At 42.7% G+C, this 288,358-nt stretch overlaps 4 protein-coding genes across 7 annotated transcripts; 1 reads left to right on the top strand and 3 right to left on the bottom strand.

Annotated features, from left to right (window-relative positions):
- The first annotated feature begins 107,610 nt into the window (after positions 1 to 107,610).
- Positions 107,611 to 116,597, top strand: TXNDC5 (thioredoxin domain containing 5). Its single transcript, XM_032954998.2, has 10 exons — positions 107,611 to 107,943; positions 110,488 to 110,637; positions 110,980 to 111,085; positions 111,209 to 111,308; positions 111,431 to 111,546; positions 111,692 to 111,778; positions 112,867 to 112,986; positions 113,515 to 113,597; positions 113,769 to 113,898; positions 114,062 to 116,597. The coding sequence occupies exons 1-10, from the start codon at positions 107,741 to 107,743 to the stop codon at positions 114,182 to 114,184; spliced, it is 1,218 nt and encodes a 405-aa protein (XP_032810889.2). The 5' UTR covers positions 107,611 to 107,740; the 3' UTR covers positions 114,185 to 116,597.
- Positions 114,789 to 192,627, bottom strand: LOC116942718 (uncharacterized). Its single transcript, XM_032954997.2, has 22 exons — positions 191,882 to 192,627; positions 190,180 to 190,233; positions 185,042 to 185,095; positions 183,840 to 183,893; positions 182,508 to 182,561; positions 180,960 to 181,013; positions 177,189 to 177,242; positions 176,056 to 176,109; positions 172,885 to 172,938; positions 169,265 to 169,309; positions 166,495 to 166,548; positions 154,812 to 154,865; positions 152,565 to 152,618; positions 151,069 to 151,140; positions 146,815 to 146,850; positions 144,693 to 144,737; positions 139,862 to 139,894; positions 124,820 to 124,966; positions 124,477 to 124,531; positions 122,954 to 123,142; positions 119,952 to 120,029; positions 114,789 to 119,461 (listed from the first exon to the last, which is right to left on the bottom strand). Exons 1-22 carry the CDS (start codon positions 191,894 to 191,896, stop codon positions 119,271 to 119,273), a joined length of 1,500 nt encoding a protein of 499 aa, XP_032810888.2. The 5' UTR covers positions 191,897 to 192,627; the 3' UTR covers positions 114,789 to 119,270.
- A 13-nt stretch (positions 192,628 to 192,640) lies between these two features.
- Positions 192,641 to 219,149, bottom strand: LOC142924652 (collagen alpha-1(XXI) chain-like). 2 transcript variants are annotated; one of them, XM_076067324.1, is made up of 7 exons: positions 213,494 to 219,149; positions 208,453 to 208,560; positions 202,476 to 203,036; positions 198,136 to 198,301; positions 195,653 to 195,878; positions 193,144 to 193,317; positions 192,641 to 193,019 (listed from the first exon to the last, which is right to left on the bottom strand). In XM_076067324.1, exons 2-7 carry the CDS (start codon positions 208,538 to 208,540, stop codon positions 192,921 to 192,923), a joined length of 1,314 nt encoding a protein of 437 aa, XP_075923439.1. In that variant the 5' UTR covers positions 208,541 to 208,560; positions 213,494 to 219,149; the 3' UTR covers positions 192,641 to 192,920. The 2 variants fall into 2 exon arrangements, with proteins under 2 accessions (XP_075923439.1, XP_075923440.1); XM_076067325.1 differs by lacking the exon at positions 213,494 to 219,149 and having other exon boundaries at positions 208,453 to 209,977.
- Positions 219,150 to 219,238: 89 nt separating this feature from the next.
- On the bottom strand, positions 219,239 to 227,539 carry LOC116942717 (trypsin-like). 3 transcript variants are annotated; one of them, XM_076067326.1, is made up of 6 exons: positions 227,430 to 227,539; positions 225,632 to 225,797; positions 223,381 to 223,471; positions 223,009 to 223,150; positions 221,460 to 221,714; positions 219,239 to 219,867 (listed from the first exon to the last, which is right to left on the bottom strand). In XM_076067326.1, exons 2-6 carry the CDS (start codon positions 225,702 to 225,704, stop codon positions 219,715 to 219,717), a joined length of 714 nt encoding a protein of 237 aa, XP_075923441.1. In that variant the 5' UTR covers positions 225,705 to 225,797; positions 227,430 to 227,539; the 3' UTR covers positions 219,239 to 219,714. The 3 variants fall into 3 exon arrangements, with proteins under 3 accessions (XP_075923441.1, XP_075923442.1, XP_032810884.2); XM_076067327.1 differs by having other exon boundaries at positions 225,665 to 225,797; XM_032954993.2 differs by lacking the exon at positions 223,381 to 223,471 and having other exon boundaries at positions 227,430 to 227,516.
- Between the last annotated feature and the right edge of the window lie 60,819 nt (positions 227,540 to 288,358).

Here is a 288,358-nt window from a genome sequence, read left to right as displayed (position 1 = left end):
GTGCATAATAATATAGAACGAAATGGTTCATGCAAAGCATTACTAAATGTACGGTTTCTGAATAGACTCAAAGATAGCATGGTGTTAAGAAACCGCCAAAAGGAAGTTTTAGATTATGCTTATTAGTGAGCTATTAATAATTTCAAAACTATTAAAATATGGATCGTTTTTTTTTTACAGCCAGCTCATTCTGCATGTTCAAATGCGCCATATATTATAGTGGGGTTGACTCATTTACATATTGTACGTAGATTAAGATTGAACTCATATCTCCGTTTAGTGAGATGTGTCCGCGTATATTTTTTTTTTTTACAATGTCTTAAGATGGATAACTATTTGGCTAATGCATTGCAACCAGACCTACGCTTTTACCTTCATGTCAACGTTCAAATACCTGCCTTAATTTACTTTCAGGCCACCCTTTTATAATGTCCTTCAGAGTAATTTTATTTGAAATAAAAATAAATTCTTGAAGTATATTTCACTTTCTTACATATGAAATGTATCATCGCCCACAGGGATCAACATAGATCTCATTATTAAAACACATTAACATGTATATCTATGATTTAATACTGGTAATGCCAACTTTAGGAACAGCAGTTTATCATTCACACTTGACTTAAATCACTATAACCAATCACCACTGCTTAATATCTAAATGACATTGGAGGGAATGCATTTGTAGGTTGTCAGCGTTAATATCAGCTGTCTGAAGCCATCAATATGGCAATATAATGAGAACCAGTTAAATGGGCTCTCAAATGAGAATGCCAATTAAAATGTATCATACAAATGGTTTTCCGATTTCAGAAATGGCAGATATTCATTAAGCGGTTTAATCATATGGACAAGCTGGGCATGAAAAATGAGATTGAGCCTTAAAAGCCAGTGCTGTACCCATAATTCACGGTGGAAATCAGATTAGGCTGCAGCATCAGTGCCGAAAAATGCGCTCGGCGCTCAAGTGCCTATAAAATGATAAATTCTCAGTTTAACTCGGATACTATAGCAATATGCATTACATGCATCATATCATTTTCCAGTTAGTAAAATATGTATAAATCACATTTGATGGAAGGTGAAACTGTTTTTTTTAAATGACTGCCATTTTTATTATTATTGTTTTTTTGAAAAGAAGGTGAAGGGCTAAAAGGACTGGAAGTGAGGGGGTGGGTGAGGAGAACGCGGTGCCTGTTTAGCAAAGAAAATGCTCCGGTGCACGTACCGCTTGTACAAATAAACCGACGCAAACTAGACTGTAACTAGCATTTTCAGCAATAACGTGTGATCTGCTCCGAATTGGATAAGAAAGCAATGGGTGCCCAAAGCTTACAACGCGGGGTTTCCGTTTAACATGGCAACTTGTGAAGGTCTAGTAATTGGATTTTAACTTCATATCCTGCACACAATCACATCCATTTCCTCCCCAGGCTGTGTTAGACTGGCCTGGCCCAGGCTGACCCCAGGGTCAGGCTCCAGCCCTTACCTCCAGGGCATCCCCCTCGCCTCCTCCCACCTCCCTGCCTTCTCCACTATTCCTCCTGCCAACCCAGCACCATCCCGCGTCACATAACTCAACCCATCACCACCCCCGCCTCCACTCACACATCGCCACCACCACCAATGCCACCACCGCCACCACCAATGCCACCACCACCAATGCCACCACCGCCACCACCTAGCCCCACATATATTTTTTGTGGGGGGGGGTGGGGTGGCGAGGCAGTAAATGTGGCTGAGACCTTCCTGTTCAATACTTAGCGCCTCTTCTAAATCCATTGTAGTCGTCACTGTGTCATGCCCAACACCAACATCTTTCATACCCACCACCCCCACCCCATTCAAACAAGGTCACACCACAGGGTCGTCCACCACTACCACAGCCACCGCCACCACTACCGCCACCACCACCACTACCGCCATCACCACCACTACCGCTACCACCACCACGACTACCGCTACCACCACCACCACTACCGCTACCACCACCACCCACTTTCCCTGTCAAGCCAAACACGGCCGTTTACCTTGCCCACGTTCTCACCAGACCCAAGAGTAAATTGTGCCACGATGTGACGACACACCGGTAGCACTGAGCTTGCCCCCAGCGAGCGTTGTGGGAGTCTGGGATCCACTGTGGTGCACACAAGACAGATGACATCTGAGACCTTCAAGACCGTTCTCAATTCTGAGCGGTTATTCGTGCCAATCGCAGAGGTCCATTTGTTCCAACACAAGACGGCTCTGCAGGTACGTGAACTGCCACAGCAGATGTTGGCAATTTGCTCAACATAAAGGATAAATAAATGCAACATCGTTTTGATGAGTATAATTTATGCGATATTTAACAGAAAACAAATTTAATTTGCAGCTGTGAGAAAGAAAAAAAAAATATTCTCGAAATGTAAATAAATTGTTACGTTTCATTGCAGAACAATTAGCTACAGTGTAGTAATTACATTAACATGACATTTAATGAGTATTTACTTTCATTCGGCTCTCAGTTACGTGCACTGTTTTTGAGCATCTGTTACTGGGCAGTCGGCATTAGATCCAAGTTGATTTTCACAAAAGTAAAATTTGCTCCGGAAAACAGATTTGTTTGTGCTGCCACATGGTTAAATAATAGATGCTCCATGCAGGTGATGTATGCAGAGCAACAGAGTGAACACACACACACACAATAAACAGTGTTGTATTATTCATCAAAGGAGAAAAGACACGTTGCCGCGATGCAATTTTAACGACGCCACAACCGAACGGACGTACATCTGCATCGCGATAATGAGACTATCATCTGTGAGCTGAAATTAAAAGCACGGCGACATTGGTATGACAAAAAAGAATGCCTAATTGCTTCCTCGAGAGGGTTAAGGTAAACGTCCAATGAGACGAACAGGTTCGTCTGCGTTTCATCAACGGCCATGAACAATCCACTGCTGGATGAAGGCCTCAACCAAGCCGTCATCACCTCTCATGGTTCTGCGATGGAACAATGCAACTGGCTGATTGCATTCCGCCAACTCCACGGTAGGGTTTCTCTCCGAAGGGTTCCGTTTATACAGTATATATATTTTTAAGTATCATATTCAGCATGATAGAAACAAATTGCCAAAAGTGTATACCAAAAGTATAAGCTTTGGCCACACCGTGGGAGAAATGCTATTTTAAATAGAAAAATAAACCTTTCACCTTAATAAATGTCATTATTAGTGAACCAATCTTGGTGCAAAATTTCTAAATAATGCACCTCATAATGACCGAAATCGCGCAAAAGAAAAAAATAAAGTTTCAGTGTAGGGAATGGATTTATAGCACACATGTATCAACCAGAATTGATTTTTGGAATGTGACATATTGAAAATGTCATACCTTTAATGTACTGCGAAACGAACTGCTGACATTTGTACGGCGTTAACCATTAATTTAAGCTCCACCATTGCTGTTCTCTGACCGTTGAACTTGGGTTTTGGAATTGCAGCGGCATGCGACTGTAGGATTCCCCGCTCGTGGGCTAATTGCTGCGTAAATGTTCCCCCCGAGACAATTTGAGGGGTGGTGGTGGTGGTGGTGGTCAGTAAAGCTCTCAACAAAATGAATGTCCCCTAGAGACCTTTAGGCAAATAACCTCTTGCATTAGCCTCTTTCCATTCCGCCGCGTCACTTGTCGTGAATTTTGTGCAAGGTTCACAGCTTGCTCCGCCCCGACGCATTCCGTCTCAGTTCAGCTTGGTGTTAAAACAAGCTGAACGTGTGGCACCCGCGTGTGTGTGTACACACGCGCGCACTTATACACACGCGTTACTAAGTGGAGGGCATGCCTCGCTGACAAGCACACGTGGAGAATGCGATGCATCTGAGATCAGCTTCACGTTGTTCACAAATCCCCAATGCAAACCTATGTATAAGGTTAATTCGCGTTAATAGGTACTGTATTGGGAGGAGCGGTGGCGCACTGGTTACTATGCTGCTGAATATATACCTGGCACTCTGAGTTCAAGTGCCAGCTGTGGCTAACAACAGTGGTGAGTGGCATCTGAACCAGACCTGGATGCCCCTCCTACCGCCCACCTCTCTCCACAACCCTCTACTGACCAGCGTGGTGAAGTATGGCCAAACAGCTACCACAACCAACATGGCATGGTAAGACCTGCACCTCGTAGTGGATACACAAAGGGCTGTAACGTAATATTCAAGATCATTTATCTTAAATTTTGATTTAAAACTTTCGTGACTGCAGGGAGTTCATATTTTTGGTTCTTTCGGTAAAGTCACGTAGAAGGGAAACAATAAAATAATAGAAAATAATAAAAATATAAAACAATCAACTTGTCACGACGTTTCGACTGCAACACAAGCAATCATCATCAGGTGTGCTGTGGTTTTCACACCTGCTGATGATTGCTTGCGTTGCAGTCGAAACGTCGTGAGAATTGTATTGTTTTATATATATTTTATGATTATTTCATTGTTTCCCTTCAACGTGACTTTACCGAAAGAACCAAGAATATCATTTATCTTAAATAAGGTTTCCGTGCTTCAGCCAAACTCTTCTTTTTTTAACGTGCATTCACAAGTTTGTTTGCCATTAATACTTTTTTTTCTTGGCTAGTCCATAGTAGACTTAAAACACCCAATTATTCTAAATAAACCAAAACATTTTCAAAAGCCGCATTCATAAAGACGCGCATTCCTTGGCAATCTTCTTTGCAATATGTAACAAATTAAACCTACAAGAGCCAACGTACAAGTTTGTACATGACTTCATGAGACACCCGTGTGTGTGTGTGGGTGCGCATGTTGTTTGATAGGTCACACAGGGATTGTGTGAGCAATACGTGGGTTGAAGAGTGTAAATTAATGACCAGACCCAGTGCTTTTAGAGAGTGATACATTTGACAAAACAGGAGGCAGCTTGCTCAACAGACTTGGAAATATTGAGAATTTTTTCTCGATTGCTCACATTCTAATATCGGTGTATCCTATTTCAATGTACTCTAAACATACAATTTTCCTATGGAATGAAGCTACAATTTTCATTTTCCACCAAATGTCAAGCTAGGATTAGATTTAAACTGTGTCAGCACTTACATAAGTGTTGGGCCGTTGATGTCTCTATATTTCACAATATCACCTTGCCAAACCTCTGCTTATCTCTCAAGCAATTATTTATTAGCTCCTAGCTTATATTGACAGTAGACTAGAAACCATATTTAAACAATTATTAAAACAAACACAAATCGCCATCTAATATTACGCATCAATAAAACAGAGGCATACATCAACATTTAAATGGAACAGTTGAGGGAGCCGAGATTCACCTGATTTTTTTTTATCGTGGCCGATTTAGCACGTGTGGTACCAATAAGGTTTTGATATTGCTTCAGTACAGCATGTGGGATCTGTTAGTCATCACGTGTTAAGTGCACCTTATCTGGTATTGTACAAGCATGGGACACCTGCTATGAAAATGTTCCCCTTTGTTCTTCAAAATAGCGGAAAGTTAAAAAGTGTGTTTCCATCTTGCTTGGGAAAAGCAATCCGACAGTACGTGTCACTCGCTCTGCATCTGGGCTGACGGATGATGTTTACGCCACAAATCACTTACAGATGGAGAGCAGATTAGTCTGCTTCGGCACAACCGACAGGGCCTGCAGAGCTTCTGTGGGGAGGTGGCCAATTGTTGGGCCCAAAAAATTATGCCAATAATTATCTTTGACAGAAACGGGAAGGTGACTTTTCTGCTAAACAGCTCTGTCCAGAGCTCACCGAAGGCACGCAAACCATCGCTATAATAACTCCTCGGCTAATAATAGTTGACAGTGTGCAGCAATACATTATCTTTTTTCGAAAGGCGACCATGGAAAATTTACAACCGAATTTTTTTTCGTCCTCGCTTTTAACACAAAAAAATTAAAGATTACAGGCAAACTTTTTTTTTCGTCCTCGATTTTAACAAAAAAAATTAAAGATTACAAGCAAACTTTTGAAAGTCCGTCGCTGTCTCCGGTAATTACCGGTATCTGGTATGCAGATGTGAGCAGCTTTACATCTTGTGTGTGTTTCACAACAAGCCACACTCTGCGAGACTAAGAAAGCCAAACGAGTTATCGGAGATTGAAAGGAGCCAGACTCTTGATAGATGCGAAAAAGAGATTGTAACTGATATATATGAAATAGTTATAATGGTCTAAGTGGAAATGGGAAGGGTCACCTGTTGTTTCAACACCACTATCCCCACAATTCAGCCTCCATGCCTCCAGGGGGCTACAGGGCCCAGGGTAGGGGTTAGGAGGCAGTCAAGACACCACTGAACTGGGAGTGAGAATGACAAAGGAATTCTTTTCTCTCGCTATTATGATTATTACTTTTTCTCCACTTCTACAGGTTATAATCCATCAACAGGAGGATTCCAGAAAAGAACACGCAGACACGCTCGTTGACTCTTTGAAATGTGTTTTTCACACGTATAAATAGCCGTCCAAACATCATCCACATTGGAACACGGAACCAGGTATTTCATGTAAAAACCGTGTTTGTCTCACTGAGCTTTCGCCAGGTTTAAATAGATTATATCACCAATGAATTCAATCCATAATATACACATGAACATGTATAGCTACACGCTTATGATTTACATGAATAAATCATGCATGGTATATCTCTTTAAAATGCAACATAGTACTCAATGGTACTTCCATTACAAACAGTGTAGTAAGTAAATAATATATATCACGTTATATATATAATTCAAGGTGTGGAGTGTTGGTACAGTGGTTAGTGCACTGTGCTTTGACCCGGATGCCTTCTAGTTGGATTCCCAGCCATGGCAAACAGTGGCAAATGATATCAGTACCGGTACTGCCATTCCCATCTCACCTCCTCCCTTCACCAACCAGCACTGACCAGCGTGGTGAAGTATGGCATTCACAACAACAACAAAACGTAACTGACATGGTGTTGGTGGGGCCTTCATCTTTCTGAAGCTTATTTTTCGTTTTTCCTACTGCATTTAAATCATATAGTCTATTGAATTTCAATTGTACGAAAAACATGCGGTCGGTTAACAATACATATATCGGTGAAAAAACACGTATAACAAGGAGGGCTGACCTTTTCAAGCAAGAGTGAATTACGAAACTGGACAATCGAATGAAAGCCAGAACTAAGTTACCTTTGGGTCGCTTACTGTTGTGAACATTGCCTTTTTTTTTAACTAGCTGTACTACCCGGCTTCGCCCGGGACTTGGATTCACCACGGACGGCCGCCTTTATCTCCCCAGTGGCGATGTTCACACCACACCAGTTACTCGTTTGAGACTGAGTCGACCTAGAGGAGGCCCAGGACCGGTTCATATAATCGTCACTGGTGGTGGCCGTGAGCGGGAATCGAACTCGGGTCGCCGGGTTCGTAGCACGGCGCGCTAACCACTACACTACAATGCGTTACGCTTCCACGTGCGTGGGTCACGTGACAGATTTGACGTCACAGCTCACTTGCCGTGCAAATAAAATATGCATTATTGAGCTCCCCCCCCCCCCCCCCCCCCAAAAAAAAAGAATCCTTAAGTGTATTTTTATAATTTTTGCATGGTGTACAGTCTGGAAAGTACCCATATGGCAAATTTCAAGTTTGTTGCATGTCGGGAAGTACACTAAACATTTTGAACAGACACACATATTCACAACTTTGCCTTTTTTATATATATGGAGATAAACGACGACTTATACAGCGATCGGTGGCTACAGGGGCGCGTGGTCCATTTCCGCCCTTGCACTGCCTGCCTGGTGCACTCTTATCTGTTACACACGCAGAGCTCCTGGCCACGCCACCCACTCGCAAAGTGTCTCTCGTGACTCTCCGTTGCACACAATATTTGGTTCAAATTTACCGAAGGCCAAACAGTGAAATGGCCACGGTGTTATCTTAGCGCCGCCTTTATTTTATATATATTTTATTTGCTCTGTTTCTGTTCTGGCGAGCAAAATGATGAGATTCCTTCCGTGGCTCTGAGAGCCAAAGGCTCAGCGATGGCCTTGTCACTTCGTGTTGTTGCCGCGTAAGAGGCGCTTTTGTACGGAAACGTATCACCGTTTCTGAATGATAATAGTCACGTGGAGTGCGATGACATGCTAGGGGGAATATATATATAGGAGTTAGGGTGTTCTATTTACGTGATAAACCTTACTAATTGGCTGTGTCGGGTGGTGGCGGGTTTAACGACACATTTGTATATTTACACGATCTAACCCAAAAACAAATGTATTATGGATGATATTTGTTGCGAAAGCCTACGTGTTAAACTATATCGGAGTGTGCATACATAAATGTACATACAATATTGTATGATTTGTATATATATAAACAACATACTTGGTTTACTTATCCAGATAAATCCGATGAGCTATGAAGCTTTTTTTTCCACAGATGTCCAGTAGGGGCGGGTCAGAAAGTTACAACAGCGAACCATGCAACGAACAATAGGTGTGCAGAGTGTAGGAAAGGTCAGCAAAAAAATAAGTAAATAAATATAAATAAAGTCTGTAAGAGCGGTCAAGCAAGAAGCTAGACGCTCACTAAAATTATTCACACTGACATTCGACGATATTTTACGATCGGTTAAAAAAGGCATAAACATTGTTAAACATCGTAGGCTTGTTGATGAGATGGTCGTTATACCAACCAATGGGAAGTAATGACAGGGAACGATTGAAGAATTTCACAAAGAAGGATGCAAAGTTGGGCCCAAGATGTGTGTAAGTGAAAATAAAAATAATAATTGTGTGTGCGTCTAAATCTATGTGTGTGAGTCGATGTATGTATGCGTGAAAGTCCATGTGTGTGTGTGTTAGTCCATATGTGTGTGTAAATCCATATGTGCGTGATTCGATGTGTGTACTGTAAGTCTACGTGTGTGTGTGAGTCCATTTGTGTGTGTGTAACTCCATGTGTGTGTATCTAAAGTCGATGTCTGTGTGTGTGAGTCCATATATGTGTGTGTGTAGGGCGTTGTGTGTGTCAGTCTATGTATATGTTTGTGTGTCGATGTTTATGTGTGTAAGTCGATGTGTGTGCGTGAGTCCATGTGTGTGTGTGTAACTCCATGTGTGTGTATTTAAAGTCGATGTCTGTGTGTGTGAGTCAATATGTGTGTGTGTGTGTAGGGCGTTGTGTGTGTCAGTCTATGTATATGTGTGTGTGTGTCGATGTTTGTGTGTGTAAGTCGATGTGTGTGCATGTGTGTGTGTGTAAGTCCATGCGTGTGTGTCTTAGTCGATATGTGTGTGTCTCCATCCATGTGTGCGAATGAGTCGATGTGCGTGTCTGCATCGATGTGTGTGTGTTTAAGTCGATGTGTGTGTGTTTAAGTCGATGTGTGTGTGTGTGAGTCGATGTGTGTGTGTGTGAGTCGATGTACATGTGTGTGTAAGTCCGTGTGTGTGTGTGTGTAAGTCCATGTGTTTGTGTGTGTCAGTCCATATGTGTGTGTAAGTCGATGTGTGTGTGGCTGGCTGAGGTGCCATCTGTTGAGGAAGTACTGAGGGTGATCCGGAGTCTGACACCAGGAAAGACACCGGGCAGAGATGATCTCCCAAGCGAAATGCTGAGGGTGGCGTTTGTGCACAGACTGCCCTATATGACATCATAACAAGTCTGGACCACTGGACGGGTTCTGCAGGATTTGAAGGATACCCTGGTGGTCCCCCTCTTTAAGAAGGGGGACCGCACAGACTGTAACAACTACAGGGGCATCTCACTCCTTAACGTGCTGGGAAAGGTTTTGGCAAGGATTATTCAACATCGCCTTGCTGGGCACGCTGAGGAGAGGCTTGCAGAGCCCCAATGCGGTTTCAGAAAGGGGCGGTCCTGCACAGATGCCATATTTTCTATTAGACTGCTACAGCAGAGGTGTAGGGAATTCCAACAAGACTTACATCTCTGCTTTATTTACCTGGTCAAGGCCTATGATACCATCAGTAGGCCTGGGCTCTGGGTTGTTCTTCGTGCTTTCAAAGTCCCTGACCCTCTGCTCACGATCATTATGGACCTTCATGATAGGGAGCGGGCCCGGGTAAAACTACGTGGCCGGGAGTCAGAGCCATTCCCGATACACCTTGGGGTGCGACAGGAATGTCCTCTGGCTCCCACATTATTTAACATCTATTTTGACCACGTAGTTCGTGAAGCCTTCAATAGCTGTACCGGGGGAATTTCCATTTGGTACAGATATAATGGGAGGCTGATCGATGCCCGGGTGCAGTCAACGGATGGCTCCCTATTGGTCAACCACATTATGTATGCCGATGATTTGGTAATAGCTGCTCATTCAGAGGAGGAGTTGGAGACGCTGCTGCTGAGACTGGAGCATGCCACTAAGAGGTGGGGCCTTACCATCAGCCCCACCAAAACTAAGCACTTGCCTGGGTTTTTTGTACCATCGGACACTCCACCCCCACAACTCCCAATCGGTGATGGGGCAGTTGTGGATAGAGTGGAGAGTTTCCCATACCTGGGCAGTGTGCTTATGACCGGCTCCAGTTTAACAGCAGAGGTTTCACTCCGAATCAGTTCAGCAGCAATATCTTTTCATCGGTTACGTAACGCTGTGTGGAAGCTACCTGGTCTGTCGCTCCACGCTAAGCTTCAGGTCTTCTCGGCCACAGTCATTCCCTCCCTTCTCTACGCTTGCGAAATGTGGACCCCCCTAATGGAGCATCTTCACCGGTTAGAAACATTTAGGCTAGCCTGCCTACGATCCATCCTGTGTTTAACTAGGCTGGATTGTGTGAGGAGCTCACAAATCCTTGAAGGATCTGGACAAGGTCCCATCGGTGAGCTCCTCTGGCAGTCAAGGCTGTGTTGGCTGGGTCATGTAGCCCATATGCCCAGCCACCGCATGCCTAAACAGCTTTTGTTCGGCTGGATCGAGGGGGCTAAACGGGCGCGGTACGGGCTAGAGAAGAGATGGAGTGATGTGGTACAGGAGGACATGGAGCTGAGTGGACTTGCCGATGAATGTTACCAGCGGTGTCAATATCAGCCTCTGTGGAGGAGGCTCGTAAAGGACGCTACTGGGCAGTCGCCCTCCAACAACAACGGAGGGCGGAGGAGCGAAGCTCACAACAACGAGCAGAGCGCTGGGTGGCTAAATCACAGCAAGTTGGCACAGTAGGGGGCATAGGTGGTGCATCAGCCACTCAATTCAGTCAGTCGACCCGTGGCACCTGGGTCTGCCCCATGACCTCTTGCCAGCAGGCGTTTGACACCTCACGTGGCCTCAAGGTGCACATAGCCTGGCACAAGCGTCGTGGTGACGTCACCGCCACTTATTGGCGAATGGCAGTTGCTGTTTGTAGGGCGTTGTGTGTGTGAGTCTATGTGTGTGTGTGTGTGTCAGTCAATGTTTGTGTATGTAAGTCTATGTGTGCGCGTGGGTCCACGTGTATGTGTCTTAGTCGATATGTGTGTGTGTAAGTCCATATGTGTGTGTAGGTCGATGTGTGTGTGAGTCTATGTATGTGTGTGAGTGTGTGAGTTGCTGTATGTGTGTTCGTCGATATGTGTGTGTAACTCCATGTGTGTGTAACTAAAGACGATGTCTGAGTCCATATGTGTGTGTGTGTGTGTCCGTCGATGTTTGTGTGTGAGTCGATGTGTGTGTATAAGTGAAGATAAAAATTAAATTGTGTGTGCGTCTAAATCGATGTGTGAGTCGATGTATATGTGTGTGTGAAAGTCCATGTGTGTGTGTGTGTTAGTCGCTGTGTGTTTGTAAGTCGATGTGTGTGTGTGTGGGTCGATGTGTCTGTGTAAGTCGATGTGTCTGTGTGTGTAAGTCGATGTATCTGTGTAAGTCGATGTGTCTGTGTGTGTCAGTCGATGTGTGTGTTAGTCAATGTGTGTGCGTGGTGTGTGTGTGTGTACACAACTAATATTTAACAATTAGGTTAATAATGTGTGTGTCTACGTTCATGTGTGTGTGTAAGTCCATGTGTGTGTAGGTCGAGGTGTGTGTGAGTCGATGTGTGTGTGTGTGAGTCACTGTATGTGTGTACGTTGATATGTGTGTGTAACTCCATGTGTGTGTATCTAAAGTTGGTGTGTGTGTGAGTCGCTGTGTGTGTGTGCAAGTCGATATGTATCCGTGTCAGCCGATGTGTGTGTCTGGCTCTATGTTCGTGTGTGAGTCGATGTGTTTGTGTGCCTATGTGTATCAGTCGATGTGTGTGTACGTCGATGTGTGTGTGAGTCCATGTGTGTGTGTCTTAGTCCATATGCGTGTGTAAGTTCATATGTGTGTGTAGGTCGATGTGTGTGTGAGTCTATGTATGTGTGTGTGAGTCGATGTGTGTGTGAGTCCCTGTATGTGTGTACGTCGATATGTGTGTGTAACTCCATGTGTGTGTATCTAAAGTCGATGTCTGTGTGTGTGCGTCCATAGGTGTGTGTGTGTAAGTCGATGTGTTTGTGTGTGTGGGGCAACGTCTGTAATAGTGTGTGTAAGTCGATGTGTGTGTCTGTCTTTTTCGCCCGGGCAATGACGGGTACTACCCGCTAATACATGTATATAAAAAATAGCTTTTTGTGCCAAATTTGTTGACCCCACACCTCCGATTGGCTACGTACGGTGAGATAGAAGTTCTACATACCTGCATACGTATACTTACAAAGTAAACATTACTTGCTTAAGAGACATTGCTTTAAGACGTATCATCATTTTATATATATACACAGTGTGGTCTCAGAGTACGCGGGGGTTAGGATCCGTATACCCCGCGTAAGTGCGAATTTGTGTAAGTTGGGGTTCGCCTATACGAGTGTACTATATAAAATGTAAGAGTGTCTATAAAAAGTATATAAATGTTTAATAAATAAATGTTTTATAAAAGTATATAAATGTTTAATAAAATACAGTGCCGTACAGTAAATGGTGCACTAATCATCGGTAGGCACGAGTCACAAAGTGGACGTACCAATCACGGTCGGTCGCTTATGAGCGGGTCCGTGTACTCTGATCCCGCGTACTCTGAGACCTTCCTGTAGTCGGTTTTAATCGATGCTGGTAATGTACCAATCAGTGGTAATGGATTGATTTTTAAATAAGGGAAATTAGTTATTTGGGGAATTATTGTTGGCACTCTCCGTGGTTCATGAAATGTCATCTGGTGTTGGCCTGTGGCCTTTGGTCGGGGTGTCACTGGTGCCAAGCTTTCCAGGATGTGTGTATATATTATATATACTATGTTTGCCACCTCTCTATGGATAACCCAGAGGCAAAGTAGCATTTCGCAAACCGCACAAGTTTCCTAAGCGCGGATTACTCTAATCAAGACGCTGGTGTTTCGCCAAGGGGGGGTGGGGGGGGGGAATAACGGACTGCATTTGGGCCCCTTTTTGAGTTAAACCCCATCTGCTTATTTCCATTCCTGGATGCGGTTGCAAGTAAATTCTGAGTGTACACTCACCGCACATTCACTGCGCCAATGTAATCAGCAAAAATATACCAAAATATAAATACACGATAAGCACGAAAAGTAGGTGTAAAAAAAACTAGTAAATACATATTTAATAATAGATCTCTCAAACTCCATTACAAAAACTATTTATCCTTTATTTTGCCTTGTCAGGAAACACTCAGTACGCGTACTTTTTGGATTTTAAAAAAAAATATTCATGAAGAGTGGTGGGGATTAAAAAAAAAACATGCAAATTAAGAGACATCATTGATGACGACAGCATGGAGGAAAGTGAAGTGTGATTGGACTGGACGCATTGTGACGACGGAGTGATGCCTGGTGACGCAAAGGCAATCCTGGAGGATGGCCATTGCAGAGACAGAGGAGCGACATCCACACGGCGTGCAGCAGTGAGAATCATTCAGCGCTCGGGGGAACCATCGAGGCATGCGACAGCGTCCTCGGTGGCCACGTGCGGTTCTTGTAGAGCTCCACTCAACCTCTGTAGTGAGATGGAATCAGAATCTTTATTTGTGCTGGAGGAATCCGATGAGCTGTAAAGCTCTTTTTGTTCACAGATGTCTAGTTGGAGTGCGGCATTGCAGGGCCGTGGAGGGTGGCACCTGCTTGGCCACGCCTTCATCCAGCAGTGGGTAGATATAGGTATCTAAGTGAATATGTTTTGTAACTATACACAAAGCCAGATATAGTCTATTTACATAGCAACTTCTGGCTAACGTTGCTTTTTTGCTGACGTCAACGGTGGCTGGGAATCAAACGATGTTTACCGTTTTCATGGCCGAGTGTGCTAACCACTGCGCCAGCCATCCTGCCCCACCACTTCTAAGTCGCCTATTTATTTACGCAAACGCCTCAAGACACATTAGGTTTGTGTTGAGCGCAATTAGGAAGGAAAGTCCAAATGCTCCGTTTAAAAGTTATTAATATTCCTCCTTGGAAGACATTCTCTGTAAGGATCAACGCCAGAGAGAGTCCATCCCCATATACATACACATTTCTCACACTTTTATTGACATTCCAGAATAAACCATGCATCTCCGGCTGGGGCAACTTAATAGCGTTCTTTTATCAAACTCTTGTCCTGTCAAGATTATCCACGAAGCCGTCCCTTCAGAGTGTCAATCTTTAGAAATCCTGGGGTTCCACAAGATTAAGTGGTCTCCCTTTCTCAGAGGCGTGAGACTGCATGCACGATGGCATTGTTGGGGGACTTTATAATCCACGATGGCTGGGAAAAGATGGGCAAAAATCCACAGCTGGAAGCCCACTTAAAGTAGCAGTGAGTCAGATGATCTCACTTATCGTTTACAATTTTGACATCCACAGGGCAGGAAGCTGTTAATCGCTTTTGAGCCGTAATTATCACAGTTTTTCGTGGTGTTTATTATTGTTTTTTTTTTTGGGGGGGGGGGGGGGGGTTAGAATATATGCTTCTTTAAAAGAATGGCAACAAAAAACAGACAAAACGATGTAATAATAAATAATGAGTCCTCTATTCACCCCACAGCACTTTGGTGACGTGACCTGGCATCGTCGCATGGCAATGCTGCCAGGCTGTACAGCCATTAGGACAATGTAGCGAAATCCCCATCCACAAATACAAAGGAGACATCACAGCGATGATGCACTCCGCTGTTCCTGAAGCGGTTATCTGGCTTGACCACCTGAATGTGAAATTGTAGCTGTTGCTCTGCATCTACATCAGCCGTACGAAAGAACACCAATCACAGCTCACCATAGCAAGTCTAAAATCAAGAACCTTTACAAAGGCAAAGATCACCCGTGTAGCCCTTGAAACAGACGTTAGACAGAAGTCCAGCATGGCCAGAAGCACGCTTGACCGCCATTGTCTCCCCGGAAGCTGAAGTTTACACGCAGCACCAGAGTGCTCATTTATGGCTGAGTCGACCTAGAGGAGGCCCAGGGCTACTTCTAATTTTGATCAATGATCGTGCGACTCGAGCTCTTGTTGCCGGGTCGGTTGCTCCGTGCGCTGTCCATGAGGCAACAACTCCCCAGCATCTGAAAAAAATCCACATTCACCAATGTTGTGTTTCCAGTTCAAAGTATTTTAAACAGTCCGCGAGACATAACAGCTGTGAAATATCTACAGTATCCATAAAACTGGGCTGATTCTTATTATTTGATTCCATTGTCCTACTAACAGCAGGCGTTCAATAAACCTTTGGCGTTCGCCACTGAATGAATACTAAAGCATCATAGCACTTCCTCATCATCTCATCCGGTGCCATCGTCCTCTTTATCAGCGTGGTGGCGGCACACGCCACATCTTTCCACTCCTCTGTCCTCCGCCAGTCGCGTTGCGTTGCTGATCCGCATCCCCTTTGACGCCACTCACGTCATCTGCCCATCGCTTCCTTGGTCTTTATCGTGACCAATGTCCAGGTGTTCATGTGTGTATGTTGAACGTCTTTCGCACCGTACGTAGCCAGCCGTGCTCATCGGAGGTCATTGTATTCAGAGACTAACTTCTGCGGGAACAGGCTGGCACACTGCTCTGGGGGAATTCGTGTGACATGCCAAATTACGGTGAGTCCATCCGTCTAGTTCTTATGCGTCTATTTTTTTTTAATAAACCTATTCAAATGACAATAACAATTTAGGGTACAAATCATATTTGATTGTCATGTATAGGGCCTACCTTGTTCTAGAATGGCAGTGCCTTCTGCTGATAATTCTAACTCAAAGACGGAAACTATCTAACGAGAAATTAAGCCCTGCATGTGTTTTAACCTTTTCCGAGCAACCACCAGGTAATTTCTATCCTTGTCTACGTTCACACAATTCCCCTTTCACCGCTCGCGTTACCAACAGCCAGTCGCTTGTTTGGTGCTACGTTCATGACACCCATCGCATCTGTCTGTAACGCCATCAGAACGCTTACGAAAGTTAATTACCAAACTTAAAAGAAAAAAAGTTAAGGCGGTTGCTCGCGCTCTTGAATCTGGAGTCAAGTTACCCAAGTGCATGCCACGGCCATTACATCTCCAGCGGGTTGGAAACCACAAGGCATGGATAATTGACAATGAAGGAGCTTTGCGTGAGTAATGGGCTGCCATTCCCTGACCCAGAAACATATTGTGTGGAATCTTTCCCAAAAAGAAATCTCTGGGTTTAATTTCACGTCCATCGCAACACAGATACTTTGCACAGTACGTCTGAGAGTTGTCGCGCGTAGTTACTCGTGAAGGACGTTAATCAGGTTCGATCACAAGCGTAACGATTTGGTTTCGGTTTGGAAAACAAATCTGCGGCATTGGGGAATTTGTATTGGCCCAGCTTTCAGTCTTAATGGGGCTCAAAACCGGTTACAAAGGCCTCCGTAACAAGTAATTAATGATCGGTAAATACGTTAGATTAAAAAGTACGCGCCAGGAAGAAATCTATCACGTGAGCGTTTATAAGGCAGCCAATTGTATTTCCTTTACACAATGGCTAATTTCGTAAAATATTACGAAAGGTCGCCTGCAACTTTCTTCTTCAACGTTTTGCCTTTGAGCAATTACTGCATTAATAATAATAATAGCGAATAATTAATCTAGAGCCCTTTATCAAAGCACTGCTGGGCGAAGGACTCCACACGCCTTGTTAAGTTGCGCGGTGTGTTCGACCATACGTCAGGTAGGTGGTGTCTGGCCATACTTCACCACGCTGGTCAGTGCAGCTTGGTGAAGGGCAGCGAGGATCCGAGGATTGTTTCAGATATCACTCACCACTGATGTTAGCTACAGCTGGGAATTGAACTTATGGGGCCAGGTTCATAGCAGTGCGCTAAACACCGCACCACCATATCCTTGGTTCTTTCGGTAAAGTCACGTAGAAGGGAAATAATAAAATAATAGCTGCTTGCGTTGTGGCCGAAACGTCGTGATAAAAAAAAATTCGTGAAAATTTTATTTTATTGTTTTATTTTTATTATTTTATTATTTCCCTTCTACGTGACTTTACCGAAAGAACCAAGAATATGAATCCCTGCAGTCACGAAAGCTTTAAATCGAAACTGCACCACCATTTCATCCCATTCATACAATTTCGCAGGTTAAATATATTTTTAAAACAAAAAAAAAACTTGGTTTGTTTTAAATTACAGTGCAATCATTGTCCGTATGCGAATTTAACGTTGACAAGCAAGAATAAATGTGTCTAAATTGCAATTTAAGTTAAAAGAGAAAAATTGATAATAAAAAAAATTGGCTATATATGTCACCACCGATATGCCAAATCGAGTTTTAATCAAACATAAGCATTAGCTATACGTTACAGACGATCACACACACTAGAGGTATATAACAATTCACCCCTGCGCCCTCCACTCCTCACTCTGATTCAGTGAATCGATACAATAAACTATAATTGTTAATATTGTTGTGAATGTAACGGTTACTAGTGGCTGCAACATCTTCAAGTAATAAAGTAACATAAATTACTACACAAGCGATTGAATGCCAATCAGTCGATGCATTTACGTGTGTTGAACGTGCGGGGGGAAGGACAACAAACTAAACACACACACAATTGTTCAACATTTTGTTTTGTTTAAAATCTAGATTTAAAAGTGCATAGCTCAATTGACTTCCTAATATCAGAAGGAAGAGCGTTCCAGACGGCCATATAAAGTGCATCTGAAAGCAAATCTTGACCCATACACATTTGATGAACATTTACATATATTATAGTCATCATCAAATAATACTAAATTATCTGACTAAAAATGTTGTTTCTCAATTGCTCATTACAGGACATTGTTTGTTATTTCATGGCTTTGGCTGAGCTGTTCAACTTATTGCAATAACAGCATTTTCTTCACTGGCTAAGGAAATCGGTCACATTGCCACCGCTTTGGCTGAGAATAAGATATGACTCGAATTTATTACACAGCTTGTCAACCAATTCTAATAACTGTTAATATGTAATTGGATTATATTAATTTATTTTCTTTTTTCCCCCGAACATTTACTTTATTTTGATTGTTAAACCCGTCTGTTGTTGTTTCTGTCTCGCGCCGTTTTCTGTCTTGTGTAGAAGTAATTGGCCTTTTTCGGTATTGCGTTGAGGCTGCCTCCTCTGTACTGCTGCCGCTGCTGGACACCGGAATGAACGGTGAAAACACAACAGAAGCTGGCGTGCGCGGGATTAGATGTTTTCACACGAAGACAAATCGACTCGACTACATTTCCGACGTCCTACTCCTGATCTGGCTCGCCCGATAACGAAAGCCAGCGAGTGTGGAAAAGCAGCCAAATAACGGAGGCTAAAAAAATCAAGCGGGACATTATGCAGGCGGACTGCATCCATAAAAAACAAACAGAGGGCGAGCAGGATGAGAGTGGATGGATGGCGGAAAAAGGGGTGGGGGGTAGGGTTCAGAGTTGAACTTTCATACGTACAGGATTTAGCATTGACGGCAAAACTATGTGCCGAGCAATTCCGTTTGGAGAGCCGTGTGCTAATAAGACCGACATTGTGACTCCTGCCCTGTGGAATGTGTGCAATGTCCTCCGTGATTAAAGAGGTTTAATGGCCAAACATCTTATGACAGTGAAGGAACAGAGAAATCCTATTTTTCTGACAGAGATCAAAAATACCCACGTGATCCTAGCAACAGGCTCCCCTTCTGTCTGCCTGCACCATTCATCATGGGATGCTTTCCTCAGACTTTGTTACAGGGGGCTAAGAATAGGGTGTTGTCACACAAAACACAGCCTATCAGTTACCCGGGCCGGGTGGATAATTCTGTCAGTGCTGCCTGAAGACATAATCCTTCAGCGCTGTGCCACAGCCAGAGCTTCATCCCCGCACCCCACGTGCTAGCGCTGCCCTACCCATGCCACCCAGATCCCAGTGACACGAAACGTCTTAATGGGCTCACGCCACACTTAGAGGCTAATTACCGACTGCAGCCTGCCTGTCCCCCCCCCCGTCACCGGTCAGTGTAAACATTGCCCCTTTAAAGGCGAGGACCAAGCTGAACATAAAAATCAAGGCAATGACAATTGGTGACTGTTCAATGCCACGAAAGGTCTCTTGCTATGCTCAGCTGACTTTTCATGTCTGCCTAATGGCTTTTAAAATTGCACTGCAAAGTGCAGTTCTGGGACATCCGTGCCACTTGCTTGGCAGTGTACGGTAATTACTCAAGAGACAGACTGCGATACTGACAATCTGACTCGAATGCAGTAATTATTTATTTCGTTGTGAAACCTCATTTCAAAATGACATACGGACTGCATTAGCTCCTGCACGTATTGAACAAGACTCACAGACAATGTCGTGGAATTCATCAATTGTGCTGAACGAGCAATGTCCCTTTTGGTGCCAAAAACATTTCAAATGTAATTATGAGAACAATGAAACTCAAAATAAGCGATAATGGCTGTTGCACGGCCAATTGAAATGTTATCTTCAGTAAATTACTCATGGCACACGCTGAGACCCAACGCGATTTAGGATAAAAGTTTTCACAGACACTATGGGGAAAATATCCGAGGATAGACTGGTGGAAAAGGGTATGAATAATTAATAATAATAAAAATACGGTAACATAAAACTTTCCTTGATTCAAATGAGTTAATGAATCGCTGTTGTTAATGCTAAGGAGCCAATATCTTATATTCTGCCCATACCAATGGATTACTGATGTCAGAGTCCGTTATTGTGTTTGTGCATTATTTGCCTGCGCTCATACCATATGGAACGCTCCGAATCTCGCCAGATCTCGGAAGCTAAGAGTTTTTTTTTTTTGCCTGGATAGCACTTAATTGACTGATCAGGATGGAGAGCAGGTTGTTATAGGTGGAGGAGCTATGTCATGGCCATTAGAAGGCAGTGAAAAAATATTGATCGTTATACTGTACTTCTAGTATGCTCCCTCGTCTATGCTCCCCGCATTCACCAACTGCACTGACCAGCGTGGTGAAGTATGGCAAATTTACCCCCACGGTCTGTGTGGGGAGGTCCTCACCAAGTAGTAGATCGACACATGTAGAGCCATTGTACACATGTACACTCTTTCCACTGATGATTGTTCCAAGAAAACAGCTCTCGTCATGATAGCTGCCCCTTGTAATCTGTAACCTCCCATCCACTCTCGCGAACCCAAACACACACGTGACGGCCATGCCCAATCAAAGATGAGAGAATGATCAACAGTGAAGGAGATGTGAATTTTGGAAAAATTTGAGCAAACATCAGAGTTGGGAGCAGATTGCACGAAATTATGACGACTGATGCCGTTAGCATTCAAGCAAAGCCACTTGCAAATGTTCAAGCAGGCATGCATAGCCATTGCCTACCAAATACACTGCCTGTATTTAATTGGCTAAGAGAGCGCTGGGATGACTGGAGACATCGTAAAATGAGCTAAGCTTTTAACTTCCAATTTTTGCCTATTGTTTGTTTTGCTCCAAAAGTATGCCACTAAGCCGACCTACCCCTCCCCCCAAAAACGAACACTCGTGATTTCCAACTGTTTATCCAACAAACCTGTTGAGGTGGAGAAGGATTATAACTTGATCCCATTCAACTATAGCAAGAGGATCAGATAAGGCAAGGCTTTTCAATCTTTAGTTTCAGGGGACAAATACTAAGCATAAATAAAACGAAAACTTTTCTTTTTAGAAAACAACAAAAAATCCCGGACGGAGATCTCCAGCGAATGGTTTCTCGCTGTCGAGTTTCCCAGGTCGGTAGACTGCCGGCTCCTCGGGGCTTCTCTGCCGTTGTTTTTGCGCGAACGGAGAGCTCAAAGAGCCGAGGAGTACATGGCCCACCGGGAGAATGGCGAAGGTCCCGTTGTGTTCTTCATTCACGTTTATAGCTTAGGAAAGGTAATGATTTCTGCCGTTAATTTTACGTCTATTGCACAAATACAAAACAAGAAAAAAAATCAACACACTTTCATCATATTCTTTGGTTATTTCGGTAAAGTCATGTAGATGGAAAAATTATAATACGAAATAAAGTGAATAAAATAGTAAAATAAAATTTAAAACCACGACGTTTCGATCGCAACACACGACCGCTTGTGTTGCGATCGAAACGTCGTGGTTTTATTTAAAATTTTATTCACTTTATTTCGTATTATAATTTTCCCATCTACGTGACTTTACCGAAATAACCAAATAATATGAATTCCTGCAGTCACGAAAGTTTTAAGTAAAAATGTACACTTTCATTAATAACACGGTCTTAAAACGAGCATGTGTATATTATCGGTGACATTTCGGACGATGATTATTTCCTGCCTAATACACAGCCTCTGTCAACCAGCAGTATACTGTACATGGGCACACCACAGCCGATCGACGGATCGTATGTGGTGGGGTAAAGTGTGGGTACTCCCACCACCTCTTCCAAGAGGTCTGTGAAATTACTGGACATCGGAGGTGCTTCTGCGGCCGTCTGGACGGCTGTTCCTTCCGATATTAGGAAGCCGCTTGAGCTGAACACTTTAAACTCATCTAAATTAAAAACGATTTTTTTCGAACTTTGTTTTTTGTTTAGTTTGTTGTCTTTCCCCCTAACTTCATATTAGCACTGTTGGCTACGTATGGGTGCGAAATAAGTTCAACATACACAGATATAGATACATACAAAAAGGGCTTCATAGCTGATCGGATTTCTCCAGTATAAATACAGATTCTGATTAAACATGAGGCCAAATTTCCCCTAGTAGTGGAGGCCGTTTTGCCAGAGGTGGCATGAGGGAGCTATTGCAGAGCTGCATTTTCACCTTCCTCATAGAATACTGCATGAGAGGAGCACGACGCACTGGCCATTCATAGTGAAACACCCAACGCAGAATATTTCCTGGGTGCGATCTTCCAAGAAGTTCATGGTCCACCCTGAACCGCATTCACTGCACAAACCATGGCAGATGCGGATACCCGGTGCACAAATGTAAAGTTGAAAGAAAGAAAAAAAACTTTCCAGCGTGCGACTCACGGCCATCCAGAACAAACCATAACAACGTATAAATAACGCAATGCCCGATCCACAAGTACGAAGGAGACACCACAGCGATGATACAGACACGGTCGTCTGGCTTGACCGCCTGAGTGTGAAATCGTAGTTCTTTCTCGGCTTCCACATCAGCCATGCGAAAGAAGAAAGGCCTACACGTGCTCGACAATTCTTTCTCCAGACAACGCACCCACCGCGTGCGTCTTCCCGGGCTCCCGTTTACGCGCAGATCAAATCATCGAGCCAAGACGGGAGCATTGCGATTAAGAAAACGACAGAAGGCCGCCCACAGTGTGGTCTTCCGTCTGGTGCAAATTTAGTTTGGCACTAAAAAAAGTCGTTGATTTGTTGACCCCCCCCCCCCCCATCTGCTCTCCACAACATATATTGCAAGCAAAGTTTCAGTGTTCAAATTCGCACTCAGTATTCATAACCTATCGACAATTCGCTCATTTATAAATGTCATTCATGCAACGCATGCACGTGAAGATGTGTTTTCTTTCGTTTGTATAATTCTGCGCAAAAATATGCAAATTGAATACAGGTTGTTGTATGATTAAATGTGTGATTGAAACCAATCAGTGTACACACACTCATCGTTCACATTCATTTATGGCCTTTAAATGTCAATGCATCGCTTGCTGCCTCCCCATGCTGTCAGTCATGAACATTGTTTGACTTTCCTTCACCACGCATGCCAGTGCAGGTTCCTGAAAAGGGGTCACCCCAGGACTAGTTCGGATAGCGCTCGCACACCGATGCTATAACGCTGGAAGGGAATCAAACTCGTGTGGTTAGTCGTGCGGCACGCAAACCACCGCTCCCCTCCATGTTTGCGTTAAATTGCAATTTACACGCAGAAACATTTCTGAATTGAAGCAAGGAATAAAAAAAAACTAACTCACAAGCCTGCGATTTCAATTAATTTGCAATGATACCCAGCTCATAATAAGTTAGTAAGTGCACCGGCAAGTTCGGGACATGTACGTGTGATTTTAGATTGCATCCCAACAAAATATTCCCATCGTCAGCCACCATCGCTGCTGGACGAAGGACGCCCAAAGTTTGCCGTCATCCCCGCATGATTCTTTACAATGCAATATTCCGCCGAGCAGCAGGTGCACACAGAAGCTGACTGGCATTGGGCCATCTCCTCTCTGCACGCTCCTTTCGGACGCGATCCATTCCTCAGCTGTCAACTCCATCACCATTTTTTTTTGACCGGCAACGTTTCGTGCCCAAAGAATGATAATAGGGCACACGGACAAAAATGCGCCGTCCCATTTGAGATCACATCGCTACCTGTTTGGCATCGTGATAAAGGAAATACTGTTTTAACATTGATTTAACCCATGATGCTTTGCATCTGGAGTAATGAGTTATTGATCTGCGGTTCTGTCCACTAACGGGAAGACAAGTCAGCTGTGCCCCCGCAAGTTCACAGAGAAAATACCCAAACCCACCCCCCAACCCCTTCCACCGACTTCCTTTACATTCAAATCATCTTCTGATGATAGCATTGCATAGCCTGGAATTGCAACTGCCGGTGTAGTCCAAAGCTGGCCCGCCTAACAGCGAGGAGACCATTTAATTGCTTGCCGTTAGCAATAATACACAGCCGTGCAGATATACCGTGCGGCGTGAGAACAACCCCTAATTAAGTCGAACGTCAGTACTGGCAAAAAAAGGCAAATATTAAAGTCTGGGCTGCAGGCTATAAGATGAATATAGACAGTCCTTTAATTAATAAATCTATAAAATTCAGGCCCGGGTTCAAATGACCTGCAGATAATGATGTAATATGCATTACCTAAGACTGAAGCATGAGCGGATAAGAGTGTGGACACGCAGCTGGCGCCTAGCTGTCGCGATACCGTGTCACACACACACACACGTGCACCAGGGTTACTTTTGTATGAATGCGTGAGATACACAAATAGGTGGGCGAATAAAACAGTGCCCAGATGTCTGTGTTGGACCGATGTTATTTTCATTTTACACGTGTGAACAAGGTGCCCAAAGACTATTGAAACACCTACTGGTGTGAAATGTATGAAGACAATTTGAATTTCAACTTATAAAGCTTCTCAAAGACCACATGTCTAACAATTAAATTACACCTACTGGTGTGAAATGTATGAAGACAATTTGAATTTCAACTTATAAAGCTTCTCAAAAACCACATGTCTAACAATTAAATTACACTATGTACTGGAAAATGAACCCGTTATTGTGTATATAAGATAGTGAAATATGAAACAATCAAATAAAGTATGAACCCAATCATCTGAGTTTGAATACCGCTCCATGGCTAACATCGGTGGCGAGTGACATCTGAACCAGGCCTGAGTCCCCCCTTCATTAACCTGCGCTGACCAGTGTGGTGAAGTATGACAAAAACCATTACTGAAGCACAATGGGCAGGGCTTCATCCATGAGTAAATTGTCAAAATGCAGTTTTTTCATAATCATTATTTTTATTTTATCGATAAATAAAATCTACTCTGTTTAAACAAAAAAGATACGGGCACATTCGAATTCTCAATCAAGGAACATCAGTCAGTGCCTACTCGTTCCTGTCTGCATTTGTCTAGAAGAGGGTTATACACGTGGTCGGGCAAAACCATTGCAAATGCAGGGTCATTTAGCGCACAATCGTCTTAGATGAAGTATCATGCGCGAATCTCACATTACGCACACGCCATGCCACGGATGGTTGGGGGCCTCGCTCGTTGTCCGGGTCGTGGGGGTTATTCGACCATACTTCACCGCGCTGCTTTTAGAATGGCTTGCTGACAGGTGAGGTGCCGCCCCAGGCTCTGAAGGTCAAGGAGGTCATTAGACGTGGAAGCACAGAGTACAATACAACTATGTATCGTGCTCTCCTGCACTCCGCTAATTTGACAAACGCATCAACTCCTCATTTTCAAAACGTGGTAAGTTATGGTTGTTGTTGTTGTTACGTATTTCTCTTTCTTGGACATCTATGCATCATGTGCCATACTTCAAGGCATCGGTTAAACTGGGATGTCAGTATCATTGCATCTGCTTAATGCTTACATGCTCAAGAGCGGCCAAACATAGTGAACAGAGCCAGAGTAAAGTGGCCAAACAGTCTATGTTGATCTTGTAAAATGCTTCTTTCAGCCAACACCAGCAAAAGGGTCTTTAAACACGAGAGATGAGTCATTTATTGTTTTACCCCTAAAAAGAGCTCGCGTTTAATATCCCATGCTTAAACAACGAGAGAAGACATATTACATTAGCTTATAATAACAGTGAGCTAACGGCCAGCGGAAATGTTAAATGTAAGGTAAGTGAGGAAAATTGGTAATTGGTATGCCATTAATTTCCTTATTTACGCAAAGTACTTCCTTGTAATAGAGAAAGTTGGACAGCAAGAGAGAGAGAGAGAGAATAAGGAAAATACTTAAACTGTAATGGGGGGGAGGGGGGTTGGAAATAAATAAAGCAACTTAAATGAATCAGAGTAGATCAATACTGATGGATGACTGTGGGCGCTAGGTGCGTATGCCTAGGTGTTTAAAACGCAGCTGGCCATGACCGGGAAATAACGGTGCTTCGGATGACAAGTGTTCGCCAAATGTGAGGAAACTGTGACAAGGGGGAGAAACTAATACAGGCATTAAAAAGTAATTACGAGACAAAGCAATTTCATAAATAAAAAAAGGGTAGGAGGTGGGAGGCAGGAGGGCCCCGTGGAGCAGTGAAGTAAAAAACAAAGTAGACCTGCTCCTTTATAAGATGGAATAGACATTTGGAACGATATAGGGATAGACTAAAGACTAATCAGCAATTACCTATGTCCAAAGTTACCATTAAACAAAGAGTATTTATCTCATGAATATTAACAACATTTTAGCCCATGGTTTTTCTTCTGCAATGTTAACGTCACAACAAATGCAGTACGTCTGAACCAGTCGGGGTGTAGTAATGAATTGATTCAATTACTAGATTGCCGATATACAGTATACGGCGTATGCATCAAATCAAATGTGTAAGCATTAACGTTTTAAGACTTTTGTATATGTTAGACTTCTTGCTCACTGTACGAAGCCAACCACGCTCATGCGGGGGAAGGACAAGAAAAACTAAACATGACTCCTGATGCCACTGGAGAACTATCATTTAACTCCAACATTAAAAATATATATATAAATCACCACCCTGAATCGAGAAAAAATCAATCTATGGATGAGGTTAATCGTTGGACCTCCACAAACCACGTTAAACTAACAACTCGCACTGTGGATTTGAATTACCGTGTGACATTCCTAGTGGGAAGACCATTGAGATTCGAGGGTCATACATTACTTCGTGGGGAATAATAACAATAATAAAAAAATCACGAATATTTTTTTTCAGAAAAATGTTAGTCCTCTCAAAGGCGTGTCACATTCTGGCCTCACACTCCAATGGATGATCTCCTGAGATGCCCTGCAGCACCACGATGCACTCTGCAAGATTGGGCAATGCCAACACAAGACCCGGTGGCATGTGCAGGATATTGGCAAAAGACCTTATACTGTAGGTTGGACTGGAGACACGAAGAAGAAGATCCTACACCCCCAACCCACTCCTGCACGCAAGGCCGTACACAATTTTATTATTATTTCAACGTGACTTTACCGAAAGAACCAAGAATATGAATCACTGCAGTCACGAAAGCTTTAAATCAAAATTTAAACCTATCCAAATTTACGATTTTGAAATGACCTCAAACTCGCGTACAATACTATTTTATATGGTAGATCGGATAATCAGCGTCGTAGATGATAGGTCAAATTATCTTAATTGTCAGGTTAAAAAAAAGTCAATATTTTTTTTCAGAAAGTTGACCTCCTTGGCCTAGCATACATTTCAAAAGCTTTCAAGCGACACTGCATTCATTGCAATTGGTGGCGTGGTCCAGGCGGAGCTATTTGCACAAAACAAAACCTAACATACATGGTTGCCGGACGAATACATCACAAGGTCACATTCACTACACACAAAGTTCCTGCTACAAATGAACCACAATAACCTCGCTGATCTCGTCAAGGAGCATGAACCATCACGTGACACTCCGTTCATTCTCGCAGCAGCGGCTTTTCGTTATCCATCGAACAAAGACGATCACAACATCGCGTGCTTTCAGGTGCTCTTCTGCAGCCACCTGGAACGCTCTTCCTTCCAATATCAGGAAGCCACTAGAGCAATGCACGTTTTTTTGTATCTAGATTGACATCTTTTTAAACTACTTTTTGTGTTTGTTGTACTTCACCCGCACCTCCAATTAGCAAAGAAGTTCAACATGCACACACACACTTTGACTTCTAATTTTTATAGGTGCGGTGGGTGTCAGTCCACCCCAACGTAACGGGCATTGACACCTTAAGACTTGGGTGAGTGTTGGCCTCAAGCCTCGAAATCCGCCTGGGCCTGACAGTCCAACCCCTGGATGTGTTCAGCACCGCCGCCTGTGGAACCACGTGCTCGCCCAGTAGACACGTGGCTTTGCTGTGATTGAGAGCCATGAACAAGAGGGATCTTTAACCCTTAATCATGTCCTACGATTGGAGCGGACAGATATGCCCAGTGGGACGAAAGAGCACTCACATAAAACACGGTCCCATAGTAGCCGCAAATGAAGACAGTAGATTAAGGCCAAACTAAATAGGAAAATATTGATTGAGAAAGAGTGACGAAATAATAAGGCCATCACAAAGAGGGAGAAAAAAAATATTCTGAAACACAGCAACATAAAATGTCGTAGTGTTTTACATTAAATAAGCCTTAATTCTTGACAGTATTACACTGTGCGATGCATTTACTGTTTTCCGAAATATGATTTTAAATTATTTTTGATTAAGAATAATTGTTTATGATAATGTATGATCGTTTAAAGATGGTTGAAAGATGGTTGAATGATGATGACAAGTATTGAGGATGGTTATTGTTAATGATAGCAAGGATACAAATTGATGTGGTGGTACATGATTAGTGTTGACAGGTTACAATTGATGATCATGATGGTAGATTGGCTAGCATTCAATAGGTAAGTGTTATTGATAACGATGTAAATATACAGTATACACTCCAGAGGTTTTACTTGTCTGTGAAACATTGTGCCTTCATGATAGCTTCGTATTATAAGAATAGCACAAATACCATATATACTGAATAATGATCATTGTATTAATTCATTAGACTTCTGCTTGCGATATTTTCTAATTCATTCCTTGTGTACCTATTTGATTTCCCGATAGATACAAAAGGATAGTATGCAAACTCTACACATATGGCCTGTGAGTGCCCTACTTGCAGTACTTCCTCGGATATGAATCCTGCAGTGACACTGACCGTTACCTTGAACAAACGCATTTGCTTGCAGAAGACCCCGTAGAATTTTGATTTAAAGCTTTCGTGACTGCAGTAATTCATATTCTTAGCTCTTTCGGTAAAGTCACGTTGTAGGGAAACAATAAAATAATACAAGATATATAAAACAATACAAATTTTCATTGGAAGGATTGGATAAACCATTTCAGCTCTGAATTGATTGTTCACGCTTACGGTGGCTTTCAGACAGCATACATTAATTTTTCGTCTCCCCCCTCCTCTTTTCAGAACATAGATGGACTAGTCCATCTAAACAAACTGCCAAATTGCTGCCCGTGGTGCTAACGTTTTTTTTTATTATAAATAAATGAATACACCGTTTTAAAAATAAATAAATGCAAACCGCCACTTCTTTCAGATGTTTCTTGCCGTTGGTTTTTCACACCTGATGATGACCGTTTGTGTTATGGTCGAAACGTCGTGAGAATTTTTATTGTTTTATATATATTTTATTATTTTATTGTTTCCCTTCAACGTGACTTTACCGAAAGAACTAAGAATATGAACCCCATAGAATGTCTACAAAAATTGAGCGACTTTTAATTGTACCTTAATAGCAAGGTACAATTAAATATGGTACGTTTTCACAATGTATAAAGTGGGACGTATGTATCTTGAGCTTCTTTCGCACCGTACGTAGCCCAACCGTGCTAATCAGAGATGCGGGGGAAGCACAATAAATTAAACACAAAAAGCAGTTCTGAAGAAATTAGTGTTCAATCGACATTGAAGAGTGCATAGCTCCAGTGACGTACTTATATTCGAAGGAAGAACGTTCCTGAAGGTCGTAGAAGCGCATTTGAAAGCGCACGATGCAAGTGACCGTCTTTGATCGATGGCCAGGCAAAAAGCCGCTGCTGCGACGTTGACCGGAACGCGCGCGATGATTTATGCTTCTTGACGAGATCAGCGAGGTAGTTTTGGTTAATTTGTGGCTACTTCGTGTGCAATGAATGCAGCTCGGCGAACACTGGGATGGACATGGAATTCGCGAGAGACGTCACATCGACTGCTAAGTGAAGGTAGTGGAGCTCGGGCAACGAACGTTACTCGAACAGATGTTGACCGGTGGTCAAGACAAGCGACGAAACGGCAGTCAAGCGGTAGGGAAGACGCCTGAGATGAGGTTGATTGTGAGGACGGAGCGATGGAACCTGGTCACGTTCAGGTGCTCTATGGGTCGATGCATCACAAGAACACACAACATGGTGTCACCTTGGAGATACCTTCATCCAGTCGTGGATTGAACACAGCCAAGGATGATAATGTTACAATAACTCTGTAATGGTAGCATCCTCTTACCGTCACTTTCACCAGAATGTCTGGCCAAGATGGGTCGAGTGTTCTCTCACTACTTTGCAGTAACCATCTTCAAAACAACCACCACTCCACAAGCTCCACACCAAGAGCTTTCAGCTCCCTCACACAGAGCCTGCCAGGCACTTTCAGATATCCTCGTTTCGACGCCAAACCTCGGGGCTTTTTGCTTAAAAACCCCCCCTCTACCCATGCCAGACCATCCGTATAAAATGAAAGTATCTTCCCGCAAACAATGTTGGCTTTTCCACATGATGTAAAAAGGCAACACTGCCACACACCCACTCATTCATCAGGGACTTTCATGGAGTTGCCGTCTTCGAGTCAGCGGATTCTATCAACATTCTCCTCTTCCTTGCGATAGGAAGTTTTCCAGAGAAACAAACACAACGAAGGAAGTGGGCGAGAGAAAAAAAAAGATATTCCAATGAGTACTTTGGACCAGGGAAAAGGACCGATACCAAAAAAAACAACAAAAATAATTTGTGGTTGACTTTACCGAATGTAAACACCCCCCCCACTCCCCCCCCAAGTCATTTTGACCGCACAGGGTTGCTGTTGTTACTGAAATGTGGAAGCATGTCAGAGCCGGGCAAGCTGTGAGCGTCACATGCTAAGGATGTGTATTGATGGGATGTTTATTATTGAGTCAAGTAAGCAGCAGCAGCAGCAACAGCCACACTACTCCGAGCAGCACAGAGCCGGGAAACACCCGCACACAGGCACGCAAGCATGTCACAGATTCAGCACTCAAACAAAACCCGGAAGAAAAAAAACCTGTATTTGTTTTAGTCTGCACACTGACATTTTCATTCATTTGTATTCTCCCCACCACCCCCCCCCCCTTTTTGAGGCGTCTCAATATTCACGATGTGGAGCTGTGGTGCAGTGGCAGTTCGCAAACTGCGCTCTTGAGAACCTGCCCACCTGAGTTCGGTTCTCGGCAAGAGCTACCAAGAGTTGTCAGTCATATGCGAACCGTTCCCAGGTCCTCCTTTCCCCAACCCGTACTGGCCAGCGTGGTGAAGTATGGCCACATAACCCCTCTGATCGACGCACTATGGGGAGACCTTCATTCAGGATTGGATTGACAAAGGGCTGGCACATCCAATCCGTGATATAGCTCTGCTTTCGATTGATGTACAGCTCCCACGAGCGATAGAGGTAATGGCATGTTTATTAAGAGATGTACGTGGGATATCAATAGCCTCTCACTTGGTTAATCCCGGTGTTGATTGGACAAACAGGGGAGTAAGACAGCATGCTTACGTTTTGGTCGTGCGTGGCATGGCGCATGCTAACAATGGTTGCGCTCGTTTTTCGCTCGGCGAGAGGTCACGAATTCTCCTCTGATGCACCCTCATAATCGGCCCTCCCTCCCGTCCGACTGTGCCGTCGACTCCCTGCTCCAGTTCTACTCCAGTCTCAATACCTTCCTCCTCGCCTCTGCGTGTGGCTGCCTCTCTCTGTAAATATGTAGTGACATTGAATGAGTCACTGGAGCGCGTCGCGCTGGGAGATTGGTAGACAATCGGATTGGGGGTAGCAGCTCGTTCTACCAGTTGGATCCGTGGGCCAAGCCCGGAGCCTTCTTGGGGATCCAGAGTGGTGTGTGGCCGAGGGGCGGAGCCTGGCCACGCTGGGGAGAATAAAAGGCGAGCTCCGACTCCCGGTCGGGGCTGCTGCGATCAGGAGCGGAACTTCATCATGCTGCTGTCATCGTGGTCTTCACCTCTTCAAGCTGTGGGTCTGGAAGCATGTTGGCTGTCCCGACCCGGTATGGAGTTATCCCCTATGGCTGTGAGAGTCGGAATAAACAAGAGGGATAACGCCTCCTACTAGTGTCTCTGAATGAGTACACTGCACATGTGTGACTGCCCTCTATGTACAGCATCCTGCGACACGGCCGCATTTACACGATGTAAAAAAATCCACACTCATTGGAGAGTCTCGTATATTTATTCCCATCATCACGTTGAGGGTTGATTCAAAATAAAAAAAAACGAGCACCAATTTTTGTGGGGAGGTCAACAGTGGTTGTCCTATGGATATACTCACCCCTGCCTGTAGGAATGTGGAATTTCCAGCACGGCTTAAGGGCTGTAAAATTAGAGGAGCACCACGTCAATGCTCATTGGCGCAAACATTCACTCTGACTTTGACTATAGTTTCTAGGTGAAAGTTTAGCATTCATATACAGCATATATAATCTGTCCGTCTGTCTGTCTGTGTACGCTCGCTTGCGGGGGAATTGGCTCTCGGACCGTGGGGTTCGCCTCGAAAATTTTTTGCCGGGCGGCACGCCCCGGGCGCCGCGGTGGGAATAGGATATTTCGTTTTCCCATCCCTAAACACTTAAAGTGGTTAAAATCGCGTTTTGGTGTGATCTATATTTATTTATTTACTTTTACCTACAGGCTCGCTGCTGCGCATGCGCGAAACGCCGACGCGAGTTGCCCCTGGCAACGCACGCACGCCGTCGCCGGGGGGTGGGGGCCATTTCTCATTCCCGTTCAAAATGCAACAAATTTACACGCCACGCTGAGGTAAATTCATCAAAGTGTCACGTCCTCTTCTCTCCCCCTCCACCCCAATGTGTGCACTTACTATTATAGGGTCGGTAGATACTAAAATTATAGTGATTAAATAGTATTATTGTAGCGCGGGGGCGGGGGAAGGGGTTAGCGGCCCAGCCCACAGCCTCGGCCGGCCGGGCAATCTAGGCGAGGCAGGGGGCTCTTGCACGGGACTAGGCCTCATCACGGCACTCTGTTAAGTGAGTACTTTGTGCTATAGAGTCGATATATAATGCTACTAGCGGGAAAATATATATATTTTAAAACGTCTAAAACTTAAAAACATGACATACAAATGAAAAGATAACTCATTCTTTTAAAATAAAATAAAACCCGAGCGTGCCAAGAATCGATTCTTACAAACAATGTAACAACAGTAATCATAGGAACTGTTATTCTCATTTAACAATAAACGGCATTTATAACATGTACGACCAAACTTTCAGCCATAGCTGGCAGCATGACACTCCCAGTGTATGATGTGTGAGTGAGTCAGTGGTAGTGTGAGTGAGTGTATGCTGAGTGAATCAGTGTATGATGTGTGGGTGAGTCAGTGGTAGTGTGAGAGTGTATGATGAGTGAAATAGTGTATGATGAGCGAGTGTATGATGAGTGAATGGGTGAGTGGTTGTGTGAGTGAGTGTATGATAATTAAGTTGTTTGCATGTCGGCAAGTATGCTAAATATTTTGAACAGACACACATTCACAAATTTCCCTTTCAAATATAAGATAGATAGAGTCAGCATGTACTACTGTAGTGAAAGCTGTAATCATAGCAGGTATGCACTGCTGTAGTCATAGCAGGATACCACCACAGTCAGTATGCACTGCTGTAATCATAGCAGGTACCACCACAATAAGCACTGCTGTAATCATAGCAGGTACCACCACAGTCGGTATCCACTCCTGTTATCATAGCAGGTTCCACCACAGTCAGTATGCACTGCTGTAATCATAGCAGGTACCACCACAATAAGCACTGCTGTAATCATAGCAGGTACCACCACAGTCAGTATGCACTGCTGTAGTGAAAGCAGGAACCACCACACTATGCACTGCTGTAATCATAGCAGGTACCACCACACTATGCACTGCTGTAATCATAGCAGGTACCACCACAGTCAGTGTGCACTGCTGTTATCATAGCAGGTCCAACCACAGTCAGTATGCACTGTTGTTATCATAGCAGGTACCACCACAGTCAGAATGCAATGCTGTAGTCATAGCAGGATACCACCACAGTCAGTATGCACTACTGTAATCATAGCAGGTACCACCACAGTCGGTATCCACTGCTGTAATCATAGCACGTACCACCACAGTCAGTATGCACTGCTGTAGTGAAAGCAGGTACCACCACAATATGCACTGCTGTAATCATAGCAGGTACCACCACAGTATGCACTGTTGTGATCATAGGTACCACCACCACAGTATGTACTGCTGTCATCATAGCAGGTACTGCCACACTCGGTATGTACTGCTGTCATCATAGCAGGTGCCACCACCACATTATGTACTGCTGTCATCATAGCAGGTTGCACAACCACACTCGGTATGTACTACTGTCATCATAGCAGGTACCACCAGAGTCGGTATGCACTGCTATGATCATAGCAGGTACCATCACAGTATGCACTGCTGTAATCATAGCAGGTACTACCGCAATATGCACTGCTGGAATCATAGCAGGTACCACCACAGCAGTATGCACTGCTGTAATCATAGGTACCACCACAGTCAGTATGCACTGCTGTAATCATAGCAGGTACCACCACAATATGTACTGCTGTAATCATAGTAGGCACCACCACAGCAGTATGCACTGCTGTAATAGCAGGTACTACCACAGCAGTATGCACTGCTGTCGTGAAAGCAGGTACCACCAGTCAGTATGCACAGCTGTAGTCATAGGATACCACCACAGTCAGTATCCACTGCTGTAAGCATAGCAGGTACCACCAGTCAGTATGCACTGCTGTAGGGAAAGCAGGTTCCACCACAGTATGCACTGCTGTAATCATAGCAGGTACCACCACAGTATGCACTGCTGTAGTGATAGCAGGTACCACCTCATTCGGTATGCACTGCTGTAGTGATAGTAGATACTGCTATCGAGTTTGTAGATACTGCTATATAGAGTTAGTAGATACTAAAACAGTTAGTATATACCACTACAGTCAGTCAATACTGCTGCAGTCAGTATATACTACTATACAGTCAGTATATACTACTACGGTGAGTAGCTACTAGAGTCAGTAGATACTACTATAGAGTGAGTACATACTGCTATAGAGTTAGTAGCTACTACTATAGTCAGTGGATACTAATATAGCATCAGCAGATACTACTATACAGTTAGTCGTTACTACTATAGAGTCGGTAGATACGACTGTAGGTCCAGTAAATTCTACTCGGTCAGTAGTTACTGCTACATTCAGCAAATACTACTACACAGTCAGTAGCTACTCCTGGCTCAGTAGATACTACTGTACAGTCAGTAGATACAACTACAGAGTCAATAGATACTACTTACTCTGTTGTATGTAGGGTGTGTAGGTATAGATATCTGCGTGGGGGTAAATATATTTTTTGAGGGGGGGGGGGGTCCACAATTTTCGGAAACCTTTTAGATCAACTATTTACCCCACACTTTCTATAACTTTTTGGACTTGTGCAAGCCTCTTATAATTTTGTTGGTGGAGAAATGGACAAACGGCCCACCGGGCTTTCACAATACCTTAGTATCTGTGTATGTATATGTAAGGTTTTTAAGATAAGTTTTGAAATATAATTTTTTTACCCGGGCAACGCCGGGTACTTCCTGCGAGTCAGTAATAAAATGCATATGTACAAAGTATATATACACAATTAAATTCAGCCACATTCAATTCCTACGGCCATTTGAAGCACAATGCAAGTACATTATGTACCCCTTCAAGGTTGTAACATTTAGCTTCATTTTGGATATTGGTCGCGAAAGCCAACATGTGAAACATGTTGTTTCATTTCATTATGATATCCTCGTATGGACTGTTGTTCCACTTGCATTGCTGTACTAGCAAGGCATTTAAATAATAATAATAATTCTGTACGCTTGGTATTTTGCACATTCTTAAAGTGCAACACAATCACAGCGGTGCTGTGTGTCACAGACACTGTTCACAGTGGTTTCGCCGTGGGGTGGCTGTGTACAATCCCAACAGAGTAATCTGTAGTGTCAATTTTAAAATTTGCCAAATTTGCACAATGCTGCCACCACACAACGACCTGCTCTTTCCCAATGATAACGTCCACTGTGACGCAGACGGCGCGCGCACATTTACGGTCAATACACCTGCAGTAACAATAACAATACTGCAGTAATAGCCAGGGCGGCCTGCCGGATTAGAACTGAACATCTGCAACGAGCGGTCGAACGCGCTACTGCTGGGCCGTGTTACCAACACCAAACGAACACCCCATATCTTGTAACATTGTAGAGCTAGGCTGTGTCCAATCCCAATCATAGCCTGTAATCTCAATGTCTGGGTACATATACAGTATCTATGGTGTTTTAATATTTCCAAAACCACATGGGACATTCGTTGTGGACACAGACGTTTCTGAACGTACAACTCCATCCATTCTCGATTTAAGCAATCAGAGCAGCGATGCGCCGACCAGACGTTACACACACTTACGCACGCCCAGCATGCCATTCAGTCTCGCCCTTGTGACCCTGTGGGAGATATGGCAAGGAGGCAGTTGCCTCACCCCAAGCGTTTGATGTCTCTTGTGCAGCTTATTTTTCCGCACCAGATTTTTTTTTAGATGCCCCTTAGTAATAAATATATAAACTATCGTCAGGAACACATCCTACATGAAGGGCGGTTTAGGGTGGTGTGGAATATTAAGTTATCCCTTTCAACAAAGTGCCCTTTTCTCGGAGCTGCGACTTAAGCCGGGTCCACACCAGAGCGATCGGTTGTGTAGTCAGGCAACTGGTTGTGCAACTGCTCGCAAAGACGCCTGCACGTAAGCAATTCATTAATCATGGCGCATTATGATGATGCTAATAATTATGAACATACAAAAGAGCAAAAGAGGCCCGTAACCCAAATCAAGCTAAGTAGGGTTGAGCCTGGATACTGTGTTGGATGGGTGATATCCATGCACAACCATATTGATATAGGTTGATAGACTACATTGTGGGCACAAGAGGGTAGTGCAGTAAAATACATTATTGTACTGCACTCTGTTCTCACATCTATGCTGCCCACCTTTACCAACTCGCGCTGACCAGCGTGGGTCGATTCTGTTCACAACACACGAGTGAGCTGCATGGAATGAGGGGGGTGGGATGCCCTCATTCAGCAGTGAACTGACAAATGGGCTGTAATTGTACACATTCCAGAGATTTTAAAAAAATGAGAAGAATGACAAGCACAGTAATTGTTTAATATAAAACTTCATGATGTTCACCTAAGCCAACCTTTTCCCATGCCTCTCTTGACACACTGTAAAGTTGTTTGATTAAATCAAATATATTACCCAATAAAGTCTTGGCCATATTTGTTTGCTATAAATAACTAAATATGTCCAAGGCATCAATGAAACAATACCGCTGATGGGAGATTATTACACTATCGGCATGAAAATTGGCCAACTCAATATGAATTGAATCGAATTGCTTTATTCCTTTTTAACTACGAAAAAAAAGCAATGCAGGCACATATATACACACACATTGTATTCACAAATTTGACACACTTAAACCTATAGGAGCAGGGCATGTCGAAAAACCGCATGCCATTTTTTACTTGCAGTTCAATTTCGTAGCTATGCATGTTGCAATGGCTGTCGAAATAATATTTCTTTTTTTTTTGGCCTTTAAGTGTGAGATGTCAACCGCATTACGTGTTAAACTAAAAATTCTCCTCCCAGGATACAAATAGCAACGCTGATAAGAAGCGATGTATTAGATTCAGCTATCTCTGTAAAAGGAATCTCATTACACATCTCGGTATAGAGGCAATCCATCTTGCCAGAACTTCCGACATGGTATATAAAGCGTTTCCTCTAGATTTGCCATCACCGAGCTGCAGCAAAGGGCAATTGAAAAAATATACTTATAAATTTATTTATTTTTACAATATATTGCACTCTCTTTGTCCATCTGCCATAAATGAGTTAGGACCACACACATTGCTAAATGTTGCGGTATTATATATAAATATGAAGGAACCCCATGAATTATGTATTAATTATGTATTAAGAAAGCCGTAAGTATGTTTGCACCAATTCTGTGCCATTTCTAAACATTATTTGATAAATGATCATAAATCATATTTTTATAGGCCTACATTGTTCAATGGGCTTGCGTTTTTTTTAAGCTCACAGCATGAACAGGTTTCAGCGTAAAAGCAATTAAAAAAACATAATTGAGCGGCCTTTGTCAATCCACTGCTGTACGAAGGTCGGACACGTGGGTTGTTATCATACTTCACCACGTTGTTTCGTTAGGATTGGTGAAAGTGGTACCCAAAATCAGCTCATATCTCTCACCGCCGACGATAACTGTGGCCAGGAATTTAACTCAGATCTCTGGGTTCATAACACGGTGCGCTAACCACTGTGTCCACCACTCCCTCAACTCTCAGTGCAAGAGATGCAAAAATGCACTAACGTGGAGCAAAACCCACAACAGGTGGCCAACTCCTCACACACGGGAGTAGAAAATCCAGCCCAGGTGAAAAAGGCCACATTCGTGGCAAAGTACAATGCTTGGTTCTGCCAGCGTGACCATTATTTTCACACATCAGAGTTCACGCATAACATTTTGAAAATAAACCAATACCATGCACTCCACAATCATGCAATCATACTATTTTCCAAATTGTATAGATTGCATATGATAGATACATTGCCTGTGCAATGTTCATCATCATCATCAGCCATGGTCAATTTATTGTTGGATATAGGCCACCACCATCTCCCACGATCCTTCACTATAATAGCAACGTTACATGGACACAAGAGATGATTTGTTGGCAGAAAGTGTAAAATGTATTAGATTATTGGTGATGAATGGTCAGAAAAACTTGGTTACTTTTTCGAAGCACTGCATCATTACCATCCCATCGATGTGTCTTCGTTGTGTCTATTTGTTAAACGATTCTAATACCAATCATGGGCTGTTCATCAATAGTTATGGTTACTGTATTCATGTTCCCAAAAATATTAATTTCTTCTCAAAACAAAACTGTCGCTATGAATTTAAATAAATAAAATATATTTTGCGTGTAACATTCTGAGTGAAGTATCTAAGGAAAATGTGAAGTTGCAAACACAATGGACACGCTGCGGCCTTAAAAATAGGATTGCGTATTTTTTGCTATCCTAAACATTTTCCAACTTTTGTTGTAACAAAAATTCTCAACACCCTTGTAATTGATATGGTTTTGTCAAATACAGCATTGCAGAAATTCCAGAATTTCACAGATGATGATATACAGGGTTATCCATGAAGGTATAATCCATTATTAAGGAACTATAAATCAGGCAGCGGTTCGAGCAAGCTTGATAAAACCATACACACACATTTGAAAGGATGAAGATTGTATCGTGTGAGACTCATCCCTCTAACCATCCACGTGTCCACATGGCGTTGGCGACACACACGTCGTTCCGAGATTTGAGAGAGTCCCAGGTGTTTGTCAACATCCGAGCTGTGCGATTGTTTCGCGCGCCTTTGTTATCTGCTGTTGAAGATCACTCAAAGCTTTTCGGTAAGTTACAAAGAACGTCGGAGATAAAGGCGTTTTTTCAACATTTCAAGACACGGCTCAGTCTGCCGTCAAATTGTATAACTATTACGTCATGGATTATACCTTTTTGGAAATGCAGTACAATGCGAATAATTGCACAAATAAATGCATCAAGGAATAATGAATACAGCAACCACTACAACATTCTATAATTTATGTTCTCTTAAACAAAACAAAAAACACCAACTCACTTAAGACGTAGCATGTCAGCAAGAACGGTTTAATGTACAAAAAGAAATGATCCGTGAACCCATTCATTTTCTAAACAAGCAATATGGAAATAAAAAAGTAAATATTCAGATTGGGTTGCTTATTTTCTGCCTCATTAAACCCAAGCGTTGTTGAACATCTTCAATTGAAATCCTCGAAGTTTAAAACATTCCCTTATGCGGGACATCATTCTTACTTTGATGACAGCCACATACATGTAATTGTCTATAAACTGACAGCACATGTGAATGTTGGACTGGAAAGGGCACGAGAGACACACACGTCATTAGCATTGCATTGCACTATGTGGAGCATATAGAATGGAAGCGGTGGCACATTGTGACTTCTTATTGGCATAAATCACATGTGTATTACAAGTGGAACTAATGCAAAGTAAAATTGCAGGTTGGAAATGCATACAACGGTTTAATTTTTTGTCACATGTTATTTTTTAATTTTTTATGTGAACCAGATGGATCTCAACGGACAGAGCACTAAGCCTATTCACCTGAGATTTGGGGTTTGAGCCCAGGCAGCCAATCCGTGATTTAACTGGGTTCTCAAGTCTTCGTCTTTCGTACGGCTGATGTAGATGAAGAGCAATAACTGCAATTTCACATTCAGGTTGGTCAAGCCAGATAACCGCGTCAGGAGCAGTGGATGTGATGTCTCCTTCGTATTTTGTGGATCGGGAATTGTGTCATACTGTATGTTGTATGGTCTGTTCTGGGTGACCACAGTCGCACACATTTTCCATGTGTGCATCAGGTATCCACATCTTCCGTGGTTTTTGCGGATGCGGTTTAGGGTGGACCATGAGCTGGTTCTCAGGTGTAGTGAGTTGATGGTCTCAGCCCAGTCACCAACTACGCACAAAAAAAACATCACATTAAATTTGCGTTTTGTGTAAATTCAACACCTGATAATTTATTTTGATAAACATGTATTAAATAATATATATATTTCAGGTTATTATAACCTTGTGTTGAAGTGACTTCAAAAGTAGTTCTGTGATGTCAACTTCTGGGACTATTCTCTGACACAGGATGGTACACCGCTCACTGCAAAGTACCAAATGGACATTCCTTCTTTCCATGGCGTGATGCCAAAAAAGCACAATCGCAACATATTTAATAGAAACACGAAAACGTGAATAAAAATGCAATTCTAAGATTTTGAATTCCCCAAAACTTCAACAGTGCCAAGATATATGGTTGTTACAAGTAAAACGCTTCGATGACATCTGTTCTGAGCGGTGTCTGCTGGGGAAAATGTTGAATGCCAAGGATCTTTATCCAGCGCGGAGACATTTCAAAAGCTTCAAAGTCTGGCAGCATATGCTACCAATGGCAGGAGGGGTGTATCAACGGCTACCTTTTGGTAAATCAATATCTCGCCTTGCTTGCAATTCCACCTACCGTCATGCGGATTATGACTTATTTTTCTTCCAATGGAGCAAGGAGGAAAAAAGACCAAATGAATTCTCATCCATCTTAATGAAATATTATGTATTTTGCAGCTATTAGTCACTAGAGGGATCGATACCACGCGTCCACATGACAAAGTGGGCCCGACTTTACCAAGTCTCTCTCCAGCCTCCATCAGGCGAGTTTTAATAGGTTACATTACTTCCAGCGGCAACAGCACGCCTGGCTGCCTGCTTCTGTTGGGATTCTGCTTAGAGGGAAAAGGGGGGTATGGAGAAAATGGATCTACCAGTTCGCTTAATGGAAACATAAACTAGCAATGTTCAGGGTTACTTTATAAATCGCCTGCGAAAACAAGAAAAATACGTGCACCTTTTTTCCCGTGTATGAACGCTAAAGGAGTATAAAGGGGGGAGAAAAATATGGTATTACCTTCATTTCAAGTTGATTGGAAATGTAGCGAAATAAAAGAAACACATGTTCATAGGGTACACGCACATCAATTATTAATTGTGAACGCAACGGCGTTTTATTTACTGCCACTATTTTGCACTGTTTTGAATTTATTTGAGAACGGTAACTTCGGAAATCTCCGTAGCTACGCACCGTGACGTGCAACTCCAGACAATTGTAAACGGTGTTATTGCTAGTATGTGCCCTGGCGTGTTGGCATGTGCTTAATTTCAGAATCTGTTGGGTTTTTTTCATTTAAAATATACAGTAGTATTGAAAATAATAGCAATAAAAAATATATATGTTGTAATAGATCACACATTCTAATGAATGTCAACATATTGCAGCGAGTAACGTGTTTTAATAAGAGTATGGGAAATAAAATGTATAGCATTAATAAAAAATGTGATCATTTGGACAGTTTCTGGGACTGATATCCTAATTTGCTCAAGCTAATTGCCTAAAAACCTTTGATCATGATGTATTGCATTTTACATCATGAAAAATACAGCAATCGAATTTATTTATTTTTCACGTGGAAAAAAAAAGCTGAACTCATCGCTGCAAAAGGTCCCCAATTCTTCAGCTATCTGACAATTCTGTGTGATCATCGTTACATTTTCTCCTACGCCCGCCTGCAACATAAAATCACAACAAAAATGCGAGGCCAACGCTAATGATGCTATATCCTGGTCTAGTGGCACTACCCAGGGTCATAACATCTCACAGATCCGTGCCTTAAGAGGTTCCTAAGCCCCCTCTGGATTAATAGCCGACCGGCTGAATGGCCCCCTTTGATTTACAGTACTCGAATAAACACTCCAAGCTAGCCTAGCAGGCAGCAGCACAGGCCCTTTAGTGCTGTCCCTCTGTGCAGCAAAACTATTTAGGCCAAGATGGGCCCTTAACGGAGCTATTAATAGCTGTTTGACTTCAGGGTCTTGTTATAGTGGTGTTATGTTAGACAATTGTAGCCCTGTTGTTTGCAAGCGGCGGCAGCCCTGACCTAGTCTAGGGGACTAAAATATGGCTCTGTCTGGACGTCTCTGTGTCTCTGTCTGGGCGTCTATGTCTCTGTCTGGGCGTCTCTGTCTCTGTCTGGGCGTCTCTGTGTCTCTGTCTGGGCGTCTCTGTCTCTGTCTGGGCGTCTGTGTCTCTGTCTGGGCGTCTCTGTGTCTCTGTCTGGGCGTCTCTGTCTCTCTGTCTGGGCGTCTCTGTCTCTGTCTGGGCGTCTATGTCTCTGTCTGAGCGTCTCTGTGTCTCTGTCTGAGCGTCTCTGTCTCTCTGTCTGGGCGTCTCTGTGTCTCTGTCTGGGCGTCTCTGTCTCTCTCTCTCTCTGTCTGGGCGTCTATGTCTCTGTCTGAGCGTCTCTGTGTCTCTGTCTGGGCGTCTCTGTGTCTCTGTCTGGGCGTCTCTGTCTCTGTCTGGGCGTCTCTATGTGTCTCTGTCTGAGCGTCTCTGTCTCTGTCTGGGCGTCTCTGTCTCTGTCTGGGCGTCTCTGTCTCTCTGTCTGGGCGTCTCCGTCTCTGTCTGGGCGTCTCCGTCTCTGTCTGGGCGTCTCTGTGTCTCTGTCTGGGCGTCTCTGTCTCTGTCTGAGCGTCTCTGTCTCTGTCTGAGCGTCTCTGTCTCTGTCTGGGCGTCTCTGTCTCTGTCTGGGCATCTCTGTCTCTCTGTCTGGGCGTCTCTGTCTCTGTCTGTGCGTCTCTGTCTCTCTGTCTGTGCGTCTCTGTGTCTCTGTCTGGGCGTCTCTGTCTCTGTCTGGGCGTCTCTGTCTCTGTCTGGGCGTCTCTGTCTCTGTCTGGGCGTCTCTGTCTCTGTCTCTGGGCGTCTCTGTCTCACTGTCTGTGGTGTCTCTGTCTATGTCTGGGCGTCTCTGTCTGTGCGTCTCTGTCTCTGTCTGGGCGTCTCTGTGTCTCTGTCTGGGCGTCTCTGTCTCTCTGTCTGGGCGTCTCTGTCTCTGTCTATCTGCAGAGCGGTGGACATCTGTATTTATGTAGTCGGCCAGTTTAGATGATGGATAAAACGCAATGGTATGCAAGTCGTGCACTGCCAGTAATATAATTAATGTAAATTTAAAAGAACGCGTATTAAGTAAGATACGTTGATCCAAGCTAAACATGTCCTGGGCAAGGTTTACCATTGCAAAGATAAGTAAAGTTATTCATATTGGTGTTAGTTTTCATGACACATTTGTGCATCAAATTACGTTGACATTGGGGTCGATTGCGTTTCAAAATAAATGACTAGATAAATATATGAATACATATTTTAAAGTTGTGTTTTTAACTATAATTTTTGACTAAAACGCTAGAGTACACATTAATAAATGATTCCAAAATGACTATGTTGATACCTCGTTAACATGCGGTGTAAAAAATATTTGTAAATATGCACCCATGTGTTTGAACATGGCTATGGCAAGTCTAGTATTTTATATGAAAACTATAAATATTGCCAACAGATTAGGTTCATGGATATGACATTTATATCCTAAAATGTTGTTGTATTAAGGTGTTTAATAACAGTATTTTTTTATTGCAAAATATTTACCTGGAAGAAACGTAAACAAAAAAATTAGGTCTGTCTCAATTCTACTGAATTCCCAAAAAAAAATCCCATAACAGCAAAAGAAAAATCAACCACTTAAAATATCCATTGGATCAAGGATAATATGCATATTTCAGTTCACTCATTTTCCCTCTATTAGTAAAAAAAAAACAGCATTAGTTTTGGCAAAAAAATTAAAAAATACCCCTCAGCAGTAGATCACACACGCTGAGTACTTTATTTTGATCAAACCCAATTTTATGCGTTGGCTTTCCACTACATCCCTATGTGGTTGCTAGCCAGGATGACAGGTTTTTAGCTGAATGTGCTAAGATCATATATACCGCTCTTAATATCACCCAGTGTTCTATCTCTCTTATACCGAGACGTATTCCTCGTAGAACCTTTTTTTTCAGTTTCCCCCATCTAGATGCATATGCTGCGAACCATCGAGGAAGCGTGCAGAAAAAATCACTCCATCAGCGACAGAGGAACAAGCCACCCTGGTGGAAGCCAATTGCTCGCACCTCTAATGTTTCAGCTGGATATTTGTATATGATGTGCTAGGCGGCTTTCTCTGGCCAATAAATGAATGTTTGCTGGTTTTAGCCCTCAGCCTCAATATACAATTTACTTATAAAAACAACCCGGCCCCATGAATTACCACCCTTGACACCCACGGCCTGGGGCAAAGGGGTCCCTAATACAGATTCCAGGCTGGAAACCTGATAAAAAACAGGAGCAGTTATTGACCAAGTGATAAAGTAATTTAGCATGATGAATAACAGTCATTTCGGCCTTCTATCCCCTGTGTGCTGCAGGGCTAATACACTGCACGCCACACACGAGAGTGTCCCAGAGGGACACGCGCCCACTGTCACTTCTCAGAAACATTGTCCGCAGACCATGTGCCAGCAAGGCACGCAACGCGCGGACACAAGCAACCCTTCCCCACTCGCTGTTCCGAGGAAGAAAAATATTTTTGCTTTGAAAAATGTCAAGAAAGCAAACATATAAATAAATAGGCGATAAATCGCAGCGAAGGCGACTGCTAAAACATATCTTGGTTGAGAGGATATTTTTTTTTTTTGGAGTGTCGTTGCAAACTGCGTTCAAGCTTCCCGAAGTTGCTTGGATTGCATCGCGCTCTCTCCAAGTTGCTTTCGTAAACTTCCTAAAACCTGCGAAGACGGGGCATCGCCTAGAACCTTTGTTCTAGGTAAAATGTCACGAAAGTCAGTTTTTGTGAGTGATTATGGTGATAAATAATGTTTATCCTGTTTATAAACCTCTCCAAAGGAATTCCATGAAATTTTTATTTGAAATCGTGCAGTTCAGACCTGCTCAAAGTACGAGATGCTAGTTGCTTGTAAAATGTATGGTTGCGGGTGTTTAGACTTTTTTTATAATTATGGCAACATTCATTGTTGAAATTACTCGTATAACCCCCTGTTTGGAAAAGCAATCTGTCCACAAGTAAAAACATAATAATTATAACGAGCATAGCAAACGCGTATGCAAAGTCCCATAACAGTGAGACGTTGAGAAGAAAAGTAGTATAATTACTGTGCAAGTTATGACCATTACAATACTTTTAACCAACTACACGCAATCATAACAATTGCCATTTTTTTGCAACAACCATGTTTGCATAGCGTTGGTGCTCACATGCAGCCAATTAATAGAGGTTGGACGAGCATGCCTCTGCCGATTAATAGAACGTAGAGAAGTGGCTTTCCAAGTAAAGGGGGTGGTGTCGTGGGGATAGGGGGCAATGTGTGTGTGTCTGTGTGTGTGTCTGTGTGTGTCTGTGTGTCTGTGTGTGTGTGCGTTTTGGAGTGGTAGTGTAGCGGTTAGCGCCCTGCGCTACGAAACTGGCGACACGGGTTCGATTCCCGCTCACGGCCAACACAAGTGACGATTATTTGAACCGGTCCTGGGCCTCCCCTAGGTCGTCTCAGCATCACATGAGTACCTGGTGCGATGTGTGAGCATGGCCACTAGGGAGACAAAGGCGGCCGGGCGTGGTGTTGGCCACCCACCCCCTCGTGTGCCGTGCTGGCATTCATAGGTGCTCGCTAACAGCACTTGCCCCAGCAGTCTGTTAAGGCTAGACGGGGGATCTTTGTTTGGGGGGCAAGTGCGGAGAAAAAGAGAGAAAGTCTTGGAGATTTTTCAAGATGTCAAACAATAATAACGCGAGCGTGTAAATTATTCCAGAAACGTACGCTTCAGCAAAATGCAACCTAAACACAATTTGAGAAAGCATTCCGAATAATAGCATATCATTAATCCTTGCAGAGGCGGGCATATGCCCTATGCACACGTAATTGTACAGTACCACTCTGCGGAGAATTGCTGCTGACAAACATCAGATTTATGAAAAGGACTTCCCATGCACATGAATATTACAACACGGCTGTTGGCTTGCACTTGACATGATATTGCTCCCCATTAGAATTTGTGATTGCATCCAAAACAATCGTGTTGATCAATATTAATTTAAGTCTCATTTGACATTTATTTTAAACCAAACAGTTACTGTGGTATGCTCACTCCTCATTTCTCAAGCTTTGGCTCACAGTTCCCCAACAAATGTTTTTTTTTGCAGTTGTGAAAATTCCACATTGGTGCACGTCGTATATTGCACTAAAGACCTGCCTGCCAGAGGCAGGGTGGTGGCATAGTGGTTCTCACCCCGGTCACCTGAGCTTGACTCCCGGCTAAGGCCATTCTCATCCAGAAGAGGGATGGCAAAGTGCTGTAAAAGTCTTTTGTTGTTGTTGTGAAAGGTAATGTTGACTTCCGAATTGGCGCAAACAATTTTGACCAACATATTTATAGGTTGCAAGTGAATATCAGTTCCCTGAATAACACATGCAACTAATCGGCAATGCCAATTTATGATAGCCATCCCAAAACAAAAACAAAAACATGCAATTACTCTTTTAAAGACTGCAAACATTATACTGGTTTGTGCACGATTCACCCGATCTTACGTTTACAATGCGAACCGATAAATAAAGAGCATGCACAGTCTGCACTGCAGATGCTGATTTAGTGGATGTGATTATAAATAATGATTACAGCAGCCCCAAGAGCCTCTGGAGATGTGGCAAGTCAAAAATCCAACTGCTAATTCGCGGCGAGTAGTCACCGCTTCCACTTCCGGTTTCAATGCTATTTATAATTTGCACAAAATAAGTGAACCATTAAATCATTGATACTTAACCTATCGCATGCAAGTTGCTTAAGCAAAGTGATAAACAAAACGTCCATTTTGTCAGTGTGCGACTGTTGAGTGTTTGTTGATCTGCCAGAAAAGTAGTCGGTATCTGTGCCTACATAGGAAAATGAAACCTTGTAAATGACCGGCCTTTCGTTTGGACGAAGGCCTTCCGACGCTATTTTAGCGAGGGAATTTGTCTGATCATACTTCACTGTGCTGGTCAAATCAGGTCGGTGAGCAACGGGGTAGAGGAGTTCAGATGTTATTTGCCACTGATGTTAGCCGCGGCTGGGAATCGAACTCAGGTAACTGGGTTCAGAGTGTTACAGGCCATTGATTCCATCACGTGTACCTACTAAATGTTTTGTATTCTGCGCATCCTGTACGTAAAACCATTTTTTTAAAGATAAATGTGGAAGTTATATGTTTTATACTATATTTTTGTTTACATCTTGTGCTGTACATTGTTTTGAACACAAACGTACATCGATTTGCAAATGAATGTACAACCCTTACATTGACACACAGAGCTAACAGATGTCTTAAATTGTAAAAAAAAATATTTCCAAAAAATCGTTCTATTTGAACAACATGTTAAAATACTGAAGGTAACATATTTCACCAAATCATTCTTCAGACAATAGTCATCAATGAGTTCGTGTTGTTACACAGGTTACAATGTAAAGGGTAATCTACCTAAATTTAAATAAAAACGTGTATGAATGATTAATAAGAAGTTGGAGGTGATGTATCATTGGCATAGGGGGTCAGAGACAAGGTTGAAGGTGCATTATATTTGATAGAGTGATTAATGAGTCTCTTTTAAATAAAGCGTTTCACTTTATGCGTTTAATTATCCCGCCTAATTCTTAAATGCTCTTTATCATTATGCAAAAACGCTTAAACACCTGCATGAAAATTCACTCCTTTCAAAAATATAGAAATATACCGCCTCAAACATCCATATTTACCCCATGCATTGGGTGAACCTCAAAGAAAACATTCATACGAGCGTACACGAAAAAAATGGAAAACACATGACATGGTTTTGCAAAGGATTATTTTAAGCTGTTGGTGATTTTACACAAACTTACAGAAATGTTTGCGTTATTAACAATTGCTGCAATTTTGGGCTTAAGTTACATGCAGTGGCCAGCTACCGAGGCTAAAGTCCAATGTGTGCTTCAACTGCCCGGGCTGCCTTGAATTTTAAGAAACAGTGCTTGCCTGCTAAAAGCTACGTGTGAAAATGAGGACAACATTTGCTATTAACCTATTTGATGGGACAATTTATGTAAAGGTCATCACGTGCCGTTCTGCCAAGTACTTTAATGACAGTAATAATTTTAGGGCCCTTTGCCAATCCATTGATTGTATATGTTCCCTATACACCAAGTCGGTCAGCGGGGTTCTTTGACCATACTTCACCACATGGGTCAATGCAGGTTTCATAAAGGAAGGGCCGCAGGACCAGTTGAGATATCACCCACAACTTTTAATAATCATGGCTGGAAATTGAACCCAGGTCACTAGGTTTATAGTGCAGAGCGATTAGCGCTCTGCACTATAAACCTAGTGACCTGTGGGAGGGGGGGGGGGTTGAATTCAGACATTAAAAAATATATTATTACATATGTCTTGTTCTCACGTGCTTGCGAGTGGGCGGATGTGTACTAAGCACGTGTATAGCCCTCTTAAAGAACACAGACTAGACTCCACGTTGCATTTATAATTGGACATCAATCCAAATGCCACAATGTTGATAATAAAAGCTTTCTATGAACGTATTTTTTAGTTGATATATATGTGTATATAACATCGGAGTTTATTCACTGTCAACACACATCAATGACAGGTTAAGCACCTGGAAGTTGAAATCACGAGTACATTTTAGCTCCCTCCTGCCTATCCACAGCCCAGGAAAACTCCGCAGCCAACATCACATCAAACCACCACTTTGCTGCAAAGATGTGATAGGTACACACGACACACGCTGTACGGTATGTATTCAATGGAAGTTATAGAATTATGAGGTCAAACCCTCGAATTGTAAGCGATGGACCCTTTGCGCTGCATTTGTTGAAGTAGCGGCAAATTTACGGTGCGGCTGGTCGCCATGTAAACCGTCGCGATGTTTTGCGAGGTTATGCGAGTAAAATTAAATTGAACGCTGTCATATTGCGTGAGGGATGCGTTCCTGTAAGTCACGCATCTGGGTCGTCTTATTTTCCACATGTGCGTGTGGCAATTTGAATTGGGGAAACAAGCACCCAAAAAAAATGTGCAGCGCGTTCCAAGGCGGTACTATGCATCAGCGGTTCTTAATGTCATTCGCTCGGGGTTTAAAGGGGACGACAATGTCTGTTGACGGGGTTGACCAGGTGTCTCCAAAGGGTCAGCGCATGGAGTCAGCACCTCTGAGTGACTGCCGTCGAAATCTGGGAAGTCGCCCATGATAAAAAATAAAAACTGGCATCTCAGGTGTAGCGAGTTGATGGTGACTACTAACTGCATGGGAAGAAAGCATCATACATGTTACAGTGAATGTGAATATTCAATTAAGTGTATTGATATGTGATGCACCTCTGAATGTAACGAATTTAAAGGTATTCCACGGCGATGTTTAAAGAGGCTCGTAGAAGTGAGTTAAAAAGGAGTTACGTGACGTCATCTTCTGACAGAATAAACGATAAACTAGTTTGACTATTTTTTCTTATTTTACCAGGTAAGGTCCACTGAGCTACGTAGCTCTTTTTCAGAAGCGATCTGGCCACAAACGATAGCTCAACAAGGTGACTTATAACGTGTAAACCTTATAGCAGCCAAATGCTGTAAAAACATGTTTCTAAATGTGGAGAAAAGAACCGGACAACCTGAAGAAAAATCTACACAACCACGAGATGATCGGAGAAAAATGTACACAACCACGAGATGATCGGAGAAAAATCTACACAACCACGAGATGATTGGAGAAAAATCTACACAACTACGAGAAGATCGGAGAAAAATCTACACAACTACGAGAAGATCGGAGAAAAATCTACACAACCACGAGATGATCGCAGAAAAATCTACACAACCACGAGATGATTGGAGAAAAATCTACACAACTACGAGAAGATCGTAGAAAAATCTACACAACTACGAGAAGATCAGAGAAAAATCTACACAACCACGAGAAGATCGGAGAAAAAATCTACACAACCACGAGATGATCGGAGAAAAATCTACACAACTACGAGAAGGTGGTAGAAAAATCTACACAACTACGCGAAGATCGGAGAAAAATCTACACAACCACGAGATGATCGGAGAAAAATCTACACAACTACGAGAAGATCGCAGAAAAATCTACACAACCACGAGAAGATCGGAGAAAAATCTACACAACCACGAGAAGATCGGAAAAAAATCTACACAAACACGAGAAGGTCGGAGAAAAATCTACACAACCACAAGATGATCGGAGAAAAATCTATACAACTACGAGAAGATTGGAGAAAAATCTACACAACCACGAGATTATCGGATAAAAATCTACACAACCACGAGAAGATCGGAGAAAAATCTACACAAACACGAGATTATCGGATAAAAATCTACACAACCACGAGAATATCGGAGAAAAATCTACACAAACACGAGAAGGTTGGAGAAAAATCTACACAACCACGAGATGATCGGAGAAAAATCTACACAACTACGAGAAGATCGGAGAACAATCAACACAACTACAAGATCGGAGAAAAATCTACACAAACACGAGAAGATCGGAGAAAAATCTACACAACCACGAGATGTAGTAATAGGTTTTACCCTTTTAACTGGCACAAAACTGACACCTTTATTCAAGGCATCATGTTTGCAATAACCACAACACAAGCAGTCAAAATGCAAACAAAAGAGACAACTGATAATAATATGCACTGTCCTTGAATTTGATTGGTCCACACCCTTGAATAACGGTGTCAGTTTTGTGCCAGTTAAAAGGGTAAAACCTATTACTATATCTTGTTACTGGCAAAGGAGGTCTCATAATGTAAAAAACCACGAGATGATCGGAGAAAAATCTATACAACCACGAGAAGATCGGAGAAAAATCTACACAGCCACGAGAAGATCGGAGAAAAATTTACACAACCACGAGAAGGTCGTAGAAAAATCTACACAACTACGAGAAGATCGGAGAAAAATCTACACAACCACGAGATGATCGGAGAAAAATCTACACAGCCACGAGATCGTAGAAATATCTATACAACCACGAGATGATCGGAGAAAAATGTACACAACCACGAGATCGTAGAAATATCTATACAACCACGAGATGATCGGAGAAAAATGTACACAACCACGAGAAGATTCAAACTCCGAATATAGAGTCGTCAGGGCCAGGATGGAACCCACGACCTCCTGTATACCGAGCGAGGTAGTTAACAATGCAGCTAGCAATGCATGCTCGCTGCAGAGTTCTGAATAGAAGTTGCTTCCACTGACGACAATATGCTGATAGTAACATTGGAGGATAATTAAAACGCGGAAATACGTTTGTCGTCCTTTAGTAGCACAACAAAAGCAGGTTCCAGAGTATCTGCAGTGAAGAGAATTGAGAACGCGTTGCCTCTTTGCACACAGCAAGCCCCATCGAGAGAAATTTGGGCGCCCCCGGTAAATAATGTGGACTTGGGATCACCATCCCTTCCCATTGCCCATCACCGTTGTCAAAGCCAGCAACTATGCCAGGGTTTAGATTGTACCCAGTGTTACGTTTACCAGGCACGTGCGTTTGGACATTTTTCTTCTATGGAAAAAGAGGCGTGATTGAGATATTTGTTTAGTACTGGAGTGGAAATGTTGTCTGGGGATGGTGTCTTGTTATTTTTTTAGGACCCCGCCGCCCCCCACTCACCCCCCATCTTCAGTTGCCCCCCCACCCCGAGCTTGCGTACAGGTGATGTACAACAATAATAACGCGAGGGCATTGACAAGTCCTCTCCATCGCTCCCGTCATCATCGTCACCATCCCCATCATGCAACAAATCGCTACAACAGAGAGTGAGAACCACTGCAAAAGTGCCGTAGATTGTCAGGCAAGCGTCTGCTTGTGTTTGAATTGTAATCCTGACAGTCTTCTTACGAAGGGAATAATGACTTGATATTTTACGTTATGTTTGTATCATGTCGCATTCAACTGTGACACACATTTTAAAGAGAGAGAGAGAGAGCAATGGTTGCCTATTACATCTGCCAGCATTGATTCAAGCAAGTTCTGACTGCTAATGAGACACTGTACGTCAAGCTCGTATTAAGCCAATGCTGCTGGAACAAAAATCACTCCCAGAAGGCTGTTTGGCTGATGGCATGTGTATTTTTTTGTATATGTATGTGGAGAGGCAGATATCTGACGATTTGAAGACGTTTTACGTTGATCTATTTTGCGAAGCGGGGGAATGTGTCACGCCAGAGATTAACTGCGCGTGCAAATTATTTTCGTTTCTTTAGTTTCACTCTAATGTAAGTTTTTTTGCGTGTGAAAGCAGCTATTATTTTTCCTCCTCATGAAAACGAACACTATACAAGTTTCACAAACGATTGTGTAGTCAGGAAAAAGCCTTTTGCACTTTTGGTGTCCCATCCCGTGTGCCTGTGCTGCCATCTGTAGCCCTTGCGAGAGAGCAGCACACAGGGCGTGCCCGTGTGTGCCAGGAGCTGCACAACGTTGTAGAACTGTGGTGGTCCCACGTGACAACAGCTGTTGTGTCTAGCTGTGGTGGTCCCACGTGACAACAGCTGTTGTGTCTAGCTGTGGTGGTCCCACGTGACAACAGCTGTTGTGTCTAGCTGTGGTGGTCCCACCTGACAACAGCTGTTGTTTCTAGCTGTGGTGGTCCCACGTGACAACAGCTGTTGTGTCTAGCTGTGGTGGTCCCACGTGACAACAGCTGTTGTGTCTAGCTGTGGTGGTCCCACGTGACAACTGCTGTTGTGTCTAGCTGTGGTGGTCCCACGTGACAACTGCTGTTGTGTCTAGCTGTGGTGGTCCCACGTGACAACAGCTGTTGTGTCTAGCTGTGGTGGTCCCACGTGACAACAGCTGTTGTTTCTAGCTGTGGTGGTACCACGTGACAACAGCTGTTGTTTCTAGCTGTGGTGGTCCCACGTGACAACAGCTGTTGTGTCTAGCTGTGGTGGTCCCACCTGACAACAGCTGTTGTTTCTAGCTGTGGTGATCCCACGTGACAACAGCTGTTGTTTCTAGCTGTGGTGGTCCCACGTGACAACAGCTGTTGTGTCTAGCTGTGGTGGTCCCACGTGACAACAGCTGTTGTGTCTAGCTGTGGTGATCCCACGTGACAACAGCTGTTGTTTCTAGCTGTGGTGGTCCCACGTGACAACAGCTGTTGTTTCTAGCTGTGGTGGTCCCACGTGACAACAGCTGTTGTTTCTAGCTGTGGTGGTCCCACGTGACAACAGCTGTTGTTTCTAGCTGTGGTGGTCCCACGTGACAACAGCTGCTGTTTCTAGCTGTGGTGGTCCCACGTGACAACAGCTGTTGTTTCTAGCTGTGGTGGTCCCACGTGACAACAGCTGTTGTTTCTAGCTGTGGTGGTCCCACGTGACAACAGCTGTTGTGTCTAGCTGTGGTGGTCCCACGTGGCAACAGCTGTTGTGTCTAGCTGTGGTGGTCCCACGTGACAACAGCTGTTGTTTCTAGCTGTGGTGGTCCCACGTGACAACAGCTGTTGTGTCTAGCTGTGGTGGTCCCACGTGACAACAGCTGTTGTTTCTAGCTGTGGTGGTCCCACGTGACAACAGCTGTTGTTTCTAGCTGTGGTGGTCCCACGTGACAACAGCTGTTGTTTCTAGCTGTGGTGGTCCCACGTGACAACAGCTGTTGTTTCTAGCTGTGGTGATCCCACGTGACAACAGCTGTTGTTTCTAGCTGTGGTGGTCCCACGTGACAACAGCTGTTGTGTCTAGCTGTGGTGGTCCCACGTGACAACAGCTGTTGTTTCTAGCTGTGGTGGTCCCACGTGACAACAGCTGTTGTGTCTAGCTGTGGTGGTCCCACGTGACAACAGCTGTTGTTTCTAGCTGTGGTGGTCCCACGTGACAACAGCTGTTGTTTCTAGCTGTGGTGGTCTCACGTGAAAACAGCTGTTGTTTCTAGCTGTGGTGGTCCCACGTGACAACAGCTGTTGTTTCTAGCTGTGGTGGTCCCACGTGACAACAGCTGTTGTTTCTAGCTGTGGTGGTCCCACGTGACAACAGCTGTTGTTTCTAGCTGTGGTGGTCCCACGTGACAACAGCTGTTGTTTCTAGCTGTGGTGGTCCCACGTGACAACAGCTGTTGTTTCTAGCTGTGGTGATCCCACGTGACAACTGCTGTTGTTTCTAGCTGTGGTGGTCCCACGTGACAACAGCTGTTGTTTCTAGCTGTGGTGGTCCCACGTGACAACAGCTGTTGTTTCTAGCTGTGGTGATCCCACGTGACAACAGCTGTTGTTTCTAGCTGTGGTAGTCTCACCTGACAACTGCTGTTGTTTCTAGCTGTGGTAGTCTCACCTAACAACAGCTGTTGTTTCTAGCTGTGGTGGTCCCACGTGACAACTGCTGTTGTTTCTAGCTGTGGTGGTCCCACGTGACAACAGCTGTTGTTTCTAGCTGTGGTGGTCCCACGTGACAACAGCTGTTGTTTCTAGCTGTGGTGGTCCCACGTGACAACTGCTGTTGTTTCTAGCTGTGGTGGTCCCACGTGACAACAGCTGTTGTTTCTAGCTGTGGTGGTCCCACGTGACAACTGCTGTTGTTTCTAGCTGTGGTGGTCTCACCTGACAACTGCTGTTGTTTCTAGCTGTGGTGGTCGCACCTGACAACAGCTGTTGTTTCTAGTTGTGGTGGTCCCACGTGACAACAGCTGTTGTTTCTAGCTGTGGTGGTCCCACGTGACAACAGCTGTTGTTTCTAGCTGTGGTGGTCCCATCTGACAACAGCTGTTGTTTCTAGCTGTAGTGGTCTCACCTAACAACTGCTGTTGTTTCTAGCTGTGGTGGTCTCACCTGACAACTGCTGTTGTTTCTAGCTGTGGTGGTCTCATCTGACAACAGCTGTTGTTTCTAGCTGTGGTGGTCGCACCTGACAACACCTGTTGTTTCTAGCTGTGGTGGTCCCACGTGACAACAGCTGTTGTTTCTAGCTGTGGTGGTCCCACGTGACAACAGCTGTTGTTTCTAGCTGTGGTGGTCCCACGTGACAACAGCTGTTGTTTCTAGCTGTGGTGGTCCCACGTGACAACAGCTGTTGTTTCTAGCTGTGGTGGTCGCACCTGACAACAGCTGTTGTTTCTAGCTGTGGTGGTCCCACGTGACAACAGCTGTTGTTTCTAGCTGTGGTGGTCCCACCTGACAACAGCTGTTGTTTCTAGCTGTGGTGGTCCCACCTGACAACAGCTGTTGTTTCTAGCTGTGGTGGTCCCACGTGACAACAGCTGTTGTTTCTAGCTGTGGTGGTCTCACCTGACAACTGCTGTTGTTTCTAGCTGTGGTGATCCCACGTGACAACAGCTGTTGTTTCTAGCTGTGGTGGTCCCACGTGACAACAGCTGTTGTTTCTAGCTGTGGTGGTCCCACGTGACAACAGCTGTTGTTTCTAGCTGTGGTGGTCCCACCTGACAACAGCTGTTGTTTCTAGCTGTGGTGATCCCACGTGACAACTGCTGTTGTTTCTAGCTGTGGTGGTCCCACCTGACAACAGCTGTTGTTTCTAGCTGTGGTGATCCCACGTGACAACTGCTGTTGTTTCTAGCTGTGGTGGTCCCACGTGACAACAGCTGTTGTTTCTAGCTGTGGTGGTCCCACGTGACAACAGCTGTTGTTTCTAGCTGTGGTGATCCCACGTGACAACAGCTGTTGTTTCTAGCTGTGGTAGTCTCACCTGACAACTGCTGTTGTTTCTAGCTGTGGTAGTCTCACCTAACAACAGCTGTTGTTTCTAGCTGTGGTGGTCCCACGTGACAACTGCTGTTGTTTCTAGCTGTGGTGGTCCCACGTGACAACAGCTGTTGTTTCTAGCTGTGGTGGTCCCACGTGACAACAGCTGTTGTTTCTAGCTGTGGTGGTCCCACGTGACAACTGCTGTTGTTTCTAGCTGTGGTGGTCCCACGTGACAACAGCTGTTGTTTCTAGCTGTGGTGGTCCCACGTGACAACTGCTGTTGTTTCTAGCTGTGGTGGTCTCACCTGACAACTGCTGTTGTTTCTAGCTGTGGTGGTCGCACCTGACAACAGCTGTTGTTTCTAGTTGTGGTGGTCCCACGTGACAACAGCTGTTGTTTCTAGCTGTGGTGGTCCCACGTGACAACAGCTGTTGTTTCTAGCTGTGGTGGTCCCACCTGACAACAGCTGTTGTTTCTAGCTGTAGTGGTCTCACCTGACAACTGCTGTTGTTTCTAGCTGTGGTGGTCTCACCTGACAACTGCTGTTGTTTCTAGCTGTGGTGGTCTCATCTGACAACAGCTGTTGTTTCTAGCTGTGGTGGTCGCACCTGACAACACCTGTTGTTTCTAGCTGTGGTGGTCCCACGTGACAACAGCTGTTGTTTCTAGCTGTGGTGGTCCCACGTGACAACAGCTGTTGTTTCTAGCTGTGGTGGTCCCACGTGACAACAGCTGTTGTTTCTAGCTGTGGTGGTCCCACGTGACAACAGCTGTTGTTTCTAGCTGTGGTGGTCCCACCTGACAACAGCTGTTGTTTCTAGCTGTGGTGATCCCACGTGACAACAGCTGTTGTTTCTAGCTGTGGTGGTCCCACGTGACAACAGCTGTTGTTTCTAGCTGTGGTGGTCCCACGTGACAACAGCTGTTGTTTCTAGCTGTGGTGGTCCCACCTGACAACAGCTGTTGTTTCTAGCTGTAGTGGTCTCACCTGACAACTGCTGTTGTTTCTAGCTGTGGTGGTCTCACTTGACAACTGCTGTTGTTTCTAGCTGTGGTGGTCCCACGTGACAACAGCTGTTGTTTCTAGCTGTGGTGGTCCCACGTGACAACAGCTGTTGTTTCTAGCTGTGGTGGTCCCACGTGACAACAGCTGTTGTTTCTAGCTGTGGTGGTCCCACCTGACAACAGCTGTTGTTTCTAGCTGTAGTGGTCTCACCTGACAACTGCTGTTGTTTCTAGCTGTGGTGGTCGCACCTGACAACTGCTGTTGTTTCTAGCTGTGGTGGTCTCACCTGACAACAGCTGTTGTTTCTAGCTGTGGTGGTCCCACCTGACAACAGCTGTTGTTTCTAGCTGTGGTGGTCCCACCTGACAACAGCTGTTGTTTCTAGCTGTGGTGGTCCCACCTGACAACAGCTGTTGTTTCTAGCTGTGGTGGTCTCACCTGATGACGGGCGCTTGTGTTGCGCCCGAAACGTCGTGATTTTTATTTTTCACCTACGTGACTTCACCGAAAGAACCAAAGAGTATGGATCTTTACAGTCACGAAAACTTCAAATCTAGAATGGACACTTAACTATCATTGCGTGTCGATTTGTAATCTGCATGCCGAACACAGCCACGAGTCTGGAAAATAAAGTTGGCAAGACAATCTTTGCAGTTGGCAAGCAAGATCATCAAACATCTGGCAACGTGGGAATAGAAATGAGAATTAGTCGTAAGACAACTGGTCATCATGATAACCATTATTATTAAATAACAACAGAATGATTGCTTTTCCACGCGACTGCTGGCAGAAGAGCCTCCACAAGAGTGAGTCCCCTCTAGAGGCTAACTCGGCCGACTCGTGCACACTCACCGGGAATCTCCCAAGAGTTTCGAGTAACTGAACTTTACTCCACCAGAGGGGACCTGCCCCATCGACTCACTGCATTCACATTTACGTGTGCACAGAGACGGTGAGGGGGGGGGAGTTGGTGGAGATTTAAGAAACTCGCATCGTTGTAACAACTGCCACACCGGGAGATCGCGGTGGCGACCGCTGGAAGGGAAGTTCAGTGTGCGTCTCTGCGGCGTGTTACCCGCAAGCAGCGCTCGGCAGCACCACATGGCTAGGAGGGAGGACTGTCCCATCTTGAGAGCCAATTAAGTCGGAGCGCGCAAGCTCCTTCCGTTGAACCAGTTGGACAGGAACATGCACCAACCCTGAACTTTTAATCATTAGAGGATGTGCAACCCCCTCCCCCCCAACCCTCCACCCTACATCAACGTTGAAGAGAGCCACATTGGAGCCCCTTTGCTTGTTGGTTTTATTTAGGGGTTTTTTTTTGCCCGCTTTGTCCTTGCTGCCGGTCAGCTCGCGCGCAAGCAACGTTTAAACGCGCAGATTTGAGTCAAGGTAATGGTGCAACCTTGCAATTACTTGCTCACGCCCATATTCACATTCATTATTCATACTGGAGAAATCCGATGAGCTATCAAGCTCACTTTTGCACAGATGTCTAGTTCCACAGCTGGTGGAAGGGCCTCGAGAGCCTACCTAGGCAGCGTACGTAATGCGCGTAAGTGCCGTTCTGTATACGTCTATGTATCAATATACTGCATACACGTGTCAATGTGTGGCTTATGCAGGGTTATGTGTGCTCGATAGCACGAAGAGTTAGGGTAAGGGTGGAGTGGTTATCGCTCTGGGCTACAAACCCAGTGGCCCATGTTCAATCCCCATCACAAGTAACATCAGATTCGAGTGAAATCGGAACCAGACCGAGATCCCTTCCTTCGCCGACCCACTCTAAGCGGCATTGGGAGACATTCATCCTTCGGTCCCGGCACCTCCGATTAGCACGGTTGGCGAAGTACGGTGCGAAAGAAGTTCAACATAAAACATACAGCAGTGGATTGATAAAGTGTCTGTGCTGGGTTTTTTTTTATACATACTGCGGTAAAAAAAGCTAAAATATACCAGGTCCGATAGTTTAAGAGCTCACCGTAGCCAACGGTATGCAATGTTTCCCGGCATTATTTGACGGCTTCCTTCATATATCGCACACCTCGTATGCACAGACAGGTTGTATATAGATGTCGTAGACTATGCGCTGTTTTTTTTACTCTGGTGCCAGCAACAACGAAAACAATGTGCTTCTCATTTCAGGGCTTTGTATAAAACTCGAAATAAAATTCATACGGCGTTGACTTGTGTTAGTTGTTAGACACGTACGGCATGTCGGTTTTATTTACGAATTTGTTAGCTTGTACTTTTTCACGTGGATTTAAAAAAAAACAATAAAGACCTGGAGATTTGGAGAGGGCGAGCACCGGAGGATGCCGTTAGCTCGACCGTTGATGCCAGAGGTTGGGGCAAGTGGTGGCGGGATGTAAACTACCTCGAATGGTATACAGAGAGTCGTGCGTTCGATCCCGACGCCTGTATATTTTTTGAGTTTGCATGTCTCTCTCCCCGTGATCACGTGGATTTTTCTCCGGGTCCTCCGTTTTTTCTCTCCACATTTAGAAACGTGCGTTTAGAGTATTTCGCTGCTATACATTTCCACATGATGAGCCACTTCGTTGAGCTATCAATTGTGGTCAGGTCGCTTCTGATTAAAAAAAAAACTCTATGGCTCAGTTGGGCTTACCTGGTAAAATAAATAAAAATTGTTTAAAAGTAACAAACAATTTGCAATAGTATTTAATAGTTGAGGAATGTTGTGAGCGGTCAGCGATGAAGCTATCCACTCGACTGAACGAGTGCCAACCCTTGTTGGTCCAGGGGTTCTCAACCCCTTGGGGCAGAACTAGGATTTGGCTCCGACAATTCCGAATTCGTGCAGGAATCATTGGTGCCGCGTTGCAGCGACAACTCACACTTAATGCATGACTTGAATCAAGGTGTGGACACGTGATTTATCTCTGCAATGTGTGCCTCAGTAACGTGAGTTGTCTTTTTTTGGGCAAGGTGCACATGACTAGAGATCTGGATTGGGGGGCTGTCTCATACCAAAAAGAGAACTGATACGCTGGTGCAATGGAAGCAAAGTTAAGGTTGAGAGGTTTGGTTCTATGTGTGCGTTTGCTTGTGTTACAATATGCCTATCTGGTAAGACAGGGATGCTTGTTTTGACATTTTATGAGGTTCATTAACCCAGAAAATGTACTTTCAATTGGAATAAGTTATTAAAGCGAGTAGTTCTTGTCAGCACAATCAAATTCCCTCAGCATAAGTAATTCACTGCAGCTCATGTGATTTTATAAACAAAATTACAGCCATCAAAATTCCTCAAATAGATATCATACCCTGCAAAACCTTGTTCGTATTTGGCCAAATGCAAAAGCAACGTGCTTAATCTCACCAATTACAAATTTTGTTTGGATCGATTTTATTTCCTTCTTCAACATCATTTACACAAATACGCCAGTGAACATATGCACCCTGCAATGTGCCTTAGCTGCACATTCTTATTGCAAAGCTGCTTTGTACTCATGGAATTTAAGGTAAACTTGCGCTGGGATTGAGAAAGAAAAAAACAGCTGTCGAGATCGCTGTGACACCTGTGACTGATACGGAAAGAGTGACAATCGTCGCACGTAAGTGACAGACTTTATTAGTCATTCCTGGGGTATAGTCGTACACCAAAAGTATGTGTGGCCTTTAGAACCGATAATATCATTGCTAACAACACACCTCGTAGCCATGCCCTCTATCAACATTGCTGGAACACACTGAGCGAGGAGTGGGCAAGTGGCAGTTTTCAAGAAATACTGGTTCGGTTATGAAAAACATCAAGAAAGCGCAAAGGTTAAAGGTGGCTTCACTCGACACAAACCCTTGGTTAACACTGTAGTCTGTGTAATAAAAACAAAAAAATGAAGCTTAATTTCAAAACTAGTGTACAAATAATTCCACACGGTGCAAGTTGATCACTTTGATCAATTTGATGGAAATATTTAAGGGAGCGTCTACACTTATTAAATGAAATGCATGCAAGTAAAATTGCCTTAAAAGAAATTACACATACATATTTAAACCAACATGCTTTAGGTTACGGTTCCGTGCAATGTATAATAATTATACGCACAATTTACATTTATAAGGGCCAATTTTATTTACTGTAATTTCCCCCCCTCTCCCCCCCCAAAAAAAATCAACGCTGCGGTCCAACACTCAGCGTGTACTTGAAACAAAATGTTACATTGGTTCATAGAAGCCATTGTATATCTTTTATTTATGTCTCCAACCCTCATTGAAGCATGTAATATCCAGGCCGGCCAACAAACACACATATGGACAAGACGACGACAAAGATCCACCCCACGCCGTATCGCCCTTGAGAGGCTATATGGCCAACGCGGTGAACGCACGCAGACACAAACAGATAAATACAAAGATCCCCCGTATAGCCTTTTACAGACTGTAGGGTCAAGTGCTATTAGCGAGCACCTATAAAGGCCGGCACGGCACACGAGGGGGTGGGTGGCCAACACCATGCCCGGCCGCATTTGTCTCCCTAGTGGCGATGTTGACACATGTTGACACATCGCACCAGGTACTCATTTGAGGCTGAGTCGACCTATGGGAGGCCCAGTATCGCTTCAGATAATCGTCACTGGGTGTTGGCCGTGAGCGGGAATCAAACTCGTGTCGCTGGCTTCGTAGGGCAGCGTAGCGCTAACCACTACACCACCGCTCCCCACACACAACAACCGCCATTCGCCACTAAGTGGCGGTGACGTCACCACGACGCTTGTGCCAGGCCATGTGCACCTTGAGGCCACGTGAAGTGTCGAACGCCCGCTGGCAGGAGGTCACGGGGCAGATCCAGGTGCCACTGGTCGACTGACTGAGATGAGTAGCTGATGCACCACCTGTGCCCCCTACTGTGCCAACCTGCTGTGCTTTAGCCACCCGGCGCTCCGCTCGTTGTTGTGAGCGTCGCTCCTCCGCCCTCCGTTGTTGTTGGAGGGCGACTGCCTCCAACTGCCTAGTAGCATCCTTCACGAGCCTCCTCCACAGAGGCCGATCTTGACACCGCTGGTACCAGTCATCGGCAAGTCCACTCGGCTCCACGTCCTCCTGTACCACATCACTCCATCTCTTCTCTAGCCCGTGCCGCGCCCGTTTAGCCCCCTCGATCCAGCCGGACAAAAGCTGTTTCGGCATGCGGTGGCTGGGCATGCGGGCTACATGACCCAGCCAACGCAGCCTTGCGTGCCGGAGGAGTTCACCGATGGGACCTTGTCCAGATCTTTCAAGGATTTGTGAGCTCCTCACACAATCCAGCCTGGTTAAACCCAGGATGGATCGTAGGCAGGCTAGCCTAAATGTTTCTAATATACACAGACACACAGACACACGCACAGACACAGACACACACACAGATACACACACGCAGACACAAACAGACACACACGCAGACACACACAGACACACACAGACACATACACAGACACACAGGCACACACACACAAAGATAAAAAATAAAGATCCCCCGTATAGCCTTAACAGACTGTAGGGGCAAGTGCTGTTAGCGAGCACCTATGAAGGCCGGAACGGTACACGAGGGGGTGGGTGGCCAGCACCACGCCCGACTGCCTTTGTCTCCCCAGTCGCGATGTTTACACACCGTACGAGGTACTAATTTGAGGCTGAGTCGACCTAGGGGAGGCCCGGGACCGGTTCAGATAATCGTCACTGGTGTTGGCCGTGAGCGGGACTCGAACCCGGGTCGCCAGGTTCATAGCGCAGCGCGCTAACCGCTACACTATCGCTCCCCACACACAGACACACACACACAGACACACACACACACAGACACACAGGTACACACACACAGGTACACACAGGTACACACACACAGACACACATACACAGCCACACACAGGTACACACACACAGGCACACACACAGACACACAGACACACACAGACACACACACAAACACACACACAGACACACACACACAGACAGACACACACATAGGTACACACACACAGACACACACACAGACACACAACACACACACACACAGACACACACACACAGACACACACACACAGACACACAACACACACACACAGACACACACACACACAGACACACACAGACACACACACACAGACACACACAGACAGACACACACACAGGTACACACACACACAGACACACACAGACACACACACAGACACACAGGTACACACACACAGGTACACACACACAGACACACACACACAGCCACACACAGGTACACACACAGACACACAGACACACACAGACACACACACAGACACACACACAGACACACACACACAGACACACACACAGACACACACACACAGACACACAACACACACACACAACACACACACAGACACACACACAGACACACACACACAGACACACAGACAGACACACACACACAGACACACACACACAGACACACAACACACACACACAGACACACACAGACACACAGACACACACAGACACACACACAAACACACACACACAGACACACACAGACAGACACACACATAGGTACACACACACAGACACACACACAGACACACAACACACACACACAGACACACACACACAGACACACACACAGACACACAACACACACACAGACACACACACACAGACACACACAGACACACACACAGACACACACAGACAGACACACACACAGGTACACACAGACACACACAGACACACACAGACAGACACACACAGACAGACACACACACAGGTACACACACACACACAGACACACAGACAGGTACACACACACAGACACAGACGCACACACAGACGCACACACAGGTACACACACAGGTACACACACACAGACACACACACAGACACATACACACACACAGACAGACACACACACACAGACACACACAGACACAGACACACACAGACACACACAGACACACACACAACACACACACAGACACACAACACACACAGACAGACACACAGACACACACACACAGACACACACAGACACACACGCAGACACACACACACAGACACACAGACAGACACACACACAGACACACAGACACACACACAGACACACACAGACACAACACACACACAGACACACACACAGACACACACAGACACACATAGACACACAGACACACACACAGACACACACACACAGACACACACACACACAGACACACACACACACAGACACACACAGACACACACACACAGACACACACACACAGACACACACACACATACAGACACACACACAGACACACAACACACACACACACAACACACACACAGACACACACACAGACACACACACACAGACACACAGACAGACACACACAGACACACACAGACACACAGACGCACAACACACAGATACACACACAGACACACACACACAGACACACACACAGAGATAAATGGGTCGGCGATAGCGCGCGCGTCGATGCAGCGATACGAAAGCAGTGGGGGGGGGGGGGGTGGACGCCGCGTGGCTGCCCAGATTAAATCCCTGTTATGACAGTGTCTGCACGGGGATTTCAAGCTACGCGCTCCCCCACCACCACCACCACCACCACCCCCCCCCCCCCCCTAAAAAAACTGGAATATTTGCAGAGACACGACCGCGGAGCAGAGAAACCCCCCCCCCCCCTCCTCAGCGGCCAGGCGACGCTGCGCCGCCTTCTCTGCCCATCTCCTCCTCAATGTCTTAGCGGCGCTGCGGGATGGCGAGCGAGCTGAAGCGATCGGCGTCCGTGGCGATATCTGGCGGTGGCTGTTGACGACCCCGCCGCAGCCGCAGCCGCCGCCGCCGCAGGTATCCATCGAGATGTCGCCGTCGTCTCTGCGGTCGGCCGGGTCACGCGGCAGGCGCGCAAGCCCCCCATCGACGTGCACATGGCAGGCGCGCGATTTGAATGCAGGTCTCCCATTGCCGCCGAGCAGGATTCATTGGTGACCGCCAGGGTGGGTCGAGAACGCCGGGTCGCGTGTGGCGGGCGGCGGGGGGTCGTAAGGCATGGCCGGATGGTCCGAGTAGCAACAGGAGCTACACGTGTGTGGTAGCTACTATGTAGTAGCTACTACATAGTAGTAGCTACTACATAGTAGCTACCACCATGTGTGTGTGGTAGCTACACATGTAGTAGCTATTATGTAGTGTAGCTACCATGTGTGTGGTAGCTACCACACGTGTGTGTAGCTACCACACGTGTGGTAGCTACTATGTAGTAGCTACCACACTACTATGTAGTAGCTACTATGTAGTAGCTACCACATGTGTGGTAGCTACACGTGCAGTAGCTACACACGTGTGGTAGCTACACGTGTGGTAGCTACACGTGTGGTAGCTACACGTGTGGTAGCTACACGTGTGGTAGCTACACGTGTGGTAGCTACACGTGTGGTAGCTACACGTGTGGTAGCTACACGTGTGGTAGCTACGGGCCCCGACAAACGTAGGCTATATTAGCTGTTAGGTTTCTCATGCTTAATATTTCTGCCGTTTGACCTACACTACCGCAACAAAGGGCACGTAATGTACTAAGTTTAAATGAAAATATACTGTGCTTGTAAATACTAGGACCATGCAGAACGGGCAAGCTCCATTCCTTTATGGAAACCAGAAGTTGATTATTGTTTACGTTTTCTACTTTAAAAAAAGCAGATTTTTTTTCACGCTCATTTTAGAGATTGAAACTTGTGATTTGAGTTCAAATGAAAATCAAAACACAGCCCTCAAATGACGAGAGATACAGTAACTGAATGAAAAATAAAATATAATGGCACGAAACAATTATAAAATCTAAACGCAATGAATTATATTATTGGACAGCAGTACAGCGATACAAATCCCGTTAATATTTCAAGACAGTCTAAATAATCTCAACTATGCCATAGTTGTATGGGGTGGGGGGGGTGTTTTTGTTGCCAAACGACTAAAACCTCGGGGAAAATACTGCGGCTGAATCTCCCTTTCAGTTTCGGCCAAATTCAGACAAAGTCGCCACTTAAGCAATATGAAGTCGCTACCGACTCACATCAAAACGATATTCACGACCCCCATCACCGCCTATCGCTATGCTGCGAATTATGAATGATTAATATATCCCAGCCTCTCTTCGTTGTGTTTAAAGAGAAATAAAGTGACCCCCCCCCCCTCCAAAAAAAAAACCCATAGGGATTTTAACTAATCTTACAACATCTACACCTGGTCAGGCAGTATGGCGAATGCTGCAGTTGAACAAATATACCCCCGCAGAATGTGCACGACGAATGTGCAAGTGTCGGTGCAATTGAACCCCACCCCCCACCACATCTCGATCGCTGCGACTTGCAAGCCCCAAGATTTATCAGCGACAACCCATTCGCTGCTAGCCACCTGCCAAACCTTGCCCCCAAGGTAAAGTGTGCAGGTGTTGCTGCTTCTTCTTCTTCTTCTTAAATGTGTGTGTGTGTGGGGGGGTTTATTTATTTATTTCATACTAACCTCATGCGCAATGACACACCTACATCTTCCATTTTTAGAGATCTCCGTTTCTAAGGACTGCAGGCATTTGTAATGAGTTCTTTCTTTTTTTTTTGGGCCAGTGGACTAATGCACACTTACCAGCTGTCCGTAGCAAAGGTTAGGCCGCCTGATTTGTTTTATAAACCCTTACAAATGCTACTTTATGTATTTTTTTCACCGTTGCCTTCTCACAAGGTGTTCATGCCCAAAGGCACATTCCTATGGACACACAGCACTTTCTGTGATATATTCTGGAGGCATCTAGATAAACGGAGAGGTCCTAGGTGATTTATCTCTGTCGGTCCCTAAAGTCTGTGCTTTGAATCGTTTTATGTGAATCCAAGTTTTTTTGGATGACTAAAAACCAAACTTTTTTTTTCTTCCCACCTCATAATCTGTCCTCCATGTATAATTATCCAGCATTTGAAATATACAGCAAATTAATCGACATTGGAGAACATTTACTCACTTTGTAGATGTGTGCTGGAGTCTGAAAGTGTTAACTTTTGGATTGTAAAAAAATTAAAACAAATGTATCTAATGAGGTACAGCAGCTGTTGCCATGCTTCGGACTTTTTTTTAAATTAACTATTAAATTATTAAACTACAAAATAAACACAAAATATTAACATGTAATTGTACTGCATTAAATTACATCTGCTGTTACTACATTATTGTACTGGGTTTTTTTGCTTCAAACATCTGTGTTAACTCAGAAAATTAGTTGTTTTGGAAATGTAAGAATGGTACAAACGGGTTTAAAAAAATACACTTGGTTTAAATTAAAGCTCTCCATTTTAATCCAGTACATTCTTTTTTCTTTTGTTCCAGCTTACATTTTTGTCAGAACAAAAGTAACTCTGTTACAATATTTTTGTATTTCTGGGATAAATAGTTTATTAAATGGGGGGGGGGAAAGAGGGGCATGAAATTTCCAAACTAATTTCAAATACTTTTGGTCACATGTTTTATTTCTAACCCAGCAAAAGTGCAGTTTTGTATGGAAAAGATGGAGACAGTTAACTAGATTAAAACATTCCTCTTTCTTGTAGGGGTTATGACATGCCCTGGGCATATTTTGACAGATCTTTATTTCATTTGGATTCATAACACATGTGGACCAGGGTAGAATCAAATGCATGTTTGGGAAACTAAATACTGCATTATACAATGGTAAAGAGTCTACGCTCAAAGTATTGTCTGCCAGCTTAGTTTCAGGAAGCACAACGGAGTTTTAACATAGTCAGACACACAGGGTATGGATTATTAACCTTAACAGACTTTTTGGCGTTTAAGACCAAACATTTATGAAATTGTTTTTCCTAAATTTCATTAGTTCCACGGATTTTTATTTATTTAAAGTATTGTTGGTAGCGGGCGCTAGTTTATTTTGCAAGCTGCATATCGCTTTAAGTACACATGCTAAATATACAGATGATTGATGATGATGATGATGAAGCCACCCTTTGTTTAGAGGAGCCGCGCTTATTAAAGGAGGTTAATTTGGCCTGGCTTCGGAATGTACAGTGCATTGTGTTCTTTACCGGTATAAACTCAGAAGCGACTGAAGACTACTAGCAAGCAGGTTTTCGTGGTGGCGCTGCACGACGCTCCGTTGTGTTTTCTGGTCGGACACGGCGTCCGATGTTTCGCTCCACGAGCCTGGAAAACCTCTCTCCTCGTGCCAATCGTCGAACATCATGCCGAACAACGTTCGTTGTCAGCCTGAGACACACTGGAGAAGCAACGGAAGAGCTTTGTCTAAAAAAAACGAACATTTGCCATTTGATTACAATGCATTTTTCCAACGTTAAATATGTTCGCGTCAAAACGATCAAGTTCAAATGCCACTATAAAAGCACCTTCTGCGTTGTTGATCACGCCCGATAGTTTTAATGCCCGATGATGATTCTCAATACTGATGATGATCAATGCTGACGACGTTCCCGCACCTCCGATCAGCGGGGCTGGCGACGTGCGGTGCAAAAGAAGTTCAACATACGTACGTACATATGTACGATGGTGATGTGATGATGACGATGATGTCTAACGAGAAGGACACCAGGTGACGATTATTATTATTGAAAATCGATGTGTTCCAATATGCCATTCCAAAAAAAAAATTCGACAGCTATATATGAATATCTGCTTCATCCCACAGATATGTTTGCATCGTATTAATTGTTAAAATTATTCAAGTATTCTAAATCTCACCAGGTTTTGTGAGCAGCTTTGCAATTCACTATTTTCTTCGAATAGCTGCTCATTCCTTAAAAAAAATTGTACCATCGATATGCCAGATAAAATGTTTTTACAAAAAACATTTCTACACTTGATGAGAAAATCAATTATCTATCCTACACATGTTTTATTCTCTTTGTACTCTCTCTCTCAAATATAGACGTATGAATTGCAAAGCCTTCAAGACCATGTCTGTGAATGAATTTGACTTTCACAATCCAGTTTTAAATACAGACTTGGGCACTATAATGATAGGAATTTCAAACAGAAAATCCACCCCATGTGTTTCAGGAGCTCAGGCCATTTTCTCGTTCACCATTAATAACTCTAAAATCTAATTATCAAATTTACCTGAATTCACTATATTCGCGATGTTATTCTAATTTCGAATATAATTACATGGCATGTAAACTGTATATACAGCAGAGAATGTAAGGGAACGTAAATATTGTATACGCCACACATTTTACCCATATACAGTACTGTTTGACATTCTGCGATGCTACGAAGGGACCCAAGGAATGATGGCGAATGATGATAAACCTCAACATAACTGAGGAGCGTGATCGCAGATCATGATGAACGATAGTGGCCAATGGCTGAGGACGTCCTAGACCCTTGATGACGATGACCGATAACACATCGATGGTGATGGATTGTGACAATGATAGCACCGCCGACACAATCCCTGTTGTGGGTATAAAAGCATATATATTTTATACGTAGGATATAAACTATAAAATGTATTGAGTGCTGGGTTTCTCTGATATGAATGTAGATAGTTTGACCCATCTCCATAATCACTTTCCTAAAGGTTAAACACAATGACTTTGTAACTGGTATTGAAGCGTAACAAAAAAAAATCAATCAAGGGTATTGAAGTCATAACTTGCTTTTTTGGGGGGATTAGGCAGATTTGTATTCCTTTTTGGCACGGTGATCTTAAGGCACCCGTACTATGATTGCAGTGTCCCTTAGTTATCGCTGAGTGACAGGAGTGTTTCAATGTGGCTTAAAACTCGTTAGGTTTTTGCTGGCGCGCTCACGATGTTATCACGTCTGTCAAAGCCAGGCCTTATCCTGCAGGCCTTGGCTGGGAAACCTCGGCTTTGAGGCTGCCTTTCATCTGCCTCTCACAACCTTTCCTCGAGCCATATACCTCCCCCCCCACCTCTCACCGATTGTGCCGCAGATAAGGGGAGAGAGGATTCAAAAACAATGATTTGATGAAACTGGTGACAATTGTGGCCTTTTTGTGGACGCACTCAAAGGTGCATCATACATACCTAACGTGTAGCTAAGGGTAAACCACTTTCCAGGTAACCCTTGAATTGCTTGGGTGCCAGCACTTTCATTTAGTTAAATGACAAAAAAAATACATGAGTAAATGGAAATACTGTTAATTTGCAAAAATAATACGTGTAGTTGAGATACAGGAATGCCACCGTTGTAACACGTTACTGGCTAAGTGATAATAATAAAAACATTAATATAATCAACCTTCGAAAATGTAAGAAAAAAAGTTTCAATATGTAAAAAGCAATAAACATTGCGTTGAGTACACATTTTGAAAAATGTAACCATTCTGTAACAAATATACAATTGTAGCTCATACAAAATAGGCACGATTATTCTTTTCTTTAGCAGTCTAAAAATATATATATCGCATTTGATACATTTCGCATTTGTCACCAAGTGCGGCACATTAGAGTACGATGAGAGAACCTTCTGGCATTCGTTTTGTCATCACCAGTCGAAGTGCACCTGCCATCTGACGACACTGAGCAGATTTAATTGAATTGCGAAGATTCTCAACAAGGATGGTAGCAGAGAGTTCTTTGTGCAAAAAACACCTCAGCCAGAGGAAAAAAAAACCTCTCGTGCACTTGCTTTTTTTCCTTCTGCCTGTATCAACATGTTCAGTCGGGACAAAACGAAAACCAGACAGATATGTGCCATCCCAGTGATGTGTGTGTGTGTTGTCTCGCCTGCATTATATGTTCTGTATAAACTAATGCCTCACAATTCAGGCTGGAAGGCCACAATTACACACTTTTCAGTTTCAGTTTCATTTATTTGGTATAGCCCTGTGAGCCATTCGACTCTTGAATCGGGTGCAACCGCAACAAACAAAAACATCAGCAAGAAACATCTTAAAGTAACTACGCGCAAACAGAAAAAATCCAGGAAAAAACAGCAAAGTCTTCCAGAAAAAGCACCGAATATCAATGCTGTGTGCAAAAACCCAGTGGGATGCAAGTCAAACAAATGCATCTTATGCTTAGCTCTTTCGGTAAAGAATATGAATTACTGCAGTCACGAAAGCTTTAAATCAAAAATGCATCTTAGTTGTTGACAGGGGAAAATTCAAAGAGAATACGCACTGACAAAACGACACTTTTAGACAATTTAACTTGCAGCCGTTCAGCACGATATGGGAATAAATCTCAAAGTGTGGCATTGATTAATGGGTGGAATGTCTTCTAACGATATTGAAATTGTGGTTAGTGAACATCCACTGGATCTTATCCAAAGCATTATTGCATACCACCTTTTTTTTGTCATGTCAATAATTCACAGCCCAAAGATCACAAGTTTGATCAAAATATATGTTATGCAAGTCAGGGACAATCACATTAATCTCACTCACCGTGGTCATAATGGTGATATGCAACTTTCGAAAACAAGTTTCATGGCAAAAAAGAGTACTGCGAAATGTAAGCATCTAATGAACATGAAACATGTATTTCCCCCATACTCTCCGGTTCTTTCGGTACCAGAGAGTTTGGATTCCTGCAGTCACGAAAGCCTCAAAATCTAGATATATTTCCCCCATTTTCACTTTAACACAGCATTGATGTCATTGTCAGAAAAATAAATGCAAAAGCACAGTAAACAACCAACTAAGATATCCACTTTGATTAACTCACATGGACTTCGTACAATCACAGCATCCTGGATAATTTCAGTAACAATAATTAATAATAATACATTTATAACGATGTAACGATGTTTACGTTTCATATATTGATGGAGGAAGAGTGGTGGCAGCAGTGGTTTGCACACTGCACTACGAACCCACTGAGTTTAATTCCCAGCCACTGCTAACATGAGTGTCAAACAATCCCACAACATATGGGGAGTATTTCCTCCTGCGCGGGATTGACAACGGGTTTCTAATTGTTATTATTTATATGCATGATTATGTAGTGTGGAAGAGCAGACCAAAACACGCTCGAGAGGGGCTCTCTTGAGCTTCCCCTCGTGGAGGCCTCTCTGCCAAGAATGTAGTGAAAAAATAATTGCAACTTTACTACATTGATAGCAATGCTGTTAGCGAATATCAATGAAAGCCGGTCCCACGGCACACGAAAAGATGGGTGGCCAACAGCACGTACTCTTTGTTGCTGCTGTGCTGCTGTGCTGCTGTGCACACTTCACACTGGGTTCTCGTTTTAATATTGAGTCTACCTAGGGGAGGCCCAGGACCGGCTCAAATATTCGCTATTGTTAATAGCCGTGAGCAGGGATCGAACTCGGGAGGCCGGGTTATGTAGCTCAGTGCGCGAACCACTATACTACCGCGCCTCACCATATTGATGCATCGCACATACCGACACACACGCAGCGTTTTGGTTATTTACATTACCAACTTTATCACAGATGCACAAAATGTCACATTATTTGTAAAATTACTTGCGTTATTGGTCTTCTTTAAAAAACAAGAAATCTTCAAAAGAAAACTAAGTTTCATTCACAAATTGGATTATGTGGAGTAAATGTTTATAAGCACGTAAGTGAAACAATATGCATACCACACAAACACTGAAAACCCTGACAAAATAACTATGATTTAACATTTCAGTCAGTGATATATTGCCCATGTGTGTAATAGTTTATAGGTTTGTGTTTCAGCTCCTACAATGATTGACGGGACATCACAGAAGGATGGGCAGAGTACGTCAGCGAAACGTCCCTGCAGGCATTTACCAATAAACATTGACAAAACTAGCCACTTCCTTTTGCAAAATTGCACTTATTATCATCACTGCTGTTTAAAAACACAACTTCATCATTTTCACTAATTGTTTTACTGAATTGTGGGTGTGCAATATTAGATTGTTTTTGTTGTTGTTGTTGTTGTTGTTGTCGTCGTTGTCCAATGTACGGATTCCGATGCAGACGGAGAAAATATTGTCAGAAGGAGGAGAAAAAAAATGTGTGTCTTCTCATGGTAGCCCTAAGGGCTGCAGCAGGAGCCTGAGAACCTCTCAAGCTCACCGTGGCCATCAGTCAAACCAGCAGAAATCTGCCGAGCAACAAATTCCTTTAACAATGTTTTGTTCATTTTGGCAGAACACGCAGAAATTAAGAAACTTGAAACGGAACGCGCCTAATGTGTCAAAAATCCATCTGTTTTTCTCAATATTGATGGACATACAGTGAGGGAAAAAAAAGTATTTGATCCCCTGCTGATTTTGTACGTTTGCCCACTGACAAAGAAATGATCAGTCTATAATTTTAATGGTAGGTTTATTTGAACAGTGAGAGACAGAATAACAACAACAAAATCCAGAAAAACGCATGTCAAAAATGTTATAAATTGATTTGCATTTTAATGAGGGAAATAAGTAATTGACCGCTCTGCAAAACATGACTTAGTACTTGGTGGCAAAACCCTTGTTGACAATCATAGAGGTCAGACGTTTCTTGTAGTTGGCCACCAGGTTTGCACATATCTCAGGAGGGATTTTGTCCCACTCCTCTTTGTAGATCTTCTCCAAATCATTAAGGTTTCGAGGCTGACGTTTGGCAACTCGAACCTTCAGCTCCCTCCACAGATTTTATATGGGATTAAGGTCTGGAGACTGGCTAGGCCACTCCAGGACCTTAATGTGCTTCTTCTTGAGCCACTCCTTTGTTGCCTTGGCCGTGTGTTTTGGGTCATTGTCATGCTGGAATACCCATCCACGACCCATTTTCAATGCCCTGGCTGAGGGAAGGAGGTTCTCACCCAATATTTGACGGTACATGGCCCCGTCCATCGTCCCTTTGATGCGGTGAAGTTGTCCTGTCCCCTTAGCAGAAAAACACCCCCAAAGCATAATGTTTCCACCTCAATGTTTGACGGTGGGGATGGTGTTCTTGGGCTCATAGGCAGCATTCCTCCTCCTCCAAACACGGCGAGTTGAGTTGATGCCAAAGAGCTCAATTTTGGTCTCATCTGACCACAACACTTTCATCCAGTTGTCCTCTGAATAATTCAGATGTTCATTGGCAAACTTCAGACGGGCATGTATATGTGCTTTCTTGACCAGGGGGACCTTACGGGTGCTGCAGGATTTCAGTCCTTCACGGCGTAGTGTATTACCAATTGTTTTCTTGGTGACTATGGTCCCAGCTGCCTTGAGATCATTGACAAGATCCTTCCATGTAGTTCTGGGCTGATTCCTCACCGTTCTCATGATCATTGCAACTCCACGAGGTGAGATATTGCATGGAGCCCCAGGCCGAGGGAGATTGACAGTTCTTTTGTGTTTCTTCCATTTGCGAATAATCGCACCAACTGTTGTCACCTTCTCACCAAGCTACTTGGCAATGGTCTTGTAGCCCATTCCAGCCTTGTGTAGGTCTACAATCTTGTCCCTGCCATCCTTGGAGAGCTCTAAGGTCTTGGCCATGGTGGAGAGTTTGGAATCTGATTGATTGATTGCTTCTGTGGACAGGTGTCTTTTATACAGGTAACAAGCTGAGATTAGGAGCACTCCCTTTAAGAGTGTGCTCCTAATCTCAGCTCGTTACCTGTATAAAAGACACCTGGGAGCCAGAAATCTTTCTAATTGAGAGGGGGTCAAATACTATTTTTCCTCATTAAAATGCAAATCAATTTATAACATTTTTGACATGCGTTTTTCTGGATGTTTTTGTTGTTATTCTGTCTTTCACTGTTCAAATAAACCTACCATTAAAATTATTGACTGATCATTTCTTTGTCTATTTTTTTGTTTGGGTGTCGCTGTGGAATTCCGTGGAAATTGGCATTTTGCAGCGTAATTTAGGGACCGCAGGAACCCCAAAATGTCTTACATAATTCAAAAAAGTGTATGAGCGACAAGAAAAATCAAACAGCAAGAGAACGTTTTTACGTTGAACCAAAATTAAAAAGTCAAGGAATTACTCCGCACACGTATATTGAAAAATGTGTCGGAATAAGTTAAGGCATTTGCGCATTTCTGCACATCCCCCTGGTGATGCTCTATTTCGCAGCTTAAATATGAAAGGGTTAATGCTTGCGTACACATTTTGAAATTTAACCCTGCAGGTTCCTCCAATTGACTGTCCCCTAAAGCTTGAGCATCCCTAAATATTGATACGCCCGGATGCACAAAGGCACAGGCCTCTGCCCTGCGACACGTCTTATTAGCTGCGTGACGAGGCTGCCTATCAGTGGAATCAGCGCCTACGGTCACATGGCCCGTCTGCATCGGGAAAAGGGCATCAGTTTTTCCTTTTTCCCTGTGCTCATAATTGTTCCGAGAAGTCTAACTTTTCGTCTGATTTATGGACATGTGAATGCAACATTAATGTTTGGCATGGCCACAGCCGAACCGATGAGAGACCTGTGGGGTATCCCTATTTTTGTTTAAAGTCATTTAAACGATTCCCTTATTTTAAAACAATACAGGGTGGCCCAAAGGACAGGACAAAATGGGTTATTTCCGTTTCAACACTGGCATTAAAATGTTGCCATTGTTCTTTAAGTCAATGTGTTATGTTTTCATTTTCAAAATCTATTTTTTTCTTCCTTTTCAGATGATGTTTAAAAGTGGAAAGACAATCGACTTAAGATGAATGAGTGCAATTCGTTTTCATGTATGCTAAGGCAGCTGAGTCCAAAATACTTTCAAAAGATAACTCTTGCATGCATTCATGTTAACGTAAGTCAGTTTGAATATTTGTGAAAATAAATTAAACAACCTTATTTGATTTGTTAAAATAAATATAATCATCCTTTGTGATGTTTCCTGACTTTTGAGCCACCCTGTATACTGCAGTGATATAGATAAAATAAAAAAATCAATGTTATTTCTTGCTCAAATGAACATTGAGACAGTGCTCATCTGCTGTTACAGCCCTGAGCCAATAGTGCCAATTCATTATTCAGTTGTTGGGGGTCAGTATATCCATAGGGCTACCGCTGTTGACTTTCCCACAAAGTGGTACCTCTGATATGGACCCCAGAGGGGTGATGGGCTGATTCCACCCCAACTATGATTTGAACTCACAAACTTCTGACTGCGAGCTGCTCGCTTTACCGCCGAGCTCCCCGTGCGGTAATTTATCAATCTCAAAAAACATTCACTTGCATATTAAGTCATCACCATCATCAGCCATGATCGATTCAATGCTGGATGAAGGCCCTTTCCAAGCCATCACCATCCCTCACGGCTCTCAGATGTAACAGTATATTAAATATGAAGTATAAATAAAATGACCCAAGGCCATTGGCATGTTTGTTATATCTTACACATTCAAGACATTTGACAAGTACATAGAATTTATACGAGAAGTGTTTCCATTGTTTTGAGAATGAGATATTGATGAGCTATACACACTTAAAATTTACAATATTGAACCCATATACTGCATTGCAATTTAGATTGCAATGCAGTATATGATAACGAAAAAATGATTTCTTATGCACAGAACTGAATGTACGTATGCTGAACTTATTTCACACTGCACGTAGCCAACCGTGCTAATCGGAGGAACTCTTTCCTTCAAGTAATAATCCATTACATAATCGGATATCAGTTTGTCTTTTCATAAAAATGCATTTGGAATTTGATTTGCCTGTTCTAATCTATGCTTGTATATGCAAATGTATTAAATATAATATGTAATGTGAAGTCTATTTGAAAAATAAGCCATGCTAGATGCTCTCGACCACGTCACAGAATGTCACATACTTGCCAGATCTGAGACGCTGAGCAGAGTTGAGCCTGGATAATCTCTGGATGGATGACCACCGTGTACAACAGGTTTGTTATAGGCTCCAGGACCACACGGTGGGCAGCAGAGGCTCTTTGCGGCACGTTGTACTGTATTGATATGCTCCCTGGCCTCACCGACCCGCACTGACCAGCGTAGCCAAACGACCCCCATGACCTACGGCGACCCCGAATCAGCAGCGCGGGTCCTGACAACAGCGCCCTAGCGAGCGCGCGCTGCGTTGTCATGCCACGCGATTGCTCCGGCGCACGAGAGCGCGCGCGCGCCGTGTCGCAAGAAGCCCCCACACGTGCTTATTAACGCCACAGTAGCGGTAGCATTCGTAACAACGAGTCGCACAAAATGCGGCTCTGAAGGCTGGTCCCTACGACGGCGAGCACGCGACTCGAACAAGCAATTGGTAATTCACGACACGGCCTGGGGGGAGGGGGGCTGTTTGAAGGTTCGTTTTGCCGCGTGTGTCGGCGGGGCAGTGGACGACGCGCTCCCGCGTCAGGGGGCCCACAGCCGACGCCTTCACTCTGGCCTCTTACGAGAAGCGAGCGAGATCTTCGAGCATTGCTTCCGCACGTTCAACGTCGCGCCCCGGTTCTCGAGAGAACTGCTTTGGGGCAATGAGCCTCAAAGCATTGTACAAAGTATTTGTTATGTCAACAGGCAGGAGCAAAAGAATGAAGACCGAATTATCAGTGCTGCTTGTTTTACAAAAAAAGTAAAACAAATATTTTACGTTCCCGAACTTTACATGCGATGCGCCAGCTTGTGTAATATTTTAATCCAGCCTGCGAATAAATTAAATGTGGAATTATTATATTGTTTAATATCATTGCTGACAGACATATTTTACACATGGTGCACTTGATGGGTAAAGATACGTAATAATATTTACAGACCTTTGTTAACCACTTTTGGATGAAGGCCTTCTCACAGCAAAATCTGTCATGGGGTTTGTAGGACCATACTTCACCAATTCTGGGCACTACGGGTTGGTGAAGTGGGGGGGGGTGAATCCAAGGATTGGTTCAGATATTACTCCTGACTGATATTAGGCAGAACCAGGAATCTAATTCAGGTTGCTGGGGTCATAGCACAATATAATTGCCACTGCACTACAGCTACCCTTGACTATATATATGTAGAGAGTGGCCCAAAAGTCAGGGCACAGGATTATATATATTAACAAATCACGCAGGGTTATTTCATTTATTTTTTACAAATGTTCAAACTGACCTCCATTCAACGTTCATGCGTGCATGAATTATCTTTTGAAATTAGTGTAGCATTTTTTTTTTATTACAGGTGTAACCTTTGAACATTCATCAATTGTGTTTCGTCTTAATTCGTTGTTGGTTCTTGGTTGAGTTTTGTCAACAACGGATTGGAGGTGACCCCACAGGAAAGAGTAAAAATATATAATAGATGCAATATTAACTGAAATAATAAAAAAATTGTTTTAATGCCAGTGTTAAAATAAATAACGCGATGTGTCCTGGCTTTTGGGCCACCCTGTACAATTGATATGAGGATATATGATATATAGGAGGGATATACATTTAACATACAATATTCACTCTATTTAATTAAAAAAAACATTCATACATCTATAAATGGGAAAACAATAGCATGTATTTTTTCAACAAACATTTTTTTTAATACGTACGTTCTAAACGATTTGGGATTGCACAGTCTGACACAAAGTAGCCTCAGAGCTGTTCCAAAGGTATAATTAACAATGTTCAACTTGCATGATGTATGTCTTTGGTACAGACACATCCATCCTTAATGCATCTGATCGGCTTTCCACCGACTTTCATACACCTTTGGCAGGTAAGACCATGAAGCAATTTCCCCGACAGCATTTGATGAAGCTTGCCAACTATGAAATGTAATCAATGAGCAGACATGTTCCCAGTCTGAGTTATTGGTTTAGATGATGTAGTTTTACGCGATATTATATACAATAAATCGAATGTGAATCTATTAACGTCAAATAAAAGGTGCAATTTGTGATCAAACGGTTTTAACAATTAAAATAATTATGCCTATGGCCACATCTTCAGAAGCTAAGCAGGATTTAGCCTCAATAACGCTTGCATGGGCAACAACCATGTTCCAAAACTACAGGCGTTGTAGTCTTCACCAACCCGCAGTAACCATCGTGGGAAAGTATTGTCAAATCATTCTCTGCCCACGTGGCATGGGAAGGCCCTCAACCAGCAGTGGATTGAAAAACGCGCTTTGCAGGAACAAACATTATTAATCATCATTAGACCTCCTTTGCCAGTACCAAAATGTAATAATAGGGTTTTTCCCCTTTTTTCTGGCAACAAAACTGAAACTTTTTTTACAAGGATTCATGTCTGCATTAACCACAATACCTGCAGTCAAAATGCAAACAAAAAACATACTATGATAATATATGCATTGTCCTTGAAACTGATTGGTCCACACCAAGGGACGGCTTTCTTTTGAGCCTCGACCCAATTGGTGCTCGACCACATGACGCCAAAAGGGGAAAAACCCTATTATTACATTTTGGTACTGGCAAAGGAGGTCTAATGATGTAGATGCTCACCCCGAGCCCTCATTACTTTGATAGTGCATTGTCTTTGAGCTGTACGCCTTTAGGCATCATGTGGTCGAGCACCAATTGGGTCGAGGCTCAAAAGAAAGCCGTCCCTTGGTGTGGACCAATCAGTTTCAAGGACAATGCATATATTATCATAGTATGTTTTTTGTTTGCATTTTGACTGCAGGTATTGTGGTTAATGCAGACATGAATCCTTGTAAAAAGGTTTCAGTTTTGTTGCCAGAAAAAAGGGGAAAAACCCTATTATAACCATTATTAAGTAACTCAAGTTCTTAGCAGTGCCAAACATCAGCTCAAATTGTTCTAAATTTCCAGATTTAAGTATAAACAATGGCAGCTCTTGTTACAAATATAGCAGCTCATCATTAGCCGAAGTCTTCGTTGAATTGTTATTTCAGTAACGGGCCAGTTCACAGAAAATATGTTCCCTGCCACAAAGGAAAAACTGCTTCAATGAGTATGACGTTTCCTGTTAAGAGTATTATTGTTCGCATAAATCCGTCCTGTGGATTACATTCGAATATTTTTAAGTGTGTTATTATATGTACATAGTATTTTATGCATATCATAATGGGAGCAGTAAATGTTTTTATTTTAGTATAGGACAAGTATATGATAAAATGCCTAATAGACATATTTTAAAGTAGCACATTTATGTTACAATTGTAAAAGTATTACAACCTAAGGGTCTTGATTGATTGGGTTTTGATTTTAAAAATATATATGCACAATTGTAAAATTTTACAATACATTGTCCTACCCTACTCAACATTATTTAAGTTTTACAAGTTATTTTTAAAGCAGAACTATAAAGCAGTTGATATACTCTACAGAACTTATATTAAAAAGGAAATATATGGATAGTTTTGTATTTAAGAAAGCAAAAGTCTGAATGTACTGCAATAAATGTTCTTTTATCTCCGAATTATCCGTTTAATACTAGGTCATTACAAACGGTACTGCCAGATATTAAAAACAAATTACAATATTTTCTACCTCAGCTCAAACGTGCCGCATCGCCCGGGACATTTCTCTACTCGTTGCTTGACGTCTTCCTCACAAACATTCCCAGTGGTGCTGCTTTGTTATGCCCTCTCTTCTCTGCTGTTATGGCTTTCCTGTTGTTGCGATGGACTGAGCAACAACAGCAAGATCCACTGGGAATTCTGGGAAAGCATGGTTTTAAAACGATGGTGCTAGCAAAAGGGACCAATGTCTCGGATTTCTTTTTATTCTTAAAAAAAAAACATTGCCCCAAGAGTCTAACATTGTCAGGAAAAGTTATATCCAGAGGAACATGAACATGTTTAGTCCCATCTTTGTGCGTCATGCCAGTTTACGTATTATCTTAGGTATGTTGAAGATAATATTCTAAACTTAGATGTAGGCCTATCAAAAGGGTAAACAACCTACTACTGTATACGTTTTGCTTACACATTTGAATGTTGCACGGTTAGCAAAAATTAAAGAAGTCCCGGTGCAGCGCCGCAAAAAAAATTATTATCATGCCACTGCTCGAGGGAGCTGGAGAAAGCCCTTCTGAGACGTATATTGGCCTACTCTTCCACACTGGCCAGATGCCTTGGAAGAGTAGAGAGTGCCCACATGTCTAAACATTTTACCATTTTATTAGTTTGGTGCAGCTACCTTTGTTCATAAGTCCAAATTGAAATAAATAATACATTAATGTTTCATAACTGCAGCCGGTGATAATTTGTCACGAAACACCAGAGTCATCTTTCACCGGGTGCCACTAGAGTACCATTTAATTTTTTTTTTATTAAAGTCTCCTGACTTTTCAGGAGGGTCCTGCCAAGTTTTCGCATTCGGGGGTGGTAGGGGGGTGATATGTATATTTGAATTGAGTCATTTTGGACTCTGGCACACACTATCCTACTCTTGCGAATGACGTCAAGACTTGCATGTTGCGAACGAGACAGTAAGAAGTATTATTTGTGGTTAATATGCCCACAGTATAAACCAGGGCAGTTTCTTGATTCGAACTGTGAACCTCTGCAACAAAGGTAGAACGCACGACTAGTAGGCCTGGTTACTGCCTCACTGGCCCCATCACTGTCCCATCACTGTCCCATCACTGTCCCCATCGCTGTCCCATCACTGGCCCCATCACTGTCCCATCACTGTCCCATCACTGTCCCCATCGCTGGCCCCATCACTGTCCCATCACTGTCCCATCACTGTCCCATCGCTGGCCCATCACTGGCCCATCACTGTCCCATCACTGGCCCCATCACTGTCCCATCACTGTCCCATCACTGGCCCCATCGCTGGCCCCATCATTGGCCCCATCACTGGTCCCATCACTGGTCCCATCACTGTCCCATCACTGGCCCCATCGCTGGCCCCATCACTGTCCCATCACTGTCCCATCACTGGCTCCATCACTGTCCCATCGCTGGCCCCATCACTGTCTCATCACTGTCCCCTCACTGGCTCCATCGCTGGCCCCATCACTGCTTCATCACTGTCCCATCACTGTCCCATCACTGTCCCCATCAATGTGTACATACAAAACATCCACAGCAGAACCAAATAGGTGAACGTGCCCCATTACTGTGGTGCCCATACCCACTCAATCCAGTCAGGCAAAACATCATCGACCTCTCTGTCAAGAACGCAGAATTTTTTCTGTTAACTGGCTCTTGCCGGGAAATAACGTTGCTGATAAATCTGAGCCTGACTCAAGAAAAATGGCCCAAGAGATCCCCGGGTTTCCTCAGTGGTGCTTGCAAGTAATGAAGTGCTGTATGTGTGTGATGCCTCACCTCCCGAGCTGCATTGTAGTTTACACTCCTGAACATTTTCACTCCACGTAATTTAGATGAAACAACAGTGCACATTGTGGATTTAAAGATTATGAAGCACATGCAACGGGCAATTTCTGCTCATTTAACCTTTCCATTACATTTCACTTTTGTCAGTGAATACAGGACGATGGGATGCTGCCGTGGTGCGATGGTTAGTGCACTGGACTTGCAATCCAGAGGTTATTGGTTCGATCTTCTGGCACGGCAGTTGAAACAATGAGGCAAGTTTCTTAAATATATCCTGCATCTCCCTCGCCTGCTATGGAGGAGGTCGTGGGTTCGATCACGACCCTGAAGCCTGCTTTATATTTGGAGTGTGCGTGTCTTTCTCCCTGTGGTCGTGTGCATTTCTCTCCGGGTCCTCCAGTTTTCCTTCCACATTGATAAGCCACTTCGTTATCATTTGTGGCCAGATAGTTTATGAAAATGAGCTATATAGCTCAGTGGGCCTTACCTGGTAAAATAAAAAAATGGCATTTATTTATTTTATCTGTCCACCCAGCAGTATGAATGTGTTCACCACAGTTTGTTGATTTGCAGGTCGTGTGTTGTGAGTGTGGGTACTTCCAAGGCATGGCAGAGTAAATAAAGAAACCTCTCGAGGATCTCTCTAGAGCTCCCTCAAGTGGAGGTCCTTCCACCACCAGGGCTGTAAGCGAGACATTGTAGGGCTGCACCGTTACTGCACGGGACGATAAATTTCGATTCAAAGCTTTCGTGACTGCAAGGATTCATCTTCTTTGGTTCTTTTGGTAAAGTCACGTAGAATGAGAATAAAATAATAAATTGATAAAATAACCATAGCCATTTCTGTGACCAGTCACAAGCTAATCACTCTAGCTATTTCAATGCTAAATTCTATGCTAATTCCTTTGTCAAGGCGTTTTGTTTCTTCTCACACAGCTTAAAGGTCGCGATCTGAGCTTGGCTGTGTTCGCTCCAGCGCTGTCCTACCAGACAGTCTCGTCCCTTCACCTGATGAAGGCCGCTTGTGTTGTGGCCGAAACGTCGTGAGAATTTTATTGTGTTATTTTATTTTATCAATTTATTATTTTATTCTCATTCTACGTGACTTTACCGAAAGAACCAAAGAAGAGGACGATAAATAAAAAGGTGAAGTCACTACATGTCTGTTGGAATTCTAGATTTGTATCGAGTGAAGCATTGTGTTGTGATGCTTGCGAGGTTCCCACTGACAAACATATTTATGACTTTATAATATTTTCCTGAAACCCTGTTTTCAAGTTGAGATGTTTTATTTATTTATTTAAGCCGTAACAGTTATACAACAGCATATCCTTTTGGATATAGCTGGTAATTACAAGTTACTTTTAATTATAAGAACAGCTTTTAACGACGAATAATAATACTCCAAGCTTAAATTGAAATACAATTTTCTTGGAATCTTTTTTGTAAAAGTATGAAAATCACATTACAATACATTGCCTACATTTAAAATGTATGAGTAGTTACTTTTCATTCCGTTATAGTTGCTCACATGACTCAACAAAGCGAAGGCAAGCCTGAGCACATGCACCTGAATGGTTAAATTCAATACATATCTGACAAATATGTCTAACTTCCACATTACCTTTACAAACATGCCATCGCATTTATCTGAAAAACAAATGTATAAAATGTTCTTTAAACAGTAAAATATCAACAATGTAGAAGTCATGCAGGACCGCACAAAAATATACTATTCGTAAATGCTGTAGAAATATATATTTTTTAATGGCATTCTGTTCAGATTTGTTTGTAAGGGTACTGAAAATAAATGATAAAACAATATCACATCGGCAGCATGGAGACGACATTAATCACTCACAGTGTTTCCGCACAGTGCGCGAACACGCCTGTTGTTTTAGGGGAAAATAAATAGCATGAAAAGGTTCATAGGACTTGTATAATCAGCTGGAAGATAAACCATGTGGATCAGATGTGTGTCAAAGTGGCAGCACGGGGGTATGTGAACAATGTAATCATGGCAGAGGGAGTCCGGGGAATTGGGAGGGAAATGTGTCAGGGTACATTACTGCGTTGCAGAGGTCCCATCTGTCTGGTGCGCCAAGCACATGCCTGCCCTTTGGGTGGTCTTTGACGGTGCAGGAAGTGCCTCCTCCACACGGCCACATGCCTCCCATACAGCATAATCAGACCGGACAAAAAAAAAACTTAAATTGCAGCCAGTCCTAACACACGGTGTTATCCCCGCGCCGCTCTGCATACAAATAGCCCTAATTGGGTATGAATGTCGCTTCCGTTACACTTCCCCCTTTTTTGCCGATCCCCGCTGCAGGACCGCTGCCACACTGCGCCGGAGAGAGGACCCATCCCACCGTAATATGACCCAGTATAAACCCAAATAGTGGGGCAGCAGTGGGAACACGCAGGGAGCACGCAGAGGACTGTGGAGACGTAATCACAATTCACTTGCATCAGCAACGTCTAATACATACAACATGGGAAACAATTATAGGAACATTAAAAAAACAACTAAATTTAGATTTGAAATATTTAAGAGAAAAACTACACACGAGTACCATTATTGGATGTGACTATTCTTATTTTCTATAACACTTGGTTACTTTCGACGCATTCTCGTGGTCTATTGGCGTGCAAATGAAGGCACGTTGTAAAACTGTTAAATTCCGATGGACATACCGTGTCACTCTACCCGACATTTTTCCATAATTACAGGGTTTCCCCAAAATTATATTTTCTTAAACACTGTCCGTGCTGGGAGTTTTATGGTCCGCAATTACTTCTCATGTGTTCTTCGCTACCACTTAAATATAACACGGAGCCATGCATCAAGTTGTATTGTATTGCAAGCAAACCATATTTCCTAGAGAAAAAAAGTGACGTGTATTTACATTCTAGCACAAATAGAAATGTAGTACCAGATCTCCTGGAATGCACCCGGACTCTCATCAGATCTCGGAGGATAAGCAGGGTTGAGCTTGGATGGGTGACCACCTTGTACGTGTGCTATGACGTTTCAGTTGTTCAGTTTCATTTATTTGGTATAGCCCTGTGAGCCATTCGGCTCTTGAATCGGGTGCAAAATGAAGAAGGACGATTGCCCAAAACGTCACCTTTTTATTAGTATTATTGTTGTTCAAGAACCCAGGACACGGACATCACAGAGGGAACTACAAATTGGGGATGTGTCGAAACTGGAACAATTCACACTAAAATAAATGTGAATATTTTTTTTTAAGGCAGTGCTCGTGACGAATTTGTTGATGTGTTTTTTGTTGTTGTTGTTAATTGTGCTTGTGTACTAACGCAGTAGCAGCCGCAGGGGCATCGCCAAATCGTTTGTTTATGAATAGCTGCGGGGCTATGCTACGTGGTGGTAAGTAGAAAACAGTGCAGCAGCAGCAACATCTCCTCTTGTGCTGTGCTGTCTAAGCTCAAATGCCTCTGCTCGATTTAAGAATCGTTTGTTTTTTAATTGAGGTGAATGGAGCAACCTCGAGTGGCATCGGGGATCATTCGAATATATGACAAGATATACAATGAATACACATTTTTAATTATTAATTGCGATACGATTTATTCGATGCCTGTAAAAGTAAACAAAACAATCGATATTAATCAATGAATCGATGCATCGTAACACGGGTAATATTAGCATACACAGTACATCACACATACCGTATTCATGTATTAGTTCCGGTTGTGGCTTTTAAGTTTGTTAGATTTAACAAATGTCAAAATAACAATCGCAAACAAATGAATGTATGAGCAGACGCAAAGGCCCTCTCTATCCAATAAAATTAATGTTACTGTATTCATGAAACAATCTGTCCAAACTATCAACATCAATCGGCGTGCCCGTAACGGAAATAACAACAACATCATCTTCACTGGCTGTTTCCATCACACGCACATTTTGTATAAAAAAAAATGTGTCATAAAGAAGAAAAATGGAAAAAATTGAAGGTCAAAAACAAAATAATTCCACAGCAGCTTTAAGCATCCATCTCAAAAAGCACTCGCTCTATTCGGGCCCATGTCCGCTGTAAAACACGTGCCCTCTCGGGTTTCCAAAGCCACTCATGGAATGCAGAAGCGTTGACCGTTTTGAAAAATAAGACATTTCACACTGTTACAAATGTATTCAGCCATGATAGTCACATTGATATTGATGAAGGGGTTTGTTGTTGTTCATGACACAGCACCTTGATATAAGATACAGTACTGTATCATCCTTTGACCGGGGGACATCTGCAGCTGCTTTGCATAGATATGCATGACCCTGGAAAGTGTACAGGGAACGTGAAATAAAATCCATCATCGCCAGCCGTGGTCAACCCACTGCTGGGTGAATGTCTGTCCAAGCTGCCGCCGTTTCCCGAGATCGACCCACTTGGACGCGTTTCTATTCCTTGACTGCCACTGCATTGTTATTCTTGACCATTGGCCATCATCCCGTCAAGCCACGTGTCCTGCCCACACCCAATTGCTTTTCCGAACAGTCTTAATCATTTTAACACGTAGGCTTTCGCGACCAATATTATTCATAATAAAGTTTTTGGGTGAAAAAATTGTTTTGTAAATGTTGTGGATTCACTCTTCAACACACCGGTGGGCTAAAGTAGTGAACTATTTGTCTTTTGTCAAAGCGTGACACTTTTTTTTACTGATTGGCCGTGTCGGGTGGTGGAGGGTTACGACACATTTATAGATAACGCGATCTAATCCAAAAACGTTTATTAAGTTTGAATCATGCCTTTAACTCGCGTGCGTTCTCGAATGCATACGTTCATCCAACGTTTTGCTTCCCAACGTAATTCATCTCTCCACGCTTCTTTGTGCACTTTTCAGTTAAGCGTGACATTGATTCCGAAATTATCACATTCCATAAAGGTGACAAATATGAAATCAACTCATGTTTTGTTTAACTTTTTTATTCATTTTTGAAATAACAAATACAAAATGTTTTTTGTCATATACATTACATAATACTATTTGGCCAATATGGTGTTAGTGTATAGCATACCATTGTAACAATGTTCAACGAACGTGAAAAGTATAGCACTCTGCTGTCTGTGTGAGTGACAGCAGCATTATTCATCAGGCTGTGTTTGGCTGATGTCACCTTAGAGGGATAGCTGATGGATTTGACATTGGCTGTCAGAATTATTTTAAGGTTGGTATTTGCTCTGTGCTCTCTGCCTGCTATAAATTAAGAGAACCCACTGACAGCCGTCGATAAAATCCCCAAAAAGCTGTCAAAATGCCGGGGAAAAATTCAGCCGGGAAAAAAAAATCAACTTTAAAATATATATACGTGCAAGTAGCAACCACACTTTTTTACTTTAGGTTATCACTTTATATGAATTGTTCTTAATTTGATCATGTATATTCAGAATCTGATTCAAAATATACATTGCATTTTTTTGTATAGGTATAAAAAAGGGACGCTACTGTGGTGTAAATAACACACTTGTCCTCGCAAGCCAGAGATCACCAGTTCGATTCAACCCCCTGGTGCAGCAGTTGCTACAATGAGAACGTCCATTATTGGGACACGTTTTTGTTCAAAACCCACCATCTCTGCCCACACAGTAATCTAAATGAGCACACCAATGTTCGCCGATCAGTCGATGGGCTGAATACTCCCACTTCTTTAAGGGAATCTCGCCACCGTGGAAGAGGAGGTAACACATTTCCTCCAGAGGTGCTCTACAGAGCTCCCTCTAGTGGAGGAGTTTCTGCCAGCGGTAGCTTCAGCAATTACAGGGCCAACACCTTTTACCCCTTTGAATTTTAATACAATGCATTTTAACGAAAATGTTGTTTTCATTCATTCCAGCATCGTGGGCGTTTCATTTGTACACCCATGTGCTGTACCATTCGACGTGTTGTATGGTGGTCGTGGTAGGTAAGAAACCCCTTTTGTACAGAAAAAAAAACGTTTTCAAAGGAGGGGTGGTGTTGTTCGAGGTATGTCAGGCTGCAATATATTTACGTGCAAAATCGACACCACGGCTTCTCTCATATAATGGCGCACGTAGCTTTTATCCACTGTCTTACGATACGAGGGCACTCATTCATTTGCATTGTTAAAGTTACCTCTGTCAGAAAAAAAAATGCTTTTTATGTATTCTAACCCAAAGCCGCAACGTAACAATCGCCGTGCGAGGCAGCGCTGGCATGTGATCTGGCAGCTCAATGAGGTGAGATGGTTCTCACCTGTAACACGATCGCTCAGAGGCAGATCACATGGCCCAGGGATGTTGGATCTGTTCATAATGGGAGCACTCCACTTCAATCGTACGGTCACCTCCGTACCAGCATCCCCGCATTCCTGAACAACCGATCGTGTGGGAGATGGACAACTCGAGGCCTCCTGGGCCAGACGCTATCCATCTTATTTGAACTGGATAACTGGATAACGTGCGTTAGAAGCATTAAGTAGAGAAACATGGGAGGTTTAATCTCATGGTTGCTGAGCACAAATACAAAGATCCCCCGTATTGCCTAAACAGGCTGTTAGGGAAATTGCTGTTAGCGAGCACCTATGAAGGCCGGCACACACGGGGGTGGGTGGCCAACACCTCGCCCGGCCACCTTTGTCTCCCCAGTGGTAATGTTCACACACCACACCAGGTACTCATTTGAGGCTGAGTCGACCTCGGGGAGGCCATGGACCGGCTAAGGTAATCGTCACTGGTGTTGGTGTCCGTGAGTGGGAATCGAACTCGGGTTGCGGAGTTCATAGCTCACCGCTACACTACCGCTCCCCCGCAGGCCCAAAGGCTCAATCGCCAAGCATTTAAATATCGCTACTGAAGGTATAATAGATACGGCTCCGTGTGTTTATTTAATTGAGCAAGGTTGCTGTAAGAACTTTGGGGGGGGAATGATGGGAGGGAATTCCAAAAGTCGAGCAGTGGGAGAAAAGAGGCGGAGAGATGCGTGTCATTGTGTGGTGCAGCGACAATGGTGTCTGACCAGTCTGAGTGAGGCGCGGCGGGCAGTCTGGTGTGCGCATCCTGGACCAGTAATGTGTCCGAAAACCATTTGCATGACAAACTAATCAAAATAGAGCGTTAGAAAAAAAAATATATAAAAAATAATCAGGAACAAAAAAAAACACTACGTGCAAAATGATTGCGCCCAATTCACGTGCTTTTTTAAGGTTACAAGTTATTTGACAGCACACAAAAAAACACATTGGTGGATAAACCATACGTATTTATATGAACTAATCGATTTATCTCAGACGAGACTAATGAAACAAAATAAACAACACGTGAAAACTCTAAATCTAACTCCGGTACTGTACTCGAGTGATACTTTGCTATAATGAGCAAATATCTTAGACCAAAAATGTGGACTTGCAGCCTTAACTGCAGTCATTATTCTGACCACAAACTATAGCAGTTAGGAGTTGACCGTGCTTCATCCCAATTTGCATGGTCTGCTTGAGTGTGCTGATGAGGAAGTCAATTATCCTGCATCTTAGCGATAACCCCCAAGTCCCCATTACAGCCGTGCAGTGGCATGCACGTTGTTTTTTTTCTGCATTAGGTCCGGTTGGAAAAGACACACGGCCCCAACTTGGCATGTCCACCACACCGCACGGACACAGTTTACATTATGTCCACCGGTTCCTGTGTGTTAAATTAGAAGCATCTGGGAGGGTCGGTGCTATTCACAGTTGATTCAAGACGCAGTCGATTGTCGTTAGCAAAAGGCACCGAAAGGTGGTCCTGAAGGAGTTCGTAAAGCATTGGTCATTATCGTCATTTAACCTTGGTCAATCCACTGCTGGATGAAGGCTTCCTTGAGCTGCTGCCACCTCGCGTGATCGTGCAGGGCAACAGCCAACCTAGCACCTGTGCACGAGCACATTCCATAGCTCCATCTCCTCCAAACCAATTCAGGTATATGATTTTCTAAACGATAGCAAAGAAATTATTGCAAACCGACACACCTGATGACGACCGTTTGTGTTATGGTCGAAACGTCGTGAGAATTTTTTTTATTGTTTTACATATATTTTATTATTTTATTGTTTCCCTTCAACGTGACTTTACCGAAAGAGCTAAGAATATGAATTACTGCAGTCACGAAAGCTTTAAATCAAAAGATAGCAAAGAATGCGACAAGAATACAGCACAAGATTGACACCAGGCACAATTTACAATGGCAAACTGTTGTACGGTGTGCAGCACACTCTGGTGGTTGTCTCGTGAATGTAACCAATTACAGCTGAAGATTGAGCAAAGACGTTTTTTATGATACCGTAGAAGCGGAATGGTCCGAGCCAACACAAAAGAAGGGGTGGGGGGGAACCCCCAAAATCCCATTAAGACGCCACTCTGTCAATCACTCTAATCAGAGCCAGCTGTCAGGATATGCAAGAGACCACATAACATAAAACAAGAAAAGAAAAACGTTCAACTTGAACCAACCTCCTTCGAGCGTTTTCTTACCTCGCCAATAAGCAGCGGAGCCAGAGTGGCGGGAATCTCAGAAACATCCAAAAAATGTACCACATAAACATGACCTCAACACTGCTGGCAATACCTTCCTACACTCCCTTCCCCCATCCACCATCCCCCATCCAAGTGCTTCCAGTCCTTTGTAACGCCGACATCTATGAACGCAACGAGGCGGATGGGAGGTGTCTGCGCAACAGAACGTAAGCACAGAGAGAGAGAGAGAGGCATATATAGCCTCTTGCCCCCCCCCCTCCACCCCCCAAATAAATCTTTTGTTGGTACTCACCGTCCACCAACTCCCCTGCCTCGAGGCAAATTATTTATTCTAAGACAGACACCCTTGCTGCAACAACAACAAAAAACGATTATTTGTGGTCAAATAATTATTAAGAGTGGGCCACGGCCGTGAATGGCTCGCGTTGAGCTTGACGTGCATTCATAACGCGCTTTTGGCGTCGGTCTCATTTTTACCCGTGACAATTTCACGGGGTGAAGACATGGCACCGTCTGGAACACCTGGCTGCATTATTATTATTATAATAATCGTTTTACTCCACCCGAGCACTGGATTGACCACTGTCATTTCACAATATGCCGGTCTTGTGTATGAACCTTCGTTAGGCGCGAGAGATTATTCCACTTGAAAATATACCAAAATGTGTTTTACTCAAACATACGGTCACCGCATTATGCGCTTTCAGATGGGCTGCGGCGGCCGTCTGGAACGCTCTTCCCTCCGATATTAGGAAGGCACTGGCAGCAATGCACTTTTAAATCTACACTTAAAACACATTTCTTTACAACTGATTGTTGTGTTAAGTTTGTTGTCTGTCCCCCCTGCACCTCCGATTAGCAGGGTTGGCTACATATGGTGCGAAAGAAGTTCAACAGACATACATACACACATTATTATCATTATATGCCACCCAAGCGCTGCATTGATTACTGTCATTTGACAACAGCCGCTGTTCAGCAATGACCTTCCACAACACGCTGGTTTTCTATATGAACCTTCCTTAGACACGAGACATATTGCACGTGATAGAATACCAAAACGTATTTTACTCAAACATACTACCTGTATATGGCAGGGCTTCATTTCAGCCAGAGTTGGGGAAGGCCGGGGGGGGGGGAGGTTGTTAATGGGGGCCCAGCAAATATTCCAAGAGAAGTTAAGTCCTGAAATATTGGTATCAGAATTAATCTTTGTTTTTCACAAATGCCAAAAGTAAAGTTTTGGTTTAACTTGGTATTCTCTTCAATTATAAATGTTTTTTTTTTTGCATAAAGTAAATATAACTAGCATTTAAATAACTACCGAAAAATTATCCTGCAGTTGCATTTGTTGACAAACCTCAATTGTCTCTTCAACACCCACAAATTACGTGCACAGCACAAGACTCGTATTCACAGATAAATTGAAATAAAATGCAACGTACCTTTTAACGCTCAACTGTCTCAAATCTTCACACGCGGATAGCATTTTCTCATTCTTACCCAGGAGGCAGTTTTAATCTGCAGTCTTTTACTCTATTTGCAATGTATATATTTATATTGTGGTAAGAGGGAGGAATGTGTGAAAGTGTAGTAAATAGTAGGTCAAATTGCTAGAACCAGCAATCCATCTCCTGTGTGCGATGCCAACATTTAATATGAACGTGCCATTCCCAACTCGCGATATTAATATTATTATTTTTGCGTGTATCACGGTTGCTGAGCACAGGGCCCAAAAAACGCACAAGTGGGCCAGCGACGACCTAGCGGCAATGTAAACGGCTCTGGTAGCAAACCCGTGTCTGTGGGACACAGAGAGTCGACGGCGCGAGCAGACATCGCAGAGCGCACGGCCAACTCACTGGGGCCCTTTGCCTTGGGAAAGAGGGCAGGGTTAAGGGATACGTGGACTCCCATTTAGTGGCGTGCACCTGATTACACACACAGGGCCAAGCACGATGAGCGGAAGCGGACCGGCTCCCTAGCAGCAAGCGCTCCCTTGTAATTGGTAACAGTCACGCTAACAAAACACAGCAGGGCCTGCAAGTCATTTAATCCTTTCCTCCTTAATTAATTGGTTGAATTAATCTCATATGAAGTTTATTTCCATGCCTTCGAGCGTCAGGGGAATTTAAAAGAGGGAGCGTGGAGCGAGAGGAAGAGGATATTAAGTAAATGGGAAGTGCCCAATATTAAAGGGGAAAACCATTAGTTCAGCCATCCTGAGTAATATCCTGTTGCCGGCTCTGAAGGATGCCTGATGAAAAGCGCCCATGCGTGGAACAGAAAGTGGAGCAATCTTGCCATCTAGTGGGAAGAGAGAAACGGCAGCTCTTGGTGTCGGTAAAAGAGGCTCAATCGAACGTCACTAAAGACAGACTTGCTGAAGGAACACACGGAAACAGGTGTTTCGCGGATTTCCCCTACTTTGCCGTGAAGTTTTCTGGACATGCTAAAACGCTTTATTTCACAATATGAATCGAGCGATATACAATGCACGTGGATCGATCTAGTGTAGTGTAGTCTACACCAGATCAATCCGATGTTGAGCTTCAGATGCAACAACAATCAATATCGGTGCCTGTAATGTTTTACTGTTTATCTTCGTTTTTAATGTTTTACCCCTTATCTTCGTTTAACAATCAAATTGTATGCATGTATGCTCCAAGTATATCGTTAATATTTTTCACATTAACACATTCCAATCTGGCACTAAAGCACGCTCTACTGAACATTTTGCATTACAAAATGTCAGTGCGAGTCCTAAGTGAACAGAGGCAATTAATGACCAAAGTGTAATTTTATCTTTTAATTTCAGGCCTTAGAATCGCACACTATATTTAATGACTACTCTCAGTCCACTAATGCATGTGTTTTTTCAGACACACCTATAGCCCTGAGGGAATGGTAAACATTATCAACGTTTTGAATCACATTTACTTATTACCTGAACAAAATACTAGCACATTCAAAATGAAAATAGTATAATAATCGCACTTCGTTCATTTCAAATACAGCCCACTGCATTTTTGTTACTTTTGAACATGTGCTTGTGTACATTTTAACTGATGTTAATTTTGTATTTTCAATTTTACAAGAGTCTGGGCCACATTTACCACCGAATTCCAGATACAATGTGATGCAATATGTTGATACAAGAGCTTCAACGTGGCACATTTTAGCTTGTAAAGTGTCTTATTAAAACTGCAACAATACTGTAGTGAGATGACAATAATTTTTGTCATGGGGTTTACGAATGGGGTCATTTGAATGTATCGCTGACATAACAATTGCGATAGTATCGACAGTATAACTTTTACAGATTCTAGATTTAAAGCTTTCGTGACTGCAAGGATCCATACTCTTTGGTTCTATTCGATAAAGTCACGTACAGATGTTTTACAAATGTACTATTCCATTTACTACATAGTTGTTTTGTTTAATGTACAAATGATATTCAGATTTTAAAAAATATATGTAAAAAGTGTCTCCCGTCGCAATTAAACGCAATTTGCAGTCACAATGCAATACTTTAATTATATGGCTTATAGCGGCCTCTAGTGGCAGCTAGGGTCACATGAATCCATTACGTATCGGGTATACGGAGTGAAAATAATTGTTTCCTACACGAAAGATTTGATGCACATACCTACTACTGTAAGTGTAAGACTCAATTCTACCTGACGAATCAATACATCATTAGACCCATAATACAAATGTTATACAAATGTACCGTTCCGCATTTTTCATAGTATATATATTACGTCCTGTATGGAAGCTAAATAATTAAATGGATGGATTACTCTCTGTTGCACGATCACATTCAATTCATATTAAAACCGCCACTACATTCTGCATACAGATATTAGGGGGGTTTCACTGGCTAGCCACCCTCCCCCCCCCGGTTCAAGTTCATTTAGGTGAGCGCTAAAGAAAACCACATGCTCTTGACAGGCTAAACACATTAAAACGTTTCAATGCACACTTTATATAGAAGGCAATTTGATAACCATGTACACTCGTGCACGATACATCATCCGTCAAATGCTTGAATTGATTAACAAGAGAACGTTTGCACTCTGGGATCTTGAACTGACCAGCATGACAAAAGGCATGCAGTTTATTAGCAGCTATCCCCACGGTGTGTCAAATCTCGCCGATCGCTGGGGTTTAAATTACCAAAAGGATACCGTCGACTTTAAAAAAAAAAACTGGCACACGATATGGAGCGGGCAAAATGCAGCGATAATTCTATTACATAACAAGATAAATAACCCCACGCTTCATTTCTTTTACACAGTCGAAAATAAAATAGACATTTCCACTGGGATGTTGTACAGTGGCCGAAATTGAACACAACGAAAGCCGAGTTTCACCACTCAACCACGTAAGTTGCATGTTAAACATTATCAACAATGTCATCGCGCACCAGCTGCGAAGCGGTTTAGTAACAAAGATAGTTTGCATTGCATTGATTTGTTCCGTACTCTATGCATCGGATTGAAAACTATGCCATTAACTTTACAGCATGAATTACATTTTTTTCCTGCAAGCGCAAGCACTTGAGCATGCGGGTCAGTTTAATGTGTAAAAACGTACGATGTTTTCCAATTGCATATCCAGTATAAGCAATAGCAAAAAATATTTGCTGAATTGGAGAAAGCAAATATTGAATTTTGTGTGAATGTAATTTCTGATGTCGCACACAAACACACACATACACTCTCTATATTAGTTTAACACGTAGGCTTTCGCGACCAATATTATTCATAATAAAGGTTTTTGGGTTAGATCGCGTTTATTTATAAATGTGTCGTAACCTTCCACCACCCGACATGGCCAATCAGCAAAAAAAAGTGTCACGTTGACAAAAGACAAATAATTCACTACTTTAGCCAGAATTCGCCACAATTGCCGGATGATGCTGGATGTATTTACCAGCAAAACGTCGTACTCAAACTGTAAATGTGGATTCACTCTTCAACACACCGGTGCGCTAAAGTAGTGAATTATTTGTCTTTTGTCAATGTGACACTTTTTTTGCTGATTGGCCGTGTCGGGTGGTGGAGGGTTTCGACACATTTATAAATAAACGCGATCTAACCCAAAAACCTTTATTATGAACTCTCTATATTATCAGCAGTATATTAAGTGATGATTTTATGCGGCCTTGAATTGTGCACATGTGCAAAACTGTTATATGGCGAATCACTCACACAAACACTAAGTTAACACATCATGGCCACCTTTTGTGTTTGTAAATACTCAACGTTCAAAACGCCTATGCTCACATATTAAGTCGATTCTCGTTTTGTATCTGAAGTCAACGCCAAGTATCTTAGTTAACGCCCGTGGAGATGTATTTAAATGAAATAACTCTTATCTGTGGTGATCCTGCCATCAATATCGCGGTTTCTATGTCCATGAGGTTATCCGTGATTTCACTCCACTTTTCCACGAGAAAAAAATTGGCGGACAATTGCAAGTAAGGGTAAGAATTTGCAGCTTCCAACTCCTCTTATTGTAAAACATTCCCGCATGGCAGGAGACTATTCGGGAATGAGCTGTGTGTGGGGGGGGGGCGAGTATTATTGTCCATTATAGGCAGAAGAGGGAAACTGATCGTAGGAGTTTTTGCATAAACCCACAGCTCACATGGATAAGACGTGTCGCAAGTAGGGAGAAGAGTTATCCCGTAATCGCTATACCTTACTTGTCACTCGCGACAATATTTAACGGGCCTGCAAGATGGAGTGGGGATTTATTCTGGGTTGTTACCCTATCACGGAGAAACGAATGAAAACCCAAAAGGACAGGCAGAGGAGCCTTGCAGCTGCAGTGATACAAAGCACGAGGTTGCATTAAACAAACAGTTCGTCAGTGAGCTCATATAAAAAAGGAATAAATACAACATTCCTCTTATCCACGATCCTATTACCTGCAGGAGCTGAAAGGGTGCATTAAAAAAAAAACTCGCATTTTCAACAACCCTCATCTTATTATCTGTGTTTATTTCATGCTGATTTATGGATAACCTCATGTGTGTATGTACGTATGTATGTCGAACTTCATTCGCACCATACATAGCTAAGCGGCGGTGCGGGGGGAAGGACAACATACTAAACACAAAAAGCAGTTCTAAAGAAATGAGTTTTCAATCTCGAGTATTTAAAAGTGCGTATCTTCTGTGGCTTCCTAACATCAGAAGGAAGGGCATTCCAGGTGGCTGCAGAAGAGCATCTGAAAGCGCGCGATGAAGTAACCGCCTTTGTTCGATGGCTAACCAAAAGCCGCTGCGAGGATGACCGGAGTTTGTGTGATGGTTCATGTACCTGGTGGATAATAGGATCCGCGGTGTTCGTCTGCCGCATCACCGCATATCATAAGTCTTAATGTAATGTAGATTAGGTGAATCGCAATGGGCCGTTTGTGTATTCCTGCAAGTTGAGTAACTAACCCATTTTCCAAAATTGGGTTATTTTCCATTTAACGATGACTACTAGCGATGCACACTATGATTTATTTTGCAATGAAAAATTATGCCAATTATTCGAAACGTTTCTTGTGTATTTTTTTTTCCTTTTAAACCAGTGTGCTTGAAGAGTGCATTTTATTTTTTATTATGTATTTGTTGCTCTTACAGCAGCGTCCTGATTTCCATCGCCTGTAACTGGATGGAATCCATCACATCCGAATTATTTTGACTAAAATTTATTTTATATTTGTAAAACTACAATTATGAATCAATATAGAGATCGTACACAGTTGTATTATCCTGGTTTTAAGTAGGATAAGGTATTATTGAAAGAATGTCAACATTTGTATTCATCCCTGTGACTTTCTAGATAACTGTTATTCAACCAAATAACAATACTTGAATAATAAAAGTGATTGGAAACCAGCATACAGGAACATTTTTAGTGATAAGGACAATGAAAAATACATGATCCTACTTGCACGTATTAATTTCAAAGACATTGTATACTTACACCAGTGCATATATGCAACATATGTACTGAACATTTAAATATATACTGTATATAAGATTTCCAAATTATTATATTAATATAGATATGTTTTTTTTTCCATGAGGATATAAGAAACAAACAACCTGTAATTTTGGTTTAATATATATTTTACTGCTGCCACATAACCAGAGTCATTTCATTTTTAAATTATCCATTCTACTGGGGTCAGGGCCATTTCACTGTGCATTGCTGGTCTATGAAGCTAGTCCGTGCAAATCTGCATTTTATCCATGTGGATATTAAAACTTTTAATAACTTTTCTGTACGCTCTGTATCAGATAGCCTCAAGGCAATGAAATCCCATTTCCATTCCAACCCCTCTGCGTAATCTGGCAGTCAAATCATTTCTAATGTCTGGAGTACACACTTTCATTTATTTTTAATACAATATGGACACTACTATCAATTGGGTTAAAGATTCACTTTCAAAATGTGTGTGCCTTTTACTATTGCGGTCTTCGGTACATTCTGATTAGATTAAATAGGGTCATGACACAATTGTTTAACTTCTAACTGTTATTTTAAAACCAATGTATTATAGAAATTATGAAGATTTCATGATAAAAATGGTAATCTCTAAACTGTAACTTATAGAGTAATAATGTTTCATTTTAACACGTTTATAGATATTTAAGCCAATTTTTTTGGTTAATTAAAATTACTGTTGCTAAGGGCATTACATAGTGAGGTTCCTTACATAATCACAGAGGTTTCGTCGTGACAAAACAGAGCAAGCTCAAGGTGCAATGACCGCTATTACCACATTCATGTAAGAAGTGCTACATCAACCAACTCGGTAAACAGGGGCATGTAATTACGGTGGAATGTCAGCCAATGTTTCTGCTGCTGGCTTTCAAATAGGGCATTTATAAAAGTGCCAGGAGCGCAATGGTGTTGCACAACATTGTTGGACAAGTGCATACATTTATCTGACAGTTGACTCCAGAACATGAATTAAATTACGTCGTACACACATACACTGTACATGCACGTGATAGAGTTTAAATCATAGCTATGTGATTTGAGGACGTGAGATATGAAATGCAATTTTTTTTAAATAAAAGTCCATGTTAAACCAAATAATATGTTCTCTAATGTAATGGATTATCACAATTATATTGTTTCATTCACATTTAAAATAAGTACATTGAATTCACCAGCATTACGGAGTTCCAGTTTTCTGCAAGTTTATTGTGTATAATATTGTGAAATGTATCATATTAACCGCGTTCATACCCATTTATTTTCATGGATATGTCTGGAGTAAGAAAGGCAGATAATCATCCACCACGACGACGCATTTATAAGAAGAGTTTTCCTATGGCTATTGTAAAACAATTCTGAAATGTCAGGCACCAATGGAAGGACCACGAGCTATAAACAAGGATAATGATCAGTTATAAAAAAAAAAAACTGCTGCATCATCATAACCATCATCTGCTGTAATCCCTATTGCTTTTTGAAACAATATATATAAGGAATATAACAATTCACTGATTAAAACAAATTATTATGCCCACGATATATATGCATTGAATCATGTGTGTGTGGAATTGATTATACAAATTATATGGAAATGACATGCTAATGTTACATTCCAGCTCATGCAGCTAGAGAAATTGCACAGATTAGACGGCAGAAAAATTAATGCAATACAAACGAGACATTAAAATGAGACGACAAAGAAAACTTTTCTATACAATGACAAACCAAAATTTGGACAATTCATGATATCGCTAAGGGGAGTAAATAATCAGAGAAGGCTTCTCGTGTAGGTTAAGCTGGCTGACTGACAATACTTCACCATGCTGGTCAGTCCAGGTTGGTGAATGGCAGGGCCAATTCAACTATCATTCTCCACTCAGACTAGCTCTGGCAGGGAATCGAACTCAGGTCATCGAGTTGATAGCACTGTGCCACTTCACCACCCCGCACTAACTACTCTTCAAAAGGACAGCTCAGTTTCATGCATCCCTTTGTCAAACTAGGGATGGGAGAAAGGTTACTATCCAAATTCAATAATTATTTACTCAATTTAGGCTCAAATCTTTTATGGATAAATGAAACCATCTAAAAACACATTTTCATTCCACGCAAAATAAATTACAGTAAACTGTATATAACAATGACATGTTCTTAAATCTCGTTTGTCGTTAAACATTGTATCATCAAATTATACCAAAAATGTGTCAATCTCACAATGTTGGATCCCTCACGCTGTGAAGTGCGATTTTTGGTAACAGATTAATGATCTAGTTATAACCAAGCAAAACACATATCAAGTCACCCCGTTTTTTTTTCAGACAACCAACACCCTTGCGAATTTACAATTACCATAGCAAGGCTGAGGCCCTAACTAATTATCACATAAATTAGGAGTAAATGCCTTATTAACATAACATTGACACCCATTAATAAGGCATGTCACTGAGAAGCACACAGGAGGATTTGCCATATACTGTAATCATATTTTAGCACAAATGCTTGTTTGCTATATGCATATTTCAGAATTGCATTTATGGGTACTGCATACTCCATGGTATATATATATAACATATAGTCACTCTATTCAAATGTTATTGCAAAATACAAAGATGAACAAAATTTAGTGATTTGCATACATTTCAGGTGAATTATTTTCGTGATCATTTAGAAGTCAAGGTTTAATTTAAATGTTATACGCATGCCTATGTTCCCAATTTCCTACGACATCGAATACAATAAGCGCTATATTGGCGTTTAACATAAATAAAACCTCAGGAAATGATAACACTTTAAAGGAATGGCTTAAGTTAATGTGTTCATGGACGTACATAAACCAAGTCCTGAGTTCACATTTAATACCGGTTTACTGCTGCATACATGCTGCGATTTCAAATATGCCACCCACAATATAACAACAGCAGGCATTTGCCACTAAGTGGCAGCATTGATGTATGGCACGGCAGTATATGTGCCTTGTATTTGTGCGTTTTGGGGTTACTGAAGTGATGCCGATTGCTGGAACGAGGTCATGGGACAGAGCCACTTGTCTGGGTTAACCGACTGACTGGGGTGACTTGCCAGTTGCACCAGTCACACACGCGTACGACGGAGCAAAATGCATACCCAATCCACAGTGACAGGTTGCGGATTACCAAGCTACCTTGGGGGCTTGGAAACAAGTAAAAAGTGTCAGGTTTTTTGCTCAGACTGAGAATTGTCAGTTTTGATCAAATACAATTCAAACAATGTTACACAGCTGTATTTCTAACGAAAAAGAATTTATGTACACTATATAATATCTCGTTGTACTGCAAGCAGCATTCGTGGTCTCCGATCTTCTTCATGTTTGCATTATTTGCTCAGTCGCCAAATATCATCCATAATGCCTCTAACATTGCTTCCATGATTGCAATGCCCGATTAAGAACTGGAGTGAAATGTTTGAACATTTGTATGCGGTAATTTCTTTTTTAGACTTTGTTTAAAACTCAACGGCATTTAGTAAAATCAAATTAGCAAATGTTGATGTTGCAATGTGAAATGATGTTGCCTTATTTTAGCTGGAAGCACATTTCTATTTATATATAGTGGATGCAAACCTCACTAATTATTAATGTTCATCATATCGGTTCAAAATGCATTTACGTGAGATACGTAGAATTCACCCTATTACTGAAATTATTTTCTGATTGGTTGTTGTCTCCATGCAATTATTGTCCTGGCACAAACACATCTGGGTTGCCCAATCTGGTATTCATTTTACACTATCCATCACTCTGCATAATACACTGGATTTAATAACATTTTTCTGTACACTGGCTTAATCATAAAACAATTCCACCCTTAACCGACAGCCCCAGGCTGCATTCTAATAGCTTTTAAACAAATGGTAGTCTGTAATTTCTGGCTGCTCTATCAGCGATGCTCCATGTCTATATACAGTGGTAGCCTCTGTAAATTACAACATGTAACAGAACCAATTACGCTAATGCCGTGCAAAAGTCTGCCCGTCTGCATGCTGTGCGTATACCAAAGGTTAGGGAACGTGCAATTAACCATCATGAAGGCAGAATTCTTGTTGGTTGCCCTGTAATAATTGTGAATGCGGCTGTAATGAAGGTTTTATTTACAGGAACATTCAGTGTAGTATTTTGAACAAAAAAAATGTAATGTCGTACTTACTATGTTTTTAATATAAATTAAAGTCATGTAACCATCATTTTAGTGTTACACTATGCATCCGATCATTGTCATGCTCGTTTCATCAGCACTGGATGTTAATTTTCATGAATGCGTGTTATGGCTTATGGGATCTTTAATGACACACAATGCATTCCCATTTAGTGTTTTAACCTTTAGCCTGATAATGCTACACTGTTAACACTTAATAATTGGTCACAACACAATTTCGAAAACATATATGGGATCATGTATGTTGATATATGCCATACACAACTATCGCACGAGACTTCATTAATGTAAGTAATTTGTTTTGTAGTGGAAATGTAACTTGGTAGAATTATGGAAGGCTACTTTGTGACCTTATTTATATACTACCATTTACGGCGTTCGGCCAGGAAAGTCACAAAAAAAATTGCACACGAACGACGCATTCACGCAAACACCCGATGCTCCGTTTTGAAGTTTTAAAATTAAACATCTTTGAATTGTATTATGTTTTGAATTAGATAATTTAATTTCTTCATTAAAAGCTTATATCATTTTACATCTGGAAGACTTCACTGAAACCGACATTTCGCGTGAATTTTCTCTCGTCGTTAAGTAGATGATGGCCTTGCTGGGGGTTCGGTTCGATGCGGACTTTCACCTGTTTGGGATTGCGGGATCGAGAGATAAGGCGACGTGGAGCTGCTGGCCGTGCGTGAAGACCGCCGTCTGCAGATCGATTCCAACGTAGTCGAACGTCTGTCCCTGCACCTCCGTCGTTCATGTAGGGGGCGTGTAGGTTTACAGCGCCCCCTATATGAAAATGACAGAAAGTGCAGCGTTCATCAAATAAAGTTGTGCGCTTATATAAGAGTATACTGAGGTTGGTCCATAGATGAAACAAAGATTTGGAAGAAATCTGCACAAACATCAATGCGCACATCAGGAGTAAAAAAAAAAAAGCTAAATAACTTAACCAAGATTTAACATGTGCTGTACTTGTTTAGCCAAAACATACATATTTTTCCAATGTCTATTCATACATGTACTCATCAATACAATGTCGTACAAATATATCAAACATCTCAAAATGCCCAACCGCACCTACAACATAAAAAGTTAATTGTTTTCCGCACTGAAAAGATGGCCTGTTTTGGGCCACCTCTGTTCGGAGTGAATGCAGTGGTGTCGTTAACAAGGCTAAACACGTGCTCAAAACGTATTAAAGAAGAAAACAGCACCGCCGAAATTCAAATCTAAATTCGAATAATGACCGATTAACTGGTCTGCTGTGGTCTCTTACTTATCTGTGTACTTCGCTTTCCTTATCCAAGCCCAAACAACAAAAACGAAACAAAAATCAATTGTGCGCTGCTTATGAGTTTATAGAACAATGTAATTGCATAAGAACCCATGGCATTTCAACAAGAGGCTCCGAGACCATGAAAACTCTTCTACACCGCCACCATGTGGTACGCCTTCGATGCTACAATTGTGTTGTGATTCTGCGTAAGCCGTGTTGTCGACCAAACTCGCCGCTATGAAGGGCCATTGCCCGAAACGTCGCCTATCATACTAGTTTTAGGGCAGTGTTATGAACGATAGCATTGTATTAAAATGCTGTGCTGTATAAAATACAGTCCTCTGTGAATATATGCAGCGAAGGTTCAAGCTCATTGACAGCCCTAAGCAGAAATAAATATTTTGTTGGTCTCCATGTCAATTTATGAAATACTGTACTCGTGAGATGACTAAAAGAGATATTGACAAAATAGAGATGTAGTGAGATGATAGAAGAGAGACGCAAACACGAGGGAGATTATATTTACGGGAGTTTTTTGTTACATAAATAAGCTTGTTATGTTTATTATTATTTAAATTTGAGCTGATATTTGATGCACCACTATTCTCTCGTAAAAATGGGGCACCTGCAACTGCTCGGGGCCTTTCGCTTTTGTTTGGTTTCCTTATTCCCAGCGCCGTCATTGAATACATGCACAGGTGCTTAGAGTACTTTCCAAAATTATTATAGGAGTCCTTTGCCGGTCCTTTTTTCTAACACCATCCCTTGACACCACCACCAGCACTCTCATTTCACTACCTCCTCCCCCATGGCGTCATTCATTCCAAAAATTGTTTGGTGTTGGCTTTCAAAATAGCTCACATGGACAACAGGACACGAAACTTGTGACCTTTACTAACTCGCACTACTGTTGCGTGTAGGCATACACATACAAACAAATACTCAGAGTATAATGTGACCTATCCGGCGTCGCTTGGGACTGAGGTATTGGCGGTTATGTGAAAAGGACAGATTATGTGAATATGATCATGGAAATTTCAAATTTCTGTAAGTGAATGGACACAAATTAAGAGCAGAATGCTAGGATTTTTTCTTCTGCATTTTAAAGTGAATGTATGCAAGATTTAAAATAGCACACATAAACGAAGCAAGCAATACTTTTCAGTTTAACAAATACAGAAAAATAATACGCCAATGTTTGATTCCGATACAATACTGTCACAAAAAATGCATAGCATAACTTTTTTGATGTTTTAGTTGTATTTTTGTAACGTTAGTTACATAGTCCCCTTATTAACACTGGATGAGTGGTACTACATGGCACGACATGCCACTGGAATGGGATTTGGAAATTGTGTTGATCTTAAAATAGAAATATGGAGCAGTGTGGACTCAAGTTTATTGCTTTGTATGGACAGTACAGTACTGCATCTACATATACCTCTGAATTATATTCGTCGGTGATCCTGCAGGACTCTTGATTAATAAAGCAACACTTTGAAGACACAAACTCTTGTTGTACTAGCTTCAAACGGGGTTCATTAACACTATTTGAGACTAGGCTCTAAAGAAAGCTGTCTCTGGTGTGGACAAATCAGTTTCAAAGGCAATGCACATACTGTCAGAGCTAGTTTTTTTCTTTACATGTTCACCACAAGTATATGTGGTTAATGCAAACATGATTCCTTGCAAAGGTTTCAGTTTGGTGTTTTAACATCTTAACACAACTGTTTTATTGCCAGAAAGGGGAAAACCCTTTTATCATAATTTAATACTGGCAAAGGAGGTCTCGTGATAACAAATAATAATAATAAACAAGGTAACACAGCTTGTTCAGAGGGGAACGTATACACCAACACAATCACTGCTGTCTGTAACTTTGGCACGACCCCTGTTTATCCCTGCACAATCTCTGCAAACACCGACACACAATCCAAGTACACACGGATACATATTGGGAAGAGGAGCGAATTGCCACTCCTTCTGTCCGACTCTACTTAACAAGAGGTTATAATTTCCAGTGACCACTTGCACATTACCACCATCACGATCCGTTGTATAGCCACTGCTGGATGATATAACGGTGGCACTCTATCCCGAAAATAGCCCTGGACATCGAGGGTTCACTATTTTTCTCCAGAGGGGCTTTCTAGATCACCCTCCAGTGGAGGGCAGTCTCTTCCAGCAGCAGTGGAGTGAGCACGAAATTGCAGGGCTGCATATTTACATTGTCTACTCTACGGTTCAGTGCTTTATTGTACTCTGTCCTTACCAATAACATTAATAAGCAGCCAATGTCTCTTCATATGCTGTATATGTCTCTCCACGTAATTTCAACAGAATTGATTGAAAGCGGGCAAATTCTGGACCAGTTTCGACACACGGTGTCTCATCAGCTGAGTCAAGACGACCAGGACTGGTTCAAGGAAGCCGGACTGCTGATGAGACAATGAATGTCGAAACCGCTCCAGCGTTTACTTGTGTTGACCCAATCCTGCTGCAAATTATGGGCCTCTCAATGTCAGTGGCGAAATATGATCTCCCTCGCGTGGCATGGGTTCGACTCTGACTCTGACGCCTGCTGCATATTTGGAGTTTGCTTGTCTCGTTCGCCTTGGTTGTGTGTGTTTTTTTCTGTGGGTCCTCCGGTGTTTCCCTCCACATTTAGAAACATACATTTCGATTATTTGGCTGCTATTAATTTCCACATGATAAGCCACTTCGTCGAGCAATCATTTGTGGCCAGTTTGCTTCTGAAAAATACGCAATAGCTCAGTGGGTTTTACCTGGTAAAATAAAATTAAAAAGTCACGTTGAAGGAAAACATTAAAATAATAAAAAATATATAAAACAATAAAATTCTCACGACGTTTCGACTGCAACACAAGCAGTCATCATCAGGTGTGAAACCCAACGGTAAGAACATTTGAAAGAAGTGGCGGTTTGTATTTATTTTTAAACGTTAGCACCACGGATAGCGATCTGACAGTTTGTTTAGATGGACGAGTCCATCTATGTTCGGAAAAGAGGAGGGGGGAGACGAAAAATTAATGTATGCTGTCTGAAAGCCACCGTAAGCGTGAACAATCAATTAAGACCCGAAATGTATGCTGTGTGGCTTTCAGACAGCATACATTAATTTTTCGTCTCCCCCCTCCTCTTTTCCGAACATAGATGGACTCGTCCATCTTAACAAACTGTTAAATCGCTATCCGTGGTACTAACGTCTAAAAATAAATAAATACAAACCGCCACTTCTTTCAAATGTTCTTGCCGTTGGTTTTCACACCTGATGATGACTGCTTGTGTTGCAGTCGAAACGTCGTGAGAATTTTATTGTTTTATATATTTTTTATTATTTTATTGTTTCCCTTCAACGTGGCTTTACCGAAATAACCAAGAATATGAATCACTGCAGTCACGGAAGCTTTAAATCAAAATTTAAAATTAAAAAGTTTAGTTTTTTAGTATATTTATCTTCTAGTGGTATACCATTCCTATACTTTGCACTCATGCCAGGTTTGTTTTAGTGTGTGTATCGTTTGTTGTAACTTTCTGTCCCGACCCTACTGGATATCTGTGTGGGGGGAGTAGTTTTAAAGCTCATCGGATTTCTCCAAAATAAATAAATAACATTTCTGATGTCATTTTCTTTGGCTCTTTGGGTAAAGTCACGTAGATCGGTACAAATTTATAAAAATAATAAATATTAAATAAACAAAACTTTTTACGTTTCGATCACAACAGAAGCGATCGTCATCCTCTTTCCTCCTGATGACGATCGCTTGTGTTGTGATCGAAACGTTGGAAGTTTTTTTTGTTTATTTTATATTTATTACTTTTATTAATTTGTACATATCTACGTGACTTTACCGAATGACCCAAAGAATACGAATTCCTGCAGTCACGAAAGCTTTAATTCTTTATTTCTGATGTCCCCTTACAAAGATGGCCGCCACCCCTGCACACAGATTCATCGCTCCGATTGGTAAAGGTGGGCTGCACCATCCAAACGGCCGCTTGCGATTGGCTAAAATCCAACGCACGCGCGCTCCGATTGGTAGATTGCGCGCCCGTCCGAACGGCCGCTTGCGATTGGCCAAATCCGTACTCGCGTGCTCCGATTGAACGACGACCCCAAGAGGCAAGGGCCGCCGTCATTCGGGCGACGCTCCCTGAGGAGGCCAAACGATCGAAGTCTTCTCAGCCCCCCCTGCCCGCCACCCTCTTCAGTGACGACGATGTCGACCTTCTCCTCCTCGTGGTGGTGGCGGCGGCTCGCCGTGCTCGCCTCGCTGCCCGCGCTGCTGCTCCTGCGGGCGGCTCAGCCGACGGCGGCGACCGGCGGCGGTGAGGACGAACACAGCAAGCATTTGTACGACGCTGAGATGCTGGTGCATTCCGTCGACCAGGCGCCGCACTTCATCATGTTCTTCGCGCCCTGGTGAGAATGGATGAAGTTTAAATGAGAATACTTTTTGTTGTTAATATATAGCAGGGGGGAAAAAAAAAATTAAAAAAAAATCGTGATTTCGCGTTGAGCTGTTCACTTTCACGGGTTTGGATTTCCTAGACGGCTTAGGCGCGAGTTGACGTCTCCCGCGCTGTGATAGGTGGGAGCGGGGCGCGTGCCCGCCTGTGATTGGTCGGCTTGCTGCGTGTTGGGCGGTCCCCCGCTTGTCCGCTCTGCTTTATCTAGAAGCGTTTCGCTGGCACTGTTAGCGCTCCGCTCGCAAAATCGCGGCGTAAACTTTTACCTGCGGTCCGCGACGCACGGATAACGTAAATCAGCTGGTCAGTTAAGTAAGCTGACTGCTTCAATGACGGGTACATTTGTGCTTACCCGTGTTGTTTAGTGGGACTCGGATAGTCGTGCCTCATTAATTGTGGACGCACGCATGCCAGCTTAGACATTGCCTATGGCCAGGGTTCGAAAACCAACGTAACAAGAAGGGATATTTTTGTTGTAATAATTTTGGGGAAAAAAAAACCCTATTATGTCAAGAACCATAATGCATGTGGTGAATACGAGACGGTCCTTAATAAATAACGTCACGAAGCAGTCCTTACTGAGCCGCAGGCTTGCCGACCCCCTGCAAATCGCCCGGAATGCGTTTTGATTGTCACCCATCAAATCTGCGGAGCTAAGCAGGAGTTAGCCTGGATAGGCTACGCCCGGGATGATCGGCCACCATGCATAATGTTGTGCACAGGTCGTGGGGCTACGTTGTGGGCAGCAGCAGCAGCAGCAAAACACGTGATTGTACTGCACTTCTATGCACCCTTGTGCTGTCTCCTGTCTTCTGTAACACGCACTGACCAGCGTGGCGATGTTTAATCGAGTGAACCCCCACGGCACGGGGAAGGTCCTCCCTCAGCAGTGGATTGATGAAAGGGTTTACACATAAACAATTTAGAGCCCGTGGTCGCATTTCAACTTCAATTCAGAATGGGAATCTTTATTTAGGCTGGAGGAATCCGATGTGCGATGAGGCTCTTTTTTGTCACAAATGTCCAGTGCCTTTTCACAGATGTCCAAATTAAGATGCAACCCAGTGGGGAATAACTCTTCCCTCACAGCTGCACACGTGAGCTGTGACCCGGGGATATCGAACGCGTCCCAGGGGCTTTGTTTAAACTTACGAAGTGACATCACAAGAGTGCCACATCACGACAAGCTGACTTTAGAGCCATTTTCTCTTTACCTATCTTTCATACTTGTGTGGGACAGGCCGGCAATCCCAGTGTGTGTAGCTAATAGGGTAAGTAAGACCTGTTTGTTTAGGTGCATTATCGAACAATGCTGTCCCAACATTTCACCCAAATAACGTTTGTCAGTACAGTATTGGCCCAACGTCACTGTAAAAGCTTGGTATACTGTATGTCTACCTGCACACAACAGTGGTTGGCCTGTGAAGACTCTCCTTCCATAGGAATGTGGAATTTCCACCACTGGCTCAGGTTTGTCAACAAATGACTGGAAAGTACTTATTTCGCTTTTTGACTGCATGTGCAAGTATTTATAGTCCATACATACGATCCATGTTAAACGCATTCTCCTTAAATAAAGGACAATTTTAAGACGCAATTTCTTATAACATGTGTTTATGGTGGACAAAGGAACGCTATGCTCACGTACGTTCAGAATCCAAATTAGTTATTTGTAGTTTACAAAACTGCACATTGTGCTTTAGGAGGCAGTGAATTCCTTTGCACGGCAGTACGGTATTGTAAACTGCAAATAAATGGTATATGATTACCCTAAGGCTGTAGGACAGTGCTTTATTTTTCATTGCCAACTTTGCACTGCCACGTGGCTAGAGTGAGATGAATGGCTGTAGCCCAAGTGTGCTGTGAGATGTCAAGATGTATACTTTGTGGTCTGCTCCCGGATGTGTATTGACCTAGTCTAATGCATACATTCTTTGCACTACAGCTGTTTCCTTTGCCTGAAAACAAAATAACTTCTTGCCCCTAAACTTACCACTAACTCACAGGTCAAACTTATGCCAGTAATATTAACATTGTACAGTACAGTGTTAGACTGATTTTCTACATGCTTGTTTCCTTGTTGTGATTGGTGTAAGATGAGTACACAAACACGATGTAAAAAAATGCATATTCTAACAGTGGTTTTTACCCTGTTTTCAACTTTTCATACACATTTCCATCAATCTAATTGCAGTGATTACGTCTATATGCAGCAATCCTACGCATTTTCAAATGTTCATGCATCAAATTGAAAGTTTTATATATGTAAAATATATATAACCTTAAAAATACTGTAAACATTTGGACGTTGACACAGTGTGAGTTAATCTTGAAATGTCAATTTCATTATTCCTCTTTTGACAGTGTTGTTTTGGTAGCTGTAATATGATTACAATAGTGGTGCAATAATTGGTAGTGAGAATTATAAATGAATAATGCTCTCCTTAAACATACATTTGCTTGTACCTTTACCATGATTGCTTCTAATTTAATGCAGGTGTGGCCACTGCCAGAAACTGCAGTCAACATGGAATACACTGGGAGATAAATACAATGAGATGCCAGAGCCACCAGCATACGTGGCAAAGGTGGACTGCACCATGCATGCACAAACCTGCTCTGACCACGGTGTCAAAGGCTATCCCACGTAAGTGTCACAGGGTTCATGAGTGACATTTCACCCATACTGTCTTAACAATGCAACTATATTGCTTTGCAAGTACGTGCAGTTAAAAGCAATGGGTGCATTACAGCAGAAGCTGCATATTTGGGCTCATGGTGGTAATAATTTACTTTTACATGCTAATAATTTCCATCACTTCGTAATAGTTGAACATCCATTCATACTAACTGCATAAAATAATAAATAAAACCACTTGCATAAAATAATGTGAATTATTAGCGCAAGTAGGTGAACCTGGGACCACATCTTTGAGTGGTGAGTAATGGACTATATGCATAATCATTGTCTGAATTTGTATCGGTTAAGGTTGAAGCTGTTCAAACCTGGCCAGAAGAGTATATTGTACCAGGGTCAAAGGGATCTTGATACCTTGGAGAGCTGGATGCTACAAACATTGAATGAAGACGCTGGTGTATGACATTTTGTAGTATTAGAGCAAGTCACCTGCTTTCCACGTTATTTCATATTACTGTAAATGTATGTATACATTGTATGTGGTTCAATCAGGCTGATTGTGCAATTGATCCTCTCCTAGGTTCACGAAGAATCTGAGCGCCCTTCCCCAGATATCCCTGAGCCTCAACATGGCCTCTATGAGCTGACTTCTGGGTCGTTTAAGGAACATGTCGCGGAAGGTGAGTCATGCACATGATGGCTATGCTTTAATAATAATAAAAACACTTTTTTTCATTATGTTTAATCATTGGGATTAATGAAAACATGACAATTTTCATCATCTTAACGCTTTTGAGTGCAGGTTACCATTTCATCAAGTTCTTCGCACCATGGTGTGGCCACTGCAAAGCTTTAATTCCAGCGTGGGAGCAGTTGGCGAGCACATTTGAATACTCGGGCAAAGTAAAGATTGCAAAGGTATATTCTGCATTGCATTGACACTTAAACTTGATTTTTATTTTCTAAATCACTTTAGTGCATCGTTGTTCTGTTGACTCGTTTAAATATGTAGACGCTCTTTGTCTGAAGTTTCCTTAATGAATTTTGACATGCATTTTGGTAGGTTGACTGCACAGCTCATCAAGATATATGCAATGAAAACCAGGTGCGGGGTTATCCCACCCTTCTGTGGTTTAAAGACGGTGAAAAGGTAAGTTGTAATTTCTATCCCCATTGAGAAGTTCATGTTGAAGTTATGTCATCATTCACATTGGGTTCATTGAGAATGCAGTCATTCATTCATTATCACGCATAGTCGGCAAAGTACCGTTGTGCCAAACGTGTGACAACTTGCGACAGCATTCACATAAACTTATCTTGCTGCCTCGGATCACGGGGGTGTGGGGGGGGGGTGACCACGGGGGAAGGGGGGGGGCGGCGCCTTTTCTTTGAGGGTCACAGTTCCCTTTGAACGTCGACCGCCAACTGAAGTGAACACAATTTGCTGCAGTTTGCACATCAAGACGGGCGACGTGTCCTCAGAGTGACGGCCCTCTCCCTCGAACGAAGCTCTCAATTGCTCGGAGGCCTGTCGCAGATGCAACCCTAATTTATCTGGGGATTCAATTATTGAGATTCAAGATTGAGATCAGATTAAGAAATATTTTGTTTATTGTAGCCAATGGAGCAGCCCCTAACAGCTGGAGTCATGTGATTCCATAACATACAACATAGACAAATCGTGCAAATATCATGAGTTTAGATAATACTAATCGGTTAATTATTGCATTGTTACACTCGTACATTGCAGACAATTAGCCTACAGCTGTGGATAGTGTTATAGTGAGTAGCACTAAAGTAGCACGTTTTGTTTATTGGCATGTTGCCTCCTTTATGAAACTGAAGATATCAGCATTTGTAGTTGCACACAGCATCCAAAAATACATGTTTTAACAGAGCCAGTAGACTGCTTATTAATGAGTGGGTGGGCAGGCAGGCAGAGTACAGTGGGCTGCTAGTCATAAATATAGCTTTATTATCTAATAAATATAGCTTCGTTATGTAACAAATGTAGTTTTATTAGTGTACATACTTTGGGATGCGTTGGTTTAAGCTCACACAATGTTTTGGATATGTTTATGCATTCACATATTTGCATGCGCATGTCTTTGTTCACTCTAAACCCCCCCAAAAAATGTACCCTCCTTTTTGGTGTGGCTTTCCAGCTTGTAAATGCTGTACCAACAGTGAAATTGGGTTTGTGGATATACTGATGCGTGGCTGGTGTCCTTGTTACAGGTGGACCAGTACCGTGGCAAAAGGGACCTGGATTCTTTGAAAGTGTTTGTTGATACACAGATTCAAATCGAACCTGAAGATGAAGTGGTTACACAACAGGCAGGGGATGAAGAGGAAGCGGTAAACCATATTGCAAACAGCAGTATTTGCTGTTTTTTTTCACGTTATATGGTTTGGTGGTTGGTAAAGCACTGAGCAGTAGCTATAGGTTGCGTGTGAAGTATGCTAGGAACATTATGACAGAATATGGCAGGTAACTTGGAAGTTCAGAAAATAATGTGGCAGAACAAAAATGGTATCTTTAATAAAAAAAAAACAGTTTGGGTTGGTGGTACGTGTTTATATGTATGTATGTTGAAGTTATTTCGCACCAAATGTAGTCAACCATGCTAATTGGAGGTGCAGAGGGAAGGATGTATTGGAATGGGTACTCAAACGTTGGTGACCAAGGGGAAGTCAAAGCTATGCGATTGGATACTCGTGAAATTCAACCTGTGGACGTCAGTTGACTTTGCAACTGTGGGATTTAGCAGAGGAAATAAAGCAGTTGCATATAGTGTAACATGATTGATGGTGATGATGATCTTTTGCCCACTTTAGCCATATGTTAAAAGATGTAAATACAGATGTGCTATGTTGATTTTACAGTCTAGCGTGCTGGTTCTGAATGAAAACAACTTTGATGCTACTGTGGCAGATGGCATCACTTTTGTGAAATTCTATGCACCATGGTAAGTATAAGCTTTATTGACTGGTTTATTTGCTAAAGTGAAATGACACTATCACAAAGACATTGTGCATTTATTTTTCATCATGTGGTTCACTTAAATGACACAGTAGGATATACCCATGCTCTGTGGATTTGTGGCCTAAAGGTTAATTCAAATTGTCTTGTATCTCAGGTGTGGTCATTGTAAGAACCTGGCCCCAACATGGGAAGACTTGGCCAAGAAAGAGTTTTCTGGCCTGTCCAAAGTCACGATTGCCAAGGTGGATTGCACATCGGAAGCACAACTCTGCAGTAAACAGCATGTAAGTATAATGCAAGCCACACATGAAGACAACCATGTTGAATAAACCAATACTTGATTGCCTTTTCCCCACATTGCATCACGATAGGTAATATAATTTAAAAAAATATCTTTAAATGTTTAGACCTTTAAGTATATGTAATTTTGTGTTCTCTTTCTTGCAGGTGCGTGGGTACCCAACTCTACTGCTGTATGTAGGGGGCAAACAGGTGGGAGAGCACGAGGGTGCACGCAATCTGGAGGCCTTGCATTCCTATGTGCTGAGCAGAGCCAGAGATGAGCTGTGAACGCACACTGGGACACCTTCACATCCATCTGTGCATTTATTTTAGATCATTGTCAAATTGTGCGTGTGGAGACAACGTGGCTCCAACTGCAAGTTCTGTTCAATACTACTGCACTTTCAAGAAATTAAAACAATCTCACTGATGGTCAAAACATTTTGAGAAGGCAATGTGTAAAACGTATGGAAATTCTCATAATTGTTTTAATATTTTTGAAATGTACCGCCACGATCATTTGATTAGGATTAGATGGAGTGACAAAATAAGCACAACAGTTGTGTTTTTTGTGCCTCAATTTAATACCACATCAACTTTAGATTGCCCTTGAGTCTGATCACAGGTATATGGGTGGAACATTAATAAAAAATGCACATTATTTTGAACTGAACAATAGAATGGAATATTGTATGCACAGCTGTAGTTAAGGCAATGGATGACTACATATGTACCACCAAGAGTAGCATATTTATGGAGACATTTGTCAAATTGGATCTTATTTACACCCAATTATGCTTAAATACATCCATGACATTAAGTTAAATTTCAAGTAATGCTTCTGTGCAGTTAAATGGTACGGGTAATGCTGCTTTTGGTTATACTTTTGTTGTGTTTTTTTACTTGCCTTTTGCAAAACAAGTTTAATTCCTGGTAACTAAATGTGTAATCATGTTTGAAGTATTTCATTAACATCTCTATGCTAAACTTTTTACGAAGTACTAAAACAAAATAAAAATGTTTGCATTTCTTCAGTGTCACATTGACTTTTGATTAATTTTATCATTTGTTAAAATTGCAATTTTTAAAATTTCTTAATGTTCCACTTTATTGAAAAAAACTGGTTTTATAAAGAAAAAAATGCATATTTTTTGTGTTTTCCCCTCTACATTATGCTCCTCCTGATGGCGAGAGATGGCAGTGCCTTCATCCAGCAGGGGATTAATTGTGGATGATGATGAATACACCTTTAATGGATTTGAAATCCTAAGCAGATCGTTTCATCAGAGCAGATTGGCCTTTTAATTTACGAGAGCCTTTACATTTCAGTCACATTAAAAGATCTGGAATCGACTTCTGGGGCAGAAATTGTATTTTGTGTAGGATTTAGCATTTGATTGTAATGTGCTACTTTATAGGTACAAGCAATTATTGTATGTGCTAAGACATTCATTTTGGCACTTTTATAAATAGGGACAAGAGTCATCTACGACTATTTTTTTAAGCACCGAATGACAAAGGATACTTGTAGCTGTAAATTAAACTTGTTACAAACTCAAAGGACATTTACACTGAAAGCAGTTTCGTTCACAAATGACAATTCACTTATCACATTTTTTTCACGGACAACTTTTATGGAGGAGAGAATTAAAAAAAAAATCCAATAAATGTGGTGCCATTCTTGTGTTCCATACTCCTGAATAATTAATACGAATTCATATTACTAGTTTATTCTACATGGATATAATATGCCGATTGCCTTCAGCCGCATAGTTATCTACAAACATTGTTGATATCAAACGGAAGCTATTCATCGTTCGTTGTGACTTGGCATCTAGTTGTGACAGGGTGAACATTCAAATCGCAAGCACACCTGTCTTTCTTACAATCGCCTTTTACAGAATAGCATAAGCGGGGAGCATATGTCCTGTGACTGCACCACATTGGTAGCATGCAGTAAGTGATTACCACAAAATATTTGGAGAAAAAAGCCAACGTGTGTACATGCACCTGAATAACAGTGCTACGTAGATTTTCTTGGCTGTGCTGTATAACCTTCGCATGTGTTTTTGGGTGGTACTGCATCTTATTAGGCACGATATCTAACATTTTGCTTCACGTGGTGGAGCTTCAGGAACAATGCATATCATCCCGTTGTTCTTGGCACTGAATACAGTTCCTAAAGAAGCTGCCAGCACATGGAGCTTAACGATCGGATATCATCCCATACAACACGTGGTACAACCTGAAAACTCGCCAGAGTGTACTCCTAATACCATTTGGTATATAAAATCGTATTAAAATAAATGTCTTCATATCCAGCGACTTAAGAACTGGGTGACTGGAAGTTTGCTGTCACCATACCAGACGATGTTTAGTACTAAGATTCAGTGTAAATGCCAAAGGCTCAAATAGTCTCAGCTAATATTCTATAAGTGTAGCAGTAGTTTTCTAAAGAATTCCTGCACAACCCACTTGTGTTTTTTTTATCATGGTTCAAATGAGGTTACTACATACTCTGAATCAGTTATGCTGCTTAGTTTGTATGCAGTAAATGGCTTGAACCACAATGTACACACGAACTCATGGAAAGGTTGAGTCTGCTAATGTGCCATTAGAACTCTGATTACTGTTGCTTATATGCTTGTAACTTTTTTATAGAAATGGGAAAGCAATGCCTAATAAAACATTTTGAAGTTCATTTCACGGAGGCTTTTTTTAGTGTGGAACTTGCTGTTTGTATTTGTACAGTATTTTTAAAGCACGTTTACGTTTTTTTGCAAACAAAAACAGTTTATTTTGAATATATATCACTTGATTAAAATTCCCCTCCACAAATGAACAAGCAAATATGCATGCACCTTATGCATCACACAACACATGGCTTGCTTGAGGTAGAATACAATAGTACGAATCCACATTTTCTGTTTATATAATCAATTTTTGAAAAGTACAACGATTAACGTTACCTGTATAGTATTATAAAACACGTTAATAATTTCATATAAAATGCTGATTTAACCAAAGCCAAAATCGGCTTGAGATATGTTTGTCAAGTACTTTGAAGTACATAGTTTACACATAAAATGTACACTTAAAAAAACAGCTACAACTATGAAGCTAAACAATAATGCATGGTATGTTATGGATATAGGAAAACAACATCGACAGGCCTTGCAGCATGGTCAAGTGCTGACAATTATAATTAACCATGAAACTGTTCCACTGTGGCAGACCTTGGGATGGGGGGAGTAGAGTCGATTTCACAAAAGAGAGATTGGGCAAGATTACCCGAGGCATTCAGGTACGACGGAAGTCCTTAAGACAGAAAGGGGAGAGGCTCAAAGAGTGCCTGGAATGAAAGGGGGAGAAGGAATTAGCGAGCCAAGATGCTGCTGCTGATGATGAGAGGGGAGGGAAGAGATGAGAGCGATGGAAGGGGCGAGCAGTCGAGCTGCATGGAGCAGTCTGCTTTGAAAGGCGGCAGGGAGAGGGGAGGAATTCGGCATAGTGTTGGGTCATGTGTTTAATGGAGGGTTGAGATAATAGTGTGGTTTCATTATGGTCATAAGAAAGACATCAAGATGGTTTCTAAATATTACACGTAATCAGTGCCCTTCGTCATACATGCTCGTAGCTATTTTATACATCACCTGTTGAAACAAACACTGCTCTGTTGCTTCTGCTTGCCCGTTCCTTCTCTCGATCTCTTCCCTCTCATCAGCAAGTACATACAGTGCTGTAATAATGTGCGAATGTTTTAATGTGGAAATGTCGCAATAAGTGGTACATTATCGTTGTGCTATGCCGGGCTCGCACGTTGTAATAGAAAATAGAATTTATTTAAAATGTACTTGGTGGTCACCACTGATTAGCTGGATCATGAACAATTATTCCAATACAAAAGTATCCACCATTAAGTTTGCACAACGGCATCTAAAACTATACTTTTTTATTACCAGGTAAGGCCCACTGAGCTACATAGCTTTTTTTCAGAAGCCATTTGGCCACATATCATAGCTCAACGAAGTGGCTTATCACGTGGACATTTATTGCAGCCAAATACTCTAAATGGTGTCTGTGGAGGGAAAACCCGGCGGACCTGGAGAATAATCCACACGGCCACGGGGAGAGAGATATGCAAACTCCAAATATACAGACGTTAGGGTTAGGATCGAACCCACAGCGTCCTGTATACCAGGCGAGGTAGTTAACATCTCACCACCCTAACGAAAGGATATTGGTGTGAAACGTAACAAAAGTATTGTAAAGGTCGAGATACCACAACTTACATAAGCTACCGTGTTCTTCGAACAACTATGTCAAGGTCAATGAAAGAATGCTTAACCTTACAGATGGAAAGATGAAACAATATACTGCTGTCAACAAAGCTTCTCTTAACCCAATACTTCCTCAGGCGCTTCATACTGTACACACAATAAATCCGTTAGTTAAACAAAATCAGCACATAGCACAAACATGTATAGATTTCTCAGCTTCAAAGATGTTTGTTTTTGACAATTGAAGTCATGAAGATTAAAAACATGTAAGAAATAGGGAATAAGATAAACCCTTTATATTCTGTTTCCACCTTTATTCTATTTACGTGACCAAAGCACTGGCATTTAGTCTGTGAAATATGAAGATATACTGTTGCAGTGTTTCCCGTTTTACAAATGTTTCCATTGTACAAAACACGTGCAAATCCTAAAAATACATTCTAATTTAGCACCAGTAAAATGTTACCATTTTGATCAAGTAAAAAAATCTCTCAAAAAACTGCGTATTGCAATGCCACTGAGACATTTGCACATTGCTTCTTACAGAAAGCCTATTTACCCACAAAGTCCAGATATCTATGATCACCAAATTATACATCAATTTACATTGATTACATTTTGTCCAAAAATTCATTTTGCAGTAGATTTCTTTATAAAATGAGGTGTCATGGAGAGATACATTTCACAAGGACTACAAACCTGCAATTTAATGCAGGTTTTAGTGGACAATGGGCAAGAGATGAAGATGACCGTTTGAGTTATGGTCGAAACGTCGTGAGAATTTTTTGATTGTTTATATATACTTTATTATTTTGTTGTTTCCCTTCAACGTGACTTTACCGAAAAAACTAAGAATATGAATTACTGCAGTCACGAAAGCTTTAAATCAAAATGTAATGGGCAAGAGGTTAAGTTGTTAGAATTATTACAAATTCATTAATTTAACTGAAAAGGTTCGGTGATCACAGCTACAGCGATCGTCGCACTCTAAAGCAAAGCGGAGGGTGATTAAATCCGTCGACGCGTGTTCGTCACGCACTTCCGACCGTGCGTTGAGGCAAACGCCGCCCGCTTCCCGAGCCTCCTTCTCTGCGTCAGTCACTGGGCCCTTTCTGGTGGCCTGGCCGATAGGGGACGTACGCCGCAAAGCATCCTCGCGGATCGCACACCCCCGGCAGCCCCGGCAGCCCTCGGCTGCCCGCTTTTCCCGGTTGGCCCTGCTGCCCGGGTGGACCTGTCATTCCCGCTGTGCCCTCCTTCGACAAGCCCGCGGGACCCACGGCACCTGCCGTACATAGAACGAACATGATAAGCCCAAAAAAAACAAACAGCGTGACAAATACTCCAGGTACGGTACGCGTCTTTTTTTGTTTTGTTGCGGCGCTGTGGCAAGTGCGGCACGCTTGGGGCTTGCCGCCCTTCCAGTGGGAGCGCTGTCGGAATGAGGAGCCACATTTCTGGAAATGAAACAATCGGCGGCGGTGGCTGGCGGCTCAGATTTCGGGTTGGGTGGTGAAGTGCCCCAGCAAGGGGGGGGGGGGGGAGCTATGGGCGAGGATGGCACCTTTACCTTGGATGACGTCATTGCATTGACGCTTTTAGTAGTTTGTCGACGGAATAACAAAATATATACATTTTGAGGAGTTCCACCAAAATTGATAAGGACACCGCAGTGGCCATTTATAAAAAAAAAATACTGGAACAGGCAGTTTCTTTGCCATCATTTGTAACAATGCAACATTTGCTTATCAACAGAAAAAAAGTCTCCTGTGCACCTGGCAGCCCTGCATTGCCCATGGGTCCAAACCTTCCAGAGCCTTTGGACCCCTTGTCCCCCTTCGTCCCTCGCTCTCCTGCCAAATGATAACAGTTAAACATAATCAGCTTTTCCTCAATTACATTTCGCTCCTCATGGCAACGAAATCCATCAGCTAATTACAGAGCAAGTTAACACAAACAGTTAAAAGTAATAATTTTTAGAGTTGACTGGTATAATTAGTGATAATATATCATTCTTTCCATTGAAACAATGCACATTTTTGTTTATCTATTCCCCTGACAACAGCACACACACACTCTGTGAATATTAAGTTTCAAACAATCAAGCAAATCAAATAGACTAACTGCCATTAATCCTTCTGATTCTCTGGTGTAATTTGGAAAGCTACTTTTAATAAGCGATACTAAAAACGTGCAGTTATTTTGTGTCACAAAATCTGAAATAATTCGTTAAAATTTACGTGATTTATTATTTCATAAAAACAGTAAAATGTTCTTGCGTGGGAGTTGAAATTTCCTTTCATAGACAAACAGTACTCTAATAAATGAAAATATGTATTAATTTTAAATTAACTTTACTGCCAAGTGAATTTAAAATATTGATTTTGGTGCATGGAATTGTCTTTGCTTACAAATATGAGGGATGGTGATGGCATGCAGAGGCCTTTATCCCAGCAGTGAATTTGTAGAGGAGTAGTGTGAGCAACCACGAGGGGACGAACAGAGAGAGGAGCGAGCGAGTTGACAGTGGAGGATGACGTCATGTCACGGGTGCTGTAAGGGGGTACCTTCGGGAACAAAGGCGGGTCTCTAGCTAGGGGGAGGAGCCGCCAAAGGGGTACTTAAGGGGGACCCCGTGACGAAGGCGTGGTCGTTGTGGGGAGCCAGGGCAAGGCTCGGATGGAAGAGGTCTCTCCCTCCTAGTCGCCGGGTGGTGTTGGATGAACCCCCGTCCCGTGCAGACGAGTGGGAGAGCGAAGGGGATAGCCGAGAGCAGGGCTCTGAGTATTGAGTAAGAACCGGCTGAGCGAGAGGGTTCTCTCTCCTCGTCGCCAGGCAGTGTTGGATGAACCCCTGTCCCGTGCAGACGCGTGGGAGAGCGACGGGGATAGCCGAGAGCAGGGCTCTGAGTATTGAGTAAGAACCGGCTGAGCGAGAGGGTTCTCTCTCCTCGTCGCCAGGCGGTGTTGGATGAACTCCCGTCCCGTGCAGACGAGTGGGAGAGCGAAGGGGATAGCCGAGAGCAGGGCTCTGAGTATTGAGTAAGAACCGGCTGAGCGAGAGGGTTCTCTCTCCTCGTCGCCGGGCGGTGTTGGATGAACCCCCGTCCCGTGCAGGCGAGCGAGAGAGCCCCAACGGATAGCCGAGGGTAGGATAATATAGAGTTCGGGGGTCCAGGTGTGAGTTACAGTGTCGTGTGAAGAGTGTTAATAAACGGCATCAGCCCTTACGGTGAATTCCGTCTCCGCGTGGTCGTACTGCACAACAAATTTACATTGCTTTTGAATTACTTGTTTTATTGTAATCAGTTATTTTAATTTATATCCTTAAATGCCAATACTTCATATATGGTCAAATAGGTTTGGATTTCCACTCATTCACATATACTCTTTGGTTCTTTCGGTAAAGTCACGTAGGTATAAAATCAAATAAATTAAACCACTTCAGCAATTGTTTTCCTGCTGTGGTTGTCCCACCTGATGATGGACGATTGTGTTGCGCCCAAAACGTCGTGATTTAATTTATTTTATTTTCTACCTACGTGACTTTACCGAAAGAACCAAAGAGTATGGATCCCTGCAGTCACGAAAACTTCAAATCATTCACATATATTTGATGACGATTGGCTCAAAAAACATAACGAGCTATTTGTTCAATGTGTCACTAACCTAGTGTTTTCGTGAACCACAGAACTCGAGTAAGGACAGGAGATGCCCTGCCCAGCAGAGCTTCTCTGTATTTTTAGTCACCTCGAGTTAGCTACCACATTGGGCTGCATCTGCAATTCTCTAGGCCGATTTCAGTTTGCGGGTCGGCTTTAATTCCCTACGTCAGAATTCGTGCTGAGCAACAATGCATCGAGATGGACAAGGTCCCCCCTGCTTTGGTCTCTTGTGAGTGACCGGCTGAGGTAAAGTGTGCTATGATCTGTTGCTGGTCAAGTATAATTGGTAATAGTAGTATGAATCATTACCAAACATGTCAGTCAAAATCATAGTAGGTGGAAAGAATATTTAATTTTACATTCAACATTATTCTCTTTGGTTATTTCGGTTAAGTCACGTAGGTATAAAATAAATTAAATCCCGACGTTTCGGGCACAACACAAGCGTCCATCATCAGGTAGGATAGGACAACCACAGCAAGAAACAATTGCTGAAGTGGGCAAAAGGGCTGCTTGTAACAAGAGGCTATATAGGTAAGAGAGGGGGGAGGAGCAAGGGATTAGAGATAGAGAGAGGGGGGGTGGAGAGCTGCAAGCTCCGACACGAGCACAACAAAATTCCGGGGCTGGGAAGTGAGCGGGGCTCGAGGTAGGAGGCTGAAGAAACTGGAGATGCTGATATGAAGGCAAATGATAAAGCAGTTAAGGTTTTACCTGGTTAATATCATCCTTCCAATGATTGCTCAATTTGCATCCATCTTCTCGGTTGAAGTTATGTCTATGTTTATATATTTGGATGGCTTCATGAACAAAATATAATGTTGAATCTAGATTCAACATTGTATATTGTCAGTAACATGGCATTGACCTTTGACAAATGTTTTGGAAAGTCTTATTGATGAGTTATTCTGGGGGAAAAAACTTTCCAAATTACTAAATATATCCACTAACTCAAGGACAAAAAGTAAATTTTTTACCAATCAATTTTTTTTTTCAATTCAACTTCAGGCCAACTCAATGTGATTTGAGTTGCCTATCCATGGAAACCCAATGTAATGAAGCCAACACAATTCAGGATAGACAAGCCATCAGAAAAAAGTCCCATTTACTCACCTTTCAGCCCAGAGCCACCTGGTTCACCAGGTGTCCCTGAGTATCCAGGCCTTCCCATATCACCGGGTAAGCCAGACAGGCCACGGAAGCCCTTAGTGCCAGGGGGACCAGGGGGCCCGGGTAACCCACGTGACGCCACACAAGGCTCACAGGGCTTCATGATGCTCCGCAGCAACCCAGCCAGGTGATCTGATCCACACAAAATTCATGAACAGGTGGACCACAGTGGCTCATAGCAGTTGCTATGACCCAATGTACCATTTGTGTCAAGTATAGCTGTGTGCTGTGTTTTTGAGTAATACCACATGCTAATCGACATGACGTGCAAGCAGTTCAACCACGTCTGAGACAACGTGCGGTGAAAACCCGAACGCACATCAAAGCGATCTCCAGCACAACTGCGAAAACCAACGAAGTATATTATGTCGAGGATTGTCGAGGATTGAAACAGGAGTCAGTTATATGTCATCATTTTTAAAGGTCAACCTGGTGTAGGCCTCACCAGGAATGTATGTATGTTGAACTTCTTTCGTACCGTACGTAGCAAACCATGCTAATTGGAGGTTCAGGAAAGGACAATGAACTTAAAACTGCAGTTCTATATACATGCGATTTCAAGCTCGATTTAAAAGTGTATCGCTCCAGTAGCTTTCTAATAAGCTCCAGTGACTTACTAATAATAACCACTTATTAAGAAAAAAAACCGTCCGTGAAAAAAATACTTTTTTTTATTTTTGTGGAATTAATCATTAAAATAAAAATATATATTAATAAATAAAATGTAAGGGTGCAGCCCTGCAATTATTTGCAGTCTTAAAGAAATTCGTTTTCAATCTAGTTTTAAAAGTGCATAGCGACAGTGGCCTCCTAATTTGGGGATGCAGAGCATGTGAAGATTAAACTTTTATATATTGTGGTGTTTTTTTGAGGTCACACTTACTTGCTCGGAAACATAAACGGGTCCCTTGGCAGGTTCGGTAAGGCACCTACCAAATGTTCATATCGCTGTAAAGATGTATGTGTAGAATTGTATTCAGGTACACTTCTCTGTCTAATATTTAATAACAATGGTGTATGTGTAGAATTGTACTCAGGTACACCGCAAAACTTATCTGTCTAATATTTGTACGGGTTAATGTTTCGGCAGCATAAGGCAAAGTGCTTGGTTGGCACATAGTGCACTGTTATAGTTTTTGTAAACTGGATTAATTCAAGCATATATCATTACAGTTAGCAATGAAGCATTTTACAGTATCGATTTAAAGCTTTCGTGACTGCAGGGATTCATCTTCTTGGTTCTTTCGGTGAAGTCCATTCTACGTGACTTTACCGAAAGGACCAAGAAGATCACTTTACAGTAATTCATCATACTTGCCTGGAAAAACATCACCTAGCTGCTAGGTTGTCTCATCCTTATCTCTAAATCTGGCACCAGCCAAGAAGTTCAACATGCATACATTCAAGTGAACCCTCATCCCTCAAGCACAAGCAACACCAAAGCATTCTTCTGGAAGTTCTCTTACCTTGGATGACGTCGTTGCAAAGCTTCCGTACATAATTATCTGTAAGTGGACGTCCCTGAAAAAAAGTATTTTTTGTGTGTTAATACAATGTGCTAGCATGTGTTTGGAATGACGAGGTCATTTAAGGTTGTATCGTTCATTTGCTTTATATTTTAAGTTCGCGTGTACATTATTTACACGATCGCAGCCGATTTATTTTCCCAAACTGTTGCCCCATTATACTGAAAAAAAAACGAAAAGTACCATTTATAACACGGACATACTCGGTTAATGGTCCAAAAATGTTTTTTTTTTCAGATACGGGTAGCATAGTAACAAACATGAAATCTCCCGCGGAACTCACCGGCCTGCCTTGGCGACCTGGATATCCTGGGAGGCCTTTGTCCCCTATACTGCCAGAGATGCCAGATGGTCCCAAATTACCCACGGGGCCTGGGTCCCCTTTATTTCCATGCAGACCCCTCTCCCCTGGCAGCCCAGGCCCTCCTCTCTTGAAAACGCACACACACACACGTCAAGTCCAACACACACAAGACAAATACGAATAGGTTTTACCAGAAAGGGTAACAACCTATTCTTATTTTTCATACTCTGATACTTGCAACAACAGCAAAAGTCCCACGATATACAGTGAGGGAAAAAAGTATTTGATCCCCTGCTGATTTTGTACGTGTGCCCACTGACAAAGAAATGATCAGTCTATAATTTTAATGGTAGGTTTATTTGAACAGTGAGAGACAGAATAACAACAACAAAATCCAGAAAAACGCATGTCAAAAATGTTATAAATTGATTTGCATTTTAATGAGGGAAATAAGTATTTGAGCCCTCTGCAAAACATGACTTAGTACTTAGTGGCAAAACCCTTGTTGGCAATCAGAGGTCAGACGTTTCTTGTAGTTGGCCACCAGGTTTGCACACATCTCAGGAGGGGTTTTGTCCCACTTCTCTTTGCAGATCTTCTCCAAGTCATTAAGGTTTCGAGGCTGACGTTTGGCAACTCGAACCTTCAGCTCCCTCCACAGATTTTCTATGGGATTAAGGTCTGGAGACTGGCTAGGCCATTCCAGGACCTTAATGTGCTTCTTCTTGAGCCACTCCTTTGTTGCCTTGGCCGTGTGTTTTGGGTTATTGTCATGCTGGAATACCCATCCACGACGCATTTTCAATGCCCTGGCTGAGGGAAGGAGGTTCTCACCCAAGATTTGACGGTACATGGCCCCGTCCATCGTCCCTTTGATGCGGTGAATTTGTCCTGTCCCCTTAGCAGAAAAACACCCCCAAAGCATTGTTTCCACCTCCATGTTTGACGGTGGGGATGGTGTTCTTGGGGTCATAGGCAGTATTCCTCCTCCTCCAAACACGGCGAGTTGAGTTGATGCCAAAGAGCTCCATTTTGGTCTCATCTGACCACAACACTTTCACCCAGTTATCCTCTGAATCATTCAGATGTTCATTGGCAAACTTCAGACGGGCATGTATATGTGCTTTCTTGAGCAGGGGGACCTTGCGGGTGCTGCAGGATTTCAGTCCTTCACGGCGTAGTGTGTTACCAATTGTTTTCTTGGTGACTATGGTCCCAGCTGCCTTGAGATCATTGACAAGATCCTCCCGTGTAGTTCTGGGCTGATTCATCACCGTTCTCATGATCATTGCAACTCCACGAGGTGAGATCTTGCATGGAGCCTCAGGCCGAGGGAGATTGACAGTTCTTTTGTGTTTCTTCCATTTTTGAATAATTGCACCAACTGTTGTCACCTCACCAAGCTGCTTGACAATGGTCTTGTAGCCCATTCCAGCCTTGTGTAGGTCTACAATCTTGTTCCTGACATCCTTGGAGAGCTCTTTGGTCTTGGCCATGGTGGAGAGTTTGGAATCTGATTGATTGCTTCTGTGGACAGGTGTATTTTATACAGGTAACAAGCTGAGATTAGGAGCACTCCCTTTAAGAGTGTGCTCCTAATCTCAGCTCGTTACCTGTATAAAAGACACCTGGGAGCCAGACATCTTTCTGATTGAGAGGGGGTCAAATACTTATTTCCCTCATTAAAATGCAAATCTATATATAAAATTTTTGACATGCGTTTTCTGGATTTTGTTGTTATTCTGTCTCTCACTCTTCATGTAAACCTACCATTAAAATTATAGACTGATCATTTCTTTGTCAGTGGGCAAACGTACAAAATCAGCAGGGGATCAAATACTTTTTTCCCTCACTGTAACTGGTCAACCCGAGCTATAATTGCTCTGATAGTGGCATTGTCTTTGTACCGTTCACTTTTTTGGCGTTCTCTCGTCTGACACTGATGAGACAAGGCCATTAAGAAGGCTGTCTCTGGTGTAGGCCAATGAGTTTCCAAGACAATGCATATTTTATGAGAGCACGTTTGTTTTGCATCAATACGTGTGCATGTTTTACCAAAGTACATGTGGTTAATGCAGACTTGATTCCTTGCAAAAAGGTGTTTGAACATCTGAACACCTGTTTATTGGCTGAAAGGGTAAAACCTATTCTTATATTTCATACACACCAAAAAATCTTTCCATGTTTCTTTAACCTCAGATTATAGGGCAGAGGTGAGGAACCTTTGCCTTCCTGAGAGCAGGATAGGGCTTTCAAATACCTTGTGTGGGTCACACATTAGTTGACATTACATTTTGATCATGCTAGGGCTGCATGGATTCACTGTGCGCTCAGAAGTACTTGGACGACAACGCGTGAATGAGTATGGTAAAATTATAAACAATGAAACCAAGTTTAAAATATTTCCCTCTCGTACCACTGCATACGCCGAGCCTTAGCCCTCAGAAGGGCTGGAAGGCTGGGTCCAGGGTCCTGGCTATCTTCAGCCCGGGCTTCGGTCTTCGTGTAGGGAGAGAACTCTCCACGCTCTGCGCGCTCACCTTCTTATACCCGTTTGTGGCCAGGTGTAACAAATCCCACATTCCCACGTGGAACTGTCTGATTGGTTCTTACCAAACTGTGGCTACGATCCACTTCACCTCGTCTGACCCCAACCATTATGTACAAAGAGGTAATGCTGCACTGCCCCTTTGATACCTAGTGGCAATGCAGGTTACCGAACAGTGAGTAGTTAACACCTCCACATCACCCCCTCCTTCGGAAGCTCCAGCCGTCCCGGCTGCAACAATGTGAAACTCCGAAATTATCAACGATGAAAGAAATGTGAGTGTGCCTCGTGAACCACAAGAACAAGAACAGGAAAAAAAACATATAAATACCCCCCTATCAACACAACGTATGTACAAGGCAATCGCTCATGACACCGAACATACACACTATGCGAAAGAGCAGGCGGCGAGTGTAGCAAAACCGATTAGGAACCGGGAACGTGTCAGCAAGCAAGAGAAGCATCATAAAAACCGGCAAGATTTAGCGTGCGTGTGTTTTGCGGGGCCATCGTAGGGGATGGTAGGCTTCGTCAGCGGCACAGGAGGAGCAGGAGGATGAACAAGAGCGTCAGGTGGGTCATGAGGTGGGTCTTGAGGCATCTTCACGGGGACACCTGACGATCCATGGTCCATCGAGGTCGAACGTGGCCTGCACGGAGCTGTTACTCCCGTGTCATCTGCAGGAGGAATGAGACGCCTGCGCTGTGGGTTAGGCACCAACGGGGCAACATCTGGCTCATCAGACGCGTCGCCCACTCGGCCCCCGTGTTGTGTGTGTTGTGGAGGGACGCGCGGCGTGAGGAAGGGTTTTAACCGAGAAGGGGAACGAACCAGCGATGCCGTCCCCAGCGAATTTTAATACATTGGGGACACAGGACCTCAACCACCTCCACCGGACCCCGCCATGGCCTGAGGAGTTTTTCCGATGTGGACACCGGCACCTGGGGGCAGTGAAGCCATGCCCTATCTTCCGGTACCCACCGATGTGTGGACGTCTGAGGATCATGCAGTCGCAAATTCGTTAGCTGGCGGGAAGCCAAATTTTCAATGGCAGCCTCCCGTGCCTCGGCCAACTTACGGAGGTTAAATCGCAAGTGGTCAACGAGCTTGGATATCTGCGGTGGCTGTTCTATCTCCAGCCGAACGTCGGCGGGAGGAAAGGCATCCCTGCCGTACATTAAAAAGAACAGGGAAAATCCTGTCGCCGCGTGAGGTGCCATGCGGTATGCGGCGAGGACCCCCGGAACCTGCAAGTCCAAATCGAGGTGGGATTCATCGACCTGATGGCATAACATAGAGGTGAGAGTTCTATGCAAGTGCTCCACCATGCCGTCGGTTTGGGGATAGTAGGGCGAAGTGCGCACTTTCTTTGTGCCCAACAGGCGGCACACATCATTCAATAGGACTCCTGAAAAATGTCTTTCTTGATCGGTCAGCAACTGTTCTGGTGCGCCCTTGTCCAGGACGTAGCCCTGAACAAAGGCGTCCACGATGGCCGCTGCCGACTAGTTGGGGAGGGCCCAGGCCATAGGCCACCGCGTAAAGTACTCCACCCCAACCAGAAGGTACTTATTACCCCGTGGCGTAGTAGGAAAAGGGCCCACAATATCTAGAGCCACCAACTCGTTTACACGAGACACCGAAATGGGTTGCAGGGGCGGGCATGCCGTCTTAGCCGGCGGTTTACGTTGCGCGCAATGGGTGCACCCCAGTAGAATGTCGGTTACATCGCGCAGCATGCCCGGCCAGAAAAATTGCAACCGCAACAACCCAATGGTTTTATGAACACCCGTAGGTGTAACAAGCGCTCGTGCGCTGCCCATACGGCTTTACATCGCAAGGCGGAGGGCACGACGATTTTATGTTGACACGAGTCAGCATCCCAATGCATCAGCAAGCCGCACTTCGTAACAAATGAATTTAATTTCCCGTGACGCGGAGCCGCATTATTTGCGTGACGACGCAACCGCAACAACGACATGTCGTCGCTCTGGTGCCGACCCCATTTGGCCATAGTCAGCCCCAGCAAGTCGTCACTGGTCGTTGGATCTGCATGATCCGACATCAGCGCTGAGGCGATGGGAAGCGCGGCGGACACCGTTTTGAGAGGCGCGACCTGCGCAGGCAGTGGCGGCCTACAACGGCCAGAGCCCAAAAAGCATGCACATTTTTGAGCCGGCGGGAGGCGAGACAACACATCGGCATTTGTGTGTTGTGCACCCTTACGGTAAGTAACATTGAAATCATAGTCCTGAAGGACTTTGAGCCACCGAGAAAGCTGGCCGGACGGTTGGTCAATCCGCAGAGCGTACTGTAATGCCGAATGATCAGATCGCACGGTAAAATGCTGACCATACAGGTACGGCCTGTATTGCTGAATGAAAAACACAATGGCCAGCAGCTCACATCGGGTAACACAGTATCTTTGTTCAGCAGGAGACAAAACTCTGCTACCATAGGCAACGACCCTTTCAATGCCATCAACCTTTTGGGACAGAACACCTCCAATCCCCGTATTGCTAGCGTCGGTGTCCAACACGAACGGTACAGAAAAATTGAGGTATGCAAGGGACGGTGCCGTTACGAGTGCGTCCCCCCAATGAAACATCACCCCTTTGGACATAAGGGCATGAAGCGGTTTGGCAATCATCGCGAAGCCAGCAACAAAACGGCAGTAATATGACGCAAAACCAATAAAACTGCGAACATCGCCCGCAGATGTAGGGGTCAGCCATTGGCAAACGCATTTGGTTTTTCAGGTTCGGTAGAAATTCCCGAGCGGCTGACTATGTGGCCCAAATAGCGCATAGACTCACGCAGGTGACACTTCTGCAGCTTGAATTTTAAGTTAGCGGCCCGCATTTTCAAGAAGACAGCACGCAATCGCTCAATGTGTTCGCCGGACGTGCGGTTAAAGACGTTGACGTCATCAAGATAAATGAGACATGAGTCCCACTGGAGCCCAGAGAAGACCAGCTCCATGAGCCTCTGGAACATCGCTGGGGCCGAGTGCAGACCCATGGGCAATCTATTAAACTCAAAAAGGCCCTGTGGCGTCCGAAAAGCAGTTAGGTTTTGACGCTTCGTCGAGGGGGAGTTGCCAAAACTCTGACAGAAGGTCCAATGACTCGTCCATACGAGGGAGAGGATAGGCGTCAGCTACCGAGATTTTATTTAGGCACTGAAAATCAATGCAAAAACAAAGACTGCCATCATGCTTTTTGACCAGCACTATTGGAGCACCCCAGGGACTAGTGGAAGGAGAAATGAGATCGGCCTCTAGCATGCCATCCACAGCCGATTTAACATGTGGCTAAGCTGAAACGAGTTTTGTCGAATAGGGGCAGCGTCACCAGTATCAATGTGGTGACGCAGCAGCTTGGTGCAGCCAATATAAAATTTAGATTTACTGAATATATCAGAAAATTCTCGCAGAAGAGCGCGCAATTTAATTCGCTGCGAACCAGACAGAACACCTGTGTCTGCGCAGAGCGCGTCCAACCATTCCTCATCTGATTCGGAAGGAGGTGGAACCTGTGGCCTGTCAAACACGTGTCCCACGATTCCGGTCCCCAGGGGTGCCGGGGTCGCGTGAGCGAGCACAGTTCCTTGCGGAATGACGGTTGTGGACAATCCGACATTCAAAACCTGCAAGAACGACTCCCTGTCAGCTGCTACAAGGGTCTGTGCAGCCACTAAATCCAACCCTTTAACAGCTGTGTTCGAAAGTCCCAGCAAAATCCCATGTGCCATGGCGTCCGGGGCTAGCGGTTTCTTTAGTCGCAAGGGCACGAGCATTTGTGTCCCTGGCGGAATACGGACTGTGCTGGCGACGAACGCCTACACAGAGGCATTTTCCATACGCAGATGTGAGGGCATGGGCAAGAACATCATCCGTCGACCCGACGGGAGTTCGATGCAGCCTTGATATACAAAGATCTTAATAGGCATTTTCGCGAGAAAGTCAGTGCCTAACAAACATGGCACGGAGAGGGAGGAAGAGACCAAAATAGGCCCCGCCAATTTAATGTCACCAATAGAAATTTGCGCACGAATTTGACCAATAATGCCCAGCGAACTTCCATTAGCGCTAAAACACGGGATAGAAACACGTTCTAAGGGGCGGCATCGTACGGGCAGTATATTATAAATCAAATCCGAAATGATCGTAGCCGACGCACCAGTATCAACCAACACACGGAATTCCATACCCTCGATCGATCCGACAACCACGGAGGAACCTGCCGTCGCCGCGACTACCCTATGGGCCAACTCAGACCACTGCCCAGGTCCGAGTGGCCGCGAAAAATCGCCGGAACGCCGCGCATCACACGCCGAATCACGAGCATTTCTTATGGTGCATTGCGGTGTGTATGGTGTGAATGAGGGCCGAGCGTGAGAGGCGTCGTGACTTGCCTGATTATACCGCGATGCCGTGGGCGTCCTGTAGTCCTGGCCTCGGGATCCGGAGGAGCGTCGTCGAGGCGCACGGCACTCGGAGTAGATGTGCGTGGATGCTCCGAGCTGCTCGTAGCGAGCACATACGCTGCTCGTCCACCGCTTGAATGACGATGCGCAGCTCGCGCGCCAGTTCCAGCATCTTCTGGAGGACGATAGCATCGATGGCTTCATCATCCATGCGGGGGTAACCCGCTCTTGCCATCGCGAGTAGAGTGGTCCGGAACGCTAGTGGAGACTCTTTAGGGTGGCGTCGCCTATCATAAAACCGGCTGCGGACGTCGGACGGAGGCCCGTAGACGTCGGACATCTGTCGGAGGGCCGATTGTACAGTCGCCCTTTGTTGCCTGGGGATGGTGAGGAGGGAGGCGAGAGAGTCGTCGTCCAGGGTGGCCGGTAGCGCTCGAAGCCCCTGTGCGTCCGACCAGTGCACCATTTCTTGGTGGCTCAGGAAGCGACGCTGGAATGCCGCCCAGTCGCCCCCTGTAGACGCGAATTCACGAAAGATGGGCAGGCGCTGTTGGAGGGCGGACATCATTTCTTTCTTAGCCTGCACAGTCTCGAGCCGGAAATCGGTGATCGCCTGGCCGATAGCGTCTACTGTACTCTGTCGGTACTGTGATGATGTGGCGTCGGCTGAGTAGCATGAGTTAACAGCGTCGTGCGCTGATGACGCTGCGAGGTGTGATTGGCCCCCAGCATTCCCAGAATGCCCTTGGCTTCCGCTTCCGGCGGGACCACGTGGTTCCTCGGCGAGAAAATCAAAATGTCCGTCTTGGCCGATGGCGGGAACATCCGCCGGCGGCTGATCCGATCCGCCTGCGACCTCCCAGTTGATCTCGTCAAGAATGGAAGCCGCAGCATGTAGAAGTTGGGCGAGATGGCTGTGTGCTGCCCGGAGGCCGTCCCCCATGGCAGGAGGAACAACTGGCTGCCGAGCCGGTGGTTGGGCGGCTAGCAACGCGCCGGCATTTTCAGCGGAGTTGGCGGTTCCCGCAGGTGAGTTCAGGGTTTTTTTCCATCCATTCTGACTTCGCACGTGGGCTGAACTTCTTATTTCCATTTTTCAACCACTCCTGACTCCACTTGTAGTGTTTATAATGACGAATAAACTTCTTATGAGGCACACTCTGTTTATTGTAATACTTCTCTTTACACAGTCCTTAACACACAGAGGGGTATACGGTCCCCTCACCCGATACCCTAAGAAGGTACAGCCTCCGGACTTAGCGTGACCTAAACATAGGTCTCTTCCTAACCTTAGGAGGTACAGCCTCCTATCTTGGCAGGACTTACTCACACGTCTACCGCTATCCTAGAGTCCTCCGGCTGGGACCTAGGGGAGGCTATCTGACCCACCGATGGCCTGGTGGGTCTTGACCACTGGATACGCCGAGCCTTAGCCCTCAGAAGGGCTGGAAGGCTGGGTCCAGGGTCCTGGCTATCTTCAGCCCGGTCTTCGGTATTCGTGTAGGGAGAGAACTCCCCGCGCTCTGCGCGGTCACCCTTCTTATACCCGTTTGTGGCCAGGTGTAACCAATCCCACATTCCCACGTGGAACTGTCTGATTGGTTCTTACCAAACTGTGGCTACGATCCACTTCACCTCATCTGACCCAACCATTATGTACACAAAGGTAATGCTGCACTGCCCCTTTGATACCTAGTGGCAATGCAGGTTACCGAACAGTGAGTAGTTAACGCCTTTACACAGGTAACAACACGCACCCCGCATAAATTATACAACACGAGTTGGTATTTTTTTGTAAGCGGTACAAATACTGCAGTACCAAAAAAAAAGGACACCATAACTAAATAACATACACTTTCTTTCAAAACATAAAACGGGAACGACTTCCTATATGCCCACGAACATGATTTATGTGTGCTTCCAAACGTAGACGTGGTTTATAAACATTTGCATTATGCGTACAGACACGCTGACGCACTCTACAGTGGCACATAAGATACATGTGCTTTGATAGTTTTTTTTTGTAATATTCAAGAGTGCCTAAGTGCTTCCAGGCCAAATGAAGTCCCTCTATATCCATACAATTGCATATAATTTACGTATACGTGACAAACCTTGCTTACGTGACAAACCTTACGAATTGGCCGTGTCGGGTGGTGGGGCGTTTTCATGACGCATTTATATTTACGCGATCTATCGAAGATAATGTACATATAATCAATAATACACAACCATTCACCAATCTACAGCTGGGCAAAAGCCTCTCCACCACACGGTTTGGTCATGGGAGATGTTTACCATACCTTACCACGCTGGTGTAAGTGCAGGTTTGGTAAAGCAGGTGCCCAGAACACGTTCAGATATCGCTCAACACTGCAATTAATTGCGGCCGGGCAGGAATTGAACTCAGGTCGCCGAGCTCACAACGCATTTCCTCATCCACTACGCCACCGTTTGACCTCATATTAAAAGCCGCTTAAGTGAATTTAAAACAGCATATATCCCAAACAGCACGACACGTGGTGGCTTTCGGGTGCTATAAAGCAAAGTGAATAAAATTACGCAGGTTTGAACAAACAAAGGGAGGTGGTGGGGATACAGAGTGATACTGATTACGTGGCAAAATACAGTGATTGTTAGAGTGTGATATCCTCCTCGTGGAATAAAGTCACCCATTGTGCAAATATATCAATTTGCTAGGGCGCAGATGTAATTGGCAAGCAGTGATGCACATCTTTATTTGACTGGATACTAAATTGCAGATATATAACCAATTACGTTTTTCTTTGGTTGGGACTGCGGATGTAATTATAAAACGTAATTAAAAATGTATCTAAAAATAGAACCGTCGCCGAGAGGGTGAAGCAATGAGGCATGCTCAAATGGAACCAATCCCCCGGTAGATGTGGGGCTAAGATGAAGCCAACGAACAACGGCTGCACGGCACAACTTGGGGCGTTATTCCCACTGACACGCTTCCTCCACTAGGCGGCAGTGTGATGCTGCTGTCCCAAGCAAAATGACAGCCGAGAAACACAATCATGCGCGAGACCGGCCCTTGGCAGTGGTGCAGGCGAGAACAAGGGGGATACAAAGGTCGCCACGTTGGTCATTAACACTGCCTCGTGCTCTGTACAGCCTGTGTGTCAATCCGGTGCTGGAAGAAGGCTGTGTAAGGCACCAAGGGTTTTCTTTTCATGATTATTTAAGGGGCGCCACAGTGGTGTGATGTTATCTTCGTCGCCTGGTATGCAGGAGGCCGGGGATTCGATCCCCATCCCGATCCTGACGCGTGCATATTTGGAGTTTGCGTGTTCTCTCTGTGGTCCCGTGGATATTTTAGTTTCCTCCGGCTCCTCCAGTTTTTCCCTCCACATTTAGAAACATGCGTTGAGATTATTTTGCTGCTTTGCATTTCCACACGATAGGCCACTTTGTTGAGCTATTATTTGTGGCAAGGTCGCTTCTGAAAACTAACCTAATAGGCTTTACCTGGTAATATTAAAAAAATAGTTTATTTTTATTTGTATATTTTAACTGATTTGTTTACTTTCCTATACTTTGCACTTCTATCGTGTTTTTTTATTTGCTGTTGTAACGCTCTAACCCATCCCTCCTGGATGTCTGTAAAAAAGAGCTTCATAGCTCATCAGACTTCTCCAGTATAAATACATATTTTTTGATTCTGATCATTTTACCATACTTTACCAAGCTGAACACATAATGGGCTAGTATGTTTAACACGTAGTAGGCTTTTGCGACGAATATTATCCATTCTTGGTTCTTTCGGTAAAGTCACGTAGACGGGATTGTTTCCCTTTTACGTGACTTTACCGAAAGAACCAAGAATATAATATAAATGTAGTTTTGTTTGTCACGTAAAAAAAATCTGCCAATTCGTTACTTCGGTAAAGTCATGTAGGTGAAAAAAATTATAAAATAAAAAAAATGTTCTTGCTGTGGTTGTCACACCTGATAATGATTGCTTGTGTTGCAATCGAAACGTCGTGATTTAATTTATTTTTTACGTGTTTTTTATTTTATTATTATTTTCACCTACGTAACTTTACCGAAAGAACCTAAGAACATGGATCCTTGCAGTCACGAACACTTCAAATTTAGAATGAACCAATTGGAATGTTTGGTTTACGTGACAAACCTTACTAGTTGGCTATGTCGAGTGGTAAGGGGGTTTAACAACACATTTATATTTACGTGATCAAACCCAAAAAAAACTTCATTATGATTTACTTGAGTATGTTTTCGCTTTGACCAGAGGAACACTAGACGTGGACACATTTGCCCAAAGAGAGGGGCCCCCGTTGTCTGAAACATCAGCCCTGTCATATGATGTATTTCTCTTGTGAAGCAGTGTTCATTGATAAATGTGAGGAGCGTTTGATGGATTGATGATTGATGTGCTAATGCAGTGTACAAAACTGTTAGTGTGCATTTCGTGATGGCATAAACATTTATCGTAAAAATATGTCATTTCACGAAACTAAATTGATGGAGATTATACAAAGTAAATAAGTGGTCCGAACCATGCACAGTATATTGACTATTTGTAAATGCTGATCTACACACACAAGTTGGCCAAACACTTCAGATTCTTTATTGCGATAATTCATACTGCCAACATAAAATGTACTGTGACGTAAAACGTGGATTTATGTTGAAGGATACTTTCTTTAAAATCAATAGAGATCCTACCAACCGCCTGGTTACAAAAAACAACAATATCATCACTGATTCGACATCTTTATCGAACCAACCAAGCGGCTCTCTCGAAAACCCTCTGCTGCTAGACCACCAAGATTTTATGGCTTACCAAAATCCATAAAGATGGTACACCACTCCATCCTATCGTCTCCACCATTGACTCACTCACCTACAAACTGCCCGATTTCTGTCTGAGACCTTGCTGCCATTCACTGGCAAGACCACCTCAGCTGTACTTAATTCAGCTCACTTGGTATCTCTAATTAAATACATCTCACGATCTCCAGGTGATTTGCTTGTCAGCTTCGATGTATTTTCTTTGTTTACCAAAGTTCCTGTGCCTGATACCATTGCAATCATTGAAGATTTGGTCCAACAAGGACTGAATGCGGATGTACCGGCCCTGGTGAGACACTGCCTCACCAACATTTACTTCACCTGGAATGGAACATTCTACAAACAAGTTGAAGGTACCCCAATGGGTTCTCCCTTATTGTCAGTGGTAGTTAATGTTTTCATGGAAAATTTTGAGACAGATGCCATCCAGACATCCACCCTAAGTCCTTCCTTGTGGAAGAGATACGTAGATGACACGTTCGTCATCTGGCCACATGGCCTGCGAGCTCTGAACAAATTCTTCAACCACATCAATTCCATACACCCAGCCTGCAAATTCACCATGGAGGTGGAAAAGGATGGCAAGTTACCATTATTGGATGTTTTAATCGAAAAGAGACCAGATGGCTCATTGGGACACTCTCTACAGGAAAGCCACCCACACGGATGCCTACCTAAAACCTAACTCCCACCACCATCCAGCTCAGTAGAATTCCCTCATCAAATCTCTACATCATAGGGCTCGTTGCATTTCCGACCATCACCACCTAGCCAGTGAACTGGAGCACGTACACCAAGCCCTCAAGATGAATGGATATTCGGATTGCACAATCCGTAAAGCTGTCACCCCAACCGTTGTGAGAACCACCTGAGGACCCAATCAAAGCCATCACCTTGCCACACATAGCAGGGGTCACCAAACATATTTCCAAAATCATGAGCAAATACAAGATACAGGTCCGATTGAACACAGTACATACAATTCGTGATCTGATCCAATCTGTGAATGATGTGATCCCTGACATGCAATACCCCGGTGTCTACAAACTAAGCTGTGCCTGCGGCAGTAGTTACATTGGGGAAACTAAGCGCATGTCTCAGACCGTGTTCGCGAACACCTCTGCTGTGGCTGATCATTGTTTTAATGCTGTAGGCACACATGAAATGTATTACTCCAAGACGAAGGTACTATGAAAACCCACTGGCGATCAACAAAGATTTGTTCATGAAGCCATCCAGATATATAAACACAGACACAGTTCCAACCGAGGAGATGGGTACAAACTGAGCAATAATTGAAAGGACGTTATTAACGAGGTAAAGTCATAACTGGCTGTGATGCTTCCATCCTACCTGCCTATGTTAGCAGTTTTTTTCCGACTCTGTGAGTTACATTACCTTGTTAAATGTCTTTACATTAACAGGCTAAATGTCTCACTAACATAGCTGCTGCTCCCTTTTACTCAATGTGGCGGTGGCTCTCGTTGTTTAATAGGCTGACTGTCTCTCATTAACACAGCCGCTGCTGCGGGAACCGTCTCACATTGACATGCTAATCTCTAATCTCGAGCAATATAGTGGCTTCTTCAGCACCGTAGCCGTGGGGTTACATTAACACATTGACATGCTAATCTCTAGCCATACAATGACTTCTTCAGCACCGTAGTCGTGGGGTTACATTAACACATTGACATGCTAATCTCTAGCCATACAATGACTTCTTCAGCACCGTAGCCGTGGGGGTTACATTAACACATTGGCATGCTAATCTCTAGCCATACAATGACTTCTTCAGCACCGTAGCCGTGGGGGTTACATTAACACATTGACATGCTAATCTCTAGCCATACAATGGCTTCTTCAGCACCGTAGCCGTGGGGTTACATTAACACATTGACATGCTAATCTCTAGCCATACAATGGCTTCTTCAGCACCGTAGTCGTGGGGCTACATTAACACATTGACATGCTAATCTCTAGCCATACAATGGCTTCTTCAGCACCGTAGCCGTGGGGGTTACATTAACACATTGGCATGCTAATCTCTAGCCATACAATGGCTTCTTCAGCACCGTAACCGTGGGGTTACATTAACACATTGACATGCTAATCTCTAGCCATACAATGACTTCTTCAGCACCGTAGCCGTGGGGGTTACATTAACACATTGACATGCTAATCTCTAGCCATACAATGGCTTCTTCAGAACCGTAGCCGTGGGGTTACATTAACACGTTGACATGCTAATCTCTAGCCATACAATGACTTCTTCAGCACCGTAGCCGTGGGGTTACATTAACACGTTGACATGCTAATCTCTAGCCATACAATGGCTTCTTCAGCACCGTAGCCGTGGGGTTACATTAACACGTTGACATGCTAATCTCTAGCAACACAATAGCCCGAGGTATACCTAGCTCTGCGATCTGACATTTACTTGCAAATTCCATCTCTAGCCCCGCCCACTTACCCTTGGGTTGTCCCCATCTCAAACCTATATAACCTTTGGCTGCAGCAGCTCTCTCGCTATATTTCTTCCTGCCTCAGCAGTCTGCCTGCTGTATTTTTTCACCTGAAAACGATTGCTTGTGTTGCGATCGAAACGTCGTGGTTTTTATTTATTCATTATTTTTCTTATATCTACGTGACTTTACCGAAAGACCCAAAAAGTATGAATTCCTGCAGTTACGAAAGCTTTAAGTTAAGATTTATGCAATAAGTTACAGGAGCAATCATCATGTTTCTTTAGAACTGCATTTGTTGTAGTTTACACCCATTTGTACCCTTACTGCGTTATCGATGTCTTGCGATGGCATGAATATTCCATTCGCAACTCCATGGGGACAGTGTAACCCCCCTTCCCCCCCACCCCCACATATCCCCCCCCCATGTTAGGCAATGCTAAAGCTGCCTGCCTGGATTCAAACCCCGCCTCTCAGCTCATGGTTCTGAACCTTTTCGCCACGTGACCCTGAGCCTCTGAGCCAAATCTTGCATAATACAGATGTCCTACAATTTTTCTTCTATTAAATAATAAACAGTGTTTCATACACACATGCATGTAGGTATATGCGTGCCTACAAGTATTAAATGGGAAGAGCATATCTTCCAGTTTGACTGCCCTTGATGGCTTTTGACACAGGCATCCACGAAACTTGGCACAAGAGCACCACCTCGTATTGGCATTAATGCCCACATTTCTCACCTCTCCCTTGGCTCCTGTAGGTCCACTGTCTCCCTGGGAAAACAAATGCAGCCTTAAACAAAAAAAATCAATGAAATCTCAGATTTATTTGAGCATGAAAAGGGTCCATTGAGATATTTAAAAAAAATGTTTTACAAGAACAACATAGTCAACATGGCTTTGCAGAGATGCCAGCAACTAAATTTGGATTAACAGTTTTAAAAACAAACATGTGAGGATAATTAAATGATTACCTTCAAAAACAGAAAAAAACGTAGGTGCGTATACATGCACTTCATGAATTCCTCACACAAAAACACACTTATTTTCCTGTATGCATCAGTTGTGAAATCAATGTGAGGCGTTTATAGCAGCACTATAATAATTTGCTTCAGTCACAATAGAATTAATTTTCATGATGCGGGGTTGCAACTCAAGTATCAATTCGTTACGTAATATCTTGAACAAAAAAACATCGATTCTTAGGCATGCAATGTGATGCAGGTATTGTAAGCTGAAGAAAAGATATTCGTCCATGAATCTGAGCATCGGTTCAATGTTCCTTCGATTTCCTTAGGTATAAAAATGCTTGTTGTTGTTTCTGCGGTATATTACGTTTTTGTATGTATGAATGTCGAACGTCTTTCGCGCCGCACGTAGCCAACCGTGCTAATCGGGAAGTGTGGCGCAAGTACAACTGGAAACAAAAAGCAGTTCTAAAGAAATTATATTTCAAGCAAGATTTACAAGTGAATGGCTCCAGTGGCTTCCTAATAATAAACACTTATACATTTTTTTAAAAAAAAACGTCCGTAAAACAAGGATACCTATTTTTGTGGAATTCATTATTTGAAGCAATGTTTTAATAAATAATATGAAACTGACATTATATCAAAGGTAAGGGTGCAGCACTGCAATTATTTGCTTACACCACTGTTGGCACTTAAGGGGAGCTCTAGAGCTTGTCTGGAGGTTCTACGGCCTATTTGTCGACACTGGCGAGACCAGGGGTCGGCAACCAAAATAACGAGAGCCAATTTTTTTTCATATTTGGTGGAAAAAAAAATCTATATTTCAAGAGCCGCAATGCCATGTGAATACGAGACGGTCATCCTCAATAAGCAACGTCACGAAGCAGTCCTTAAAGAGCCGCATGCGGCTCCAGAGCCACAGGTTGTCGGTCCCTGCCCATGGTAAACTGGACTCACATGGTTAACTGGACTTCTGTGGTAATTTGGACTCCCATGGTGAACTGGATTTTCGTGGTAAACTGGACTTCCGTGGTAAATTGGTGGTGAACTGGACTTCCATGATAAACTGCATTCCCATGGTAAACTGGACTCCCATGGTAAACTGGACTCCCATGGTAAACGGAACTCCCATGGTAAACTGGACTCCCATGGTAAACTGGACTTCCATTTCAAATTCGGTAAAAAAAAAGAACTTCATATTTCAAGAGTCGCAATGCAGCTCTTCACGAGCCGAATTCGGTTCCGAAGCCGCGGAGTTGCCGACCCGTGGGCTAGACGTATTGGAAGAAGTAGCAGTACCCACGCTTTGCCCCCACCACACACAGCCTACAGGACTACCCATTCATACTGCTGAGTGGGACAACAAAATGAGAGAGGGTGGGGGAATCTAAGAATCCTGCACCGTTGTTGCAACATCCCTGCCAGGAGGCCAAACCTGCAACCACTGAATCTAAAAATTTAGTCTGCGAATCATTGCATGATCGCAGCATCTTGCCCACCATTGTATAAATGCAATACAAACATGTATCCTACAGCTTAAAAGCAAAAAGATTCATCCGTAGAAAAATACATTGACATTTTTTTTAATGAAATGTGCATTAATAAAAGATGCTTGGAGGGAAGTTGCAATCGTGTGCCCGCAAATGACTTTTGAAATGAAGGAAACTGGGCCCCACGAGCAGAGAGAGAGGGCTGCCCAAAAAAGCTTCGAGGTAACAGCTGTATGTTTGCGAGGCATGCTATGATTTATGAATTACCTGTAAATATTTAAACCCTTCTGAGGTCACCGATAAAATATTGCTGCAAAATACATGCAAAATCAGCAGTAGTGAAGGTAGTAGTGAAATCAAATTTAGAATCGAATCTAATTATGCAAAACGTGCATACACCTCTAACAGCGCATCTCACCAAGAAAAGTAATACTCTTCTAGAAAGTTGGGGAAAATGATTGTTTAATGTTTTTACCAATTAAGTGTTCCCACCTCGCAAAATCAAACAATGGCACAACTTGCTCAAATGTCTCTGAGTAGAGGAGGCTCAGTTATGACTATGTCCGAAGAATAACACAGCACCAATAAGATGCTGGATTTCAATTCAGAAAGCTGCACGAGATTACTTTGAGATTCTAAAGCGTGGAGTTTTCATTGTCTCGGACAGTTCACCAAAAAAAAACTCAAGGAACTTAAATTTGCCTTCGTGCTGATCTTTTCCTGACTACTTTCTGAGCACTACATTTCTACTATCCATCATGTATAAATTCATATTTTTATTTATAGGGCACTTAAATACATAAGCAACTCAAAGCGCCTCATATCACATCTTGTCTCAACCATTCCAATTCCCTGCTGCAGTCTTGCCAAGGGCACCCCCAGTGGCAGCTGTGCCTCTGTATAAAAGCAGCACCTGTCTGCAAATTTTGCAACATGGTTTTCCCCAATTTTAGTATGTGGGGGGTAGTTTTAAATATTTCGCAAATTTGCACCATGATGCCATGCATATCAAATTCCTGATGTGCAGCACACGATTTACAGAGTATGAAGGAGTATCGTAGGGGGTTGATTAAGAGTGGCCTTTTGAAGACATTTTACATGCAGCTCTATTCACAGGGTTCTTCTTATGGCTCGTATAGTGCAATTGGAATATAATTTGTTTCAAAACGAGGGGAAAAAAATCAAATTTTAAGGGGCATTCTTGATTTACATTCATTAGGCACGTAAAACACGCATAAGTTCAGACGAATTATTATTTTGATATCCATGGTGCAGGTGTGGTGTAGTAGAACGGCACTACCGTATTGGCTCGGTATGGGGGCCGTGACACTCTGCGTGAACCCAGCAGGACACGTGACCAGATAAAGGGGGGCCAGGGGCCCCGGGAGGGTCACGTGGTTGGGGTTCGGAGTGGTTATAAGCGGGGTGTGGACGTCGAGCTGAGGGCTCTTCTGGGCTGTTCTGTGCTGGGTCATCTCTGGGAGGAAGCTCTCCGGTCTCCGCTAGTGGACCAGGCAGCGTGTTGGGCTGTCCTGGTCCAGTGATGTAGTAACCCACATGGGTTAGCCAAGCTACCACCTTAAGTCGTTATGCTAAGTGTTACCTGTGGTGGTAGCTAATAAATAGTGTTGCCTCCAAAGTTCCAGTGTGCGCCTGAATTTAACCCACTACACAGGTATTATAGTGTGTGCACGAGAATACATTACTTAAAACGTATTCAAGTAAAATGCCAGTATATGCTGATGTAGTGTTTATTCTCGCAGTGTGAACAGTTCTTTACAAATGAGACAGAAAAATGAGCGCCCAAGCAGAGCCAAGACATAATCGATTCTCGAATGGAGTAGCAAACCTGAATCGTGTGAATCGATCAAATGGATGGGCAATGAGTCACTGCCATGCGTAAGATTTACATTTTAACTTTAGATAATTTAGCCCCTTCGATGACGTCACTAAATATACCATCTATTCTTCACAACAGTGAGAGTAACAAAACTATGACGGCCTAGCGCTCTAGAGGGAACAACAATATATATGGGGATTACTGGATAATGTTTAGCACTGCAGCTTAGTGTCACCTTTGCGTTGTCAACATACGATAATTCAGCAAATCCAGAATACTTGGTGGCCTCTGGCTGGCTGACTTCATGTTTGGGAAAATAGCCTACGACCTAGCGCAAGTCCCTCAGCTTATTCAACAAATCATCAGTGCAGGCTTATGAACAGCAGGTTTCAAGGTTTGTGTACTGTCAATTCAATGGGTTTTTTTTTATATCAACATGGCAGGATTACTGCATGCCACATTCTACAGTTCCATTTACTTTGGAATACATTACAAGGCAAAGGTGCAGCCCTGCAATTGCCTTGCAAGGTCTCCACAAGAGGGGGCTCTAGAGGGCCCCTCCATCGGATATTTGGCCTCCTGTTCCAGGTAACGTCCACTGAGCTATATAGCTCTTCTTCAGAACCAACCTGGCCACAAATGAAAGCTCAACGAAGTGGCTTACCATGTGGAAATGTATAGCAGCCAAAAACTGTAAACCAATGTTTCTAAACTGCTGGGTGGACCGAGGAGGAGGGATTTAAGGATCGTGCACTACAACCCCGTGACCAGGAAAGTACAAGTCGAAAAATGTGATAACTATTACACCATGACAGCATCTATTCGAGTCTAATGCAGTCCCTTCACGAATGAGCTGAGATAAAACAACATTTTGGTTCCCTTATTGAACAAATGTTTGCCTGTGGAAGGATTTCATTGAGGAATGTCCGTCTCATCAGGTCAACATAAAGTAATAACAATTGTGGTACATTAGATTTAAAAATCTATTGGAAATAAATCGTTAAAGGATTTGGTTGAAGACAATAAATGAAAGGTATTTATATCATCATAGGCAAAATTGAGTGTTATCTTTTACATCTTTGGGGTTTGAGGGAATGTATGAAGTCATTTTTTTGTGAATAAAGGAATACAATGATAATTTGAAAATAAATAATTATAAACCCCTGCTTTGTTGCTTGACCGTTTGGAATGGCATGGGGATGAGGGGGGACGCCTTCATCCAGCAGTGGATTGTTCACGTCTGAAGATAATAATAACATAAATCACCTCACCTTGTCTCCTGACAATCCGTATGACCCTTGGATGCCTCTCTCTCCCTGAGGAGAAATGCAAAATATTCGTGGAAATGAAATGGCTCAGCAATGATTGATACACAATGTACATGACAAACACACGCTGCAAACTCTTATTGGTCTGAAAGCACTGTTCTGCAGCGAATAACAGACTGGATAATGATGGCCACGGCTTTGTGATACAGTGCATCTCTACAGAGAACAGCTTTTGCATTGTTATGCTTTTAACACAAAATTAAATCCGTCCAACACGTGGTCAGGTTGTACTGTGTAATGTTCAGTATGTCTGTCATTTCAATGTTGCAAATTTCTTCAAGAACTATTTGACGTACCTACATCAACATTATTAATGTTACTATCATTACAGTATGTATGTTGTACTTATTTCGCACCATACGTAGCCAACCGTGCTAATCGGAGGTGCGGATTATTATATAATTTTGGAATATCATATAATTTCAACTCGTAACGTGCACAGTATTTGTTCACTCTCGTGGAGGGGGAGAGAATGACTTACAGACGCGAGGAAGCTCAGGCAAGCAGGGAAGCAGCCACACGATAAGCCGGCACTAACAATTGCCCATGCTCTGAGGTCCTCTATATATTAAGATGTTATTGTGGAAGGAAACTGGAGCACCCAAAAAAAAACACACACACACGTGTGAAGGGGAAACACTATCCCATACAGACGTAACTGACGAATGAAATCAATTGTTTTTTTATTTATTTAGAGGATATGTTGGTTAGCTTACTTTTGGGTCACTATATATATTCTATTGTTTGATATGTATAGCTTAAGTCCTAAAACTATTTAAACAAATGTTACCCTAATGGCTTCATGACAAAATCACCTTCATGGCTACAGGTGACATACACAGACATTATTGATGCTGCTTAAGTAAAATGATACATGCCTGCCTAAAGCCATACCAACAACAACCTTGTAAAAGACAGATGTTTGTATGTTCTCCTAATGGCATCCGGAGGAGCACGAGATTGATGCTGATAGCTTCTGCAAACTTTCTAGCCCTGAGCAGTTGCAATTTCGAGTGCCTTTCATCCATAGCAATTTCAGGGATTCTTATTTTGAGCAAATTACGTTTCATATAACTGGTCAATCATCAAAGTTTATATTCGCTGCATCCCATTCGAGTTTTTGGTTGTGTAATGCAAAATTAATTAGAACGGAATTAATTCGATTTCTGAGGTTCTTAAACAAGGCTCTGCAGCTGCTGTGACTTTTGTAAAAAATAATGTCACTATTCCTACAAAATTTTAATGTTTTCAAATAATAAAATAAAACCGATAATGCATGCTTTAACATTGCAATTCTTCTGTTTATGCATAAGATATGATATTTTGAGATTTAAAAAAAAATATCTGCCAAGTTTATTTTATACCCTCTCAAATGCTGGGCTGGAACGTTATTGCCATAATGTCATGTATTATCATTGCCTATCATGCATTCTCATTGCCTAGCATGCATTATCATTGCCTATCATGAATTACCATTGCATATAATGCATTATCATTGCCTATCATGCATTCTCATTGCCTAACGTACAGCTGGATCTATAAACACAGAGCTACCTCTTTTATTATAAACGTTATGCTATTTTTGCAACGACACATATCCCAACTCGCCGGGGACTGAACTATAGGCAGATATGTAAAAAGATCGTATATGTGAAAATCTAAAGATAATTATCCTTACACCATGTTAAAAATAGGCTAGAGGGGGGAAAAAAAGTGCAAACTGTTTTGAATGTTTGACCATGCAACTTTTGATTTTGATCTATAGTTCCTGCATTTACGTAGAATTAAGAATGTACTACTGCGTGAGAAAAAGTCAGATTTATGTGCAGATAATGACAATTTACACCGTGCACAAATACTGCGCTGGGTCTGGACGGTTAATTCGTCAGAGCGGATACGTGACAGTTGGGATATATGACGACGTTGCACTGCAAAGCCTTTTAGACTGTTGGCACAAGGCATCTTGGCAAACACCTATTACGCAAGCAAACACATACACACACACGTTTTCCTGAAAACGTACACGTGGTCGAATACATGAATAGGCAACAAGAAGAAAACTTACTTGGTGGCCAGGCAATCCTGCCTCTCCTTTCTCACCCTGAAACAACAAAGTGTAGCCTTTCGATTTAAAGCTTTCGTGACTGCAAGGATTCATCTTCTTTGGTTCTTTCGGTAAAGTCACGTAGAATGAGAATAAAATAATAAAATAAAATAACACAATAAAATGTTATTGTGTTATTTTATTGTGTTATTTGATTGTATTCTTTTATTCTCATTCTACGTGACTTTACCGAAAGAACCAAAGAAGAAAAGTGTAGCCTATTCATCCGATAATACGGACAGCAATCGGTGTAAAAAAATAATAATCATGAAGTCATTATTGAGCTACAACTAAAACTGAAAAACTCTAAAATTACGCGACTACAACATAGCCTGCGTCGCACACGATCGTGCAGAAGACTGCGTTTATTTTGGCAGCTTCCCTCGTATGTAAATTTCTATTCAACATGTAAAAACTGTTCAATGTTTTGGCTTTTTCTCGAAAACAAATGCTTGGAATTTAAGTGAAAAGTCACTGCTTTTTGGTATATATTTTTGAAGGCGAGTTGTAATAACTCATAATTGGATTACATTTTTTAAAATCTACATTGAATGAACGTCACTTGTGTTCTCTGTGGGGGAAAACATATTTCACCGTCACATTCAGAACCAAATAAACTACACGGGGCATTTAAATTAATTCAAAATTGCCCCATGTGCTGGAATGCCATCATCCTTTTTGCAATATCACACCTTTTGACAGAGGCGACGATGGAATTTTCAGGTTAGTTGTGTTACAATTCTAATATTCCATCCCACCGATATTGAGTTTAGAAGGAGGGTTTAGTGAGGGTCACGAGGTGCGAGGGGGGCGTGGATGGGAAGGAAGAAGGCACACACACACATACGCGTATCTGCGGTCATGGCATGTTTTGGAATTCTTCGAAATGTGACCAATTTCAACCGCAAGGGCAGGAAAAAGGTTCGGCAATGCATGGAAGCCTAACAGCAACAACAAAATACACCACAGGGCGAGAGCCCAATGTGTGGTTTGGGGTATGCACCTGGTGTTCTTGTTTTGCATTCGCTCTGCATGTCAAAACCTCCCTGTAACGAGCGCCCAATGCGGAGGCTTCAATAAATGATGCTGATTGCCTCATATTTCCAGCCATTGACTGCACTCATTTCGACAATGTACTTTATCACACATTTAAGTGCGTGGCTCTTTTCGTTTCTTACCATGGCTGCCCTCCTCGCTTGACTTCATTATTTTACAACAAGAAAACATTACAAAAATATATTGCACATCTCATCGCTGAACTGTTCGTGCCATGAAAAATTAAACACACGCTCGGATTTTTCACACACCGTATATATGAATGCTGAATCGGGTAGCCATATTTTTTTTGTCAAACCGATACACATACAGTATGCTCCTCAGACAATGAACACAATCTGGCCATTTGAACCTTCCAAATTAATATTAGTATGTTATCTTTCCATTTCCATTGTACGACACAACCTTCACATATATATTACTTTAAAAGGCAATGATTATATATAAGCTCAGCTAAAAAGCACACCTTTAGCCGACAAAGAATATTGTTTACTTGATGAATAAATATATTTCATTTGAACAAAAATAAGTCATTGCTACCACCAGCTTCTTTACTACACAACCTCCTAAAAAGGGTCCTCTTAATTTTACCAAATAGATTTGATCTTTCTCGCTAATTATATTCTGGCTGAGCTATCATGGCTATGTTACTGATAATATCAGTTCGGAATTCTACTCCTCCAATGCCTTCAATTGACCTATTTTCCACACTCTGGGCACTGCATGTTCTCATACAGCTTGCAACAGGGATACTTGGCACCTGGCAGTAAAATGAAAGTTTTTCATTTTGTCAGTCTAAGAGCTGGAATTTTGTCAAATGTAATGGCAGTTTTTGTGTGTGTCTGAAGCTAGGGTGACCTGGCTGAGACTACCTACTCGCTACATTTGAAAACGTGGTTTTAATCACAGGCGGGCTGCCCAGAATTTGAACCCAGGGCCTCATCAGTGCCGGTTCAGTGCTCAGACCCCTGAGCCACTCAGCCACTCCCAATATTCCGCATTCGCCATTGACGATGCCTCGGTTAAACTAAATAAGGATGGTAGACTTCATTTTCGTCACGTGAGAACCAGAGGCGAATCTAGAAACTTCCCATGGGAGGTGGGCCTGAGATTTCAAGAATTTGTGTTTTTCAACAGGACCCTAAGTTAATGCAAAAAAAGACACGAAATGTATATTTTCTTGGTAAATAACGATATACTACCAATTTTATGAGTCTCAGAGGGGGAAGGGGGGCATGGGGGGGGAGGGGTCTTTGCCCCCTTCCCCCACTCCTCTTTTCCGCCACTCGTGGGACCTGCCTGAGAAAACGAGTCCCATTTGCAAAGGTGACCAGGATCAACGGGTGACAAAAGTGAAGTGCATTGCTGCAGACCGAACGCACGTAGAGCAACAGAGAGAATTAACAGGGAAAAAGAATGTGTACACATCGCCGTTAAACAAGACCGTCAAAGCAAACAGAACGAGAAACAAACAACACAGTCAGGGCCATGTCACAAATGTACCAGCGTTAGCAAACGTAATTCTTTCACGAGGAGAGTGAAAAATTAAGCCAGAAGGGGCAGAAATGTGATTAGGAAGAACTGTACAAAACATTTCCATGCAATTAATTAATGTGTTTTTAGACTTGATAAGGACACCCAATTGTTGCAGGTATATGCAACCTCCTGGATAAATGAGCACTCAGAAGCTGGTATTAAAACCTGGAAAAGCGAGCCAGATAAACTTTAAAGCAGCTCTCAATTGGTTGGTGGGAAAACAAACTTAGACCAATGTAGGTCTGTCTGACAAAATAGTGGTCAGGTCACCTGATTTACAGCAGAAGTCACTGATAAACCGACCAATCCTCATCCAGAAACCAGGCTCAAATCTAATTTCATGTATGTATGTATGTTGAACTTATTTCGCACCTTACGTAGCCTTCCGTGATAATCGGAGGTGCGGGGAAAGGACAATAAACTAAACACAAAAGCAGTTCTCAAGACAATCTATATTTAACAGTGGGTGGCTCCAGTAGCTTCTTAATATCGGATGGAATAGCATTCAAGACGGCCGCAGAAGCGCATCTGAAAGCGCACAATGCAGTGACCATCTTTGTTCGATGGTTAGCTAAAAGCCGCTACAAGAATGACCGGAGTTTGTGTGATGGTTTATGCTCCTTGACGAGTATTGTGGTTCATGTGTGGCAAACATTTTGTGTGCAATGAATGCGATCTTATAATGTATTCGTTCGACAACCTGAAGCCAATGGAGGTCAGCGAGCACCGGACGGACACGGTCGTATCTTGCAGTACCCGTCATGACACGTGCCAAAGGATTTTGTACATGCTGCAGTTAGAACCGTGCTGAGTGAATGTGTAAATCACATCCTTCGTAGTCTGGCATGGGCATGACAGCAAAGACGATAAGCTGATTGCGAATGGGTATTGAAAGACATTTTTTTATTTATAAAAAGGAACCTAACATGGGCATAATTTATTTCCAAGGCTTTGCATACGTTTACTTAGATGTACGTGGAAACTGAGCCAGATTCCCTGACAGCAGCAAGCACGTGTTTCGAGGGAAACCGTGCCAAGGGTATGAATCAAGATTACTTAAATATAAATAAAAAGTATTTGGCATTACATAAATAGTTTCCCGTTGAATATTATTGGAACCAAATTGCAAATTTAATTTGACTTCATCAACAAAAGTGGCAGGCACAGAAAGAATAATACTGTCAGCAAAGTAGATTTTTCAGTGGGTTAGTTTTGAGGCCACTACTAGACAGTCAACCACAGAAAGGAAGGAATGGAAGCACATTAAGGATGCCTTTACCCATTCATGCGAAGTATCGCTGACAACAGCAACAACCGTTTTGAGCTGACGTTTCGTAAATGGGAAAAAAGAGTGGGCCAAAAGCAGGATCGTGTGGAACTCCTTTGAAGATCGAGGAGAAATCTGATTGAGTGTTCCCAAATGCTATGCATTTTTTTGCTACTCTCGAGATAATTATAAAACCAGTCGGGGGTTGGTAATAGTCCCAGGTGCTGAAATAACAAACATTTCACCTTAGTGTACCTGTGTATTTTCAGCAGTCGACGGGAAATGCCACTGCATGTACGGCAGCTTCAGGTGTTGAACACCTGTCGAAATTTAGTTTTTTTTTGCTGGGTGCTTACCATTTCTCCGTCACCCCCAGGGAGACCGCCATAACCTGGTGACCCCGTCAGCCCAGCTTCCCCCTTCCTTCCCTGGAGGTGCAGACACCCAGGCAGGCAGACAGACAGTTTTACAGCAAGCCACAAATGTGGGATTGTGATTTATATAGAGCGTGTTGCCATTTCACATTTCAAAAGTAACAATCGCAGTCAAATGAACTGCCTTTGGCTAATTTATACGCTCTGATGGGGCAGAGTAAGTTTCCAAAACCGGCAGATTTGTATACTGTCCACGCAGCCTGACACATGCATTCTATATAACGCACCATTTAAAATTCCCACAAGCAAGATGCATTCGCAATACCTAAATAATAACATCGACATGGTGTAGTTAATATTTTGAAAGCCAACATTTTGAAAAACAAATGTTAACTAACTTTGAGTGACACGGTGGTGGGATGTTAACTACCTCGCCTGGTATACAGGAAGGCATTGGTTCGATCCTGATCCTGACGCCTATATGTTTGGAGTTTGCGTGTCTCTCTCCCCGTGGCCATGTGGATTCATCTCCGGGTTCTCCGGTTTTTCCCTCCACATAAAAAAAAACCACACGTTTAGAGTATTTGGCTGTTCTACATTGGTGCATGATAAGCCACTTCGTTGAGCTATCATTTGTGGCCAGGTCACTTTTGAAAAAGAGCTATGTAGCTCAGGGGGCCTTATCTGGTAAAATGTAATAAAAAGTTCAGTTTAAATAGTAACTTCTATGGTAGTAAAGAGCAGCCTTTTTGGTTATAATTTTGTGTGTTTTTATCGTAAAGTGGTACTCTTATATAACGCTTCAACTTTAGTACTTTATATATTGTTTCTTAAAGTCTATATATGAATTTGAGATACATATTTTATGGAAATTTAAAACAAAATATCTGTTTTTAAGAGTAAAATTAAATGTATTGATATTTGTTATTACGAGGTACGTAATGCAACGAGAAAGTGGTGGTGCAGTGGTTAGCGCACTGCACTACATACCCAGCAAGCATACTTTGATTCCTGGCCACGGCTAACATCAGTGGCAAGTTATATCTGAATAGACGAGTGTGGTGAAGTATGATCAATCAACCTCCCCAAATAAAATGAGTGGACTTTCAAAGGAAGTTAACTATTGTCGTGTTACTAATGAAACACAATATCTAGTTACTTTAATATATTAATATTTGTTCACAGTTTCTGGCTTCTTCATAAAACATGTAAATGTGGAACCACTCATTCCCAATCTGTTGAATTTATAAACACTACACTATTTTAGCATCAATCACTCTTCATCATCACAGTGTAACCTAATTCGTTTTTTGGTAAACACCAAAACTTTCCGTAGTTGTTTGCCCACGCAAGACTTATCTTTTGACGTGCGTCGTTCAGGAATTGCAAGGGAAATGCTGTGCATTCGCTTTACTGTGGCATGCAGTTTATAAAAGGGAAACGTATCCGGCTTTTAGTCGGGCACATTAGGCACATACCGCAGGTCCTGGTAGTCCCCACGGCCCCTGGGTCCCTGTTGTACCTTTCGAACCCTGAACAGAAAAGAAGGAAGTCAGTTAATCAGGAACACGAGAGGAGAATTAAACAGGCTCACTTTGATAATCAAAAAATGCATCAGCCGAAAGTTTTCTATTGTGCCCGAGTGGAGTGTGTGTGTGTGTGTGGTGGTGTGGTGTGCAGTTAATTTAATGACCGTTAGGTAGTTCGATGCATTCTAGAAAGCAGACCGGCTCAATTTTGGTCATCAAATTGCAACTAAATTATTCATGGCGATCAATAGAAAGCAGAAACCCATTTGGTACTAAACACTGGCAGTTTTAACACGGACACATGCAGGTAATGGCACTAAATCACCACAATTGTACACAAACGGAAACTACAAATTCGTGCGATTTTCCTTTATTAGCTATGAGATTAGCTTATGAGGCCAAAAACATGAAATTAATTGATAAAATACATTCTACTTTTGAATATAATATACAGCGTAAACATATGATGTCCAAAATCCGTGGGCATTTGGACCAAATTAACTACTGATACTAATTCTTATTTGATGCAAAAAAAAGTGAACAAAAATAAATACGTTCTTAACCACGAACCCAAAACCTGACTAAAGGTGACATCTGGAGAAAAACTGAATGCCAATGCAGCAGGTACATTACCAAACGACAATTTAAATGTATCATTTAATCAAAGCTCACATGCCTGAACACAATCCATCCATCTTACAATCAAATGCACCGGACAAAAAAAAAGCGAGACTCCTTTTGTGTTATTTAAATCCGTTGTTGGGAGAATGTAATGATATATCGAAGTACATATTCTATAGTAAAAAAAAGGCTATCACGTTACATGTAAGTGATATTGCCATCTCAACAAATAACAGTGGAAACATCCAAATGCGCGTGCATCTCAGTGTGGAGAAACGGCGCAGTGGTCTGTCCATTGCTCTATGTAGCCAGTGACCACCCGAGTTCACTTCCCGGCCAGGGTTAACACCGGTGGCGCGTGATAACTGAACCCGACGTGGGCCCCCTTCACCCATCTGCACCATCCAGTGTGATGAACGGGCAATTGGCTTTGAATTATTATTATTATGATATCACACAAACCGTATATACATAAAAAAACTATTAGAATAACAGTATAAAAACACACACGGCAACCCGTACATTAAACATGTAGCCACGAATACACGTGTTCATTTCAAGACACGATAGAGGAGCACATCGACGCATATACTAAAACATGTATAACGGCGAGCACTTCATAGGGCGGTACCACTTTTGAAGCACGCTTACAAAAAAGAAAATTCAAGTCCCATGCCGTGTTTTCGAATGGGATTCAATTGTTCATTTCAGAACTCTGAGCAGTCTTTCATGTCAGTCAAGAGCAATAAACCAAGGTATGTGTGTTTACCCCTTCAGCGTTACAATGAATTTAAGCAACTACGTTGCAATAGACGTGCAAAAGGCTCTTTTGATGTTGAACTTTGTGACCTGTGTCATTAATTTAACATGACAAAACTGCTCAGCAACAAGCATGGTGACACGTAAGCTTTTAATTCCCAAGAAGCCAAGTCTCGTTGCAGACCTCACATCTCAGTCTTTCTTCTCAAAATCAACGTCACCGCGATGTGGCAGCATTAGATTTTTTTTTCCGCAATCATTAAATTGTTTCACAGTTACGCACTTGCGATAATTTTTTTTTTATTATTTGCTTAGAACCTGAACCAGCTGCGCTAATTTTTGGGAAATTAATCTTTAAGGGGCGGAAAGGGAAAAAAAATCGCACTCACGTATGAACTGTCTTGTTCAATACATTGCAGGATACAGTATTCATTTACATTCTCCGTTTAAACCATTAACAAAGGGACTTTGTCAACTCTTATTGCTTCCTTTACCGAGGTCGACTCTGAAAGTGTTTTCCTTTAAGTGAGAAAAAAAGGCTAAGTTCAGGGTTAAAAAGTTTCAGCTTGCAAAAAAACAACTGTTTCCTTGGTTTACCTTGTCACTGCTGCCACATGCCGTGATGCAGAGGGCAGGTGAACCACCGAGGGAGGGCAGGTGAAACCAAGCAGGAATGCGGTCGATAAGAAGTGCCGCATGTTTTATTTCTGAATGTTCTGCCCGTACCCAGAGTCAATATTTTAAACCTATCAGTTTCTAAGCTCCCGTGGACCGCCACGCTCCACGCTGTTAGAAGTCAGCTTGATGTTGCCATACCTTCGTTCCCGCGGGGCCAGGGGGACCTGCCAAGCCCGCTGCTCCGTCAAACCCCTGGGGAAACAAACGGACAGGCTTGGTTAACAAGCAACACACCTGGACAACGTCCAGGCAGGATGCATTTTAAAAGAGTCTAGAGGCCAACATTTCTTGACGTACAGAAGGCTGGTTAACAATAAAGCTTGACCACCTGATGTGTTTCATGATTCTGCGAGCATGGGCTGTGTCATTGTCAGACCAGGATTTGTCCAATAACTTGGCTGAATGATTGTTCAGTTATTCACAGATGTGCTGTCATACGAGGCAAGTTAATGAATGTTGAGTACGTTGGCAGCCATGAAGTAATTAACTGCAATAAAATAAACGTGTTACATTTCAGAATGTGTATATATGTTGACCTTCTTTCGCACCGTACATATCAAACCGTGCTAATCAGAGGTGTAGGGGGAGGACAACAAACTAAACACAAAAAGCGGTGATGAACAAATGAGTTTTCAATCTAGATTTAAAAGTGCATTGCTAAAGTGGCTTTCCGATATCGGAAGGAAGAGCGTTCCAGGCGGCCGCAGAAGCGCACCTGAAAGTTCGCGATGCGGTCGGCATTAAATACATAGAGGAAGCTGCCATGGTATAATGGTTAGCACACTGGACTTGCAATCCAAAGGTCTCTGTTTTGATCTCCCAGCGTTACAGTTGAAACCATGGGGAGATTATTTAACTCCCTCCCTACTCTGTTCACGCTGCAGTGTAAAAGGGCACACCACAGCAAGGCAATCGGCAGTTCACGTGCGGTGTGGTAAAGTGTGGCTACTTCCATTATTTAGAAGATGTCTGGGCAGCATGGAAGAGTAGGCTCTCCAAGAGCTCCATCTCATGGAGGCTCTTCTGTCAAGGGGCATTAGCATTATATATTGCAGGGTTGTATGTTTACACCATTTGAAATGTATAGAAATTGCTTCCAAATGAAGCGAGTTATCTGGCACTTGATTCCATAAGCTTGCCTTTTTATATTTCTGGCTTTTCAACGAGTTTACAAGCTCCAACCTTCATGAGGCAAGTGAAATACAGCAACAGGGTGAATATGCCTCTAGCATGTGTTGATAAGCTGGTCATAATTATGTATCAGTTCCATATTATTTGGTTAATTCGGTAAAGTCACGTAGATAGAAAATACAAATTAAATAAAATTAAAAAATTAAATTAAAAATAAAAGCAAAAACCCCACGACGTTTTGATCGCAACACAAGCGGTCTTCATCAGGCGATTGAAACGTCGTAGGTTTTTTGCTTTTATTTCTAATTTTATTTATTATTTTAATTGTATGTAAATTCCATTTGTATTTCTATCTACGTGACTTTACCGAAAGAACCAAAGAATATGAATTGCTGGAGTCACGAAAGCTTTAAGTCAAGATTTATTTAATAAGTTACAGGAGCAATCACCATGTATTTATCAATTCCATGTAATGAATCCTTCCTTAAAGAAAAATATGGTGACCATAAAGGTAGATCATTAAATGTCTATGCTTGCTCGTTACAACATACGAACGTAATAAAATTGCAATTTCCGTTCATTAGAGGAAAGTGCAATCCAATATTGTCCCTTTGTCAATTAGTGACCATTCATGTTATTTCATCATAGATGGCCATTACGATTGGTTTTTTATCAAAATAAATAAATGCTTATGCTTAGATTTAAAGCTTTCGTGACTGCAAGGATTCATCTTCCTTGGTTCTTTGGGTAAAGTCACGTAGAATGAGTATTATTTTGTTCTCATTCTACGTGACTTTACCGAAAGAACCAAGGAAAATGCTTATGCCTTGCTGTTGTTTACACCCAGGAGACAATAATGAATACACGGTCAGGAATTTAACTGTCGCGAAGTTATGGGTGTGACTTCCTGGGGGACAGTGTGATCCCAAAACAACTTGTGTTATATTTACCAAACAATGATTTACTTATGATTTTCAACAACAGTACAGGAACAAAACAATACAAAGGATGGACTTTTTTTTTACACAATTGCAGAAGCCAAGTGCACTGAAGCATCCAGTGGCACATCAACAAACGGCAATATAAAAGTTGTAACGGATTGGAATTAACACGTTTCTTGATTTAAGCAGGCTTGTTGGGAATTCCAAAGTCGAGCAGGGCGAGGGAATGAGCACAGAGTGGAAGTGTTGTGACCTGGAGTGTAGCGGTTGAACACAGTACGGATGAGACACAACAGTCAGTCTGGTGGACCGAGTCCTCAACATGGGTGATACATTAATAAGTGAAGTTCACGGGACCAGTAACCATGGTGTTAGCGGTAAAAGAGTGTTAAGGAGGCGACTGGTTGCCCGTTAATCGAGTGAACCAGTGAGTGCTGGATCATAAATGAGTCAATCTGAACGCTTCACATGGAGTTCTGTACAGCGACGTACGATCTGTATGCTTTGCCCCATGTAGACAAAAACAGGATTCCAACCTCGACCACAGTCGTGCTTTGTATGGTGGTATTCATAATTGTTTCGAGTTAAAGTATAAACATATTTCGCTGGACTCCCCGAGCCGTGGTCTAAGAAAATCAAGGGGAGCTCGACGAGACATTAAAGTAGTAGTAGGAAATAGTGGAAGATATGCAAGACGAGGGAAAAAATAATGTCTGGATCGATTTGCATAATGGATAAAAGAGTCACAATTGGTGTTAAGTAATCTATGGACCAGTGAGCCCTATGGAGATATATTAACATAATTCGTTATGTAGCCATTTACTTTTTTTACCATTATAGGTTTCGTTGTCACTACCTTGCCTTGACGGGTGTCTTGTTCAGATACCAGTGTTTGTCTCTTTGAGCCTCAAGCATTTCCACTGAATCTTATCATGCATTTATTTCTTTGGCCCATGTAATTGAGTATTGCTCAGGGTCACTAGCAATACCATGTGTTATTGTTTTAATAGTTTGTGAATATTAAGTGACTTATATGGGGAATAAAATGCACACTCATATACGTGCATTTTTTTTAAATTAAATGACCTGGGGTCCTTTTAATTTCCGTTTTTTTTATATGTGGAAAAATAAGGCTTCGATATAATTAGTTTAATTTGTTAATGGCATGCTCTGTAACAAAGGGTAAAAGTGACACGTGTTTTTTTAAAACAAAAGCATGCAGATGAAATGGTTCCAAGAGCGTTGATAATAATTTCTGGTACTGAATGAAGACAACAATGATAATCTATCGAACACACATTGCACTGGTTCGAGCTCTCATATCAAGCCCCGTTACAATACCGAAATCATTAATAGGCACACATCTTTGAAAAATAGCTCATCGGATTCCTCCAAGCAGAGTCAACACTTCTCATAGCACTGGACAGCAGGATTGGCAAGCACGTACCATGAATACAAGACAAAGGAATCAGCTGTGTTGGGCCAAATTTCCATATATTTGAGAGAGAGAAGCAATCGAGCCATGAAAATATATTTCTTCAAGGTGTAATTGTGATTTAAACAAAAACCTCTTGCTATTAATTTACAATCTCTGACGATTAGGAACACAGCAATCTGCCAAGAATGTCTCAAAGCCTTTGCAACAGGTATGGCCTACATTGGCTCCATTTTAAACGAAGCTGGCAACATGGAAGTTGTCATTTTTGTTCAGCAAATGACGGTGCCTCTCCAAATGCAGGCGTCTGGCTGAGGCTACATCGCACGTGATTTGTTCAGAGCAAGTTTAGTCCACCCGGTCCGCACACACAATTGGAAGACATTCAAAATGGGAAAGATAAATGTGTAGCCGTGCAATTTCTTTCTCACGCCACTGCTGACAGAAGAACATCCACGATAGGGAGCTCTAGAGATTCCCTCTATGGCGGGCAGTTTGGCCTACTAGCAGTGCCCGATTATCCTCGTAGCAAAAGTCGCTACACATGCTACGGGCCCCACACTTTCAAGGGCCCCGCGCTAAACGCTTTCAAGCTATCAATTCCGGTTCAGTGATTCTGCACTTGCTCTATTACTATAGTACTATACCGCCTTAAACTTTTATGAACGACTGGGTGTTTAAGGTTAGCGATTTGTCGTATTATCTGGCTGTATAGCAAATAAAAAAAATACAATTAGTTGACTATACAAGTTAAAAAAATTGTGTTTGAATATTTGTGTGATTTTCGTGTAATTTAGGGCCCCTTTATAACATATGCTACAGGCGCCGCACTAGCTTCATCCGGCACTGCCTACTAGTTCACATTGACCAGACGTCAAGGAAGGAGTGGGAGCACCCACAGTTTACACCCACCATATGCGACCTACTGGTAGACTACCTGTGTTGTACTCATATATACTGCTGGGTAGACGGAGGTGGGGGGATTTAAGGGGATACAATTCATCAAGGTGTTTTCAATTCTCATTTGAAACGAACAAAAACAATCGCACTTTCAAGATTGCTTGACAAAAATATTCCAGTGAATTGACGGTGCAAATTCATGAAGAAATGCGACTGTATTTTTACATACTCTTTGGTTCTTTCGGTAAAGTCACGTAGGTATAAAATATTTTTTAAATGTATTTTTACATCATAAAGGACATTTAAAAACATGCGTTTGCTCGAACCAATCAGCAATGCTTTACACAACGCCAAAGATTCCCCCTGTAGCCTTAACAGACTGTCGGCGAAAACGCTGTTAGCGAGTGGCTACAAAGGCCGACACGGCACCAGGTACTCATTTTGAGTCAACCTCGCAGAAGCCCAGGACCAGTTCAGATAATACGCTACTGCTCCCCCACGATGAGCGGCGTTGTCAAGTATGATCAAAGAGCCCCCGCGATCGACATGCACCGTGGGGGGGGGGGGGAGGCTTCATCTATCAGTGGATTGACGAAGGGATTTAAAGTATTGCTATTGATACAGTACTGTAAATATATCAAATAGCAAAAAAATTGTAAATGCGATTGGTTCAGATGCAGCATCCTTGGAGGTATGCGTCTATGTTTTCATTGGTGTTGGCATTGCATATAAAAGTAAAAACTAAAAAATGTATGGCACGCCGAAATGTAAGACACTCAACATTTTGGCCGACAGGTTTTCATCAGAATTCATTATGCCTGGGTGTCTCCTAACATCATAGCGAGTACATTCTACAAGTTTTACTTCTTCTAATGTTGATGAATACCTGCAGATAACCCGCCACAAAAGTACACCTTTGCCAAGAAAATGCTGCTGACGTGTTCATAGGCGGCACGTTAAAGTTTCATGATGTTATGAGTCGGTGCATGCAAGAACCAGGAGACATATGGTATGCAACTTGGGGTTATACTTTATACAAACACTCTAGAGACTATAAATACACAGCAGTGGACACTTCATATAATTTCTGGCAATAAAACAAGAGCCAAAGTACCAACAATATAACATTTTTAAAAACGATAAAATACCATTCATTATTACATGTGTTATGCATTCTATAACTTTCGCATTGTTAATATTGTAATTTTGTTGTTCTCTAAGCACTATTTGTGCCTGCACCTCTGACACATTCTGTTCCACTGTTGCCTGTTCCTCCGTACGGACCACATTGTTATCGTTTTGTGCTGATGCACCACAGATCTCACTTGCAAACTAGCTGGGTAACTGGCTAAACAGGACTTTCTGTGCAACAACTAAACATTGATTGATTGAATATCTTTAAAAAGGAGGCTTCTTGTGCATTACATCTGCCGGTTCACCAGCATTGATTCAAGCGAAGCCTCACTCTGTCGATGAAACGCTGTAATGCCGAAATCGGTCCGGAGTTTGCTTGTACCGAATCAATGCCCCTGAAATGATGGACTGCCAAAAAAGGGCTGAAGGGTTATGGAACAAAGATACATTCCCTCTTTGTTGATGTGGTGAAACAGCAAAAAAAAAGCATAAATGTCTCCTTCATATATCTTTGTTAACAAAACGCAGTTAATATTCCTAATTCTATCGTCTGAATAAAATAATAAATCCCTCACTTAAAAATTTAAAGAAGAGTCCAGCCACTGGCTCTACACTACTTATATTGCGCCAAATGTACCATTATATCAAAATTCACACACCTGTACTTAATTTAATGGTCTTGCATTTACAAAACGTTAAACAGCTGTTATTCCAAACAATTAATCCCCCCCCCCCTCCATGAAAATAATTCACAGCAGCTGCATTGGGCTTTAAAAAGGCACCCCTGAAACATGTGTAAATTGTGCACTCGGATTGCTAACAATTGTGGGGAACTTTAACATTCAGTTTACTGTGGCACAAAATACAACAAGGCCCTGTGCTGTGCAGTGGGAACCGTGGCTCAGTCTCGTGGCCAGCACCATTGCCCACTTGGACCAGTGTATACGCACATTGGCTCATTCATTGCTGATGACCAAATGACCTTGCATGCACCTGATCTCACCACATCTTGAATAAAAAAAAAATGGTTGAGAACGAATAATGCCTTGGTGTACGTAAGTTTGCACTTCTTTTACACCGCACATACCCAACTGTGCTATTCGAAGGTGTGGCGGAAGGGACAGCAAACTAACCACAAAAAGCAGTTTAAATAAATTAGTTTTTAATCTAGACTTAAAAGTGCATATAGTTCCAAGGAGGGGGAGGCTACCAGGTCGTGGTCGAATAATCATCCACGACCTGCACGGCGTAGGGAGGTCCTCATCCAGTAGTGGATTGAGAAAACGGCTGTACACATACATATCCTGCCAAAGAAGGCAACAAGGCCCTGCACTACGCAATGGGGAATGGAAACATGGCCACTACCTATTGAGAGCTGCGTCGTGTACATTGGAAATGAATTTAGACGAGCATTGTCTGTGCTCTCCTGATGCCCCGAGCCCTTTCCTTCTGGGAACGGCGCACAATGGTTCATGCGGAATGGCATAAGAATGATATTTATAGAATGCGCCGAGCCTAAATTTCTTTCACTTGATATGCACTCATAATTAGTGAAAATTTACAATTCATATTTTAAAAAAATCATGCTGCTGTGATTCAGATACCGAACTCCAAAGTAGACCTGGTGGTTCTCAATTTGGTTGAAAAGTATCCCATGGCTGCAAAAGTATAAGCCATTTTAAATGGTGACCCAATTACAGATACCCCACTGATTTATAATGACTCACTTTCTTCTCAGCAGGTGATAGAATATTCTGAAATATATGGTTCCATATATTAGAGAAGAGAGTGTGAAACAATGGATATTGGTAGGGGACAGGTATAGACTTTAAAATAAAATGTTTTCTCCATATTTTGTTCATTATTTTCGTGGGGAATCTATGGAAGGATCACAATATATGTTCACAAGGTGGCCCTGCCAACTACAAAAATGATAATCTCTATAAATTATATTATAGTAAATTGGTTTCACACAAGTTAGTTCATGTGCACGACTGATAATACCTTCATTCGGCAGTGGATTGACAGTTGGTCATACATGATTCGTGTTATATCCATTTTATTTACCGAAAGACCCAAAAAATATGAATTCCTGCAGTCACGAAAGCTTTAAGTCAAGATTCACTGTTTCTTGTCAAGCAAAAATAAATGCATTATGCATGAGCTATTCCATGCAATTGTAATGTATTACAGGGTGCCAGAGGTAACATCAATAATGTAAGGGTGTAATATTACCTGTGACTGTGCGTGGTTTTTAATGTATTGACATTGTCGAGGAATAAACAACTTGTAAGCTTTCCATCAGCAAGTGTGTTATTATTATTATTTGAAATCATGATCCCTGCTGTTCTGTCAAATTAAGACCTAATCATACCACAGGGAAAAAAATACACAGCTACGTCTCTTGAGTGCCAGTCTTGACTATATTCTAATTGGATATTTTAAAGATCAAATAAAAACAATCTTAATGGTCTCCTCAATAAAAAAAAATGTTTTATATAAGGGGAGAGCAGTGGTGCAAATTGTTAGCGCACTGCGCTGTTGAGTCTGGAAACCTGAGTTTCATTCCTCAGTCTCAGCTAACGTTCGCAGGAAATAATTTCTGAACCGTTCCCAGATGCCCCCTCTCCAACTGCTTTGCCAGGCTGCACTGGACCAGCACGGTGCAATATGCTCAAGCAACCACACAGATCGACATGGCGTGGGGATGTCCTCGTTCGGCAGCAGATTGACTGTATGTCATATATTATTCGTATTATTATTGCTTAATTATAGGCAGGCTTTCTAAACATATAAAACCAGGATCCAAGACACATGCATTAAAAAGCGTTGCTTTCATTAACAATAACTGTCTTTCACCATGTATTCTCCGTAAGTATAAATACACCTAAAATCAATCTTGATTTGAAGTTTTCGTGACTGCAGGAATCCATACTCTTTGGTTCTTTCGGTAAAGTCACGTAGGTAGAATAGAAAAAAAAATGACGTTTCGATCGCAACACAAGCAATCGTCATCAGGTAGAAAGATACAGCCGTAGGACTGCTGAACAAGAAAGGGCTGTTGCAAGAAGAGGCTATATACAGGTTTGAGGTGGGTGTCACCCAAGGGTAAGTAGGCGGGGTCAGTGATGCACCAAAGGAGGATTGGCATGCTCATGCAAACGAATATAATGGGAAATGAGCCCCGTCGTCGCACACGAGCAACGTCACCGCAAGCACGCACAGCAGCTGCGCTAAAGGAGGATTGGCATGCTAATGCAAACGAGCACAATGAGCTTTACCAGCTGCATCCCAGTTACTAAATAAATCACCTGCAACTTGCATCAGGGAGACGTAAAGGGGTCACGATGAATGGGAATGTAAGGATTCAAGCATCAAGCACTTTGCCACAGAAGCGCTCAACTTTTCTCTGAGGATATGGTGCGTGAGAGGCAAGCGTTACATCTGGTTCTGTTCAGATCACAGAGCTGGATCAGAGCTGGCAAGTAGAACGGCAGCTTCCGGTCTTGAAATATAGGTGCATGTAGAATACGCGAGGAATTCAATGGCAGAGATTTTCAACTTGGAAGTTCACAATCGAACAATGCCAGGCTGTAGGTAAGATGTAATTTTTGTATGTATGTAGAACTTCTTTTGCACCTTACGTAGCCAACCGTACTATTCGGAGGTGCAGGGAAAGGACAACAAACTATTCACACACGAAGCTGCTATATGATGTTTTCTTCATGGCCAGCAGCAGCAGCAGCTATTATCGATCCACTGCTGTATGAAGCACATCCCCACGCATATGCGATGACAGCAACAGTCTCGACAAGTTTGGTGATATTGCAATGCACCTTACTCCTGCACAGGGACTAATTTGATCACTTATGTTGCTCACGTTACGAGGGCGGTGGGCGTGGGCCTAGAGGTCGCACGTTCGCCGTTTGCTGCAGAGGTTCGCGGTTTAAATCCAGCGGCCGTCAAGATTATTACTGCTGCTGCTGCTGCGGGTGTGAAAGTCACAGCGGACGTCAACGGTCCACTGGGGTCATTCACAGGAGGAGGCCGTTGTCTGCCCGACGACGTCAGTGTAGTTACTCAAGGTACTGAATTGGGATTATACGCAGCTATTTCAATGCTAAATTCTCCTGTTTGATTTGTATTCGGTGCCTCTGTGGATGTGTAGGCTTTGACTTTAACATAACTATTTCTATGACCAGTCACAAGCTAATCACTCAGCTATTTCAATGCTAAATTCTCCTGTTTGATTTGTATTCGGTGCCTCTGTGGATGTGTAGGCTTTGACTTTAACATAACTATTTCTATGACCAGTCACAAGCTAATCCCTCAGTTATTTCAATGCTAAATTCTCCTGTTTGATTTGTACTAGGTGCCTCTGTGGATGTGTAGGCTTTGACTTTAACATAGCCATTTCTGTGACCAGTCACAAGCTAAGCACTCAGCTATTTCAATGCTAAATTCTCCTGTTTGATTTATACTAGGTGCCTCTGTGGATGTGTAGGCTTTGACTTTAACATAGCTATTTCTGTGACCAGTCACAAGCTAATCCCTCAGTTATTTCAATGCTAAATTCTATGCTAATTCCTTTGTCAAGGCGCTCTGTTTCTTCTCACACAGCTTAAAGGTCGCGGTCTTAGCTTGGCTGTGTTCGCTCCAGCGCTGTCCTCCAGACAGTCTCGTCCCTTCACCTGATGAAGGCCGCTTGTGTTGTGGCCGAAACGTCGTGAGAATTTTATTGTGTTATTTTATTTTATCAATTTATTATTTTATTCTCATTCTACGTGACTTTACCGAAAGAACCAAAGAAGATGAATCCTTGCAGTCACATTGGCTCCCTCTTGACAGACTGATGCCACAGGTCACTCTTGCAAATTAGGCTAATCCTATGCTGTTAAGTTCTCAGACTCTCTGGGTTAAGTTCTCGACAGCTTAAAACTATGCGTTGATATATTCCGTTTTCCACCAATCAACCTCCACTAAGTGCCAAGATAGAACAATGTTAATACTGTGTTTTGGCAAATATGTTGTATATGACTTTTGTATTGCTCATGCTCATCTGTAGTCCAACTTTTCAGCCTTTTTGGAGAAAAATAGCGTTATAGGCCATCCGATTCCTCGAGTATTAAAAAATAATATTTTCCGATTTTGTTTGCACACAACACTGACACAAATGTTATTCAGGCCGGCACAACGCATGAGTAGGAGTGTGACAAGCTCCTCCATCCCTAGGCACTTTACCTCCCCAATGTCATTGTACCAGGTACGCATTTTAGGCTGAGTTCACCTAGAGTAAGCCCATGCAATGTTCACTGATGTTGTTATTATAGGTTCAGAAATCAGCTCCACAGAATTTACACTGTAGCTCAATGCGCTAAATATGACCACTTCGCTTGTGCGTGCACAGAGACACAAAGACAAAGATCCCTCGTGTAGCCTTAACAGACTGTTGGGGCAAGTGCTATTAGGGAGCACCTGTGAAGGCCGGAACGGAACGGTGACCAGCGCCACGCCCGACCGCCTTTGTCTCCATAGTGGCCATGTTTACACACCGCACCAGGTACTCATTTGAGGCTGAGTCGACCTAGGGGAGGCCCAGAACCGGTTAAAATAATCGTCAATGGTGTTGGCCGTGAGCGTGAACTCGAGTCGCCTGGTTCGTATCGCAGCTAGCTAACCACTACACTACCGCTCCACACAAGAGACACACACACTCAAACAAAGAATATCGATTTTTTTTGGCCCTCTGTTTAAACTACAAGCAGATGCTCCGTTGAGGGAGTTGTGTATTTGATGGCTTTGCGGATAAGCTCACAGTGTGCCATGATGTGTTCGCACAGCATTGTTAAGACTTCTACAAGAGACACTTGTGAGCACGAGAGACTTTTGCATATGCTTCACAAAAGCCGATTCATTTTTTTTTTACAACGAACAAACAAGATCAGGACACTCTGCCCTCTCTACCTCCTTGCAAGGGCTCACGTGCCATGTAAATAGTTAACCTACTTGCATAAATGGTTATGCATTTATACATAACAACGGCTCACAATAGTTACGTCACTTGTTTGCGGCTCGCTCCCCGTGAGCTGTCCGGCGACGCGTCTGACATTTCGCTCCGCATGACGGGATCTTCTTCGGTACACAATTCATTCGTGGGAAGGAAGTAGCTGCCCAGCACGCGGAGTGAAACGTCAGCCACTGTGCCAAACAGCACGCGGCTGCGACTCGGAGAGAGCTTACCCAGCACGACAATGAAGGCCTAAACGGTAGCGTTGCTCACCATGCTACCTGACGGTCCCCTTTCTCCCTCTGGGCCAGGCAGACCTTGTTCCCCCTGTGCGTCACAGGTCACCGGGGAAAAGGGAAGACGAAAAGGGATTAATCTCAACGTAGGGTTCACTCATTTCCTTCCTGAACAAACCGATCGATGCAATCATTAAACAACTCCGTTGTGGAGAGAACCACATTTTTAAAACCTATCACATGGCCATGCTTTCTTAAGACAATCCTTAGATGTCACCAATCTTAATCATTCGTACCTAAACATCCCATATAGATTGTATCCTGACAATAATTTAATTTAGAATGTCACTATAATGGTCGAAGTGACATCAATTGTTCGCTTATCTTCAAGTGGCATACCAAGTCCTCTGTCTTTGAGACTGCATTGGCTTAAAGAGCCACTGTAAAAGGGCAGATTCGCCATTTAGCCACAAGCAAACATTCGACAATGGATTCATCAATCGTTACACAAGCAATATGGTATGGGTTGTGTGATGCTACCAGTGTTACTAGAGTGAGAATCTTCTCTTTTAGCGCCAGTACAATACAACCTGTGGACTGTAAGCCACATCTTAGCTCGTACATTTAATTTGGTCATTCTCTTCGTCGAGCCGACTATATGTACTCGTAAAACATGTCTCCTTCTCTAAGTCATCAATTGTTGGCGTGAGTGGCACGTTATTTTTCCTGCCATATATTGTCTGGTGAGAAAATAACTGAACTTTGTAAAACAGAGTTTTGTGTCCATATATAGCCAACTACCATATTTGGTCTTTCTCAGCGCAACATTATTTGTAATAGCTTTACAAAATTAGCTTAGTATGCATCTTTACTCAAGGTGAAATAATGTTGTCTCGTCACTCTTTCGTCTTTGGTTGACAGCTGTAGTCATCGTCAAGCTTTGATTTCCACTCACTCACAGTCATCGTTGACTGAAATAAAAAAAACAAAAAGGCCTTTTTTATTTAAAACAAAATAGGACATGGCTAGGATTCGAAGACCGTGGGGAAAAAGAGAGAGAGAGAGAGGGGGACTTGGAAAACGTGATCCCAACGATTGGGACGAATGCTCGGAAGTGGAAGAATTTAACACGTAGGCTTTCGCGACCAATATTATTCATAATAAAGGTTTTTGGGTTAGATCGCGTTTATTTATAAATGTGTCGTAACCCTCCACCACCCGACACGGCCAATCAGCAAAAAAAAGTGTCACGTTGACAAAAGACAAATAATTCACTACTTCAGCCCACCGGTGTGTTGAAGAGTTAATCCACATTTACAGTTTGAGTACGACGTTTCGCTGGTAAATACTTCCAGCATCATCGGGCAATTCGCCAGAATGGTAAAGCCCTCGCTTGCTCCCGGTTTTAGTTTAGGTATGTGGATGACACTTTGGTTGTCTGGCCACATGGTAAAGATACACTTAATGATTTTCTAAATCATCTCAATGCACAAAACCCGGCCATCCAGTTCACCATGGAAATGGAGGTGAATAACACACTCCCATTCCTAGATATTTTGCTTGGACATGGCCTAAACGGTAAAATAACACACAGCGTTTACAGAAAGCAAACGCACACTGATGCCTATCTGAATGCAGAATCACATCATCATCCAGCTCAAAAATCCTCTCTTATCAAGACGCTCGTACATCGGGCGAAAACGGTGTCAGATGGTGAGAGTCTAGTGAGAGAGATTAAACACGTTAAAGACGCACTACGACAGAATGGCTACAATAATGCTCAAATTAACAGAGCACTGAATGCCAAATCACGATCGCAAAGCAATACTACTGAAAGCGACCAGATTGTTAAAACAATAAAAATTCCATATATCTCAGGAGTAACTGACAAATTAGCCCGCGTTTTGCAAAAGCAAAACATTACAGTAAGATTTGGTACAGTACACAAAATTCAAAAACTAGTATCTTGCACTAAAGACGCATTACCTAAACTATCAACAGAAGGTGTATATCGGATTAATTGTTCATGTGGCAGCTGCTACATTGGGCAGACGGGACGTAACATCAGCGTAAGACTAAAAGAACATCAGAGAAATATTAAATTATCTCAAACACAACTGTCGGCAGTGGCAGAACATGCTTGTCAACAAGGACACTCAATTGATTTTGACAATGTTGCAGTGGTGTGTAAAACTAATTATTACTGGCAAAGACTAATTAGAGAATCCATTGAAATTGAGAGGAACAAGAATAACTTTAATCGCTCTGACAGCTACCGGCTTAGTGCGGCCTGGAAGCGTATTATTAAATAATACACATTACATTTTGATTTAAAGAATTACTAATCTACAACTCATTACTAATCATAACCAATGACTGATTACTAATCGATTATATAATTACATTACCCCCCCCTCCGCCTCTAATCACTGCACCTGATGAGTTAAGTGATGACGTCACCGTGCTGCTCTATATAAAACCGGGAGCAAGCGAGGGCTTTACCATTCTGGCGAATTGCCCGATGATGCTGGAAGTATTTACCAGCGAAACGTCGTACTCAAACTGTAAATGTGGATTAACTCTTCAACACACCGGTGGGCTGAAGTAGTGAATTATTTGTCTTTTGTCAACGTGACACTTTTTTTGCTGATTGGCCGTGTCGGGTGGTGGAGGGTTACGACACATTTATAAATAAACGCGATCTAACCCAAAAACCTTTATTATGAAGTGGAAGAATGTTGACCAAAACGAGAACCGGATGCTGCACCACCAGCACCACTTCCGCGGCGGCATTACACTGGCGGTACCTTGTGGCCCAGTGTCCCCATTTGTCCTTGAGTTCCGGATGGTCCCTGCAATCAGTGACGAGAGGCACCTCCGATTAGCGCGGTTGGCTACGTAACGGTGCGAAAAAACACTCGACGTACATAGGAGAGGCGCGTGTTTTCACCCCAGTCTCCTTCAAATTAAAGTCACTGCCACACCCGAAGCAAAAAGACTCATTGTCCAATTTGCAATGGGAAGTGTCAAGGAATGTATCATTAATGTAATTGCAGCAATTCGCCTTCCATATATACAAATACAATTTGTTTTGTGTTTGGTAAACAAAAATAACAAACTGGAGGAGGGTTAACTTGTTTCAACCTTTTAGCTCATTAAGTTCCAGACTATAAAGTAATTCAATTCAATTAAAAAATGCCATGATTGTCAAGCATGTAGGAATTGTTAAAATAATTTTTTTAAATTCATAATATCTACTCCCTTTGTGTATGAATTCGCAATAATTGGCTTGCACCTAAATAATTTTCCAACTGAATCCAAACCACATTAATGGGGTTTTTTTTTGTCAAGCCTCAACAAATTTCCACTCAAAGCTGTTTTGGCACGATGAAGTCAAGATATTTCACATCTAGTTGACCAATATTTCCTGCCATTTCTGATTGTAATGTATAAAACAAGTATACTATTAACACCATTCATATAATACAATTTGTTTGTGTTTGGTAAACAAAAATAACAAACTGGAGGAGGGTTAACTTGTTTTAACCTTTTAGCTCATTAAGTTCCAGACTATAAAGTATACTTGTTTTATATATTAATTTGGCATACATGTGATTAATTTATGAATGCAATGTAGCGAATAACAAAGGAAATACTGTTGTACATTTTTTCTGTCCAAACATTTTGTCTCCTTATAAGCTGTAGTTCACACACACACATGCACACACGTCACAAAAGCCTGTGTTGTGTGTTGTTGAAGCATGCCGAACAACTGGCATAGATAAACCCTGGCTTAGCGTAGGTGTTATTTTTCCATCATTCATCATCTGTGGGGAGAAGCACACATGTGCAAAACATACAATGCTCGTGGTGCATAAAAACAAGTTAGGACTTGTGAGCTGAAACTACAACTGACCTGTCTACCAACACAGGCCAGTCCCGAACTTTATGGCCAATTGCTTTTGGAATTCATTAAACGTAAGGGGAAGGTGGATTTTTTTTGTTGTTTAACAATATGGTCAAGCATTTCATCCCATATGTTTTTGAATGCTTGAATAAGGTGTGTCGACAGCAACTTCATCTCACCCTCCTTTAACGGAATAAGATATTGAAACTGTCCAAAAAGTTGAATGGCCATGAAAAGCCATTTCCCGTAAAATAACAATAACACACATCTTAAGGCATGCACATTGATACTGCAACTACACAATGGCAATTACAGGGCAAAAGGAGAGCGAGAGATAGAAAAATATAATTTTCCACCATCTGAAACTATTGTTTTAAGTTGTTACGCATGACTTAAAACTGACACAAGTGTGTGTTTTTTGTAGCCATTCGAAATATTGTATGATTAGTTAAAGCCATTCAATCGTTATTCGTTGAAACAATAGTGTTCAACAACAGCAACGTGGAGTAGTGCATGAGAAAACGGTTGGTTAAACAATCCGAACGATTTTATTTAAAAAAAAACTATTTCGACGATACGTGCCTACTCTCTCCACGAATTCCTGCACATTGCGGCTTTTTGAGGGGGCCCCAGTTGTTAAACCTCAACGTTGGAGCACGTTGAGATTCCCTTAACGCAATTGCACTTTTCACTGACTGCTCTTGCCTCTGGAATTTACCTCTGCAGCATTCGAGAACGCATTGGAACAATTAGTCTCCAATTATTTCAGTTTCTAGGCAGAACTATTAAGTAAATATATATTCAACAAAAAAAACACAATTGACTCGGCACATGGCATTTGACGTGGGGCTTTTGTTGAGGAAAATGTAACTGCATCTGACAAGAAAACGTGTGTATTTTGTATACAATTTGACAGTTTGCTTGATATCGTAATGTATGGACATGGATGGGCAATGATAACGATCATGAAACAATATTGAGCACCTATATACCGCATATTCTGTCCCCTGCAGTTTAAGATGTGTTTTTGCATCTGTGATAAATCATACACTGTATGCTTTTATACAATGACCAGTTTGTGTTCGCAAGAAATAAAGCCATTTGTTCAGCTGTGTGTGCATGTATGCGTGTGCAAATGTACTTAACAAATGCAAAGAAAACAATAGCTGAACGAGTGTATTGGTATGCACGAAACATTATACAATATTAATAGTTTGTTTTACTATGTGTGTGCATTCGTATGCATCTAGAGGGGGTCTCTAGAGCTCATGCGAGTGGAGAGCTCTTCTGATAACACGATGGCAGGGTGGTAACACGACAAGAAGCCTCTGGGTTCAATTCCCAACTCGGGTGTCTTTCTATGTGGCCATTTGCATGCTCTTCCCCTGTTATGCACGCGTTTTCTCTGGATTCTCTGATTTCTTTACATGGCTAATAAAAAAAAAATACAATATAACTGGTGCACAAAAAAAACCCAACATCCCAATGCTTAAAATGTTACTCGATTGTAATTGCACAGCGGTAGCATCGCCCCCCTCACAGGGGAAACCTTTTAAGAACCGTCTTGAAAAAGCATCTTGAGACTCAATGGGGCTTTCCTGGGTAAACAGGAATCGAAATAAATAGTCACGAATAAAGCAACCGCGAGGCTGCATCTACATCTATACTCATTTCAATTCATATTAAAGAGGGGAAATATATTATCGTTAGACACAAACGAGTGCAAATGTTTGCATGTAAACCCAAGAATGCATATGCACATTACCATTACAATTATAACAATTAGCATGTATTCGTGTGGAATTATAGTATATGGACAAATTCAATATTTGTTTATAATTACCATGTACTCTACAGTATATTGCAGAAAGCTTCAGGGGCAGAGACAATGGCTCTTCACATTGTGTTTCAAAATGCTTTCCTGAATTGAAGTGCACAGGATACAATATCATTATGAAAATGTTTCCCTGTCAAAACCAGCAGTCAGTGACCTTTGAAGTCGGCTAAAAGCAAAAATAATAAAGTTCTTGATTGGTGCCTGTCTGCTGAATGTCATCCCTTTTTTGTTTTCATCACATTTCACAAGTTGATTTAACCTTCATATTTTGACCTTAAAAGTATTCATTGTTCGGTTATGTTGTATACGAACCCCCAGTAGCCAGAAAAAAAGATAAGGCAGAAATGGCCCAGTGCTTTATGTGAGCAGTATACAATAGCATGGGGGTGTTTAGGCATCCGAGTACATGTCAACCCAGTACCCAAGTCTCAATAAGGGCAGTTGTAAGGCACAAAGAGTTCAATATTACAAGGTTGCCATATAAGTCATGCGAGACATCCACTGCATTGCGGTAAGGCCGTCCATGCACCGCGTTTTCGCGGAGGTTTTATATTTTTGTTTGCCCACTGTTATGATTGTAGATTTAACAGAGCAGGAACCAGCGGCAATATGGAGCGAAATATGACCATGCGGGCGGACTGCAATGCACGGTCACGAGCACAATTCAAAGGGAAGGTGGTTACCGTTCTTCCAGGCTCGCCTCTCATTCCAGGATACCCCGGCGTTCCCGCTTCTCCCTGTTTGACAACAAACAATATCCAAATTCACATTCGGGATTTTTGTCCTGTTTTTTTTTTAATTTGATATCGGCACTCGCCGCCACATGTCTGCGCGTCTATAACAATGGTAGGGCAGCGTTTGAATGTGGGTTCTTTTTTTTTCACTTTCGCTATCAAAATGCAAATTGTGCTTGTTTTATATCCACATCCTTTCATGTCGTATTCCTTGTGTGCTCAGTTTGTAATTGAGAAGGACTGCATTTGCAGCATGCTGAAATAAATGTCATAACGCCTTTGTGAGCAATAAAACATTGGCAGAGCTTTCTATTCTCACGGAAATAGCATTGCATAAAAAAATGTGTCACGAAATATAATACGCAGGCCATTTACATGGTAAATACAGCTCAGCGCTGAAAAACAAAAGTGACGTGAACATTTATTCAGTTGTAGTTCTATGCTTACCTTGTTATGTTGTACTTACAAATATTTTTTGGGCTTCATGAAACACTTTGGAAACAGTATTTTTTATTGAAAGTATTTTTTGTTTGCTTCACGAGCGTGCTGGCGTGCAGACACTTCCATGGAGACAGCTCAACCGATTTACATAGTCATTTATTACGTGAAAGTTTGCTAAGTTAAAAAAAGAGAAAAAATATATATCTCAAAGTAGTAAAGAAATATTTTTTTCTGACAAAAATTTTGAGCAGTTTCAATGTATCTTCATCATAATCTGAAATATTTCAACGTAATTGTCCCACATTTTTTAAGAGGGCTTTATAGATTTGCTTTGGGATGTGCAGAATGGCTTTGGTGCCATTCGGTCAACTCCAGTTATTGGGCGCTGAATGATGAGTGGGTGTGCGGGGGTGTGTGTTGGGGGGTGGCGATTTGGCAGGGGGGTAACGCTGACGTGCGTGTGCAGGCGCGACAAGTGATTAGGAGCCACAAATCAAAGTGGCCAGGTGGAGAAAAATTATTCGTTGGGGGGGGGGGGGGGGGGCGCGGCAGGCTGGCTGCCTCCGTGAGAGATTGCACTCTCATAGGCCTCTCTTGCCGTGAGTAACCGCGGCGGCGGTGGCGGCGGCGTCTTCACGATGGCATAAACAAAGCACTTAAATTGCGTTGCATAAACAAAGAAGAACCCCCCCGGCTTCAACCTCGTCCACAGCAAGCAATGGCGACATTTACGTCGCATCGAAAAGCGTCCGCACGCGTGCAGCCATCTCAGTCGTGTAGTCCGTCCGCTGAGGACGATTACCTGATGATTGCCCGGCGATCCTTCGACATTTTGTCACGGTTGCTACGTTTGGTTCCTGTGAGTTCGAATGCGACTTAGCGAGACGGACGTTTGGACGACACGCGCATCCTTCCACTGAGATCACACATCGCACAGTGGGCCGAGGGTAATTCCTGAGAACTATCTTCTCTGGTCGACACAGTAACCACCGCTCTTTCAAGACGCCGTCTCTCAAGCAGCTGAGTCGCTTGAGCCAAACTTGCGGCGACTTTGCTGCCTGTACTGAGATTTTCCCCTTGAATCTACAGAAATTGCACATCTTCTCCAAATTTGAGTGAAGTTGAATTCTTAAAGCGCAAAGGCTCACCTCCTTTACTTCATTTTGTTATCATTGTTAGTTTTAGCAGAGTGAAGCTTGTGAAACAAAGCCTGCTGACTTGCCAGAAAATTATTGGCATAGAGCGGATTGCAATTGAGCACGGAGCAATTGCAACCATCTACGGCACGACAGAGACAGCGGCCCACGGTGCCTGCTGCGCTCACCAATCTCAACCACGCCGGGCTTAAGTGGCCCAGTGGCTCGATCACCAACCTCTGCACGGACAAAATTAACGTTGCTGATCAACTCCACCGCCGTGTGAAACGTGACAAAGTGTGGGCTCACGAGGGGGGGAATGGTGCACGACTGTCCAAACGCAAATGCATGGCCACCCCCACCCGCCCGCACCCCGCCCCGTGCCTACAAAACGTCGCGTAAATGCGTAACGTCGACAATTTATTCTTCAATATAGCGTTTCTCCGACGTGAACTTGCGGGTGTTGACTCTGCGATCGCCCTCTGATGCATTGTGACGCTCCATTTAGTGCGGAAGCTAAGGGGGGTTAATTGTTAAACTGAAGAAAATAAAACTATATATATATTTGCCCACGGCATCGTGTGGACTGCTGTTGATTGGCATTCGCGGAATGTGCTCGAGTAGCGGCGGTAGGAAATTGGTGCCACTGAAGGCCCATGCAGTCAACGCCAATTATTTTCACTCCACTGCTGCTCACTTGTTTAACCCCTAATGCTAACCACCTCCTTCTCTCACAGCATCAACCGCACGTGTGGGTCTGTGCACACAAAATGTGTTGACGATATAAACGGCTACCGTGTAGACCAGACGCGATGTGAGACTAATTAAATGCATGAGCTCGCTTTCTCGCCTCCTCCTAGATCTGTGACAAAGAGCTTAATAGCTCATCGGATTCCTCCAGTATAAAAATGCTGATTCTGACATCTAAGTACGGACAACAGTGTCAAAAACATTATTCTCACAAAGTTATCAAAAGACTGGTAAACATGTGACGCTGATGTTTCTCTTCCTGCTTATTGCTCTCAAGAAGTGGCATTGCCCCCAGAATGCTTATTGTTTGTGTGACATAAAGTGGTGGGGTTATTTTTCATTGTAACAGGTATTTTAACACTGAGTGTCTAGACCACAATCAACAGAGCCACTGAGCTGTTATTTGAAGCCACAAAACCAAATGCTGTAATTCCGTAAAAGATTTTACGTCACTGAGAAATGCAGTGCACCAGAATGGACCACTGCCCACAGTGGTCAATGTTGACGCAGCGAGATACAATCGAGGGCCGTGGATAAGGTTCTATGAGCAATAGCAGCTCTGACGGCTCCTACTTTACCTTGACTATTTATTCATCAGTTACCAGCAGATTACAACCAATCATGGCACGAGCTGCTTGGGCCCAACAGCAGTTTATCCACAATACAATCGCTTGATCTCAAGGACACAGGTGACCTTCTTTTGCTCTCCATAAATGTTAAAGTTGTCGTCAGGTGCCTGAAGTAATAACTTTGGGAAAAATAAAAATAATTATAATGATGATGATAATCTCACCTTAAGTCCATTGAGGCCTGGTAAACCATTCCGTCCATCTTCTCCTGGGTAGCCCTAGCATTAATTAAACAACGAGCTATTGCAATATAAACCTAGAGAGCAACATTGTCAGCAACAACAAAACTCAGACCTTATTCACCATACAGCAAATGTTAGAACACATTTAGATATATAAAATCATCTCAAGTTGTGTGCCCGAGATAGGTCTATGGCTCAGGATCCCCCATCTCATCTGATGTTAGTTTCCCCACACCGCCTCTTGTCACACATTCAACGGTGTTTATTGCTGTCCGCTTGGCATTTTTTGGGCGTGTGGGTCCTGCGCTCAGCAACTGCAATTCATGGAGAGAGAAAAAATAAATCCTGAACACCACGCTCAATCCTCGGAATCTTGAGCCATACTGTATCTAGAAAAGGAGAGGCGAGGTGGCACCCCCATTGCCTTCCTCAGCAATGTTTTTTTTTGTTTAAATTATACCATTACTGGCTGCAATACAACGTCATATAGTATATGCGGAACATGTAAAGGCCATGCCACCTGCGTCATTAACAAGCTCATTTTACAGTATGTGATGTAGACGAAATGGGCCAGTATACAATGATATGCCATACTTGCACTTTTAAGAACACCAAATATGAATACTGGCACTTTTCATAAGGGTTCCTAATCCTATGCTGCGATGTATCTACAGAGGGGACAGGGCATTTAGCATGGGCTGCAGGACTTTCCATTTCGCCCACTTGCGATGTGTGTTGATTCAATTAAATTCTCGTGACAGTACACTAAGCCGCTTGCGGGGAATTCACTAATTGAATCCAGTTTCATAGGAGATGGCTTGTAAAACACCATGCAGGTGTCATCTTCGACATCCAGAACTCTAAGTGTTCTCAGCGGACGTGGCATTGAGCACGATCCGTTTCCATCGCTCACGATCTTGCGCTCGCTTCAGTGCATCCACCGCAGTCATCTGAAGCATCACTCTCGCACCGTCCACCCAACCCATATTCTGCCACCCTCTCCTTAATTTTCCATAAATCATCCTCTCCATCATGTATTTCTTTAGATGATGGCCTCTTGCTCCGTGTAGGTGCAAGAACGTGCAAATGATGGATGTACAAGACAACTTGCTCACCTTTGACCCTAGGAGACCAGGGAGGCCTGGACTGCCTTTTGAACCGGGTTCCCCCTGCACAGCAGAGGTAGCAGACAGCACTAAATTGCTTCACTGAAATAATAACTTCCGGATTAATATCACCTTTGAGCATAACTAATCATGTAGACTTTACACTATTTATAAGATGACATGTTATATAATTAGTCCGAAAGGCCAATCGGGAGGTGGGCTAAATAATATAACTGTCGTGGCCAGAGATACACGGAAATACATTTATGTGTGTATGTGTGTGTAGAACGAATGGAAGTGTATTTTATTAGCATATGTGTAATACCCATAATGCTCCACAACAGTGCAGAATGAAGGCAGTGATGATGCCAATCATTTTCTGGCAACTCAACAGTATTTGTTTTACAAGCTTCAGTCTGGTAAAAAATAATAACAATAATACACCTTTTTCCCAGCAAAATGCCAATTATTTTACCAGGGAGGCCTTACAGAGCCTCAAGACTTGTTTACAGTTGACCCAAAGGTCCAGCAGGTAGAGAGTTTGCTTGCTGATACAAATTCTGCTGGATATAACGAATCGATGAGGCCAGTTAGCTGAATGGTGAGAAAATGTTACATTTTTGTTCGTGGCGTGATGAACAGAAGTACGATTATGTAGATCTGACCATCTTCATAATTGAGCCGATGGTGACGTCACGTAAAGCTTAACAATCTATCGCAGAGGTCATCTGTTATGGTATTTCGTCCCTTGACAAAAACACGACGCGAGCACAAATCCTGCACAATTTAACGCGATTAGGCCAGGTGTAATCAATCAACACCACCACCGTTCTGTAAGAAAGAGGAAGGGCTTGAGGCATGAACAATCGTATGCTAACGTGACACTCCAGGCGTTGCAAAGTTTTCGATTCTCACCGACATTTAATTAAGGAGCTTAATGGTGCTCAAAAGACAAAACTCGCTGAGGTGCACTACCCTCTAGGCATGAATTATAAACATCCTCTTAAGTCACTGGATCCTCTACATAGGAGATGGCACTCCGGCATGATTTGCGGCATAATTAAAATAGTCTATTAATGACGGAACCTCCCTTTTTCACATTCCCTTATTGCTAACAGTATTACAAACATTGGGTGCAGTGGGTTATTTTTCCAGTGGTCAGTGTACTGTGATAGTGCTGTGAACCTGGAGCAACCACAGTTTGATTCCTAGGCCACAGCTGAGATTAGTGGCAAGTGACATCACGAAACTGGTCTTGGGTGCCTCTTCACCAACCTGCCCTGGCCAGGGTGGTGAGTTATGGTCGAAAAATCCATTCACAAAGGGGTTGCAAATGATCATTATTAAGAATATCTGTGGCGATTGGGTGAATGCGATTTCATGAAAAAAAAAGATTTGGAAATAATGTTCTGAGAATTCTATTAAATATTAGCAGGATAGACAGGGCAACTTTAATGATGATGATGATCGAATCCATCACGGAGCAAATGATGTGCATACCGCTGAACGAATACATTTTAAGGTCGCACGCATTACACACAAAGTGCTTGCCACGAATGAACCACAATAACCTCGCTAATCTCGTCAAGGAGCCTGAACCATCACGTGACACTCCGGTGGTCATCCTCGCAGCGGCGGCTTTTGTTAAGCCATCAAACAAAGACGGTCACCGCATCGCGCGCTTTCAGATGCACTTCTGCGGCCATCTGGAACGCTCTTCCTTCCAATATTAGGAAGCCAGTGGGGCAATGCACTTTTACATAATTGAAAAGTCGTCTCTTTGGAACTGATTTTTGTGTTAAGTTTGTCCTTTCCATCGCACCTCCGATTAGCACGTTTGGCTACGTACGGTGCGAAAGAAGCTCAACGTACATGCATACATACGTACGTTCGCAGTTGTGCAATATAGCTCCCCGGGTGTGCTCTCAGAACAACTTGTGCAACAACGCGAAAGCGCACGAGAGAGCTAATAACATACAGACATACAGATAACATACAGACAGACAGATAGCATACAGACAGACAGATAACATACAGACAGATAACATACAAACAGATAACATGCAGACAGACAGATAACATACAGACAGATAACATACATACAGACAGACAGATAACATAGAGACAGACAGATAACATATAGACAGATCACATACAGACAGATAACATACATACATACTGACAGATAACGTACAGACAGATAACATACAGACATACAGACAGATAATATACAGACAGATAACATACAGACAGACAGATAACAAACATACAGACAGATAACATACATACAGACAGATAACATAGAGACAGACAGATAACATACAGACAGATAACATACAGACAGACAGATAACATACACACAGACAGATAACATACAGACGAACAGATAATATACAGACAGACAGATAACATACATACATACAGATAGCATACAAACATACAGATAACATACAGACAGACATATAACATACAGACAGACATATAACATACAGACAAACAGATAACATACAGACAGACAGATAACAGACAGACAGCTAACAGACAGATATATAACATAGAGACAGACAGATAACATATAGACAGACATATAACATACAGACAGACAGATAACATACAGACAGACATATAACATACAGACAGACAGATAACATACAGACAGACATATAACATACAAACAGACAGATGACATACAGACAGACAGATAACATACAGACAAACAGATAACAGACAGACAGATAACATACAGACAGACATATAACATACAGACAGACAGATAACATACAGACAGACATATAACATACAGACAGACAGATAACATACCGACAGACATATAACATACAAACAGACAGATGACATACAGACAGACAGATAACAGACAGACTGATAACATACAGACAGACAGATAACATACAGACAGAAAACATGCAGACAGACAGATAACATACAGACAGACAGATAACATACAGACAGACAGATAACATACATACAGACAGATTACATACAGACAGATAACATACAGACAGAAAACATGCAGACAGACAGATAGCATACCAGACAGACAGATAACATACAGACAGACAGATAGATAACATACAGAAAGACAGATAACATGCAGACAGATAACATACAGACAGACAGACAGATAACATACAGACAGACAGACAGATAACATGCAGACAGATAACATACAGACAGACCGACAGACAGATAACATACAGACAGACAGATAACATACACACAGACAGATAACATACAGACAGACAGATAACAGACATACAGACAGATAACATACAGACAGACAGATAACATACAGACAGACAGATAACATACAGAAAAACAGATAACAGACAGACAGATAACATACAGACAGACAGATAACATACAGACAGATAACATACAGACAGGCAGATAACATACACACAGACAGATAACATACAGACAGATAACATACAGACAGACAGATAACATACAGACAGATAACATACAGACAGACAGATAACATACAGACAGATAACATACAGACAGACAGATAACAGACATACAGACAGATAACATACAGACAGACAGATAACATACAGACAGATAACATACAGACAGATAACAGACATACAGACAGATAACATACAGACAGATAACATACAGACAGACATATAACATACAGACAGACAGATAACATACAGACAGATAACATACAGACAGACATATAACATACAGACAGATAACATACAGACAGATAACATACAGACAGACATATAACATACAGACAGATAACATACAGACCTTCCTCCCTGGTGGGCCTCCTATTCCAGGTTCACCCACTGGCCCCTGCACACCCTGTCAAAACGCCTTCAACGATTATCTCAAAAGAAGCACCCATATGCAATCAATCAGCAGAATCGATTCTGATCAAAGGAAAAGCAAACAGAATCTACAGAAGCAGAGGCGGCAGTATTCCAATTGCGCATCCTGAGATAACATTTAGAAACGTCGATGTTAATCTGCTTAACGAGTACTTCTTGTTCAAATAATTACGTAAAATTACATAAACGAATATATTGTAGTCTTGATGTTCTTGGCATGTATTGATCATAACGTTTGCAGTGTTGTGAGACACGGTCCAATTGATTTTTTTTTACAAGTTGTGCATAGCTTAACCACACATACGGCACAATCTACGACTGTGGCCAAAGTCATATATGCATAGCATGTAAAAATGTGCCATATATACATGTCATAAGTCTGTACATCGCATGTACAGACGTTTCGTACACTAAACGGCCTTGGGGAAAAAAAACGCATTTGTAGGTATGCCACTGTAGAACATTCCTAAAAGTCCGGTTTTCACGTCCAATGGCACCTTTCGGCTTTCACTCCTCAAAACAATTGAGATCTCGTTCATGCATTGCTCAACATAATGCACGGGACATTCCAGGTTCACGACAGCAGCTGTCAAAAGTAAAATGCAAAGGCGAAAGCCCTGCAATTGCTTACTCTCACCACTGCTGGCGGGAAGGGGCTTCCACGTTAGTGGAGTGCCAGAGCCCCCCCCCCCCACCACGCTACCCCCCAGAAGGTGTTTTGCCTACTCTACCAAGCTGGTCAGACCTCTTAGAAGAGCTGGGAGTCCCCACGCTTTACCCCACCGCGCACAAACTGCCGGTCAACGAAATGTCACAGCAGCCATGAATGAAGCGCCTACGAATGATGAATTGCACCGTCCACCTTGATGATGGCAACATTCAAAACAGGCTTCTCATTCTAAACATTAACCTCTGCTGCTTTCACGTTTATTTTTCCTATGAATAATTGTCAACCTTACGATTTGCCACTGCCATCCGCAAAGCTTACACTTAAGACGTAACTCTATCCAACCTATAAGACCGTACTTTTAACACTATTTTAACGTACAAATCGCAGTGCCTCTTCAAGCATGGCGGGTAGCAGTTCAAGAGTGTAAACACAATATTAATTTATCTTCGATCTGCCAGAAACTTTGTCTGTGACAGTTTAGCCAACAGGGAATCGTCCTGGCTCAGCACTGAGATGACACTACCCCGGTAGCATTCAAGGAACTGAGTTATTTATTTTTAGATACGATTATGCAATTTTTTTACAGAATTACCGAGCAAAGTTGAGCTCCCACAATCTATCTCATTGATTCATCATTCCCCCATGTGCCACCGGCTGGGCCCTTCAGCCTTGTCATAAAAAAAAATTACTTTGCGTTGTCAGTTAATTATAACGTATCGTAAACATGACTGCAGATTATGCCCTAAGCGATAATGCGGGAATGCAGTGTAATGCTTAGGGATGTGGTTGCTGCCTTACCCTGTGTCCCTTGAGTCCAGCTGCCCCAGGGAGCCCGGGTCCCCCTCGACTGCCCTGGAATGTGAAGGTGCATTTTTATGAAAAAATAAGTTGAGACCTCGAAATCCCTTACACCGCTAGCAAAATGTAAACTGTCTTCGCCGCCAGGAAATACACTTTTCAAGCAATAGGTTTAAACAAATGTCAATCAAAGCCCCCGTTAAATGTCACCTTCGAAGCACTCTCGCCTCCGTTGCAGCAATCTCCTTTAGGAGGGAGGTGACGGCATTTTAACACCACTCGGTAATATTTAAAATCTGCATGGAGGGTCTTGAAATGACAGGTTTTGAAATTAAAATTTTCATTATATATATAAAAAAAAACAGCCTTAAAGAGCGCCGCTGTTGCTCGCTTCACAATTTGCCTCCGCAACGGAGCGGCGGCGGGTCACAGAAATATCCACTTCATGGGAATTTGCCGCAGCGACGTCCCGCGGATTTTGACCGATGGCCCACGAATATGACTGCTGTGAAGGCTTTCACGCCAGTTAACCATAGGGGTGAGAGTCCTCGAGTTCCCCTCTTGTATGAAACGAGGCACGTTCGTGTAAACCCACACCTGTGCTGCCACACAAGCACTGCCCCCCCCCCCCTCCACGCGCAGGTGTGGGCTGCAAGGCGCGTGGGGGCATGCCGTGGCAGGTAAGGTTTGCTCTGTGGGCCTGGGTGGCCTCTGTGAAAGCACTATCTTGATCATTATTTGAGAATGTAAATACGACCGACTGGGATGCAGAAAAAAAGAGTATCATATATGCCACCGCGGGGTTTTTTTTTGTTTGGTAAGGTATGTGGTGTGTGTATGTTGAACTTATTTCGCACCGTACGTAGCCAACCATGCTGATCGGAGAATCAGAGTGAACGGATGAGTAGACAGTATTTTATTACGCTAGGCACTGCTGCAAATTAATTCAACAGTGCTTTACGTAGATTGTACATTTGTTGGCCATATGAATATTACCACGGAGATTATGACGAGAAGGAGGCTTACCGGGTCCCTCTTTTCTCCTTCCCTTCCCGAAATCCCACGAATCCCACTTAAAATCCTCATACCTTGACCATTATTATAGAATATTTAACGACCGAATGGGCTGCAACACAAATAATTAGTGTCTTGAATGCCACCATGTGGGTTTTGCAAGGTTCAGTTAGCATAAGAGTTCACAGGTGAGTAGACATTCTTTTTTTATTATGCTAGGCATTGCTGCAAATTGATTCAACAGTGCCATAACGTAGATTGTACATTTGTTAGCCATATACATATGACCACGGGGATTATGACGTGAAGTAGCCTTACCGGGTCTCCCTTTTCTCCTTCTCTTCCCGAAATCCCTCGAATCCCAAGAGGACCCTGACACGAGAGGAAACCCACACTTAGAATATAAATGAGAAGTCCACACGCTCATCGTTAACACTTGATCATTAACTAATTTCTTTAGAACTGCGTTTAGTGTTTAGTGTTTTGTCCTTGCCCCGCACCTCTGATTAGCACGGTTGGCTACGCATGGTGCGAAAGAAATTCAACATACATACCAGAGAAATTCATCAACTCGTATAAGCTCAGCACCAAATAAATATAAAACTGTATCGATAAACATCCAACGATAAGTGTTTTTAAGCACCTATCAATTGGTGTAAACATTTCCCATTCAATATGGCTTGTATATTGGAAGCTGGATATAAGCACATTTCCCATAGAAGTAACACGTGCTTACATTGCACTGGTGGAGGAAAAGTGAAGAGAAACTTCTGATAAAAGCACACTTGGTCTTGTTTTCAAGCAGTGTGCGTGTATCCGGATTTTGCCAATACAAGTTACATCATAGAATATTTTATTATTAAGTAAATGCCGCTTTTATGATATGTGAATGTATCAAACACACTAACGGTAGTAACTGACTGATATAATGTTATCATTGCTGAGACGTGTGCTTAAATTGGATAAGATAAGAACTTCAATCCATTTTGGAGTTCCCTCTTGATGAAACTGTTAATATTAAGTCTTCCAATACCTAGTACTCCAAATCACGTGGGAGCGTGTTTCATTTTATATATTACAAAGGATTTGAAACAGACACTTCCAAAAGCAAGTTATAGAAATACTTATAACTTAGTATTTTATATAACAGTCCCAGCTAAGTGTGGCTTATGAAACCATAATCTGCAATGCACTTTTCAATCATCAGCACCAGGTACGCATTATGTAAGTTGGTAATAAATGGGGATACGAACTAACGCGACAACAATGACACCTTATTTAATCATAAATTCAACGCAACAATTTCCTCATTCGGCCAGGGTAAACGTGCCACGCATTTTTAGCAACAGTGCGGATGCAATTCAAAACAAAGCAAAAAAAACTTACCTGGCCTCGAATGATACATATTTTCATATTAATATTTTTAATTAAATACGGAAATTGGAGTTGGCACTTTCCAAAGCAAATGTAATTAAACAACACGGAGCTGTTGAAGATGAGATCAAGACTTTCATTGGCACCTGGGGTCCTTGAGGCCCTGTTGCCCCGGGGAAACCAGGCTCGCCACGTATGCCCTGTCATTTTGAAAGATGACAGACAAACATAGTGTAATTACATTTCAATTAAATGGTCGATGTGTGAATTAAATAAAAAAAATATCCCAACCCCTCAAAAATGAGTTCAATTGGATACAGTGCATTAGGAACCATGTGCAAGTTAAAGACGAAATTAAAATGTAAGAAAAGTGACTTTTAATGCATGCATGTACAGTATGTTGAACTTCCTTTGCACCGTACGTAGGCAATCGTGCTAATCGGAGGTTTTGGCCAGGATATATTTCACTGGAAGAGATGATGCAGGCCAAATGTCAGGAAGAGTTATGCAGTGTCAGCCAAGGATCGGAGAATGGAACGCATTCGAGGGGACCTCCACCGAGGAGACAGAGCAATGAAGTCAGCTCACGTCACCCTACGAGGTGGATAACCGACAGTTGAATTTTTGGTTGCCACACGAGTAAAATGCCAATGTGTGTCATACCACCTTCCTGCACCCGACACAGCCAAATAACTCACGATTCAAATGGTCAGCTGGAGGAGGGTGTACGACACACATTGGCATGTACCTCACACAATCTGACTAAAAAAAATAATTATGAATCGGATCAGTCGTGAAAGTCTACGTGTTGAATTGACAAAGCAGATCGTTACATCGCAGAATTGTACAAAGATCACAGCGGCTCGGGAGGCCTTCATCCAGCAGTAGATTGATCATGGCCGATTATAATGATGATGATGATGAAGATGATGAATCCAAGACCTTGGTACATGCGGCGCCGTTGAATGGCCTTTGTTGCGCTCGAGAAGCTACAGCTGCTCTCATGCAGCCTTGCAGGTGCGCGAGCCATGTTTGGAGTGATGGATTTGTCACAAAAGGGAACATTTCATTGCGTACCACTACAGGAATTAAACCCAACGTCAGTACCGAATTAGTCAGCTTTTACGTAACAATCACTTTTATAGTGGTCCGTGTAGGGTGCTAAATCATTTTCCCTCCATGAAAAACACTAAACACGTTACTCACATGTGACAAGTCTAGTTTGTTTCGCGAAATGAGTTAATATTTGAAATGGGAATTTTTTGGTCGCTTTCCCACAACATTATTACAATTTGCGATTGCCATAGCGAAAAGCAACAACTTGTCCGTTACGAACTTTCGCAAAGCAGCGCATAACAACATGTTAGAACGTGGCTTTTTTCACTCCAGCGCTGTCCTACCAGACAGTCTCGTCCCTTCACCTGATGAAGGCCGCTTGTGTTGTGGCAGAAACGTCGTGAGAATATTATTGTGTTATTTTATTTTATCAATTTATTATTTTATTCTCATTCTACGTGACTTTACCGAAAGAACCAAAGAAGATGAATCCTTGCAGTCACGAAAGCTTTAAATCGAAATTTAACATGTTAGAGAATGGACTGTGGAAGATGATATCCCAGAACGACATCTGAGAGGTATTAAGTGACCTCTTATCCACAAAAAATATCAAACAAAAAGTCTATTTTATATAGACTGTGTTTAACTTTTAGAACTAGAAATGTTTTCAAATTATGCGAAAACTTTATTAGATTTTATGGGTAGCTGCATGGATTTGAACCCTGATTCGAAGCAGTGGCTGATCCTTAACCACTGGACCACCTCCTGTGGGCACGCATATGGTTTTATGTGTAACATTGTTGTAATATTTTACAAAAAATGAGCAATATATAAATATGATACAATGCTATAAATTGGATTCAGTTGATAATATTTTAATATATGAACTATATTTACATACATTAATCAACCAAATCAGCTCCTAAAACAAATACAAATATAATGTGGATAAACGTGATCACAATCCCTAATTACTTTTAATACACACCTAGATTTAAAATGCACGCTTCATATATATTTTTTTATAATAATATAAAAATATGCAAAACACCCTACACATTTTACAGCATTTATTTTTCCTGTTACATGAGCAAACGAGCTTTCCGTGTGCAGGAACACCTATACGGGCCATGTGTATTTAATCACCAACTTCATCATAACATTAAATGTGTTGTGTCCGCTTAAAGTGGCTTTTTACTGATGCTACCTGCTGTAAAGAGCTACCGCAACAATTAGTCCATGGACCAAAACCATGAATTTCACTTGCCAGTACCACCTGAGGTGGCTTCACCTCAGTGCTTCCAATTTCTCTATGTGGGCAAATAACAGTGCATTATGGGTGATAACCATATGAAATGTATGGGTTGTCAAGTCATGTTGAGCCAAAAAAAACTAATAAAGTTGTGCTATCTGACATGGTATTGATATCTGCTATGACCCATGGACAAAATTACATACATTACCACCATTGGAACGTATGTGTATATCTATATAACAACACATTCCAGGTTTTAAAACATGACTGAATTCATGAAAAACAACCTCTTGGGTTCAAAATGCACGATGGCAAAAACAAACTGCCAACACATCCAGGTTACAAATGAACAACATCTCCTGCGCAGCATGAGTTTTTAAATCCACTGCACGTGTTTATGTTGCAGTCACGACACAAGCGGTTAAGGGGGTACACACGTGTACGTGCAGCAATACGGAGAGGGAGTCTCCAGGGGCATTCACTCTTATAATAGTGGCCCACTGGGCTGGTCTATTAATCACACCTCTGCAGCATAAAGCATCGATGTCATGAACAAACACCAACCTGGAGCTTTGCCAACAGCTGCTATAAGGATGTCATGTACACCCATCTTCGAGAATGACATTCGTCAGCTTCTTACCGTATGAACGGAGACTTATATGAATTTGCCTCGTTTAATCAGATGCTAAGTAGGTTCGAGTTTGGTTATTACTTGAAAGAGTGGCAAGACTGGGGCTTCCGAGGTGTAGTAGGTGTGGAACGAGGTGGCTCGGAGGAGATGACATTGTTGAGTCTTACTCACAAGCGTGCGTGAGTTTATATAAACCCACCTCAGATGCCATCCTATAGAGGATGAGTAATATCGCGCTACAATTGGGCATCGACAGAGGTGCAGATGATTGTTTTGTGATGCATAGCAGCGAAGTCACTGAGGGTGACTCCCTGGGCGCTCCTGTGGATTTCTAAACTCAGAACTCCACAGACAACCAGCACGTACGAAGTGACTTTGTGACCGCTCCATGTGACCCACTCTGACCTCTGTCACCACACGTGCCACTGGCGGGGAATTGATAACATGATGGGCATTAGTGGGGTCATCATCATCATTGCCTGCGCCATGCTGCACGTCGTATTTATGGGGATTCCTACTTTTGGTAGGCAGAATGTCGGGGTGGCTAAATTTTTTCAAGGGGCTCGAATGATTGACCAGAAAATAATCGTTTATTACAATTTTTTGGTGATTGATTGACTTGATCAACTTGTGGTCCCAGATACAATTCCTGCAGGTACTGAGAGGCACAAGGGCAGAACTAAATCTAATGCCCTGCGTCCACTTTTGCTGGTCTTGATACCCAATTAGGCGTTCCTCTCTATATAATTGACATGAATATTTTTTTGCAATACAGTATTGGTTTCTGGCTCATTGTGATAGCGTACAAGTATATTATGTAATATCTTGCTTTGTTCATCGTTGAATGTTGTGTGCTATTTATATGAACACTGGCACTGCAATGAAGAGCCAATACAATCCATGTTACACAAAGGAATTCAGCAAAGCGGGCTTCATTATTTTTAAATTTCCCAAATTATAAAGCTGTCACCCATCTGCTGCACGATGTGAAAGATATAACACTGCACGTGTCTCTGTCATAATATGCCAATAGTTTCATTAAGTCATTAATTTAACATTTAAATAAAAAAAATGCAAAACTTATTTATTATCAAACTCTAATACCACACAAACTCGAAGAGGCTACCCTGTGTCAATGTAATAACTTGGCATATCTGCGTAGAGAGGCACACAGAAAAAGAGAGAGTGTGTTGCTTATACTGCATTATACACACATTGAATTGATAAGGCAGACCTAGAGACAGATGATTGAGATGTTATGAAAAAAAGTTTGAAAAGTAGCCGTATCACAAACAACTGCATGATATACACTCACATATGATATAGTTGTTCCCCGCTGATGCTTATTTTTTTTAGCCAAGTAAAGCCAGCCAGGATTTACGATTACTATAGCTCACTGTGCTCTGCGTATGCAATTTCTAATTTATACATTACTATTGATTTATGCGACACGCTTAATAAATCAAGATCGAGATCAAGATGTCACCATTACTAAAGCCATGGATGCCATCACATAGACAAATAAATTAATTGTCTTCTATTAATAAATACTACATATAGTGAACAACAGTTACAAAGTTAAGCTCGTGTTTGGCGACATGCTTTGAAGGCAAATATCGATTCACCTTGATTGGTGGCAATGAATTGTCACAATTTACAGTAGCAATTCTATTCACAGATCGATAATTATCTTTTTTTTGTGGTGTATGTCGGGTCTCCCGTAGTTCCAGGGATTGCATTAACTAATTACATCCGGCGCATGATTTACACATTATTATTTTTAATATAATGTGTGCGTGATTCAATGCATCCTCCACGTGTGTAAGAATCAAATGGCCCTACTTCACAGCTGAAGAGAGGCAGCCTTAGAGACGCAGAAGATTATAAGTGATATTGCCCAAAATATATAGCCCGTTTTACATATATATCTTTCTGCTTTAGAGCTCTGTGTTGTTGGCAAATTAATTGAGTTGTTATTTTGCTTGTGCACCACCGCCAGGGCAATATTACAAATATCTACGGGACCCTTTTTGCCAGTGTCAAGATGATAAAAGTAGGCTTGCTCTTTCTGGCATAAATACAAATATTAACATCTTAACACCTGTATTTATTTATTTATCAATAGTACCATTTTTTGTCTGATGCTCTACAGATACTGCCAACGACGTTCTACTTTTAAAAGCCACCACCACCACCACCACGACACACATGCAGCGGCCTTCATGCAAGCGCTCGAACGCCACTCCGTGCATGAGCGCCGTTTGTGTCTCGTGTTTGTCTCTCGTGCACCGGGCGCGGTGAGGCGCTGGCGTTGTGTGTGTCTCCCTGCCCGGCGTACTCACCGGCTTGCCATCGGCACCGGGGTCTCCTCTCTCGCCCTTGTGCCCCTTGTGCCCCTGTCAAGCAATGACACAGACACCCGGGCTCCAGCAGGGCACACTTCAGCAGCGAATCAATCAGCAGCAAGTGCTTCCAACGAAAGCTTAACGTCTCCTGTGACAGCTACAGCAAGTCTCTCTCTCTCTCTCTCGTTTTTTTCTGCTGTTGAAAAATAGAGGCATTGTTTTTTGACGGTTTTTCATTTTGATAGGGGTGCCACTATGCTCTGCTCAGGCAAGAGTGGATTGGACTGTGGTGAGAATGAAGACGTTAGGTTTGGAATAAAAAAAAAAAGCAGCGTTATTCATTGCAGGAAGACTCTCTCTCTCTCTCTGCAAACACAAATAAATGTGGTCGTGTGTAATGTATTCATTTTTGAAGGACCGAGCCTTCGACATTTATTTATTTTACTTAGTGCCCCAGCTGCACTTTAACACTGTGTTGTTTAAAAAAAGACACTCACGAAATAATTGTGTACGTCATTTAAAAATAAACTCAACTCCCACAAGAGTCCGAAAGGAATTGTGAACAATATTGTACGGATATTGATTTTCTTTAAGATACGAATGTACGTTGAGTCAATGACTTTTTTTAAGTACAGGTAGATATGTTCTGCGTATATTCCATGGAATGAAACTCTGCTGGTAAGAATGCTGGGGAATGATGATATGAAATATCAATGAAAATGTATACGTTCTGCATTTATTTTCAATACCTTCGTATTTTAAATCAATGCCCAATACAATGCATTTTTTTTAAACGTATACAGTATCTAAATGCGACCACATCTCAAGATGCTGTACAGAAACATATCTCTGCTACATGGACAGGCACAGTCAGTTTAATAGTAAGCTTTCGCGACCAATATCCATAAGAAGTTTTTATTGCATAGATTCTGTAAATATAAATGTGTCGTTAAACCCGCCACCACCCGGCACAGCCAATTAGTAAGGTTTGTCACGTAAACAAAACGTGCCAATTAGTTACTCGTTCAGCACACCGGTGTGTTGGAGAGTAAACCCACAACATTTACAATTCGAGTACGACGTTTCGCCGGTAATTGCAGTCAGTTATAGGCAGAAGAAAAATAAGGAAGGTCTTGAGGCTGGACATGGACAGGGAGTGGGGAGCTAATGGCATGGATGGTTGGAGGAAGTGAGTTCCACATCTCAGGGGCAGCAGAGGAAATTATCGACCTGCCACTGATCAAAGATTGACTGTGGGCTTCGACAGAAGGCCTTGGTCACTGGAGCAGAGAGTGCACGGAGGGGAGGAGAGTGAGATAAGAGGACAGAGGGGGTAGGTGCACATGCGAGTCCATAGACGATCTTGAAGACATTGAGTTCAATGTAACAAATTGATCCCAGGATTGGATTGTAGTTGAGAACTCCTCTTCTTGTGTAGGCCTTCTCAACTGTGCTTTATAACGGTTGTGCCTTCGAGAAAATCAATTTAGTGTCTAGTTCGCGAATACGTTACGGAGCGAAGCGTCGGACAGCATGCCAGACAACGCACAGCACAACCCAAAAAAATCCACTAGAGCTCCTCCGTGATTCACAATAAGCGTGCAGCAATCCATAGCATCCCTACAGAACTTTCACAATTCATGCTTTTTTTTTTTTACGTAAAACTTTTTAACGTTGTCTCACGTGCACAGGCAGTCACCTTGAATCCTCGCATGCCATAGGGACCAGGACTCCCTGCCGGACATTGACACGGTTCACGAAGTGTTCCCACCAATGCCTGTATTTCCTTGCACTGTCGTGGAGATAGGATTCAGGTCACTGACTGCTGGAACACATTCACGTATTGCTTTGCTGATCACATTAAGTAAAACAAAACAACAGCCGTCACCAAACCCACACTGACCAGCGTGGTTGAAGTATGATAAACAAACAAAAAAATGACCCCAACGAATGACACAGCAATGGATTTACAAAGGTTGTAATTATATTTGTGTACACAAACATCCGATATGCTGTTTGCGTGAAAGTTAAATGATCACATTTTTACCAAATTATTGCAGAAGTCACCTTCACAATGTTAGTTGCAAATTCCTCACGCATCAGCCTATTGTGGGAAACGTGGCTTGTTTAGATTCAACAAGGTCACACTTCACTGCATGGCTCTATCTGCAGTTAATGCACAGTTAATTCGGGTTATGTGCCGTGACAATGAAGGATAACACTATACAATCAACGCGGGGATAAATCCAATTCGTTTAGAAAGTCGATGTCATTTCATTATTTTCTACGGTGGTTTGAAGCCGCCATTTTGTTGCCATTCCTTTATAAAGAGAATACAAATTTGTTGAAAATGTAATTGAATAATAAAACGTTAGTTGGAGTTTCATAATAACCCCACCTTCGGTAAAAATGCAGCAAAAAATATCAATCGGTACAAGTAATGAAAAGAGCTCACCCGTTCATCTTTCTGCGTGAGGGAGAAAGAAAACAAACACAAACATGCTGTGTTTGTTATTTTGTTGAAATACCATCTAAAAAAAGCATACGGTATAAGCAAAACCCATGGATGTAAGCTTTGTTTATGCAATGTTGCACAACCTGAGCCATCTTGAACCTGCATCACCTGTATTTTAAAAGTTGACATTTTGAAAGCCACAAACACATGTAAAAAATATTAACTTTTAATGATTGCTGCTGCTTACATCATGCAAATTTAAAGTGCCAAGGGAATGATAAATTCAATACAAAATAATACTCACAACACCTCCAATCTCACAAGCGGTTTCTCTTTTGCTTTGTCCGGGGTCGCAATATATTCTTATTTTCTGGATTATGACCTAGATTAAAAAAACATTTCATGAAGAACCTTGTAAATTTATGATCACAGAGAAACTTGGCAACAACATTAACCGTTTTTTCAAATCTTATGAGTTTTAAATAATGCTTTGCTGCGTGACTCACCGGCGCTGTCGCTTCCTGCTGTGAATATTTAGCAATTTGGGTCTTTCCGTTGATAAAAATCGAGATTATATTATCCAAAATTTTGTAGTCCACTTCTTCATCATCGATTACCAAAGTTGCAGATGTTTCTGTCACAACAATTCTAAGTTGATGCCACTTCTCATCGAACAATTTCTGGAAAGAAATAAAACCCCAAAATGCAATTGAAATAAAGTATGGTACGTATACACTAAACACATAAAGCTATTCTAATAAAATTAGTTTTTAAAATGTGTAATGAAGTGTGGTCAAATAACCTCTTCGAGCAGGGGTTTGATAACAGGGCTGTACATGTCGAGCACACACAGAAGCCTCCCATTGCATTGTCAGAGCTTTTAGAAATTGGAAGGTCATATATTTACAATGTCAACTTGAGATTATTCGTCATGGATTAACCCAACATAAATAAAGTGTGCGTATTGTGTTTACCGCACCCCAACACTTTGGAGTGCCTTTACTTCACAACTATGGTTCCACCTTAAAGCAAGACTCGGGCAATAAAAACCAAAGTTCCAGAACTTAAATGGCTCCACTTGTATAAATCCTGCACTGAATCACACAACTACTAAAAGTACTGCACTTGCTGTAATACTAATATTTTAACTACAAAGGTCTGGAACTAGTGTGAGTGTGGAGGCTGATTTATTACAGCAGCAAATGGTAAATAACTTCAATCAATTAGGTGGAATACTTTTTCATCAGAAGCACGCTGAAAATTCTAGCATTCGGCAAACTCCATTTCTTCAGGTTTGCATTTGACAACCACTTGATGATGCTGGTTGTAACTACTGGCGAACCGTCGTACCAAATTGATGAATGATCCATATGGCGGTACCCGGGGGTACCAAATAATACAAACTGGCCGAGGCAATGAAATATTTTATTTCTGGGACACTGTTTTTTTCCAGGGGTGTACTTAACTCCGCGACTGGGGTTAACCAATCAATCCGAAATCAGTGCCACACTCCGCGATGTCGAAACGCAGCGAGGACGATTGCGCTGAAACCCTGAACGCTCGCGGTACGCACCACCGTGGCGGTGGTGGTGCATCATCGTGAGTACAGCTCGTCGAGATGAGTCGATTGCCGCATCGCCGGCCATCAACAGACTCAAAACGACTGCATCACGGACATTACGCGAGAGCCGGGCTACTATGGTACCCCCGGGGGTACCGCCATGAGGTTCAAAGGTCAAAGATCGCTGTCCAGCACACGGTTGTTCGCGTGGCAACTGTATTGGATGGGTGTGTCAGGTGGGGGAGGGTTTACAGCACACATTTTGATTTACGTGATTTGCCCCACAAATAATTTATGCGCAACAACTTTATTTCAAATCATGATTGAAAAAAAACAGCGTGGACACACCAGTGCTGACTGGAGTTTGGGAAGTGCTGCTGCAAACGTAAGTCGTACGTTTGCGCCTTGATTAATACAGGTGAAACCCTATTACCCAGAACTCCCGTTTCCCATTTTTCATGAACAGGAGTGGGGATGCGTGGGTACGTCCACCTCGTCCAAGACGTCTGGGTCAGCGTGGAAAAGTCGACCAACTACCCTCGAGAGGGACACTCTCGAGCTCCCTCTAGTCAAGGCCATTCTGCCAGCTGTGGCACGAGCAAGCAAGCAGTAGATTATTAGCCTCAACCTTATCCGAATCGAATCGAATTGTACGTGTATAGATCACCTTCACTCAAGGCGCTTAATCAGGAAATGACGTACTGTGGTTGACAGGGGCATGCTACAAGAATTGAGGAATGAATGACCGCGATAGAGGGGTACTTGGGGATCACAAAAATGTAGGCGAGGGACGGGAAGGAGTGGAGGGGCAAGGGGAGAGGAAAGAGGAAGATCACGAATGGCCAGGTCACTTTTGATAAAAGTGGCTATTGAGCTCAGAGGGCCTTAGCTGGTAAAAAGAGAGGAACGGATGGAGGTTAAGGCAGGGCACTACTTCATGTACAGGGCAAGATTATTCTAGTGGAGGGGTTCGGGGAGCGGTGCCGGATTATCCTAGTAGCAAAAGTAGCTACATATGCTCCGGGCCCCGCACTTTCAAGGGCCCCGCGCTAAACGCTTTCAAGCTATCAACTCTAGTTCAGCGATTCTGCACTTGCTCTATTACTATAGTACTATACTGCCTTCAACGTTTATGAACGACTAGGTGTTGAAGGTTAGCGATTTGTCGTATTATCTGGCTGTATAGCAAATGAATAAATACAATTAATTTACGACACAAGTTAAACATTTGTGTTTTAATTAGTTTTTTTTTTCCTCTATTAAGGGCCCCTTTATAACATATGCTATAAGCCCCGCACTAGCTTAATCAGGCACTGGCGGCGAGGGAGAAGGACCGATAATATAACAAACTATTTTTAACTTGACCAGGTAAGGCTCACTGATCTATATGGCGCTTAGCTCAAATATGACGGGATCGGCGGCGTTCGTCCCCCGCATCGCCGCGACTCCATCACCTGCACGAGGGGGCCCACGAACTCCACGCTCTGCGCGGTGCGCAGGAGGCTCGTGGCGGCGAAGCGCACCGAGCGGCCCTCGCCGTCTATCGTGACGGCCGCCTGCAGGGCGCCGTCGTGCGCCACGATGCGCCACAGGTCCCAGCGGCGCCGCGCCACGTCGCCGGGCATGCGGAACGTCGCCACGAAGACGTAGGACGGCGGCAGCCCCTCGGGAAACACCCCTCTGCATGCGCGGCGTTGTGGTGGTGGTGGGGGGGGGGGGGGACGTCCTCACAATGAGGGTCGTCGCGGTGGCAAGGAGATGTCAATGATAATAGATGTGTCGTTAAACCCGCCACCACCCGACACAGCCAATTAGTAAGGTTTGTCGCGTAAGCAGAAGATGCCGATTCGTTAACAGTACTGGATACCGGTGTATTGGAGAGCAAATCCCCAACATTAACAATTACTTAAATCCACAACATTTACAATTACTCAAAACCACAACATTTACAATTACTCAAATCCATAACATTTACAATTACTCAAATTCACAACATTTACAATTACTCAGATTTTAAATGTTGTGGAATTGCTCACCAAACACTTCGGTGTGCTGTACTAGTATAATGAATTGTCATGTTCTGTTTACGTGACAAACCTTACTAATTTGCTGTGGCGGGTTTAACGACACATTTATATTCACATGATCTAACCAAAAAAACCTCTATTGTTGATGATATTATTCGCGAAAGCCAACCACGTGTTCAACTGAGATGTCAACTCCCTTGCCTTGGTATGCAGGAGAGTTAGTGGGTCCGATTCTGACCCTGCCGCCTGCTGTATATTTGGAGTTTGCCTGTCTCTCTCTCTCTCCCCGTGGTCGCGTTGATTTTTCTCCGGGTCCTCCAATTTTCCATCCACATTTAGAATAAACAATCACGCGTTTAGAGTATTAGGCTGCTATTAACTTCCACGTCATACACCACTTTGTTCAGCTACCACTTGTGGCCAGGCCGTTTCTGAAAAAGAGCAACATAGCTCAGTAGGCCTTGTCTGGTAAAATAAAAAGTAGTTTAGTTTAGTCATCATCGTCACGATCATTATCATCGTAACCACCAAGCTTGCCAGGAGAGGCTTTGTATCGGGATGCTTCCGATACAAAGCTTCAGACTCATCGTGTTATGACTGCAACACCATTTTCATCTTTTGATTTAAAGCTTTCGTGACTGCAAGGATTCATCTTCTTTGGTTCTTTCGGTAAAGTCACGTAGAATGAGAATAAAATAATAAATTGATAAAATAACACAATAAAATTCTCACGACGTTTCGGCCACAACACAAGCGGCCTTCATCAGGTGAAGGGACGAGACTGTCTGGAGGACAGCGCTGGAGCGAAAAAGCCACGCTCAGATCGCGACCTTTAAGCTGTGTGAGAAGAAACAAAGCGCCTTGACAAAGGAATTAGCATAGAATTTAGTAGCTATTTCAATGCTAAATTCTATGCTAATTCCTTTGTCAAGGCGCTTTGTTTCTTCTCACACAGCTTAAAGGTCGCGATCTGAGCGTGGCTTTTTCGCTCCAGCGCTGTCCTACCAGACAGTCTCGTCCCTTCACCTGATGAAGGCCGCTTGTGTTGTGGCCGAAACGTCGTGATAATTTTATTGTGTTATTTTATTTTATCAATGTATTATTTTATTCTCATTCTACGTGACTTTACCGAAAGAACCAAAGAAGATGAACCATTGTCATCCTAAACATGCACGTGTAAATCTTCTTTAATGTTGAGGAAAATAGCCATTGCATGCCCATAACTCTTTTTCCCTGCCTAAATCAAGTAGAGCTCATTTATTTATTTAAATTATTCATTTTAGCGGAGCATTGAGCGTAACTCCTTGGTACGAGTGGGATACCTTCAGGTGCCCTGGTTTCCTCCCACCTGTCTAACACTCAATCATGGCATTGGCTAAACATTACAATGCTGGATCTTCCTGAATAAGTCCTGTGAGACTCGATGAGGCTTTCCTGGATATTGGGCATTATTACTATTGCTATCATCATCAAATATCTGTATTAGCGTTAACACCACTCTATCAACATCAATACATTTACTGTCTTGAGCATGTAAATGAGATCGCATTAACCCTTTCCTGTTGTGATGACGCATGCGATAACCAACGTGTACACCGTCAGTTTTTCTTCCGATTTTGTTCCGATGAAGTACGTGTACGTCATCGGAACGGAACCGGAATAAAAACTAAAATAAAATAACTTAATCGGTATCGAGGCTCCCACAAGGCCATGCGGGAGGGTGTGTGCTACAGTTTGGCGCCAGCTATCACAGAGTGCGGTCGTGTCGCTACAATTCTCTGCGGTGAGCACAATCTCTGTAAAAACGACGGCGCGATGCTGGGAACGGGTTACATTAATTAAAGCAAAAGTAAAATTGCATATAAAAACCGCAGAGCGATCGATGTTTTCATCTCTTTTGGCCACTTTACTTGGTGCTCTCTGTGATGTCGTCCTGCTGGCTGACGGAGAAGGCAGACTGCGTGGGCAAGGAGCCCAGCACTCGCGCCGTCTTCTTGTGGATCATCATGCCCTCCAGCAGCTCAAAGCCCTTCTCATCGCGGGCTGGCACGGGGATCCGCGTCGGGCACACCGTCTCTGCGGCGCAGCAAATTAAAACGTTGCGATGTGGCACGGGCGGTGGGTAGGGTGGCAGCATGATTGCAAAAAGGCAGGGACGGGTAATTGGCAGCGTGCATATGGGGGGGGAGGGGGTGATTGGGTACAAGGTGGCATCCAGAAATTTGCTGTCGCATGGGATTGAGTTGGAGGTTTATACCAAGATGTGTGGCTCCACACGTGGCTCGTGATCCTTTTCGCTATTCCATCATCAGGCGGCACAATAACGTTGTGTATGTATTATGTTCAACTTGGACCGTACACTAAAGCACTCTGGTTGTGTCCTTCTACGGAGGTGGAATTAGCAAAAGCTACACGAGCTCTCGCCTGAAGCCCTCTCGCGGTTAGCGAACCTCGACATTGGCATTGGGCTCCTGAACATATTGCCATCGCACGCACGCAGGAATACAATGTGCGTATGGTGAACTTATTTCGCACCGTACGTAGCCAACCGTGCAAATCAGAAATGCGAATGAAGGACAATAAACTAAACAGAAAAAAGCAGTTCTAAAGAAATTAGTTTTCAATCTAGATTTTAAAAGTTCTGCTCTTCCTGTGACCGTGGCAAGACCATTAAGGGTAATGGATGCTCGTCTGATTTTGCTTGTGATATCATGAAGAAGAAAAAAAAAACTTCAGTTTCCTGGTATTATTGTTACAAGAAAGAAGTTGTGTTGTTGATTGGGAAAGTTTTTTTTATTTATTTAAATAAATGTATTTCAGCAACTCTTGTGAAAATGAGAAAGGACATCATGAAGCAAAGTAAATTCAAGAATTGCAAAAAAACATGAATTAATGATCGCAATAAAAGCGAGGAACATTTTACCTTATTAATGTTTGCAGTTTACTGACATATAGTTTGTACCTGAACCAGCAATATGTTCAGAGCGTCTTGGTATTTTATAATGCATTAGACTTTTAGATGCTTCTCCTGTGTATGCATCCTCAAAAAAAATACTGGATCTACAAAAAAAAAAGCAATGCTTATTTGCTACGTAGAAATATATTATAAAAACTGCCCTGAGAGATGGTGATGGCTTGGAAGGGCAAAGGGCTTCAGCCAGCAGTGGATTAATCATCGCTGATGATGTGGCTCATGCTGTTAACATGTACTCCATTGGGTACACAAAACATCGCAAAATCTTCCTCTGAAATAGGCTACATTTAATAATAACATGATTAGAATCCTGACACTTTTAATACTGTCTTCACTGCACCAAACATGTCTAGCGTACATGTAATATAGTTTCGCGATAAAATTATTTTGCATACCTTGAAGAAACTAGTATGCTTTTATGAAAACAAACCTTTGTTAAATATGCAATTTCTTGGGTGAAACATAGCTAATATTAGGGTAATGTAATATACTCTTGACATCTGAAATTGCAATAGTTTCATTTCCATGTCAGGTTTCCTCCCAATTTAATATGTTTGCTTGCTTAGATTAGTTATTTCGATTAGTTATGTAATCTATACAACGCAGTGATAATAGACATAAAAATACCCACTGGCCAGGATGGTGAAGTATGCTCGACAACCCTGATGGCTGACATCGTTTAGGGAGGTCCTCATCCAGCAGCAGATTAAAAGGGAGCTTTAGAGTTTTATTTAGAATAAAAAGTTTTCGATCCCAAGTCTAGACCTATATCGCGAAGCTGATATTTTTTTACCACATAACTGATGACAACGATCTTCACCACCATCATCAGCTTTTATCGATGTAAGCAATAGCAATTCCATGAACTAAAATGCATTTTCACATTCACTCAGCATAGGCGTCAGCCAATAAAATGGTTTGCTGAAGCCATTGCTGGTGGATGGTTAACTCCTCCATAGAGGGAATTGTGGCCTGTCTCCCAAGTTGGCCAGATGTCTTTAGTTTGGAGTACCCACACTCGACTCCGGCGGATGCAACCCACTGAGATCACCTATGGTGAACCCAGTTGTACCGTTAGGTGGACAGAGGGGGTGGGGGGAGAAAATGTATTGGGCACATCGTCTTCCTCTCAGTGACGTCTTTTGTACAAACTCTGTTATTGATGACTGCGATGTTGCAGTTTTGCTTATTTTTCTGTGCCCCTAATCCATGTGCTTCTCCTGTCAAGTTGAATTTTTTTGAGTGCCATCCGTGCATCCATTTCAGCTTTTTTTTTTTTGCTGAATATGGCACTTTATAAATATATTGATTGATTGACATGTGGAATCAATGGTGGGAATACAATTTTTTTGGCTGCACAAAATCCACCCTATTCATGTGATTGGCCAGCCTCCAAATCTCTGTAATTCAGTTCCCTAAGAGGTTTGCATAACTTTAAGGTTCACGTAACCCAAGACAGACACATTTTTTTCTTGCAAGGGGTGATCCTATTGCACTGACTCGACATGTTAAATAAGACCAAGGCGCTCTTTAAATTCTACAAAAAGAAATAGTTTTACAGAAAACATCATTCTTCACATGTGTGTGCAAATTGAGCATAGCCAAAACTCAAATGTAGCCTAGCCCATTCCAAACAAACAGGTGCGCATTTTCACAGAAATAACGACGTAATTGCACTCGAACGCCAAACACATTTCAAGGTGCATTGAAATGACACGCCTGCAATGTTCCGAAATATTTTTTTTTTTAAAACGACTGTATTCGTTTTCCTTGCTTTCTGTCCAAAGGGTATCTTAATGCTACTTGGCCGCAGTAGCAGCAACCACAAAGTAAGCAACAGTCGGAGGAGAAGGAGAGGGGGGAGGGTGGGTGGGAGCGAATTAAACACGCGCGGCAAAACGAGCACTTAACGCAAAACACACCGCATCGCGGGGCTATTTGAGCTGCATCAGCAAAACGGCCAAGCGGTTCGTGCAGCTTGTGTTATTTTCCCAACGCAGGCTCGACAGAAAAACCGAAGAGGAGAATTAACAGAGGAGGAAAAAAAAAACGTACTTCTCAAGGCACAAGATTATTTATGGGGGAGTTTTGTTTTTTGTTGTTCTCTGCACAGAAAAGATAAATGCTGAGAGTGGTGATAAATAAGGGGCCATCAAAACGACGATGAATATCCATTTGTTTTTGGGTTTGCACAAATCAACCCCATTAATGCGTCCCTTGAATAATGATGCTTGCGAGCGGTGACACACCTCTCTTACTGCAGGGTGCAGGGGTTGGTGGATCGTCCGGATTTGTGAAATGCCCCCAATCCTCTGGACTGAGCGGTGGCAAGGGGAGATGTCAGCAAAGCAAATGGCTGCAACGAACTGATCTGTTATCTCATCCATTGCATTGGGCATTTTCGCCAGGAATTGGCCAGACATCCTTCGGTGATGCTTCGACCATCTGTGGAGCTTTCCTTGACGAGCAAATTACATTGTTATTTCTGGTGATGATTTTCAAAATGACTGTCATTTACCAAAGCTGATATTGATTGACCACCAATCCCTATGAAATGATTTGCTGCGGTCCAGCGCAGTCAGGATTACGGAGTCCCAGGCGACGCTTAGGCGACAACATTTTTGAAAGCGAAGTTACGGTACGTGGATTATGTCAAAGAGTGTTGGCCCAGTGGTTAATGCAGGTCGCAATGAAAACCCGGTGCGTCTGAGTTCAAATCTCACCCAGGGCTAACATCAGTGAGGAGCGATATCACAACCGGTCTTGAGGACCCTCCTCCCTTTAACCAACCCACAATGGCGATCATGGTGAAGTATGGTCAAATGCCATAGTTCTATTGCACCCCCGTGCTTTCCCCCATCATGTAATGGGGCACAAGTAATTGACTGTAAAACCCCCACGTCAAAAATCCAGCTGGGTGACAAAGGGATTTATGGACAGTGGGGAAGGAGCCGATTTACTTGATTTTAACTGTAAAAATGTAAGTATTCTGATTATGAATACAGACATTTCACTCCTTAAAATATCGAGTACGTTACAAATGTAATGTATCACGTGACGTTAAAATAACTAAGCACAAATGCGAAGAGTTTAATTCTACATGATAGCTGTTGTAAATTATTAATTAATACAATATGAATCTAGCGCAAATTGACACAACTGTGAGTGGATTTTAATGAATCCACCTCAGGAATCCGTCCAAGGCCTCCTTCTCCTCCATTGCTAACGTGAGCGCACGGCGAGACTGACGCTTCGGCAATCTGCTCCCGGACTCACCCTCGCAAATCTTCTGCTTCAGCACCTCCTTGATCTTGAAGATGGAGTCGTAGTCTTGCACCGAGAAGACGTAGGTGGAGGGCGGGTGATTGGCGATGTTCCTCAGCTCTTGCTCCTCGGCCGCCGAGCCCACACCGACGGCAAAGAGAGTGATCCTGCTCGCCCTGGCCTCCTGCGCGGGCACCGTGACGTTATCCTGCGACTTGCCGTCCGTCACGACGATCGCCGTCTTGGCCACGTCGGAACCGCGCCGCGCCGACGAGGCGAACACCTCGTCCATGGCGAACTTGATGGCCTTGCCCGTGTGCGTGTTGCCGCCCAGGTAGCCTATGGAGCGGATCTCCGAGACGACCCGGTCGGCGGAGGCGCGGTCGCTGAAGGACACCTCCAGCTTCGGCGAGTCGCTGTACTGCACGACGGAGACCTGCGTGTACCTGGGCCCCACCTCGAAGCTGTTGGTGATGTTGACGAGCCAGTCCTTGACCGTGTGGAAGCTGGACACCCCCACGCTCCACGAGCCGTCCAGTATGAAGACGAGGTCGTGAGGAACCGTGCTGCAGCCTGGGGAAGAAACAAGGAAAACTCGGTTTTGCGAAATCAAATGCGGTCAAAGTGGCGCGTCTTCCACCAATGTGCCAGATGCCCACGAACGGTGCAGGCATTGGTCATCGCATGGATTGAAGTGTGATTTCAAAAGCAATAACCATCTAAGTATACGCTTCAATTACCCCTCATGTAGGGATGTCCCTTTACTGCTTTTCCAAGTTTGCACCATGTAATTATGCCATAAGTATAGTCATAAGCCATCAATTCAATGCAATTATATATATACAGTTTTTGGAATATTATTTTTTTAATAACTGGTGATAGCAACTTGTATACTTAGTTCATGTTGATTAGTTGGTGTATCGTTGGTCTACGTATTCATACACAACGAGTAGATTTCCGTTGAAGTGATAAAATGACAGAAAAACTCGGTAGCCGCCCTTGCGAGGCACAGCTTTCCACACAAAACGCCAGCACACCGCCAACATAGCAGACTCCAGGCGGACCTCACAACCTTTGGCCATGAGAATTACAAACTAACTGAAGCAAATTGGAAAATTGACCACAAGTCAACGGTGTCAAAAAAAATGAAATGCACGCAAGCATACTTGCCACAACGTTTCCGTGCAAACGAATGGTAACCTGATGCTTTAAAAAAGAAAGCACTTGCTAATCAAAGGTTTGGTGTGTGTGTGTGCAAATGTCATTCAGTTTGGTGAGCAGTGGCACAGTGGTTAGTGCACTGCTGTATGAACCCAGAAATTCAAATCCGTTTCCCAGCCACGGCAAACACCACCAGTGGCGGGTGACAACTGAACTGATTCTGGGCCTCGTCTAGGTCAACTCAGTCTGAAATGATTGTAAAATACCAGCACTGGCTCGGGACATGCCACACCCTTGAGTGTCGTATCATCCTTAATAGGCACTCACGAAGAGCGCTTGCCCCGACAGTCTAAAATAACATCAGCAGTCTACAGAGGCTACAGAGGCTGTATGAGGAATCTGTGTCTTTTGTGGGTACATCAGCGTGACGAGTGAAGAGAAGGTCGATGAAGAGAGGATGGACTGACCTGCCTAATTCCTCAGTTCCGTGTGCATTCATGCTATTGGCCAGCCTTTGTGGTTGTGCTGTATAGTTGTGGGGGCTCACGGCTAACACCAGTGACGATTATCTAACCCGTTCATGGGCCTCCCCTAGGTCGACTCAGCCTCAAATGAGTACCTGGTGCGATGTGTAAACATCGCCACTGGGGAGACAAAGGCGGACGGGCGTGGTGTTGGCCACCCACCCCCTCGTGTGCCGTTGCGGCTTTCAATAGGTGCTCGCTAACAGCACTTACCCCTACAGTCTGTTAAGGCTACACGGGGGGTCTTTGTCTTTGCTGTATAGTTCTAAGAGGTGCGTTTTTGGGTTGTATTGTATGTTGCGCGGCATGATGTCTGACGTTTCGCTCCATTTGCTTGGAGATGCCGGACAATACGCGGTATAACTCGAACAGAGAGAGAGAGAGAGAAACAACCGGTGCAAGTAATTTACCATTTGGTATTTGTTGTCATTCTTGTTTTTTTTTCTTTGTCTCCATACAACACTCCGCCCCCTATAACCCCTTTGTTACTAAAACTTTTTTTAAAGCTAATATAAAAAAAAAATCTACATGAAAAAATAACAATAGGTTTTAACCTTTCTGGCAATGAAACAGGAGGTTTTAAAATGTTCAAAACACCAAATCGAAACCTTTTGCAAGGAATCAAGTTCGCATTAACCACACACAATACTTGTGGTGAACGTGCAAACAAACGTGCTCCGATAATAATATACGAATTGTCTTTGAAACCAGAGACAACCTTTTTTAGGGCCTAGCTTCACCGGTGTCAGACCAGAGAACGCCAAAAGGCGAACAGCACAAAGACAATGCCACTATCAGATCATTTATAGCTCGGGGCGAGCAGCTACATCATGGGACCTTTTTTGCCAGTATCAAAGTGTGATACTCTTAAGATGTTGGAACATCTTAGCACCTGTTTTATTGCCAGAAAGGGTAAAACCTATTCTTTATTTTTTTTCATACTTTGATGCTGGCAAAAAAGGTCCCATTTTGTAACAAAAATCAAGTTGGCATCACTCCATGCATACAAATTGGCAGGTTATTAGACTTGCTGCTGATTAAACATGCCATCTGTATTGCAGGGCACTTTTTACTCTGTTATAATTGTTTCCATATGCGGCTTGAAAATTAAGGAAATAACTTCAAAGACGCCAATCTTTTAAATGCTGTGAATGAATGAACTAGAGTATGCGAGATCAACGTTAACACTTTCATCTTTTTTATTGCATCGGTAACTAGTATTCTTGTCATTATTGAGTACGAAACTAAGAAAAATCCATAAAAATTAAAATGAAGATGGCAACATTTGGTATTTTAACTGAGGATTAGAAGGACCTCGCAGCTTCTCAAGCATTAGAGACCAGCCGGAGTTGTTATTACTGACAAATTGTCACCGTGGTGTCAGCAGGATTGAAAGAGCAATGGTCGCTCTCTCGTACTTGGCAATGATCTCTCTAAGATGGCCTGTCATGTGGAAATTTTGTCAACACACTTGCAGCGTTACAAATACTTCCCGCAATCATTTTAAGGTTTGCAGTGTTATCTTTGTAAAAAGAAGGGAAAAAAAACCTCGTCGAAATACATCTCCGCGTTATACAGGCTCAGAAACATGTAGAAAGGGGTGACTCGACTGTTGAGTGAGCCAGTTTTGCAATCGGAAGCTTGTGAGAGTTTAATTCCACGTTGGGGTTGCCCCAGCCCATCATCCCTCCAGAGGTTGGTAAAATAGTTACCACTTTGTGGGTAGTCAACAGTGGTTTTCCTATGGATAGACTTTTAAAAAAACGTGCTAAAAAACGAGTAGGGACAGCCCGTGCCAGTGAATAGCTGGTTATCACGTGGAAATTGGCCCATTTGGCCTGCAGAGGTAAGTGACCCATCATTAGCCACCCATCACGTGTCATTTGACCCAAAACAGGCACAATGACATATTATTATAGTGCAGTTCTGGCCATTTGTTATTGCAGTTTACAAAGGGCAAACAAACGACTTTTATTGCCACTTATTTGTGGACGAGTCGGTGTATTATTTTGAGACACTTTTGCAATGTAATTTTTCACAGGGGCAATTGGATATCCTGTACCCCCGGTTTGCCATTGCAGAGAGTTGTGGATAAGGTTTTATTATACAGAGTACCGTGTGTTTTATTGCAGTTTAGGAAGGCCATGACAATTATATAGCGACTGATAATCTCATTTTGCACTGACGATGAGAACATTTGAAAGAAAAATATCTAGAAAATAAATTAAGACGTTTCCGCCATCTATCGCATGGCACTCCTAATCAAGTGCTAATGTCTATTCCAATGACTCAAAATAATAATAACAATTATTATTTAATGGCAATTAATGATACAATTTCAGATATTGAGGGTGCGATGCTAGCCCAGAGAGTGAAATCTTCAGACATGCCAGCTCTCCCTCCATATAGACGCGTTTCCACAATCACATGTGGAAACAAATACTTTAGATATTGAATCGGAAATGAAAGAAATCACGATGATCATAAGTATAATCAATGGGCTTGATTAAAGTTAAAATAAATAGTTGACAATTACTCTGTGGTACTGTAACGCACTGAAGATAACGAGCAGTTGTACTGATAAAAGTATTAATCACGAGAAAAAAATGCAAGATCATGAGAAGGGCTTCATCCAGCAAGGGATGAACATGGCTGAAAATGATTGTAAACATACAGTAATGAGCACATTTATTTTGCCAGCTCCAGATTTCAGAGGCAATGCCACAAGTCCCAAGGCCTGTGGTGATGCTTCGAGTGTGCAGGCGCCGGTGGATTTCGATCCGAGTCCCAAAGGCCACGCGAAACAACGACGATTGTCAAGCGTTTATTGAACTCTTTGTGAGATGGGGTGGGATCAAAGATCATCCGGCAGAGCGTTCCAGGCCGATGGAGAGGCGACTCCAGATGCACTGCCGGCCATGAGGGTTCTGGTCGGCGGGAGTTACGAGCAGGGATTTGGTGGCTGATCGCAGACGTGCGATTAGATAAATTAATATGTACGTATGTTTGTTGAGCTTCTTTCACACCGCACGTAGCCATCCGTGCTAATCGGAGGTGTGGGGAAATCTCAGATTTCTACAACTACGAAAAAAACAACAAGCAAGCATGAACGAGAACTGACTTGCAGGGATTTTTGCTTTTATTTAGTCTCGCTCGATTACACAGCACCAAGAGTAATAAAAAAATGCACCTTCTTCTTTTGAGCCTCAGATTAGCAACAACTCATTAGCTTGAACTTGACTCTAAAGAAAGCTTCAGAGTATATTCTGACAACTGTGTTTTTCATTGTTCAAAGGACACATTAGCACTTTACCCAGCTCACATTGTTTTGGCAAAAGATGTTTAATTGGGAAATAAACTATCCCAATTATAAAAGATGTGAATAATGTGACATGCGCTAAGAACTTATTTGTAGTCGTGGCAGAGGGATTCTATTGTTAAGTAGTATTCCCAGTTGGTCTTGCTGTTGACAAATTAACTAGTGGTCGCTTTTTTCATGCACATGAAAAGCTAAATAATTAATAATCCATGCAAGGTCGCTTCAAACTAATTTCTGTTCAAAACTGCATGGACCCTTGCTGAAGCAGTGCATAGATTATTGGCAATTTTGTCTCAAAGTCAAAGTCGGCAGTTTTTTTCCCATTCAGGGAATTGTACGTGAATATTTTATGTCTTACGCAGTGGTTCAGTCTCATCAATAACCAATGTCAGCCAGAGCTCATTTAAAAGACCACAACTAAGTGTGCTATTGACAAAAATGCTAATAAAAACATTGAGCTTACAAGTGTCGATAGCTACTGTAATGAACATCAGCTGGCCTACATCAAACACACAACAGGTGGTTAACGCTACATAATTGAGAGAGTACGCGTAGCTGTTCAATTAAGTTTCTGAAGAAGCTCCCAGCATGTGGATTAAATAGACTGGCATAATTCCAAACAACATGCAGTAATACAGAAAAAAAACACATCAGAGAGCTATACAGCACAAGCATAGACACCTATGTAAATGTGGGGCTTAATTTCTCAATAAATATTCTCTGGGACGCTGAATGGATGGCTTGGGCGTAGGGATTATTGGCAAAGGCACGACGACTAGGGTATAATGTACAAGTATCCATAATAATCCTACATTATTGTAATCGATATTCCTATAATCCTATAACCAGGTTTTGTAAGTATTATGAGAACACAATAATGCGAAATGGGCGTGGTGTGCTAAAATGATTCCCGGAACAGCGTCGTAGTAAGCGTGTAGCTGCTCCCACAGCGGCCCTGCTTCCTTGCAAATGAAGCTCCGTTTACCTGCGCGTTGCTCCTCCGAGGTGGACTCATCCGACAGAGCAGCACCAACCGTCAGGACGAGCAGGAGGCACGTGCGAGCCCACTCCATGTCGCCCGAACTTCAAACGGCTGCGCACATTCCATTCATTCGAATGCACACGAAGCGAAGAATGTGAGTGGACTCGGGGGGAGACGAGAAATCGTCATCAACGTTATCATCGGCCCTCATTTATCCGCCGCTGCGGGATCAAGGCCACTTGCGTGCCGGAGCTAGATGGTTCGTTGCATCACAAGGGATGGCTGTGGCTTGGGGAGATTAAGTTATTTACAAAGTTCTAAATAAATATTAATGGCAAGTAGAGGCGTTAAACATAACTCATTGTCCTTTTGTACGTACCCAATCTCAAGCAATGCATACATGACCTTAACTCTACTTTTAAAAATGTATTAGCATGAGGGAAATGCAGGTAGTCCAGGAGAATGTTGAAAATACAGGCTCCACGCTTTAACATTTGTCAAGGGACTACATTTAGTCACTGACGTTTGCAGTGGCCAGGAATTGAGTGTAATTGCCAAACGGAAGGCAGAGAGGCAAATACCTCAAACTCAGCTCTGATCTCCCTTTGAGAAGTGTTTGGTTAATGCAATGGGTAAACACATTGAAATTTCCCCCCTTATCTAAACCAACGGCTTCATTTTGGAAAATATAATGGTAACAGCAACATTAATTTCTTAATCTAGATGGACAATTTAAAGACGACTGTTCGATGTGTAAACTTGAGGCTGTTATTGTATGCCATACATTGTGGGTTTTTTTCAAATGCATCATGTTATGAAACAAAGAATCTGTTTATAAATCACACGGGACGCTGTGCCCATGTGTCATAGTGGCCCTTTCATCCTTTACACAATCGTGCTAATCGGTAACTGGACTGAGACCATCATCAACTCGCCGCATTTGGAAACCCGGGTTTAAGCACAGGTGGCCGAAATCAAGATTGGAACCCATTATCTGAGCTCGTAGACACCCAGCCAGATGGACACGTGAATTAGAGGTCAAACACAAGTTATAAAAAATATATATATCGTATTTGACTCATCAAGAAAAGTGGGTTTTGGCAGTAATAATTGTTTGTAAGAGACGATAGCAGATGGGTGGGTGAGGCTGGTGACAGAATTAGAGGCAGAGGAGGAAACACACCCTTGAAGATGCCTGCCGCAGAGATGTTGCACTGAGATCAGGAACATGCAAATGAGCAAGCTGCATTGTGGCATCACAAGAGCATGATGAATGGCAACGTCATGGGGAGGGTTTCATCCCAATGTGGACAGATCCGTAGCTGGTTTTGATGACGATGACAAAACAGTCAAATATTCACATCAATTCAATGCATCACAGCCAGGAGAACACAAAGGTGTCACAGTTTGCACAATCTGAAAGAAATTGGTTTAACACGTAGGCTTTCGCGACCAATATCATCCATAAGAGGGTTTTTTTGGGTGTCGTTAAACCCCCCGCCACCCGACACGGCCAACTAGTAAGGGTTGTCACGTAAACAACTGTGGCTTGGCTCTCCAACACACCGGTGTGCTGTACTAGTGACGAATTGGCCACGTTCTGTTTACGTGACAAACCTTACTAGCTGGCTGTGTCGGGTGGCGGTGGGTTTAACGACACATTTATATATTTACGCGAGCTAACCCAAAAAAAAACTCTATCACTGATGAAAAAAGTTGACTGCCGAGGATAATTTCAGCTATTTACAAACTACGCTTGCTTGAGATAGTCTAGACACGACAAAAAACATTCTTACATTGAGAGGGTTTTTTGTGTGTAAAATCATCCCCCCGTGACATGTCAACGTTACATTGTGAATGTCAAACAACTCTTCCTTCTGACTTGTCAGCCTCTAAGTATACATGGATAAGCGTAGAATTTTACTTTGGTGAATCTCGCCACCCCCACCTCACCCCCCTAACATGTAAATAACATGTGCTTTTGCCTCTTTTTTTAAGCCAGCAAGGATCAATACAAATAATCCGTACAAAACGGGAGTCTACTTGTCGTGGTTTACACCTATGCATACACAAAACGCCAGTGTAATTTAGGTTAATTCTAACCAAACATTGACCCGAAAGAAACGAGTATCGTCTACACAAGGAAAGGGCAATCATTGCACAGCTAGCCAAGGCACACATCTGGAACTGAACAACCACGCAATGGTCCAATCACACAGTCACATTTTCAACCAAAAGCCACTGAAGTTATTTCCATTTAAAAAAAAAATGGCAGAGGCAAAGGTGCAGCACTGCAATTGCTTGCTCACACCATTGCTGACAAGAGCGGCCTCCGCCAGAGGGTGCTTCAGAGGGACCCTCTACATAAGATACTTTAGCCTACCATATTTACGATATAAGATACGTTATTCAAATTCGATTTAAAGCTTTCGTGGCTGCAGAGATTCATCTTCTTGGTTAATAAAATATTTGTTTTATTATGTTTTATTTTTATTATTTTATTTCCATTCCACGTGACTTTACCGAAAGAACCAAGAAGATAATTTATTCAATAAGACACCTACCGTATTTAATGATATTATAGTATTATTGTAATAATATTATAATTTATTGTATTATATGATATAGTCGTATTTAATCATGTTAATTCAATAATATTACTTTAATAATATGATAGAATATTAAAAAATCTAAGATATCTACCATATTAAAGATGAAAGATACTTAATCTTATATTTAATATATAAGATACTTTAGTCCACCTATTCTGCACTGGCCTAGCTATTTTAGACGCAGTGGGAGTAGCCACAAATTTACTCTACAACACACAACGAGCAACATTAATTGCGTTTTCAGCTCATTGTAGCATCGCTTTCGAGAACCTCTCCGGGCAAAACTTTCCTCCTGCAGAGTCAACGTGATTAGTGCACACGTATTTCAGGACTAATTAGCGAATAGGGCACACACTGTGACGCCGAATTGTGGACATCACATTTGAATTGGACATAAAACTCTATGTACCTTTCTATAACGCCACTGTGGTTATAAAGCCCACACAAAGAAGTTCGTCATCTCAAACGCGCGCGTAGGAGGCAAGACGAGCTAAACTTATTTATGCCTGCGCTCAAGGAAAAAGAAACGGTATTAAAATTGCTGATTAACAAGCAAAGTCATCCCTGACAAAAAAAAATAACCAAGGGATTTTTTTTTTATAAACCTCTTATAAATATGTTTACGTGAATTATACACTGCAGGGACACATTTTCAAGGAGACTGAAAACTTTGGGTGCACAATCAACTATGCAATTAGTATGCATTATTTGGCACAAGTTGGAGAAGTGGAATTGGCAACTCGATCCATTCTCTGGCGCAGCAGCAGTATGACCTCTAAACGAAACAAGTGGCAGGCGATATGTATATCAGATGATCTGGGGCTGATTTTAAAATCAATTTCCATCACAATTTGAGTGATGGATGCATTACCCATTGCAATTTTTTTTTTAAGATTATGGATTCACTGGAACATTTAAATCTGCGCACGGGCAATAAGCATACCGTTACATTTGTTTAGCATTTTTCCACTTCCTCACAGAAACTGTTATTTAAAGTTAAAACATGCATTTCTAAACATCCATACAGCATGCACAATTATCCACCAATTGGGCATAGGTGGCGTTCATATAAGAGCAAGTAAGACCACTTATTTGGAAAAGTTCAGGGCAACTCGCCAATGGTGCTGAGAACAAAAACAGAGATTTGACCTGCTTACAATATTTTACTGCTTCAGATATCATCATTTCACAGACACACGAAGACTCGTGTGCAGCTTCCATTGTGCCTGCGTGTGTCTTTGTGTGTGTTAAGAGAAGGCCACCCAAGATAGAGTGAAATCAGCAAGCGGCTTCTGTTAAGCTTTTAGGCTTGGTATGCGAGATTGTTATCTATGTGAACATGTGGCGACCGGCGCTTCATTCATTTGTTCGAGAAATAAATCCAATGGGGGGAAAACAATCCAGGAATGTGACAGCGGCTCACCTTTACACGTGAACTGTCGTGTTCACAGTGAATACACTTCAAGCGCGTGGGTGTGGAAACACACACAGTCTACGGGGGAATTAATTTAACTTTTGAGCATATTGGTGTAATGGTGAGCACACTGGACTTGAAATCCAGAGTTTATGAAGTCACTCTTGCGGCGCTGCAGCTAAAACAATGTAACAGATTCCCAAATCCCTTCGCTGATATCCACCAAGCAGTATGAATAGTTACACCGACAGTTAGCTACATGACGGGTTGCGTATGGTGGGTAAAAGTGTGGGTACTCCAAACTCGACTGAAACATTTGCCCAATGTGGAAGAGAAGGCCAAACTATCCTCGACAGAGACTCTCTCTAGCTTCCTCTAGTGCATGCCCTTCTGCAGGTAGTGGCGTGAGCAATCATATGCAGAGCTACAACTATTTTATGTACATTGCCATGTCACAAAAAACAATGCAAATATGAATTAACTACATTTCACTTAACCCACCAAGTACAAATTAGTCATCATCCAGCTTAATTACAGGCATAACAACTCACAGCTTCCAGTTGGAAACAAGTTCAAAAGTGTGTAGGCAATCCATCGTGAATTTAGGCTGTATATCACAAGAGTGTATGCTACAGTATTGTTGAGAACATTCGAAATGCAAATAAGAGGATTCACTTTAAAACAAAATGCTCAAACAAGCTCCAACACCAAAATGAAAAAAACCCCAAGATGTTGTAATAATCATACAACTACGTTAACGAGCTGCAGCAGTCTTGGTGATCGCATTACACAGCTGCCAAACACCGATACATAAATAAAAAAAACTTGAAATTCAAGTGACTGCAAACCGCAGTAGCCAATAATTTATACAAACAAAACAATAACGTGTTCTCAACGGAATAACACGCGTTTGATTTTTCAACATTCGTGATACAGAACGGAAAACAAACCGTAGCACGTTTCTCACCAAACCAAGTTTCCCTGCACGCGTATTACCCAAATTGCTCGCCGCATTTACCTTTTTTTGTTCCGACGAATGCACTGCTCTCCCAAGAAGTCTTGTTCATTCGTTTTTTTCAAAGTTTGGAGTGAACTTGGCGCAGCGCATGCAACATCCAGAGAGCCGAAATGTCTCCCAACACCCCCCTCCTCCTCCCACAGGCCCACCACTCATAGCCGAAGGTGTGTTCCTGCTTAAATATACACCCCGAGTAGTGACGCGGTTGCCTCTGGGTGTCATTTGATGAATACATTACCTTTAACAACAACAACAAAAACGATGTGAGCGCTTAAAGCTCCACCACGGCTCTCTTTTATTTTTACACGCGCTAAAAGGAATAGCAACGGGTCAATTGTGTGTGAGGTTGCGGGGGTGGCCGTCATGTGCATGACATTAACAGACGATGAAGAGGGGAGTCGGGCGATGGGAGACGTGGGTGGAAGGGGACTCGCACAAACATCGACTTATCCGCAACACAACTGCCACGCGAAGTTCCTTCATGTCTCTCAACCTGCACGCGCTGCGTTGCTAAATTCGTAAGACGGTAATTATTCGTAATGGATATTTTTTTGGGTGAGATCGCGTAAATGTGTCGTTAAACCCGCCGCTCACGCAGCCAATTAGTAAGGGGTTTGGTCACGTAAAGAAAACATGCCAGTAATGTGTTTTTAGTTCAGCACACCGGTGTGTGTGTGTTGGAGCGTAAGCCCACAACATTTACTATTGGAGTGCGACGTTGCGCCGGTAATTAAAACAAGCATCATCAGGCAAACAGCCAGAGTTGTGGAGAAATCCTCCTGCTGCGATAATTATGTATGCCTCGTTTAGTCCATCCACTGCGGGATGAATGTCTCCTGATGCCATTGTCAGTCTTTCGGGCTTGTGTGAACATACGTCCGGTGCCGGATTATCCTCGGAGCATAAGTAGCTACAGGTGATACGGGCCCCGCACTTTCAAGGGCCCCGCGCTAAACGCTTACAAGCTGTCAATTCCGATTCAGTGATTCTGCACTTGCTCTATTACTATAGTACTATACTGCCTTCAACTTCTATGTACGACTGGGTGTTTAAGGTTAGCGATTTGTCGTATTATCTGGCTGTATAGCAAATGAAAAAATACAATTACTTTACGATGCAAGGAAAAAAATGTGTTTTAATATTTACGTGTTTTTTTTATTCATTTAGGGCCTCTTTATAACATATGCTACAGGCCCAGCACGAGCTTGATCCGGCACTGCATAAGTCACCATACCGATCGGTGCCGTTTGATGAAAACGAGGGAGTCCAATAACGATTTAGATATAACGTGCTCGTGTTAGCCGTGACGAGGAATCAAACTCAGATCAGTACTGTGATAGTGTGGTGCGTTACCACTGCGGGCCACTTCATTACATTGCATGTGTAAGGTAATGTAAATTAAAACACTAGTTTGTGTCAGTCACAGCTATATGCAAAAACAAAAACACTTGATCTTATTTGGTTCTTTCGGTAAAGTCACGTAGAATGAGAATAAAACAATAAAATAATAAAATAACACAATAAAATTCTCACGACGTTTCGGCCACAACACAAGCAGCCTTCTTCAGGTGAAAGAACAGAACTGTCGGGACGACAGAGCTTATTCTCATTCTACGTGACTTTACCGAAATAACCAAATAAGATGAATCCTTGCAGTCACGAAAGCTTTAAATCGAAAAAAAAACCACTTGAATTGAAAAAATAGCATTATGGATATAGGGCACCTCTGTTGTGAGGATATCCCAAAATAATGCCGAATCGTAGAAGCTTTGGTTGAGGCTATAACAACAAAGGAGCTGCCAACCGTCTTATGCACTTTTATATTTTAAAGCACACTTATCTTAGGAATTTAATTCACTGTGTATGAATTCACTCAATTATAGAGTTCAGTCTTAATAGAATATAACTATTAAACAGTTTACTTTAGCGTATGTATGAATTATAACCATGGGAGTAACTCATTAGGTCATACGGTATGATACACATTTTCTAAAATGAAAATTTTAGAAAATTTTAATATTGCCGACCCTGCCGACCCTACCAGTGCCTCATTTTAGTACTGTACTGTGCGTCCACCGAAGCCTTCAATGTCAAATGGCATGATAATGACGGATTGCTTTGGATTTTCAGTGGAAATGTTTTTTTTATATATAGTGCAAGTGACTTGAATAAAAGGTGAGGACATGTTTAATCAGAGCTAGCCTACCCTTTTTATATACTATATGCGGTATAGACTGCTGCAATTTGTACATGTAAATCCATACATTACAACATTCAACCTGATTAATAATGCCACTTGCCAAATCATATTGGTGACCACGACTCCACAGGTTAATAATTCATGCTAAAAAGCTATCTGAAGACTCCTTCCATTGCAGGAATCTAACGCACGGCACAGAATTATAATATTTCATTAAGCGCAATTCCAGATGATTTGTTTTTTTACATTTGAAGCTCAAAAAGTTGGAAACATCTAAGCGTTGTACTTTAAAGATGTCCCTGTGTACAATGCAGTAATTCAAAGCAGGGTTGGCGTTTGATGAGAAAATTAGCGGTCGTCTATTTTGTAAAAGGCTTGCAAGTTGTCCAAATTCCAGCTCATGAGACCCCTGGTGGCAGTGACGCAGCAAAGTACACCCGTCGGCGTTACAAACATTTCTGTAATCATTTCATATTTTTCCTCCGAGAACGCTCACCAGTTTGGAATTAACGGACATCAGCTTAATAAGAAATTAACTCATCTCAAAGATTGGCATACCATTCCTAGTCTGGGTGAATTGTGTAATCTATGTAGACTGTAAATCTATTTTAAATGTGACCTGTTGCATTCTATTTTGTACAAGCTTCAGGAATGCATCATTTTGCAGAAACAAATTATGAGACAATTATGAAACCAATGCATTTAATCCGTGACTAAAGCACCTAGAATGCATAAAAAAAATCGTAACAAACAAGCAGTTTAAACCCGTCGCTCGAGGGGCGACTCAACTGAGCGATACAAACCAAAACTCACATTCGTGCACGGCTTGCTAACGCATCACGACAAATGTCTTGACTAAGCAATGCAGTAAGAGCGTGTGGCGCTACGTGTTGGGCAGCAGAGGACAGTGCCACAAAATCCAGTGATGTGCTTGGATGCTATTTGCAGCTCCGCTGCCTGCGTTCACGGACCAGCGTGGTGAAGTATGGTCCATACAACGTGGCGAGGTCTTCAGCCGGCAACGGGTTCACAAAAGGCTTTGAGCGTGTACATCATGTGTAAGAATATCTTGGCGAGTAGTAGACTTTTCCCAAATTATCTTATTTCCACGCATATGAGAAGAGGCTGGGTAAGCACCGGCAGATTGGGTGAACATGCGAGTCGGGAGGCATTGCCCATGGAAGGAAATTTATTCTCGACATCAATTTGTCAACCTAATCAGCCGGGGAAAGTAATGTTATTACATAGGGCTGCCATTATATCATGGCTAGATCTCAACATTTATTGCGAACCGTTTGATTTACCTGTGTTCATCACAGATGGGTGGCGGGGACGCCCTCATTGAAAGCACTTTGGGCCGAGCCCAGCGTGAAAGCGAAGTGCAGGTTCCGCTGTGATGTATGAACACACCACAACTAGGGTTGCCACCTCTTGAGGTGCAAAATCATAGCACACGCTGCGAGCAAAAAAATACATCTCAATTTCGGGAGAACTAGACGCAAATGCAGTCCGTGCATGGTGTATCATCTTGCAGCTGACAAAAGGGGCATTTAAAGGTCCCAGGAGCACTTAGAATTGCCAGGACCGCTGCCTCAACGAGGACAATTCTGGCAAAACCAGGCCAGGTGGCAACCCTACCCAATAGCGCTGTCCTTACATGCACCAAGGCAAAGGACCTCACAATCTTCGCCGAGCGTACGTTTATTACAAAACAAATAATTAAGTTTAATCACCGTATCTGAAAAGTTAATTAGCTTTTTTCCGCCCACAATTGCTGGCAACACAAACATTAGGCAGGTTAGTTTCAAAGCAATGTCTTGTTGGTTTATGGTAATATGCACGAGGGAAAAAATAAATGATAACATCTTCAGCAATTAGGTTGTAATAACTGCTGTACAGATGAAAATAATTTCTGAAACGAGGAAAACAAATGAAATCTCTTGGATCACAGCAAATGAAATAAATGTATGGATGTGTAAGCAGTGTACCATGTGGTTTAGGTACAGCATGGGAAAGTTCTGTAAGTACTTAATGGCTGTAAGGTAATATACAGCAATGTATTGTATATACGTGACCATGCATCAGATTGTGTAAACTAAGAATATTCATCTTATAAATTGCCCGCTTATCTTGCTATATGGTCAGTTATTTTTTTATCAAGCCTACTATTGTTTGTCATTTAAATAACCATTTCAGTAAATCAAAGTTCCATTTTCAAAACTGAACCTTATCTGATTAGACTTCAAATGCATATATTTAAATGGAAGCAAGGTTAGAGTATTTAAAAAAACAATAACTTTAACTGGATAAGCAGACTGAATAGCTGCATATTTCGGATACTACATAAAAGGGTGTCTATAAAACAAATCACCCATTCTTTTAAAAAATGACAGAATACTGAACTGCATGGTTGAAATGAGCAAGATAGTATTTAGACATGTACATTTTTCTTCACCGAAAAGCAAGGGAGATTCGTCATGGTCGAGGCATTTGCTGAATAAATGTTGGTCAACACGTTGGACTTTCAAATCTTGAGCTCAAATTTTGCCAAATCTGAAAAGGACCCACAAATTAGGAGGTAATCATCCCCACGCCTCCTCACACCTCTACCCCTTTACTGGCAGACCAATGCGCGACTGCAAGCCAGGGGGCCCCTCCCCCTGACAAATGCATGAGATACAGCAATGTAAAGCGCAGAGATGCCCTGGCGTGCAAGACGTTCATATGAAAAACAGAACAAACTATTATCAATGCCGTGATGGACACGGGGTGGATGGGGCGTTTAGAAACGCGCATTTCCTGCAATGAAATCTCGAACATACCAAGTGAATTTGTGGAACATTTTAAGCAGTCCTAGGCCTCCTCTAGGTCGACTCAGCCTCAAGAGAGTACCTGGTGCAGTGTGTAAACACTGCAACTGGGGAGAGGAAGGTGGCCAGGCAGGGTGCTGGCCAGGCAGGGTGCTGGCCACCCATCCCCCCTCGTCTGCAAGTGCCAGCATTCATTTAGTTCTCGCTAACAGCACTTGTCACCTAATCTGTGAAGGCTATACGGGGGCATCTTTTTTGCCGTCACTTCTCTCCGTCGTCCGGCCACGTGTAAGATCTCCTGCGGGCTTCCATCACCCTCCTCGACACGCCGCCAGCCAGCTGCGTAGCCGAGTGATGGGCCGTGTGTGTGTGTGTGTAGCCAGTCGAGACGCTAACAAAGAGTTGTACTCAGAGTGAGAAGATAAGGTTGGCCCTGTGTTGTGCCCGTATAAGAATAAAGATGTACCCTCTACACGACGTGTCGCGGAAGTCGCTCATTACATTTGTAGATTTACCTAGCTTAAACTACTGTATGGTATTTTTAAAGTTGTCTATAAAGTTAACTTGGGAGGAAAAAAATGCATGGTGTGAAATACGTGGGCACGAGGAAAACACACTACCATCTCATTGTTGCTTAACCAGCAGAAGAGAAACGCGAGTAATTCTTTTAATAGCGTTAAACATTTGTGGTCAAGTTTAAATCAGTTACCTTAAAGTGAAAAAGTGCTTTTCAACCATATTTTAAGGTCAATTTATTTTCACATTTTTGCCAAACAAGGAGATTGTAAACTTCAATACAAACAGAACCATTAAAACAGCCCAACATTTGAAAACGTAAGTTCTGAAAAATGTATTTGTAAACGTGACAGGTAAAATGTAAGAGTAAAGCTCAGTTAAAGTACTATTTATATTTATACTTAGTTGGATCTGCTTGCCAAAAGCTCGACTGATCTAACATGTAAGCATGGTAGGGCTACATGAAGCACAATTTAGCGTTTAATGCCATTCAAATAAATGGGAGAAGCCTTGAAGCAATCATTGATACATTTTAAAGGAGGTTCAAGTGTCGAATTCGAAACTGTACATCGTGTTAAAGTCTTTAAACTCGCCTACAATAGAAGGGTGAAGGAGGACTCAGAATTAGAGGCAAGTGGCACACCCCACAAAACAGGTCTAGTGGAAGGTCAATGTGCATGTCGCTTTACGAAATGTTACATATTATTTGCAATTGTATTCTCTATCCACGTGATATAGTTTGACACTTTAGTGTAGACACCGGGGTAATTGGGATATGCACAACCATAGCCCCAGGAAACTATTCCATTCAATGCGCCATTGCAGATCAAAGGCCCGCCAGAATCTCCCTGAAAGAAAAAAACAATGCGATACGTGAACATACAAATATTAAATTAAGTTAAAACGTACAGGATGCTCCGACACGTGTCCAACGCCGCACAAACTTGCTGGGGACTGCAATATAGGCAGATGTGAAAATGTTTCATGTGAACATCTAGGGAGAAAACATTACCAGTTAAAACAAAGCACAATCTGCCTTTGAAACATTAGATCGAGAAATTGAATGTACACGCGCATTAATAATACATTGCTCCGCATGAGAAGATCAGACACTTGAACGTCTATTTCAAATCGACAGGCTTCACCCATAGACAGATACTGCACTGGGTTCAGGACAGATTTGCAAGTCAGATGCGACACTTTATACAATCATACAAAGGGTGGCAGGTGGGAGAGCGCTAGATTTCAGCGGTTAGCTTGCTGTGCCTTGACCGTGATAACCTGGCCACGGCTAACATCAGTGGCAAGTGATATCTGAAGCTGTTCTGAGCCTCTATTGCCACAAACTCTCAGTATCCAGTATGGTGAAGGATTGTCAAACAAACTAGGATGAGCATGACAAGGAGGCTTTCATCCAAAAAGGTACAGAAGATTGATAAACGGCTGTGAATCGTGTTATTTTTCCGAGTATTACTTCAATGCGATAGAAACGATTTTCTTTAGAGGAAAGCCTCCGAGAGCCTCAAGACTTTCAGGAGTGTTCTGAATTGGGTTATTTGATCAATTCCATTCTTCATTGTTTCGCATGTGGGAGAAACCTGGAGCACTTCACAATGTTTGTGTTTAGTTTGCCGTCCGCACCTCCGTTAAGCACGGTTGGCTATGTAAGGTGCAAAAGAAGTCCATGCATAGAAATGAAACCTGCATAAGAGCTCTGAACAGATGGGCTCATGAAACCATGTATTTTACGGTCATCTCCTGGGTACCTTGAAACCCACCTAAACCTTTACATAAGACCTCCTTCGCCAGTAGCAAGATATAGTAATAGGTTTTTACCCTTTTATCTGGCACCAAAACCGACACCTTTATACAAGGGATCATGTTTGCAATAACAACAACACAAGCAGTCATAATGCAAACAAAAAGATACAACTCTGATGATATGTACGGTCCTTGAAATTGATTGGTCCACACCCGAGACGGCTTTCTTAGAGCCTGGTCTCCACTGGTGTTGGACCAGAAGACGCCTTTCCTACAAAGCAATGGCTTGGACTTGAGAATAAATAGTACTTTAGTTTATGTATTCATTTGCTTTCCTACACTTCATACTGCTATAGTTTTTGTATTGTGTTGTTGGAAACTTTGACCCGTCCCTACTGGACATCTGTGAAAAGGAGCTTCATAGCTCAGATTTCTCCAGGAAAAAATATTCTGACCAGTCACAGCCAACAAAAGTTCAAAGGGCACATTTGTGCCAATATCCACGCACTCACAAAATGGTGTAACATTTCGCGTTTAACGAATGTAACATTTAGAACCTCCGGAGAGTCCACTCTTGATTACACGCCTCGTAAGCTGGGCGAAACCAATTCAGCTGCATTAAAAACCCGAAGGGGACGTGGAACAGAATATGCAACAAATGAGAACGCAAAGAGCTTACCTGGCAGGCATCTCTCCCTCCTGCCGCGTAGACGGCACAGAACATGTTGTCCGTGAGGGTGCCGCTGTAGGCATCGTTGCAGTAGCCGCGCGACGTCGTGTCCAGGTAGACCGCTCTCAGCGCATCGGGCATCACGCCGTTGCCCACCGTGCCCCAGCCCGACACGAGGCACGAGGTCCCGTCCTCCAAGCGGGCGCCCGCCCGCGCCAGCTGCACAGGCTGCACGGCGGCATTCAGCACGGCCGCTCGAGGCAGCTGCGGACACGAGCGGTGGAAAACGGCGAAGACAAAGAGATCGTGGGCGGGGGAGACAGCAACAAATGCATCGGCGGTTATCAGCGTCGCCGTGATATTGTTCAATGTACGATGATAGTTTGCACAATGGACAATTATCGCGACACCGAGCACCCTTGCAAGTGTCGTTGTGTTTTGCATTTTCAGTTTAATCTTCTTTTTTCCACGCTTCCAGTAAAACAGATGATTAAAAAGTTCAACTGCAGTTCACGCAACACAAAGCCTGCCGCGAGTCTTCTGATCATTGCAAAGTTGCAGTCGACTCGCAAGATGTTCCCCCCCCCCCCCCACCCGATGGCACACCACGGGAAGGGCGGCAAGAGTCAAGGATTTAATTCACGTGGAAAATAAAAATGGGAAATGGAGAAGATAAATAAAATGGTACATGACACAAAGAATGGGAAAAAGAACAGAAAAACCAGGAACAAAAGGGTCAGAAGAGATGATTGGTAAGAAGAGGCAGCGCAAAAAGGCCTCGATGCTGCACGCAGCAGCTTGTGTTTTCACAGGGGGTGGGGAAAAGGCATTCCGAGTGGGCGTGGCCATGCAAGTCACGTGATTTACAGGAGGCTTCAGCCAATTAAGATACAGATCATGTTTATAATGCACAAGTCAGAGTTCCAAACATGTGGACATCACAACCACCGAGCTTGTACTTTTACACTCCAGAAACCACTTTCTTAAATACAACATTGAATTTGGTCACAGCCATTGCTTTAGAAATATAATTATTTTGTTATTTTTCCAAACATTTGGGTCAAGAATTTAAATGCAACAAAAATATATTAACAATAATCATCGTAATTATATTTCGTAAGAACGGTCGATACGAATGCCGTGGCTCTCGCGGTGCGATTGCCATATCACGGTAACCTTAAAGCAGACAGCAGTGCAACGCACTGCGGAATAATTTGCATCGCCGATTCAAATGCTTGAACACCGAGCATGCATGAGGTTAGTGTCGTTTCAGAACTTACAGTACCCATTTAAGATTAAGGTTTAGCCGAGTAACTTGACAATTGAAGCCCTGCTCGTGGGACTCGCTTAAGTCCGTCGGCAGTTTGGAGAGTGGGAGCTTTTGTAAACCAAAACGGTTCAATCATTCCCATCGCTATGTAAATGTTTTTTTTTTACCCAATTATAAAGATTTCTGTACCAGACAAATGGTAAAGAGGGGGCGATTAAAGGAATATATGAAAGGGGGGGGGGGAACCGAGGGAAAATTGAACGTCGGTTATTGAATCAGCAGATTTGCCTTCAGCAGCATGATGTCGTTGTCGACAGTGGCAGGATCATAGCCAGCGTGCCTGATGGCCCTCTCCACCATGAACGTCTGCTCCTTGCCCTCCACGTTGCCGAGGGAGTGTTCCCCCAAGACTACTATGATGTTCACGTTCCTGTGGATGGCAGGATAGTTGCAGGCATGCACGTGTAAGACAAATTAAAACGCGGCATCATTCCATCGGACCTCTGGAGAAGATTCCAGGCATGTGTTGACAACGATGGCGAAATTGTGGAGACTGACTTTTTTGAAGCTATTAACATACATTTGTTAACATGTAAGTGTATTTTTAGTTATTTTTTTTACATTCAAAACGGTGTAAGTGTTAAAGAAGAATTGAAGCACCCTGTATATGTGAATTTGAAGCCCTGGATTTGCGTACTCACGCCACCGTGGGTGGATTGAACCTCGACTCGGGGCGCTCCAAAGAGCCAACCTGGGGGGGTGGGTGATGTGATCGACTTTCTCACGTTGGCCAGATGATCTCGGTGCACCTATTAACGCTGCTCGACAGAGAGCAGTGCTGTTTCAGCTGCCCTGCCAGCCAGCAGATTAAACTGGCGACCTCCGGTTTGCGAGGCCAGTGTGCTAACCATTACACCGCCATGGCAGCATTGTGACACGCAAGTCGAGGCTACTATAAAACAAAATTGACACATTGTAATCGAATGTCAATGCATCAAAAAGGGGCAATATTTTGTCCGACATGTCAGAAGCACCAGTGTACATGCCTTGAAAACAATACTGTATATACCAATTTTTTATACAAATGCCATATGTGCATTTAAATTAAAACTATTTGTCCGCGGAGAAATGCTGCGACGTAGTTTGGTAATTGAGTACAGGGCAGCGGTGTTGCCAATCCAATCCCCGCGCGAATGGGAGGCATACGATGATGAAGCTCGTGCAGACATCGGATCCGAGCAACAACTGCATTTTTCGTCAACAGAGCTGCAAAGACGCTAGAATCGCTGAAGGGAAAAACACATCATTGGACCGTGCAATCGTTTGACAAAAAGTAACTATACCACTGGCACAGTTTCGCGTTGTGGGCTCGTCGTTTTCAGTAAAGGCGTTTTAAACATACTAGAGCTCGATGCAGCCCGTGTATTCAATTAATTCGGGGATGAGAGTCACGTCTGCAGTCAATCGCATCCCTTTAGACTACAACAGCAATCAATTTTCCATACATACAATTCATAGTTCGAGTCTACAGCACACTCCTTATGCATATAAAAAATATATATTTATACAGCATGTACAATATACATGAGGTAGTCCCAATTACACAAGTTACGGATGTAAGTGTTCAGCCTTCGGCTATAATAGCCAGGTGTAAAGATATCAACAGGAATGAATGCAAGTGGTGAAACGACTCTTCTAGTACTCTGCCTTTTCAGCAATGTCATTCCAACGGTGCATCATGTCAGCAAAGCACTTTGCGAAATATTAGAAAGAAGTCCACAGAAGATGATATCACAGACTTGCTTTATGGCATTCCCCCTTCAAGTAATCTCTTATCCGCATGCCAATAGGAGATGTTTGTTATATGGCAATCAAACCAAAGACGTGTAATTCTCAGGGGTGGAGTTTGACAAATTAAAATAAGAAAAAAACTAAAATGTAACTGTGCAGTCATTGGTGACGAGGCTCAGAATTAACTCGCCACTCAGGGAGCTTCTGTCTGGATTCTAAACCAAAGATGTCAGGGGATGCTGGCTCAGCACGCCGACACCCGCCCGGAGCCACCCCGGCCACTACTTTGTCACTCTAATTCGTGTTGTGGGAACGCGACTAGTTACAGAGACAGATCCTCCCCCACCCCCCCCCCGCCCCGAAAAGCTTTCACGCACGAATTATTTTAGAGAGAGCACCTATGAAGGCCCTGACGGCGCACTAGGGGGTGTTGTGACCAACAAGACTACGGCCCAGGCACTGTCGTCTCTGCAGTGGGGATTCTTTTTCCCACACTGCACGAGGTGCTCATTTAAGATTTGAGGCCAAAACGACCTGGTGGGGTTAGGTTAATGGGGGAGAATAGCACTGGTTGGTTGCTAACCGTTATAAAAACAAAGATAGCCTTAGTAGACGTTTCGGACAAGTGCTGTTTGCAAGCACACACATACACACACGTACACCTTTGTGTACGTGTGTGTATGCATGTGTGTGTGCATGTGTGTGTGCATGTGTGTGTGTGTATGCATGTGTGTGTGTATGTGGGGAGCGATAGTGTAGCGGTTAGCGCGCTAACCGCTACACCTGGTGACCCGGGTTCGATCCCCGCTCACGGCCAACACCAGTGACGATTATCTTAACTCGGTCCCGGGCCTCCACTAGGTCGACTCAGCCTCCTCAAATGAGTACACGGTGTGATGTGTAAACATCACCGCTAGGGAGACAAAGGCGGTCAGGCGTTGTTGCTGGCCACCCACCCCCTCGTGTATCGTTACGGTACTTGCCCCAACAGTCTGTTAAGGCTATACGGAGGATCTTTATCTTTGTATGTTGAACTTCTTCCAACGTGGACTATATTTTTGTTAGCAAATTGGTACCATCCTGCAGTGGAGAGAAAGGGAGACAGAGTTCAATTCCTTACGTGATCTCACAGTGGGCCGCCGTGAGGACCCACTTGGCATTGATGAGGGTGCCTCCGCAGTAGTGAACACCATTCTGCTGCAAGGAGGCTTGGTATGGCAGGGAATTGCGAGCCACCTCGAAGCCTCCCACTATTCTGCTCCCGACCACTCCGGTCTCCTCCTCGCCTGTGACACGGCGAACGGGTGAAAAGCCACGAACCAATTACTTCAAAGTCACGATGCCCATCATTCATAATTGCAGTGCATTTGCATACTAATGTTAAAAGAGGTATTGGTAATTATGGCAGTATACTTCACCAAATTACAAAGTAATATGCAAGGGATTTTCTCGGTAATTACTTTGTGTTTATTAGGCCTCTAGTAATGACACAGTATTACTATATTTAAATAGCAGTGGGGGAAATGACAGCAAGGAAAGCGAGTATTTTTTAGTGCATAATTAATCCCGTGCACAGTATTTCAGAATAACAGTCATAATATAAATGCAGAAGAAAACACCATTTACAAGTCACAATCTCAGTGTTTTCAAATCAGGTTCACGTTAGAAGCTTTACTTTATGCATGCATAAATATTTTTTTACGATTCAATCGTCACACACATGGACGTTCAAACCATCATATAATTATTTTGCACGGGGTTCGTGTTCTAACACCAATCCAGTAGTCTACACATTTGCACATGATTCAGACACGCACAGAGCTTGTAGTATTCACACGTCTGTTAAATATAACAATTATATTATCTGAAGGGTTACATGTTTGATCGAACATTAGTGGATAAATAAAATTACATGGGTGGGGGAGCGAAACAAATATCGCAAAGCTCAAAAGTAAAAGTATGCACTGCCGACTTAATGTTGTTAGCCGGGTCTCCGTGCGGTGTAGAAACGGCACGTGCCAATTTAGTACAGCACTTCAAATGCATTGGATAGCTCGTTCCAGAATTGGCTTGCAATTTTCTGTGGTGGTTGTTTACAACAACTTAAAAAAATGAATAGTATAAATTACACTAAACTTTAAAAGTTTGCTAAATTTGGCTTCGTAAATAAGGAGAATTTTTTTTTTTTAAAGGCTGGGTCACTCCACCCCTAAATGATTGGAAGGCATGCTGTATGTGACAATATGCAGTTATTGTGGATAACTGCACGCACCACAATGAAACCAAACACCAATTTGCACTTTTACAGCATCAATCAGGGCAGAACTTTTTATCCTTTAAGTTAAACAACATTTTCTTGATGCAAAGCATGTTTTATCTAGGAGCTCAGTTGAAAATTCAAATCAGTACAACTGAAATTACGTATACTTACAGACGTAATTGTTGCACGTTAATATGCATGAACAGTAGTTGCACTTAAGCCCATAAGAAAATTATTACGGCTTGCAAAATTAGAAATGAGAGAGTTTTGCTTTGTAAACCACAACGCACCTGTTGTGTCCAAAAGACATTCCAATTAAAGTTTAAATCTGCACAAGATACCAGTCACTCAGTTTTTCAAAAGCGTATTCATCTCCAATTTCCTGTCCTTAACACCTTCACCATCCTTCTCATTCTTAACCTCTCCTTCCACCCCCATCACCCTACTCGCCCTACCTTGCCACCCCTTCCCTCTGCCCAACACACTCAAATCACATCCCTTTCCCCCCCCCCACGACATCAGCCAATACTAATATACCATTTTTAACTCTTGTAAAGCGCTTTGACAAAAAGCGCTATAGAAAATCCAAGATGAGATAAGATGACCGGCAATTCTCATCTAAACACAATAGCAGTTTAAAAAGAAACAAAAAATTTACCTTCAGCGTGACCCACGGCAAAACTGCAGAGGAGGAAGACGACAACAGTGGCAAGCAAAGCGTCCATTTTGTTTTTTTTGTCATCCATGCCACCTCCAGTGACCGGCTTTTGTAGAATTACCATACCTCGTTAAATCAAATTGTGAGTTAGTTGTTACCATGGTAGCTAAATAGACTGAGTTCATAAATGTGTGCTGTCGTGATCATTTAAATCAGGTGGAGACAACTCTGCAATTGTGATTGCAATCTCATGATTATCTTTAAAATCGAAAGCCATTTGTGCAATTTGTGATTGGTATAATGAAAAATACAAATAATTACAGTATTCTGAAAATAATAAATGTTTTTTTTTAGAAATACACAAATAACCCATCTTTAGAAAATGAAATTGTCCACAGTCAAAGTGCTAATACCAACACCTGCAATGCTTTATGAATGTTGACAGCTGATAAAGCTGTAATGAGTAATTGGCAGGAAGCCGGTGAAAAAGGACGTTCATGCAACGACTTTGACATTTGGAAAGGGGGAAACGCTTGTCTATAAAAAAAATAACAATGTGGTTATATTATTTACATAAACAGCATGTAATGATTTAAGCCTTGACATATAAAGTATCTTAAACAAGTTGAAATTAAGTTATTTAAACCGAGATTTACTTAATTAGAAATGTACCTATTCTTGAAATATATGTATTACGTTAATATTATGGAATGCAACATATTGTAGCTATGCAGTATGTGGACTAAATAGCAAATATATGCAACTGTATATGCATAGACAATGCAGAGTCCTTACAAAACAATATGCAATGATGGATTTTCAGATAAACACTTAGGTCATAGTTCAGTACACACAGTTTTGCATATCCACTATGAAATACATGTAAATGAAATCATTGAAAAAGATGCATATTTACCTCTGCTTTGATGTTATGAATTTTAAGTTCTAGTCGAGTATAATGATGATAATTGGAATTTGCAGAAAGTTAAAACATTTGGACATTATCCGATATGTGAAAACCATCTTCGTCCACCTTGCTTACGATCTCGGCATGCATGCTGTCTGCTATTAATACTCTCAGTGTGTTTGAAGACCGTGAATTTGGAGAGTTTTTTTCATGTCGTGTTATTAAAGCTTGTGTTTGATCATCTGTAATTATTTAAAATACTTCTAGACTGCTTTAAATCGCACGTAGGAAAAAGGGAAAAACTAATAAGTATGGTACTTTGAAAAAAATGTTTGTTTTTGTTTGTTTTAATATTTATTAAAAATATGCAATTCATGTCTTCAAATATTTTCAAACAGTTTTAAAATTAATATCCAGCTAACATATACTTCACGTTTTCTGGTGAAAATGTAAACACGTATTTATATCGAATGAAATTTACCTAACCGAGCTGTGGAAAACCCCTTTGAGAATTACAAATTGTCCAGTCTAAAAGGGCAAAATATGTCCACAGAGCACAGGGTGTAATATTGTCCGTGTGCATTAGAGGCTGCAAACCTCAACAAATGGATTTTTCCAAAGGAAGACCTTTTGTATTAGTTAACACCTTTAATGTCAGCAAACTGAAAGCAGCCCATTTATTGCCAGATGTCATTGGAATGCGTGTGTGGCATTTGTAAATAATTCCTCTCTTTCGTTGTGGACATTTAAATGAACGGAGAAACAAGAGCACACGTGTGCTGATGCATGGTGGGACGTAGCGGGGCGGGTTGGTTCCTGCCTTTGGCCGTGCTTACGCGACCCAGCAGGGAAAGCCTTGCATCTTGGTGGGGTGGTGGAAAGTGCTTGGAGATTAATGGCCTCATCGCAAGTCTGTCGGCCACAATCTATCACCAGTGACCTTGCACGTGTCTACTGCAGACAGCCTGGCAGAGAACAGAATGTACCTACTGATAGAGATGCGAGGAGGAAACAGACCCAACATCTGCCTCGCTCTGTAATTGTATATTTGTGGTATTGGAAAATGTTAGTTACGTGTTGTCGTATGCTTGTCTGTTTTCTGCACAGCAAATGAAATAATGCTTTACTTAATAATAGGGTTTTTCCCCTTTTTTCTGGCAACAAAACTGAAACCTTTTTACAAGGATGCATGTTTGCATTAACCACAATACCTGCAGTCAAAATGCAAACAAAAAAACATACTATGACAATATATGCATTGTCCTTGAAACTGATTGGTCCACACCAAGGGACGGCTTTCTTTTGAGCCTCGATCCAATTGGTGCTCGACCAGATAACGCCTTTTGGCGTCATCTGGTCGAGCACCAATTGGCGTCATCTGGTCGAGCACCAATTGGGTCGAGGCTCAAAAGAAAGCCGTCCCTTGGTGTGGACCAATCAGTTTCAAGGACAATGCATATATTATCATAGTATGTTTTTGGTTTGCATTTTGACTGCAGGTAGTGTGGTTAATGCAGTAACATGAATCCTTGTAAAAAAGGTTTCAGTTTTGTTGCCAGAAAAAGGGGAAAAACCCTATTATTACATGTTGGTACTGGCAAAGGAGGTCTAATGATGCTTTACTTGACACACACTCGCACATGCAGTGTACGTGTATACAGCATTAAACTACAGTGCAGTCTTGTATTTTACAGAAAATCTAAATGTGTCATCTGAACATGTAATAGCATATGCTATTATAACGTAGTGTAGATATGATTGTGTGTTTTTATTAAGTATAAATATAATTAGAGATTTGGTTAACTTTCAACAATGTAGTTTGTAAATGAGTACACATTTTATCCGGAATTATGGGGGGGGAGGGGGAGGGGTACGATTGTGGATTAAATAAGAAAGTGTGTAATGGTTAATGGACGCCCATCAATTTAATTTAACACTAAGACCTATCCCCCTCCACGCAAAAAAATCTCAATGTGTTTTTACACATCTCATTAGCCACACAATCTTCTTCTGTACGTGAAAGATCCCCTGACGCCATTCGCTTGAGTAGGCCGTTGTGTGCTGGAGTCGGGGTACAGATTTGAAACATTCTAAAACTACACCACAAAATACTCAATTGGGCACCACGGTAGAGAGCTGTTAACTACCTCGCCAAGTATACAGGTGCTCGCGTAGTTCGATCCCGATCCTGACGTCTGTGTTTGCATGTTCTCCCCGTGGTCAGGTCGCTTCTGAACAAGAGCTATGCAGCTCAGTGGGACATGCCAAGTAAAATAAAAAAAATAGTTTCTAGTTTTAATTTTGCATAGCAATCATCGCCACCTATTGGTGGACACATTCCCCAGGTCACTCTTGCAAATTAGACTATCTAATCTTTTGAGTTCTTACCTGGTTAAACAAAAATAAACTTAAAAACCTGAAATCTGTTTGTTAAAATTACTAAAAGAGAGCATGCAGTCGAGAGGGCTCAAAATCATCGTTACGCTGTCCTATTTCGATGTATTGCTTCATATCTAGTATCATTCAAAGTCATAAGAACGTTCTTCAGTGCCTCGTTTCCAACTGCTTCTGTCTGGCAAAAACTCTTCTATGAGCAAGATTTATGGGAAAGTTATCTTAGAGCAAAATGTGAGCCTGAGATTTATTCAGAAACTGTCCAGTTTCAATGAAAATATTGCGACATTTGAAATGGTCCAGATTATATGTAATCTCTGTTTTGTTGTGAAAATGTAAATACATATTTTTATATATATACGATGATCATAAACTTCGGCATTAAAAATTAAACATCCACAGCTGTCAACTCGACTTTAGAACACATATTGGTACTCACCCAGTCCAGATTTATTGTTACATTAGCTCAGGTTTGTGAGCACAGAGTGATTAAAATTCCCATGCACTCGTGTGACCTATAGAGTATTTATTTTAACATTGCTGAAACAGAGCCACATTGCAAGCAATATCGATATCACTATAGTACCTCCTCTTTGCATTGTTTTTTAAACGTTGTAAAACATACTTTAACGAGCCAAATGTTTATTTTCTAACAAAACCCACTGATTGAATTTTACAACCGTAAATAACATTCTTTTTTTATATTAACTCCATTCAAATAACGAATATAATACACGAGTCAGTCAATAAAAACATCAATAAATCAATTGCCCCACAAAGTAAGTGACCATGTTTTGCATTTCATGCAAAGGTCACATCGGATTTTAGTTAAAGTAAATATTTAATACTCTGCATCCCTGACGTGACAATAAATATCACTTCATGAGTAGAATTTATTTTGCTATAGATGACCAATGCGATAAATGATCATTATTTTGATTATAGTGTGCTGCTACTACTATTGTTACTCCTGCTATTATGGATTGACTCATGCAGCTAGCTAAGGATGCTAGGTTTAGTAATATATGTTATGTATGTAGCTATTGTTAACTTTCAATCACATTTCTTATGATCACTGTTACATTGTTTTATAGCATTATTTTAGCAATTTCTAGAAAGGTTTAGTTTAGCCCGATTGTTTTATATAGTATCGAGTTAGACAAAAAAATATAATCTAAATTGTATTATGATTGTTATTGTGATCAAACATCAAAATGGGATTTTTTTGCACATTTTTGTACGCAGCATAAACAAATGGTGCTTTTTCTGGAAGATTTCATTGTTTTTGTAGGGGATGTTTAAATTTGCGTACAATATATTTTGAATGTATCTTGTCATTTTATTGTTTGTTGCGGTTGCACCCGAATCAAGAGCCGAATGGCTCACAGGGTTATTCCAAATAAATGAAACTGAATCCGGAAGCATTAATCGGTGCTATAAAATGTCCGCCCTTTTTGTCAATCTACTGTTGGATGAAGTGCCACCTCGTGTCATGTTAGTTATCGAAATTTTCGACCATACTTCACCACAATGGTCAGTGCGGGTTTGGTGAAGGGGAGGCCCACAACCAGTTATGACATCACTCGCCGCTGATGTTAGCAGTGACACTGGGAAAGTCGTCACTTTCATCGAGCACAGTCAATGGTATGTGGAGCATTTTTTTTATTATAGTACAGAAAAATAAATGTTGTGAACTTTAATCGGAACAACATCATTATTCACACACAACGCTATATGCATATGTGTGAAGGTGACATCCCGGGTTCGATTCCCGCTCATGGCCAACAACAGTGACGACCACCTGAACCGGTTATGGGCCTCCCTTAGGTCGACTCAGCCTCAAATGAGTAGCTGGTGCGGTGGGTGAACATCACCACTGAGGAGACAAAGGCAGCCGGGTGTAGTACTGGTGACCCACCCCCTCGTGTGCCGTGCCGGCCTTCATAGTCGCTTGCTCACAGCACTGTCCCCAAAAGTCTGTTAAGGGTATATGGGGGATCTTTGTACGCGTGATGTGTAAAACTAAAGATATGTGACCAACTTATTATTGAATCGTCATGCGTGACAATGGGACTGTGGAAGTGTATGAGACTGATTGTGAATAAATGCCAGGGTTGAGATGTATTCTTCTAAATCAGAAATTACAATTAAATGTCAATTAGGCCCAAAGGTTGGGTTATATTCCCCACTTGATTTGAGCATAGCACAGTGGCCATGCATTGTTAACAGCCAGTAGGCGCCAGCCAGAGCTCACAGTGCAATATGTGGAGTCGTTGCTTCACAATTCTCATAAATCCACTGCTGGATAAACACCTCCCCAAGTCATCGCCATCCTTCATGGTCCTAATTAGTATCTTACCTTTCAATACTCAAGAAGTGAACTTAAATGTGTCTCTTGAAAATGCTGAGACCTCAAATGCTTTATAAACAAAAATGCTGCAAAATCACAATTCCACCCCCTATTTAACTTAACTTGTACGGGTATATTCTGAATTAATATCTTCCAACTTTGATATGAATGATATCACATTGTTTTCGTTACCGTTTCTCAAATGTGTGCCACCATAGAATCGCAAAGGTATTTTTACAATACAAAACACTCAACACAATCGTCAATAGCACTGTGGCCTTGAATGAAAACATAATATATGACGTTTCAGGCAATGGCTCTTCTTCATTGCATACATGAAGAAGAGCCATTGCCTGAAACGTCACCAATTCTATATTTTGTGCACCACTTCCAATGCCGTATTGACAAATAATTTGTTGAAGTTTTCTTCCAATAGACCATCAAGTCATTTGCCCTCTGCTGCTGCTGTGACTGATTTAACCGGTTGCTAATTTGATGGCTTTAACACGAGGCTCCCAGCGATTCAATGCATTGTCACAATTCGGGGGACGAGATTAAATTATTGTTTGTAAAATTTTTTATAATCTCGTTCGTATTTGTTTCTTGATTATTATTTTATTCTGCGCATTAGCAATAAAATATCACCATTTTCATCAGCGGCCATGCTAAATCCACTTATAGAGGAAGGCCTCCCCAATTCTTCACCATCCCTCATTATCCTTAAATAACAATAAACCTATCACAGCACACAAGCTGATATCGGTTCTCATGTGATTCGCATACACGATAAATAATTGATTACCAAATGCAATCGTTGATGCACCATTAATAATCATAAAAAATTGTATCGATTCATTAATCCCTTGTCACATACCAACTTTCAACCAAATGTAGGTTTGCATTTATGCGCAACTGATAATGCTGAAAATGATTGCCTCATGCCAAACCACTCTATCTCCCTGTGAGACACAATGAGTCACCAAATCGGCATTTTAAATTGCTTTCCCTTGCTTCTGATTTATATGAGAAGTGATGGAGATTTTAGCTCCCTAGAGAACAGTTTCAAACCCAACTTAGCATTACGTTTCGTAGGCCTATGTACGCCGTTACGTAGACGTCTTCACGTTGCTCTACCTCTTAACGAAGACCACTTTTGTCAATCTAAAGGTTGAGGCAATGACTGCAGATCAAACCAGATTATAGTGGAGTAATGTTGCATTTAACCTTACAGCCCCACAGGTTTGCATAATCCGTTTTCATTATATGGTATGTTATTGTAAAATGAAGGAATTTAGACCAAATGCGGCTGCCAAATTCTACGTACACCTTACGTTCTTAATTTCAGAGAGGTGCCTGTGGCATTGCCAGCAGCTTTCACGTTTCCTAACAGGCATAAGACAAAGGCATGATCTGATCCCCCTGGTCTAATGATGTAGAAGCTGTGGGTATATAGAGAGGGTTTTTTGTTGTTGTTAGATCTCATAAATATAAATGTGTCGTCAAACCCGCCACCACCCGATAGTCAATTAGTAAGGTTTGCACATAAACAAAACAGGCCAATTCGTTACTAGTTCAGCACACTGGTGTGTTTGGAGAGTAAACCCACAATATTTACAATTTGAGTACGGCGTTTCACTACATTTATATTTATGCGATCTAACCCAAAACAAAAAAAATGTATAACATTGGTCAAGAAAGCCTGCGTGTCAAGCTCTAGCAGTTTTCAGCATGTGTCCACTGTCCCATGATGTGTGTGTCCAGGTAATGCATTAAGAAGATTCCATTTCAAGTGTTTCCACGAGATATGCTTTGGTGACGTGTCACTCATTTACTGACAAATGGCACCTATTGTTGTCATTTGTGGTTTGTGTGTATGTGAGTGTATGTGTATGTATGTTATGTGCAATGTAGACGAGATTAACTTTTTGAAGGTAAGGCCAGAACACAATATATTGGCAATTTCCCACATTGTTACTGATGGCGACATTGTAAAATGTTCACGAGAAATCAGATGAAAAGAACATTAGCCCTCCCAATTTATTGCACCATCACACAGCTGGACCTACAGCCCATCACCAAATTCCCCACTACCCCAAGCTTCCTATCCACTCCTCATATCAACCACTGACGACACAACGCGCTGCCACCAGCCCCGAGGCCGGAATCGCTCTATCTGCTGTAATTACTGTAATCTCTAAACCCGACTTTAAATTCTCTCGCATACATTCCAAAAATGTCACATTTTTAAAAGCTCCCGTCGCTTTTCACCCCCTCAAACCTCTACCGTCCACCTAAGCCAAACCCAATTTTCAGGTCTGACTCGTCTGATCTCACCTCAACTTTAAGCCCCTCCTCCTCTCCACTTATCCGTACTGGTTATTTCGACATCCATATCGTTGTGAGCACCTCCTTACGATCTTCTCCTTTTCCATTCCTATGCCACCAGGCTCAAACATCCACTCCACCAGACATCTGTCTCCGCTTCTCTGCTGCTCCATTCTGTCGCGATATCCCTTTGCTTCGTGGATAAAAAAAAAACGCCTTACGTTGAGCACCGCAACGAAAGATGTGTGCTGAATATCTAGATAATTTAAAGTGTTTCACAGTGTTAACATTACTGCTTTAAATTTTGATTTAAAGCTTTCGTGACTGCAGTGATTCATATTCTTGTTTCTTTCGGTAAAGTCACGTTGAAGGGAAACAATAAAATAATAAAATATATATTTTGAACTTTGATTTAAAGCTTTCGTGACTGCAGTAATTCATATTCTTAGTTCTTTCGGTAAAGTCACGTTGAAGGGAAACAATAAAATAATAAAATATATAAAACAATAAAAATTCTCACGACCGTTTGTGTTATGGTCGAAACGTCGTGAGAATTTTTATTGTTTTATATATATTTTATTATTTTATTGTTTCCCTTCAACGTGACTTTACCGAAAGAACTAAGAATATATATTTTGACTTTACCGAAAGAACCAATAATATTACTGCTTTAGTTTGTTGAGTCACTCGGCTTCCTACCCTTTGAATTTCAAGAGTAACTGAACTGAATTCCCACACGGGTAATCACAACGCAATTAGTAGCAGCATTCAAAACAATCTGCAGCAGTATTAATGTGTCACTTATATCCCATTGAATATCTCAAGAAATACTTCCATACCCCGGCTCATTGTCTGTGTAGGTGTCACACCAGCATATCTTATTTTAAAGTCTGCAAATACTTCGAATTGGATGTATTCCTGCAGTGGTCTTTACACTTGAAAGGAAGAATGAACAAGTGATGCGTTACAATACAAATGGCAGTAACTCAAATATATAACGATAACGGCGTAGCCCTGTGATTACTTGCTCTCACCACTTCTGGTAGAAAGGTGACCTCATCTTGCATATTGACCCGACCTCCCGGACGAGGTGGAAGTACCCAGACTTTACCCCACTGCACGTGACCTGCCGATCAATCGTGGTGTAGCCATTTCTACTGCTGGGTAAACAGAGGCGAGGGGGAATGTATTCAACTTTACCACTTTTGTAATTGCCCTGTCTGGAGATCAAACCGATGTACTGACCATTGCACCACTACATAATAAAATATTCTAATTAAGCATCTTGCTATAAACCCAGAGATCTGAGTTCGATGACCGGCCATGGCTGACATTGGTGGCGACTGGTATCAGAACCAGTCTTGGGCCCCCTTTCTCACCAACCCACAGTGAACAGTGCGGTGAAATATGGTCAAACAAGCCGAATGTCCAACATTGCATGGGAAGGCCTTCATCCAAAAGTGGGTTATCAAAGTGCAGTAAAACTACCACGTAATTTTTTTGTGCCAACATAAATATGGTCAAACAAGCCGAATGTCCAACATTGCATGGGAAGGCCTTCATCCAAAAGTGGGTTAACAAAGTGCAGTAAAACTACCGCGTATTTTTTTTTTGTGCCAACATAAATATGGTCAAACAAGTTGAATGTCGAACAATGCATGAGCAGGCCTTCATCCAAAGTGGGTTAACAAAGCGCAGTAAATTACCGTGTAATTTTTTTGTTAACACATAAATAAACAAAACCAATATAAATAAGCGGTCAGAAAAAAGCATTACAGTCGTATGATTCCAGAATAAATCAGTTGTACGGAAGACATTTATGTTTTTATATAAATATTGCATTATGTTTCACAGAATATACCATGTTAGAATTTATAATCGAGATGTAACAAAAACATTACGTGAAGAATACATTGGAGAAAAATCCCCAAAATGTCTCGTTGCTTGCGTCTTAAAGCGCACGACAACAGATTGTTATTCACATTAAAAGGACCAAATTCCCATTGGTTACATGGCCTAGATATGGCGATTTTTTGTTGCACTTTTTACAACAACCTAAGGCAGTGTTACAGTCAAGCAGGCTACGATGCATACCCACTGGGTGCCTTGGCTGCATGTCCCCTGTTATGATAGACGACTCGTGTTTGTCCTTTTAAGGACAATAAATCACGAAAGGTTATTTTACTTTGCCGCTTGGTTAATTCACACACCTCGCGCCTGAGTTATGTGAGATATTTTGCATCACGGTTGGAATTATCTGACCATCCTGAAAGATGAGTAATGCTGTATATGCAAAATTTAAATCGTAAATAGGTCAATAAAACTACGATATATAAATTAAGAATTATTGTACTTGCTGTGAATGAATCATGTGGAATGCTCCATGATATAGACCCCAAAAAACACTCGCATAAAATATCTTCGCATGCATCCTTGTAAGCTTTATTACCTCATTCGAATTTTCTTCTGCCCATGAATTTATACTGTATTTTTATATTTATTAGCGAATGCTTCTTTTGTGTGACCTACGGATATTGCCAGTCCTGTAATGCATTATATTTGACTTCATGGACATACACAAGTAGCGTTATGAATCAAAGACGAGCAAATGCCTCTCCAAATAGGCAGTAAACATCGGATGGCATTAGCTTATCCTTTGTGCATCGCGGGAATGAGGATGCGTTAATCAGCAGGCCGATCGTGTTCTTTAAAACGGCTGCATTCGATTAGGTCATCTCTTCTGCCCTCGTGTAACTATTAGCATGTGGTTCAATGCGCGATTCACGGATGTAAACTTTCGAAAATGTAGCGCTAACCATCTCCCAATTATACACTTTTGTTTAATTCCCTCCTCCCCCTTATTTAGTCAGGCATCTTATGCAATCGTTGTGTCCCCGGTGTCTTTCATCCACAGGTTATCTCCAAACGAGCTTGGTATCAAACGCGAACTCTTGATCTCTAGTTGTGACGTGCGAATGATCAAATTGCTCACACACAACCGGTGTGAATAGGAAAACGGTGAGATTCACCGCAAGTTAAATTTCGATTTAAAGCTTTCGTGACTGCAAGGATTCATCACCGCAAGTTGCCAAGCGAGCACCCTGGCCACGCCTCGTCTTCTTACCATACCAATGTAAAAACCATCGGCCCCAACAGGCAAAGCCAAATTGGCTTATTGAAAATCCCAAAAGTTTAGTGGGAGAAATATCCTCAAGCCGTTGTGCATGGCTGCCGAAGTTTGTTTGTTTGTTGAGCCGCTGGTAGGTTGTGGCAGCGTGCCTTCCGCACATTTGTTTGGCACTCGATTTATTTGCCAAAGGCTCCAATTTTTCCACGTCAGACCTTTACGGCTCAGGCAAATTGGACTTAGAACCCTTCATCGATTACCGTGATCTAAATTTGGTGTTAGTTATTGCAGGCCTTTAAAACTAAATGTGTGAATGCTCCTCGCAGAGCATTGTGCTGTGAAAGTTATATAAATGTGTTGAAATGTTTTTTTCCCATTCATTTTTTGAAAAAAAAACAACGCCATTGCGTAACTCGCCGCACACTATTCGCTCGCTCTCGAAAAAAAGAGGGGTTCGACTTAGAGGCACGAGGAACCGTAGACAAGCGGGAAAGGCAACCGTGTGATGAGCCGCCACCAAACCCCCCACCAAAGCTCTGCGGTCACCTATATGTTAAGACGTTATCAGCCAAATCATGCGTTTACATGTTGGAGGAAACCGAAGCACATGGATAAAAACGACGCATGTGAGGGGACAGCACTTGGTCATGTTCAGATGGCAGAGTCCACATTTGCTGTACCACCTTCTCGTGGCAAGCCAGGGGGGATGGCATCTCTTCGATGCCCACGGGAAAAGGAGTTTCGCGAGCATTTTGTGCGAAGCACCAACTCTCGCTGCCTCCACAGGAGTTCTGGATTACGGAATCGGCAGTAATTTAACCTTGCGCGCTTAAGTGGTCTTCTAAAAAAAAGAGGTAGCCTGCTATTTTATGGAGTTTCAGAGGTGAAACATGATCATTCCCAATAATTTCACAAAATCACTAGAAGATATTTCCTGCATTACGAAGAATTCAACTAATTCTTATCAAAGTATCAAATGCAGTGTTAATGTACAGATTAAATAAATCAGGAGGGACATTATTCATGTTTTCATTATTACTTAAACAGTCCATTGCGAAGTAAAAATGTGCTACTAATTTATTTAATAATGAATGTGCATGTATCAATTTGATTTATTATAGTTAATAATGCTCCATATATAACGTTTTTGGGAGTAGTACCACCGTGGTTAACACACTGTGCTGTGAACACATTGACTTGAATTTGATTTATGTCCACAGCTAGCATCAGTGGTGACTAATTCTCCAGCATGCATTAATCATGGTGGTCAAATATGGTTAAACAACGCCCATAATACTATGTAACACGATTTCGTGTTACTGGGTAGTAAGTCATATTCTTAGCTCTTTCGGTAAAGTCACGTTGAAGGGAAACAATAAAATAATAAAATATATATAAAACAAAAAAATCTCACAACGTTTCAACCATAACGCAAACGGTCATCATCAGGTGTGAAAAACCAACGGCAAGAAACATTTGAAAGAAGTGTTTTTAGAAGGACGAGTCCATCTATGTTCTGAAAAGAGGAGGAGGGAGACGAAAAATTAATGTATGCTGTCTGAAAGCCACCGTAAGCGTGAACAATCAATTAAGACCTGTTATTTTCTACACACGTTTTCTCATTGAAAATAGGTACATTTCAAAATATCAATGTTCTGGTCACAAAAGCAAAGTTTGTGGGGAATTATATCAATTTTCTTTACCTTTAAAGCGAAAGCAATTTGGAAATAAAACTTTCTACCCAGGAACAAAAATATATATTTTTGTTACAAAATAATTTGTCTGTGGGGACTGATGAGAAGCTATATGAAAAAATATCATTGATTAAAAATGCGTTGGTTGTTTTGTATAAAGTGCTATATTTCATAGGAAGTGCAGCTGGATAAACAAGCCATGTGTTTCGATTTAAAGCTTTCATGACTGCAGGGATTCATATTCTTGGTTCTTTCGGTAAAGTCACGTAAAAGGGGAAATAATAAAATAACAAAAATAAAACAATAAAATAAAATTCTCACGGCGTTTCGGCCACAACGCAAGCAGCCGTCCTCAGGATAAGAACAGAGCTGTCGAAAAGACAGCGTCCTAATGAACACCGCTAAGCTTGGCAGCGTATTTTAAGCTGGGTGGGAGGAGGAGAGCGCCTTGACAAAGGAGTTTCCTATGTTGATATGTTAACTCCTTTGTCAAGGACGCTGTCTTTCCGACAGCTCTGTTCTTCACCTGAGGACGGCTGCTTGCGTTGTTGCCGAAACGTCGTGATAATTTTATTTTATTATGTTTTATTTTTATTATTTCCCATCTATGTGACTTTACCGAAAGAAGCAAGAATATGAATAAGCCATGTGTTTTTTCTTCCAAATAACTGATCGTTGTATGAAAGTCAGTAGTTTATATTCAATTGTGCAAAATGCACACGTGCAGATGAAAGAAATCCAATAATCACCAACCATTATTTTTTTAAATTATTTTCCCATTAATTTGGAAATACCCCAGTTCAGGAGGCTGCATATAAACCAATACCAATATTATACGTGCTTTATGTACTCAAGAAGAAAGAGTGGGTTTTGTAAAGAACAGAGTTCAATGGAGCTAATTGGAATAATACAAGATTCACGGAAAGATATTTACCATTCAATTAATATTTTTCCCCATATCTGGACATTACCAATAGTGTGTGTCATTTTGGCTTATTAAATTGATCATTTGGTACACTGATAATCTCTGCTGATTGTTCTTGCACTTGTGTCACAGAGTTATTTATTAGACCAAACACCTTCTTGTAAACCACGGTTTAAACATTACATCACAATCTACATTATAAGCCGTGAACTGAAGGCCTCTCCAAACCTGTTGTCATCTTTCACCATCTTGCGATGCAACAATCCATCGAGATAATTCAAGCATAATTCCAAGCATGCAGCTTATTATTTGTACACCTTGGATCTTTCATTCCATTTCCTTTGTCAAAGTCCACGTTTCTCATGTGCGTGTCATAGCAGGTATTATACACATACTCTTCGTTTTTTTCGGTAAAGTCACGTAGGTAAAATAATTTTAAAAAAATAGTTTAGTTTAATAGTTTAGTTTAATAATGCAGTGAACCATCGCTTTCCCCGAACCCTCAACATAACAAAAGACGGATTAACTTAGCCCCGCACGCCATCGTCGTCCATCGCCCCCTGCTTGGCTCCTCCCCACCCCCTTAACCTTAGCCCCGCACCCCATCAATGTCCCCTGCTTGGCTCCTCCCCCCCCCCTTAACCTGTATATAAGCTCGGGGGTCTCAAAGCTCACCACTTGATGCAGCTCTCTTGCTGTGACTGTTCCACCTGAAGACGGAAGCTTGTGTTGCCTCCGAAACGTCGTGATTTGATTTACTTGTTCTTTTTTATTTTAATTTTGTTTCACCTACGTGACTTTACCGAAAAAAAACAAAGAGTATGAATCCTTGCAGTCACGAAAGCTTCAAATCTAGAATTATACGCATATTCAAAACGTTCTTCTTGAGGCGCATCGCTCCGTTTATTTGCAACACTTAAGTTACATTTTCCATGACCCCAGCCTATGACTCTCGTAGTAATCTTCATTGTAAAACGTTGATCCCAGTCTGCCCTCAATAAACACCCAAGGTGCACACACACTGATGTGTTGTGTCTCTCCGGCAGATATCTTCAATTGTTTCCTGAACACTGTGTCACATTTATGCTTTAAAAAAAACTCACCACATACATCGTTAGCACTGCCCTTGCAGCATATTTCACCCGAAATCCTTTCACTTGCAGTTGACCTTCAACAACAGCCACTACCAAAACAGGTCACAGTCCGTGTTATTTTAAATGCACGCGTGGCTTCAAATGTAGGAGTAAAATCACACTGAGATAACATTATCAAAGGCTACGATTTGAAAGTGCAAGTGTTGGACACCTCCTTTCAAACACAATATTGGCCCGCATATGCCCGGTATGAGTTACTCGATAACAGAAAGGCATTTCTGGGGGGATTGACATGCAATCTGAGCACATGCGATTGTGCATTGTAGTGTCCGCTGTATTCCTACGTGATCTGTAACCTCACTCAGTGGGAAAATTGCTTTTGCGAGCACTCAGAGTGAGCTGCTATTAATCCAGAATATCAAATTGGATAAACATTATCCAGAGTCATAGTGTATGGCTGCTTCTTCTTCCCAAATATCACAGCCTATGGAAATGCTTATGTGGCTCATGTGATTTTACTATGAATTTGTGATAAGGCATTGGCAGTAGTGCACAGGTACAAATATACAAACCACTGAGTGCAATGACACTGCATTTAAGAGAATAACTATAGGATAGGATGACTATAGGATAGGTGACATTTTGGGCAATGGCCTTTTTCATAGGGGCGTTAAAAGGTTCATTGCTAAGAAGCAGGGCAAATTGCCTCAATCTTCAATTATACATTTATCTCCATAAGAGTGGGTATAAGTGAAGCATTGGGATTGAGTTTTTGCTTTTGCTATAAATAAATTGTAAAAAAAAAAAAATCAGCATCAGCACTTGTGTATCCACTGCTGTATGAAGGCCACCCCCACGCCATCGCCATCGTTCCTGGTCCCTGTGACACCACAATCCATCTTACTCCTGAATCGATCCCCATCATTCCCTCTCCGCAATGGTCATCCCCTCAGGGATGTCTCTCCTGTGGCTCTCACTATTCACGGTCTCATCCATTGCAGCGAAGTAAAATCTGATTAGAAAATCTAAATGGTATGAGAATGATGAATTGTAATTTAAATAGGGGGTGGAGGACTGCATCCACCCATTTATTTATATTTCGTCTTAATCTAATGATACAAATATCAAATTGTGTATGTAAGAGTCTGTTTTTGTCATTGCGTTTTATGTAATGGGCTCACAAGACCCCTGCCGCCATTCGAGGTGTTACCACTCACCTCAACGTAAACAACAATCAATCCTCTCATCAGTTTTGCTACATAAGGTGCAAAAGAAGTTCAACATAATACCTAATCACTCCTGCGTAGGCAATTTCACACTTGTGCCATATAGCTCTCCGGTGTGTTTTTGGGTTGTATTGTGCATGGCTTGGCATTGTGTCCAACATTTCGGTCCATGTGCTGGGAGCTTCTTCAGAAACTGGCATATTCAATACATATAATACATATTTTTTTACCAATTATGACAATCCATAATTGCTGGGGGGGGGTAGTGAATTATTCAACCCTCTGCAAATTAAGTTGGATCAATCACTTTTTTTGTAGGCATGTAACAATGAGGCGCTGCGGTAGCGAGATGTATGGAGGAGGTTGTGGGTTCGATCTTTACCCCAATGCCTGTATATTTAGAGTTTGAGTGTTTGCCCTGTGGCCACCTGGACTTTTCCCTGCGTCCTCCGGTTTTTTCCCTCCACATTTACAAACATACGTTTAGAGTATTTGGCTGCTATACATTTCCTTGAGCTATCATTTGTGGCCAGGTCGCTTCTGAAAAAGAGCTATGTAGATCAGTAGGCCTTACCTGGTAACATTAAGTTCAATAGTTTAACTTACCCTCCAATAATTCAATAAATCAATAGATAATTTTGTTTTTGGTGTGGTAGTGTATAGTGTAGTAGTGTATAGTGTAGTAGTGTAGTATATAGTGTAGTAGTGTATAGTGTAGTAGTGTATAGTAGTGTATAGTGTAGTAGTGTAGTATATAGTGTAGTAGTGTAAAGTGTAGTGCACAGTGTAGTCGTGTATAGTGTAGTAGCGTATAGTGTAGTAGTGTATAGTGTCGTAGTGTATAGTAGTGTATAGTGTAGTAGTATATAGTGTAGCAGTGTATAGTAGTGTATAGTGTAGTAGTATATAGTGTAGTAGTGTATAGTGTAGTAGTGTATAGTGTCGTAGTCTATAGTAGTGTATAGTGTAGTAGTATATAGTGTAGTAGTGTATAGTAGTGTATAGTGTAGTGTATAGTGTAGTAGTGTATAGTAGTGTATAGTGTAGTGTATAGTGTAGTAGTGTATAGTGTCGTAGTGTATAGTAGTGTATAGTGTAGTAGTGTATAGTGTAGTAGTGTATAGTAGTGTATAGTGTAGTAGTATATAGTGTAGTAGTGTATAGTGTCGTAGTGTATAGTAGTGTATAGTGTAGTAGTGTATAGCAGTGTATAGTGTAGTGTATAGTGTAGTATATAGTGTAGTAGTGTATAGTGTAGTGCACAGTATAGTCGTGTATAGTGTAGTAGTGTATAGTGTAGTAGTGTATAGTAGTGTATAGTGTAGAGTATAGTGTAGTAGTACATAGTGTAGTAGTGTATAGTAGTGTATAGTGTAGTGTATAGTGTAGTAGTGTATAGTGTAGTAGTGTATAGTATAGTGTATAGTGTAGTAGTGTATAGTGTCGTAGTGTATAGTAGTGTATTGTGTAGTGTAGTCGTGTATAGTGTAGTAGTGTATAGTATAGTGTATAGTGTAGTAGTATATAGTGTAGTAGTGTATAGTAGTGTATAGTGTAGTGTATAGTGTAGTCGTGTATAGTGTAGTAGTACTGGAGTCCGTTGCCAGGGCAAGGGAGGTGTGGACCGCCACTACTCAACACGCTGCCACCGCGACCCCCACCAGGACAAGCGGAAGTGAGAAATGAACGAACGAACAAAGGTTATTTGCCCATGACAAGTTATTCGACATTTTAAATGAGATTATTGTGAGATTATAAAGCTATAAACGTGTTTATTTTAAGTAAGGTAATGTATTCTCAAATGCGTTTTGAAAAGTCAGATCACAAGGAGATAATTTGTGTTTGTTCTACCATAAATTATCAGTATTTTCAAGTTTTGTGCATAGCATATGAATATCAAATGTGGAATTATACCAGAGTTTGTTTAAAGTGTATACAGAACGAGCGATTTAAACGTATATACTGCATTAAGCGGCTAAAACTATGACACCTTTGGAGATTTCGTGGAAAGTCAGATAATGAAGCAATTTATTTGTGACCCACCCTAAACTTACCAGCATGCTATATGTCCCGGCGTTATTTTCTTTGCCATTATATCGCCAACATATTTTCTATTCGAGTTTATTCTTGGCTCATCTGATGTTTTAAATGCAAAGGTCCCCCATATAGCCTGAACAAACTGTTGGGGCAAGTGCTGCGAGCAAGCACCTATGAAGGCCAGCACAGTACACGAGGGGGTGGGGTGGGCAGCTCCACGCCCGACTGCCTTTGTCTCCGCAGTGGCGATGTTTACACACCACACCAGGTATTCATTTTAGGCTGAGTCGACCTAGGGGAGGCCCAGGACCGGTTGAAATAATCGTCACTGGTGTTGGCCGTTGAGCGGGAATCGAACTCGGGTCGCCGGGTTCATAGTGCAGTAAGCTAACCACTACACCACCACTCCCCCCACACACACACACACAAACATCATCATGCATTTAAGCACACCTAGACACAACACTTTGGCATCTGGATAGCACCAATGTGGAAGGGGGTTCTGAGATGTTTGTACCATCTAATTTTCTAGGAAAACTAAACGTTCAGAAAAATATTGATCGGATTCACATCTAGATTATTATTATTATTGGTGACATGGAAAATGCCACCTCGGAAATTTGCCAAAATTGTTGCTGATGGAGATATCGCGATTTTTTCTGGAAAAAAAAAGCCTCACGCGAAATGTGACATTCAGCAATGCAAGCATCGGCCCCGGTGTGTGCTGAACTCGAAAGCAGTTGCTTAGGCCACTGTGGCAACAACATTTCCATGGCTACCAAGCACAATTTCCACAATTGTTACACCGAATGTCGCAGCCATGGAGACATGCTGCACGTTGTGCTCCACTCCAATATCTGCTCTTTGCGTGTCCAATGCCAGCTGAAGCGTTATCAGCATGTATCGACCAATTGTGCTATCAAGGAGAATACCCTGATAGGTATTAAAACAGCACAGGTTTTATTATTTATATAAAGTAGATGGATAAATGGGAGTCTTTGTGTTACAGCCTTTGGGCCATTTATTACACGGCAGTGACAGCAAACACAGAAGTGTTATCACTGTGGTAGGTGCGACTGGCTGAACGGTATTACTGCAGCTGACACAAAGGAGAAAATGTCCATCTCAGCCCTTGAATACACCGTGCTGATACAAGAGTGCTGAAGCCATTTGGGTGTTTGTGTTTTCATGCACGAGGTCGTGGACCCAAAGGAAGTGTCGTAGAGCACACACAAATGTGAAGATAATGATTCAGAGTCCTGTACACATCACATTGCTTTGAATACTAATTTATTACACTATTGATATTTACCTTTCGAACCAAAAGAAGAGCAACACCTATATTCTTGGTTCTTTCGGTAAAGTCACGTAGAAGGGAAACAACAAAATATTTTTATGATTATTTTATTATTTTGATGTTTCCCTTCTACGTGACTTTACCGAAAGAACCAAGAATATGAATCCCTGCAGTCACGAAAGCTTTAAATCAAAAAATAAAAGAGCAACATTTTTGTTTGAGCTTTTTGTTGATTCTTGTTGCTCACAGCTGTGTATTCCTTTTATTGTCAATACAGAAAATGCACGCATCACTCACTTGAGCAACTGCGTATATTCTCCACTCTATTTATTAACCACCTATCTAAATGTGTGTGTCTTTTAACGATCCATTGGAATCTGTTTCTCAAGCACATCATGGACTTGCAACATTATACACTTTTTTTCTTCTTGATAATCCATATGAAAGAGCCGCCAAGGCCCAATGCCACATCGCCTATATTTTATGTAGGTGTGTGTGTGTGATTTTCTCATTGCATCTGGAGCATGTAACATTGATTCTTATGATGCTGAATCGTGCATCGAATTGTTCCAGTAAGAATCGAGTCTTTTCTCTTGGTAATAATGTGCAGTCCTTTGTCAAATCCACTGCTGGATGAAGGTCTCTCCATGCCCAGTCAGTCATGGTGGTTGTTTGGCCATACTTTACCTCGCTGGTCAGTGCATGTTGGTGAAAGGGGAGGCCCAGTTCAGGTATCGGTCTCCACTTAGCCATGGCTCGGGATTGAGCTCATATTTTCTGGGTTTAAAGCATCATGTGCTAAATATTGCGCCATTACCGCCACCCCAAAATTTGCATATGTTGCACGTGATTAGTTCAAGCAACGCAAACACGCAGCCACGAGCGATTCTACCTGCAACGCGGCGAATTGATTCTGGCATCAAATCGTGATCCTGAAGACGCAATGTGTGTCTTCAGGATGCGTCGGCTGCGTGAACCCCATCAGAGTTGCCTTGGTGCAGCGCGTCTTGGTCCTCGCCCTGACAACTTGTACGGGAATGGCGAGCTCCATGAACCCACATGCACCTCATTATGCAGACTTGTTTTGCGAAAATTAACCACGTGCGGTGTCACACACCGCCCATTACTTAAAGGGTTCTCCCACGGGAGGCCGGGGTACGGCGCTGCGCTGTTGCCACGGCGTGCGTCCGCAGCCACGAAGCGGTCTTGTTCCACGCAAAGTTTTGCGTGCATTTTCGTAACTAAAGAAATATGTAAATGCCCAGTGTGAGTGAATAGAGCCATTAGCTATGGAATGTTAACCAGAAAACATACTCTGGCGTTAATTCAATTCAATTATCTCCCACACCGGCGAAAGTGAAAACAGTCGCAGGATGCTTTGTAATGTGAGCATGTTGAAGGGGGGGGGGGGGGTACATATATAAGGCGCTTTCTAAATAAAACATAAGATAACATAAGATATTTTCACATTTTTTTCAATTCGCGAAATGAACTTTTAAGGAATACCCTCTTTTGTGAATGATCAATTGCATTAAAACATGACTAAAATTATGATTATAGTAAATCTGACGTCCAAGATCCATGCACCAAGCAGAGCCTGAATGTGAGAAGGCCGCCAGCGATAAAACGTGTCACTATAACAAAGCACCTTACTGATTATCGCCTGAGTGTAAAGAAAAGCGATAATTGAAACTGATAGCAGTGTTTTTCCAGGGTACCTGGCCAATATGTTTTCATTAGAACATTCCTCCTGTGCACTTTAAATGCTTTTGGGAGGTAAATGCGCAGTTTGGCACAGCTTTGGAATGGATAATTTGTATATTGGCAAATTCAAGAGGACCCCAAATGTCGATATATATCAGATATCGGTCTTTAATTTGTTACTATTTTCTCGATGTTGCACTCTTATCGTTGTTTTTGTTTCGTTTTCTGTTGTAACTTCCTTACCCGCCCATACTGGACATCTGTAAAAAAAAAGGAGCGTCACATCTCATCGGATTCCTCCAGTCTAATTAAAGATTCCGATTCTGATTCAACACGCCATATTTTAGAAGGTGGAAAAAGTGCAGTCCACTTGAGGAAGTGCTAGAGACACCCTCTAAACAGTATTTTTACCTCCTCTTCCACGTTGATCAGAGAGCTTATGAGCCGTGGAAGTACCCACCCTTCGCCCCACCACATGCAACCTGTCCTGCAAATAACTGTGGTGTGCCCATTTATACCGCTGGGTGGACAGAAACGAGGTGCAATTAAGAACCTTGCCCCATTGTTTTAACGACCAGGAGATCAAATCGAGCCGGCAACCTCTGGATTTAAAATTCCAGCGTGGTCAACAAATGCATCGTATCTAACTTGTGTATTTGAATACGCTTGCCACGAAACACCATGGCCGTTGGTAACACGGTAAATATTCCATAACATCAAACATTACTTGACATCTCTTAACCTTTAATGGTAATTGTCTGTGGAAGGGATATATGATGAGGGTTTTTTTTATTTTGGTTATACATTTAGTCAGTCATGTTGTCTTTGGCTGCTAAAAATTTCCAGATGATAATCAACTTTGCTGAGCTATCATTTGTGGTCAGGTCGCTTCTAAAAAATGGCTATATAGCTCAGTGGGCCTTACCTGGTAAAATAAAAAAATATATATACAGTTACATTTTTATTTAAGTCTACAGTGTGATTCGCCCACTGATGTATGTGAAAGTCCTATGTGGTAAGTACTCGACAGGAAAACCTCGATATATAACTTATTGTCTTGACGAGCCAACCAAATTGAATGTTCGATGCGCAAACGTTCAATGACAGAACATTCTCATTGTGTTCCATGGGGATTGTGGTCGGATTACTCAGAGGGTTAGAGTATTTGGCTTCTAAAAATGTCCACATGGTAGGCCACTCCATTGGGTTATCATTTGTAATGGCCAGGTCGCTTCTGAAAAAGAGCTAAATAGCTCAGTGGGTCTTACCTGGTAAAATAAAAAAAAAAGTTTTAGGTGAGAATGCTGAGCTGGCACTGCTGGGATCCTGAGTTTTAATTCAGGATTCAGACGCCCATGATTAATCTGGGTTTTCATGTGTGGTGAGTTGGTGGTCTCTGCCTCGGCATACTTGACATCTTTTCACGAAAAATTTAAAAACCGCTACGGAATTTACCAGACATCTTCCCAGCATCATTGCCCGTATCGATATAGATTCAGGGCAAGATTGGGAGAGAAGAAAAAAAAACATACTGTTGAGAAGTTTTGTTTTTTTATGTCACGAAAAAAGTTGTGCAGTGAAATTAATATATTTGCGTGAGAGTGCTAGCACATTGGCATTTGAATCCAAATGAAGTGTTTGCTCGCATGGATAATCGAATCCGTTCATGATGTCTTCCGTCCGGAACGCTGTGGTGGAAACATTCTGGCGATATTTTCAACTGCGTGTGTGTCCGTTTATTTGTGTTTGCGTATTTTTTGTGCACACGTTGTTTGTTGTTTGTACCCTCGACTCTGCTCAGGGGTATACCCCTGAGCAATCAATTGTGCAACTTGGTTGCATGCAACTGAATCTCTTACACATATGTGGACGTTCCTGCAGCCAGATACATCCGTATGCTGTGCGCTTTATGAGCAGGAGATTAAGGTGCACAATTTCAAGATTGATTTGGGTGCACATCTGAACGTTTAGTTGTGGACCCGCGTTTGGGGAAGACTCGTGATATCAGCATTGGAAGAACGCTCTAAAATCTTTTTTTTTATTATTTTCCTTCTACGTCACTTTACCGATAGAACCAAGAATATAAAAAAATATACTCCCGCAGAATCTCATCACAAAATGGGAAGGCTTGCGTGATAGACTGGCTTCCCAGCTGCTTGGTAGCTTCTTATATGTCGATGTATTGTCACGTGTCATTATGATGAGTGCCACCACCATGTACGTCTTAAACCAAGCAATAGTTCAGCAAGCCCTTTGAATTGAAGATAAAAAGCATGCTGTGTGACTGCACTGCATGTGCAGCACTGGCTTAAGTGCTCTGTACTTGGATAGAACGATTCCATAAAGAGGAATAATTGAGCAATTGATGACAACATTTGACACATCCACAGTGTATGAGCATAGCCGTGTGCTCTAGCAGTGTTGAGAGGATTGGACCAATTTGTGAAAGGGTGAAAAGCTCTTAGATTCTACTTAACAATTAGTCCACGATAAAGTCTTGGCAAGCGCTGTGGTGGACTTGAGGCCCAAGTTTTGAACGTCTCTCAGATCCCCCACTCGGGAGGGGTTTTATGCAAAATTCAATTGACCCCCTGTGCGTGTACTTTTAAAGTTGTTTAATTACTCTGCCACAGTAGGAGTGTGCCCGTTTGGACACCCTGAGCAGAAATAATTACCACCGACTCAACACTAATATTTCCACAACATGAATAATATCTTATACAATTGATTTTAAATGTATTAATGATGTTTTACCATTTGTCTAAAAGCCATACATGTTCTCAATTCTGCTTTACAAGCTATACATGTTTCCCGATTCTGATAATGAGTTGCTTTAATTTCGTAGATTTCAAATCATGCAGCCTTTATTCACCATTGTCACAATTTTCAGGAATGCAAGAGGTGAGCTTCAACTTTCTGTTTTTGCATTTATGAAACAAAACGTATGTATGAATGGTAAAGGACATAATTAAATAGTGCAATGAGACATACTGGCTAATAATAATAATACTGTAATGATACTTTTTAATTCAATTTAAGACTCACCGAACTCAGATAATACAATCTTGATTTGAAGCTTTCGTAACTGCAGGAATCCATACTCTTTGGTTCTTTCGGTAAAGTCACGTAGGTATACAATATTATACTGTGGTAATGAAGCCCATGACCACAGTAATTGTGTTAACACTTTGAAGTTAAGAAGAGCATTAACCGCCTCGCCTAATATGACCCAAAAAAATGGTTTAAAATAGTTGTTCCACAGCGTGGTGTGACATTTTATATGCACATAACTCTATTACTGTATCCATAGGTGGCATATTAGATTATCTCCACAATAATTGGCTGAATAATGACAGGAGATTTAAAGTCATCTCACAGCGTGACCCTATGGGTCCTTATTTGCAATAATATTCTTGGATTTGGTTGATCTCCAAGATAATGAGGTCATGGGAATGAGATAATTTAAATATGCGAATTTTGTGTTCTCGATATTACGAAAAAAACCTTCATATATACAATAATGTTACATACAAAATATAATTGCATGTCAATATGACCTGGCTTGCGCATATCCCCTTTATATAAACAATTCCAAATTGTCATTTTAAAATATGCTACAATTAAAAAAACAGATCTGTATTGTTTAATTGATGAGCCTGACTTAACTTTAAATGCTTAATATACGTACGGCTGTAATGTAATTAATATGACAAGAAGTTTATATTGGACCGAGGATGGGTAACTCACCTCATTATTGATACATTGTTAGCCAAGGCAATTAAGCCGTACGCTTGTAGCACTGTGAGTGGTCCTCTATTATATCTCTGACAGCAGGAGCAGCCTGTGCATGCATCGTCACAATGTGAGCCTTAATCACTCAATCTTCTTTTATTTTATTCATGCCCTCGTTCTTCTGAACACGGATATACTAAGCCAATATTTGAGTTCTGCGTGCAGTGAAAGACACTCTTGCACTCAATGCAACCGAATACAACTCTTGAGCAGGCAGCTCCCACCCTACTCCAACATAAGGCAGTGAGATCGATCAATGAGTCAGTCGCCTCCTGGCTGTCGCCTGGTGAGGCTGGTTGTACTTACCGCCGAAACGTCGTACTCAAATTGTAAATGTTGTGGGTTTACTCTCCAACACACCGGTGTGCTGAACTAGTAACTAATTGCATGTTTTTTGTTTACGTGGCAAACCTTACTAATTGGTTGTGTCGGGTGGTGGTGGGTGTAACACATTTAAATTTATGCGATTTAACCCAATGAAAACCTCTATTATGGAGTCACCTCCTGATCACTCTTCTAACACTCCTGCTATGGTTACCGTTTCTGACCGAAGTTCTCCACCCATGTTGAGGACTCGGCTCACCAGAAGGACTGTTTTGTCTCACCAATACTGCGCTCAGTCACCAACCCGCAGTTTGAAACGCTTTTCTTTCTTCCCCGGGTGCTCCCCCCACCCCATCAACCAGGACCTGTCGGGTCCATGGGCCTGGCGGATATTCGCGTGCGGTTGTTGTTTTTTTTTAACGCCCAGCGTTCTGCACCGAGCCTTTGTTCTGGCGTACAACAAAACAAATCTAAAGTTAATTTTATTTTTTTAAACGCTTTTCTCTCTGTTCTTTTTTTCCGCTCTCACTGCTTGATATTGGAAACCACCACCCATCACCTCTTTTTGCCAAAGTTCCTATTTCCTTTCCCTATTCAATAAACACTTTTTTTCATGGAGCTGTTTGCTGATGGCCGCCCGGGGGTTTTGCACCTTCGGGCCTGTGCTCTGCAACCTTGACTTAAAAAAAAAATCAAAGCATAACACACAACATCTCCCTGATACAGACCACCACAGGTTTAAATATAATAAGATATGCTCTAAAACTAAATGCTCTGTATAACTTATTTCATACTGAAAAGGCAAATAATAGATTGGTTAATACTCCGGGTTTCTAATGGCACAGATTAAATTGTAATCTTATACGCTTGACGAGTTATCACTATATGCTTTCATACAAAGTGTAAGGACTACAGGATTGAGGATGTGTCTGAAAATGATTGGCTGCTGACACCTTTCAGCCTTCATCAGCATGAAAGTAATTACTGATATGAGCACTGCATCAGAGACAGCCTCTAATCATATTACAATGATTTATTGGGAAATACTTTAAAATGACAAGTATCATTCAGACTACCAATTAAAATGGACCTTTTAGACAACGTGCTATCCTTCAAAGAGACCGCAAAAGAGCAATCATAAGGTGTAATCTTTACAAAAGATAATGCTGTTTTTTATATATGCGGTATACTGTATATATTTATAAACCTCAACTCTTAGGAGTAATTGATATATTTTAATGACGGCATGAACCATTGTACATATTACACACGTTTGTATCGTGTACTCGAAGTGTGCCAAAACTAGTGCAGTATTCACAGCCGCGAGGATGATGTCAATGTGATTATTAAGATGAATCTCCAGTTGAAACTGTTTATCAGTTATCAGCATGAAGAGTGGGCATTCATAATCTTTGGGTCTTTCGGTAAAGTCACGTAGATAGGTCCCAAGAAAATTACAAAAAAACTAGGACGTTTCGATCGCAACACAAGCGGTCGTCATTCATTTCCTGGTGACGGCCGCTTGTGTTGTGATCGAAACGTCGTAGTTTTTTTGTAATTTTTTTTTAACCTACCTACGTGACTTTACCGAAAGACCCAAAGAATATCAATTTCTGCAGTCACAAAAGCTTTAAATCAAGATGAAGAGTATGAAGAGTGGGTGTTTATTTTAGTGACAGATAGCAGGTTTGACAGCAGAGAAAAAGGACCTAGATGGCGCTTAACTGGCGAGAAAACTTTGCTGAGCCGTAAATGCTGAATGTAACCTTACTGCGAGTTTAAATTCTGCCAATTATTCATGAGATGCTTTATGTTTATATTTTTTTTTATCAAAGTGAGAGTCACCAAGATGCGGTATATATCGCACCTCCGATTAGCACGCTTGGCTAAGTGCGGTACGAAAGAAGTTCAACATGTTGAGCAACTCCTGTAGCAAATGTGCACGAAAGACTGTGCTGAAAAGCACGCCGAGTGCACACAATGCATACGCACAGTATTAGTATGAATATTCTTTTGTAAAAAAAAAACATTGGTTTTCACTTCCAAATTATGATAGGTTTCACCTTCATCATTTCCACAGTCACATAAGACACACTGTCATTAAGAGTGATCCAACTCTTCAACACACCGGTGGGCTAAAGTAGTGAACTATTTGTCTTTTGTCAACGTGACACTTTTTTTACTGATTGGCCGTGTCGGGTGGTGGAGGGTTGCGACACATTTATAAATAACGCGATCTAACCCAAATACGTTCATTAGGAATAATATTGGTCACGAAAGCCTACGTGTTAAACCAACTATTATTTTCGCCACTTTTATTCACTGTAATTGTCATCATTGTCAGTGGAATATTTATGGAGGCATTGACGTCTCTTTCAAAATTAAACGTCCGGAAGCCAAACTTTCATAAAAAATTACAAAATCATATTTGTTTAACCCTTACTGGAAGTTAGTGTCAAGTTATCTTCAACCCCAAGGATCTGTGTATGCAATCTTTATTTCTGGATAACAAAACCTAAACGCTGTTCCGTTAGCGTCAGTTTACCCACTTTAGATCAATTTGCTTGATAGCAAAGCAGACGATTACATTCTTCGGCGGATTAAGGTAATGAAACTGAAAAACAAATAACTGTTTACAGTCAATAGTCGAAAGCTTACAGCATTTAGTTTTGGTCAACCACTCCATTCTGCATCCATCTAAATTCGGTGGCCACAAAAGACCATAAATACACGCGTCTTTAAAATAACACGGTTGGATAAACTGGATTTACCATTTCCCGTATATAACATGTTCTTAGGCATCCATGAAACAAAAATGATTTTTTTTGTAATCACATCCCAAAGCTCATGGATTGAACAGCGTGCAACATCATTGAGTTTTGGGAGTCATTTTTCAGATATTGACATTTCCGATGTTTAGGCCCATTTTCCGATTTTATTTCGTCGTTTCACATGCAATTAATTGCCCATGATCATCTTTACGTAAAAATGTATTCATTCTTTGCTTGTGATTTTCAGTGATTTCAGTGGTGGATTTTTTTAAAGTTTATTTTATAATCCATTTTAGATACATATTTGCAACGTATAAACGGCAATAGATCATTATTGAAGCTGTAAATCGGCTGAATGGGGTCTTCATGGATATAATACGTTTTTTTTTAAATAGTTATACTGGCGAATTCCAGCCCTGGTATTTCGAGGACACATTGCACTGTTTGGAATATTACCATCCTCTAGAAAGTTCCTGGCATTGAGTGCTCAGTAGGAGGCACACTCCCCCCTCCACTGTGACGTTAAACCGATAGCAAACAAACATTTTTGCGGAATGTCATACTGCAGATGTGAACGTCAGATATTTAACTGGGGGGGTCATGCTTTCCATCGTTGAACCTAACTGCTGCAGTAAAGGTAATCATTATGTTCTTTAAAAAATAAAAGGATAGAAATTCCAACCTGCGTACAACGTGAACTGCTATAGGTAAAGCAGATGAGACATCCTGTCAGGTAGTTCTTTCTTGTGCGTGTGAACGACTATCATGTAACATAAACAACTAAAAAGCTACTCCAAAGAAAATATACTTTTTCACTTGGAGTACAAAATAAATCTGGTTTAAAAATATAACCGCACGTCCAATTAGCAGGGTTGGCTACGTACAGTGCAAAAGAAGGTCCACATTCACATACATAACTTCACCCAAAGCATGTGGGAAGAAAAAAACACAAAATCAACTGCTTCCTGTAGTCATATATTGTATTTACATTTTGAAAAGATGTTATTCCCCTGTACACGAACGATTTATAAGGTTGGAACATCTGAGGTTGAAAAAAACTGAGACATATCGTGTGGAAGAAGGAGAATACAGTAAAACCTTGGATTGCGAGTAACTTAGTCTGCGAGTGTTTTGCAAGACGAGCAACATTTTAAAATAAATATTTATTTGATAAACGAGCGAGGGTCTTGCAATACGAATAGTAATACGTATACGCTTTGTCTGCCGAGCGTCACGTGGTCACAACTGATATACGAGTACTTTGACATACGAGTGCTTTGGATTACAAACACGTTTCCCGAACGAATTATGCTCGCAATCCAAGGTTTTACTGTATCTTGAATGCCAGAAGAGGGAAGAACGGCATGTAAATGTATTGTCTTGAAGTGGTGCATTATTCCGCAACTGAAAACACGGTCAGACTTTTAATGGGATGCAGTCCTCAGCAAGCCAGGACAGGTGGCAGGTTGAGAGGCTTAGCCAAAGTGGTTGCATTGAAACTTAACGAACAAAAATAATGCCATTTGTGTTTCATGTAAAAAAGAAAAGTACCCACTGTCTATGCGAGTGTATGTAATATTAATAACACAAAGCCATAAATTAGAGCAGTCGAGATGTTTCATGGTGTCTAGCTCACCCCCAAATGCAGTATTATACAGTACTCGAATGTACTATTTCATTAACATTAATTCTACTCTACTGCATTTCAAATATAAAGGTGCTGCCCTGTAATTGCTCGCTAACGCCACTGCTGGTTGTACGGGCCTCTAAACAGCCCCGATTGTGCACCTCTCGGAAGTATTTTAGAGTCTCTAGAGAGGGTAGCTTGGTCTACTCTTCCACGCAGCCAGATGTCTTGGAACAGGTATCAGTACCAACATTGTAAACATTTCACGTGACTTGACTATCAATAAAAAATATTTTTACTAAAAATAATATTTTACCAGGTAAGGCTCACTGAGCTATATAGCTCTTTTTCACACGTTATCTGGCTACAAATGAGAGTTAAACTAAGTGGCTTATCATATGGAAATGTATAGCAGCCAAATACTCCAGACGAATATTTCTAAATGTGGAGGTAAAAACCGGAGGACCCGGAGAAAAATCCATGCAACCACGGGGAGAACATGCAAACTCCAAATATACAGGAGTCAGTGTCGGGATCGAGCCCACGACCTCCTGCATATCAAGTTAACATCTCGTCATCTACTGACTGCTGTAGCCATTCATACCGCTCGGTGAACAGGGATGCGGGCATTCCGCACGGCGCAGTTTCGAAGTCTACGATAATCGCTGCCTAGCAAATGTTATGCTGATGTTCTGTACTCAGGCTGCAGTATGTTGGCCATCACTCTCCTGCACCATCCCAGCCGAAACGATACTAGAACGCAACGCCTGCTCTGTCGAATATTACCGAAAGTGCATTGCATATTGCTGACGTGGTTTAATGGAACATCCTTTGGTGTCGATTTATTCCATCAGCAATCCTCCTGATTGTGGACAAATACATTGTAACTCTTCAATTGCACATGAACTGATTCATATCTGCACATGCTCGGATAATCCTACGGGTAGTAGGATCCACAAAATTAGCCCCCCCCCCTCCCCACTAGCTTTCATTCCTCGTGTGTATTCATGCTGGTGAGTGCACAAGGCGTATGTCAGTGGATGGTTACAGAACCGTGCAATTGTACTTTGTTCGTATTGTTAGGCAGACATTTTTTTCTAAGTTTTTTTTTTCATTTTGTGTTTTGATGTAATCTCACCTAAGTTTTTGAATCCTACACTGATGCATAGCATTGGCATTTTAACTTTATATTTTGCAACATTACCTTTGCAAACTCTTCTCAAAAAAAGTTCCGCTGAATTTGCATTACATTTTCCCTTTGTTTAATCACGCGAAAATCTAACTTACAATTGACTTAATTAATAATTTACGAAACGTGTTTTTTGCTATACATTATAACTGATCGTGTTATAACAACAGTTAATATATTGCATAATAGATACTTACCGTGAACACCGCAAGAAATATCACATGGTGTAATAAATAGCGGTCCTTGAATTTTGGCCAACCCATGAACAATGGGCAGTGGCTTGTAGCGTATCCAGCCTCATCGCTTTTTCTGCCATTGCCAGCAGTGAATCTGCGGCATTTGGAGTCCGTGGATGTGAGCCGAGGGAAAAAAATATCACGAGTGACACAGCCATCTCCCACCCCCTCACACAAGCTACCAAGGCAATTTGCTAAATCTTGTTATCCCAGTCGCTTGCGTTCTTGATTCAATGCATATCGTTACAGTACGGATTGACATTGAACAAACGTTCAAATGCTTGGTAGTGCAGTATTCCCATTTGCAATTTCACCTTTTGGAATCTTTCAAATCAAATCTCCTAGATTATTTTTTTGGGGGGGAAAAAAGTGTTCCTTATATTCGTGTGTTTACTGTCTATGAACTTTAATTGATGGTCGCCTCTCTCGTACCTCACTCCAATGCTAATGTTACCAATCACACTCGTGTCACTGCACCTTTGATCTTTTTTGCACAAATGGTCACTCATGATGATGATGCAATGCTTTTTACCCTGATTTACGAGGACGTTAATTTAGTCATTTAGTGCAGCAATTGGTCATGGTAATATTTGTCATTTAATATATATGCTTCATAATTACCAAGCTTTGTTTAATTCACAATAAAAGCGTGAGGTGCACCCTGCAATTGCTTGCTCATGCCACTACTGGCAGATGGATGTCCACGAGAGGGAGCTCTACAGAGCCCCTGTAGAGAATTATTAACATCGTTTACGTTTAAATGAACATTAATTAAAATATTAACGAAATTCATATTTTTAGACAACTGTTGTTAAAAATTGTCACAATGTATGTCTGCTGTGCGTGTGATATCAACTTGGCGTGATGAGCATAATTTACATATCGAATGATGAAAAGTTTCCAAACGTCTTACTCGAGACTGTGTAAAGTTAACTGTTACTTTGTTTTGAATAATAAATGCACGTGTCGGTCACATTTGACCAATTGTGCACATTTAAAGGTTGTAAAATATTATAGTCTAGTTTAAATAATGTATCCGTTAAACCAAGAATCATATCGTTTAAGTCAGGTGTCGTAAATCATTGTCAAGTTTATCCTGCTACTGTAATTGTCCATAGCAAAGTTATTTTAAATACAAGTGGAACGATTACGTTGACATAAATGGAAAATAAATGTGGAACTATATTTCAAAGAAGGTCATTAAATTTCAACAAACATCCACATTAATTCGTTATCGAAGTGATAACCTATTATTGGTCAGTGCACTTCAAGTCCCTCGTGACGAGGCGCATTTCTCGAGGCTGAGATTATTGATCATGTCAATATCCAGTGGCTTTCCCGTACTGTAATTACTCTTACTGTGCTGTATCTCGAACAATAAGATGGTGTACGAGGCAATGGTGCAGCCCTGGAATTGCTTGCTCACGCCACTGCTGACTGTGGTGCACATATTAACACTTCTGGGTGGACAGAGCCAGGGGGGTGAAACAAAACTCTCCCCATAGTTTAAGCTTCCTGCACCGGGAAATTGAACCACTGAATTACAAGTCCGGTGTGATTATCGTTACGCCACAGCAGCATCCGTGATGTATTCATATGTACGCACTAAAATATAAAAAAAACGTTGGATATCCTGTAATTATACAATGCATTGAATACGTAAGCCCTACATGAAATTATCGCCATCGTTGTCAACGATGATTTATCCACTGATGTCGTCGCCATCCCTCTTAATGTGCAGCAGGGATGCCAGAATCATCCGGCTCCTGCACGAGCTGATCTCAAAACTCCTTCTCTGCAGTGGTCTTCCTGGAAGATCCTCGCCAGGGCTACAGACCGGGTGGGCTATAGCACATGCCTCGATACTGGACACACATATGACACTGCGGTGGCAGGACACGAGAATAAGATTACGAGTCAATCCTCTGCTGGATAAGGGCCTACCCGAGCTTCCCCCATTTCTAGCGATATAATTCTTATAATGATGAACCTCGCACCTGCACACAAGCTGATTTCATTCCTCCATCGCCTCAGTGAATGTGCTCTGTGACGCATTCCATGTCTTGGCTGCCAACCCATGGTCGGTCTCAACCATCGGCCATCATTACTCAAAGTGATCAGTCCTGACCATGCCAACTTACTTTTCTTAACAATTCTATTCTTGTGTAGTCAATATGTTCGGGAGCTAAGTACCGTTAGTCGAGTTCTGCTTGCCACGGGGGGACTTCGAAGAGAGAGTTTGTGTCGCTTTGCTATTCCTCCTCCACTGAAGGGGCACAGGCCACAATGATTTATTACATGGTCCATAGTTTGGGTAGTCAACATGATGTATGCATTTGCTTTTGTTCACAAATCCACGTGTTTGTCTTTCTGTCTTTGAGCATATTTCCAAGCCTGCATCTCTGCATAATTTGTGCACTTTTAAGCTTTTGTTCCAGTTTTTCTTTTTGGCACATCTATTCTATGTTCAGTCATTCAATTGCCTCCTGTAATTCATTTCCATTGGTTGCTACCATTATTGCAGTATGTCATGCAAAAATATTAGTTCGTTAATACATTCTAAACGCATATTTATGCCTTTATTTCACAAATTATATTATTGGAAAATATTTAGTGATATCATTGTGAATAATTTTGTTCAAAGCATGTCCTTGGCTGTCTCGCTTTTGATTTGTATGTTGTTACTTTTTCATGCAATCTCAGTGGAGCTGTTTAAACCTTGTTAATAGTTCGTATCATTGCACGATTAAACAATAAGTATAGGCATTGGCCTGTGAGAGCTATGGATCACTTAAATTTCCACTTAAGTAAATTTAATTTCACAGATTACAAAAGCTAAGCTTGAAGGTACAGTCGTCTTTTCCAGAATTGAGTTGGTAGTAAGTATGGGATCCATTGTAGAAACCCCTTTCCTAAATCCAGTTATCCAGGTTGCTCACGTGATTGTTTGGCCTCTAAACTACCCATTATTCTTTTTCCAATAACATTCATGAGCATTTTATATGCATTTGATAGGAGGATAATATGTCTGCAAATCTCCAAGACACGTTTGTCTTCCGTTTTTTTAATAAAATCATAACTGTGGCATAATTCCACAATTGAGGTTTTTCATTTCTGTGCAAACAATTAATCAAATGCATCCACTCATGTTTCCCGAGAGGTGGGAGTATTTACACTTTACCCAACCATACGCGACCTGCCGATTAATTAACTGTGTTGAACCCATGCATTGATTCTGCTGGGTTGACAGAGCTGGGGAAGGTTTAACAATTTAACACGAAACTTATATTTCATCAGAATCAGAATATGTATGCATACTCGAGGAATCCGATGAGCTATGAATATCTTTTTTACAGATGTTTTATAGTCGGGGTGGGTAAGAACATTACAACAACAATCAATACAAAAACACGATCGTCGTACAAAGTGCAATAAAGGTAAACAAAGCACTCAAAAATATACAAATAAAACTAGACTTTCCCCATCCTAACCGGCAAAGCCCACTGAGGTATTAACTTGTTTTTCCGAAGCCACCTGGCCACAAATGACAGCTCAACAGTGTCTTAACTTATAGCAGCTAAATAAAGGTCAGTCTCACTCCAATTTACTCATGGGAATAGGCCTTGCATACGACGTAGCGCAAGTGCTAATCGTTCCTTCAACATCATTATATAAAAAAACACACATTTCTGGGCATTTGGCTCTCATTTAATACCATAATCCCAGCACAATATGAGCCAGATACATATAGCAGGCTTGCTCTGGTGCGCTAGCAAGGTTATTGCGTTGCACGTGTGCCAAACAACCAACTCGGTAGTGTTCACCTTGGTCCGCGGGAAAACCCGGACATTTTTTTCTTTATTTCGGTGGCTCAAAGCAACGTTGCGGGGCTTTTGAAATTGACGTGGAAATTACAGGGAAAGGAAATAGATATTAGCCCGGTGTCAGCTATAGGAAAGTGCACTGCCCTCAGGGGTTCTGATTAAAATGGTAATGAGGACAGAAGTGTGTAGAAAATAAAAGAGGCAAACAGAGAGGAATGAAATGCCACGTGATGAATGTTAGCGAGGCCTATGGGACGGTATTCACCCACCCCCCCCCCTAATAAGCCTTGATTGAGCACGGGTTAGGGCGGCTCACTTGTGGGTCAGAAGACAGTTTCTGGATAAATATACCTTAACCGCTGAGGTCTCTACGAATATGCTTATTACACGGTCTTGCTCGTAATTTACGTTATGCTCCTCGGTAGGAGGGCTTACTGGGAGGGTGGCCCAACTAGAGGCAGAGTCTGGGCAGCGGCGTACGGGAGTAGAAAGAGGGAGCGGGCGGGGAGGCTCCTACGGGGCCGCCGCCCTTCCCCGAGCATGTTACCTGTGCGACCGTCGAGGGCATCTCGTGAGAGACTGCCCTCAGATCGCCCGCGCTAGAAACGCGCCAGGGTTAAATGCCAACGCCCCCTAGAGAATGGACCACCTAGAGGTGAGCGAGTGACCTCCACACAGATTCCGACCACAACACCCAAGGACGCGGTGAGGACGGGCGACTGGCTGCGAGAGCTGGTGGCGGGAATCACGGGGGCCGCGTCGCTGGTAGAAGGGCAGGTGAATGGACAGCGCACCCGGATTTTACTGGACACGGGAGTGGTGGCCTCACTCGTGAGCGCCACACACTCAAGCGTGCTCGGGGTTGATGTGAGCTGCCTGCAGGCCCCGGATCGCGCACTGCACACGGTGAGTAGAGCCGGGATGGCGTTGCTGGGGAGAATCTCCCTCGAGGTCCGTCTCGGGCACCAGACGTGCACCCAGGAATTCTATGTCTCGAGTGTGTTGTGCCATGAGTGTATCGCAGGCACAGACCTCCTGGAGAAACTGGGGCTCAACGTGCAGCCCCGCCAGCGATGTGCCACGGTGGAAGGCAGCGGAGAGCGGATTCCATTCCTAGGACAAGAGCCGAATCGCCCCCGCTTCACGCCCGTGGCCGCTACTCTGGTGTCGGCCGTCACCATCAGCCCGCTTGCCGAGATGCTGGTGCCCGTGGCAACACCCTCCACTGACCCCACACACCGACCATCGGGCGAGGTAATGCTAACTCCTCACCCGGAGTTGGCGGCACGGTACGGAGTTGTGGGATCAGCCACGCTGGTCAATGCAGACGGGGGCCGACTGTTTATGCGGGTATTTAACCCACACACTACCCCAGCAATGCTACAATGACGCACCCCGGTAGCCACCATACACCCCCTGCACGCGCGCCACTCTAACGACTCGGTGTTTGCCCTCTGGGCTGAGGACCCCGGGCGCCCCGAGGACAACCAGGACCTGGCCTGGCGAGTCGGCCCGACTCCCCGAGCCGAGACCGTTCCCCTGCTTGACGCGTTACACATACCCTGGGCAGATTTACCTAAGAGGGAGGCCGATCAGCTGCGCGGGTTACTGCGGGAGCACGCTCACGTGTTCAGTGAACACGACTCGGATGTGGGTCGGACAGACCTTGTGACGCTTTTCCCATTCCACGCATCGATGACACCTTTGACAGTCTCGCAGGAGTGCGATACTGGCAGGTGGAGATGGCGGAGGAGGATCGGCCAAAAAACGCATTTACCACCCCGATGGGACTGTTCGAGTTTCAGGTGCTGCCGCTCGAACTCACTAACGCGCCCGTGACGTTCCAGTGGTTGATGGAGTTGGTGATGCGGGGCTTGCAGTGGGAGCAGTGGACGATGTGATAGTGTTCAGTAGGTCTCTGGCTGACCACTGGTCCAGGCTATGGGAGGTATTCCAGCGACTGCGAGCAGCCCATCTCAAGCTCAAACCGCGTAAGTGTTACATTGCAAAGCATGACGTGGGGTATCTCGGACACCGAGTCAGCAAGGTAGGGGTGCGCACCGTTCCGGAGAAGGTACGCGCCATAATGGATTGGCCACGGCCAAGGAACTTGACAGAGATCAGGTCGTTCTTGGGGCTCGCCACCTATTATAGTCGATTTGTAAAGGGATTTAGCCAGATTGCACGCCCCCTCACCAAACTCACATCCCCTAAGAACCCCTATCAGTGGACGAGGGCATGCCAGACGGCCTTCACCACCCTCAAAGACCACCTCACCCACACCCCCAACCTGGCTTTCCCCGATTTCACCACCGATTTTATTTTAGACACCGACGCCTGCAGCAGTGGGCTGGGTGCGGTGCTGTCACAGGTGCAGGGTGGGACGGAGTGAGTCATCGCATATGCCAGTCGGGCCCTGAGCGGGGCTGAGCTGAACTATTGCGTGACCCGTCAAGAACTGTACGCCGTGATCTTCGCGTGTAAAAAGTTCCGACCGTATTTGTGCGGCAGGAAATGTCGGGTACGCACCGACCATTATGCCCTGCAGTTTCTCCTTACATACAAGGAACCGCGGGGGCAGATGGCCCAATGGTTGGCGCAGTTTCAGGAGTACAACTTTGCAGATCGAGTACCGGGCCGGGCGGACGCACGCACGCAAACGCGGACGCCTTGTCAAGGCGGCCTGCGGTGTGCGCCGAGGAGGCCTGCCCGTGCTTCACGTGGGGATGCTGCCAACAGACAACGCCCCCCCAGGAGCACGCTTAAACTAACCCTCCTCCGATGAGAGAAAGTGCAGTATGTGCCACAGAGACCCCGGCAGGAGGAGCCAGGGGCTCGGTGGACCACCCGGCGGTCATGGAGCCCACACCCCGGGGCCCGACGGGCCGCTCAACCCCGCCCGATCGGATCCAAGAGGACGTCGGCTGTGCATTCCCAGGCCTCGACGACGAGCAGCTGAGACAGACCAAGCAGCGGGATCCGGACCTGGCGGCGGTGGAGGCGGCCCTACGGGAGAAAAAGGTTGCCCTACCAGGACCCTGGAGCGGTTTGTATGCCCGGTTGTGTGTAGAAAACGGAGTGGTGAGGGAACAAACCGAAGCTGGACAGCCGGGGTGCATCTGTGTCCCCGCCCAGGTGCGGCCCCAGCTGCTACGGTTAGTGCACGACCACCCGCTCGGGGGCCATGATGGGGAACGACGCACTCGGGAGACACTACGTCGCCAGTATCTCTGGCCTAAATTGGCGCAAGACGTGGCCACCTGGGTGCAGGGCTGCCGGGACTGTCAGCAGTGTGGGCAGAAACCGACGCGGTACCAGGTACCCCTGAGACCGTTCCGCGTCAGTCGGACGAACCAGCTGGTTGGGATCGACCTACAGGGACCATTCCCACGATCCCACCGAGGCAACCGGTACATTCTCGTGGCAGTGGAGTATTTCATGCGCTACCCCATGGCAATGGCCATCCCAGATAAAACGGCCTTTGTGGTCGCCCGGGGATTCGTGGAACACTACGTGCTTAAACATGGGATCCCGAACGAGTCATTACTGACCAGGGCAGTGAGTTCAAGGCGGAGCTATTCCAGGCGCTGTGCCGGGAGTTTGAAATCCAGAAAGACCGAACTACGGCGTATCACCCCCAGGCAAATGGGATGGTGGAGCGTATGAACCAGACCCTAGCTGGAAAGCTCAAACATATGGCGGCCACCAATCAACAGGATTGGGACGAACACCTCCCCTATGCCCTATTTGCCTATGACACCACGGTGCACACATCTACGGGACAGACCCCGTTCCGAATGATGTTTGGCCGTGAGTCTCGCCTCCCCGCAGATCTGTTGTTTGGCGTTCCCCCACCGCAACGGGAGGAGGGGAGCCGCCCCGTGGAACACCTGATGGAGACTCTACGATGGGCCCGAGGCCGAGCCTACCCGCAAGGAGAGGCCGCGCACCAGCAACAAGAGTAGAGCGCCCGACCCCGTATGGAGCCTCCCTTCTACTCGGCGGGCTCTAAAGTGTGGCTGCACACTCCTCGCGTCGGGGCCGGACAGGTGGGGAAGCTGACCACCTACTGGCGGGGACCCTGGACCATGGGACGGCAGATCTCCCCCTGAACGGTGCTGATTCAGGGAGGAGAGAAGGGCCGGGAGATGGTGGTCAACGTCCATTGACTAAAACCATGGCGAGCAGCTCCAGCGGGGGGGAACCCCACCGTTCAAGTACCCCGAAACCCCGGGGTCCCCACACCCCCCATACCCGGGGGCCTTACACGGTATATGGGCCCCACGGAGACCCGGGCCCCAAGGGGCCCCGGCCCGAGCCGGGGGCGATGGGGACGACGGCCCTTAAACCCTACCGCCTCTGAGTTGGTTCCCCAGCCCGCAGGTGCCAAGGGCCAAGGAGAACCGTTGGAGTGGAGAAGGAGACCGCCGCTGGAACCCCAGGAGGCGGAGCCACACACCCCCGAGGCCGGCCACAAGGACTGGATGCTCCCACAACGCTACCTCGTGGGGGCAACCCAGGCAAGGTGCTGGCACCTCGGGGGGCTATGTGATGCCACGGCAGCGAAGCCACTCCGTCGAGACCGGGACCGTCGTTGTGCTGCCGTGGCCGAGGAGCCACCCGGCTCTCGTCACAGCGTTCCCACACCACCCCCCACATAAACACACACCTGCCCTCACGTAGGGCCTCGTGGGGGGGAGGGTCGCCTGCCCCTGAGTTTTTACCCGGGAGACCTCCTCGTAGGGGTGCTCCACGGTTTCTCAGAGCCAGGAAATTGGCAGAACCCCTCCCAGGCCGAATGACACTGCGGCGCCTTGGAGTGACTTAAAATTGTATGGCCACGGCAAACTCACTAAGGACCGCATTGAGGAAATGCCCAAGGCACCCGCGGACCAGCAGGCAGGTGGGGGGGCGGGGCGGCACCGGTTGCCCTTTGGGAGGAATACACGACAGGGGGGGGGGCGGCAGAGGCGAAACTACCGATTGGATAAGGGGCCAGCGGGTCGGCGGCACGTAGGCTCTGAAGCTGGGGATGAAAAGGAGTGAAAGTGGGAAGCAAGCTCTCTTTTTGCTGAGGATCAACAGGAGGGAGGAATCGAGGAGTCGTCATCTCCCTGCTTCTGGAACGTCCGTGAGACGGGTCAGAAAGCAGACGGATTCAGTTTACCCAGCAGAAGCCACGGGTAGCATCATCTTTCCGCGACCCCCCAACACCACGAGGTCGGACGGTAAAGTACGAAGAGGCGAGGTAAAGCAAGGGGAGAAATCCTGAGAGAGAAAGAGAATAGAGGGAGGACAGGCCACTTGAATATCAGACCGTAGGGGGATAGGTTAGATCTGTCCTGCTGGTCCACACCGACACAGGTAGATTAACTCTAATTAAATAGAGAATAAACCACCAGTAGACACTAATCCGTGTCGTGTCGTCTCTGTGAGCACGGGGAGGGAGAGGAGTGCGTGGTGCGGTGGGTGGTACAGCTATTTTAATCATGCTTCTGCGAGGAACAGCGGCGAGGGGGGGAGCAGGGGAGAGCGGGGGGGGCACAGGAGAACGAGGAGTCGAGGGGCAGCAGCCCTAGCACCTCCTCTTCCACGCTTGCTGGATATCTTGGCGGAGGTGTGAGACCTGTCGATAGACCGTGTTAACTATTGTGTCGAGTGTAAGCAATGTGAGCGTGTTTGTTTTCTATGGGAAGCGGGGCAGAGCAGTGAATCTCTCGTGACGCCATGAACCTGACGACCTCAATTCACTTCTTGGCCATGCCTAAGATCAGTGGGCAAGTGGTATCAAAACCCATCATGAGCCTCACCTACATTGACTCAGCATTAATGGTGCCCCGGTGGCGACATGTTAACTACCTCGCCCGGTATACAGGAGGTTTTTAGTTCGATCCTGACGCCTGAATATTTGGAGTTGGCAAGTTCTCTCTCCCCGTGATCACGTTGATTTTTCTCCGGCTCCTCTAGTTTTTTTCCCTCCACATTTAGCAACATGCCTTTAGCGTATTTTGCAGCTGTAAATTGCCACATGATAAGCCACTTCGTTGAGCTATCATTTGTGGCCAGGTCGCTTCTGGAAAAGAGCTATGTAGGTCATTGGGCATTACCTTAATAGGTCCTCATTAACAGCAATTGCCCCAACGATCTATACGTATGTTCAGATCTTTGTGTTTAATGAAACAAAGCTTTACGATAATGTGGTATGATATCAAACATGCCCTAAAATTCACAATCCAGACAGTATTACCAAATATTATGTCTTGTCACAGTACACGTCACTCCATGAAAGAGGGCATTGTGATGTGATTCATACAGCCGCATCACACGCTTTCAGATACGCTTCTGCGTCTGTCTGGAATGCTCTTCCTTCCGATAATAGGAAGCCACTGTAGCTATGCAATTTTAAATCATCTATGTTGAAAAAAAAATATTTAGAACAGCTTTTTGTATTTAGTTTATTGTCCTTCCCCGCGCCTCCAATTAGCACAATTGGCTACGTACGGTGTAAAAGAAGTTCAACATGCATACGTTTCATGATGGTGATGGTTACCCAAAGTCCAAGAGCAAGCGTGCTCAATTTCCCAAGCACGTAATACACTTTCTTGACCATATTTGACATTGACATATGGTAAGTTTCAGAGAACAAACTCAGAGGCACAGCAAATTAAGGACCTTGGGATAATTGGTGAGAACCACCCACGTCTGAAGCCACTTCTCACAAGTAACCGACGTTTGCAGCAGCTATTGCCCTGAAAAATGTCCCTGTCTTGAGATGCCGAGGGCTTGTTAAGCGAAAGGAGCCGTGCTATTTAACATTGCGCTGCTGATGTACGTGGGTTGGTGATGTAGGGCTGGTAATCGCATTACGTCTTGAAAGTGGAAATACATAATTGTTTAAAGGTCACAGCATAGCCCTGATGAACTAATTTCCGTACATTTGAAAACCAGCGCTCTTACGATTAAAACAGTGATATTTGATATATACACCCAAGGCATGATTTATTTAAGTGAGTGTGTGTTTCTGTGAAGGATATACAGGATTGCCCAAAAGTCAGCACATATAGGGTTATTATATTTATTTGAACAAAGCACAAAGATCGATTTCATTTATTTTAACAAATATTCAAACCGACTTCTATTAACATTAATGCATGTATTAATTCTCTTTTGAAATGAATGTAAGACGTCTTTTTTAGGATTACAGGTGTCACGTTTCAACATTCATTAATTGTGTTTTGTCTCAATTCATTCACAGGGTTCTTGGTCGAGTTTTGTAAACGACAGATTTGAGGTTACCCCACTGGAAGCAGAAATATATAATAATGACAGTAGATAAAATATTAACTTCAAGAATATTTAAAATGTTTTAATGCCAGTGTTGAAATAAATGTAATAACCCTATGAGGGTGGAGCAGTTACCACCACATTGCGCTATGCCAACCCTGATACTGGTTTTCACTCCTGGCCATGGATATTATCAGCGGTGAGTTAACACTGAAGCTGCCACGGGCTCCCCCTTCACTAACCCGCACTGAGCAGTTTGGTGGTCAAACAGACCCCGTGACTGACGTGGTGCGGAGTAAATCTTCACACAGAAGTAATCTGGGATTATATTATCACCGTTTATTCAGGAAAGCCTAACCAAGTCTCAATATGCTTCGGTTGTTTGGCCAATTCCATGCTACGAAGTGCTTTGTATGTGAGAGGAAACCAGAGCACCCAGAGAAATCTCAAGCATAAAAGGGGTCGCCACTCAAATGGTTCACACTGAAAGGCTTAAGGACCAATTTGCTGCACTGAAATATTTTGGTCACCTCAAATGTACGTGATAAAATGCTGGATCACCGGCATGCCTCACTAGACGTTTGCTGCCATGTGCTGCAAAGCAGTGATCATATCAGGAATGACATATGGATTGCCTTTGAAAAAGAGATTGTTAGCTCAATGGGTCTCACCAGAAATAAACCTTCTCATCTAATTAGCGCCGAACGAAGGCCTTAAGCCGTCACTATTTCATAGTCTTTTGATGCAACAATTCATCTAGCACCAACACCGGCTGATTTCATGACTCCATATCTGTCGTATGAATTATTTCGGGCAGTTTCCCTCCTTTGGCCACCACTCCATAGTTCGCCTCAACCACCAGCCCAAGCCCATTTACTTTATTGTTTTACAGATCATCTCAGTTGCATATCCTCTTATCCATTAGTTTTTTTGTTTCATATGCACCTCTCTACGCTTTATTGTGCTTTTTTGTTTTTTGTTACCTCATCTTTGTTAATGTCAATGCAGGCAGTAGGCACCGATATAACGTCTGAATTCTAATGCTGCTTCACAGTATTAAGTTAAGCTGAAATACAATTCTGACAACCTTGATTCTGACCACCTTTGTTCTAGCAATGGATAACAGCAGTGGTAACATTATTCTAGATGTTCTAGATCTCCTCTAGGACATGATATGGGTGTTGCATGACCACAACCACTCTCCCACTTGCACCGCTCCAGTCTTTGCCATAATAGTCTACAAACCTATATTATGAGTCTCCAAGAATCATTGGGATATCTTTATCTTTTGCTTGTGTATGTTATTTTCATGAGTATGTTTAAACAATGCGATAGTCTCATTGGTGGCTTTGCCAATGTTCATGAAGCTGACAATTTTATTCCCACATCTACCCACAGTCATTGCATCAGTCACCTTATAAAGCACATTTAGAGCTGAAGGCTGCTTGATTTACATTAAAAGCTTGCATATGATCCCAATTTGCATACCATCCCAATTTTCCCCCAGCAATCTTAAATGTTTCCAAATTGTCAAAACACTTTCAGACACTTCCACTCTATGCCAGCCATGCACACAGTGTATATGTGCAATTGATCAGCCTTGTGTACGTCATTTCCACATTCAGTATACCTGGCTTAGGGGTATTTGTCGGTCATTGCATTTGTATGCGGCCCTTTGTGATTGTGCATATGTTATACTGTTTCATGGCCTGCTGCAAGATGATGAAACAGGCAGCCATTCCATATTATACTGCTTCATTTAGAGGGCACCAATGTAGTGAACCAAAGAATTACCAATTACCAAGCACTTTTTACACAGCCATGCTTGGCCCCTGGAGAAATAAAAAAAAAACATGAAACAGAATGTAAAAAAAAATGCACTCCAACTGGTAACAGATGTTTGGAATGCCTGGATTGCTGGTGTGGTGACTCGTGCTGCGTCGGCGATGTTATTATTACGTATACAGTGTTATTGGCAATATGTACGCCACGAGAAGTGAGCACTTCATATTAAGCTACAGTGTGCGCACAGCAAGTCCTCTGTGTCCTTTTGGCTTTTTGAAATTAGGAAACAAAAAAATGCCTCAAGGCATTGCAGTTGTCCTGCACAGCAGGGGTAGACACGAGGAGAGTGTGCCCTCCAATTGGGTCATGATCAGAAATTGCACAATCCCGGTCAGACCCATCTGATTTGCCGGTTTGGGGGAGATCATAGCTGTAACTGGAATTGACCGGAATGAATTATGGATTGTTACACAGACTTTTTTTTTCTAAGCTATATACCGCATATAGATTTGAAGTTTTCGTGACTGTAATGATCCATACTCTTTGGTTCTTTCGGTAAGGTCAAGTAGGTAAAAAAGAAAATAAAGTTAATCAAATCACGACGTTTTGGCAGCAACATAGGCCTCCGCCATTAGGTGGGATAGTCACTTTACCAAAAGAACCAAAGAGTATACCGCATATATTTTCCAAAACTTGATATTTCCTGCTCAATTGGTAAAGACATATTTAATAGCAAACAGTATTTAAAGAATAATTTTCATAAAGTATTATTCCTGGCAATTGCATCTTACAATGCTATACAATTATTATATCAATAATTACTTTCACGGCTGAATCCTATACGTAGCAATTATCAGCAAATAAACCCTCAGAAAATTGATATGTATCAACAAATCATGAAATGGCATGAAACCAAAAGGCATGAACAACAACAAACGTTATCACAGTATTGTTCTATTTTGCAGAACATTGCTGCTAGAAAAGCGTCTTGTGTTTAATGACTGTAATCATGTACTGTAACGATGCACTCCTCACAAGTAAATTATTTTTTTTACCATTTACAATCATCGGTCAATTCTGGAATCAACTCTTTTTGTCTCATTCTTGCCGTCTTATTTGTTCAATCATTTAGCGTCTCTCTCCTTTTCGATGGCCTCCATTGTAATAGTAAGTCAATTTGCATCGTTCAAAAATCTAATTTTCGATCCTCAATCTCGATTCCTATGCAAGCATATTCCCATCAAATCAGAGTTCTACTTAATCAATAGATTGAAGCTCGATCGATAAATAAATCCAATAATGTACAAACCCGGCCTGGCTCCTATCGACTGACCAATCCTTATCGATTCCATTGACTCTTGGATCAGATCTGCTTTTGTACAGAACCAAATGTTTTATAGGACCCGGACCACGTGAGGATATTTAAGACAACCCTTGAACCAACCCACCACTAGTGGTAATTAAGAAATATGCTGTGTGCCGTATATGACGTGTTATTTGGCACAATTTCTGACGTTTTGCTCCACATTCATCTTGCAATGCGATACTTGGACCAGATCTGAACGTTCATTCACACCCGAACAATACACGGAACAACCCCAAAACACATCAGAGAGCTGTACAGGACAATTGTGAAACCCTACGCAGGTCATTCTGAACAAAACCATATTAAGAACTAAATTTGTGGCTATAGTCAAACAAGTACTACTTGCATGGTCAGCAAATGTAACCTCTAATATAGTAGAGTAGGTATTTTTTTATGCTGCCCTGTGTAGCCATATATATACGTCTCTAAGTGTTTAACACGATTCTTTGTCGTGGACGAAGCTGGTAATGTCATTACAAACCCTCCTAGGTTGATTATGCGACCGATTATATTTCAACAGCGCCTGTATTTTCAAAAAAAACAGTCAACAAACTTGCCACAGACGTTTGTCAGACAGAAAGCTTTTTTGAAATTCCAATTTTATAGTGAATCATCCCGAAAGTGCCGAAGGGAAGATGTCCATCTGATACCCTTGGTTCATCCGAAGATTTTTTTTTTAATTGACCTCTGGATATTTTACCGAGGTGTGATCGACATAATCCCACTTCATGTCAACAACCCCTTGAAAAAAGTCACGTCAGTCATGCGCAGGGCTCGCTGCCGTGGTTTAATAGTTAGCTCACTGGACTTGAAATGCAGGGATCACCAGTTTGAGATCTCTCCTTGTACAAAGCCCCCTATAGCTCCCTCGAGTTCTTCTACCGGCAGTGGCACGAGCAGGAAATTACAGCGCTGCGCTTTTTCTTTATTTTATTTAAATGTACATTTAATTGTAAAATAAACAGAGTAGTGTACCTTGCAGCCTATTTCGTCATCATTGCACAACACCGTTCATGTAGATTTCGAGTGCATCCAAACACAATGAAATATGCTGGATATGTGGAATCTCACAATTTATTTGTATAAATTCACAAAGGAAAATGATTTAAGTGTGTGATATCAAAAAGCAGGTTTGTGTTTATGTTCGCCGTGTGAACAAGCCAGGGCAACTGATTAGGTAGAACAGTCGATATTATTTTTTTCTTGGTAATGTTATCAATTAGGGATACCAATCTGCAACTGTTGTATTGGAATAGCTGGAAAAACACAGTTGGGGTTCATGGAGCGCTGCTAAAGGAACAGATGCCAGCATTGCCTTATTAAATCATTGCCATGCACCCAGGTCCTTCATTTACATAGCACGGCACTAATATGAAACGTAGTGCATGGCACAGCATGATTTGAAACAGAATGTGGTTTTAAGGAAACCAAAAAAAGTAATAACGAAATATGATTATAAATCCTTTGTCAATAAACTCCTGGATGAAGACCTCTCCATGCCATGCGTGAAATGTATGACCATACTTCACCACGCTCAACACTGGGTTTGACCTATTTCGATATCACTCATTCACAACTGAGGTTAGTCGTAGCCAGGAAATCGAACTCAGGTTCGTCGGGTTCAGAGTGCACGCTGCACTCATCTCTGCACCACCGTTCGACCCTAAAACAACAAAAAAAACGGAACGGTCTGTGCCAAAAAGCGATGCACTCAGTTTGTGGTTCTGAAAGCAGACATTGGCTTTAGATTTAGGCTTTTCAGGAAATTTACACCGAGCTGCCACTGTAACATTAAATTGATGGGTGCCCGGCTGATAAGCGTTGGTGGGCGCTTCACACCGAATTGGTCACTCTGGAGGTGTCACGCCTCGATGAGAACGGAATGGAGGGAAGCTTGGCAATCCGTGATGAAGCCAGGGGAAGACCATCGCTTTACATGTTTTGCTAAGTGCAGGCAGAGTTCCTTTATTTATCCATGGTGAGGTTGTGATGTTCCTGTCGGTGAGGTGAGACAACCTTCTAAAATTCAAATGTCACGATACACGCCGCCTCAAAAGAAGAAAAATATATATAAAGGCGACGTTTCGGGCACAGGTCTTTCTCCATGGCATCATCAAATATACGGTGTGGCCCAAAAGGCAGGACACATAGATGTTATTCATTTATTTAACTACTGGAATTAAAATACTTTAATTGTTTATACCTTAATAAACAAAAATATTGTATCTATTAGCATTATTTACGTCTATTTTTCTGCTTCTCTTTCAGATGAAATGTAAGAGTGGAAAGAAAATTGACAAAAGTCACAAAACATACTTGATGAACGTTCAAAGATGACACCTGTGCAACCTGTAATCTTACATAAGCTCCTAAATTAATTAAATGCGGAAATTCCTGCACGCATTAATGTAAACGGAAGTTAGTTTGAACATCTACTAAAATAAATTAAATAACCCTGTGTCAAGATATTTTGAGCCACTCTATAAACACATACACTGCTGTATATGTTATTATTTTATGACTGTTATTGACGAATGTGCTGAATTTGTTTTGTTAATTCCGCTTGTGCACGACTGCCAAAGCAACATCGCCAAATAATGTATTCAATTCAAATCTGTTCCTTTCTATATGCCAACTCGGGCATTATTATTTTACATTTTTTCGAGAAAAATTGTCATTACCATTCAAGAACCCAGAATACGTCTCCTGATAACGTCATGACAAGTGTCAGCTCAACAAATTGGCTTATCATGTGGAACTTTAAAGAAGCCGATTACTCTAAAGGCACGTTTCTAAATGTGACGGGGAAAACTGGAGGACCCGGAGAAGAATCTATGCGACCACGGGGAGAATGACACGCAAACTCCAATTATACAGCAGGCGTCACGGTCGGGATTGAACCCACAACTTCCTGTATAGCAGGCGAGGTAGTTAACATCTCGCCATCGGGGAGTAATGGAAAAAGGGGGGGGGGGGGTGGGGGAATGTAACCAAATAGAACCAGAAATAAAATAATATAAACGAAATGTCCAAGTTTGTAAATCTTGTTTTCTCCCAGCAGCACCGATTTCACGGTGCGTGTTCACAAAGGTCACAAAGGTCACAAAGGTCACAAGCATCACAAAGGTCACAAAGGTCACAAAGGTCACAAAGGTGGTGTATTTCGAGCATTGTATTGAAGGGGATCATAGGTGCCCCATCGTCCCCCGTGTATAAAGCACTTCCACTGAACAAATGTGCTACGTGCCCATAAAGAATGGCCACAAACAAGCGAAAGTTTAGAGATACCACTTTCAGCACGTCAAACTCTGAGATAGCCAGCAGTTTCAACTTGGATGTCTCCAAAAGTGCAAATCTCAACTGTAATTAGTGTTTATACTCGGGCAAATGCATTGGTGTAAGCCTATTTTGTGCTATCAATGAATATTAATCTATATGTGTGCTGTGTCTGTTGTGAATATATTTTTTTATAATACCATTTCAATGTTTATCTTACAAAATAAGGTCGCTGTATGGATGGAAATAAGCAAAGTGTCCTCAACTGCAGCCTTTGTCTTTATATCTTGACCATTGAAATGTTTAAATCATATAAGTTTGCTTGTCTGTAAGCACAATTAAACTTATAGATTCATAATGATACTCTGGTTCTTTCGGTAAAGTCACGTAGGTATAAAATAAAATAAGATAAATCAGGACGTTTCGGGCGCAACACAAGCGTCCATCATCAGGTGGGAAAGCATGATCTGCTGCTGAGGCAGACTGTTTTTAAAGGTTTGAAATGGGTGTAGCTCAAGGGTTATAAAGAAGTGGCCGGGGCTAGTTTTGTTAATGTGAGAAATTAGCATGTAACTGTAAGATAGGAAAGCAGCCTCCTAGACGAGGGCACGGAAGTGGCTATGTTAATGTGAGAGATTAGCATGATGTTAATGTGAGGGATTATCATGATGTTAATGTGAGAAATTAGCATGTAACTGTAAGATAGGAAAGCAGCCTCCTAGACGAGGGCACGGAAGTGGCTATGTTAATGTGAGAGATTAGCATGATGTTAATGTGAGGGATTATCATGATGTTAATGTGAGAAATTAGGATGTAACTAGAAAAGAAGGAGAAGAGCGGCCTCCTCGACAAGGGAGTGCAACCCAACGGGTGTAATGCAAAGGGCCTGTGAGCATGAGAATGCAATCCAAAAGACATGTGAGCATGAGAGTGCAATTCAAAAGACATGTGAGCATGAGGTGCAATCCAAAGGAATGAGAGTGCAATGCAACGGACATGTGAGCATGAGAGATCTAAGAGAGAGGCATAGAGAGAGACACAGAGAGTCAAAATAACAGCTGACATACAGTGAGGGAAAAAAGTATTTGATCCCCTGCAGATTTTGTACGTTTGCCCACTGACAAAGATATGATCAGTCTATAATTTTAATGGTAGGTTTATATGAACAGTGAGAGACAGAATAACAACAAAATCCAGAAAAACGCATGTCAAAAATGTTATAAATAGATTTGCATTTTAATGAGGGAAATAAGTATTTGACCCCCTCAAATACTTATTTGAGGAGCACACTCTTAAAGGGAGTGCTCCTAATCTCAGCTTATTACCTGTATAAAAGACACCTGTCCACAGAAGCAATCAATCAGATTCCAAACTCTCCACTATGACCAAGACCAAAGAGCTCTCCAAGGATGTCAGGGACAAGATTGTAGACCTACACAAGGCTGGAATGGGCTACAAGACCATTGCCAAGCAGCTTGGTGAGAAGGTGACAACAATTGGTGCGATTATTCGCAAATGGAAGAAACACAAAAGAACTGTCAATCTCCCTCGGCCTGAGGCTCCATGCAAGATCTCACCTCATGGAGTTGCAATGATCATGAGAACGGTGAGGAATCAGCCCAGAACTACATTGACAAGAGGATCTTGTCAATGATCTCAAGGCAGCTGGGACCATAGTCACCAAGAAAACAATTGGTAACACTACGCCGTGAAGGACTGAAATCCTGCAGCGCCCGCAAGGTGCCCCTGCTCAAGAAAGCACATATACATGCCCGTCTGAAGTTTGCCAGTGAACATCTGAATGATTCAGAGGACAACTGGGTGAAAGTGTTGTGGTCAGATGAGACCAAAATGGAGCTCTTTGGCATCAACTCAACTCGCCGTGTTTGGAGGAGGAGGAATGCTGCCTATGACCCCAAGAACACCATTCCCACCGTCAAACATGGAGGTGGAAACATTATGCTTTGGGGGTGTTTTTCTGCTAAGGGGACAGGACAACTTCACCGCATCAAAGGGACAATGGACGGGGGCCATGTACCGTCAAATCTTGGGTGAGAACCTCCTTCCCTCAGCCAGGGCATTGAAAATGGGTCGTGGATGGGTATTCCAGCATGACAATGACCCAAAACACACGGCCAAGGCAACAAAGGAGTGGCTCAAGAAGTAGCACATTAAGGTCCTGGAGTCGCCTAGCCAGTCTCCAGACCTTAATCCCATAGAAAATCTGTGGAGGGAGCTGAAGGTTCGAGTTGTCAAACGTCAGCCTCGAAACCTTAATGACTAGGAGAAGATCTGCAAAGAGAAGTTGGACAAAATCCCTCCTGAGTTGTGTGCAAACCTGATGGCCAACTACAAGAAACGTCTGACCTCTGTGATTGCCAACAAGGGTTTTGCCACCAAGTCATGTTTTGCAGAGGGGTCAAATACTTATTTCCCTCATTAAAATGCAAATCAATTTATAACATTTTTGACATGCATTTTTCTGATTTTGTTGTTGTTATTCTGCCTCTTACTGTTCAAATAAACGTACCATTAAAATTATAGACTGATCATTTCTTTGTCAGTGGGCAAACGTACAAAATCAGCAGGGGATCAAATATTTTTTTCCCTCACTGTATGCAGGTTGGATGGAAACATCACAGTCAGTTAAGACTTTACCTGGTTAATAACGTCCTTCCAATGATTTCTTAGTTTGTACCCATCCTCTAGGTTGAAGTTGTGTCTATGTTTATATATCTGGATGGCTTCATGAACAAATCTCTGAAGGTAGCCGGTAGGTTTGCAGAGTATCTCTGTCTTGGAAAAATCGATTTCGTGTGAGCCCACAGCGTTAAAACAATTATCAGCAACGGCAGAGGTATTAGTCCTACCGTGTTTCAGATCTTCCTTGTGTTCACGAACGCGGTCCGAGACATGTCGTTTTGTTTCCCCAATGTAAGTGCTGCCACAACCACAACTCAGTTTGTAGACACCAGGGTATTGCATGTCAGGAATCACATCCTTTACAGATGGGATTAAATCACGGATTTTGTGTACTGTGTTGAAACGAACCTGGATCTTGTGTTTGTTTAAGATTTTGGAAATCTTTTTGGTAACCTCTGCTATGTATGGTAAGTGATGGTTTTGGTTGGATCCTCAGAAGGTTGTCTCCGCATGGCTGGGGAGACAGCTTTCTGGATTGTATGGTCCGAGTATCCGTTCATCCTGAGGGCTTGGTGTACGTGCTCCAACTCACTGGTTAGGTGGTGCTGGTCAGAGATGCAACGGGCCCTATGGTGTAGTGTTTTGATGAGGGAATTAATCTGGGCTGGATGGTGGTGGGAGTCAGGCTTTAGATAGGCATCCGTGTGGGTGGCTTTCCTGTAGACCAAATGTCCCAACGAGCCATCAGGTCTCTTCTCGATCAAAACATCCAGGAATGGTAGCTTGCCATCCTTTTCCACTTCCATGGTGAATTTGATAGACGGGTGTATGGAATTGATGTGGTTGAGAAATTGGTTCAGTGCTGGCAGGCCATGTGGCCAAATGACAAAGTGTCATCCACGTATCTCTTACTATTTGGTTATTTCAGTAAAGTCACGTAGGTATAAAAAATAAAATAAATCACGACGTTTCTGGCACAACACAAGCGTCCGTCATCAGGTGGGAAAGCATGGCCTGCTGCTGATGCAGACTCTTCCACAAGGAAGGACGTATGGTGGATGTCTGGATGGCATCTGTCTCAAATTTATCCATGAAAACATTCGCTACCACTGGCCATAAGGGAGAACCCATTGGAGTACCTTCATTTTGTTTGTAGAATGTACCATTCCAAGTCAAGTATGTGTTGGTAAGACAGTGCCTTACCAAAGTTGGTACATCTGGATTCAGTCCTTGTTGGACCAAGTCTTCAATGATTGCAATGGTGTCAAGTAGAGGTACATTGGTGAACAGAGAGATTACATCGAAACTGACAAGTAAATCATCCGGAGACAGTGAGATGTCCTTGATTAGAGAAACCAAGTGAGCTGAGTTAAGTACAGCTAAGGTGGACTTGCCCGTGAAAGGAAGCAGAGTCTCGGGCAGAAACCGGGCCAGTTTGGAGGTGGGTGAGTTAATGGTGGAGACGATAGGACGGAGCGGGGTACCTACTTTGTGGATTTTCAAATCAAGATTTATAATGATGTTGTCACACAGGCAGTCTTATTTAATGTACTCTCTTTTCCTTAGGAAGTGGTAATTAATGCTGACAACTACATTATGCTACTGAATTGAATGTGCACCGTTTATGCAAATTGTATGCCGAATACGAACGCTTCTAAATGTAAATGTATTTTGCTTAATAGCTGTCTTAATCTGGCATATTGCTGTTAAATTCGTTGTGTTGCATTAATGGGATGGCATTTTAATTGACTGCGATGATGACGTATTGTTTAAACATTATTTAAATGTTATTTAATACAATTCATCACATTTTAGGCTCATTTTTATCTACTTTCTGCACACCCGAAACCTCCTGGGCCACTTATGGTGTTCTCTGCACGTGCAGCTGTTAATCTGCGTGGTCTTGTTTCCTCATTTTTGCCTAACCTCACAATTTTCTCTAGCCCCAAGGTCCCTCGCCATTAAAAAGAAACCTCAGAATTTCCACTTGCCTCCGGGAATGCACTTGCATATACACGGAGGACTGAAGCTCAAATATTCTTCAGGCTGGTATTGAGTTATTCGGTACAGTTGCCTTACTCGGTAGAGCTGTGACATGGCAATCTGAAAAATAAATGTCTGTGCTTGTGATGATGTAGGATGCCAGAAGAGTGCATTGTGTAATACGTGGCAGAGTTGCTCGTAGATAAAGATACTGCGTAAGTGGCTGCTAACATAAGCTATAGTCAATGCAATGCATTTACTACAATGCATTGACTGTGCTTATGAACAAATAAATAAATGATGTGGGTATGAGTTTGTGTAATGCAGGTAAAAAGAAATCGGCCCTGCATTAAACATTTACCTTCCAAATAAATGTCTAAAGGCAGAATTTGTTTAATTAGGAAAACTCTGGAGCAGTGTTAACTTTTATGATGTCATCAGCAGTATATAATTATAGTTTTTCATAATAATTATTATAATTATTATAGGCCAGTACCCCCAGGTGTTATTGGCAAGAGCACTTCACTGAAGCTGTCGTTCCCTTTCAGCACAATAAAAGCTCAATTGTCATAAGTCAGTATCTACCATTGTGGAATATCATGATCCTCTGAGGCAGACCATAATACATTATTACAAATACTACAGCTGTTACTAAATTACATATGTTGTCTTTCTCCCCACAGTTTTATCCTGATTGTGCTGTTGGTATAATGCCTTGAGACAAATGATACATTTTCAACACACAAAACAGCGCCATACCACATGCGAGAGAATAGTGCACAGACAGATATATACTACAAAACGTATCGACACCAAGGGGTGCAACGTTTTCCCATCTACGCTGCTGCAGAGTGCTGTTTGTAATTTGAAAGTAAACAATATATTATATACAGGGTGCTTCAAAATAATGTGAACACTTCGGAGAATTTGCAACAACACCACGTGACATGTCCTGCTGCCTCCGGGCTCTGGAGATCACCTGTTGAAGACTTCAGGCCACGTGTTGACAACGATGGCGAACAAGTAAGAGACTCTTTGAAGCTATTAACATTACATTTGTTATCATGTTACAGTGTAACATCCGTTCATTTTCCATTAAAAACGATAGTCCCATGTAAGTGTTAACTTTATTTTTAAAGCACCCTGTATATTTGTGTCAACCTTGTTGCGATACGACCAGCGCAGCTTCGGGGTCTCCGGCCCAAAGACCTGGGAACACGCGGCCAGCTCAGTCTGAGCGAGTTCACACTCAAAAACAGCGTTGTGTAAGAGAGCCTACTTTAATGTGTGATCAATGCGCATTCGTGATGGGCTGGACTCATGAGAGTGCACAATAACAAATGCTCTTACTTACGATATATTTATTCTGAAAGCAAAACATTTTCCCGACCTGGATACAAATCGAAATAAAATTCGATGGAGTGTTTCGCTGCAGGTGTAGTGGAGTAAACGATACGCATAGGAATTGGCCATATACAGTACATACAGACAGACAAGGAGAACGGGTCACACGAGGTCGAACAGGTGGTCGAGTCGCGGTTGGCGTAAACAACCCGAAGTTATTAAGGGAGTCGTGGCACGAGGGCTGTGATTGGTCGAGAGGCTGTTAGTGTTAAGGGGTGGCGTCTGGATGTCTGATGGAGGGGACAGGTGCGAGCTGGCGGAAAACGGCCAGCGAGCCGCGTGGCAATTAATTAAGGCTAATGCGAAAGGGGATAAAACGCGAGGTGGTTTGAACGGAGTGGAGTTGCTGCTGGGGAGTTGTTGTTGGAGAGTTGTTGCTGGGCAGTTGTTGGCGAGAGGTGAAGAGATACGAAGAAGACAGCTGGAATGTTAGGGAAGAATAGATAAAGAGCCGGACCCCAAAGACAGTAAATAGCGATAGGGAGAGTCAGCGTTAGCGGAGATAGATGGAGTCACTGTGTGTGAATAGATAGATGGAGTCACTGTGTGTGAATAGACAGACAGGATACTGTGTGTGAATAGATAGATGGAGTCACTGTGTGTGCATAGACAGACAGGATACTGTGTGTGAATAGATAGAAGAAGAACCACTGTGTGTGGAAGGAAAGTCACTGCGTGTGAAGAGATAGCGGCGATACTGTGTGTGAGGAGATAGAAGACGAACCACTGTGTGTGGAAGGGAAGACACTGTGTGTGAAGAGATAGAGGAAGGAACACTGTGTGTGGAAGGGGATGCACGGACGATGCTGAAGTAAATCGGAGTGTCCGAGTTGGCGGAGCACGGAGAGAATTACTGTGTGTACGGAACGATGGAATAAAAGTGACGGCGGAAAAAGAGACGGTTGTCGTCCGAGTGAATTCACGGCACTACACAGGTATTCATTTGTTGAGACCATCCACTTGCCATCCTATGTAAGCACGGGCGGTGGCTTCTTGCATTCAAACCTCGGATTCTTGGCGTTGTGAGCTGCGTATTCTCACCTCTGAGCAACCCAGGCCACCGCCCTTTTGAGACGCATCCGCAAAGGTACCCTACAGACCACATATAATATGAAACACCTCGATACAATACGCACGTGATAACCTCATTTCGGAAATGCTCTATATACAATTTTCACGGCCAATTTAAATGGTCGTGAAATTCATCCACATGATATAGTGTTACATAAATAATGTCTGTAAGTGGGGTGATAATGCTATTCTCTCAACTGTTAAAGCATTGTGTTTTTTTAGAGTGTAATTAAAGGAGAGTGTCGTGAAGATGCTGTTATGAAACATATGCAAGGTGTTTATTAGAGAACTGATGCAGAAGTCTGTCTGGGTGGCTCTGAGGGATACTTTTCTGTGAAGGCGTTGAGCCACTGCCTCTAAGATTTTAGATGAAAACTCTTCGGTTAGATAATTAAAGCGGCTTCCGTTGAAGAAAGTTTCCCCATGAAATGGAAAGATTAATGATCCGAATCAATCACTGATTAATGCGCATGCAAAGAAAACCTCTCAAAATTGCTGTTAGCATTCAATTTAGTCATATTCAGCTCTTAATAGCACATGTCTTTTTACAGGTGCAGAATAAATGTCAATTATAGGTGCAATCAAGGGTTCTCTCTGGGCACTGGCTGTGCAGTTCAATGAACAGCCATTAAGGCAAATACGTCCAGACAAGGTTCTACTCTGAAATCTTTATGCTAGAAATACAATCGCTCACATTGTCAAAAGTAAGTGTATCGTGGACGAAAGAACTGATAAAAGATAAATAATATCATACTTGGGTAGTGGTTAGCAAACTGCACTATAAACTCTATCATCTGCGTTTGATTCCTGGCAATATCATCTGAACTGGTTCAGGCCCTGCTATCCCCTTCCGACTTGTATGTATTATGTTGAACTTCTTTCGCACCGTACGTAGCCAACCGTGCTAATTAGAAGTGCGGGGAGAAGGACAACACATTTTGGTAAAACAACCCCAACAGTCATTGAGGCGTAGGGAGGCTTTCACCCAGCAATGGATTCACAAACGGTTGTAAATTGTTATGTAATTAAATAAGCAATGCTTATGCTGTGATGAATCGAATTTACCAACAAAAGCAATTATAAAGTTGACGGTATTATATTAACGATGGTTATGCAACCTTTAAAATGGGAATTGGCAACATATTGAGTTGTTACGAAAGAACTTTCTTGTTTTCATAGCCTCTCTTTGGGATTTGGCACAGCCAGAATGTGAAAATGAATTACCAGTTGTATACCCTAACTTGGCTTTCCCACGGAACGACATAGTTAGGCGGTCATTTGAAGCATGGTATGGTGTCTACGCACGGCGCGCAATCAATACACTCCTGCCAGAAAAAAATTATAATATGAATGCACTTGTTAAGGTAAATAAACGTTACTTGGTTGTGGGATTGTATACATTTTAATTGGCGTTTTTTTCCAAACAAACAAAAAACCTTTCTGGCTTTGAGGTGAAAACAGTATGGTATAAACAATCGGCCATATTTCAGAGCGGGCTGCTGAGTTAATTAGACAAATCCCTGCTTGAACAGTTGCTTTAAAAAAAAAACACACACACAGAAGCATTACGAGAATAAATACAATGCTGACATGAAATATAGAAATCCACATAGATCACGTGAAAGAGTAGCAACCGTATGAAGGTTAACAAATTTAATAAACATATAACAACCTCGAAGATGTTTTCTCCTTTTCTTCGTGAATATATGCATGCACAGTGAAACGACAGTATAATAGAATGTTATCGTTTTCGTTCGTTTGTCATGGAGCAGTGGCGCTAACGTTCACGAATTGCGCTGCGAACCCCGTGATCCGAGTTTGATTCCTGGCTGCGGCTATAACGTCAGCGGTGACATCCGGCATGGTTCCCGGCCCACCCCCTTGATGAGAACGCGGTCACACCTCGCCATGACCGACACGGTGCGGGTAACCCTCTATCCAACAGTGGTTTGATAAAAGGAGGTGTGAATCATGATTATTACATATCTGCATACATTAACGCACACCGGCGATATTGCATCACTAATGTGTGCAATTACGAGTTATTCTTCTACTCTACATAACCGGTGAAGCATTTCATCTCATTATGTCCAATGATAATGTGTGTTGTACTGAAAGTGTGCTCTGTCTTGTGTCACGTAAAATATACTTCTCTACACTTGCGCCACTTTTTTTTCAACACAAGCCCTGTTTTCAACGCTCGAGAAAATTAATTCTGCTTGAACATTTTTTAAAATATTTCCTTGAAAAGTTTGCATCTGGCCTTGAGCAACCCGACCAGGCACGCTGACAGGTTTTTGCTACGCAGCTGATAATTTTTAACACGTGATTAGAAAAGTGAGTATCATACGGTCGCATTTGATCCTCAATGGCCAAACAGAACTGTCACGGATGAGCGCCGTTAACAAAGGACTCCGTCTGAAGTAGTGTTTGCCAATTAGAGGTCTGAGTTATTTTCTAGAGAGTTCCCAGAGAGGCTGTAAACACATGTGGTGTACCTATGTAGTGTGTGCATCTCACGAGGCATACACTGAAGTCTGAAGGCACCACGATTTATTAATACTTTAACAGGCTAACGGGTTAACCATGCTCGAGGTTATTCTAGACCCCTAAAGGGGGTCTCTATATAACGGAGTCCTGACGACCGACGCTCCAAGGCCCCCCGAAGCAACCCTGCACGGTAAGCTCCTTCCGACAGACAACCCCGATCGCTCCGCCTCCATCCCTCTTATCCTCTCGAGCGTGGCCTCGCTCCGCCCACGGCCACGCCCCTTCCTCGGTCTCTCGCGATGGAACTGGAGCCAGCGTCACATGTCCTCCGGGCTCCCGTTTCCGGGCCCCCTTCACCACTCCTTGTCGGCACGTCCCCCTCTTTCTTTCCGACGGACTCTACTAAATTTCGATTTAAAGCTTTCATGACTGCAATGATTCATCTTCTTTGGTTCTTTCGGTAAAGTCACGTAGAATGAGAATAAAATAATAAATTGATAAAATAAAATAACACAATAATATTCTCACGACGTTTCGGCCACAACACAAGCGGCCTTCATCAGGTGAAGGGACGAGACTGTCTGGTAGGACATTATTCTCACGACGAAACGTCGTGAGAATATTATTGTGTTATTTTATTTTATCAATTTATTATTTTATTCTCATTCTACGTGACTTTACCGAAAGAACCAAAGAAGATGGACTCTACTAAGTAGGGCCTGCTTCCCCGCCACGTCTCCGTCGGCCCCCATCGAGAGGTACGTTCGCACTCATTCACCAGTTGTGGTTGTAGTCGGCTTATACGCCGCAGATAAGCTATTTACGTCTCTACATCACCCCCCCCCCTCCCCCTTATGAAACTCAGCCGTCCCGGCTGACCGACATGTATAACCCACGCAACGTGTGGGCCTCCAACTTTTAACGCAACAGAACAAGAACAACAACAACAATAAATAATCCCAAACGAGGATTATAACAATATTTACACTATATACAGGACTAGGGGAAAGGAGAGTGGGAGGGAAGGGAAAAAGAGAAACAAATATAGTTGCAGCTATTTACAATGGCTGACCCACCCCCCAGACAGCCCACAACTACACCCTACATATGTGATGCTGCGCCCGAGCACAAGATGAGCCCGGATCAGCCATTGACCCAATTGGCATGAGCAGCGCCCGCGGACCACGGGTGTAGGTGCACTTAGACGAGCAGTCTTTGCCCGAGTTCTTGATGCCTGGCCATCAAGCGAGGGGGGTGCGGGCCCCCTGGAGGTTCTGGGAACAGCCGGAAGACGACTCGATGAGCACGACACCTCCCGAGACGAAGAACCGTCAAACAGTGGGGGGTCGGGCGATAGCGGCTCCGGACTCCCCCATTCACCCCGGGCCGGCACTACCGGCGACGTTGGGGGCGTTAGGCACTTGGACCCTGTGGGCGGAACCATAGAACTGTCCTGAGGAAGGACATCAGCCGACATGCGCCCCAGCTCGTCGGACTGACCAGACACCCGGCCCTCGGGAAGTGGAGATGAAAGACTAACGGCAGGTGGAAAAAAACTTTTAGCTGCGATGAGTACACAAACCAGCGGCGGCGACCACACTGAACCCACACGCACTGCGGACTCCTCACCTCCACCACTTCGTTGGCCGCCTGCCGTAAGGCCGAGTTCCCCCGAGACGCCTCCCTAGCTTCTCCTAAATGCAGTAGGGTAAGACGCATGGGGTTCGATATTTTTTTTACAATTTTGCAGCGGCTTGAGCTGTGCATCAATTGGTGGGTCACGATCCCTTCCATACATTCAGAAGAACGGGGGAAACTCAGTAGAAGCATGCGGGGCGGTACTATATGCAGCGTATTTGCCCGGAACATGTAAGTCCCAGTCTGACTAGGATTCATTGACACATTGGCACAACATCGAAGTCATGGTTCTGTGTAATCTGTCCACCATACCGTCCGTCTGGGGGTGATAGGGCGACGTGCGCACCTTCTCGGTACCCAATTGCGCACAAACCTCTTTCAACAGCTTGGATGAAAAATGTTTTCTCTGGTCGTCAAGAGACGTTCATGGGCACCTTTATCCAGTACATAGCCATGAAGGAACTTATCCGTGATGGCTTCCGCTGACTGGTTCGGTAGCAGCCAGGCAATAGGCCAATGCGACAAATACTCCATCCCCACCAATAAATATTTATTCCCCCATGGAATGGTGGGGAACGGACCAAGAACATTGAGCGCGACGAGTTCATTCACCCGGGAAACGCAGATGGATTTCAGCGGTGGGCGATCCGCTCTCGACGGAGGTTTGCGGCAAGCACATTCTGTGCAACTCTGTAGCACGTTATGAACGTCGTCGGCCATGCCCGGCCAGAAAAAGTTAATCTTTAGAGTAGCCAATTTTTTCCGGACACCGAGGTGCATTAACCGCTCGTGTTCCGCAAGCATAACCTTTCCCCGCAGAAACAAATGGCACCACAATGGCATATCGATGGAGTTCCTCATCATATCTCATCAGCACACCCCCGTCAAGGATCACCGGCGATACTCCTCGTCTGTTACCCCGACCCTCTGCCTTACCAACACGGCGCTGCAGTTTGAGCAGGGAAGCCAGCGTCCTCCATCTGGAGTCACCCCCATTCGTCATGCGTGAGGCAGAGCGTTCTATCGCGCATCTGGACCGTGTCCGTAGGCAGAACGTCCGCAGATGCTGCCATAGCCTGAGGCAACTCCCCAGAGGGGTTTTGCAGTGTCCAGCACCCGTGAGGCATGCTCCTGAGTCTCGAGGTG

Source organism: Petromyzon marinus, chromosome 15 (assembly GCF_048934315.1).
Source record: "Petromyzon marinus isolate PM22_M1 ecotype Great Lakes invasive population chromosome 15, UKy_Petmar_22M1.pri1.0, whole genome shotgun sequence".
NCBI classification, from domain to species: domain Eukaryota; kingdom Metazoa; phylum Chordata; class Hyperoartia; order Petromyzontiformes; family Petromyzontidae; genus Petromyzon; species Petromyzon marinus.
The sequence above is the reverse complement of the archived record's forward strand: the minus strand, read 5'-3'. Positions and strand labels throughout refer to the sequence as shown.

Coding starts and splice junctions, on each gene's coding strand:
- TXNDC5 (XM_032954998.2), top strand. CDS start 107,741: ATGTCGACCTTCTCCTCCTCGTGGTGGTGGCGGCGGCTCGCCGTGCTC. Junction 110,638..110,979: donor GGTGTCAAAGGCTATCCCAC/GTAAGTGTCACA, acceptor GTATCGGTTAAG/GTTGAAGCTGTTCAAACCTG. Junction 113,899..114,061: donor AACTCTGCAGTAAACAGCAT/GTAAGTATAATG, acceptor TCTTTCTTGCAG/GTGCGTGGGTACCCAACTCT.
- LOC116942718 (XM_032954997.2), bottom strand. Junction 144,738..146,814: donor CAGGATTGCCTGGCCACCAA/GTAAGTTTTCTT, acceptor ATTTCTCCTCAG/GGAGAGAGAGGCATCCAAGG. Junction 124,967..139,861: donor CTACAGGAGCCAAGGGAGAG/GTGAGAAATGTG, acceptor TGCGTTTTCAAG/AGAGGAGGGCCTGGGCTGCC.
- LOC142924652 (XM_076067324.1), bottom strand. CDS start 208,540: ATGGAGTGGGCTCGCACGTGCCTCCTGCTCGTCCTGACGGTTGGTGCT. Junction 195,879..198,135: donor GACATCACAGAGAGCACCAA/GTAAAGTGGCCA, acceptor CCGCGCATGCAG/AGGGGTGTTTCCCGAGGGGC. Junction 193,318..195,652: donor TCGTGGGCCCCCTCGTGCAG/GTGATGGAGTCG, acceptor ATTTCTTTCCAG/AAATTGTTCGATGAGAAGTG.
- LOC116942717 (XM_032954993.2), bottom strand. CDS start 227,496: ATGGACGCTTTGCTTGCCACTGTTGTCGTCTTCCTCCTCTGCAGTTTT. Junction 225,798..227,429: donor TGCCGTGGGTCACGCTGAAG/GTAAATTTTTTG, acceptor GCCGTGTCACAG/GCGAGGAGGAGACCGGAGTG. Junction 219,868..221,459: donor GAGGGAGAGATGCCTGCCAG/GTAAGCTCTTTG, acceptor TTTTTCTTTCAG/GGAGATTCTGGCGGGCCTTT.